This window comes from Struthio camelus, chromosome 24 (genome assembly GCF_040807025.1).
Source record: "Struthio camelus isolate bStrCam1 chromosome 24, bStrCam1.hap1, whole genome shotgun sequence".
In the NCBI taxonomy this organism is placed as follows: Eukaryota; Metazoa; Chordata; class Aves; order Struthioniformes; family Struthionidae; genus Struthio; species Struthio camelus.
This window is the reverse complement of record NC_090965.1, coordinates 2,598,277-2,857,249: the sequence shown is the minus strand read 5'-3', so window position 1 is coordinate 2,857,249 and position 258,973 is coordinate 2,598,277. Positions and strand designations below refer to the sequence as shown.

Below are 258,973 nucleotides of genomic sequence, written 5' to 3'. Positions count from 1 at the left end.
GCGCCCCACCGCAAGCAGGACACGCTGAGCGTCCCCTGTGTTGTGGCTCCTTGGAGATGAGTAACCTGGAACTGGCCATGCCGGTACGGCCAAAGCAGAAGTGAGGCCCCAGGAAACTGAGAGACTGATTTGAAATCATGAGATTTTTGAGTGCGTGCTGTTTTTCAAAGTCATCCTGCACAAGCAGCGCAGCGTCTCAGGCAGGTCCTTTCCAGCTAACTCTGGGTCTTCAGACATTTTTTGTCTTTTAAATAAGCAAAATATTTAAAAACGGGAAGGATGAATTAAAATGGTGGAAAAAAGCATCAACTTTGTTATTGTGTAAACAAAAGTAAGGTACATCCACAGGGCTCAGAAACAGTGTATAAATAAACCTACCACAGTAATGGAGATTCAGAAAAAACTAATATTTGTAGAGAGGTAGCTCGGAAAAGGAACATGACATCCTCCTCCGTTCTAATGTGGTTGCATCAAACAATAGTCATGCCACCTCAAACATACTGTAAGAATGCACCATGTTCTTGGAGATGTTCATATCTGGACAAGGCCCTAAGCAACCTAATGTAACACTGAAGCTGGCCCTGCTTTGAGTGGGGTTGGACGGTAAACCTCCAGAGGTCCTTTCCAGTCTAAATTATGGGCTGAGTCTATGTTAATGTCTGCAGAGCCAAATTCCCTGACTGTTCATGCTGTCCTGTCCTTGGAGTGTCCTCTGGGATTGCACGAAAGGGTCCCAACTGGTATGGCACAGGAGAGAAATTTGGAAGAACTTAATCTGTAGGCTTCGTTTTGGGTTACTCCCTCAGGCGCTCTGGCTAGCTCAAGCTGGAGGCTTTTTGCTCCTGGGACAGTGCCAGCCCAGTAAGTGAAAGGAGCAGGCATCTTGCCTACGTTGTGGCATGTTCAAAGAGGCACTCCGGTTGTGGCAGAATGTCAGGAGTGGGGCCTGACATTGAAATAACATAGGTGGTCTATGTGCCATAGCTTTTTGGGACAGATGGTAGTGAATTTCATGTGCTGCAGGCCTGTTCAGGTAAGTCATACGTTCTTCCACCCCTGTGCTAGAACATCAGGGAGGCAATTACCCAGTCGATGCACTGGATTGACTAGGGGCTGCACCTGTATGTGCTCACAAGAGCTGCAATAGGTCCTAGCTCAGTATCTCCTTTGCAAGCTGTTCTGGGAAAGGGGCTGCTACTCCACCACTCATGCTGTAAATTGAATCTAGTTTGCCCCAAAATTAATGTAGAGAGACTGTGTCTTCAGGTCACACAGGCTAGGTACACTGGGAAGAGATCCCCATGAAGCCCACATCTCCAAGCTGTACTCTAGCTTTTCTCCTCTCAAACATACTCTATCTTTCTCCTTAAAAAGGCAAGTTAGGCCCTTTCTCTAGAGATCAACAATTCAGAGCCCAAATTCCTGAGCCTGAGCCTTTACACTCACTGCTGCTTGAGAATCATGGTTGAAAATGTCTCCTGTTCCTTCCTTACTATTCTGTACCTCACAGTTTTCAGAGCTGTCCTTCACCATCAGAGTAATCTGAAAACAAATTACTTCCACAGTTGCTAGTGATCAGTGTGTTTTGCGGAAATGACTGATATGATTGAGACAAGCATTAAGTCCATCATGTTTATAGGGAGGCACAAGGATTTCAGGATACAGATACATGGAGTTTGGAAGAGTTGAGTGTACGTCAGTGACAGATAGGATAGGGGCATACCAGACATGTCTGCCCTCAAACACCTCAGGAGCTCACAGTGTCAATGTGAATCACAGGCACTAGTCTGTAGTGTCAGAAAAGAAAGGATATAAATACAAAATAGGTGTGCCCAGGATAGATCAACAAGAGATTTTGCCTAATGCAGGCAAAAATATCACAAACTATTTTTGACTTGTGAACAAAGTGATTTTGTTTGAAATACTTCTTAGTTAAAAAGAATATTTTGAGGACTTAAAATGCAACAGAATCAACGTAATTTAAACATTAATCTGGCATCTTTCATTGTTCACTCTAAGAGAAAAATATTTTACAATAAAGATTCTTTTTATTCCCCACATCCTCTCCGCTTTTGCATACCAGGCCTTTGAAAAATTAAATAAACCCCCAAATGCTGCATTTTTTATTTCTTAAGAGCTTCCATTTTTTTCTGGACTCTCATATCTTTGGTCCCCATGCTAGACACATTTTTCATGCTTACTCAGCACACAGAATCGTTTTATTGCTGTGGGAGGAAAAATGGTTTGGGAAAGGCTTATAAGAAAGGTTAGACCCGGGTTGACTGAGTCACTTGGGTCACATCTGACAAAAGCCATCACCAGACTGGGTACATCCTCTAACCAGCAAAGGCCAGAGCACTCAAAGTGCCTAGTGATTTCTGCTAGGCATTGCACTGAGCTGCTCATTTGATGACATGCGAGTCTGTTTTCAATTCTTGTGCTACAGTTTCTAGCAGAAAAAGTCAGTTATTGAATTTCAGCTCTCTTACAAGCCCTGGGTTAATATCATCTTCCTTCTTTTTTTCAGTCCAGTTGCCTGATGAATGTTCTTCAGTTGAAAGCTTTGAAGGAAGAGGCAATTTCTTATATCACAGCAACTGACATTCCTGGAAAAACAGGCCAGCTTTTGGACGCTCAAGCTCTCCTTCAAGCCTGGAGCAGAAGCAGGCCATGCCAGATTCTTCTTGAGCAGTGGTTTACCAGTTTGGGATGGGCAAGTTTATCGTGGCTGCAATCACGGAAGAACCAGACTCTTTGATCCTCCACTTCTTACATGTTGATTTACATTCTGGCTTTACTCCGGAGCAAGTCAACCAGATCCCCAGGGGAGAAACTCATGCTCATTGTGAGCGGAGTGGTGGGAAAGGGAACCAGGCTGGACTTCATCCTCAAGAGGCAGCAGGGATGTGACTATTACTGCTGTGGCCTATGTTTACCTGTAGCTCTCCCAAAATATACCAGAGTACTTTCTGATCTTCCCTTTTTGCTCTCTGTATTTCTACATGCCACTAAAAAAGTCTGTAAAGAAGACATGGCACATCCCCTCTCTGTTGCAGGGAAACAGTTCTGTCACCATATCTCATGTCTGGAAGAGCTAAGAGTCATCCAGCTGGTAAGATCTCAGTGCAGCATGGGTATGGAGCAGGCTGGGTACACCTGAGGGCAACGTAAGTATAAATTAAAAAAAAAAAAAACTCAAGAAGGTCAGTATCAGGTCTGCAACTGTCCTTCTTGGGCAGCATGCCTTTTCATGAAGGCTATGTGAAACCTTTGGAAGGGAGACTTCCAATGGTGGTATTTCACAAGTGTAGGGCCAGGGCAGCCCTAGGATGGGTAAGAAAGAGCCTCAGACATATGCCTTAATGACCATAGGTGTTTTAGTCTGTGGAGTCCAGGAGATGGGCCCACCTCTAGCCAGATGGAAGGTCTTTGTCAAGACTGGAACAATTTACATGGTCTGGACTTTTCAACCCCCAGAAGGAGCTGCTCAGGTCTGGGAATGGTGTTTATTGTGTGAGCACTAATAGTGTGAACAGGGAGGGCAGAGGGCAAGGATACCTGACTCAGCCTAGGGGACACATGATATCAGAGATGCTGACCACTGTCTGCAGCCTGGAGAAGGAAATCAGAAGCATGCACTGCCTCTGGCTGGGCAGAGATCCCTGCCCTGTCATCTCAGACCTTTGCCTTCTCTTGTCAGAGAATCAGAAATTCTGGCAAGGCACAAGTGGGGGACACTTCTCTTGTTAGAAGGCGCAACCATGCAAGACTTTCTGGAATTTCAGTCTAGCAACAAAATGTATCAGAAGCTGAGCCACTGCTGGTCAACTGGGTCACGATCAGGTGTATCTCCAAGAGAGGTTACACCTGTCCCATTGTGGCTGTCCCTGTCCCACACCTTCCTTTGCTGACATTTTTTACTGTAGGTAATTGAGAGTTGGCGGGGAGTCTGCACTGGCCTAGCTCACTTTCTGAAAGACTATCACAGATGATGTGTTACCAGTCTGGGATTGTTGCAGTATGTAAGCATGGAAAGATTCATAGCAGATGCAATTTCATTTCTGATGCCCTGCAAGGTGCTGTTATCTTACTCTGTCTGCAATATGGGCGTGCCAGCCCTTGCCCTGAAATTGTAGTCAGTGGTGGAAATCCTATGATTACATCTGTCTTCTCTTTGCTCTTCATGGCATAAGACTGTGGCTGTGGTCCAATGAATATAGGCTTAACAGTGAAAATGCTCCCAAATCCAGCACCATTTGGACAGTTTAAATCAAGGCTCTAATCCTCCCCCAAGACACCATCACATAACCATTATGTCTCAAAGAAATGCCTATTGTAAAATTACTCCACCTTCGTCATGGAGCCATTGTGAAAACCCACTGAAGGAGGCCAAAAATACTGCCAAGGAGCTATCAAGAATAAACACTAACCCCCACAAAGGAACCATTGTGAATAGGACTGTAAAAAATGGAGGGATTGTTGAATAAATCCCTTCAAAGTCCCTCATGAGAATGCTCCAAAAATCACACAAAATATTTTTAATGTTGGTTTCTTTACATGTGGGATTTTTTGGTTGCTTTTTATGGTCCTTTTAATGGGGTGTTTATGGCTATGCTTCGGCATTATAGAACACTTCCAAAATGGCTTCTGTGGTAGTATCTGGGGCAATTTTAGAATTATGAAGATGTTCACAGTAAACCAGTATTGTTGATCTCTAGCACAGCTTCACCACTGCCTTGAGGATTTTTCACAATTGTTTCATCAGTAGTGCCCTATAGGCATTTTCTAAATGCCCCTTTGATGAGGCCACAGAGGAATTTGATAAATTGCTTATGGTGGGGCCTTAAATCCATGTATTTTCAAAATTGCCTTTGTCTGTGATTTCTGGTGTGCTGGGTACATAGTTCAAAGGCTTTGTTCCAGCTTTCTGGTGAGTCCCAGAATGGTTCATAGATTTTGAATGATTTTTCAAACTATTCTTGCCTCTGCCCCTTAGATGAAGTCTTTGATACACTTTAAAATGTCTTTTGGATACAAGGGGACTTAAAATGGTTCCAGAATGGGGGAGTGTCTTCAGGAATACTGTAAGAAATGTCTCACGAGTGTAATATAAGAAGCATTTGAAAAAGCATCTGATGACATCTTATGCTCATCTTCAAAATGGCATGTGTCTCTGGGGAATGATTTAGGTGTTTATGGGATGTGATCTGTCAGGTACTTTCAGAATGGTCAACGAGTCCATATGCTAATGAGGACAGGATCTTCTACAAACATTGTAAAGATGATATAATGATATGTTATAAGGATCCACAGTGAGATGCATTACTGCAGAAGTGTCCGCACACCACGAGAGGGCAGAGTAGCTCCAGGTCTGCTCTAGCAATTCTACGAAGAAAGGATTTTCCCAGCTTTTCTTCCGTAAAAACTATACAAGCTGTGTGTGGGTGTTTGTGTGTGTACGTGTGTGTGTGCGCGCGCGCGCGCGCATGTGTGTGTGTGTGTGATGGTGGCTGGAAGGAGTCTCAGTATTCTCCAGAAGTACCCGTGCAGAAAAGGAGCTAATATTCTCTCTTTGCTGTCCACTTACCCAGACATCCAAGCAGGGCCAAAATCTCAGTATTTTTGTGTTGTGTCCAATACAATATGAAGGCCCAGAGTCCCTAAGATTTTGCTCTAGCAATTCAATATTAACTCGCAGGGTTGGCTTATCTTGTTACTACTACTGAAACCCTGGATTGGATTATAGGATCATAGGATAATTCAGGTTGAAAAGGACCTCAAGACGTCTCTAGTCCAACCTCCTACACCAAGCAGGGTCAGCTACAAAGTCAAATCATGTTACTTAGTACTTTATCCAGTCTGGATCTGAAACATCAAAGGAAGTGTCACTGTTTTGGCATCTGTATGTAGGAGCACGTGTAGCACGCAAGTTACAGCATCCACTGTGTGGAATGGCTGGACAAGCATGTTCCTTCCCCTGAAGAGCACGGTGTGTTGTGAAAGTCCTGTGTCCCTGACATGTCCCACAATATTGAATTCCCAGACATCAGCACTATAAAATCCATTACTGTGAGGGCACAGTGTTCCTCCTTTGCTAGAGCAGCACCAAGCAGAACACGGTGGTAATGACTGCTGCCTGGGACAGGTATCTCTTGGGGGTGAATTCCCCCAATTGGCTACTGCTGGATCCCTAAAGCACCAGCGCCTGTACTCAGGAATCAAAGCTCTTGCACCTGTGCAAAAAGAATGGGCAAGCTCTGTGCACATTCCTTCTGCACATCCCATCACAAAATGTATTGCAGCCAGACAGAAGGGGTTAGTGTCTCCCTGTTGATGCCATGACTCTAGGAGAGGGCAATCTCCTAATGTCGCTGGCATAATGCTGACAGCACACAGAGAGACACAACCCTCAATGGTCTGTGTGATACAACTGGGCAGTTTCCCCATCTTGCTCTTCCTGACAGGAAACTGTGTTCTCATAGCCCTTCTGTGGCCATTTCCCCTTATGGCACTTGTGGGCATAGGATCTGTCAGCCGTTCCTGTGCCTATGGCTTGATGTGCTGCTCTTGTTGCTCACTGAGCCCATTGGAAGACTGAATGTGCTTCAGTGCTGCTGACTGCCATAGCATACACTAGAACTGTTGTTGCTGGTACCAGCCTGTCTTCACCCTCTGCCATACATTTAGCTACTGTTCCTGATTCATAGCCCATTTTGCATGACTTTCCTTGCACAGCTGTGGAGCTGTACCTTAGCAGAGATCCACTCACATCTCCACTACTGGTGGCTGGGCACTGGGGGAAAACAAGCTTTTTATGGCTTGCAAGCAAGCGACTGTGGGACCCAGTATATCTGTGCCTCTCTCTTGACTTCATCTTTGCAAAGAGTGGGTTTTCACCCAAATGAAGGCACTCAATCTTATAGATTACCCTTAGTCTGTACGTCTTCCCTAGAATGCCATGACATAAATGTACTCTTTCCCTTATATGGCCCTTAGTGGTGCCAGGGCTGCAGAGCCGAAGTCAGGAGTTCAGGTGATTACATTGCACAAGAAATTAAAATATAGGGAAAATGGTGTCACCTTAAAGGACTAAAAAGCAAGGGGACCGTAGAGGGGGTATTGCACAGAGCTTCCCCAGCTTGTCCAGCACTCGTTGGAGGGGTCTGGTGCAGTCTCTGTCTCCAGAGAGGAGGGCACAGAGAACAGAAGTAGATCCCACAGTTGTGGAAAGCTCTTTTTTCCTCTCCCCTGCAAATGAATTTCATTCTTTTGGTATTACGAATAGCCAGCGTGATCATGGTCCCAATGCAGTTGACGCAGAAGTCCCATGACTTTAGGAAGCTTCAGATAGGGATTTGATATGTCAGAAGATGAGGGAAGAAAGGCAGATAGAACCTAAACATGAGATTCTGAGAGAGCTGAAAGAAATGCCTTGCTCTGTCACACTGAGTCTAAATGCACACCAGGGCCTCCCTTTTGCCACAGAAAGGGAAAGTTTTTGGAGAAGTTGTGAACTGAGCTGTAAGTCTGGCTATGGCCACAGCACTGAAGGGAAGCCACTCTATCCAGGTGCTCCGCCTGGAGATGGAAGGATGCCATAGAAAGGAAATATTTCTAATGATCATGGGGACCTTCTTTGTTAAGCTTCTGCCTCCTAGCTCTATGGATGGCTCCTGTGGGCAAGGCTAGGATGGTGCTAACCATGTTGGACCTTGGAAGGAGAGTGAGTAGAAAAAATGCCTGAAAAAACAGTAGGATTTTTCTTTGGAGACTGGCCAGGATGATGGAGACCAGTCACACAATCTTCAGTGAGTGAGCAGTAGAGGAAGGAAGTGTGGTAAGAGATTGACTTGGTGAAACTGTGCCATTTTCAGTGACCTAAAAAACAAAGAGCTCACATAAAATGGAAATGAGGTCATGTTAGTAAAAGCATGAGCTTGTGGACAGAAGCAGATGATGGTCAAGAAGGATGAGCTGTTTGAGGCCGCACCAATTTGAGAGAAATAGAATGTATTTCAGCAGTGACAAATAAAACCCTCTACATTGCAGAACAATCAGTGGCATAAATATAGGTTGGAGAACTGGTTTTGGGGAAAAGAACTGTGGAAAAGCTTTGGGGGTTCTTGTGAATTATCTGATTGGGTGCCAAGGTCACAAACCTGTGGATTAATAGGCGGATACCTGTAATGGTTGAAGGTAGCCAACTTTAAACATACCAATATTTTCCAGAAAGATAACACAATGTCATATAAGCAATCCAGATCTCTGGTGTGCACAGGAGACAATTTTTTCATAAAAGTGCTGCACAGACTAACTAGGGGATGTGATGGATCTGCTATTTACGCATAAGGAAGAACTATGATGGGATGGCTGATGGCAGCTTTCACTGCAGGAAATCATGACTTGGTGGATTTGAGAGAAGTGAGGAAGATGAATAGCAGAGTAACAACCTTGGAGTTTAGGAAATTGGACTTTGGCTTGTTCAGGGGTAGGTGCCCAGGGCAGCTAGTAGATCTTCAAGGACAACATCCTCACAGCACAGGAAAGGTCCAGTCCAATCTGCAGGAAGTCAAGCAAGTGTGGCAGGAGACCAGCATGGATGAACAAGGAACTCGTGACTGAGCTCAAATGCAAAAAATGAAGTGCACAGAAGGTGAAAGGGCTATCTAGGAGCATTATAGAGATATTGCTTGAGGGAGTAGGGGTAGAGTTATAGCCCACTGCTGAGTAGGCTGGTTAACTTATTGACAAAGGGCATAGAAAAGGGTCAATGCTTTCTTTGTCCCAGGCTTAATGGCAGGGCCTCTCAGGTCTTCATGCCTACTGGCAGAGTTTTGGAGAGAGAGGTACACTAGAAGAAGATAGAGTTGGACATCACTTAAAGAAACTGGACATGCACAAGCTCATGGGACCAGACGGGCTGTATCTGAGGGCACTGAGGGAGCTGGCTGATGTCATTGCCAGGCTATTCTCTATCATCTTTGAAAAGTCATTACAACTGGGGAAGGATACTGATGACTTGTAAAAGGTCACAGAGCCATCTTCAAGAATCACATACTCACAGAATGGCCAAGGTTGGAAGGGACCTCTGGAGATCAGCTAGTCCAACCCCCCTGCTCAAGCAGGGTCCTCTAGAGCACATTGCCCAGGAACGCGTCCAGGCGGGTTTTGAGTATCTCCAGTGAAGGAGACCCCACTACCTCTCTGGGCAACCTGTGCCAGTGCTCAGTCACCCTCACAGTCAAGAATTTTTTCTCAGGTTCAGATGGAGCTTCCTGTGGTTCAGTTTCTGCCCGTTGCCTCTTGTCCTGTCGCTGGGCACCACGGAGAAGAGTCTGGCCCCATCCTCTTGACACCCTCCCTTCAGATACTTGTACACATTGATGAGATCGCCTCTCAGTCTTCTCTTCTCCAGGCTCGACAGGCCCAGCTCTCTCAGCCTTTCTTCAGAGGAGAGATGCCCCAGTCCCCTCATCATCTTGGTAGCCCTCCGCTGGACTCTCTCCAGGAGCTCCATGTCTCTCTTGGACTGGGGAGCCCAGAATTGGACACAGTACTCCCGGTGAGGCCTCTCCAGGGCTGAGGAGAGGGGCAGGATCACCTCCCTCCACCTGCTGGCAACACTCTGCCTAGCGCACCCACCCCAGGATCCCATTGGCCTTCTTGGCCACAAGGGCACACTGCTGGCTCATGTTTAACTTGTTGTCCACCAGCACTCCCAGGTCCTTCTCTGCAGAGCTGCTTTCCAGCAGGTCAATCCCCAGCCTGTCCTGGTGCATGGGGTTATTCCTGCCTAGGTGCAGGACCCTGCACTTGCCTTTGTTGAACTTCAGGAGGTTCCTCTCTGCCCAGCTCTCCAGCCTGTCCAGGTCCCTCGGAATGGCAGCACAGCCTTCTGGGGTGTCAGCCACTCCCCCCCCAGTTTTGTATCCTCAGCAAACTTGCTGTGAATGCACTCTGTCCCTTCCTCCAGGTCATTGATAAATATGTTGAACAAGACTGGACTCAGTACTGACCCCTGGCGGACACTGCTAGCTACAGGCCTCCAACTAGACTCTGCACCACTGACCACAACCCTCTGAGCTCGGCCATCCAGCCAGTTCTCAATCCATCTCACTGGCCACTCATCCAACCCACACTTCCTGAGTTTACCTATGAGGATGTGATGGGAGACAGTGTCAAAAGCCTTGCTGAAATCCAGGTAGACAACATCCACTGCTCTGCCCTCCTCTACCCAGCCAGTCGTTCCATCAGAGAAGGCTATCAGGTTGGTCAAGCATGATTTCCCTTTGGTGAATCCATGCTGAAGGACAAGAAGGAGGATCTAGGGAAGTACAGGTTGGTCAGCATCACCTCAGGTCCTGGGAAAGCTTTGGAGTATATCCTCCTGGAAGCCATTAAGGCACACGAAGGACAAGAAGGTGACTGGGAACAGCCAGCATGGCTTTACTAAAGGTAAATATTGCTCGACTACCTAATATTGCAACTATCTAAGATGTGGTTCTGATGAAGACAGAACCAGACTCTTCTTGCAAGTTTACATTGAAAAGGGAAGAGGCAACAGACGCAAGTTGCAGCCAGGGAAATTCTGCTGCAAAAACTTTCCCCATTTGAATGGTGTATCCCTGGAACAGGTATCAGAAAGCTGATGGGAAACTCATCCTTGGAGGGTTTCTTGACTGGACAAGGTGCTGAGCAACCTGTTTAAGCTTTGAAGTTAGTCTTTGTGTAGGGAGTTGGAGCGGAGCCTTCCAGAGGGCTTTGCTGACCCAAATTGTTTTAGGATTCTTTCATCTCTCTGTTCAGGGCTGAATTCTAGTTTAATCTAGACATCCTACTGAAGACCCTAAAAGCCCCAGCATTTATTTTTTATTTTTATATGTTATAGGGTTCCTTGTATTTAAGTTTTCTGTGCCTAAACACTCTCCAATACCTTGTGGATAGGTTGGTTGCTTTTATAACGGATAGATCATAAATTGACATGTAAGAGGTTTTCTATCTGGCTTTATTGTGTTTACTAACATGTCCTCATGTTTTGCTTACAGGCTTTTCTGTGTAGGGGTAGTGCTCCAGAATCCTTGTACAGTTCATTAGAGCCAGGTAAAACTTTCTTTAGCCGTATTTTGCAACTCAGAATGCTTGCTTTACAACATTGTTTCTAAACCAGTCTGTGTTTTGATGTTAGATAACAAGGTCCAGAGCATATGGAACTATATCAACTAATATTTTATTTGTTTATTACCCAAAAGGCTTATATGAAAGCAGAGGAAAACTAAAAAGGCAGATGTGCCCATGCCTATACACAGTTGAAAAAGCTGACACATTGAGAATATTGCCTAGCTATTTGCAAATGTTTTTCTGTAAAGGCTTTTCTGATAATATTGCATTCTGCAAACTCGTTTCCTCTAGCATAAAAAAACAAAAGACACCTATCTCTATTATAGGTTTAAATATGTGAACCATAAGGCTTTTTCTTTTTACTGTAGTAATGCAATAGGACTGTTGATGTGCTTTGACTAATGTGCTCCCAAAGCTCCCAAAGCTTTGTTAATAAAATAAATTCACAAGTATTTTTGCAGTCATTAAGCACTGCTATGAAGGAGGAAAAGGGCTTTTCAGAATGTGTCTTTACTCCAGGTCACAGCTGAGACAGATACCAGATATTTTACAGCTTACCAGATATTTTAGGTGGAAGAAGTGGTCCAAGGCTACTAGGAGCTGGCAAAAAGATATCTGACAATGTGAAATCTCAGAAGCCAACTGTAGGCATTTGAAGGAGATGAGTCAGGGCCTCTAGTCAGAGGTAGAAATATTTCTTCCCAGAACTTATGTAGAGGGAGTTAAGGACCTGTGAGTGACCTGGGGGAGGTATTTAGCATGTGTTACTCGTAAACTGGAACACAGACCTCATGAGATCCCATTTAAGCAAGATCTCAGACACCTCTTCCTGAAAGATACCTCTTCAGACTTCCACGACTTTGCTTTCTGCCATCCTCTCCAGACACGGACTACTCATGTGGGAGTCTTAAGAAAAAAGCAGTTGTGCAGCGTATACTGATGCCTGATTGTGGATTCTCGCCTTTCTGTGTTTTGCTGTACTTTGAAGACTGGGATTTTCAGATGTTCCTGCGATAGAAGGGGCTCTGCAAATCCCAGCCTCGATGCACTGGTTCAGGAGAGGTCTAAAGGGCAGATGAGTGGGCTGTAGCTGTCCATTATGTGACCTGAGTAAAGGCCAAAGGACCATTCCTCCACCTCTGCCTCAGGGAGAGATAGTACTGTAAGTGGTGGGATCTGTTCCACCCTCTGTTTAACGAGCATGTGCCTCCCCGGAAAGCAGAGGTTCTCTTCATGTTGACCATTGTGCACCCTTATCAACATTTCCCCATTATTGTTCATGCTCTGTGCAAGGCGTGCAGGGCCTGAAGCTGAATGTCCTCATGACATGGATTTTCCCAGCCTGTTCCAGTAACTCTTCTGTCTCTAACAGGCTCTGACAGGACAGACCTCACTGTTAGATCAAGACCCTTTACCCCTCACAATCCTCAAGGGCTCTGGGATGTTCTTTTTTCACCAGGTTCTGTCACAAAGAGAGTAGTGGTTCTTCAAAAGCTTTACTTGTTTGAGTTATAGCTGCCAGCTTCATATCTGTGGCACTGCTTTATTTCTGTTTTCTTCTAATTTATTTTACATGGGGTGATGGGGAGGTTTATGTAGCAGGGATCAGCTAACCAGGAACAAGATTCAGATGAAAGGATGAGAGGAGAAGAAATGGTGCAGTGAAGTGAAGATAGATGGGGATAGGTGAAGGATTTGAACAAACAGCTAGTCACAGCAAGGCAGAGAAAGGCCAGCCAAGCCATAGAAACTGAACTGCAAACTGCTTTGCCTTGTCTTTTTTCCCTTTGCTGCGTATGTAATTGAACGTGTGTTTGTCTAGGGTGAAATTCACTTCACTGTGTTCCTCAAATGTCTTCAATGTGGTGGCAAAAAGAAACATGAAAATCTGGATATTTAACTTTTCCAAAACAGGAGTTTTTAAAAAACTAGAAAGAGGAAAAATAGAGCTCTGAATGTGAGAGTGGGAGAAGAAGGCAGAGAAGAGGTGAGTTGAAGGAGGTGGTAAAAGAAAATAATCCAGTTATTTTAATTGGTTGATTCAATTGGTAAAAAATGCAAGAGAAAAACAAAAAAATAACAGCATAAAAGGCTCTTTTCCTGAGGGCTTGGAACTGCAGAATTTTTGATACAATTGTTTTTCTCTTTATTAACTGGTTCTGTTAGCGTGAGGCAGCAAAGCACACAGGAAAAGTGAGGAAGAGCCCTGCTATGAAGCTGTGTGCAGGAACAAGGGCTCCTTCTGGGCACCTCTTTAACCTCAATAGGAAATTTGGACCCACCTTAATGTCTACTTCTTCCTTGAGGATTAGGGTCACTTGGTTGTGCTGCTGAAGGCTGCAGTTTCTTGAACATTAGATACCAGGAAAATTTAGCGTTGCCACAAAAACAAATCATCCAGCTCCATCCTCTTCCCTTCACCTGGTTCAGGAAATCATCCATAATGGGACTAGCCATTATTTTTTGGGTTTAGGATTAATCCAAGACTATTCCTAGGTGGCATAGAGCAGTTATTGCATTTAGGAGCTCAGATCAGCATGCATTCTGTTCATAAGAGAGCCTGGAAGTTCCCAGTCAGGTCTTGAACACTAACAGATCATGGGGCATGTTTAGTAGGGATGGTCTGAAAACATAAATATGGCTTTGTGTTACTGGAGAGTAGGAAAGAGACATTAATCCTTTGGTACCTTGGGATTTAACCTGAAACTGCTGAGGTCAGCTGCCAGAGCTATTTTGAGGTATGCTTCAGTCCAGAAGATGAGCTTGCCTTCTCCAAAATGTGTCTGCTTTTTCCAGCCTCCTTGGCCAGTCCCAGATATTGCCATCCCATGCAAAGCCTGCCTCCCATCATTTGCATTCCTATGGCTGTGGCAATGCTGCCGTCCCATGTGTTCCAAATCGTGGCTGAAATCCCAACACTGATGGAAAAACAATGAGACTGAAAAAATAATACTGTAGGGTGCTTGCTTCACTGCCTTTGTTTCAGAGGAGTTGCACCTCTTCAGCCATGAGGGCTGGACAAGTGAAAAAATTGACATCTGAAAGTGCCTACTATCTCTACATTGTCCTGTTAGACAATGCTTCTGGGTCCCTCAGGGCCAAACTTCTCAGTCAGCCATGCTGTCTGTACCCTTCAGGGTGTCCTGACAGTGCCTTGCTGATGTGCAGGGGAAACCTCAAAGGTGCCCAGCCCTGACAATGGCTTCCAGAGCAGCTCTGCATGTCATCCGTCTACCCAGAGGGCCTCTGCCTGGAATGCTCTGCATCAGCCAAAATGTATCCCACAAGGCAGTGTGACTTGTTCTTCTCCCTTGCAGCAAGACCGAACACCTCTACACCCTCTTGCTTAGTGTACAGCAGGCAGTGCCTACAAAGCATGCCACCATCAGTTCCTGGCAACCCTTTGTGTGTCAGAGGGGTCTTGGGATCACCAGTTGAGTGGGGATTTCCAGCACAGTCTATCACACTGACAGAGCTGCAGCCCCACCATCGTGGCTTTCACATCCTAGCTCCATTTGTCTAGCCCAGAGGTGCAACTCACAGGCTGCTTTTTGAGGCTATCTGGCAGCCAGGCCTCTTCCAGCCAGCAGCAATCTTGCTGCAGGGAGGGGGACAGACTAAAAATTCTCTTGTACCTTCTTAGTTGCATACATGCCCTTTCCCCAGAAGCACAGTGAACTTGAGAATGTAGCTTCCCACAGTGCATCAGCCTTAGAGGCCAGGGACTGCCTGCATGTAACCCTAGCATGCCTTTCCAGCCGGACAGAGCTGCTTTCCAAGTCAACAGGGAGCAAGCCTTGTCCTCATGGACTCATAGACTAAGGCTGAATCTGGGGAGCCCTGTCTTCAGTGAAAAGAGCTCATGATGCCTCAAGGACCTCGGGATGCTGTTGAGAGGGCCGTGATAACATTTGGCACCCTTGAAGAGGATCATCTGGAAGGGAGCTATCCAGTGTGTTATTTCACTACCAAAGCTTAGTCTAGGAGGCAGAAGAGCAGCCTCACGAGTCCTTGCTGGTGGAGGGTGGGGAGCAAGAACTCCCCTCCTCATAGCTATCGTGAGCTTGCTGTAGTCATCTCACACTTCTGTTAGTTGATGATCTGCATAGTTCAGACCGATTACTGGTGTTGATGCCCATGGGACTGGGTAGTCCAGGCTGGTGGTGTTACCTGTGGGAATGGACCAGCAGGCTTACACTCAATGGCCTCGAGACTGGCAGAGGGCTAAGCTTCCTGAAGATGGTCAGCTTGGTAAGGGTCAAAAGAACAGATAAGCAGGGAGATGTAGGGATGTAGGATTACTTTTGTTTTGTTTTTGCTAATTATTGAATTTACTGTTTGGTAGGGTGGGAAGCCATATGTACGCTATATTACAGATGTGATGAAAGGCATTTTAATGAGCACTTGCCAGAGAGTTCATACTCTGAATGTATGGCCTGCAATAGCAGAGGGGAAGATGCCAGATTCTGCTCCTAGCACCTCTGCAGATCCATATGCACTCACTGTTTCTTGGGTGCCTCTGCAGGTCAGGCTCTGCAGGTGCTTTTGCTCTGAATGGACTCTGAGGGATCCCAGGAGGCCCTGGGAATGCAGTAGGAGCAGTTCTCATCCTTGTTCTGTGACAAGCTCATGCTCAGTTAAGTGAGGAGACTGGCCTGTACAGAAGTAGCTCTGAGCCTGGTGAGAGCTGGCTCTGCAGGGTAGGAAAGAGGGTGTTGGCTTGTGCATTGCACAGGATCTTGTACTCAGTAGCTCTGTTCTCTTTGGGGCAGACAGTCCCTAGCCTGCTGTAAGACAGGTACTGGTTTTTGGGGTGACTCTTTTGCTAGAGCTTCCCTGGATGAGGCTGGGGCAGCCTTCAGGCCCTTGACAACAGGAAAAGGTTTCACACTGAATGGCAATGAAGTACTTCTGCACTTCACAGCGGGTCTGCTCTTAGTCCCTCCTTTCCCAGAAGTGATTCTTCTCTGTGACCTGTCCTTAGCATAGGCAATGTCCCCCACAGAGGGGATACCCTCCAGGCATGTGTCTGAAAACCCAAATGACGTAGAAGGCAGAGTGGAGCAGCGCCTAGGATTATGGGCGAGGAGAGGGTAATGATCAGGACATTCATGGGCATGGGCATTTATTGTGGAGGCCCTGAAACAGGGAGCGAGGGGCACAGAGCTCAGCTGGGCTGTGCTGGGCTCTGGCACAAAGAAAACTAGCAGGGCTGCTGGGCATTGGTATCTGTGACACAGGGGTGGGAAGTCCCTCATTGACTAGGGGAGGTCCTGCACACTCTGAAGGGTCTTTGCCCAGCCTCACTGTGAAGTTATCCACAGATTTCTGGCATTGCTCTTGGGAGGAAAGGTGCAACACTACCTGTGCCTGCATCAATCCTGTCCCTGTCCCAGGTGTCACAGGCTCTTCCTGGCTTAGACACTTTCACATCTTCTTTCTCCTTTTCAGCCAGATCCAGAAATGATGAGCACGAGCCCTGGAGTCTGGCCATGTTAGTCTCCTAGTTGGTGAACTCAGCATCACCTCTTCCTCTGTATTCAGTACCATGAAGGATATCTGCAAAGCTGTTTGCCAGCTGGTCTATCTCATGGTCATCGCCTTCTGAGACATACATGTCAACAGCACGGCAAGATGTGCCCAGGATGGCTGAGACTGTATAGGGGACAGGCAGGTTTATTGAGGGCTGCAATTCACATAATCCCAAGCAAGCTATTGGCTGTAACCCGCAATCTCTCCAGCTATGGCAGTGTGTCCATGCATATAGGAAGTATGCATAACATCCATAAGTTTTGGGAACCCTGTGTACCAGCTGGGACAACTGGTGACCCAATTCCTGCCAGACTGGCCATGTGGCAGCCTACTTTTGTTGTCCACAACACTGCTCAGCTCCTGCTATCATAATGTAGTGTGACTTTCCCCTGATGGCCCAGGGCCCATGGAGAGCTCAGACACACCATCTGCTGGAGTCAGCTGTCTGTCAAGTGCTTCTCTGGGTACCTTAAGGCCTGCTAGTGTGGCATGAATGCTCCTGGTAGCAGTGCAGGGGATTTCAGACAGAGTTGCAATGTTAGTCTGTGACATGTAGTGATGCTTATCTTGTAAATGTCCCTGGGACTTTTGAATGGGCTTTAAGGTAATTTTTTTGGGGTGTCTTGTAATGTGGGATTTCCTTATAGAATTACGATTTATGCTGGGGATGTATAATCCCACTTCTGAAGGAGCATTTTATTTCTGCAAATCAAATTAGATATGAATCTTTCCCAGTCACCTGCAAGTAAGCAGCCCTGAGGAAACAGAACAAAATGGCTCAGTATTTTTAAAGGACCAAGCATGAGAGTTGATTTTGAACATATGTAGGATGTCGGCCATCTGGATCAGGATCCAAATATTGTAACAGGACTTATTTTTCATAGCTCCCACCTGGGCTGCATAGCAGAGCTTTGAATTCTGTTATTAAATTTGAGGTGCCCATCATCTTCTCTAATCTTAAATTTTCATTCCTCTGATCCTGCTGATCTCTCAAGTTTTTCTTTCCTGATGCTTGAGATAAGACTACAGGGGGCATGTGCAGAGAAGGGAAGCAGAGGTAGGCTGTGGCTAGGGAGTCCATTTTTTATGGAGGACCCTGTTCCTAAACTGCCATGCAGCAGCCACTCTTCTGCTCATGAACCCATACACTGGATGCAGCTGAGCAGCAGATCAGCGGATGCAAGCAGGTGGATCTGGCCCATGGGGTCTAGAGAGGAACAGTGGTGGTGTAATCATCATCATGCTCCTCTGCAGAGGCAGCATTGCCCTCAGGATCTCATTCTTCATTGCCCTTATATGTTGGATTTAATGAGGGGCCCAGTTCTTCAGTCCTTATTGAGGCAAGACAGGTAGCGTCTGAGGCACAGCAGCTTTGTTTTTACTGGGAGAAGCAGGCAGCCAGCTGCTGAAATAACCAACAAGGTGCTTTTCCAACACAAGAGGACAGAAGCCAACCACTGGTTGGCAACGGGGCTCATTTATTACCTCACAAGAATGAATGACATACAGCTGCAGTAATGTCAGCAGAACAGAAGCTTTGCCCAGGGCCTGAGCTCTAGCTGCGGGGACTCCCTACTACGTTGGGTGGCAGTGGGAGAAACTGTGTTACAGTAGAGGGGTTTGGGAGATCCCTGAGCTGCAGGGAGTGAATTTGGGACTGTTTCCAGTGTCCTGTGTCCTCCTGACACCATCGTCCCACCCCGCTGGCCTCTATTCCCTCCTTCTGCCTGAGCTGCTCTCAAAATAGGGGAGAGCAAGCACAGCCCCCAAGCTGGCTGCATGGGGAATATGTACCCAAGAACTGAAAGCCTCTTCTAGGAGTGAGGTTTGATGGCAGTGAGTGATCCATACCTTGTTTCCATTATGCCTGACTGGAAGCCAGGTGGTGCAGGCAGAAGTGTCCTGGTGTGTGTTCCAGTGTGCAGAAGCCACCCCATGAAGAGAACAAACAAGGTGGGGGACAGGCCTGTGTTCCCTCGGGGGCCAGGAGTTGCTATGTTATCTCAGCAAGGCATGTGTAGTCATTTCTCTAAGAGATGGTTTTGGATTTGTCTGCCTTAGGGTTCAGAGACCCCTTTGTTAGACACTGTGAGCCAGACTGAAAGAGGGGCTGAGCATTCCCAGCTTCTGACATCAACTGAAAGTGTGGGTCCTGCCTAACCCATGTGGCTCCTGGCGGGTAAACTATAGCCTCCCAAAATGGAGGCGTTCCAAACCTCAGGTGCACACACGAATACACTGCTTTTTAATCCACTTCCTTTGCTCTTCCTGTCAATGGCATGGGGCAGACGCAAGCCCATTTCCTGGGGTCAGTGGGGCCTTCAGAGGACCCCAAGGGACAAGACCTGAGGCAATGTCGTTGTGGTAGGCCATTTCCACCCATTTCTGCCAGAGCGTGATGGCTTTTGCTTGCTAAGATGTTTCTGCCGTGATAAGACATGATTGGCTTTTCTGCAGGCTTCTGCTTTCTGCTCAGGGCTCTTCCCAGCTTGTGGTGCTACAGGATGACTAGGAGCAGGGTCTCCCTGACACATTTCCTGAGCTGGTGGGGCTCTCTCCCATGCAGTCACTGGCAGGGAAAGCACTCACACAAAAGGTTTATCTCCTGCTGTGGCCAGTCCTGAGTATCTGGAGCTCAGTTTGGAGCTGCCGGGTGAGTGGCAGCTGGCAGTGCGGTGCCTGTTGCCAAGGCTTATATGATGGGGGATGAAGGTGGATGGGTTGTATCGATGCTTTATGTGGAGCAGCCTGCTGTCACCTTGCTGGCCACCCTGTGCTGGGGCTGGCCGTCAGTGTGCGGTGTGGGGCTGTTCTGCATCGCTACTCAGAGGAGGTTTGTAAGTGAGATGTGTAGGGTGGTGTGGGCGGGGAGGAGAAGAAGGTTATCTGGAGGCTGCTGCTGGCTGGATCTTGGCTTTCTGAAGTGACCAGCACCTCACTGTCAGTTAGGCAGGGGCAATACTCAGAGTACCCCCTCTCCTTCCCCCTGGTGCCCACCCTTTGCTGGCAGGGGACCAGTGTCATGGAGGGAAAGCTGTAGCTGTCAAGGATGGGGTGCACTACCAGGGAGTCAGGCGTCTCGAATATGTGGTCGATGTCAGAGAAGCTCACGAGAGCCTGGGTGGAGTCATAGGAGCTTTTCTCGATGTCATCAACCCTACAGGACTGGGGGTAGCTTCCCTTGTCCTGGCCTTTCTGCCTCAGCAGGCGGAGATCATCTCTGAAGTGGGGGTTGAACAGCAGGTAGAGCAGGGGGTTCAGGCAGGCAGGCAAGGGCAGGACCACAAGGAGGATGGATTTGATGACCTCTGGGGTGATGAGGAAAAGGTTGAGCATGGAGGAGAAGGTGAGGAAGGCCACTGGGCAGTAGAGGAGGCAGTTGGTGAAGATCAGCCAGGCCACATGCTTGACCATGGCACAGTCCCAGACAGCGCTGAACTCTCCTTTCAGCAGGTTGCAGTAGAGCCGGATGTAGGTGCCTGTGATAGTCAGGAAGCAGAGCATGTTTGTCATCACTAAGGCCACAGTGAAGCCCAAGGTGGCAGGTTTCCCATCCGGGATGGGATATGGGAGGCAGAGAGGGGATGCTCCATATTCCCCAATGGAGAAGAGAGGCAGAGCTGCAGCAGCAGAGGACAGCAACAGGCAGCAAAGGGCAGCGGCCTTGACCTTGCCTAAGGAGGGTAGCTTCCCATACCCCCGAACACAGGAGACTGAAATGCTGCACTGCACAGCAGCCAGAGTCAGTAGAAAGATGGCAGCCTCCGAGGCAAACACAGACAGGAACCCTGTCACCTTGCAGCCTATGCCAGTCTCCCACCTGGCACCATAATTAGCAAACTGGCCATAGGTCAGGGAATCAACAAGAGCCAGCATGCTGCAGTAAACTCCAGTCAGCATGTTGGCTCCAGCTATGGAGCCGATGACAAACTTAACTGGGGAGAGGTAGCTGGGAGAGGCAAAGACAGCCAAAATGACCAGCCCATTGCAGAGCACTGACACCAGAACGATGACCCACACTCCCAGGCGGATGATCCAGCTCTCAAACAAATGATCACAAGGCTTGAAGGGACCTGAAAGAAAAGAAAGCCCAAAGTTATACCCAGAATATCCTGCTCTGCTCTAGTGGTGCTGCTTGGAGCAATGGCCAGGTGCCAGCCCTGTCTCAGCCCACCAGCCCCATGCTTACTGCATGCCGAGGGCGGGAAAGACGCATACAACATTGTCTGCCCTTTTCTGCAGCAGGATCTGCATGTAACTTGACTCTGTCCCAGGCCCCCTTGTGCTCTTATCCCTGCACTGGGGTGCGCTCCAGCATGCAGAGTAGGGCCTGCTGTCAGAATTTGTCTGGGACAGACACAAGGTGTAGGAAGAGAGCATGTGAGACGAGAATGACCAAACTTATGAGGGCTCCTAAAATGTAAAAAGGTCAGGTTTCAGCACTCCCATTGCAATGTCCTCCTCTGTGTGGAGGAGGGTGCTACAGTGGTGCTATGCTGTGTGGAGAAGGGTGCTGCATGGAGAAGGGTACTATGTCCACTCCTCATAGGAGGACTGCTATATTAGAGTGGGCAAGGCAAGATGCCCTCCTCATTTGTCCCCACATTGGCCAGAGCCCATCAATTCATGCTTGTGATCTGCACATCTGAGAGACACTGCAGGAAGGGCCATGGGAGCCTCTGGATTTAGAGAAGCTCAGAGGATCCCAGCTGTGTTCAAAGGAAAGGTTTTGCCTGGCTGCTTACCTGGGCTGGGTGTGCACTGTATAGTGGGGTGCAGCTTTGATTCCTCAAGATCCAGGTGGAGGTCATCTGCATCTAGGTCATCTGGGGAGAAAGCAGTAGACAAATGATGCTCAGAGGAGAATGAGCAGGGCCAGCAGCTTTCCCCACTGCCTGCGTCCTCTGACAAAGACCTTCCCAGCCAGTTCCTAGCCCACAAGTTCAAAGTAGCTGCTGTGTCCAGTTTGTTCCTTGCAGTCACTGCTGTGGAGGGAGAAGTCATGGAGCTGTCTTGTAAATGCTAATGGGTTGCAATGTGGCCAACCCCCAATGTGGAACCCCTCTTTCAGAAGGTTCATTCCAATATTTGAATTACTAGAATCCCAGACCTAGAGCTGTGTGACTGCAGATCCCTCCTCCCAGCTTGCTGTATTACAAAAAGAAATACTCTGGCCTATGTGGTTACAGAAAACAAAGCCTTTAAATGCATCCTGTAAATGGAAGCTCTCTGGGCAGGACTTGTCCAATGTTAGTTCATCAACAAGGACTTTGGAGCTTTGTTCTAAGAGACCTCTTAACCTCTGCTTCAGTACAAGTTCTTCATCAGCCACCACCACCGCCACCACCACCATCAAATGACTCAGAAGCAAAAAGACATCCCCCCCAACATTTATTGATTTATTTTGTATCTTATGATTTTTTGGGACTGTGATGCCTTGTTTTTAACCCTGAAGGTTCCCAGTCCTGGTTTTGCTCAGAGATAGGCTAATGCTCCATGCCAGCAGGTTCTGGATCCTTGTGATCTATGCAACTGTGAACCAGACTGCACCACACTCACAGCCCAGCCTGATGGACTGGCATCTCCATCACTCTGGCAGCTGCACCTTGACCCAGGCTTGGGTTCTTGTAAGGGGAAGATGGACACTCCTTGGCTGGGGGAGAAGCTGCTGGAAGAGAACGGGGCCAAGACCTCAGCTGTGCTTTCCATGTGCTTTCAGTCTGTGGGCCAAAACCATGGTGTAGGTCATCACCAAGGTGAGTGGCATCCTCTTAGTCTAATCCAAGACATGCTTTTCTGCTTTGTTCCCTGTTGCCCTTCTGAAACCATTGCTGGTTCACTGGGAATAGCACGGTGAGGATAGGTGCTGTGCTGCTGCACCGTTCCCACTCATGGCACCGGCATGGCCTTTTGCTCCCAATGGGGAACTCTGGAGGGTTTTCTGCAGGCGAAAGAAAGGAGAGAGGCTATGTTTTCTGTTTGGCACAGCTTGATAGCCAGAGAGCTTAGACCGAATCTGTGATTGCGGAACGAACTCTCCCTCGGATGATGAGGATGGATGCTGGTACCCTGGTGCGCAGCAGTGATTGCATACAGTCCGTGACAGCTCCAAACACTCTGACCAGGAAGGCAAGTTTTTGTGGTGTTAAGGTGTTGAAGATGCAACTAACTCAAGTAGGATTTGCATGCCTAATCGACTTAGAAATGGTCCCTCTCATGAGGCCTGCTTTGTGCCTGTGTTTGAAAATAAGACTGAGATTATTTGATTAAAGAATGATGACAAATAACGTGCTATCTTTAGTGCCTACTGACAAGCATTGTGGCTTTCTCAACTTCAGCGAGCTTTGGAAAAAAATGCCATTTTAAAAAACTATCCATAGAAGAGTTGAAATATTGCTGCTGCTCTGGAGTCTGGCAAGAAAACACTCACAGTGGGATGGAAAAATATTTCTTCCCCGTATTTCATAGTCTTACAAATCTCCAGTGTCTTTTCCATTCACAGTGCAGAGGCTGTGATGTGCAGCTACAGTACTCAAATCAATGCACAGATTTGCACTTTCTGTGCACCCTGCCATCCAACCCCTGGTAAAGTTAAAATGCAGTCTGCCCCCATTGCTTTTCTCTTCAATAGGCCAGAATGCACAAAGGCTGGTATACCAAAGTATAGGTTAAATAGTTGCATGAGGTGAAGGCAGTGATCTTTTGTTTCACATGGTTTACTGAGCTAGCTGTGAATTGCAGAACAGTCCCTGGCCAGCACAGCAGGATTCAAAGCAGAAAAAGTACCTCCCTCTGCTGGAAATCGGTACTTCCCTCAGCCTGGGAACTGTAGAGAAATGAAAAAATCCATTCTGTTCTAGTAGCAGTCTGCATTGTTTTTGAGGTAGACCCTATTTATTTGAATTCTGCTAAGCCACTTCCACTTTCTGAGGCCTTGTGGGAAAAAACACTTAACCCTTCCTGTGGGAAATGGTCTCCAGCAGGCTGCATGAATGCTACAGTGGGAGGAAGAGGAGGGGAATTGCTGGAGAAGAGATAGAATGAAAAACGTTGGGCTGGATGCTTCTTCCCCTTTTATATTGTCTACCTCATGCAGGATAGTCCCTGTTCAGAGTTTGCAGATAACTCCTCTCTCCCTCAGAGTTAGGGCATGGGCTGCTGCCCAGCAATGAGCTGTGCTGCTATTCTTCTGTCAGCTGCCAGCCTTTTGGTGAGAGAAGAGGCCATGCTGTTATCTGGTCATAGGGTCCAGCTTGTAATGGCCCTGCATGCATATCCCATCCTGTGGGTTTGGCTACCGGGGCTAAGGGCCATAGTTGACAGAGTAGCTCTCTGGCCTTGATTCGAGGAGCTGTGAGGTGCCTTGGCACGAGCCAGCTCCCCCTTCACCTGGGAGGTGTTTTTAAGCTCAGGCTCTTGCACTTGGTCCCTGCCTAAGCTATGTTGCAGGTACGAGTGTGCCTGGTCTTGTACCTTCCTGATCCTGACCCGGATTTACTGATTTGGCTTGCTGGCCTGACCAGCAGACGTGCTTCTTCTCTAGGGACTTGCCTGGTGATATGAACTGCTGGCTGAGCCTAATTAGTGTTGCCAGACCTTCTCTGTTCATCTTTCTCTGGTATGGTGGGAGTGTGACTGTTGGTGAGGACACTACTCTACCTGCCTTGCTGTCATCCTTCCCTTCTGAGGCAGCCACTTTTGATGATCCCTGGTGCTTAAACTTGATCCTGAGCCTTAATTTGTCTGACCTTTAATGGTCACCAGGTTGAGTGCTGCTATTTTAGCTCAGTTCAGGATTTTAGATCCAAGAGGTTCTAGTGAAATGTTACATCCCTGGTTTACAAACAGATAGAAATATTGCTTTGAGAGAATCATTGTTATTTTTGTGGCCAAACTATTAGACTCTGGCAATGAAAAGACTTCCTAATAAATGTCAGCATCAAGGAAGGCAGGGAAGCCTGAGTATCAGTTCAAGCAGTGGGCATCGAAGCCCTGAGAGTTTGATTTGTCTGAAGACATAAATACAGCTAGTTTACTCTTCTCAGCTCCCACATGTGCTATATCTGCTTCATCTCTGTTTAGATAAAAAGCCAAGATATAGTTAGATCCACCTAATTTGTAAGTATTACATAATGAGACCAGGATTAGGTTCCTGCTTTGCTTCTAAGGAAAATTGATGTCTCCCTTTTTTGGTACTGATGGTACTATAGCAGCACTTGAAAGCCTCCAGAAGATCAGAGCTTCTGGCCAGTAGGTCTTCAGATATTTCTGTGCAGTACTGAATGATGGCATTTTACAAGAGACTACTGTCCACCAGGCAGAAGGATAGACTTTTCTCTGTACATCACAGCGATGGGTCTGCAACAATTTCCCCTGGATCTAACAAAGAGGGCTCGTACTGTGTGTTCTCACACACAGCTTTCCCAGATCTCTGTCATGTGTGTGTCCTATGCAAAGTTTTAGCAAAATATCATAATGAGTGGTGAAGCAGGGGCTCATACATTAATGTTCATGATTTATAATTTGTAAAGTTATAACATTATGCTTTAATGAAATTGTAAATTGGAGAAAACATCTCATAACCTACATTCATAAATGTTCAGCTAATATTTTAGAAATATATCATATTATATAAAATAACTATATTATATACTTTATATATATTATATGTTATATATTATATATTATATTATATTATATATAATAGCTATACAGCTATATTATAGAAATGCTCATGGAAAGATGTAAAGGAGGACAGTGAATGACTTATTCCCCCGCCATACCACCTGGGTTTCAGCACTCAGTCAAAGAGAAGGATGCTGGCAGATTAATCAGAGAAGGGCAGACAGAAGGGCTTACTCCAGCTTAGGCTATGAAAAGGAGCAAGATGCCGGGACACCTGCTTTTGGGGCAATCTAGTAGACTTCTTGAATGACAGGAGTAGGAAAAGTATAGCTCTAAGGACTTTCCAGGGCTTGTTGAATGGTTGCAGCAGTTATTTAGTCAGTTTTACAAGCTAATGGAGATGCTGGGCTGGGTAAGACAGTGATTGTGGCCAAGGATGACCATAGGTGTGTAACCTCTTCTCTCTGTAGCTTTGTTCTGTTACTGCAAACATATTCTTTTAAGTAAATGTATCCCTTTCTATCCTTAAACCAGTGATCCTCAAGAGGGATGCTGGGAATGTGATGGAGGTACCTCATGGCAATGGTAGTGCTTTGCCTGCCCTCCCTCTATAACCAATTCTGGGAAGATGGCAGGAGTGAGGGAATAAGGGACAGATGTGCTATGTGACAAGCCTATGAGCTGTCTTTGGGCTGGTGCCTAGCCACATGGGATAGGCTTGGGGCAGGGATATCTGCTAAGCACTGCCAATTTTAATCCAAAAACACATATCCAAACCATACCAAAAGTTTGAGAAATAAAGCCTTAAATATCTATAGTGAGAAGGAGACTGAATAATCAGATATGCACTACCACACTTCTTCAGGCCCAAAGTGGCCATTACCCAGAGGCAAATAGCTATGCTTGGGTGGTGTCTCCTACCCAGCAGGCAGGGATCCTGGGAGTCCAGGACCCTTGGGAAACCAGGAGACAGCAGAGCAGTCCTCAGGGTCTGTTACAACCACAAGTATCTGTGGTTGGAGTTCAGATGGTCACTTGGTGCATGGGCTCTGCTGAAGGCTGGACGCTGTATGTTACAGCCTGCCTAGGAAACACACTGGGAAGAAGTGTTGCCTGGCTGTTGGAGCAGGACTGTGCGACTCGAGGACCATTTCTTGCCTGTGAGCACTGTACACGTCTGGCCTGAGACAAGTCTCCACCTGTGCCTCTCATTGTCCATCTGTGAAATTCTGTAGACTTGTTTGTAAAGGGCTCCTCAGTCCCTGCTGAAGCATTATGTAACACCTAGAGGACGTAATTATCTGGAAACTTGCCCCATCTCTCCCTCACAAGTTCTCCCATAGCACTGCCCTGATGAACCTGGCCACACACTGCAGGGAAAATATTCTGAGTTGTTTGCTCTTAATGAGACCACTTTATCTCTTGCAGGGAAGGAATGTCTGAGAGTTTTGTTCCTCCATAATGGGGAACGGTTACAAGATTCATATAACAGGGCTGAATACCATCGAAAAGGAGGCTTCGGGAACAGAAATAAAGCAACAATTAATTAACTAAAATAACGATATTACAAAACCCTCGTTGTCAAGAAGAGAGCGTGCATTATAGACCATTTTGCTAGAGAGTCACGTGCGAGGGCTATGCTTAGTAAGGATGTTCTTGTGCATTCAACATTTGCACCTTTGTAGTTTGATATTTCAGACAAACTCAGTGCTTTAACATCTGCAACTCTGACCTTATACGAGCTGCTAAGAGTCTCTTCTGGCAGTCACTCAGCATTTCTCTCTGATCCTAATGTCTCATGAACACACACATAATCTGAGAGACTGAGACTTACTTGGAGGCTTGGGAGCCTTGTAGAAGGCATTGGTCTTCTGACAGGGCCAGGATAGTGCATCCTTTCAGATATTAAACGGCTTCAGTTGCACTGAATGGTCTGGTCACCATCAAGAGCAGATCTGTAACCATTGCTACAGTCCCTCTCAGCAAACCAGATCTTTTCACAGTTTCATTGAAGATGTTGTAATGTGCTGCTCAAAGACCCTGAGTATATGCACCACGATTATTACTGTATGGGCTGCATTAATGATGGAAAAATAACCCAGCTGAGAAGAAATTCCTGCAGCAATGACCTTAACATATGGCTCCTCTGTACTGTCTGTCCAGTGTAACCACCAAGTCTACTGCATTTCCCGGAGTCACACCATGCTAGCAGGCATCTCATTAGCTAGCCTCTAACTGGACATTTTACGCTGCTAAACTTATTCTTGGGTTGCGAAGTATCAGAGTAGGGCAGATGGCAGGAATAAGGAACACAGGGCTCATGACTCACTCACTAGCTGTGTAATAAGGTATCAAACAGCATCCATGTTATCCTTCCTCCCGTCACTGCTATAACACAGAGTTCCCCATATAAACCCAACTGCTCTGGGTCAATATCTTTCTCTGGATCTTGTCTTGCCTGCTTAGGAAACAAGAGGAGACTCTGCATGCTCCCTATTTCTGGCTGAACATACAGTTGTCTTAGGAACAGGTGAATAAAGTGTGGCTGTATTGGTCCTTGAGGGCATAGCACCCTCCCTATCTCCTGCAGAAATGCAATGAGATGTGCTTCTGTTTACAGGATGCCCCAAGTCTCACAAGTGCATGTGGCCTCTGTATTTACACAAAAATATAAACAATGCAGCACCCAAGCTAAAATGCTATTTCTGCTCTCTAGCAGTTACAGAGGAAACAAAGAAGCTTGTGCTTTTCTTTGCATTTTTCTGAGATTCCCTTCACAAGGGATCAGACCAGCTTTTGGCAAGGAGCTGCCATTGAGATGTGAGGCTGTGGGTGCAACAGATTTCAAGAGTGTCCATGTAGAAGTGCATTTTGGAGCACTGAAAAAATTGACTCTTGAACAGAAACCCCTCCTTAGTCTTAACTGTGGAGCAACTTCTGCCCTGCATAACCCAGCCCCCATGCTGAACTCATCCAGCCACCTGCACGTTCCAGTTGTTTAAGCTCAGCCATCCATGATTTCTTAGGATTCTTCAGTCTCCTTTCATTCAGATTCATCTTAGAGACCATCCTCAGCTGTGTGTCATAGCAACAAAGGCTGACATTCTGCCAGAGACTCTGTACTGCCTGGAAGCCTAATGACCAAGGCCAGAAACTGTTCCGTGTAACCTCGGCTACCTCACCCAGATGGCTTGTGTGGCCTCCCTTTATAGTCAGCATGGTCAAATTAGTGCTTGTGTCCATGCTGTTGAAGACTGCCAAATCTTTCTGTTAGATTGTGAAGGTTTAGAAGCACCAGATAAGCTCTTTCTTCTTTCCTCCAATGCAGTGACACTGACTGAAGTCCATTCACAGCAACTTGCTACCGGAAATGGAGAAGGATGTCTGCCTTCTCTCTGATGCAGGTCTAACTCCATGGCCTGCAATGGAAACACTCCTGCAAATGCAGGATCACATCCAAATTTGTAGCATGGCCCAGCCCACAGGTTGGTCACCATTCAGCCATATTTACTTACAGTGGTTATCGGCGTGACCTGGAAACAATTCCATGGTCCTCTTATGGGGATCCTCCTCCTCAGGGCTCGTATCTTCTGCCTCCCATTGGTTGGACACCTTGAAGAAGCTGCTGCAGCTTCCATAAGCACAGCACTGGTAAGCATAAGGTACCTCAAGGACTCTGCAAAGGGAGAAAGCAGAACTTTTAGGCATTTCACTTCCCTGACTTGATTCTCCATTGCTTTGCACTTCGTGTGTAATTGTCACGTTTATCAGCTGATGGTTACACTGAAGCATGACTGCTCTCTGGTGTAAGGGACTCAGGGTAGGACAGAATGAGGATCCACTCACCCCACTGTGCCTCACAATGCCTCTGCTTTTTGATGCTTAAAAGACTGTCTTTCTGCCAATGAGGTATCATCAAACACCAGGTTTGGAAGCTGCACGAAAGTTTCTGGACAATTCCCCAAAATCTTTCTGCAGATCTCCTAAAACTGAATTAACCTTTCTTTCCCATGCTTGCTAGCTATATGCCATATGCACTTCCTTTGCATGTAGAGTTGTCAGTTTTTGCCCTGGGTCCATCTTTTTGCTGGGCAACCTTTCTTTTATCCTTCATTAAGGTGAGTAGCTTCCCAAGAGCTTGGGCAAATGCAAGATACCCCTTGCTTGTTGTAGCAGGTCAGCGATGCACACCCAAACTCTGATTCTATGACTGTGGCTCACCCCTGCCATCCTTGGCAGGGAAATCTCAGCTATCTCAAATGTGGCAAGTTATTTTAATGTGTCTGATTTCTAATAGAAAGTAGAATTGTTAGTTGTTAATTATAGTGTGTATTATACGGTTCATTAAACAGCAGTTGAATAGCATCTAGAAAAAATAGCAGGCTGTCAGTTAGAAGTTGCATTTTCTTCAAAGATAGATAGCAAACTGCTACTTCTTTACTGGAAGTCTGAAAGACTGATCATGAAGTTAAATGAACCTTAAGTTTGCCAGACAGTTAAGGCAAGTTAACTGATCAAGTTTACTGATCTTCTGACAAGATCAGTAAATATGGTGAAACTCTTAGCATATTCTAAAAATATGCTTTTATTTTAAGTTCCCAAACATTTTTAGCCGAGTTCTGGGAGGCTATGGAAACTCTGTATACAAACTTGCTTCCTGTTATAAACTCCAAATTAAATCCTGTTATTGAAAGGTGGTAGGAAGGTACAGATCCTCCTAGCGTGGCTAAGAACGATTATCAGGTGATTTCTTCAGATGTGGAATGTTCTAAGAATAAAACTACTTAGTAGCAATACCCCCAAATTTGGGAAATGCTAATGGGTCTACTGGCTGGCCTGGTTCAATGAACCACTCCTGCAGTCTCAGTCTCTCTAGTACAAATGTAAAGAAGCTCCACAGATGTCAGTGGAATTACTTTAGACAAGGAAACGCCCCTGCAATCGCTGAATTTGACCCACACTGCACCAAGGACTGCCATCTTGGCTGTGGAAAGCCCTCCAGAAGTTTCTGAGATCCCTTACCATTTTGAAAACAGTCATGCAGCAGATCCTGGCTATGATGAGTCAGAAAAATCAAAAGCCCCGCAGCCACTACTGCCAAGGCAGACTGAAGTGACAGCTCAACACTTCTTCTCATTAGACCTGAGTTATTAAGCTCAGCCTTGGTACAGTGACCTCTGACTCCTTCAGTGGAGGTTTAAATTTGAGTAACTCTGGCCCTGGGAACTCTCAGCTTGTATTGGTTGAGTGGGAACATCAGCTCACAAATCTTTGCTGCAACATATCCCCAAGGCAATTACCTATGAGACCCAAGCAGGTCACGGTTTCACCTCAGGGGGATTCGAATAATCAGTAGCACTGTGCAGTGGGTCCCTCACTGTGAGGGAAGGTGGAGTGCTGGAGACCCACTGCTAATGAAGGGACAGGAGAGCCAGAGTTTGCAGTGTAGCACTGAACTCCAAGCCTTTTGTAGCCTCATTTTGCTCAGCTTGACCCCTTCTGGCTCCTCATTAATCCATAGCAGATAAGGCATGGCCACACAAACAGCATTTACTGAAGGAAAGCTGGATGTCATTAGCTAGGACTGGCTTCTGAGAATGTTTTCCATTGAGCTGGGCGCGTTAGCAGCAGATGAGGCTTGCTCAACCTACTGGCCTGAAAGGATGGAGGAAAGCATGAGGTAAACAAGGAAAACAGGATGCCGATTGATATAAACAAATACAGGCCATGTTGAGAACCGGAAGTAAAGGAGTGAACAGGGCCCAGTGTACTATCAGTACCTCAGTTTGGGGAAGCTCTCCTTGGAGAAGGGCTCAGAGAGAGCCAGATTGCCTTGGAGCTTCAGATGGGTCAGTCCACCCAAACCGTCCAGAGGCAGTGTGACCAGCTGGTTATCAGTCAAGTCCCTGGTGAAGGAAAAGCAAAGAGGGACAGCATGATTAGGGTTTTGGTGCTAGTGATACCTCAGCCAAGCAGAGGTTCAGGGAGTCATACTGTCTGCCTTGGTTGCTCCCTGAAATGTGATGCTGAAATGGGGCTGGGTGTTGCAGGGAGCCAGGATCTTCTGGAAACAAATGGATCCCTAGAGGAAATGAGTGGACAGGGGTTAATGCTCATTCTGAAAGCTCTGTGTGATATCTACCTCCCTGTGCACCTATCTATCTATCTCATTCATTTCTCCCCCAACCACTTCGTCGTGTGATAGCTCAGGTATGACTGTAGCTCATGGCTCATAAAATGCTGACAAATCTTAGCCAGGGGACTGAGGATTGGGGAAATCCTCCAGAGCCAACGAAGATGGTCTGTGATGGCTCATGTTGAAATGGACTGTTATGCTGAACTTTATTAAAGGCATCAGGCAGATATGAGAACATCAGAAAGTGAATATAATGGGTTAAGTGTTCAGGGTGTGAGCATCTTGAAGATGGCCATTTCTGCACTCTCATCCTCCCTCTAATATTGACAGGAATCCTTGGAATTTGGTTTGCCCGTGTCAAGTGCTGAGACAAGCACCTCTGGTAAGACTGGATGCCTCAGCACTGCACCCTTCTGAAATCTAAATGTCAGGTGCCCTGGTAGCTTGGGAAGTCAATCTGAGGTCCTCAGATATTTGCTTTCTGTGGCCCACTGTGAAAGAAATATCACTGCAACTTACAGCTTGGTGAGTGAGTGCAGCATCACAAAGGCTTCAGGATGAATAAATTGGATGTAATTCCAACTCAAGTCTCTGCAAGGCAAGGATATGCCAGTAAGAGGGGTGTAGAGCAGAACAGTGCAGCTGCTGACGCTGGCTGAGCAAGGGATTAGATGCAAACAAATGTGGGATCTACAGCTCCTTGATCTGCAGTAAGTTCTGTCTCACTCCAGCTCCTTGGAGGCAAATATCATTGGATATCTGGGTCTCTCTCTGGATAGTTTCTAACAGAGGGCACAAGGGTTTGCTTTGCAGCAGCTCCTTCATTGATACCAATGGGCCCATTTCTGGACTCATTTCTGTAAATCTGGAGATTTTATGCTCATATGCTAAACCTCGGAGCACTAGGCATGTTATGCCTTCCTTAGTGCCGGAGCATCCTTAATGCAGTCACAATGTTGGGTGCCCAGGCTAGGGCAATAGGGTCAGGATCTGTGTGGAGGGTGGAACAAGGTCATCTTAAATGTGCCCTGTCATATATGGACGCGCCTCAACAAACTTTTACTCTCTGCCTCCATCTGAGCTAGAGGTCTCATCTCACTCTGAGCCAGGGTTACCTGGCCCAGATGTACATGTCACGCTGCAGAATTCTGAAGTTTAGGTGAGATGAATCCTTCCCACAAGGACCCAGAAAATACCCAAAGACAAATGCTAGAGTGTAGATGCGCAGAGGTATGTTTGTGTGACTATTGTGTGGCAGCAGCATGGTCATATTTGTGTGTGTGCCGTCTGTAGTGTTACATGCAATATGTGCATATCTGTGTAGTTAGTCAGCATGGAGTACGACACATATGGGATCTCTAGGACACAGAAATTGCTGCACCATAGGAAAAAACTTTTATGCGATTCATTTCACTGTCTAAAAGAATAGTAGGCGCAGACCATTAGCACTTGGAGGGCTCGTCCCACACATCACAGGGAGAATCACTTCTGACAGAGACAGAGGTGCTTTACTAGCTTCTAAAAGGTGCCATGAACTTAAGTGGGCTGTCCACTGCACGGTCAGTACACATGTATGATATGTGCATGCTTTTGTCCAATTAATATGGCTAGTGTGTGCATCGAATTGTGGGGAGACAATCCCAAATGAAATGAGATGCTCTGTACAGATGTGAGGTCCAGAAATGTTCCCTGCAACAGCGGGGACTAGTGTGCATAGGTAAAGGGGTGCTAGAGCCCCTGCACACCCCCTGGCATCCACATGATGGATGGCACCTGTGTGTCAGACACATCGTGGGCTGGTATGCCCTGTGCACTGCTAAACTCAGCTTCACTGGCCCACTCACAGCCTCCATCAATGCCAGCTCAGTCCAGTGGCTCTGCATGCCGCAGGGAGATCAGAGTAAAGGTTTCTGCCGCAGAGCCCTGCTGCCCCTGTTCTTTCACAAGGGGAGGTGGAAGAAGGTGGGACCAGACAGCTTAGTGGTGAAAGCAAAGCTTCTCCGCAGAAACAGAGGGAGGGGATTGGGAAGCTACATGTCAGCTTGACTGGGTGCTAAGGGTTCCCCTTCCCCCGCTGCAAAAAGGTCAGTCATTCACACTGCCAGCCAAGCCCGGCTATACTTACATGGAGCGCAGGGCCATTAGCTGCCCAAAGGTATCTGCTCTGATTTCATGGATCTTATTGTGCTGGAGACCACTGAAAAGACAAGAGGCTGGCTTTAGAAAATAGCTGAGGTCGCTTTCATACTTTGTAGGGATCTCTGTCCCACTGCAGCAGATGTAAACAGTGTCACAGTGGAAGTTGCCATCCGAGCCATGTGAGGTTGGAAAACCTGCTCTTATTTCAAGGGATAAACAGGCTGAACAACAAAACAGCTCAAAGCCATCTTCTCCCAAGGGCAGCTCCAGGGCTCAGACAGCTTCCCCTTTGGATGCCATCACGGCACAGCAAAGTGCCATTGATGTAGGGTGGTTAAAGGCTCCCAGTCATCTCCAAAGCCACTCCAATTCCCCACTCTGTTCCACTCTGAGCCTACAAATGCTCCATTACACAGCCAAAGAGGAGGGCTTGGAGCCAGTGAGTCCACAAGTGCAGCTCCGTGTGGCTCTTCAGGAAGGACTACATGGTGCTGCTCTTTGCATCGGTTATGATGAAGGGGGTTTGAGGGCTGAAGGGAACTCAGCTTCTCAGGAAGAACAATCCTGCTGAACCTGCCATCCAAATCTTGCACATGTTCTTTGATAAAGTACCTCAGCCCCTTCACAGCTCCCTTCCAGCAGCACCTATTGCGTTCTCAGGTGCAGGAGAGGGCTGTAAGAGCTGGCTGTGCTGTTAGCAGACTGGACTGTACACTTCCTGCACCACTGTGGAGATATCCAGCACTGATCCAAGCATCCACTTGGTGGGAAACATTCACAATTTGTCAGTTTTCTTTCCTCTGATTTGGAATAATGGTAAATATTTTTAAAATTTCCTGCAAAATGGCCATCATGAATTCCCAGACCTGCAAAAGTGTCCTCCTCAATGTGTGATATTCTGCAAGGGTCACTGTGCAGTGCTTTACCAGTAACAATGCCCAGGGTGTTTCTTGGGTAGCTAGCCTGCCTTTCAGAAATGACCTTGACTCATCTCACAAATGCTCACGAGGGTCAGCAAGCAATGGCTGTCATGTCTTAGCTGGTATTTGATCATATGTTCATGTGTCAGAGGCAGGAGCTTGAGACTCTCACACCTACTATACCGATGGTTTCTCAGTGTCCTGTGTAGTCAAAAAAACACTGCTTGTACTTCTGGTTTAGATTTCAGGTGAGGGCCTTAGGGAGCTCTGTGCACAAATTTGGGGAGATGGGGATCTCAGGTAGCAAGGCTGGGTGTGCACTGATTTGGGGATGTGGGAAGAAGGGGTATTGTAGCAAGCTAGTGAAAGATAATTCAAGGATGTTTAGCTGCAAGGGACCATCTGTGTGTTCCAGGTTAAATCCTGCACATTGGCAGTTACAGCAGAGCGACTGGCACATGTAAGTTGTTTGCATGCCAGGCTGTACCACCATGCACAACCAAACTTATTTCCAACTCATTTCCTAGCAGAAGTGAAGATATCTGGTGGGGTTGGGGCTGACAGGATGATAACTTTGGACTTAAGGGACCAAATTTCCATTTTATAAGAAAACATTAATTTAAGACATGGTCCGTCTAACATAAGAAGTCTGAAAGAGGGTTTTACTGCACTTTTGTGTTGATGACCAGCCAGAATTTGGCATATTATGAAATACTGTAAAAAGAAATGCAGGCACCATGAGTGAAACTACAAGTTCAGATTTCTGAAAATTTGTCTTTTTTGGGTGCTTTTTGCATTTTTTTAATGTTTTCCTGGGGATACTTTAGACAAAAATATTACAGCACCTGCCCCCCTCCCATCAATGTCAAAGATCAGTGCTTTTTGTCTGGAGAGATTTTTTGATGAAAAATTTCTGCCCAGCTCTGCTCTCAGAGCTCCCAAAGAGGCAATATGGGCTGTGCAGCTCTCAGTTTCATGTCTCAGTTTCATATTTCACACTCTGGCTTAACTTTCAGTTTTGCGGAGGCTGGATGAAGTGGTATATCTCTTCAGGTTGTGGTGCTGCAGAGAGCAGGGACTACCTCTCCAAGGGACTTCTATGTTTTGGTGGGATGCTGCTCCCACACATCTATTGTTTCAAGCTACAGAATTCTAAAAAGAGACCATGGTGTTTATTATTGTTTTTTTTTTCCCTCATGAAGGCTAAGAACTCCTGCTGCTTCGATTTGAGAGGTGGGGTCAGCTCTGACAATCCAGATACTTTGAACTGAGCATGAATAACACTGTCTCAGAGCAATGGAGGTGCCTCCCAGGGCCCAGAGGAGACCCAGATCAAGTGCTATCCATGAGGAAAGAGTCAGTATTCCCTACAGAGGGGCTAGCCCTCAGCAGTGTGGCTACAAGCTGCTCTGTGTCTGAGCCTTTGGCCTGGGACCACTCCTTGAAGCAGATGTTCCTGGCATAGGTACACCTCACCCTTGATTAGCTCATACCTGAGACTTCAAGTTAGTAAGGTAAAACTCACTGCTGTCCTGCCCTCTTTCTGTTTACTGCAGCTGAGTTGTCTGAAAAGACTCTAGCACGTTAAGCTCTTACGCACAGGGAATGCATTTTTGTCGTGCATGCACAGGGGCAACTATAGCATGGAGCTCTGTTCCTTTTGCAGTCCAGCTAGAGAGTTATAATGCTTAGCTTTCCCAGTGCTTGGTGAAAGGAGCTTACCTCTGGGTCCAGAGCCTCCTGTGTGCACCATGAGTGTGCCCAGTGTGACTGAATCAGACTTTTCCTTCCTGCTGGTCTTTCTACTCTCAAGACCCAGTGATGCGTTAGGTGAGGTTTGTATTTGGGAACAGCCCCTTTCCCCCCAGACCAAGATGTGAGCGAAGGGATCGCTTTACTCACAGTTCTTCCAGCCGCTGACACCAGTGGAAACTAGGTAGCTCTTCAATTTGGTTGTGAGAGAGTTCTCTGCAGGGGGAGGACCAGCACAGAAATGTTAGGAGATCAAAAGTGAGTGTTCCAGAGCCCTCTCTTGGAAAGCGGATACTGTTGGATAGAGGAATGACCTGACCTCCATTTTGCACAGCTGTGGAGAGCAATAACCCCAGGCAAAGGGGATCTTTGCTCTGCACACACCTGACACTCGCTCTGAACATCTTTGTGCTATGCAGGCATTGCTCAGTGGTTTACCTACTAATCCAGCCCCGGTCCAGCTCCCTCCAGCACAAGCAACAGACTGAAGGAGCTGCTTCGACAGCTGAGGGGGTTAGCTTTTCCTCAGCGCCACACTCCTTCCCGGCCCCAAGTCAACTGTAAAATGTGTCTGTGCCATCTTCTGCCAGGTATAGCCTTGCTTTTCTGTGGGCAAACCAGAGTGGTGTTTGTGCCAGAGCTCCCATCCTGCCTCTGTGGTTAGGGGAGCTCACAAAAGCTGCAGATGTGCATTCAGAGCCTGGGGAGTTTTTGGACAGCAGATCAACCAACTGCCTTGCCTCCTTCGTGGTGCAGCAAACCTAACTGCCCACTGCTTGCTCTCCATTCAGCCTTTCCTGGCTTCTCCCCAGTAAAGGGAGTTGTGGCACAGACAGGAAATTGGTACAGGACATTACAGAATGTGAAATTTCCTGGTCCTCATTCTTTCAAGTCTGCCATTGCTGCAATAGCCAGAAAACCATTCCCAGGAAAATCCTGTTCCTACTACTTCATAGTCTGATGGCATGTCAAAGATAGAGTGACTTTGTGGTCAGAGTGAAACTATCCTATCACAACTTTGATGTGATCTTATTAAAATTAAAATAGGCTGAGAGGAGAGTAATACTTAAAATCAGCTCTTTTCCCTACCAACAGAGACTGGATTCATGGCTCTTCAAGGAAAAGGTGCCCTAGGGGAAAGTTTTGTATGATGTGGCCTCTCAGCAGACTTTCCAAACTCAGTTTCCATCTTTCTGCCAATAAATTGCTACTAAAACATTTCAATTGTTTATTTTTTTGCCTGAGTTTTCCATGGTGCAGAGAAGGAGGAGGAAGGGAAGTAACAACCAAACAACATTTTGTATTTGGCTCTTGAGACAGTTACCCAGTACAGAGGGTGACAGCAATAGGATCAGTCACTTCTGGCTGGTCCACATGTCAATGCACAGGGTTTGACTGGGTGATTCCTTAGCTAAACCATAATAGAGGGAGAACTCATCCCCCAGTGATTATTTCTGACTCCTCCAGAGTTAGAGTAAACAGATGCAGCCCAATATGTACATGAAAAACAGCCCCGGTCGTTGATGCTGTGCTGTGGACACATCAGGGCAAAGGTTCTGGTGGGATCAAAGAGACGTTAGCTTTGCTCAGGGCAGACACAGTTATTTCTGCCTGAGAGGAAAGACAAATCTGTCCCCTGAGCCACAGAAGCTCTGGACAAAAGCAGCAGAACAATGTCAGGTTGACACCAAGCACGAGCTTGGCAAGACTGCCCTGCCCTGGGTGTGCTGGGCTCAGTGCCCATGCACAGGCCGGCTTCACAGCATGCCCACTAGACTCACACCCCTGTGGTGGTCAGATTCCTGCCTGAGCAGCATAGCAAAGGGTCCAAGATTTTGGGAGTGAAAATACAGGGTGGTGTGCTGCAATGGACTGAAACCCAAAACCAAACAGGTAGGGGGGAGCCTGGGGACCTCAAGCACCAAATCTGCTGTCTTACAGCCACCGTGAAAGATCTCTGCAAAAAACCTGCGGCATGATGTGGACAGTGGGAAACCAGAAATGTGGTGTAAATGATATCACCTATATTTGGATGTATGTGAGTTGTAATGTTATCCTGACACACTGCCAAGGGAGAGCAACTGGTATCTCTGTGAGGAGACAGAAGACCAATGGATTTCAAAGGCAAGGCTAATGCATTTCAGAAGGCAAGAGAGATGTAAACATGCACAAACATTGGCTCATATACCCTCTCTTCAGACTCTGAAAGCAATGCAATTAATGTCAGTATAATTAACTAGGAAGAAGGAACAAGGTGAGCTGTCCCCATAAAACTCTCCCACAAGGAAGGGGGCAGGGATGAAGTGCAGGCTCTGTTGTGAAGGTTTACATTCTGATAACTTGCAAACATAAATAGAGCCTACAGGACCCTACAGCTTTGGCCATTCCAAAGGCTACATTTTGGTGGCAAGTTGTCCATTGAATTGGTCCAGATGTCTAAAACTGAGAGATCTTCCCCACAGGGACGGCTGGAGCCAAAGTTCTGTGATCTGCTAAGTTACTAATTATGTTCTTTTATTTTTATGTTTTTCTCTTGTTTCCAGCTTCTGTGATCAAATATTCACTCCTGTTGCTTTCCTGGAATAAACTTGCTTTCATTTTCAGCTTGCTTGTATAAAGACTAACTGACGAGAGGCAAGCCTCCTGCTTGTCCTAAGGCAGCAAACTTATATAAATCTGGCTCATGACTCGTTTCCAGAGGATGTCTTCAACTGAAGACGAGGTTGGGGATCTCAGAGGGATGTGCTTCATGAGAAGATGCAGAATCATTTTGAGGGGCTGATTTCATCATGTAACAGGTTAAAGAAGAAGTACATCCCCCACTCAGCATCATTCAGTGCCTTGCAAAGCAGATATGGCCAAAGTGATTTTGCGTCTTTGGGCAAAACCGTGTTCTGCCACTGCTGCACCCTGTGAGGAGCCATATGGCCTTGCAGCTCTCAATCAGATCAGGCCTGCACCCTCCCGGGCTGTTGCAACAGAATCCTTCCTCCAGAAGACTGCACTTCCTGGAGCTCCAACTGGGGGAAGTTAGCCTGGGGGCAAAGGCTTGTGTGAATCGTGATTTACACCTGCCTTTTGTGCAGGGTATACCTAGGAGCTGTGAAACGCTGCCATTCTGACCCAGTGTCCTTTGCACTCACTGTATCCTTGCATGGGGCACACAGTTCCCAGTGATGCAGTGCAAGGAGAAGGCAAATGTGGATTTGTCTCATCACTTACAGTCCTGAGCCCTGAGCATCACACTGGGGTTATGCTAGGATGAGGCAAGCATGTTCAAAAACACAAAAACATGCAGGGATCACGGCACCGCCCAAGAACGTGTTGTTTTCTGCACGGGAAAGGCAGTAAGTTAAAGAACCTCGGCTCCATGGGATGGTATTCTATATCTGGTTCCCTCCCTGGGCTGGACAAGAAGCAAGTCCAATTTCTGATGCCACTTTCCCAAAGACAAGGCAGAACAGAAAAACAAATGTTACTCACAGGATGCGGAGGCTAGGCAGCTGCTGGCACATCCCTCTGGGAAGTAAATGGATACCTGCTCGGGTCAAAGTCCTAGAGGAGTGGAGAAAATAGAAGAAATGGTATTACTGAGAGCCAGCACACAGACTCTGCTATCCCCATGTCCAACTACCAGCCACAGCTGGTGGCAGGAGAGACAACATAAATGGGATAGTGAAATACCTGCAGAGGAATGAAAGCTGACTTGGAAATGGAGACTGGGAAAGAGTGGGTAATGCTGCTGCACCTGGCAAAGGGTGACTGTTCCTCTAATAAATTCTGGGACATTACTGAGTACTGAATTCACTAGTGTCCCTGGCCATATCTAGCCTGGGTAGCGTTGCCCTCTGCAGCATGCTCTGCTCTCTCAGTTCCCCATTTTCTGGACCTGGAGCTACAGCTATCTCAGAAGCCAGTTCCTGGGTGGTGGTGGGGATGGTATGGCATGGCTAGGGCACATACTTGAGCTTGGAAGCTCAGAAATACTTGAGCTTGGAAGCTCAGAAATGCTCCTAGGCCCTGCAGTTTGGCCACAGCTTGTGGACCTAGTGCCATGGAGAGGAGAACCATGGGTGGCCAGAGACAGCACATCCTCCAGGGCTCCCCCATTCCTGGGTCTGGCAGTGTAAGGATGGGGCCAGATCAGCTGCAGGATCCCCCAGCCCAGGAAGCAAATGTGCTGCAAACACAACAGATGTTTCTATCCCTGCACTGCACTGCAAGTGCTGGTCCTGGGAAGGGGAAAGAGGCACCGGATCTCAACAGATCATGCTCAAACACTGCACCCAAAGGCTTATTCCTTCACAGATGCAGAAGGAAGGGAAGGAAAAAAATAAAAAAAGATTGGAGCACACTCTAGCATTACTGAAAGAGCAACTCTCAGAAAGAAAGCTGCTTTCAGGAGGCACAGAGGTGAAACGGAGCAGAGAGGTGAGTGACCAGGAAAAGGCAGAGCTGAAGATAATGAACTGCACAGCACTGTGAAAGCTGTCCTCACTGAAACAGCCTGGACCACCTTGAAGAAGGAATAGCACTAATAGCAGAGTGAAAGGGAGAGATTTGCCACTCACAAAACTTCTAGGCTGGTGGTTCCTTTAAGGTCTGGGAATTCTCTGATGTCTGTTGCACCATTGAGTGACCTGCAGAGAAATTAGGGTAACAGAGAAATTAGGGTAACATAAAGTGCACAGCAGAACTGGAAGTGAGTGCAGCTGCCCAAGGTCCCAGACCATCTGCTCCCAAATGCCATGTGGCAAATTGACTTCTGCACACCCAAATGTGGCAAAAGGAGGTCCATGTCCAAAGGTGCCACTCCTATGAACATGCCACTGCTCACTGGCTGGTTGAGCAGACATATCACATGCAGCACAGATGCAGTGTTCCAAAGTTGGGCTTTTCTATCCAGGTAGACTTGGCAGGCTCAGACTCCCCCCTCCCCCCCAGCAGCTGACATTCTTGGCATGCTCTCTACACAAATTAAATTAAAGAAAAGAAACAATTACCATGGGGAATGCAAGTGGGGCATCCCACCCAAGCCTCCCAGAGACTGTATATTGGAGCTAAAGAATGCATGTGTATTTGGAGGATTTATTTTATTTGCTTGACTGTGTGTCCCTGCAGAGAGAGGCTGGGTGAGGCTTGTAAAGAGAGAGATTTTGAAGTTACCTCTGCCTCAATACCTAGCACGGTGCTCCAACAGTTTAGCTGAAAATTCAGCCAGGTTAGGCCAAAGTGAAGCAGCTCTTCTGTTCCAGATGATGCCTACCACGTGGTGGTGGCCCTGGAGCAGGATTAGAGCCATAAATGTGAAGGAAGCACTGTCAGCTCTACCTGCCCAATAAGATTAATTGTGCCATGATGGTAGTGCTATGTGGCACAAGTGTTCCTACAGTTCTCCTTCCCTTGGGCAAAGGTAGGTGACTTCAATGCCTTCCGTTTGTTGGGCCACAATAGTTTCTGTGGCAGACCCTGGGGAACACTACACAATGGTGCAGGGGTACCTTCAGCAGTGTATAGTAAATATAGTGGCACTTGTGAACATGATCTTTGCTGATGGTGATGCAGACACAGAGAAGCTGGAAGACTTTTCAGGTGTTTGTCAGTTGGGTAGATAGGAGGAAGAAATTTCCCCCTCTGAAATCCCCTTCTCAAAGTTATTCTCCCTCAGCAGAAAATATCTGCAGTGTCTGCCCCTTGGTTTGTTGTCTTTGGGGATGACCAGAAGAGCGGCACCATGATCTTCTATTGGCAGAAGAGCTCGGGGAAAGGGGAAGGGAGAAGGCCGCTAAGGTCTCCAGCTCCCAATGCTTGGAGCCTGGCTGCGTTACCTCTGAAGATCTGCTTGATGAACTTACAGAGTGTGTAGCTTTGGCAAGTACTGAAAAGCGGATTGTCCAACAAACTGGATGGGATTGTCATAAAAATGGCTGCAAAGGAAATGAGTAACTGGTCAGATTCTGCTGTGCGTCCCAGAGAAGATGCCATTATAAGCCTTGGAGAATCTAGGAATAAGCTGTGTAGGGGGTGTTGGCTATCCAGTGAATAACCCTACTTTTACAGATAACCCTAGGCTCTCCCGCCAGCATGTTTTGGCTGAACTTTGGTACAAATGATATCTCAAATCCTGCTGCTCTGTGATGGCCCTTTAGGTGCCTGCTGAACTTAGAAGCAGGCTAGAAAGATGCAAGTCCTTTTTTAATCTTGCTACAGGCTCTGACCCTGCTGGGACATACTGTGCACTTGACACCTTGTCTAATTTTACACATCTACAGCACTAGTATCTTCCCTACTTTTCACAGTCAGTGGAGAGAAATAAGCTCTTTCAAGATCCAACGAACTTTAGGAGTTGAATCACCTCCTAGAAGTATCACTTTCACCAACTGTGAAGGACTGTAGATGGGCAGATCCAATGGAGACATCGGCATTCTGGATGTGTCCTACCCCCGCCTGACACCAAGGATGGTGCCTGAGGAAGATGGGGATGAGGTTGGTTTGCTCTGACTGGAGCAGTGACCATTTTCACCCAGTGTCACCATTGCTTCCCAGATGCTGATATTTCCATAACTTAAGTCCCAGACTAGCCAAGCAGAGCTTTTGTCACTTGTCGTGATTTCCAATATCACTGTGGTTCAAGGAAGAACTGTCTAGAATGTCTGGCTGTCGCTATGTCAGAGTGGAAATGCACTGGCAGGTCTGTGTATCTCTCTGCAGAACTTCATGTCCATGGGTCTGGGGTAGATACACACTGGTCTGCAGCGATACTGTCTCTTCTGTCTCCTAGTTCTCAGCACATGTAGTCACTGCTATAACCAACTAGCAGCATTTCTAAACACTAGGAAAAGGTACATGCGGAGATCAACCAAGGCTTAGAAAACCCTTTGTTATGCACAGCTAGATTTCCGTGCAGACTACCAATTTGTTGTTCCTTCTTTGTTATCAGCCTGATACAACAGTAGAAATCAGCTGAGGGAAAGGAGAACCCAGGGTAGAAAAGCTGGCCATAGTTAAGAGGGAGCTGATTTCAGCTTACGTTAGCCTACATACCATGAATATCAAATTGCGATCATGGTGACAGCTGTCAGAAATCCCAACCAAAGACATCAGGAAATGCCCCTTTCTGGAGGATGTAATGATTTAGGAAACACTGTTAAATTTTCTTACATTGTTTGGAGGAGGGGATTCCCAACAAATGCATTCTCTGGAATAGCTTTGATGTTGTTGTTATGAAAACCGCTGTTGGGAGAAACAAACATCTTTATATTAATGGGTTAGAAAGGCTTGGCGACACCTTCTTTCCTCAACACTTTTAAAGGTGGAGAGCCTTCAAAACACAGAGGTGATAAAAGGGAAGGAGTATGCTCTATTGTAGCTGTAGCATCAGCCCAGCAAAGGAGCAAGGTCTCTCCTTGTTTGGCAGGACAAAGTCTTCATTCTGCTGTATTTACTCTTTGAATAGTGTGGTGCTCTACAAGCCACTCCACTCAACCCTGATGGACTCAAGATTTAACACTTACAGGCCACTGAACTGGAGCAAACAAAACAAACTTATTTTACACCACCCAGAGATTACAATTTTTGTGGATGGTCCCTTCATTTATAGCTCCACAGCTGTTAATCAGAGTCCAGTCTGCAGTGAATTATTGGCCCTATTGACTTTAAAGAATTTATAGATCCTAGCCATGATGATTTTGGTTATGCTTGAGAAAATGGCTACCAGCAAACCTTCACAGCAGAAGAGAACTCTGTGGCCACAGCCTGATCTCCTGTATATCAAAGGCCAGAGAACTGCAGCCACAGAATCCTGTGTTGATCACCAAGTGCGGGCTTTGGGTGATGACCAGGTTATTTCATCCCAGAAGAGTGCTTTAGTGGTTAGTCATATGGCTGCTTGAAATTTGCCTCTTCTTTAGCAATATGTATTTCAAAAGCCACCTCAAAGTGGACTGAGAATCTTGTTCTCAGCTTGAAAGTCAGAGTAAAGATGATATCAGATCTGATCTGATCTGATCTGATCTCCTACACAAGAAATTCTTTCAGTAAAAGAACAAGATAGTGTCAGATTTTCTCTGCAGCCTCTCCGAATCACCAAAGCAACTGCTTTTGTTCCATCCCAGCCTGTCATCAGTGTGACACAGTCTTAGGGTTATAGCTGTCCATGGGGTCCATGGATCCACCTCAACTGGACTTGACCCTATCTTGGGGAGTGTACCTTTGTCAGTGCTAACTCAGATGGTCTCCCATTTTTAGTGTCTCCTAGACTAATCAGTTAGAGGAGAGCTAGCCCATAAAGTGGTTATAAAATTGTGGGATTCCCTATTATAAATTTGTCTATGGGATATCAAATAGTTTTTGCACATCAGAGGAGGTGGTATGGGGCCTGCCAAAGCCACGGCCTTACAATCACACGGGTTCATCCATGGTTATGGACCTGATTTGGGGAAAGGACATTATAAGTAGCCGGAGACCAGATGGACTCTGAGCTGGCATCAGATGCCACTGGAGAATGAAGACCTGAGGAGAAATCTGCTCCAAGCCTTACGGGGGGCTCTCCTACTTCCCTCAGCCTGCCTCGGCCAAGGGCGATGATTGTGAAGTGATTAGAGCAGAGGGGAATCAAGAGTTTAACCTGCTTTTATATACATGGTGGAGAGTGCTCAGAAAGACAGACGAGGGCTTGGGCTGAGTGTTCTCCCTAGGTCAGAGCACATGCAGAACTTTATTGGTCACTCTCCTTTGGAGAATGCTTTTAAAAGGGAATAAACAGAAAATCTTACAGTTCCTGTAGTCGACCCAGAGTCCTAATAGCCCCAGGGAATTCCAACAGCTCATTGTAGTTTAGATCCCTGAAAGACAGAGAAGGGAAAAACATTCATTAATGAACCTGTAGGAACTCAACTGAGTGTATCTGTGCTTTGAAGGCATGGAAACTTGGTTGTTAAGCAAGGGAGATAGATAGGTTTTTCCTACCACACTGATCCAGCCACTGCCTGGAAACAAACCCTTACATATTCCTGCAGCAGGAATATTCCCTGCTGGGAGCACTATCAGGCGAGAGCTAGCCCAAGCGTGGCTGCTGCAAGATTGCTGCTGTCTGGACTCTTTCACCAGAGTCCCTCAGTGCCCAGAGCTGGACTATGCTGCTGGTTTGCATCTTCAGAGTGCCCCGTCCTCCTCTCTCAGAGACTCATCCCCAGATGCTAGGAGGTGAGCCCTTTTTCTCACCTTTCCAGAGCCAAAATGGGATGTCAAAAAAAAAAAAAAAAACCCAGGAAACAAAAGAGCAGCTTCAATTCTGTAGGCCCCGCAAAAGGGCTGTGTCTGTGCTCCTGTGGCCCTGACATGCAGAGGGGAGCAGGGGCTTGCAGAGCAGAGGGATTCATCCAGGGGACAGGATGCTGGACTATCCTGTCAATGGGACATGTTGTGACTGGGACCAGTGGGAAGAGCAGGCTGTGGGAAGGCTATTACTCTGATGGCTGATAAAGTGCGAACCAAAGATGGAAGTGATGTGGAGGAGGAACTAACACTGCTGAGTAAGTTTAATTTGCAATTTAATAAATTAAGTAAAATATAATACATTTAATATAGTCAACCGTAATGACAAGTGCAGGGTCTACCTACCCTAACCTGGCAACCAGAAGAGACATCTGTGCCTGAATGAGCCTCGTGGACTACATTTATTCTCCAAGGATGGGCTGGCACCTCTGGAAAAGGATTTATTTGAGCTATGAGGCAGTGCTGACAACCTGAAAGGAACAGCCCTATGAAAGTACTGATCCTGTTGATGACTAGAGGGAGCTCAGGGAGACTGAGCTTTGGATGTGTAACACTCCTAATCTAGCATGCCTATTACTGTCCTTGGAGAGGTGGTTGCAACTGAAATGATATCATTTGACCCCATCCTGTCCATCCCACAGATGAAGGCCGTAAAGTCTGAAGACCATGTGACTGCTTCCTACCTGCATGAAGCTCACTGGGTTTTAGATGGTAGATTCTTTGGAACATGAGGGTAATTACTGGCTCCTGGAAATTACTGTACAATTACACTTAATGGACCTCAAAGTAATTGCTATGTAACCTGGATTGTGGTTTACAGAACAGAAATAACCATTCATTTACACAGCAATGAGCTGCTGCCCAATTACCTCATAATTCTCAACCTCTGGGCCCAGGCATGGTAATTAAGTTATGATCTCTCTTGACCCCCCTCTCTCTGGTAATTACCTAGTGCCTTTCCTTTACCAGTGTCCATATGTGGGAATGTCTCTACAGCACTATCTTGGCTTTGCCCCGATGGGTATTTACCAATTAAATCACCTCAGGTAGTCTCTCCAAATGGCTCTTCCCTTAGGTCCTCCTGAACTCCATGTGTCTATGACTTATTCTATATCTTTCTTCTGGCCTTGTCCCCTAGCTAGTCACTCCCCAGTAAATATTCTCTAGGACATGAAGTTGGCCTGGGTGGGTTTTATCTTGTGTACCCTTAAGTAGCCCTTATCAGACCTGGTTGACTGGATTCCCTCTGCAGCCCAGGGGGAGAGGCAGGCCCTGCTATGGCGCCCTGCTATGGTGTGGTCTCCCCACACCAAAAGCTCTTTTCTCTCCTCCTGTTACAAAGGGAGTCTGGATGCCTACATTGTATGTGTAGATTTGAGGAAATGAATCCCGCTCCTGTAGGACATACACCTCATGTGAAGGGATCTGGAAAGGATCCAAATAGCCTAATAAGTCTACGTGCTGGCAATCAGCAGGAGAGGATCAAAGGCCCAAGCCACAAGCTCTGCCTCACAGCCTAGTTCAACCTGCAATGTGATGGCAGAGGCCCAGTGCACAAAAAAGCTGCTGCGTGTGTCCCCAAGGCCTAGGAGTGAAACGGGAGTGACAAATCCCCTCCTCCAGCCAGCTCACATCTATTAGATATGAGAGCTCCCCTCCTTCATAAAAGAGGTTACTTTGATGCACTTAGTTTTGATCTGGGTCCAGGCAGATCAAGGTTCTTTCCGTGTCTTCTCTGCTTGAGTCCAAAATGAGCTGTCTCAGAAGAAACAACCTGACATATGACTACTCCTGCTTCTCACTATTTGCAAGGTGCACATAGCTTGTTACCTGCTATTTGTATGTTCTTAGCCCATTTCTCTCTATTGTACCTGTTGGGCATCCATTACTGTCAAGTCTGAATATTTCACAATTATATATACTCTATTACACTGGGGGAAGACAGGGCAAGACTGCTATAGTGCACAGTCTTTGAATTAAAGCTCAAAGACCCAAACAGGCGGATTCTTAAAGAGAAAGAGTGTTTATAAATGCAGATAGCAAACTACTGGGCTTTTTGAAAGCATCAGTCAAATCCAATTAACCTTCAGATCACTGCACTGGATAAAATCAGAGGGCATTAACAACCTAAACTGTCTGACAGTCTCAAATCTCCATCTATCTGTGTGTAAGGTGTTTAATACCTTTGAAAATTTCACCCTACAGTCTCTTTCTAAGGTTAGAATGAGATTTCACAGCAGAACAGGAAGCTGCAGAGGTCACTCAAGGCTGGGTGTGTTGGCCTGTGTGGTTTTCCTTCCCCTTGTAAAACTTCCTGTAACATAAATACAGGTGCTGGGACAACACTGTGTGATGTGCAGTGACCAGTCCTGGAGAACAGGCAGTGTGAGACTGTGATGGTCTGTGATCATGTCACTGACACCATGGGAAGCTCTCTGTGATGGCCCAGGGGGTGAGTTTCTCCTCAGCGATACCTAACGTGTTTGTGAGCAGCCAACAGATGGAAAATATTGCCCAACAAAGATGAGACTTGGCTCACCTGTGATTCACTGACAGAAAAAGTGAGCTTAAATCTGTAACCAATACTATTTACAAGGAATAATTCAACATGTTGTAATATTTGTTCCTGTCTTTCTCTAAAAATGCATTTCCTTTCCAGCTTGCTTCTCTTCCAGGCAGTCTGTTCTTTCATTAGCAGATGAACGTGTTGTTTGTATCTCGGTGTGTGTGCAAGTATGTACAGGAACAGTTCTTCCTGATGAGCACACACCTTTTCGCAGTCTGGCAGCATCTCCGGGCCTCCCTCCCCCTCTGTAATAGACAGATACAAAGAGCATTGTGTTCAGCAGATCCCTCTGGGTAAAAAAACCATCTCTGACTTCTGGCATATAGTGGGCTTGTTGGAAAGAGGAAATGCAACCAGGTGTAGTCATACTGCTCCAGTCTGGCTGCCAGTAACCCCAGTCTGTTTAGGAGAGACAATGGGCCTGTGCTGGCTCCTTCCAGTGCTTCCTGGTTATCAGTGAGGTGAGGCTCCCTCACGGAAAATAAACCCAACTGTATTCATTAACAACTCCCCTAAGTATTGCTAGCAGCCGCCTGCTCTTGATCTATGTGCCATTCATGCTGCCCTGACTTGCCTCCAAGACTGCCCTGTGCCAAGCCCTGCTGATTTCAGAGAGTTCATCTGCTTTGGAAAGGCTGAAAGAAGCCTGCAAGATGTTCTCCAAGCCTATGCTCTTCCACTCAGTGGGGCAGCCCTCCCCAAAACCCAAATCCGTGCCAACACATATGGATAGCTTCCCTGCACCTTCTCTTCTCTTCTCAGAGCTCAAGGGAGACCTTGGTCCAAGCAATGACTGAGAAACATCCGCCAACCTTCACTGAGTGGGAGCCTGTGTATATCTAGCAGTGGTGAGCTCTGCAGGAGTAGGAGGTTTCTGATCATTTTGTGAAATTCAGTCCTCGGATTGTTTTGCAGATGTCTGAGATGAGCAGGGCTACACCTGTCCCACGTACCTCTCCTTTCTGCTTGCTGTCTCACCACTGGCTTTGGCCATACTTTGCTGGTTCCAACTCCACGTTCTGATGCTTTCCTACAACTTCTATCTTTGGTACAACACAGGGAAAGCGGCAAAAAGCCAAACCTGCCAGCAGGTGACACTATCCACATTGCACTGCTGTGGCACAGTTAAGCTGCTGTGGCGATGGGGGAGCCTCTTGTTCCAAGGAGCTGGACCTGGTTCTGCTGGTGTATGAGCTGTCCCAGCACTAAAGTGGGCCCTAAGATTGGCAGAAGGAAGCCAACATAACATTACCATTTCCAACTCAACAGCACCATGCCAAAACAATAGGGAAGCCTCATGAAACTGCATGTAGGAAAAAAAACAAGGCCATGCCTTAAAGGAGAGAGTTTTGCCAATTACCAAGGCCTTTTAGAAGCAAAATCACTCAGCCAAGAGTTTCAGAAATGGTGTGCAGGAGAAATTACTATAAAGAATCACTTTCCTCACTTGTGCTCCAAGTTACCAGCTCTAGGTATCACAGTGGGATGTTGAAAGGAGCCTTGTCTGTTCTTCTAGTTAAAATGAAAACCTCTTAAAAGGTCATCCAGTCTGCTTGAGACACAATGAACTGGCTGGCTTTCCATTGTTTTTATTTCTAGAGTGAGTCTATAGCTTCATATTTGGAAGATCTTAAACAACCCTGTTGTTTACTTAGAAATAAATTGACATCAAAGGCACAGTTATTTTGGGCTTTAACTGCCAGGGTGATTTGAAGCTGACAACATGAAGCCTGGAACTATTAATATCTTCAATCTGGCCAAAAAGAGAGAGAAGGAGGAGTAAGAGTCTCAGGTCAATTTTCTGCCTGTTAGGGACTATTAGTGGTTCCACACAGGAAGCCAAAAAAAAATTATATAGTGCTATAAATTCTTCCATAAGCCACAAAACACCGCAAATTTGCAGCTAATAAACCTGAAGATGCACTAAGATTAGAAGCTGGAGATGGGACATTTGCTGACTATTTCAGTCCCATTGCAAACTCTTGCTAGTAGTTTGAGATGTCACTCTGATGCCCTGGAGGGAGCCTTCCTACAGCCTCTGATAAGGACTTGCATTGCCACCTGTCCTTTGCTGGCATCTAACCAAGCTGCCAGTAAATTTATTTACCACTGCTCCTAGTTGTGCTGGTTACTGTGGCCACATCAAGCACTGGGAATGATTTAAATGGTAGTCTGAAAGCCCAAGGGGGCTATTATGATCATGTAATTTGACCTCCTGCCGAACACTGGCCAGACAGCTTTGCCCAGATGCCTTATATCAAAGTCAGGGCTTGTGGTTGAGTGTAAGCTGGGAAGAGTTGCCTAGTTCGTCCGTAGTACAACAAGGAAGTAAAAATTGGATGCTTAGGAAGCTAGCCACCCTTGACTGACTGTAATCAGCCTTTTGTTGATTCTGCCTTGTGACAGAGGAGGTTTAAGATTGCCATGATGCCCCTCACTGGGTCCCTGTGCCTCCCTCGCACCCCAATGTTATAAATCTCCAGGGTGGATTTTGGAGTGTTTAAAGGTATTTAGGTGCCTGCTGGCCCTAGCGCCTCTGCTAGGTGTCTGATGTACTGATGGCCCCACTGTAAAGGATTAGAGGAGATGAATCCTGCCTGTTGTGCCTGCACACCTCTGGAAACCCAGGTCAGTTTTCCTTTTGGGACCTCGTTGCTGGATCCAGTGCATGATCACTGTGGGCTCACTTTGCACAGGCCACCAAACCCACAGCAGACTGCAGCTCCTTTTGATGCCTCTGACCAGAGACTGGGAGTGTTCACTATACCTAATGAGCTCCTGGTAATGATAATGGTTAGGTGCCATATTTCTGTTCCATAGCATCAATGTAAACACTGTTCTCCTGGTGGTGATTAACACATGCAGCAAGCATGTGTCCTTCCCCAGGACAGTTTAGATGGTGAGACATAGCAAGTGCATGTTATAAGTGAAAGGAGGGGAGGGGAACATGAAAGGACGCAGAATACATATCTGACTCTCAACCAGGCTGGAGCTGTGTGACCATCCTACTCTCCTTCCTCTAAATGGAGACATCCAAGAAGGTGATGCACCTGTGTGCACAAATCCCTTTTAGGCAGGGGAAAGAAGTGGCCTGTTCATCTCCTAGGGTCAGTGTTTTCACTTGAGTTTCTGAATCTTGTCCTAGAGATGCTCATTTTCACAATTTATAAGAAGAATGCAGGTGACTGGCTCTAACAGAGTTCATCAGGGTCCCGAAGGGGCAGAGATGAGCCCCCACACCATGGGAAGGTAGTCAGATCCTAATGGTGCCTGATATCTACCAGCAGCAAGTAGTAATCTCTGCACAAATATTCGTTCTGATGGCCTTGCCTAGAAGCATCCCAGCCTTCACTTATACAGACAATTTTACAGGGTTTATGTGGCACAGAAAGGTCTACTGCTGGGGAGGGGAGGTCCTGTCTGTAGGCCCTGCGTTGTATGTCTGCAGCTGCCAGTCCTTCCTCACACAGCTCTGTTCCCCATTTAAAAATGCAGCAGTGCCCAGAATGTGTCTGTTCCAACCAGTATTTCTGTCTGTTCTCTAACTGATGAAGGTACTGAATTAAATATGTTTTCAATTCCATTTGATTTATTTAACAAGGTTGAAGTAAGCCTTTGAGAGCAGGATCTCGTGGGGGGTCCTGGGAGCACAAGAGCTGCCATGCACGTATCATTTACAAGACACAAAAGGAATTGACCGCAAAACTGAGCAGTGGGGACCTCGGTCGTTCAGATGCACAGACAATAACCATGGAGCTAATGACTCAGGCAGGGGAGGCATGGAGAAGACTGCTGTACTTTGCCACGCAGAGGAAGGCTTGAAAACCTGATCTACAGAAGTTGTTTTGAAATGAGCCGTGGGAAGGAAGTTGGGGACCCATACCCACCCCATAGGTGCACAAATTGGCAGTGATCTGTACAGCGCCATCCACAGTGCCCTGTGCACATTAGTGCTGGCAGGGCGGAGCATGGGGTGGGGGCAAGTGGAGGGGAGCGGGCAGCGCTTGTTCATGTGCATATCCACGGTGAAAACATGCCTGCCTATTATCTTTTTCGCTGCCTGCAGTGTGTGTTCCTCCCTTTCACAGGCAACCAATTCATTCTCATATGTTTCTGGAAGCAGGTTTCCTTTCTCCAGCATAGGCAGCTGTACTGACTCATCTGCTCTGTGAAAGGTAGTACTGAGGCTGTGTCCGAGTGGGGCTGGGAGAAGGCTTTGAGGAAGATGAAGCACAAGGAGCCAGAAGAGCTCAAGGTTGGGGGTCCTCTGAGAGGTCACAGCAAGCATGTCTGGAGACCCAAGGGGGGGGTGATTTGGGGAGATTCGGTGCTGTTTGTCATTGCAAGATCAGTGGTTCCAGGATGGGGGGAACCAGACTGGAGAGTCGGCAGGGTGCAAGAGAAGATAATGAGAGCACTTTGTGGGGAAAAGGAAGGAGCAGCAATGGAGAATAGAAAGAGAGTGCTAGGAAGGGGTGAGGCCTACAGCTGAGCTGTAACCCATGGAAAAAACTTAGTTTCTCCAGAATGACCATTTTTCATCTTAGCTGTTTCTCTCTCTCTCTCCCTCTTTTTCTAATCTTCTGAAATATCATGTCTGCTTGGGATCAGGTTCAGCTAAAGGAAGGTTCTGCTCAGACCCTTGTCAGGAGGTACATGAGCAGTTCAGAGCCTGAACTACATAACTGAGCAGTCCCAGCTTCTGCTCTCAGGAGAGTAGATGCAGCAAACTGGGATCAGTTGATCCGCGGAGACCACAGAAGGGAACTGTCTGCTCCCAGTGCTCCTGGGTCATGGCTAGTGCATTTGCCAATCCAAATTTAAAGAAGGCTTTCTCTCTTCCTTGGGAACATCACCTCTATTTACTTGATGGAGCATGTCACATACTTTAGAGTTCTGTCCTTGGTCCAGATGCAGTGAGCTGATGCCATAGAAGTCCTGATCTGTGGTCCATCTCTCCAACAACCTTCCTTTCTCATTGCAGGGGAGCACATCCTCTGAATCCATCCCCCGAATTCCATCCCCTGAATCTGGGTTCCCAGGCCTTTGCTAAAGCCCCCTGCCTCCTCTGACAGGGTGAGATTGCAGAGCCAAGCTTCCTCTGATGTTGGATGGTGAGCTGCCTGGGGACCCACCCTGACATGCCACAGGGCTGGAGCATCAGGACCCTGAGGAGGGAGCACAGCAGCTCAGGGCAGCAAATGGGACATTCTCAGAGGAGTCTAAACCATCAGCTACTTTGGGAATTGCAGATGCTGGGATCAGAGTCATGAGACTGCACAAAAATTTTCAAATTAAACATGCTGATGAAGTCAAATTCCACCTGAAGAGTGAGGTGTCATTTGGCAGACAGGTTTCCAAAAGAACAAGACCTGCCTAGCCCTAAAAGGGTTAAACAATCCTTGTGTGAACTGTGGTAGAGATATTTCCCATTTCCTTCCTTCTGCCTTCATTGCCTGAGGTGTACTTTATATTAATTTTTTTTTCTCCCCTAGAAAATCCAACTCTCTGGAGGAGTCAGTACGTTCCAGCTCTGCTCTGCATTTACAGACTCAGCTAATTACCCGGATAATAGGGCAGCGCGCTGCGAAAGCCTGTGGTAAGGGCATTTCCTGTGAGGCAAGGTTAGGCAGATAAAATGCCTGGAGCCAAAGGGTTTTGGATTCAGCCCTTCTGGGAAATGTTTTAAATTTATTAGTGCTATTTTAAAAAATAAATTAAAAGGTTTTTAAATGAATGAAGATTTGTTCCTTCCAAGTGATTTACCTCCTTTGTCTGAGTAGCAGAGCAGTTGGCAGGGACAAGGATGCGGAGGGAGAAGTTAGAAGGATAGGGAACAGCAGGGTCATCTCAGGTGGAGGGGGTGAAGGAAGACTGCAGGGCATCTCTAAACCACTTCCTCCCTCATGTCCATATCAGAGATGAGCTACAGATGCCCGCGCAGCCAGAAGAGAAGCACTTTGGGGGCAGATCACCCTCCCCAGTGTGGACAAGGAGTTGTTACTCCACCTGTAGCCTGGAGGACTTCAGTGTTTTGGACCGGGCCTGAGAAGCAGCCGTTCATTTCCCATCCCTACTTCTGCACCGGGAACCACCTTGCCAGCTCAGCCTTGCGTCAGGATGGGGAGAGAGGAAGCCGCTGAGACATGTTTTCTCTCTCTGCCAACATCACTTTAGGCAAAGAGGGTCTCCTCTGGCTGTGTGTCTCAGGGCAGGAAGGAAACTTGGCAACTGTTTTTGGTTCAGGCCCATGCTCCACACGTGTAGGGGACTCGGCTGTGTCCTTTGGCTAGACCACTGGGATGGCCATAGCTCTTATTTTTACATTTCTCCCTTGGCCTCTTTGCCTCAGAGAAACTGTAGTGCGGTAACTTGAAAATGAGCCCTGAGCAAGTGTCAGGGGCCAGCTCTGGGAATACTCCATGGACTCCATGTTGGGGGATCTGAGTTCTTCAGAGCAGACCTCCTTCATGGAGGGCCTCTCACTTTGTGGACGCAACCATCCCTTGAGCCTTGCTGCAGCAAAAACACCACCACATGGGGATGAATGTCAAAGAGTGCCTGGAGCCACACCTTGCTTGGCAGGGATGTGCAGCAGGAGCTGGAAGCTGATGAGTCCGTATTCGCATTGTGATGCTCACTCCAGCGATCCTCTCCCTGCCAGGTGGGCTGGGGTGCTACTTGGCAGTGCCAGCTCAAGTTCACCTGAGAGCGATTTGAGATCATAGACCTGCTGGAGCCACTGCTTTGTCACCCTCCTACCCCATTAGTATATCAGAAGCCCTAACTTCTTGCCTAAACGGATTTCCTCACCATGTGTTTGTGGCAGCCGGTGCTTAAGGCCACAACACCTCCTTTCCCTGCTTGGGCAAAACAGGCTTAATAGGAGAAAAAACACTTCCTCCTTTTCTTCAAAGCTGAGGAATCAGCTCCCAGCTCAGGGGCGTTTGCAGTGAGGTACTACTGTTTCAGTGGAAGACAGGACGAACCATGCAGGAACCTCTCTACCCCTTTGGCTGCCCTCTCGATATGCTTTCTGTGGTTTGTGCTGCTTTGCCATGTGGACGCCAGGCAATGCTGAGGACCACCTAACACCATTCAAGCTGGAAAGTGCTGAATGATGGTTTGTATGTGCTGGTGCTTGGAGCAAGGAGCTCAGGGACCAGCTCTGAAATTCAGCCTCTGTGTTTAGCTTCCCTCCCCGTGGCTATGTGTGAGACATTGGCGATATATATAGATGTGTGTGTGTGTACATATAGATATATACATACACATACATATTTATATGTATATATGTATTTGTGGATTGTCTCAGGTCACAGAATCACAGAATGATTGAGGTTGGAAGGGACCTCTGGAGATCATCTAGTCCAACCCCCCCCCCCCCCGCTCAAGCAGGGTCACCTAGAGCACATTACCTGGTATTGTGTCCAGACGGCTTTTGAATACCTACGCCTTCCATCCCTTCACCTTCTAGAGAAGCGTGACTTTAGGCTGGGCTGTCTGGTGGTGTTTGGACATCCACCTTCCCTTCCCTTCCGGGTCTGGTCCGTGAAACATTTATGTTCCAAGAAAGTGGAGGGCTAAGTCTAGCATTATCACAATCTGTCTAGGTTAAAATCAGGTACTGCATGGCATGGAGAAACTAGCTTTTTGATGTAATTATTCATCAGTCTTAGCCCTTAGGTTGTGTTCAGATTGGCTGCAAAGATCAAGGACCTTATAAAACTGCTCAGCTTTTCAGGCTAAGGTAGTAAAGAAGAAAACTGGGCACAAGATCAGAGTCACTGTGGAAGTTCCTGTCACAGGGATCCTCCTGTGAGAAATATTGTCTTCATACACTGGTGGGGAACTCAGTTCCCATACTAGCACCAATCAGGCCTTTGGGTGGCATCTTTCCTGGCTGCTACTCTGAAGACAAAGCCTTTTCTCCCCTTGCCACAGTGTCCCCAGCCCTAAGTATGCAAGGACTGAATGTTTCCAAGAATGTAAAAGTTAAGGTTCTTCCATCCAAACGGCAGGAAGTTGCTTATGCTGCCTAACATTTTATAGCTCACATTAAATGGCCTGAAGAGTAATATATTACAGAGCAGGTTTTACAAGGCAAAACAGGAACAGCAAAGTGACATGAAAAGGACTGTAGCTAGAACCTCAGCTTTTGGCATGCCTAACTTCTGCTATTTATAAATATCGTGCTTTTCCCTGGCTTTTTTTTTTTTTTGCTTCATTTCACCTCCCCCACCACACCCAAAGCCACTCTGTCCCCTCAGGGATGCCCCCACCCCACTGCACCATGCTATCCCTAATGCTCTCTTGCCCAGAGAACAACTGACTGCTGGATCTTCCCCTCCAGGCATTCCTATGAATTATAATTTTGTAGATTCCTAGGCAACCCTAAGGTATTAAAAGTTACTGGGCTCTTTGTACTGTATGCACTAGACCTACCAGGAGGAAGCAGCATGCATGCAGTGGGCCCAAGAGCCATGTTCACTAGGCAGATGCAGCTTGCTAGGACCAGCTGCCACTGGCTTTGCTTTGGCATCTCCTGGAAGAGAGTCCTATGGGCAAGAGCTCACAACCTATTTAAAGGACCTATTCCATTACCAAAAGGGCTACAGAAAGTGACACACAAGGACATTTACACTCTGTGACTTACCCTGTGTGTTTGGGTGAGGCTAAAAAATGGCTAGTATTACCCACTTTGACCATCTAATGCCTGATTTCATGACTTGGCCATGCCTGGGGTTTCTTTCCACAGCCCTGCCGTTTGCTCTGTATGATCTCTCTCACAGGCCTATGGGAACTGGTGAGGGAAACTCAGGTTCTTTTGAAACTCTGTTGGGAATCTGGCCAGAGCTGCTCTGACTTGCTTCCAGTCAGTCTGCCTGGGTTTCCTTCCCAGGAAGACTAAGCTGGGGGGCTTAGTAAACAGCCAGATCTTTCCCTGACAGAGAACATTTTCTTTGAGCTGCTTTCTCCAGCTATACATTGCTGTTTGACCAGCCGAGACCTGATGAATACTGCACATTCAATGCTGTCCCCATGCCCCTCACATGCCCATTCCCTGACTACATGCAGCATGGAAAATATGGAACTGCTCTTGTCATGTACTTGGCAGAGACTGCTGCTCACTTGTGCGCAGTAGCTGCAGGTCAATGCAGAGGAAAGATGAAGTCTTTTCCATGTTCTCTTCACCCCTTGCTAGATTAGCTGCCCTTCAAGAATATCAAGCCATCTCCATGAACAGAGATGTTCCATCATGATCTGCTTTTGCAGAAATGATAAGGTCTAGTGCATGTGTCTGTTGTGCTTGTGCCTAGGCAGCTTGCACATTGCTGAGGCCTGCATGGAACAGTGGATGCTGCTTCTCCTAAAGTACTGGCTGCATTTGTAAAATAGGAGTTTCCCTGTCTAGCTGTGTATGAGGAGAAATATTTCCTGCAGGGGAGCAGGGGATTCTGCTCCTGAACTTCCTAGGCTCTTCTGAAAACCCCAAAACAGTTCTTTCCTTTTAAGTTCTATAGTTCTTCAACTATTGTGCCTGGCTTATGATCAGCATCTGACCATAAATACTCATTTTAGGAGCTCTGGAGAAGTTTCTGTCTTCACTAACTCTTACCATCTCACCGCCTTCCAGGAGGTAATGCCCACAGGGTAACTGACAGCACAGTTTGACTTGCACAAGCCAAGAAAATGTGCAAAGTGCTGTCAACAGAATGTAATCATAATCTGAGTTAAAGGGTATGTGCAGAAGACTGTAACAGTCTCCACATGCATGAGAGCTGAGAGGTGATAGGTAGGGTGCAGGTCTAGTAACCTGACTTGTTTCATGCAGCCAAATCCTTAGCTTTTTTTTGCCACAAAGCTTGGCCAGCTTTTAGACAGCAGGGTAGATGAGCAGTAGAGATTAACATGAGGGAGCTGGCTCCTCTTGAGGAACAAAGCGTTTCTCAAAGATCAATGACTTGAATTACTGGTTGGTCTGGAGGTGAGAATTAGATGCTCAGGCCAAAAGGAACAAAAGGCATCTCTCTCTCTCTCTCTAGACAATGCTCCTTTAGTGTGATCAGACAGTGAGGAGGGTCTGGAGACGTCTCCCACAGCACTGTCCTTTGCCTGCAGAGGCAACTCAGGGAGGAAGGGGCCTGTGTGATGCTCACATGCACAAGTCAGGGCTATCAGAGTCTGGATGTAAGCGTTGAGCAATAGAGTCAGGTAGAACCCTACTCTTCCTGGTCTGCAGAGACAGGGCTTCCATTGCTGCAGCCCTGCAGGAGTATGGGAGAGCCCCACTGTTTTGCAGGCTATTAGCCCCACCCCTTCAGGGACAACATGCAGCAGTTCTGTGCTGGGGAACAGTTCTTGTGAGAAGGGTGTTGAGAACAAGAGTGGGAAACACTCAGTTCCCTCCACATTGTGGAAGCATTTCGGAGCTAGAGGAAAGCAGCACTAAAAAGGGGGCATCTCAGATGGGAAACAAAAAGTAAAGGCAGTACTAGAGTGGAACCTGAGGGGAAGAGATGGAAAATGAGCATTCAGCGCAAGTGTCCATGGAAGCCAGATGATCTCTCAGGGCAGTGGATCATCTTTAGTCTTTAGTCTTTCCTACACAGAATCACAGACTCTCAGAATGGCCAAGGTTGGAAGGGACCTCTGGAGATCAGCTAGTCCAACCCCCCTGCTCAAGCAGGGTCCTCTAGAGCATATTGCCCAGGAACGCGTCCAGGCGGGTTTTGAGTATCTCCAGGGAAGGAGACTCCACTACCTCTCTGGGCAACCTGTTCCAATGCTCTGTCACCCTCACAGTCAAGAAGTTTTTTCTCAGGTTCAGATGGAACTTCCTGTGGTTCAGTTTGTGCCCATTGCCTCTTGTCCTGTCACTGGGCACCACAGAGAAGAGTCTGGCCCCATCCTCTTGACACCCTCCCTTCAGATACTTGTACACATTGATGAGATCGCCTGTCAGTCTTCTCTTCTCCAGGCTCGACAGGCCCAGCTCTCTCAGCCTTTCTTCAGAGGAGAGATGCCCCAGTCCCCTCATCATCTTGGTAGCCCTCTGCTAGACTCGCTCCAGTAGCTCCATGTCTCTCTTGGACTGGGGAGCCCAGAATTGGACACAGTACTCCTGGTGAGGCCTCCCCAGGGCTGAGGAGAGGGGCAAGATCACCTCTCTCCACCTGCTGGCAACACTCTGCCTAACGCACCCACCCCAGGATCCCATTGGCCTTCTTGGCCACAAGGGCACACTGCTGGCTCATGTTTAACTTGTTGGCCACCAGGACACCCTGTCCCTCTCTGCAGAGCTGCTTTCATAAATAATATATTTCTACCATAAATAAGGGACCAAATCCTTCTCTGCAACTCCATCCTGCTTTGGATGGGAAGCAGGATGGCTTCAGTCACCTTGGATGCTGACTGCTATGTTGCTGCACAGTCTATATGGACTAAAGCACAGACAGGGCTTTCCTCCATCAGGGAGTCCTCCGCTCCCTCCTGAAATGTGTCTTCCTTTGTGCTGCCTGGATGCCATGACTCTGACCTCATGTATTTGCCTGTGCCCACCAAAAACTCTCGAGGAACAGACCAACCTGACACTGTGACAAGAGGAGACCTGTAGGTCACCAGAAGTGACCATCCAGCCTCCTTTCCCACACCATCCACAGCCTCCTCCCTGACACAGTTTAGCCTCTCCCCAGCTGAGCCCTCCTGGGTGGCCTCAGGATCTGTCAGTCTAAAAGTAAGAGACAATGCATTTCATGAGCCTACCCATGAGGAGTGTGTTTAGGGACCAAGGACTTGCCTGCTGCTCCCAGTTTCACCCAGTTTCTGTGTTCTGGCACTGTGACTGGCACAGAAAGGCCCTGTTTCCTTGAATGCCGCTTGAATACTGGGAAGTGTCACCCCTCCTTTTGCTATGTCCCAGGCCCCCTAGTTCTCCCTGGCAAGGAGTGCAAGCCTGACTCTGATCCCAAGGCCTGCACGGAGGAACATGTTTCTGCAAAACTGAGGGCAACAGACACCTCTTTCAGAGCCTTGATTTATTTGCTTGTTTATGTTTTATCCTAGGCCAATGCATGGCACATGAGACCAGAGCAACTCACACTGCAGCCAAAGATGCTGCGTGTGCAAGGCAAGGCCTTCAGATTTAAGTCTTTCTGAGTTCAGGGTCACCCGTGTGCTTCTAATGAAGTTGTGTCCTGGAGGAGAGTTTACTCCTGCTTCCCATCTTCCCCCATGGCCTCTTGATAGATTGGCTACCCAGCAGTGCCAGAAACTGTCTCATGGTGCAAGGCACAGACAAAGCCAACTGGCTCTGGGAGTTTCTAGGTGACATGAGATGCTTGTCAAACCTCTCAAGGAGGGATATTCCAAAGATCCGCAAGGATTTTATCAGCCTGGAACTCAAGCCATCCCCACATTTTCATTTTGGTGGAATCAAGCCTTTTGGAGCCTTTGGGACCATGTGCATGCAGTGAGGAGGTGGGGACACACCTCAAGCAGGGCATGTATGCAAGCTCTCTGGATTTCACCAGGACTAGATGCGTGGCCAGGGCTCCAGAGATTCCCTCCCAGCCTCTGTCACCCACAGGCACAGACCCCTTCTGCTGCAACAGCCCAGCCTGTCCAGCTTGGGATGTTGGCACAGGCAATATGCCAATGGCATCTGCCCACTTGGCTTGTGCCTGGAGCCAGCCCTACTGCACCACCCTCAGAGAGCAGGTCTGAATGGGAGCACAGTGGGAGCTGTCCCAGAGACATGTGAGCTGTGTTGGCAGGTGCCTAACCCTTGCCAGGGGGCATGGTGGATCTCAAATGGCTTCGTGAATGCACACTGTACCCCAGTTCTTGGGCAGCAGCATAGCACCCTAGGGATGAATGCACACAAGATGTTTAGCACAGAGAAGAAAACAGGTAACTCACAAAGTTTCCAAGCTGTGCAGCCCATCAAAGCCATTGGCACCCAGGCTTTGGATCCGGTTGTTGTGCAGGTGCCTGTGAACAAAATAGAGATATTCAATGCCTAATTTATCTTTTCTTGCCAATCTGATCTGTAGTCCAGAGACATCCTGCATGCTGAGTTTGGCCTGGGTAGGGGTAACACCATGAGTTATGAGGTTTCCTCTCATCTCATGAGGCAAAGCACATACTAGATGCAACAGTGCATGCAGAGCAGCTACAGAGCTCCCATTTTCCCCAGGCTGACACAGGAGTTTTCCTGAGACCTCCACTTTCACAGGTGCTGAGTGGGTTTGAATGCATGTGCTTAAACAAGAATCCTCATGAGCTGCTCTAGATCTTACCTTACCTTGCTAACATAGTTTGGGCCCAATCCTGCAAAGTGCTGTGCAGTTTCAGTAGCCATTCATAGGCACTGGGTGCTGTCTAAGGACAGAGTCATATCTGGGTTCCTCAGAGCCTTAATAACAGCAAGAAGACTTTTGAGTTCAGAATCATACTGTTAGTCATGGTTATATTATCTTTTCTTGCAAAAAAATGAATGTACTGCCAGATCCTGGATTAACTCCCTTTTGAATGCAGTAAAAATTATCTTCAGTTTAATGCTTCAAAATGTCTGGCTGGAGTGGAGGGACTATGTGACATGCACACATACAAACATCTAGGGGCTTTAGCCACCTGGCTTCCATTACAGCTGGTGGGAGCCACATGACTAATTGTGCATCTGAATGCACAATAGTGTTCAGGTGCACAGAATGTCCCTCTGAAACCCTACTCAAGGGCACCTTGAAGTAGGTATAGAAAGATCTTGTGAGTAGCCTGGGGAATGTCTGCTGAAAAACAGGAGAAGACAAAACACTCTTGTCTAGACTGCACTTCCACCAGCATGTGCTTAAGCACATTAGTGATGTCCATGTTTGCACCAGGACAGCCTGTGTGGAGAAATGCCCACAGAGGAGGTAAGGTCTTCTTGGGCAGGATACTCCTTTTTGTCTCTATCAGTGCAGGTTTCCCCATCAGTTCATTTTACATCTCAGGAGTCTCCTTTAACATGGAGTAGCTTGTGGTTAATCTGTTGCCACACTGTTTTCCTTCATCTCTTTCTCCCTTGCCCATGCTCTAGGATGTAACAGGCTTTGTCCAATACTGCTGCCTCCTTCCAAGAGCCTGGGGGAGACTCCAAACTGGCAGGTGGATCAGTGATTTTTTCGTTTCTTGTTGCTTGATCTTAATCTGTCTCAGCTTGAAAAATCTTTCACTCTCCCTGGATTCAAGTGTGAACTGTTTGGCTGAGCACACACAGCTCCCACTGCCAAGTATTCTGGGGTAAAACATGAGGGAGCTGGGAGTGGAAGAACAGGTAGGCTCTAGGGCAGGTTGGTAGGGACTTGCAAAACAGTGTGCAGCTCAGAAAACGGCCCAAACAGGAAGTTTGGCATTAGGATGAGACCATACAAACATTTCAGAGGAAGGGGAAGGGAGGCGAAAGGTGTATGATAAAATACGTTTGCTCCCTTGAGCAAATGGTGGAGAAGAAAAGGATGTTGCCTGCAAGAAAACTTGGTTTGACTGTCACTCTTAGAGGAAGAAAGAAGCGGAGATCAAAATCCAAGTCAGGAGCTTTGAGGAGAAATTTCACTTTGTCACAAGATAAGAAGTTCAAGCTGGGATGGTTTCCTTTTCAATTTTATGGAGTGGTTTCAGATCATATTGCCTTCACTTGAGACTTCCAATGTAAGATGATGCCAGACATTTGTGTCCCTCTGAGCACTGGGTACTGCATTTGGTAAAATGGGGGCTTGGATCCGGAGTTGCTCTCTGTAAGTCCAGCAAGAGGTACTAGAAGGATGAGCTGCTGAGTGGAACTCCATCACTTGGCCAATACCTCTTTCTACTGTGAGAGAATGGTTTGAGGAGGAAATGCTTAACCCTAGGGAAAATGTGAGCTCCTCAGAGCTTATCAGGATGGCATGTCAGGCGATCTTGTCTCAGCTCAGAAATGCTGAACAGCTTGAACTGACCAGTATCACTCAAGTCACACAGGGAAAGAGAATAGAGAAGCAATCACCTGTTGGTTTAAATTTGTCTCTAAAATGCTTTGTTTGGAAACAAAGTAATAAAAATCATTAGAAGGTGTTCTTTGTTGGGGAGAAAATTACAAGTGACCAAAAAAATAGAATTATAAAGAAAATTGCTATCCAGTCTTAACTCTAGAGTTGTTACCCAACTACACGACAATAACAGAAATGAGAGTTTGAATGCTGTATAACCTGGAAAGGTAAACACTTAAAAAGACATTCTTTTCTTCCATCCTGCCTTTTTTCCCCTTCCTCTGGTAAGCACATTTTAACAAGTGGAATTGCAACATCCTTCGCTGGAGATATTCAAAACCCATCTGGATGTGATCCTGGGCAATATGCTCTAGGTGACCCTGCTTGAACAGGGAGGTTGGACTAGATGATCTCCAGAGGTCCCATCCAACTTAAACGATTCTGTGATTCTGTGATTCTGTGATCTCTAGTGTTTGTCAATTTGAGCTCAGCCCACATGGCATTATATTCTGACCTGCAGATTACAGCTGGTTTGATAGCAGATCTAGATATTTGGTTCTGGGCTATAAACAACCATCTCTTGATGCAAAGACATGAGAATTCTGTAAGCACCCCCTACTGGAACTGGTATTCACCACTGTCCTCAGTAAGAGCAACAAGCTTAAAAATCTATGTATTTCCCTTTGCCGGCCAATACCATGATACCATGATAAATTTGAGGCAATCATCCATGAAGGTAGTTTTGCCCAGGAAGGAGCAGGACAGTCACTGTTTTTCTCTAGGCTAGCTTCCGAACCAGCTATGTTTTCTACCGGCTGTGTTTAGTACACCTTCACTAGCAAACGGTGATGGATCTCTTTGCAAAAGCAATCACCATGGCTGGCTTTCCCACTGACTGGCCTCCAACAGGATGATAGACAATTTCCCTACATGCTTCCGCAGCGGAGTGAGTACTACGGCATGTCATGATGGCTTCCTACACTTTAAGATAGGTTACCTTTTCTGCTGCATCAGGTGAACCTATGCTATCTAGCGCTGAAAGGCAGCATAATCTGTGGCTGCACAATGGCTGTAGAGTACAACGTTGCCATAATCCCTTGGGCAGGCTAGAGAGAGACACTTCACCTTACTTAGTCTCTCAGTTGATGAGAGTTCAGAAGCACACCAGAAAAAAATATGTACAAGACTCCTTTTTTTTCACACCAAAAACACAGCAATTTCTAGAAGGAAGATTTTCTGCCCCAGTCAACAATTTCTTATCACGAAATGGGCTTAAAACAAGATTAATCCAAATCCTCCCTGAAGAAGTCCTTGTAGAATTTATTTCATTTCCCTTTCACTCTCATTTCCTTGTATTTTTCCAGTGGATGAAAAGAGCCTGGAGAACAGTCTTGTATTGAACTAAGAAACAGCCCAACACAAGCAGTAGCATTGCTGGCTTTCCAGTTTGGTCTGGAAATGCCCCCTCCAAGGGGACAGCGTACCTCTAATGTATTGTCTTACACACAAGCAAAAGTGGTTAGAGCTAGTGTGCTAAATACTAGTTCAGTAATGGTTATTGCTTGCATAAACGGGAAAGTAGACGATAAGGAAAGGGAAATGGTATTGCATCTGGGCAGTGCATTGGTGAGACCAGCTCTGGAAGGTTAAATGTATTTCTGGTATCCACATTGCTAACTGGATGTTGGCATTTTGGAGTGGGTGCAGAGAAGAGCCATAAAAATGATCCAAGGACTGGAAAAAACTAGGATATAGACTTAAGGAACTCAGTCTCTGTTTAATTTATTAAAAATAAGATCAAGGGGATGAGTGTAGTGTAACATATAGGATCTCTTCCTGGTTAGAAATGGGTACTAAAATGGTTCTGTGATTTAGTGTAGAAAAGAATAAGAAGAACAAATGTATGAAGTCAAAGCAAAAAAAAAAATTCAAATGGGAAATATGGCCTTTTTTTTTGTTAGCACTGAGGATGATTAACCACTGGAACAAACTACAAAGAGGATTCTCCGTTTCTTTCATTTCTAACAACTTCATTTTTTCTTCTTATAAAGGATAAATGCAACCATTTTCCATCAGTTATTTGCATTAGACGATCTTGAACTGAGTTCAAACCCTGACATGGTCTGAGTTCTCCCATTGCGCCAGCCATTGTCATGAGGAATTTCCAGCCTGATCATGGCAAAACTGTCCTTTTCCTCTTTCTGGCCAAGGGTAAGTAGAGAAATCTAAATCATAAACAGTACAGAGTCACTCCTGGCAGTGAACAACCAGCCATTAGACTTGTGTGGTGTAGAAGAGAGCTCAATTAGAAGTGGCATTGTCAGGGTTGTATCAGGAGTGGTATTCATTTCTTCCTCCGGCACTGGACAGGGAAACCCACTTTTTCCAAGGCAAAATGCTTGCTCCTCGGAGAGATAAGGCACTTTTGCAAATTAAAAGGCCAGTGAATGGGACCCAGATATCCTAGGTGATATTGTTCTTAATAATAATGAATTGCACATGACTGGCATTTCCCCCCCAACCCTGAGGTTCCAAACAGGAGCGGTTCTCAGACGGGGACTTGTTTACTCCATTTTACAAGTGAAGAAAGTGATGCATAGGCTCATTCTAGTGCTCTGAGCTAACACACTGGGGCTTGTTGTGTTGGGGAGATTTGAGTCCCACTCTGTCCTCTGATATCTGCTGAAATTACTGGTGCTCAGCACCTTTGGAAAGCAGGGATGAGATGTTTGACATTTGCTCCCAGCCATGGAGGGTACTGAAAATCAGTGTCCCCTTTTGAAAAACTTGACCAAAATGACTAACACCTGAGCAAGGACTGAAATGGGAATGGAAACCGAGAGTCTTGGAAACTAAGTCACTAAAGACACTAGACACTAAAGCATGCCGTTAGAGGTAAAGATGCATCATGTCTTTAGATGGTAAAAGCTGTATGAAAGAGAAAAGTGAAAAGAATCTTCTTCATTGACTGCCTTCAGTTTTCCACACTTCAGTTCTCTATACATCACTCTGCTGGAAAGGCTGGTGGGTGACCTAGGAGGAAAGTTGAGTTGTTTGTCCTGCACAGTAAAACAACAGCTAAAATTCAGGCCACTTGAATGTAAAGTGATGTAGAAGGGGGAAAACCAGCCTTACACGAGCATACGCAGGCTCTTAAATATCTACAGACGCTTAGGAATGAGGTCCTGATGTTCAATAGCTGCCAAAAAAGCAGACTGAATGATAGGAATGACTAGAAAAGAAAAAAATGGCCGATAGAACAGCATTATGCCATTGTACAAATTAATGGTTTTCATATTCATTACAATGTGCAGTTCTGGTCTCTCCACTTCCAAAGTGCAGAGGAATGAACAGGTGTGATCTGCAGACTAAATTCTGATTATGAAACAGCTAACTGGAAAGGACTGGAAAAATTACACTGACGGAGGGGTATGACAGACAGCTCCAAATACGTGGATGGCACAGAGAAGATAAGAGACCGTTCATTGTTTCCCCTAGTGCAAGAGTGAGGGGGGCATTAGGCAGAACTAACCAGCAGCAGGATGAAAACAACACAAGGATGCACCTCTTCACACCAAGGAGCATTAGTCTGTGGAACTCCTTGCCACAAGATATTGTGAATGACTAAAGTTTCCTTTTTTTTTTCTGCAAAAGGAAATTGGACAAATTCATGGACAAAAAAAATCCATCAATGGGTCTTACAAATACAAAACTCATCTCTGATCTGGGAAATCTCTGAATCACAAATGAACCTGTGAATGTATTCTGAGGAAGCAGAACAATCATCTTACCCTGTTCTTACATTTTCTTTAGCCATTTGATGCTGGCCCATGCTGGGACAGCTTGTAGGGCTGAAGATACGTTTGGTTTGCCCCCAAGTGCAGCTGTTAATATGTTTTTGTCCTTTCCCAGAGTGTCTATTTTTGAAACACCTGTGCAAGGAGACTGTGTGGCATTGTGGGAATTCCTGGCTACAGTTTCCAAATTTGTCCATTTGAGATTTTACTTCTGGGCTAGTGGACCCCTCTAAGGACCATGGCTGGCAGAAGCACTTTGAGTCCTGATTTGGGAGTTGACACTCTGCTGAATTCAGCCCACAGAGGAGACCAGGGACTTTAATGAGAACTGTTTCATGCACTTCATTAGCCTGTCAGCACAGCAGCATGGGGATTTCAGATACTCATCTTCTAAATGAAAAAGAAAGAAGAATGCCCAAGAAAGAAGATGCTTTTGTAAAAAAAATCTTTGCATCATATAAATTATTAGCTGTTTAGGACCAGCTCTACTTGCAGATGCTAAGACACATTCTGTCCTGAGTAGATCAGACTCGTGGATTTCATGATGACTGATTTATATGAGGCTCTGCTTACTGAACACCCTGCAGCTCTAGTTAGAAACCTACAACAGCAATATATGGGAATAAGATCAGGGAATTCCTCAATGGAGGTGTAATTTATTAGCAGCGACTGAACCTCTTAACTTGTTCCATATTGAGGCTTGTATATTCTGGTGTTGATTCTATCCATCATTGCTGCGAGATCAGCCATATCTCTCCAAAAGGCCCAAGGTGTGCGGAGGAGGAATAGCACATCTTTGCACCTGGGAAGGTCGTGCCCTCAGCCATGGTCAGCCATGTCCGTGCTCATGAATCATACTATAAATAAGATTCCTCTATGCTCCTCCACATTTACTCTTAACTCTCCTCCCCCAGGTGCTCATTTTAATACCTCCCAGGCCAGAAGTTTCCTGAAGTTTATGGTAGCTGCTAGCTCTTCTTTTCCATCTATGTGTAAATTCAGACACTTGCATAAAAATGCACATATGTATCATTTGTATCCCAGCAGGGAAAGTCTCCTTGCAAACTGTACTGCCTAACTTGGCTGCCTTTTCAGAGTGTGTGCTTCTCTGCTTGGCGGGTGAGTCTGAAGCAAGGAAATATCTCTGGTAGGGGTACAGGAGGAACACCGGGTGACTTTCCACTGGTTACGTGCTGATAGGGGTATGCATGGAAGCATGGGAGAGATTTATGGAGCTTGTTCTGCCAAACACTTGTGATCCCACAAAAATGTACCATCATGTCCCACAGTGCCTGGCAGGATCACACGTGTTCCTTTCCAGTTGTCTGTGGTAGGACATTTTTCTCTCCCTTGTGACCTAATGGCCAATGACTTTTATTTCTTAAGCTTGCCTGATTAATTAAGAAGTTGCTTCTCACCTAAAGTATGGGATAAGCCAGAATGAAAGCAGCATACTTTTGAGACTGAAATAATAACCCAAATGTCAGCTCACCCTCTGTGCTAGCTATTAAAGCTGAATGAAGTGGTTGCATTACGATGGTCGTGGGATGCCTTGGTAGAATGGGCGCTATTGTGGGTGAAAACTACTTATTTGACATTCCTCAAGTTGCTCTTAGCATTTCTTCTAAATAAGCCTTTATGATTATCTAAACAACTGAAGTTGATGCTTAATAAAAATCTGGACAGTGCTTTGTCCAGGCACTTTCTATGCTAGATGGATTCAGTAAACACTTTAAATTTTGGAAGTGAAATAACTGCAAGACTTTCACTAGGCCCCACATACCAGTGTTGCTTAATTGCCTCGTAGCAACAGACATATTACCAAAATAAAAGGTAGCATTTTGTGTAGATATAGAATTTCTGGAGTTACTGGCAATCACACCTGAAGTTACTGATCAACACAAAAAAAAAGTGACTAGATGATCTGCATATGTAAACTTCCATTTAAAAGATAGATAAAATGTAAGCCTCTGTTAATGGAAAGGACTCACCCCGTGGCGAAAAATGTAAATGTATCCCATTTGGCCCAGGTGACCTCTGAGAGCAGCAGCATTCTCCACATTGCTCTGAATGCTATCAGTAAAGTGTTTATAATGCACACAGGACAATAACATGCACCAAAGGGTTTCTGATCATCGCAAAGAATCTGTAGTTGATCAGTATACATAATACAGTCATGCATGTAAGCATATGCAGGTGAGGACAAGGTGTTGAGATGAGACCTTTTGTTTAAAATCAAAGTTGGTCAAAAAGTCTCCTTGGCATGTTTTCCAAGAAAAATATATTGCTTTTTGACCTGAATGAAAATTGTTGCAATTTTTTTTCCATGTAGACAGAAATTCAGGCAGTTTTAACATGGGGAGCAGAGAGGAAATAGAAATGATAAACTTTTTGTTACTTGAATTTTGCAGGAAAAAATATGCATTTTGTTTTCAGATACTTATCTTTCTTATGCAAAGCATTTTTTGAAAAATGTTGGGGAGCTTTTTAACTATTCAGTGAAAAATGGGGAAACCATGAAAAAAGTTGAAAGAAAATTTTAGCATTTCATATCAAATGATGGGGATTCTTTGAGTCTCTTGAATAAAACCTCTGGCTGCCACCTCTGGAGCAAAAAGCTATTTCTCATGAGCAAGTAGCAGGGCTTTCCCTGTGATGTCTGGTTTCCCCATGAGAGGAAGACACCACTTGCTCAGGCATGGTCAACACATTGTCCCAGCTGGAAGATGCTGTGACTGTGACAGAATAACAAGTGGAGAAGGCTTACAGCACCACGAGGCTACTGAGGTTCTGGAAGGCGTAATCGGGAATGTGCCAGATCTGATTGAGAGCCAGGGTCATGGCCTGCAGCGCTGGCAGGTGGTTCAGAGCTTGGACAGGGATCTCCGTCAGAGCATTATCGTCCAGCCACAGGTGACGTAAGGAAAGCAGCCCCTCAAAGCTCTTCTCAGGCACCTCAGAGATAAGGTTTGCATCCAGGCGTCTGAGTGGGAAAGAAACAAGGTGAGGATAAGTGAGAGACTGATCTAGCGTTTATTTCTGTGCCCACAGTGTTGCGTAAAAGGAGTTTTGGTGCCAAGGCAGCATGGATTGATAACCAGGGAGATTGGGGTAGTCTGTAAATAGTTATTAGCATAAGAAGGTCTCAATGCAAGGCTCCTACCTGTGCTCACAGAGGATATTTGACCTGCTAAGGCACCACCAAGGATGGTCCGCTCTCCATAGCCCATCTATTGCTGTCAGGGCTGCCAGCTCTTTAAACAAAGCATCTGGGCTAAGTCCCATTCTCCTTTCATGAAGATCCACCAAATGGCTACTAACTAGCTGTGGCTTGCAGGCACCCCACTTAAAAATGAGGATCAAAGCTACATTTCCTGGGGCTGGGCTTGCCATGGAGCTGCCCGAACCTTATAGGGCAAGCATTGTGCACTGTGCCTCTGACCTGTGCAAGCACAGCCCTGTCCTGAAGACCCCACAGCCCACTCAGACCTACCGCGGCAGGATGTACAGGAAACCCAGACGATATGGGCAAAGTCTCATTCCTGAGGAAAAGGATTTGCCTAGAAATTTGAGATATGTGGTAACCCTGCTTGGGGTCCTGCATTAGGTCTGAGCAGTCAGAGCTACCTACAAAACTATGAGGTGCAGGAAACATGGAGAGCAAGTCAGACCATACGTCATAACACAGGAATTAAGCCTGCACTCTCTGTATTGCACATGTTCAGGCCTTTCTTTCTCCTTGGTTTGCCAATTGCTTTTTTTTAATCATCATGGAAACCTTAAGGCGGTTGAAAAGCAGTGGTTTAATTTAGTTGGAAACTTTATTTTTCGAGATATGTTTTTGTTCTGAATCCGTATGAGAGGCCAAAAAATATTAAACTTATTATGAAACAAGAAAGTTAAAAAACTAGCTTTGAGAATTATCTCCCTAAAAGATATCTTGTTTCAACAGTGGTGGGCAGGATCTAATGTGTTACCTATAGATTTTAAAATCAAACTATTAGAGAAAAACACTTCAAATATGGAAGAAGAACCATGGACCAATTATACCAAGGAGAAAGAAAATTCTGATTTCAATTCATGGGCAACAAAGCTTGTTGTTTTTCCAAATAGTCTAAAAGAAAGTTCTCTGAATTCAAACTGCAAAGAGAAAGCACTTTTTCTCTTATGAAGGCATGAGAAAAGGAAGTTAGTAAAACTGTTAGGGCCTCAGCCCTCGAATCAAAGATCCTCCAGAAACAGAATGTGACATAGAAATTAGTATTTTTTTACTACAGAAATTAATATTTTGACAAAAGTTGAACACTGGAACACAGCCCCAGACAGTTGCCCCTGTCCAAACACTTGTCCAAAAGGGCACACAGAACTTTCATAGATCACAAGCCAGCGCCGTCATGAACTTCAAATCTGTGGTAGGAAACCAAAAGCTCCACTTTCACGTGCCATGGAGCAGGGAATATCTCAAGCATGAGCTGTAGTCTAGGGGTCTGCAGTGAGGTGAGGGTGGTATTTGCTAGGTGAAATTCTTAGGTGGTCCTAGGAAAGGGACCTCTTTTATGCTACAGAGAAAGACATTTTCTGTACTGAGGTCTGACCTGAGCAGGCATTCATCCCTTACCCCAAATCTGGGGATCTGTATCTGGTCAAGAAGTACAACAGAGCCTTCCTTAGCCCTCCCTTGGACCACCATCATTTAAATGCAATGTACAAGTCTTAACACAATTGTCTAACACTAACTGAAATGATAATTCTAAAGTCGATTAAGTAACTATGTCAGTCCTCCCATTTTACCATATTAATGATTTTCTCCAGGTTACAGTTTGCATTCCTGTGAGACAGCATTTCCTGTTGCAAGGCTGTTCAACTGAAAGTTTTTCAGTCAGCTCTAATGACTCTTTTGTGGATAACTGGAATGAATCACACCCAGAGTTCAGTATCATTGCCGTAGCATTTGCATCTTTGTCCAGAAGGCTAACACAAGATAGCGTATGCTTTTGTCTTGAAGAAGGTGTCCATGTTGCAAGCTCTGCCTCAATTTATCTCCTGTCGCCAAGACTACAGACAAATCAGAGCACAGCATCATGCATCTTCTTGAGAAAGCAAATCTAAAGACTAAAGAGCAGAAAAGTAAATCCTGCAGCAGCTCAGGGTAAGACTGAAAAGCCTAGTTGAAAAATTTCATCAAAATGTTTTGGGACAAACAAGAACTTTTTGACCAAATTTAAAACTTGTGTGGGAAACATTAATCTTGGCTTTATTTTTCCATTCCTTCTTCAGCATAAGAGTTTTGTTAGTTTTTGGCATCATAATTTGTTATTCGGAAAAAAAAAACCTGCTTACTTTTCATAGAGACATGCTTTCGTCCAAATTTCTATATGTTTACTGAAACTTGTTTTAAGACGAATGTTCTGTTTTAAGTTTAATTAAAGAACAGACAATGAAAATATCCACTTAGAATAGTTATCATTTTTCCAAACCAAATTAAGCTTTCAGAAATGGAGATGCTAAAACAGAACCAAGGGCTAGTATACAAGGCTGAATTGTTCATGAGAAGGATTGTTTATAGCCAGGAAGTGAGATGGCCCCTGGGCTATTTAGTTTCATGTCCCACTTTGGTCATGAGCTCCTGGGCAAAGCCACAGGCACAAGCCACAGGGGATTTGTCTTCTATGTCATTGTGCCCCAGGTGTTAGGGAAAGAGTTAATGCAGCTGGATATTCTCCACAGCCATTTAGTGTGTGCTCAGGGAAGGCACTTTTTACATCCATGGTCTTTAGGTATCAGAGAAGTATCAGTGAGGTAGGATGGGTAAGTAAGTGGTGGATTTTTTTGAAGCACTCAGTTTTAAGTTTTGAAATAAAAAAGCTCATTTCCAAAACCATGAATGAGCACAGAGAGACAATGGCAGATGGGGGAACTCAAATTATACCCTGCTCCAGCTTTTCCCAGGCCCATCACAGGAGAGCATTGAACCCATCAAAGGCTCATCTCCACGAGCATAGAGATCACAGAAGCATAATGGCAGGTGGGGGAACAAAAATTACCTACTCAGAGGAATGGACACCCTGTATGGGCTCCTCCCAGGGCTGTCCCAGGAGACCATCATCCCCGTGGACGAGATATGAAACCCAGCAAGATTAGGCAACTGGAGCAGCCCTTCCAAGCAAATTACCCATGTGTCCATGGTCCATGGTGCCAGCAACTGGAGTGAGTGAGGGTCTGCAAGTGAGTGTGTGTGTGTGATTGCTAGCAAACGTCAAGCCAGACCAGCTGGCAAGTAGGTGAAGTAACCTGAGAGTGAGGTATACGTCTCCCTGAGGGTGAGACCACAGAGGCAGTAGGCTACTGGGGGGACCAGAGGAGTCCTGGCAGGTTGCCAGGGAGATTGTGGGGGTATGGATGTCAACTGAGACCCATTTGTGCGTGTGTGTGTGCATGTCTGTATGAGTGTTTGTGTCTAGGCTTGAGGCACTTGGAAGACTGAGGATGCAGAATGACCTACTGAATGGACTGTGTGTCCAAGGCTAGCTGGGGGAGGGATCCGCTGCGTGTGTATGTGTGTGAGTGAAAGGGCCTGTTCCAGCAACTGGACTGGGGCTGTGGGCCTCGAGGGCTCCTGTGCCCAGGTGCCAGCAACTAGGGAGACTGGCAATCCAGGGGCCAGCTACTGGGTGGTCTGAGTGTCTAAGCCCAGCTGCTGGATTTACACACATTGTACAAATGTATACATGTATATCTCACTAATGGACCTTCCTCCTGACCAGCCAGAGGGGGGAATAAGATGAGGCTGTTGGTGCTGCGTCTGAGTGCGTTCTGAGAGTGTCTTTCCACATTGATCTGTGTGGCCAGCCATGTATACATGTACAAATACATATATGTTGTATATGTGTGTTGGTGTGGGTGCCTACTGGGATTACACGCTCAGCCTTGCTACAGGTTGGACCTAGGAACATGGAACTGTGGCAGCCTTGTCCGGTGGGGCAACCATATTTGGCCTCCTTACCTAACACTCAGATACCTATGTACCTCTGTAGATCTGTAGGTTTAGTACAGGGGCAATAATTGTGATTTGTCTAAGAAGTTGTAAATGCTCATGAATGAGGAGAAGCTTCAAACATACTGCAGATCCAAGAACACTAGAGCCGGGCTCTAGCAAGTCTGTCTCTGCTCTGTGTGTCTATGTCCTGCTGTCGACAAGATATCACTTCTGTATAACTAAAATAAACCACAAGTCTTCCATCTCTTCACCTTTGTGGTGGATGGCTGGTGAAAATTAGGCATGTTGTGATGGATGTGGCTGCTGTCTGTGTGAGACAATATCTGGAGAGCAGTGTGCTCAGGGAGGGAAAGCAAAGTCCTTGGTAAGCTTCAGCCACATAATCACTGGCTTAATCTACCTGGGAGCGTGAAAATCAGACATCAGTCAGATTATTTGGTGGAGTAAAAAGGAGACTTTCTGCTGGTTGCAATAAGCTGGACAAGGACCTGAAGAAAGTCAGAAACAGTGGCCTATTCGGAGCATAGTACACCAGACAGTACTCCTATTTGTAGCTACTGAAGTTAAAATCAGGAACACAGAAGTGCCCAGTTAAAGGCATTTTATATGCAGCATGATGGGCAGGATTCTTTATTCCCCTTTGCAACATAACACATGAATAGAGAACAGACTAAGTGATGGCTATGCTCCTGGTACCAAAAGGTCTTCAAACTGTTTAATCACTCCTCAGGGAGTTGCTGGCTTTTTCTGGAATAGGTACATTCTTTCTAATAAAAGCTGTGCATGTAGGAATTGCTAATTGCTATGGCTTTCAAATAGCTCTCTACTCTCCTCTGGAAGGAGAAAAGCTGAAGTTCTTGGCACAGAATTGTTAGTAATTATATCAATTATACTAAACAAAAACCAACCCAACAGTTCTCTCCTTTCTTCAGTGTGTGACTCTGGCTCCGTAAGTGATTTCTGTTATGATTTATATCTTAGATAATTGGACCGATTAGTGGGTAAATGGGACAGCGCAGGCTGAGGCTGGCTCCTCACCTTCCACGGAGCTGTTTTAAGCTTCATTTCACCAAATCACTCACTTGGTTTTTCTTGCAAGCATTAACCCGTTTGTTGCTAACAGAGAAGGATTCCTCTTCATGGAGCCGCCAGATGGCTTGGAAGCAGGACATTGTCTCGTGCCTGCTATGGACTAGTGCTATAAGTCTGTGGAACTTACAGCCCCACAGTGGATGAGATACCCAGCAGTCCCCAGAACCCAGATGTCTACATGGACAAGAATTCCAAGCTCAACCAAGGATCAAGGCACTGCAAAGTGCTATCCCAGTAGTTCCAGGTGAAGGGAGTTGATTTTAGAAAGCACATTCAAGAATGAAGGCTCATGAAAATCACCAGCTGCTTGACAGTCTTGGCTTCTGGCTTTAGATTTGCATCTATTGCTGGTGGTTATGGGGCATTTATAACAGCTAAAACAAAATTAGCTAAAAACAAAAAGTAGTCCAAAAAAGTGCCCAGAATCACCTCAAATGTAACTCCACTTGCTGCTTTAAGGACTACCTTGCTGCGGAGAGAGGGGGCTGCCTGGGAAGAACATTGAAAGCACCTGTTAGGGGTGGGAAAAGGGAAACTTGTCCTTGGGCAGGACAGTATCAGGCAGCCTGCTTGTAGGTTCAGGGTTAGGAGGCCAGCGTAGTGCAGGCTCACAGCTGGCTCTGATTCATGTGGGCTTTGAAGAGCCACGTCATTGCTCTGTGTATTGTCTGCATTTGAGAAACGTCTTGAGGAGAAACTGCCTGCCCTTTTGCCAAGAATAGTCCAGAGATGATGCTGGGAGCAAAAACAATCCCAAGTAGGTCGGAAAATCCTTTTCTATGAGAATAGGCCAATAGCGGGAGATTCCACCTTCCCACTGTGCAGAAGAGAAGCCAACGTAATCAATGCAGCCACTCCAGGAGGTCCAGGTAGTGGTGGCATTATGTACAGTTGCCAAAGCAGCAAGCATGTCACGAGGCATATATTAATTCTGGCAGGTCTCACTATACTCTGAGATTTTTTGTTTCCTGTGCAACAGTCCCATCAGTTTCTATGACATGTCCGATTCCAAGAACTGCTTCCACAGTGCTTTCAGAGGATGTAGGACTATGTTTCCTGGACATCTGTAAGCACACACATCCTGCTGTTTGTAACATGACTGGCAGTCAGTGTACAGGAGTGGAAAACCAGAAAAACTCTGTTCCTTAGCAGATGTGATACAAATCTCAGACTATCATAGGCAGAAGCCACTTTTCCCAGCTCTTTCCAGCTCTTTCTGGCTGTGAGCATATGTAGGGGAAGCTGCAGCCCGAAAACCAACACAAACAATGCCATGCTGTCAGGAGTTATCCTGACTTTTGCTGCTATTTCTTCTTCCTTGCACACAGAAAAGCTTCTAACAGTAGGCTGTTTGGATGCTTTATAAAAACTGTACACAGTAACCAGTCTGAAGTATAGACTCTGCGATGTTCCCCCATATCTCACAGCCCAGTCGCAGAAGGGCACTGGGGTGTCAGACTCCAGTCCATCCTCCCAGAATCTGTGCAGCATATTGGGCTATTATTTCCCTCGGTAAAGTTGGAGAAAACTTGCCACCAGAGATCACAGGCAGTGTTGGGTGGCGTTTGTTCTCCAGCCAAACGGTGGAGCTCCTCTACATCTTCCCTTGTGCCAGCAGGAGAACATAGGGCATGAACAAAGGGCACTGAGGAGAGAGAGCTGTTGCCCTCAGAGGAGTGAGGATGGACACAGAAGCAGTTGGAGGAAGAGCAGGTTCCCCACTTCTCTCTGAATCCACCCCCTTCTCAGGAGAGTGAAAGCTTGCTGTCTTTCTGGCCCCACTGTGCATGTGTGACTGCTGAACAGAGCTGATCTCACCAGAAATGTCTAATTGGTGCCTTCAGGCAATCACGTCTCTCTTCCTGTCTGAGTTTATCTTGAAAGGCTCGACTGAGTTACCTCCTGTCCCATAATAGGATATAAGTTCCTTGTAGTAACATGAGAAGGAGGTGATGTCACTGCAGCTAAACTTCTCTGATAACTTACTAATGACTGGGGCCAACACCTCAGTTCTGTTTTCAGGCAAAACTCCCAGACACACTGATTGAGTCAATACCTGGCTTGTGAGCTCCCAGGAAATTCTCAGCACAAGGAATTGAGGGTACAACAAGGGAGGCTGACTACAGAGCTGTGCAAAACACCCTGCTCAGAAACACTCAGTGCTGCCAGACTGTCTCCCCTTCTGCCACTCTCCTCCATAAGCCAGCTCCTTGTGTGTGTGACAGTGCAAGCATTCAGCTGTCTCTCTGTCAGGCACAGCACCTGGCAAGGTCTGGACACACAAAGGCATGGGCTTCTGGGTCCCTGAGCCTTCCAGAGTAACCTAGCTGGGGAGCAAGGGCTTCTTCCTTCAGCTGGTATTGAATGGGATAGGAGAACGGCAGCCAGGGACAGTGCTAGCCTGGAAGCTGGGAGACCTAGGTTCAAGTTTCTGCTCTACCTTTCATGACCTTGTGATCATACTATGCTGCAGTCACTATAGCAGAAATGACATGTTATTGAATAGGGAAAATGTTGCCTTGCAGGCCTACTTCAACACCTGGGCTCTCTGCCCCTGCCACAAGAGAGCTCGCAGCCCTCAAACAAGACCTGCAAGAGCTCTGTTAACAGGGATCCACCCACTACTCCACCTGCAGCAAACCTGTACCTCTGACTGGCCGCTGTTGCTGCTGGTTAATGGCCTTTAAGACTTTGCATTTGGGAAAAGTTTGGATTTTGCTGTGTTATAACCCCACTGTTTACCAGACCACTTGTAATTTGACCATGTGTGAGCACTAAGTTCCTCAGTTTGCTACTAATGCTTATCTTGTGAAGCTGGGCTGGTGTGGGCTTGTGCTCAGCACTTTGAGAGCCATAGCTTGGGTATGGGCTGAAGACCAAAGTCATGCACATAGCAGGACAAATAGGCAGACCTAGGATAGCTCAGAGAAGAGATGAAGCCACAGGTGGTGGGGCAGCTATACTGGCAAATTATGCTTAGGATGCCCAATTCTCTGTAAGTTACAGGGAGCACCACAGGCCGTCTTTCCTGGCCTGCAGGGAAGGCTGTAGATGCAAGGGGAGAATTCAGAGACTCTTGGGGAGTGAAGTGGGACGCGGGCAACATACAAAGATCAAGCCAAGGGGACTAGGTTAGCAGGACAAGTAGCTGAACAATGAGGGCTGGTATTTTGTTATATGGATACAAGGGTAGTATGGAAGGCAGAGAAAGATGAGATCAGGTTTAGGTGGACAGCTGGGAGCAACTGGAAAGAGGAGAAATATTCAGGTATAAAAAACAAGGGGGTAACATGGTCACAAACCCCAGTGTGGTGAAACTCCCTGACTGTTTCAGGACATACTACTGAAAAGGGGGGGGTCTGACTTGTTCTGAGCTCATCCAGCAAGACAAAGGTCACTGCAGCCTGAGAGAACCCCTGAGTCAACCATGTGCTGGGATATGAGAGCCAGCTCCCACCTCGCATGCACTGAGATCAGAGCCAGAATAGATGCATCACAAGGTCACTGTCTGGCAGTGGGGACCTGCAGGGGTATTACAGATAGATACTAGTTTGGCCTTGCGCTATGAGCTCTCATATGTGGTTTGACATAGAGGTACAACCCTGGTGGAGATAGGGCTCCAAATGCCCATACTGTTGTCTTTGACTTAGGCAGTCATTAAACTAAACTGATGATAATTTATATTTGATGAATATATGGGTTGGGGCCTCCTCTGGTTCATGTGCTAAACTGCACCCTGGTGTATGTGAGAGCCTCCTCATGTTAGGTGAGCACCCAAAGCATCCCCTGCAACCTGCCAGTGCAGCCAGCTTTGTTTTAGATGTGAAATAACCCTCACACTCATAGCTTCTGGACTCTTGAGGAGAATAATTGGGTGTTTGCTGAGAGCCTTGATGGTAACCCTTGTAGTGCATCACTTCTCACTAAATGTGTGTGACCCAGAGATGGCCAGAGAATGTCCCAGAGAGGGGTGCACAACAGCCCTCTGTGCTCACCCAAGCCTGAGGCTCTCTGGGCTTGGCCCTTCCACAAGTTCATAGACTGTTTTAAACCATATGGCAGCCATGAGCCCTCTAGAGATGACACAGGGGTCTGTGGAAGTGTTGTCCCATGTTCCCTGACTGTTGCTGAAGGGCTGCTCCAATGGCAAGGCACATTAGCTTTCAAGCCACACTACAACTGTAGGGCACTGGAAAACTGTTGTGCTCTGCCTGGTTGTGCTGCTTAATAGGTATAACACTCAGTCATGAGAACAGGGCTTAGGCTGCTTGACTGGGATCTGGGCCTAGCTGTCCAGTGTCCCCTGCTCTGCCACAGACTCATTGTGGCCCTGGACAAGTTGCTTAGCTTTTCTTTGCCTTCTTCTTCCTCTGTACAAAGGAAATACTAGCTTTACTTCACTTACCCCACCTTGCAAGGTACTATGAGGGGTGCCGCCTTCCTTCGGAAATTAGCACTGTGGATGCCTGTTAGGAGATCAAACACTCGGACCATCAACAGCCTGGACTAGAAGAGTCCTCAAAGACCACTACATCGAGCTCTTCTTGCTAAAGATATCATGACTAGTGGACCCTGTGATACACAGAGCTGGCTTTAGCTGCCCCTAAAATTTTCTTCATGCACATCACATTGCTTGGCTAAAAATTAACTTACCGTTTATACTGCCAAGATAGCTAGTGATTCTTATGCTTTACACTAAAAGATAACACAGTTCTGTGGCATCAGCTTTCACCCCTGAGTTTCACTAGACTGACTCCAATTTTCCTTGCTACGGGAGCAATGCCTTGAATCACAGAAACACAGAACGTTTGAGGTTGGAAGGGACCTCTGGAGATCATCTGGTCCAAGCCCCCTGCTCAAGCAGTGTCACCTAGAACACGTTGCCCAGGACCCTGCCCTGGCAGCTTTTGAGTATCTCCAAGCAACCTGTTCCAGTGCTCTATCACCTTCGTAATAAGGAAGTTTTTCTTATTTTCAGATGTAACTTTCTATGTTTCAGTTTGTGCCTGTTGTGTCTTGTCACTGGGTACCACTGAAAAGAGTCTGTCCCCATCCTCCTTACAGCCTCCCTTCAGATTTTTATATGCATTCATAAGATCCCTCCTCAGTCTTCTCTTCTCCAGGCTGAACAGGCCCAGCTTCCTCAGCCTTTCCTCGTATGACCGATGCTCTAGTCCCTTAGTCATCTTAGTAGCCCTTCACTGGACTCACTCCGGTAGCTCTATATCTCTCTCGTACTGCAGACATGACTACTCCAGGTGTGTCCTCACCAGGGCTGAGTAGAGGGGAAGTATTACCTCCCTCAGTCTGCTGGCAACACTCTTCCTAATGCAGCTCAGGATACCATTGGCCTTCTTGGCCACAAGGGCACATTGTTGGTTCATGGTCCATTGAAGTTCACAGAGTTATGAAAGATGCAGAAAATTAAAGATGAGAGCAAATTTGGGGCCATGGCTATGTAGTACATAGATGACTAAATGTTACATAGATGGTGTCAGTTTAAAAATATTGTTCATATCTTACTTGCCTTCCTATCTCCAGTTTACCTGGATCTTTTCTGTAGTTCATGAGGAGTGCTTACACATTCAATGTATGCAATAACATCTGGGACCCATCTTATTTTTGCACTGACACATCTACTGTATGTAACATCGGGGACCCATTGTCCGTCTTCTGTATTAAGTCATCAGTAGGGAAACGTAACATGCCCTGGCTACTTATGTATATAAGTGAGTGAGTTAAGGTTCATGAGCCCCCATGATAAAGGGTAATATAAAATATATTGAAGCTTTCTATATGACTCATACCCAAGAGCGTGTGTATGTGAAGTGTGGATGTGAGCTGTAATTATTATTTCTTTAGTGTCTACAATGTTCTAGGCACTGGCAAGGCAGTCAAGATGGCTTGTGCCTTTTTCTGAAAGCTATTATAGTCTGAATAACAGTCTGAGAGCTGGCAGAGCTTATGAGAAATGTGTGCAGATTGAATTAAATTTCTGAGCTCGTCAAGGTCTCTTTTGAGGGATGGTTGCTTGTTGAAAGGTAGATACTGTAGTCACTGAAGCGTGGGCAGAGAAAGCTAGGAGCACGATAGACAAGGGACCACCAATTTCAGCCTAGTGTAACTAATCTCTTGAATATTTATCCAAATGGAGCTCCTGGTTGCCACACTAGATTGCTAGCAGTCATGCATACAAACTACTTTGGAGATGACTACTGTACATGACGGTCATAGCAGTAGATATAACCTCTGCCAAGAAGCTAGAGAAATACAGCTCAAGCCTGCCAACCAGTGCTGTGACCTCTTTGCTGAGAAGCACAACTGGTGAGTCCCAAATGTGCTGGAACATGGCAAAGGTGTCACTCACCATCACCTAGTCATGCTGTGCTGCAGTACACTTCATTTGTATTGTTCCAAGAGGGTCTAATCACAAATGGAAAGTTAGAAAGTGAAGTCTCAAGAGAAGAAATGACTCAGAGGAATACCAGCAGAATTAAAAGATGAACAGGATGGCACAATTCAAAATAAATGGGAGATAAATCGCCTGTTCTCTACCCTTTCTAGGGCAGAATCTCAAATGCTGTCAAGAGATGTAACTAACTGTCACTTTTTACATACTGTGTACACAGGTAGGGCATCCAATGCAGTCGTGAGGAGAGTTTCTATATGTCCTTGCACCATTCTTGGTCACAGATAGCAATTTTGCCAGACATTTATTTTTCAGTGTTATTTGCCAGTTTTGCTGCACAAGAAAAAAAGTTATAGTGACTGAACTTTGAGCTGTTAGCCTGATAAACAACATGACACTTTTCCTGGGAGATGAGGACAGGGATTATTTTATAGAACAGACACTCACAAGCATGGGGCATTTTGACATTTCCTTTACAGGAACTTTATAATATCTCATTGCTCAGAGCTAGGGCTTAACACATGATGGACTAATGGAGGAAGGGGGGATGTATGGGGTCACTGCTAAACAAAAGTGTTCCTTGGGGTTGGTAAGTTCAACAGATAGTGTGTGGTCTCTAAACCTTCCCTTCAGAAAAGTGCAGTGATCTGCTCTTGCCAGATAAAAGTGTGCGTGCGTGTGTGTGTGTGTGTGTGTGTGTGTGTGTGTATGCTCCTGCACTCGTGTATGTGGAGGGGCATTTTTTTGCATTCCAAGAGTAGCAAAAGCTCATCTCACCAAGCATTATCCATATAGAAGTTGGAGCCAGTTATATAGGGTCTCTCCACAGCCAGCAGAGAAAAACAGACCCCTCCAGAGAGTGGTTCCTCTCCCTGCCACAGGTCTCTAAGATAAAGGATGAAACACCCTTCAGAGATGCTGATCATTTTACACTGATGACTAGCAGAGGTGATTGATATCTAGATAGCTACGGTCAGAGAAGACAAATCTACCTGGTCTACCCGAGGAAGATGTGGGCACAGCAGGAGCTTACCTGAAGGGAAGGATGACTGTGTGGAGAGGCCATGGGAGATGACTCAGAATAAATGGATTTCCTTCCTGATGTTATCTTAGGATCTCCCATCATGAGGGCAGGATCCAGCATTCTAGTTATAGCACCACTGCAAAGGCACCAGCCTCCCAGCCACAGCCACTTGGCCTCCCAGCTACAAATCCAACCCAATTTGTGCTACTGAAATGCCAAATGCCAGTGTGGCTGATCATGCTGCTGTTCCTTGAGGACTGCAAAAGGAGGCGGTGAAGCTGCTTGCTGGGTCCCACCAAGAATGCAGTGATGAAGCCAGTTTTAGCCCTATAAAAGAGAGTGATGCACATGCTGCCGAACAGATTTGTCAATGGCTTCTGAAACTGCAGCACTGTTCATGGTCATAGTAAAAATGCTAGCGCTCCTGAATGATACTGTGGGACAATCCAAGAACATGGCAGCAGGAGGAAACAGGCTGAATGGCAAAGAAAGCTATTAGAATAAGAAATAAGGTCCAGCTATACACTTTGTTTCCCAGTTTGGAATACTCTTGAATTCAGGCCAGGGATTTGGATCAGACCAGTGTAAGCACAGGAACAACTACAAAATTGAGATCTTAAGCTAGTCTTGTATTCTGAGGTTGCTTTTTCTCCTCAGTCCTAGTCTGCTACTGCCAAATTATTGCTGCCAGTCCTGGTGGCAATCACAACTCTGTTAATGACAGTTCAGACTTATCATGCACTGGGTGAAAGGGAGAAAAGAACTAGTGAGTGGCAGGTTGGATGACAGCCTGTGGCACACACAAACAGAAAAATCTGTTCTGCTCAAAGTCTGTGTTAGAAAGCAGTGACTCATCTGAATCTGGTTTATCATTCATGAACTAAATTATGAGATGTGCCTATAGAGCACAGAGAGTCCCAGTCCCTTCCAGGGACGTCAGTCCATCTCAAACCAAACAAAAGAAGCACATGTGTAACATTTCCTTACTACCTATGCACCAACTCAACTACACAAGCTACAGGGGCCACCTTGTCCTTTTCAGGTGAATCTCAAATTGTGCACACTAGGTCTGGGAGGAATGATCACAACACGTGGAGGCAGACAGTCTAATGCTTCCATACAGCTAACAAGAAATACTAAAAACAGCCAGGCTTCAGCAAGGACTCACCACACCACAGCTATGTCATTAGCTGAAGTACATCCAGACGTGTTTGATATGTACAACTGCAGCGTATACTTGGCCTTTGAGTCTTGAGTTTACCATCTGTGGTAGGCATCTATTTATTGGCTCCTCCTAGACTTTCTTCATTATAGAAATACCATTAAACAGTTAAATGCTAAAATGGAGACCAGACCTCTCCTAAAAACAAAACCTCTACTAACTTAGTTATGTTCCTCTCCAAAGTCAGCTGCTGAGAAGAGCTGGCTCGAGGGACAAAAGAGGATTTCAGAGATGGGGCAGGAAGGTTTTAAGCAGCCAATGACCTCTGGAGTGGAAGGAACTTCTTTTGCTCACTGTTTGTTCTGTGACGCTTGTTCTGGGCTCTCATTTTCTAGTAGAATCATCCTTTCTGCTTGAAAGTGGTCTATCACAGGAGAAATTGAAGGACCTGTGCTCTGAGTGGCAGAGATCGTCAAGAAAGTAAATATAGTTGATTTGCTTCAGTTTATCTTGTGAGTCTCAGCTAAGAACCACCTGCTTGCTCCTCCTTGATCTTTTTTCCATTGTGCTCCACAAAGCCTGTGGCCAATAAATCATGTTACAGGACTGAGGTGGCCTTGCCACAAGACAACTGCTATGCCGACACATTGTGAGTCACTGTTATGTCATACTGATTTCCTAGATTCCTATTTTCTCCACAGTTTTTATCCTGTAAACAGCCGATGGAAACAACACCTTTTAAAAATCTTATTGCATCACATGTGATTTATAGAGAACAATATTACTGTTAACAGTGAACTGTCAAATCTCAAATAGATCAAAGATCTGAAACGAGGAATGACTTGACTGAGCTCTTCAGGCCATGCTGATTCCAAAGTGATTTTTTTTCTTCCATCTATCATAAGAATTTATATGCTTCTGAGAGTCTGATCTGGTGGGAAGAGCTTTCCTCTTTGTCTACATCAAAGTCCACGTTTGCAAATTGCTGTAAGTCATTCTTTGCATTTTAATCTCCAGCCATACGGTATAAAAATAATTACCTGCCTTGAGGGGTAAGGGCTGAAGGAGTCTTTAATGCATAAAACTCTAAAAGGTCCCTGCTAAAGATACCAGAAAAATGGCACAACAAGTGGTGGAAAAACTGGATTATTTTAGTAAGAGGCAAAATAAACCTCTGTGCAGGAAGCGTCCATGAGAGGTTGATTTAATGCTAAGAGATTATGACTTAAGTGAAGTCAATGGAGTCAGATCACAATGTCAGAGGAAATGATATTTGCAGAAAACATTGAAATGTTTGCAATATTTTTAAGAACAATGTATATGACACAGTTTGTCCCTTCAGGTTGTATCCCATCAGCATATGAAGGCATTGATACCTTCTGCAGGACAGATGTAAAGAGAATGGATATTGCTGTCATGTAAGCATATGAAATGGAAGATGATGTTAAAAGGACCAAAATGGATAGGGTTGGAATCCTCCTCCAGGAGGTCAAGGCTGACTTCAGCTGGGAACAACAGATTTGGCCAAAGTGGTGAGTGAGTTCTGTAAGCATTTCAGAGGGAGGCAATGAACAAAGACTGTGAGGGATGAAGGAGGATAAAAGTGAGAGCAAGGACAGATTTCTAAGGAGTAGGACCTATTGGGCCATTGGCCACTCTCTGTACCTGCTTGCAGTGACGATGGCTAACTGTGTGCTGGGCTGCATTAGCCATCAGGTTGTGGGAAATGATTTGTTCTAGGTGGCTAACACATGCTGTCTTGAGGGAAGAACTCTCGCTTAGCTGCAGTTGCTTCCCTTGCAGGCATTTCCACTCCTCAGAACTCAATGGAAACAAAACAGTGTGCTGGTGTTCAGGGGCATGATCTGGGGAGATTTAGACTTGCCTTGCAAGGAAGCCATGCAAGAAACTAGCTGATGGCATTGCCCGTGTGAGACCTGAGTCTAAAGGAAGCACTAGAAACATGGAAAGCGTGATAGAGAGCCCAGGGGAAAAATTCACTCCAGATCCTTACATGCTGCAATGCTGAAGCATTGCAAAGTGACAGAAGGCAGATGCAAAGACAGTCATAGGTTTTCCTTGGAGCTGCTTTGCTTTTGAAAACATGCTGTCAAGCTCAACAGCAGAGCCAGTTAACCCTTTTTGGACACAGGGCTAACTATGTAGCCCTGTGTCCTCGAGGATCAAAGCCAGCATTTCCCAGCATTATGTTGCATCTTGCTGGGGAGACAAAGCAAAACCCAAAGTACAATGGGGAAAGGAGGCAGGAACACCTCCACCCTTGGTGCAGGATCTTTAGGATTCACTCTTCATGAAAGGAAGTGCCACTGCTGCTATTGCTGAGAGGGAACATGGCAGGGATGGGATGGGGGCTGACTGAGAAATAGGAAGGACTTGGAGGGGCAGAAGATGAGGTGAATGCAGTGGTGAGGTCTGTCTAAAAGTGCTTGAAAACCATTTCATGTTGGGCCAGAGTTAAGCTGTGTCACAACTGATCTCTGAACTTGCAAATGCAAGGGTGAGGCAGGGCATGGGCTCTGTGTGCTAGGGGCTGCCAGAAGCAGAGACAGCTGGGGGAAAATCCCACAGTTAAGGCCGGTCCAAGGCCTTGGCTGTTGCTAACCACTTGGACTGTGCAGCAATATCTGAAAATGGCTTTCCTGGACTGAATGGGCTTTGAGGACCTTTAGCCAAGACACTAGGCTTCCAGTTTCTTCTTATCACAAAGTTTAGTGCTGATGGACAATGATTCACACACTGTCTCTCCTCTGGATCAGGGTTACCAGATGTTTGGATGTTTCCGGGGAGTCCCTGAGCATGCAGGCCAGGTGATGCGCTGCAGCCACAGTAAACACTGATCCACATGCCATGCTTCAGGTGGTGAGGACTTAATGAGCCCTAACTAGGCTTGACACATAAGTGGGTACCACAGCTAGGAGTTGTCTCAGCTATGTCTCCATGTCTCCTTTTGGACTGTGTGCACTTCTTTGCTGTGAACAGAGAGGAATGGGTGCTGCTATGAGTGATTCATCTCCTAAGGTAGGTGTCTGAGTCTGGAGGTGAACTTCACCCCCAAAGCATCTATTTCTATCTCATGACTAAAGGGTATTGCTTAGATTCATAGACATGAGCTATGAAGCAGCTCAAGCAGATGAAGACTCCCACACTGATGGTATTTCATTGGGGGGGGCGGTTAGATGACTTCACATGTATTAGCATCTCCGTGCCAGCTCTGCCCATACTCTAACCCCTGGCTGCTTGGGGCGTCCATAAGGTGAGGTGCAGCAATAAGGTTCTCTGGGAGGATAGATGAACTACCACAGAGTAAGACATAACAAGTGGATTCCTTTGTGCAGCAGGGACAAAAGTGACTTCTGGGAGCTGTGCTTGTGCTTGTGCTGCTCTGTCTTACTGGTTCAGTGAACCTGCTACTGTACAAGGGATGCCCAAGGTCTCCTGCAATCCCAGCAGTTCAGAAGGTCTGAAACCTGGAGAAATGCACACAGCTCCAGGATTATGGCTATAGGCCAGAAATCAGATCACCATGCTGAAAACACAGTCTGGTATTGCCCAACAGCAGCTTTGGAAGCTGCACCGGGCCACTTAAAAATCTCCTCCTGGCAACCTATGGAATCAAAATCAGATGAGAGAAGCTACAACAGAGCCACCCATACTGGAAAATCTGTAACGCCCCTCTGGCTAGCCCTAATCCCCCTTTCCTCCCCAATTGCTGTAGGTAACAGCCACTCCAGCTGAGCCAGCCACATGCTAAGTACCTTTCTAAAGTGCTGATCTGCGAGAAACTCCAGAAGGAGCCAGCCATTCTCATCACTTTCCATATTTGAGAAAGAAAAACCAAGACTTTATCTTGATCTTTTAATCCATCAGGGTTCTTTTCTCTTTGCTTTCTCTACCTCTGCAAGCCTGGTAATTATAATTTATAGCACCTGCTCACTTTGAAATACCTTGGACTCCTTTTGCCTGGCAAAGGAACAGACACAGAGCCCATCTGCTTTAGGTAAGTGCTCACAAACCACAAAGTCGTTAATTAGACCGACACACGACTCTTCCAGAGCACACATGGTATGCTGTTACTGCACCTATAAACCACTGGTAACCAGATACTCTGCCAGGGGATCACAAGTGGATCAGAGCATTACGTAAAGCCTTGGCACCCCTTCCAGGGCTCAGAGCGTTGCCATTAGAGCATTGCCATGTTCTCTCTAATTCTCCCCATTGGGCTTCCCAACATGCTTCCCAGGTAAAGCAAGTCTGCCTGGGAAGCATCTCTCTAACACTTGATAGGAGGTTCAGTCTGCAGAGCTTTGTATTATCTTATTTTAAAATCCAAGTTCCTCTTTGTAATAATCTAAAGATCTCTGCCAAGGTCTCCTACCTGACACCTCAGGCTCCATGGAGTGATGCATCTATATCCTGCAGCTGACACTGAGCAGGGCAGGCCTGACTCTGGCCCCACAGACATGGCTGCAGCTTCAGAAGAGCTGTGATGATGGGTGTTTGTGAGGGCAGGTATATCGGATGTGGACGAGGTGGGAGACTTTACCCCCGGGGAGAGACAACCGTGGAGAAGACTGGGATCTCACTGCTGTGGAGGAAGAAATCATCAGGAAGAGAGGACAATGGGAGGTAAATACAGGCACCCCATAGGAGAAAGAGAGAAATAAGGCTTCACTAAGCGAGAGCAGAGCAGAATATCTTTGGGCAAGTATTGCTTTACCACAGTAACAGATGGCTACTGATGCTGGAAATGGCAGGAAGTGAGCTGGGCAGGAGTTGATGATGTTCCTGCCTTCTCTGACATGAAGTTTTGACGTTTGCCTCCTCAGACTGGCTTGCATCCATGGGGTAGACTGGGCCATAAAGACCTCTGGTCAGGAATTGCTCAACCCCTGTACTGGGTGCTTCATGATGGGAGGACGAGTGGCCATACACAGTCCCTGGCAAGTAATACTAGATGGCACATTGTATGTAAAACACAGCAGCAACCAAGCTTCAGGTCAGCACATGAAGTGATGGAGAACAGGTCTCCTAGACCTACAAATGCTGTTGGCATAGATTTATGCTGAATGACTGGAACACCTCTAGCTGGTTTGCCAGTCTTCCCAGCATTTGTGCTAGAGTTTACAGGAGGAAGCCCTGTTGCTTTGAAATGTTATTTGCCAAAACTAAAGAGTACCTCTTCCTGGGTTAGTAAAGGCATAGGGGGGTAGGGCAATGGGAACATCTCCTGGGAGAGCATCCACAGTGGGACCTCCTGACCCTCCCATCTCACACCAACTTGTCTGAGTCTTAAGTCAGTTTTTTGGCATGGCATCTGTTCTGTGAACATGGGTTAGCAGCTTTGAGAAGGCTCTTTGCACAAGGACAGATCCTCCTTTGCTGGACAAGGAGCTGAAGGGGAGAGGGTGGAGTTCAGTCACAAGCCACACAGCTACTGGGGACCCAAGCTGGCTTTGCATCAGAAGATCCAACATGATGCCCACTGAGGAAGGCCAGTGTTATGGTTTTAGGGGCCCTGTTAGATAAATATCTATTAAGTTAATAGAAATTGACTTCTGTGTGACCCCTCCCCAGTTAGCTGAATCCTGACAGAATTCTCACCCTGGAAAAATAGCACATGCCACAGGTAGCTGCCACTGTCAATCAAAAGAACACTCTAGAATATTCAAAGGAAGGAATCAGATTTGGACCACCAACCCGTGAGAGGATCCAAAAACCACCTATCAGTGGGCAGAAAAAAGGCCTCATATGACTTCGCCCACGATTGGGTCCGGACTATAAAAGGTGGCTGCTGGGGCCGTGGCAGACAGTTGGAGTTGGCAGTGGTGACAGAAGAAGGAGAGGAAGGTAGAAGAGTGGCGAGAAGAAAGAAGAGGTGGCGAGGCTGTATCACTTAGAGCGAAATCTCTTAGAACCCTTGGGCTCATAAGAGTGAAATCACTTAGGACCGTAGCCTCGCCTTAGCAGAGCAGCATCAGTGACCTCCCACCATAGGCTGCTGCACAGCCGTCGTCAGGGACAAAAGCACGGGGTCAGGGAAACCGTGCTCCTCCAATGCCCCCCTGACTCCCTCCTGGGACGGGACACTGGACCAGGACATGCCCTTTCCATACAGCTGCACAAGGGTCCATAAGTTAACCAGCACAGACGTTGTTCCTGGGGATCGGCACGCATCATTCTGTGTGGCTGGATCATGGCTATCCATGGATCATGGATATGGTTTATACTGAGGATCAGCACACATCTTTGTTCTATACCTGCTCTAAGACACAATGACAGTCCATACTGAGCCACTTATCCATCTAAAATCAGGTCTTATTTATCTTAACGGAGTATTTCCCCATTGGAATGGAGTGAGAAGGAAAAGATGGCTACAGAACAGCATTTCTACTTTAAATGTGAGCTGGAAGGGGAATTGCAAGATTCTGCAAGTTTTGGCTTCTCCCATTGGGAAGCAGCACAGGATGGAGACCCAGCAGGTCATGAATTCACCAGTGTGAGAGTGGTGCAGGCCCCTCACAGTGCATGGTATGGGCCTTCAAAAATGTCCAGGTCCATGCAGAGCAGGGCTATCCCTTATAGCAATGCTGGGTTTCATTACCAGACATGGTTGTTGGATCTACATTATGATCAAGGCTTTCCTGTTGTACAGTTTCTGTGTAAAGAGTGAGAAAGTATAAATCATCATATTTTTCTGCTCATGTCATCCACGCTTTCAAATAGGACTTTCTAATAATGTGCTAAAAGCCTTTCAGATTAGCTCTCCAGCTGGGGTGCATGTTCCACAATGTGGACTGTACTGTAACAGAATTACCCAGACTGACGGCACAGCTCTGCTGGCTTTGATGGTTACAAGGGCTGTGAACTAGCTGTCGGCTAGAAAGTTGAATGTAACCCAAAGCACTACAGGATCAGCTCTTTCCTTGAGCTCCTGCCTCTAGGCAGCAGAACTAGGAACACAGTCACCTCTCTGACCAAAGTCTGGAGACAGGAGCCAGTGCACAAGCTGTGTATGCCTTTCAAATGATCTGACAGCTCCAATACTTGCAGTATCACTTTGATGTGTAGAATATGTATCCAGGTCTCTTTCAGATACTGTCCTACTGCAGAGAAGGCCTGGCTACTTCAGTCTAGCTCAGACAGTGGTAGGTAGCTGATGGGCTTTGGTGTGGTGGCTCTACAGTAAGCCCAGAGCTCAGAGCAAAGCTCACTTAATGTGGCTGAATCTCACACCGGGATTTCTCTGTTCTCTCAGCTTTCACTCGATTCATTTACTTTCATGGCATGAACATGCTTCCTCTAGGGAAAGGCCTTGCAGCCAGCTCGACTCACAGCCAGCTCGACTCATTCTCCTGGATGGCAGTATCTGCATGAGATGCAGAGTCACAGAAGCCACAGGAGGTCTCTGAGCTACTTAGAGGCGACAGCTGGAAAAAGCTCCTGGCTTTTCATGTGAAAATTAGATGGGGGGGGGGGAGGGGGAACCCATTTTAAGCTCCATCCAATGAAACACTTGTTTTCCCAATGAGAACCTTCCCTTTGTACTTACTTTCTCTTGCTGTGCCTAGTAGCTGGTGGATAAGTTGTGGGCCCAGCTGTTATAGTCAGGAGAATTAGATGGAGCAGTCCTTCAGGATTGGTGCAGGGTTAGAAGGGCTCCCTCCCCCCTTCCTCCCCCCCAGTAATCTGAACCCAGATCTTCTCAAGTCTGGCAAATATTTCAAATATTTTTTTCTTATTTTTTTCTGTAGTCAGATATAAATCAGAGAATCCTGGGAGAGGAGGAGATGTTAAGAAGGACAGGAGTGGGATGTCATTGGTTTGGCCACTCCTATACCCAGTTTGTGTCTGGAGCAGGAATTTGGGGCTGATAAGAGGCTGGAGAGGGAGCCCAAGTCTCAGAGGTGGAGCTGGGGAAGGCTCAGGAAAGGCAGCCCTGGTCAGGGCGATAAAGGCTGGTACCTTGCTGAAAATGGATAACCAGGAAAGGAGGAGTGAAGAAGTCCAGAGGAACGGGGCAGGGGGGCTTGGATACTGCCAGAAAGAAAGGCCTGGCTAAACTACCAGCAGTGAGGGGCTGAGGTAAGCTTTAAGAGGGAAATAGAAACGCAGACAGATTGTTTCAAAAATGACAAGGGTGCCAGAGAAAGGAAGATCCCTGCTTAGTTGCATCAGTTCCTTGAAGGGAGGATGTGCCAGGGGCCCTGCTGAGAAGGTACTGGCTGGGGTAGTGCACTCCAGCCTCAGAGGAGATACGACTGTTTTGTAGGAACCTCTCTTGCCCCTGCTTTTGTGGATCTGCTAAAACTAGCCCTGATATAAAGGGCATTAGGCATGTCCTAACCAGACATGTCCTGATACACAGTCTTCTGATTTTATTCTAAGCCTAGTCTCCCTCCAGCTGTCTGAAGCAGCCTATTTCATCTTGAAATTTTCTCCTACTGTTCAGTCTCTACAGGAAGAATACTAGATCCCAGCTTGCCTGAGCATGCCTTCTTCACCCAGGACACTTGGGAGAGCCACTGGCCTCAAAGTGCACTAAGAGCAGGCACCTCTTTGGGCAAACTCAGAAGGCTCTATTCAAGCTCATTCAGATTCAGCAATGCTCTCCTCACATCCCTGAGTGCCACAGATAAGGCTCTGGCAGCTCACCCTGCAGTACCTCAGCATATGTTTGCTGTGTTGATCCAATACAAGCTTTACTTCCACCCTGAGCCTTAAATGAACCCCAAATGTGCTGTGAGTAGCTTGTTGAACTGTTCTGCATTCTTTATGTATGATGGTGGTATGATGTGTTTCAGTGGGGGCTGTTGGGAGAGGGGATGGAGCCTGTGACCTCTCAGCACTTGCTGTGGTCATCAGTGGTGTGTTCCCTAGGGTAGGGGCCTAAGCAACAGTGGCTGCCTGCAGGTGGTTGAAATGAAGAGGAAACTGCAGAGTCATGCAAAATTGAGTTCTTTCAATCCGTGGGCTCTGATGGCACTGGCTGGCTGATGCTCTTCATGGGCAGAGGAGAGACAGGCTGAGGGGTGAAAGGGGCATTGCTGGGGCAGCCCCACTGCAGTGACACCTTCCATGTCACACTTCCCATCTGAGGGGTCTCAAATCACTTGGAAATCAACCTAATCTCTGAAACCTTAGAGTGGAGGATCGTGACTTTCTTTCCATCTTCTCCATCTTTGAAAGACTGATATCAATACATTTTAATAACAGCTGCAACCATTTGCCAATGATGTTGCAGCAACAAATGTTCCAAATTTCTCCTGGCAGCAAGAACGTTCATATTCTGAATGGACAACATTCCCATTGCAAATTAATATTCGAATTAATGTTTACAAAATCTCCTTTGTGCTGGGAAGGCCACACATGGAGAACTGTGCCCAGTTTTGGACAGCCCAGTATAAGAGGGATGACAAGGAACGAGGTGGGTTCAGTGGAGGGCTAGTAAATGAGTCAGGGTCCTCAATTTTCAGCATGAAAACCAATTCAGGATGCTCTTACGAGTTTTAGCAGAGCTATTTACTCCAGCTGTGTGATGACCGAACAAATCTACCCTAAATTCCGTGGCACTGCCATGAACAGAGCTCTGGTAGTAGGTCTCTACCCAGGAAAACTGCAGCTGTTTCAGTGATGTGTGACTTTTAGTGAATACAGTAGCACAAACCTGCTGCAGCTGTAGTTACTCTAGAAGAAAAGTACCATCACAGCTTCAGCTTCTTCCTCAGCTGGGTCCCTGGAAGCATTTTAAAGCATTTATACCCTCACATAACTATCCCCTATCTGGGTAAAATAACGCAGCTTGCACACTGACAGACCTGAGCATCCTCTGTGCTGCCTGGATGATACCTTCCCTACCATGGTCCACCACAGAGAGGACAGAGCCCCTTCTGGGTGGATATTTTCCAGTATTCCTTGAAATGTTCATTGTCTCTGATGGTCTTTTCATCACAACGCACACACGGGAAGCTGTAATTTCAACATCCGTACCAAGACAGTATTCCCTCCATGAAAACCACCCTTTCCTCCCTTCTATACTAAGTGACAGTAATCTTTATTCTAATTGGAAAAGAAAAGGAAGAAGGGACAGAACATCCTTGACAAAGGAACTAATGACTCAAATGCTGGGAACCCAGGGCCCCCAAGGGACTCTGCAGCTCACAGCATTGATTTTTAATGACTTACAGAGATTGGAGATTTGGTAGATCTCTCAGTGCCTCTGCAGGGATGCGGCTCAGCTGGTTGTTCTGCAACATCCTAAAATTAGAAAAAAAGAAAACTCTAAAGAAAAAAAAAAAGAAAAGCCTGAAACAAAATGGAGGCAGCTGATGCTTGTTTCTGAAGCTGTCTTGCACTCTCTGGAGAAAACTGAAGGGGCTGGAAAGCAGTATGTCTGTCACACAGGTCTCTTAGGTAAGCTTGTAGGATGCAAGCAGGTGAGCCGCAGTCCAGGCTAGGCCAGAATCTAGGAGCACCAGCATCCTGCAGCAAGGTCCTGGGGAGAGTTAGGTGCTGCAATGGGAGCTGGGGAATGAGCTGGGAGGACGTGACAGGAGAGGGACCTCTACAATGCACACATATTACTGGTGAAGGGATTTAGGGGCACTTCTAGGTGGAGTTTCTGGAACTGTGCACTTCTTGATGGCTTGAACAGCACTGAGGAAGAAGCAGTGCTTCCTGTTAGTCCAGATTAATACCAGTGCTTTCAGCTCAGTTGTCCCATATTTATACTTGCGTAAGAGATCTTTCTCCCGGGGGTGATTACCTCTGCAGAGTCTATGGAAACTAGCCTCTGGGTAGCTTTCTTATTCAACTTTTGAGACTGCAGCAGATATAATGATTGAGGAGCTTCAAAGAGAGCAGGTGACTGACTATCTGTTGGACTAGACAAGAAAGGCTTACAAGGACTTCTTGGAAATGAAAGTGAGTATAGGGCATAGAGAAGGCCATGGATATTACATTACAGCCTAATAGGAGAGGGAGAGAGAGTAAGTGACAGTCCTCTCATCCCAGGGGCAGTTGTCTGACAGGCTGTAGTGATTCAGACAAGGGCAGAACAGTATCCTGAGGGTATTTACAATTAGGCAGCCTTTCTCATCTCTCTCTGCCCACCTGGAGCACCACATATGTGAGTTTACTGGTTTTATGTATCACTGCATCACTAGATAGAGCCTGATTTCTGACTCTGGACACAGCCTGGGTCCTGAACCTAGTCCCTCCTACTAGAAGAACTGGGACATCACAGGCACATGTTCCTGTGGATGAGAAAGAGATACAGACCCCAGCATAGTAAATGGTCCGGGGAAAGTGCCAAAAGAAAGGAATGTTTCACATAGCTGAGGTTTCTATTTCCAAAACCTTCAAGGAGTGGTTGGAGAAGACATAAAAAGGGAAATAACGGTTGAGGGACTGTCATAATTACTACTAGCGTCAAAGGGACAGAGCGTGGCTTTGACTAGTGAGGGATGCACAAAAAGGACTGATGCAAGCAAGAAGGAATCTCTGGAGATCAGCTAGTCCAACCCCACCCTGCTCAAGCAGGGTCATTTAAAGCACATTGCTCAGGATCGTGTCCGGGTGGGTGTTGAGTATCTCCAGCGAAGGAGACTCCACTACTTCTCTGGGCAACCTGTGCCAGTGCTCAGTCACCCTCACAGTCAAGAAGTTTTTCCCCATGTTCAGATGGAACTTCCTGGGTTTCAGTTTGTGCCTGTTGCCTCTTGTCCTGTCGCTGGGCACCACGGAGAAGAGTCTGGCCCCATCCTCTTGACACCCTCCCTTCACATACTTATACACGTCGATGAGATCGCCTCTCAGTCTTCTCTTCTCCAGGCTCAACAGGCCCAGCTCTCGCAGCCTTTCTTCAGAGGAGGATGTGATGGGAGACAGTGTCAAAAGCCTTGCTGAAGTCCAGGGAGACAACATCCACTGCTCTCCCCTCCTCTACCCAGCCCGTCATTCCATCACAGAAGGCTATCAGGTTGGTCAAGCATGATTTCCCTTTGGTGAATCCATGCTGACTACTCCTGATCACCTTCTTGTCTTCCACATGCTTAGTGAGGACCTCCAGGATGAGCTGTTCCATCACCTTTCCAGGGATGGAGGGGAGGCTGACAGGCCTGTCGTTTCCTGGCTTCTCCTTCTGGCCCTTTTGGAAGACTGGCGTGACATTGGCTTTCTTCCAGGCCTCAGGCACCTCTCCTGTTCTGCAGGCCCTTTCCAAGGTGATGGAGAATGGCCTAGCAATGACATCCACCAGCTCCCTCAGCACTCGTGGGTGCATCCCATCAGGGACCATGGATTTGTGGATGTCAAGTTTGCCTAAATGATCTCTAACCCAGTCCTCCTCCACCAAGGGAAAGTCTTCCTTTCTCCAGTCTTTCTGCCTTATCTCCAGGGTCTGGGATTCCTGAGGGCTGGCCTTAGCAGTAAAGAGAAGCAAAGAAGGCATTCAGTAACGCTGCCTTCTTTGTATCCTTCATCACCAGGGCACCCGCCCCATTCAGCAGCGGGCCCACATTTTCCCTAGTCTTCCTTTTGCTACTGATGTATTTGAAGAAGCCCTTCTTGTTATCCTTGACATCCCTTGCCAGATTTCATTCCAAATGGGCCTTAGCCTTCCTTGTCGCATCCCTGCACACTCTGACAATATCCCTATCTTCCTCCCAAGTGGCCTGTCCCCTTTTCCACATTCTGTGTACTTCCTTCTTCTGTTGGAGTTTTGTCAGGAGCTCCTTGCTCATCCATGCAGGTCTCCTGCCCCTTTGCTCGACTTCTTGCTCATAGGGGTGCACCATTCTTGAAGCCTGGAGGAAGTGATGTTTGAATATTATCCAGCTCTCTTGGACCACCCTTTCTTCTACAGCTTGATCCCATGGGATTCTTCCAAGAAGGTCCCTGAAGAGGCCAAAGTTAGCTCTCCTCAAGTCCAGGGTTGCAATCCTACTTATTGCCCTGCTTCCTCCTCACAGAATCCTGAACTCCACCATCTTGTGGTCACTGCAGCCAAGGCTACCCCCAACCTTCACATCTCCAACCAGTTCTTCCTCGTTTGTTAGTACAAGGTCCAGCAGCACATCTCTCTCCTCGTTGGCTCCTCCACCACCTGTGTCAAAAAGTTATCCTCGATGCTCTGCAGGAACCCCCTTGATTGTGCCTAGCTGTGCTGTCCTTCCAGCAGATATCAGGGTGGTTGAAGTCCCCCATGAAAGCCAGGGGGACTGGGATCATGAGGCTACTTCCAGCTGTCTGTAAAAGGCCTCATCGACTTCCTCCTCCTGATCAGGTGGCCTGTAGCAAACCCCCACAACAGTGTCACCCATGTGAGCCTGCCCTTTAATCATTACCCATGAGCTCTGAACCCACTTATCATCCACCCTGAGGCAGAGCTCCATACATTCCAGGTGTTCTCTCAAGTAAAGGGCAACTCCACAACCTTGCCTTCCTGGCCTGTCTTTCCTAAAAAGCATGTAGCCATTCATGACAACATCCCAGTCATGTGAGCTACCTCACCAAGTCTCCATAATTGCGATAAGATAATGGCCCTGCAACCACACACAGATTTCTAGTTCTTCCTGTTTATTCTCCATGCTGCATGCATTGGAGAAGTACAGGCACTTCAGAGAGGTATTCAAGCATGCCACTTTCCCAGGAGGGGTGCAAGAGAATACTCCATAGTCATGTCTTGTAGGCAGTTCCTTGGCTGCATGCTCTTGCTGGAGGTATCCCCACCTGAGCCCTGTTTTGCTGTCTGGGTGGTCTCTAACTCTTCCCTTCCCCCATCTTTTCAAGTTTAAAGCTCTTCTTACCAAGTTGGCCATCTTTTTGGTAAAGATGCATGTGCCTCACTTAGTGAGGTGGATCCATCTCTCCCCATCAGTCGTTGATCTTCATACAGGGTCCCATAGTTATAGAAACCAAAACCCTGTTGCCAAAACCAGCGGTGCAGCCAGTTGTTTACCTGGAGAATCCGTCTACTCCTCTTCTTATCTTTTCCCCTAACTGGCAGGATCAAGGAGAAAAAGACCTGGGCTCCCAGACCCTTCACCATCCCCAGAGCTCTGAAATCCCATTTAATAGTTTCCAAGTTGCCCTTGGTATCATTGGTGTCCGCATGGAAGAGCAGCAGGGGGTAGTAGTCAGATGTGTAGACAAGCCTTGGCAGTCTCTCCATGACATCTTGTATTCAAGTCCTGGCAGGCAACAAACCCCTCTAGACAAGCGGTCAGGTTGGCAGATGGGTACCGCTGACTCCTGCAGCAGGGAGTCACTGACAACAATCACTCGCTGCTTCTTCCAGGTGATGCTGTGTGGCACAGGGTTCCAGCTCAGTTGCTTCACTTGAAGCCATGCCCAGCTCCTCCTCAGCTTGGGAGACACTAAACCTGTTCACCAACTGCAAGTCTTCAGGAGGAGCAAGAGCCTTTCTCCTCCTATGAGAAGTGACCAGTTTCCAGCCTTCATCTTCTACAGACTTATGACTTACTGTTTCACATGGCACAGAGCCCACCCGCATCTCCACTGCAATGGGGGGAGGAGGGGTTGAGACTCCTAAAGCTGTAGGGTCTCTGAGAACATCCTATCTATGTCTTGCTCATCTTCGTGGATGCTACTCAGCCTGCTTACTTCCTCCCATAACTCCTTGACCTGGCAACAGAACTCATCAACAACAGCACACCTTCTACAGAAAAGATGACTGTCAGCCCCAGCCTCACAGAGAGGCCCCAGGCACTCCCTGCAACCTAAGACCTGCAGAGCTACATCCACTGTCAGAGAGTCAGTCTGGGTTGAAGCTTCTGACACAGATGATACAGCAACTTGAACAGCTACCAGGGAAAGAGCTCTGCAGCATGTCAAAACCATACCTGAGGGAGCATACACTACTAAGACTGGAGACAAAGAGGCCTTCTTTCACCCTGCTGCACAAACTACTGCATCCATTCACTGCATCTGTTAGCCGCATTCTAGGCCTGGCTATTCTGTAGGCCTCTGCCTAGCACTGACTCACAGAGTTCTTGACCCACCCTCATCAAGGGCTGGCTGGAACAAAAGCCCCAACTCCCTCTGATCAGGGGCAACCAACAGAGCTCCTTAGCAGCAGCTACACCTAGCTAGAGCTTCCCAGGAGAAGTTAAGGCCTCCTGTAGTTGTCCTTGCCTAGCTTTCCTTTCCTGTCAGCAGCAAGCACCCTCTAGTTCCTCAGAGAGTCCCCAGAAAACCCTCACAACTTCCAACAAATTCTCAGCAGTTCTAAGCATATCCCAAGCACTGCTGCGCAAACTGCTCTGTCCATTTGCTGCCTGTTAGCTGCGCTCAGTTATGGAAACAATCTTTAAAAAAGGGAAGCTATAGGGAGCTATAGGCCACCCAGTTTCTCTTTAATTTCTGGGTCCAATCATCAAATTATTTGTAAGCATATAGGAGAAAAACAGGAAAACAAGCAACTGCCAGTACTGATCAGTCAAAAATGAGTTCTGCCAAAGCCACCCAGTTTTCTTCTCTACAGGGCACAAGGCCACGGGGATGAAGGAGAAGAAGGAGACATCATCTACCCTGACTTTAGTAAAATATTAAATGCTGTCATGAAATGCTATCTTAGGAACAGGGGAGACAAGACTGATGTACAAAAAAGGCATCAGGGAGGCCATACTAAGAGTAATCAATGGAACCTAAAGCTCAGGAAAGCCCTAGCTCTGCTCACCAGGAGCTCAGGCATGAGCAGGAAAAGACATGCTGCATGCACTGACCATCAATGGATGTCCCAGGATGGTTTTTCTTGTGGTCTGGTGTTAAGTGCATCCCCTGTCAGGCCACTGCTCACTACATTCAAAACTTACATGTCACATTAGTTCATTCCTGCATTTTTTTTTCATAAAAGGCCATTTCAAAAACAACAGCAACAAAATATTGCATGATTTTGTCAAGATCTCTATTGATAACATGAAGAATGGAGAGTTGATGGCAAGGAGGTCCCTGAGCATTAGCAGGAGCACATCCCCCTCACTGTGGGATCTGATTCCTGGGGCTGCTCTGTGACTGGGTTTCCAGGCTACATTGCACTTAGTCCTTCCAGGGTACCAGAGTCACTTTGGCCCAGCTTCCTAAAGTGCTTGTATTTCATTATAGGCAGTATGTAGGCACTTGCTCCATAGGCAGATTCCTAAGTGGTATCCTCCCCTGCTCATGTCGCTCTCCTCTGACTAGGAGCCAACCCAGTCTTGGACATTTTACCTGTGACTGGAATGAATACCATTTTGGCTGGCTGGAACCTGTTGTGAGCTTGGGATTCGTGCACAGCTCCTGTCTGCTGTAGTCTCCTGGGGCCTCAGGCCAGTGGGGTGTGCAGTAAACACAATTACTAAATAATAATAAATTAATTAATACAATTAATTAATTTAATTCAATAAATTAAATTAATAAACCCAGACAACATGAAGTTCTGCCAGATGCGCCTAGAAACATTGCCATAAGGGCCAAGCTGTTGCAAGGACTAGGGAAGATGTGATCCCTCCTGGGCTTGGGAACAGAGGGATGCTTGCATGCTGCTGCAAAAGGATGATGGCAAAAGGGTTCAGAAGACAGAGAAATGTCCATGCTTGTCACACGTGGGGCTACAGTGATCTCCACTGATGAGCCACTGTCAAGTAGAGCAGCAGGTCTTTTGGGTAAGCTGAGGACATTGGTGAGTATGATAATCAAGAACCATTCAGGTCAGTGAATGCTCAAGGCCAGGTCTGGATGGTGCACTGTCACCTGTGGTTGGCACTGTTCAGGTGACCAAACTGGAACTGCAGACAATGGCAGATATGGACTTACTGAAGATGTGGTCTTCAGCAGGTCAGTCTAATGAGTCAGAAAAAATCACAGCTCTCCAGGATGTCACGTTTTGCTTTTGGAAGTAGGAGGACTCTTAGCTGGTGGAGGCTCCACCAGAAAAATGCTGGGATCAGGTCCCATCACATCAAGATCCTTGCACAAGACCGTCTCAGTAGACTTACTGCCTTCAGAGCTACAGGCCTGTGCATGATAAAATGTCCCCATCTTAGGAGGCTGAAGTGACTCAGCCAGCACAGTCAAAGGGCTGTTATTGCTGGAGGCACATGCCTGAAGCATGTGCATCTGGATTAAAGACATTCCAACTTCTGCACGTTCCTCTTCCCTCCCCATGGGAGTGCCTCTCTTGGATATGCCACATCTTTTCTTTTGTCTCAGAGCCATTTATATTCTGCACAGACTTGGGGCTGTCAAAGAGGCAGAGCCTATCTGTCAGTTCCTGGCGTGTCCCAAGCCATCTGCAAACCTGCCATCCTGGGGCAACAGGGCCTTCTTGGTGATGTTTTTGATGTATGTTCACAATCCAGGCCAATCAGTGCCTGACCTGAGCCACTTGAGTTGTTGTGATTGCAACTTAGGGAGGGAAGAGGAGGAGCAGTAAGTGGGGGTGGCCATTGGGTAGGGTCCATCTGCCCAGGAAATGGTGTAGGTACAGAGTAAAGCCACTCTTGTCAGCTTCACTCCAAGCTACATAGTGGTAGAGACCAGCTGTGGGCAGCAGAAAGGCAGAGTGTGGGTGGTAGCAGCTGCAGGCAGCACTGGGTCAGCACGCTTGTGCAGGCAGGCTGTGGGCAGCGCTGGATCTGGATGAGGCTTGTTTAGGTACGGTGCAGTGGGGTGGGTCACCCCCAGCTGGCTGCTGGGACTGTGAGGTCTGCAGCCAAAATGATGAACACAGGCATTTTCCCTCCTCATTCTGCGGTGAGACAGGCTCGGGTTGTGGGTGTGCTTGGAGTCTTTCCTTGGTGAGTCTGGTGTGGGATTCCTTCTTGGCTAGTAAGTACTGTTGTTGTTGCGGCATGTTCAGCCAGGAAAATGAGGAGGCCTGGCAATCCTGCCCATGTGGCAGAGCATTTGATGAGGGATACATGTGCAAGGGTGTGTGGGTGGGATGTGGTGTGAAGCCATGGCAGCACAAGCTCAGCCACGTGCCCAGCTGGGATGCATGTTTCCTGTCTCATAGAGCTCCAGCCAGGGCACTGTAAGGTGAGAGGCATCCAGGCAGCTCACGAGGAGGTCTGGAACGTCTGGGCATATTCCATTTTCCCAGAACTTCTCATTTAGCCACATATGGTGCCCCCCAGAGAGCTCCAAGTTAGGCAGAATATGGACTAAGGAGATGGTTTTGGCTGGGAATATCATGGCAAAGGAGACATACTAGCCAATGGAGTTGGCACTGAAACATGGACCCTAGAGCTTCCCACTTAGGGGAAGGATGGGGGCGGGGTCAGCTGTGACATAGAACAGTGCCCCTGGGAGAGGTGCACTTGCAAAGTCTCTTTGCAAAGGAATGTTCCCATCCGCTGAGGAGACCGCAGAGCATCAGCCACCATCTTGGAGCATCAGTGCAGTCCCATCCCTGCCAGTGAGGGGAGTGTAGGAGGCCAGATCTCCTCCTGTCTTCAGTTCAGGCTTGGCTCAAGGCTCATTGCATAAAGATCTCGCATATTCCCTCGTGTCACAACGTTTTGTTGGTAGTAGGGGAGCCTGGCTCTTTGCTTCCTTTCTTCTCAGTCTCCACACACCTGCTTTCATGCAAGGCTGTACCCCTGCATGGTTTCTGCAGAGGCCTATCTTGATGGCCACTTTCCAAGTGGTTTTTGTGCAGTGAAACAGCCGGAGTAGGCAGAGCCAAGAATCTGGTCCTGCTCCCAGTAGCTCTGGGATTCACTCTGAGGGCAGGGAGAGGACCATCTGCACAGGCAGGTTTCTGGAGGAATCCCCAGGGTGTTTCCCATCCTTTTTTAAACACAGACTAATTCTCTGGAAAGACTGGGAAAGCACCAGGCCCCTTGACAGCCCAAGAGCCATGTGAGTGTTTACTTGTGAACATGCACATGACTGCCATCAGCTCTAAGGCCTTGACACATTAAAATTAAATGGCAACAATTGTTATCATCACCAGCCACAAACTTGTCTCCTTGGAGGACACCCCATCATTACAGGTGATGTATGATCTGATGTATGCTTTGATCCTGCTATGATTCAGCTCCTGAATACCTGCAGTCTCTTGTGGAGCCATGTCCAGCCATGCCTGTCATCTGTTACATCTTAGCCAGCTTGTGACAGAGGCTCCAAGCCTCTCGAGGCAATCTGTCCTGAACATCTCTGGTGCCATCTGCTCAAAAACCTGCTAGTCCTGTCCTTCAGATATGTATTTCCTTCCTTATGGCAGCAGCTATGTCCTGGAAGAATTATGCCTGTCCTCATTAACCTCTTATGCACATTAAGAAACCTCAGTTCTCTCAGTTTTCCTTCAGGCCATCACCAGATCCCTGATCCTTCTTGTTGTTTTTTTTTTAAAAGTGATTTACTTTTCTTCTTCACTGGGCCACAGGAAACAGTATCTTATCTTTCCAGCACACTTTGACTGTGGAAACAAAGCCATAGGCACGATCCAGAAGCTCCAGAAGTAGTGTTGGTCCTTGTGTGCCTGCCATCAGCCTGGCCAAGCTTCCCAATCCCAATGGGTTGCATAGGGGCACAAGGTACAGAGTGCCCAGGGCATCTGGTGTTGGGGCTTTTGCTCCCCTTTCACAAGCAGCAGTCAGCTGTGCAAGCAAGGCAGTTGTGCTTAGCCAGGTTACTCCTGTTTTATTGCATGGGAGAAGAACCAGGGCCTCTGATTATGGACTTGGCAGGGCACAATTCACACCTCTCCCACTAGCCACTGGCCCCACACACCTCTCTGAGCGATGCATGCCTTGGAGGGGGTCCCACCAACCTTGCAGTGTGCACTGAGCAGGAACTGGCTCTGGGCACAGCAGCACTGTTCATGGTGCTTGGTGGTCCTTGCATTTGGCCCATGTCCATACAGAGCAGCCAGCGAGACGCTCAGAGGAGTGACAGGGCCCTTCCTTTCTCTCTCATCCTTCCAGTAAAGGAAACAGGGAAGCATCTGGAGAATGGCAAGATGCAGGGAGAAGAGTGCAGGTGGGGTGGGTGTGGTGTGGCAGGATAGTTAGAGAAAAATCAGGAGTCACTTTAGCAGGTGTTAGAGATGGCCAGAGTGTCTAAGGTTTGGGCAGCTCCTTGTCTACACTAGGCAGCTCCAGGGGTCATTTGTGCTGCCATCGGATGAGCCTTGCACAGAAGATGCAGGTGGAAGGCATGGGGAGAGGGTCTCACCGCCATTCCCCTGCTCAAAAATGCGGGGGCGATGCGGGGTGGGGGGTGAGCACCCTGCATATCTCAGTGCTTGATGATTTCAGGATGTCTCCTTAGCTTTTCCTCTTCTAGATTTAATTATCCTAAGCCCATTCTTCTGTAACCCCTGCAATGTTTACTATGTTCTCCTCACAGATGTTGATCTTTCATTTGCTGATCCTTTTGCTCGTCGTCCCCTGGGTGCCCACTAGCTGCTCCATATCCTGCAGGGCAGGGCCAGCACGAGACAGTGTGGCCCAGCCAAGGGCTCCCCAGCATGAAGAGGAGCAGAAGGATCCCTGCTGGTGTCCTGCTGCTTTACCCCGCATTTAGCCATGCCCAGAGGGTGTCTGCCTTCTCCAAGAGCAAGTTAGTCTTGCCTCAGGTCTCCCGGGACCCCCACCAACCCCAGGCCATTTCTGCAGGGCTGCCAGTGAGCCCCCACCTGTATTTATGCAACCAATTATCCCTGTCTGTCCGCAGAGCTTTTCTTTTGGCCTCTCTTTTGCAGCATCCTGCCTCTTCCAGTTGTCTCTCCCATTAGCCAAGACTCTCCCTTCTGAGTCCTTGCGCCTGTCCTTGCAGATGCATGCTGCCTTGTACAGCCCCATGCTGTCAGCAGAGGTAAAAAGCATACTTCTCAGTAACCATCTGGTTCCAGTTTGGTATCCGGCCTAGGAGTCTATCTCTGTGCCTTTGCTGGCTGAGAGACAGAGTCAGGCACCCACCGAAAAGTTCAATGCACCTCCAATATTTGAGCATACAAGCTGAAGCGTGACTCACTCGCCCAGAGTGCTCTCCTCTCTTGACTGCTGACAGAGTTAGGAATGTTAGGTATAAGCTTGATGGCTCATCTCTAGCTCAAGCTAAGAGGCAGGATTGTTGCTGTTTCTTTCTTAATACCTTTCGTCTTAGTATTTCTCTGTTTTCTTCTGCCTCATGGACTCTGAAAATTGTCTCTCTAGATACCTCCTTCAAAGTATGGGGTTTTTTTTGATGGAGAAGAAATTTCAGAGAAAAGTATATTACTTTGGGAGTGATTATATTGGTCCTAAGTTCTCTGTGTGTACGTCCCAGGCTGAGAAACACAGAGAGAACAGGGAGCAAGGATTTGATCCGGACTTGGCCCAGAGTGGTGAGCAGCTTTTCTCAGTGTGAAACACTGCTCTGCACAATGTATTTTCATGGCAGTCCCATCAGGCTATCAATGTAACTGGGGCCAAACTGTTACTCACTCGGTACCAAGCACAACTAACACAGAGCACACTTCAGTACACTGTGCAGCTGTATGATGCACATGCTTCTGTAGGCTCTGTGCAGCTATACAGTGCACAGTGAATTTATACCTCTTTGTCCTCCCTGTCACCTGTTTAAACCTCCATAACTTATCCTATACATCACAGCAGTGCCAAAGGGCCTCAGTCATATGCCTCCTACAGTCTTTTGGGTTTGAAGCTGCTATTCTCATCTTCAGTGTCAGGTAACAGAGAGATCTTAGAGAACCTAGCTAACAGGGGAGGTCTTGCCCTGAAGAAACAGTGGCTTGGATGGGAACTGAGAAGCACAGCAAGAGAAGAGAAAATTGAAAAATGGCTTGGGAAGAGGGAACAAGGCTTTTCAGTCACTCCAAAGGCAGAGGAAGAGGGAGACAACCCTGAGCTCTCCCTTGTCCAGGCTCCGCTCTTTGTTCCTCCCCAGAACCAGACGCTGAGGGAAGGTGCAAGCTACTCTGCAGAGGGCTGGCAAGGGGCTCTCTGCTTCTGATCTCAGTTTCTGCCTTGTTTTTTCAAAAAGTAATATGGCAAAAATAAGCACATTCTCCTACAGGAGGTTTTGGTGATTTTATTGCAGTACCAAATGAGGTTGTGGACCCTATTGTGGAAGGCAGCTAGGACACACACACACAGCCTTGTCCTAATGAGATCAGAGGGGAAGTAGAGTGATCCGTGGGTCATTAGCAAGCCAGTGCCAGGAAGGAGGCTTGTGCATCCTTCTCCTGTGCAATTGTGTTGGTGTGCAGATTGAAAGTTGCAGGTGGAAGGCTGTTGAGGCTGCTCAGGGATTACCCTTGCTGCCAGTCTCCAAACACTGTTTGCTGACGTGTCTCTGGGGAGATGGAGCAGAATCTGCTGAGCTGCTATATTGTTACCAGCCTTGACAGAGACACTGCCTGATGAGAAAAACAACTTGAAGGAGCAAACACGGTGGCCTTCACCTTCTTTCTTCAACACCTTGTGGTTTTATTCTGTCTTTTCTAAGCCGAAGAAATCACTGAGAATCCCTATCCTTGCCAAGAGCCCTTCCAATGTGATTAAAGCTGAAATGCTACTCAAGTCTGTCCTGGCAGATTTTCTAATCCCATTTCAGCAAATTCCCAGGGACCAGCCTACTTTTTCAATGCCCCTCACTGCCTACCTCACTCTCATGGTGGCAGAGGAATAAAAGGAGCGTGAATGATCTCTGTTCCTGGAGGAAGCAAGAACCAGAAGCCTGGAGGGCATTCACAACTACATCTGCCAATGACCTGACTCCTGTGGAGCCAGCAATACCTTTACAGAAAACAGTTACAGCAGCTCCTAGAGCAAAAGCACACGATAGTCCAACATATCTCTGCAAACGTGGCAAGGAAAGTGTCAATAGCTTTGAAAAGTGAAAAGCTCCCAGTGATATGAGGGCTGGAAATGCCCTGCTTTTAGAAAGTAGGAACTTTAAATAACAAGCCCTGTAGCAGGGCCTGCATGGGCCAGTCACTGTGAGCATCAACCCTTCCTTCCTTGGCTTTTGATCTGGGCTAGTCCTCTGCATATCTCTATGGGAAAAGTCAGGGGTTTTGGTGTAAATTTAAGGAAGACCTAGATTGGTTGTGATGCAGGGGCTTGCTGTGACAGCCCAGCTACCACCTTCTGTTGCTGGGCACAGCCAGGCTGTGAGTAAGGCAGATCGTCCTGAGGCATCAGGACACTGACCACAGCTCTGTCTTCATCTCACAACTTGCCTGGAGCAAGTTTCTCTGTGCAACCATATCCCAACTGGAAATACAGTGACAGATGCTCTAATCCTTTGGGGCTCTTCTTGGAATGGGGCCACTTGTGAACCTGCCCTTCCTGGTGTCTGTGACCATGGTGGGGCATGTGGGGAGTCCGTGAGCCCGTCTGTGCACTGACAGCAGGGCAGAGAGAGCGCGTTCTTCTTGTTATTGCAACCTGCTGGGAGCTGTGCTGGCTTTGGAAGGGAGGCATCGTTCTTATATTCTGCATCAGTAGTTAGCTGGGCCTGACACAAGTAGAACTTGATCAAAAGCGGCTTTTAGAGCTCTCAAGTTCCCTGGATGGAAAGTTCCTCTTGTTGAAATTGGGTGGGAGAGCTGTGGTTTTTCCTCAGTTCCTTTGATTTGTTGCCTAATGCAGGGGATGGATAAATCTCTAAGCCCTGAGATTTAGGGCAGGATTCATACTTTATATCTTCAGAAGACGTAGTAAACAGCCTGTACTCTCTAATCCTGGAAGCAGGTTTGTACCTGCTCGCTCTGTATAAACTGGGCCAGCTACAACAATTTCACGTTGCAGCTGAGTTCAAAACATCCCCTTGGGGATGAAATGTTTATTGCACGAGATTTTTAAAATGGTTCCTGAAAGGGAGAAAGAGAGACTTGCAGCTGAATACCCTGCACAGACTTTGCGGGCTTGGGTCATGGATGCAAAACCTATGTCACATCATGACCAGTGGGACACACCTGGCCCCTAGGAAGGAATTTGCTGGTCATCTTTGTCATTCAGACCTTCCTGCAGGCATGGGCAGTCCCAGCACTTCCCAATGAATGGACAGAGGTGGGTGGCCTGCCCACAATGACTAGGCCTTTATTTCCCTGATTTGGCAGTTCCTAGGCATGGCCTGAAGGCTGCAATGCTCCTGAGACCTAGCTGCACATGTCCACCTTGCCCCTATGAGCCAGCTGAGCTTAGGCTGAAGTCATACTTCAGCCCAAAGGCTCCCATCTCTCTTGGGGGCAGGTAACTTCAGAGCCTCCTGGAGATCTCCTGGGCCGTCCATCCTGCCTGCAGTCAGGATTGCAGCAAAGACAGATTGGTTTCAAAGAAGTAGCCAAGCTGAGCAGAATACAGGGTCTTTCCAAAGTGCCTGTCACTGCACAGGTGTCTGGACATTTGAGTTGTTCTAGCCCAGTCCCAAGACCCAGCTGCAGTGTACAGGACAGATGGGTGCCAGTTTGGGGTCTGGAGACCACATCTTAGCACTGTAGACATATGGGCAGTGAAATTCATCAGGATATTTTGTGCATTTTATCTGAAGTATGAACCTCTGCATATTCTGCGTTTTTCATAAGGCAAGAAGGGCTGTGCCCTGAAGATGATCTGCTCATAGTTTGCTGCAGCAGAAGCAAGGAAGTGGTGCTAACAGCAAGTGGGCCCTGGGATGGGAGGCACCCCCCCCTCACCAGATGTGCATGTTAGATGGCCTGGGTTTAAGAACTCATACTACACCAGCTTGTAACTTTTCATCTTCCTCTGGCTGGCTCCAAGTCCCAATGCATGGCCAGTGCCTGGCACACAGGTGCTGTAGAAGGCAAAAGGAGATGGTGGTAGCGGTGCAGAAGGGAGTGAATTACTTACAGAATCTTCAGACTGTAGAGGCCAGAAAAAGCTTCCCCTGGGATCCTGGAGATCTGATTTCCAGAGAGGCGTCTGCAGCAAAAAGAAGAGCCAATAATGTGTCAGCATCCTTGTAATGACAATCCCTTGTCTACAGAGGCTTAACAATTCATGCATCTTGCTACAGCCCTCTCAGGGAGGATGCTTTGACTCTTGGAAGCTGAGCTGCAGGTGTGGGCTCAGGCAGTCTTTGCATATGTTCCCCTCTTATGTTTGGGGAACAGGCAAAGAAAATAATGGTTTGTTACTCCTGCCAGCCCTCAGTTCAGTGCTTTCAGCATCCAGGGATAGCTTGTGGCTGAAGTCATTCCCTGGATACCTGGAAAGGACCCCACTTCCCAGATATTACAACACAGACTTCCTGTGGCTGCCTGTGTGAGAGACCTCTCCCTGGGGGCACTGACTAACATACAGGCCCTGCTTCACAGCCAAACGTCTGCAGTGAGGGTGGAACAGGGGTAGAGTTACTTTCTGCTCAGGCGTAAGTGGGTCCTGGGAGAAATATCTCTAAATCATGACTTTGGCCCCTTGTCTGTCCCTGATGTCTGCATGTGTCTTGTTTCTACATCCTGCAGGTTCTGCTTTGCCCTACAGATCAGTTTGTCAAAGCCTGATGCAATCTGATTTGCTTTCACTCTGTCGTTCTTAGCCCTACTTTGACCTATGTGGTCATAGCAAAGACTCAGCTCCTTCAACATGTGAGAGTTTGGTATTGCTGCTGCAAGGGAAGAGTGGGGAAGGGGCAGGAGATGGGGAATACCATGCAGATGCTACAAGAGGGCCAGCTCATTTGAGTATGGTTTGTGAAACCAGGTCAGAGATGGCAAAAGTGGTTCTCAGACGGGCAATGAGGATGAACAGTGACTGGAAAAAAACATAGGAGGGAAGACAAAGATAGGGATAGTGTGGCCTGGGGAGGAGATGAGTGTGAAGGAATGAGAGAGAGGAAGACAAAATGAGGAATAGCATGACAGAGGAGACTGGGACCACCAGGGTCAGAGCACAAAGAGCAGGGGACAACATTCAGAAGTGGCAGAAAAAATTTCTTAAAGATTTACAGCATCATCTGATCAGTGTGCCCAAATTTTAGCAAGACCCAGAACAGGCTGAGACATTGACATGGATTTGGTTTTTCACTAATATTGGAGACTGAAAACAGTTCTCATTGTTACCATCACTTTCACAGATGGGGACTGTGGTCCTGAGAAATTATGGTGGGAGCCTGTGGGGGAGTCAGAAATAAAATCCAGGACTCTTGAGCCTAGGCTCAGTGTAGGGATTGGAGAATCTTCCCCTCCTCCTGTCCCTCTACAGGGACAAACTTGAACCACAACCCTATGCCCAGCAGCCAGAAATCATGAGGACAGGTTTAAAAATCATGAGATTAAAACCCAGAGTCACTGCTGCATTTGTCCTTTACTTTATGTTTGCAGTCAACAGTTTCTCAGGCTCATCTTGAGTCTCTGAGAAACTTCAAACCAGGACCAAGAGTCTGAGCGCACATGCTTGCAAGCATGTCCTATTTGTTTAGTGTTGGCAAGAAAAGCAATTCCTTTTTCAAAATTTTGGCTGTGAAGGAGACAGTTGCTCAACACGAGCAGTGTAATACAGGCTGGAAGCAAAGTGCATTGCAGTGAGGATACTACAAAGGTCATGGAGAGGATTTGAGCTGTTTCGGGGAGCCACGGCCACTGGCGGCTGTGCAAGCTTGTGTGGATGCCTGAGCTCTCTCTCTCCCTGTCTCTCCCCTTGGGAATCTAGAGAAAATTGCTCCCATAATAAGGTCTCCGACAGCATAAACAGCACAGGGTCGTCTCCTTAATGTGTGTGAGCAGGTTGTAACCTGTCTCTTTGCAGTATGCAAGCCGCCTGGCAGGCTGGACTATCTGTCACTTGGGGGGCTGTGATTTGGGGTAATTGCTCCTTTGATTGTTGATTTCCACATGCGAGGGAGCGTCATCCAGGAGACTGGAGTGTTTGCCTGGAGGGGAGGTGTTCCAGCATGGCATCCTCAGCCTGCTCCCAACATCCTACAAGGCCTTGCTGACTCCCTCTGTGGGGGGCTGTCTGTCCTCACCTCTCTGGAGCTCCTGTCTGACCCCCATGCCTCAGCCGGCAGGACTTTCCACATGTTCACAGTTATATGTGTCTCTTAGCTTGTTTCCTGGCAGCTGTTTCCTTTTATGTTCGCATGCCTGGGTGTGTTTGTGGGACCCACACCCACTTGCCAGGTCACTAAATAGAGTTGGGACCTCTAGGATTAGCATCACAAGCACTAACAGCTTAGATCAAGGCCTGGCCTCCAAGCAGGGTGGCAGTGCACCATGTTTGCTGGCAGGACATATGCTGGGCCAGCTCATGGCTTCTCAGCGCCATGGGTAAAACAGAATGTGAGGGAAAAACAACTTTGCAGGGGGGTGTCATGGTTTCCCTGGGCACCCTTTCTGGATGACTCGAGAAGCACAAAGCAACCCCCAGCCCTGGAAAAGGCAGCAATGAGCCCCTGTTGCTCCTGCCTCTATCCTTGGCCCTGTCACACTGAGACTATGTCATGCTACTGGCTTAGCTCTATCCTCCAGCTCTTCTCTCCTCTATTCTTACTTCCTTCCCGATGCCAGGGCAGCCCAGTTTCTTTCCCCCACGTGTAGAGCCCAGTGCCAAGCTGAGGAGTGGGCACAAGGGGAGGCACTAACCACATCTACTTTACTTGATTCATCTTCTAAAGCAACTGCCAGTGTTGTGGAGATCCAGGATAGGCTGTGCTAACTTGCATGTTTGTGGAGATTGGTGGATGGGAGATGTCTGTGTCCATGCACACAGGCAGCGGTCCTACTTTTCTTGAGGGGTATATGACAGAGGTGTGCACACAGCTCTGGGAGTGTGGGCTTTGGAGGCTTTCTCTACCTGTCGAGGACAATGACTGCATGATGCTGGGAGTTGTAGCCAGGTATCCCAGGCAAGGGGACTTGTCCCATGTCTTCAAGAGTAGGCCAGGAAAGGATAGGTCTTTTGGGGTATACTGCCCAGCAGAGGCAGTGCCCGCCAGGAAGAAATGACTGCTTCTATGTCGTTAGCTGCTGGGCCGATTTGTGCAAGAGACCCAAGACACAATGAGATCCCTGTGTGTGTAACCCTTCCACTGTCCGTTGTCACTTGGCAGCCTCCCCAGGACTTGGTTCCCTCCTCTGTCCCTCTCCCTCCCAGACTCGCCAGAAATCTCCCAGCCTGGCAGGCAGACACCAGTTGACTGCATTTATGGAAGTCAAATCCTCGTAAATTCACTGAAATGGCTCCTTCCTTTCTATTTAAAAGAGGACCATAAAACTTTAAGTAATATTGCCATCTGAGACAGCTCTTCATTTGCTCCTTCCGTGGGAAAGACTGAAGCAGCGTTTCCAAATATCTCTGCAAAAAAATGACTGAACGGTGGCACTCACTTACCCCGCTGCTGTACAGGGGAATAGGGAGCTGCTCTTCCAGCAGCGAAAGTCTGGTCTGTATTGCATGAGCTCCACTCCAGGCCTGTTCAGGTCTAGGGCTTCAACTCAGGTCTATCTTTAGCATAGGCAGACTTGATTCTGCTGTATATCCTACTGTCCTGTTCCCCAGTGGAGCTTATACCATTGTGAGATAGGAGCTGGGAGGAAGGGAGAGCTCAGGATTAAAAGTGGCTGATGGAAGAGGAAGAAAAGGGTCAGGTGGAAGGGGAGGATGGGAGCTGGAGTTGGCTGGCTTGCTTTGGAAAGCTCGCATGTTCAGTGTATTTTGAATTCTGCTGCCCCCTCCCCCACAGTGATTTTTGGGAACATTCCTCCAGGCTTTGATCTGCATTCCCAATACACTCCAAGTTGGAACAAACTCATGGTTTACCACCTCATGGTTGCTGTAGTTCAGTTACCACAGGCTCCCGCCCCCTCCTGTATCTGAGGCTTCTTGGTCATGCTACAACTTCCATGGCACGCCCAAGGGGTGTTCATTGGGCATGATTGCTCACGTCATGTGCTCAGGCAGCATAATGATGCCCTTATCATTCACATTAGGAGGCAGGAACATTGCCCATTGGCAGGACAGGACAAACATGTATGTCCATATCCCAGCGGAATTTTCCCCTTGCCAGATCTTTATTGTGCTTGTCAGTCTACCTCTTTGATCTTGCTCTAGTTCATTTCTCAAGCACTTACACTGTCAAAGCAGAATCTGTGCCCAGATAAATTCTCTGCACTCCTGTCTAAACAGTATCATCACGCCTAGACCTTGCCATCTCCTGGGTGCACAAGGGACCAAACGCTCCATGTTATGCTTGAGTTTGTTCTCATGCTAGTGTAAAACAGGAATGAAGCCAATTAAGTCATGCAAGTGAAAACATGCTATATTTGAGAAAAGACTCAGGCTTGGACTCTCCCTTCCCACACAGGAATCTGCAGCTGATCCTAGTTTCGTATCACCTGGAGGTGTCTGTAACATAGTCTTTACTGCCTCTACATCACTGAGGAGGAAGCTATGCAGGCTTGTTCCTGACTCTGCTCTCCATGCCCCCACCAAACATCTATTCCAACTCAATAGATTGATGGCATTTGTTTCTCTTGTTTATGGTCCTCAAGCCAGTTTTCAACGCATATAAATGCTCATATGCAAGCTAGTTTGGATTCATTTGCCCAGTAAGATTTAATAAGACACAACTCCTTAGTGAGCAACCCTATGCAGGACACTAAATGCATTCACTCTACCCCCTTATAATATAAACTGTCAAGGTTTTCAGGGGAGATTTGCTCCCTCCAAACTTTCAGTGTCACTTTGACTTTTGACTCTACTATGGGCCCCCACTTGGAATACCCCAGAACAAGGCTTGTCATTTGGAAGGGAGTTTTGTGGAAAATTAGGGTGAATTACACTTGCTCACAAGGATTTTTGAGATGCTGAACACTACCCTTAGCCTGAATGGCAAAGTAAAAGAACTAAAATCTCTAAAATTTTCACAACATTTTCATCTTGATTTGGGCCAAATCAATAACTTTGCTTCATCATTTAATGTGCACAATGGGCAATCCTGCAGAAGCCCTTCTCTCATGTCCTCGTCTGTACTTTGGCCAATGCCTGCCTCCACGCATGCCAGATTTCACAGAAGTGACCATTGGAAGGCTTCCTCAGAGGAATTATCCTCTGACCCTCTCTGTGCTGTTACACGCCCTGAATTGGTGACTAGTGTTGTCCTCTGCTGAGGAGAAAATGTCAACCAGGAGTTCAGAATATCCAAGATACACCAGCACTATTCCTCTTGTCACTAACGAGTTGGAGGTGAGCCACAGCAGGGCGCTCAACCATAGTGTCTTGGTGCCTTCTCAGATATAGGAGCTAGGCAGTGTCCTGGGGGGGATCAACAGTCCCCAAACATTCAGAGGAGCTGCAGTTCACAGAAAGGTCAGTGCTTTTTACTCACAGGCACGCTATTTGGGAATGGAGTGCTGTGTCAGGCGAGGCAGCTGCTAAGGGAATGGTGATGACTCTCTGATTTATAGCATGACAAGGCAAGGTCCTGATGCCTTACAGAGATGGCCAGGATTGCACAAAGTCACAGTCCTGCAAGCGTCTGTCCCTCTACCAGCGACTTCTGCGGTCTGCTCAGTCACAGGAGTGTCGGGACACCTATCAAAGCTCCTCTCCCAGGAGTGCCCTGCTCCAGACATATTATTCCATTGCTCCAGGAAAGGCATTTCCCTATGGTACCAGCACACTCAAACATTGCCCAGAAATCCCAGCACCCCTTGACACAGCAGAGCTATCACTTCACATGGGAAGAGGATGAGAAAGCGTTCTCTGTGGGAGGGGAGGAAGATGGGGCTACTCTGGTCCTATTCCTGACGTACATGTTGGCATTTTGTTTCATTTTGCTCTTATGCTGTCCCTTGGCCTTCAGTCCATTATGTCACGTGAGCTGCATGGGACAGGGAATAGTCTGCAAGGAGAGGCCACAGCGTGGATCCTGAGCCTGCTGTTACTGAACTGAACCGAACGCACAGGCACGGCACTCACGTGATGTTCAGTCCCTCTCCTCCCAGGGCCTCATAAGAGGCAGGTGAAAGAGCCAGTGGCTGGGAAGGGGTCTGATCTTGCCGCTGTGCCCTGAAGCAAGAGGTGAATGGCAATGAACACCTGCCTTTGGCTGCAGTTTCTCTACTTGGCACCAAGCACTTGTGTTTGGATTCAAAGCACGGTAACAAAGCCCTTGCCGGCGAACACATTTCAACATGTTATTATTCCCAAGCTGGCTTTCAAGATCCTCTTTCTATTCCTTCTGTACTGATTGCTCTTGTTTCTCTTGGCTCCTAGCTCTGGCTTTTCAGGCTTCATTAACTGGAATTTATTAGCAACTTTAAACAACCTTCCTGCTGCCAGAAAGAAAAAAAAACAAAACAAAGAGAAGTCATACTAAACTCCAGGCTGCTCCCTGTCTGTGTGAGGCCCATGTTTGAACATCTCTCTACCAGTGGAGCTGGGACAGGCTTTCTTTGAAGGGAAGAGCCAGTGAGTGCCTGTGATAGGAACATGCCTGCTTCTTGCACTGCCTCTCTTGTCAGGTCTGAGCACAATTTGCTCTGTTTCCCCACTGAAGCTAGAGGCAGAGTGGTGGCAGAGAGCAGAGGAAGTCTTGGGAGCCAGGAATGCAGACTGACAGACAGTCATCAGAAAGCCATCTTTGGAGGACAGTCCTCAGTGGTACTGCTTCTTCAAAGTTGGCTGAAACTGAAGAATCTGGTCTCTTGGGAGCCCTGGAGCTAGAGTGCTAATTGCATCCATAATACCCTCTTGAGCAGCTCAGAGTAAAAATTAATGACTGACAGGATCTAGGGCACCTGAAAGGCTCATTCTTGTCCCTGAATGGGTGGGTAAATAGAGGCACTGGTGAGGAAAATTGCTTTACCAAGACCATATACTGAGCAATTGGTAGAGCTGGAGAAGTCCTAGCATCCTCATCTATGCTGTAACCACAAAGCTGTCTCTGATCGCTGGTAAGACATGGCCATTTGGTCTCCAGAGGGGAGCTGAGCCAACAAGAACCTGGCCTTGTGGGGCCACAGGCTGACTGGACACAGTGATGTGGCCTGGCTGATTGCTTCAATGTGCAGCCTCCTGCTAAAGAGCCTCATGCACCACTGTGGTGTAACTTGCTGTCCTGCATCTCCCACCGCCCAGCAAGGGCGAATGCAGAGGCCTGCCACACTCGAGGCTCAGGTGAATTCAGCATGACCAGCTGTGCTGCACAGCAGCCTGAAAGGGTAGCTGATTGAGGTGGCACAATTGTCCTCAGTATCCATGGGACATACGTCTATTTCCTTTTGCAGTATTCTTTCCCATTCCCTTTACTCCTGTTCCTCACTTGAAGCCCAGATGACCAGCTTAATGCACCAGCTGAATCCTGAGCCCTGCTGATCTCTGACTTTCATGAAACTCCATGTTCATGGGGAGCCTGAAGTGCTGCTGAAACAGAGGTACAGAAAAAGGAGGCATTGAAAATGGTGACATGTTAAAGAAACAGCTCTTCTCTAAGCTACTTTGATCAAGGGCTATTGGAGATAGATGTAATGAGATTGAAGACGGGTAGCGACAGGACAGGAAAGAAGATTTATGAGCAGCTTGTGGAGGAGTAGTATGGACTTTCTGGGACTTCCAAAGAAGATGAGGGACAAAACACATCCATATGTATTCAAGGGCCAGGGGGATGTTTCTGGGTATTAGAGCAAGGAAAAATGCTGTCCCTAATAAACAATAGTTTCCAGGGGACCTGAGGAGAAGATCTGAAAATCTGTGTTGAAGTTGGCAAATACTTTTGGCTGAGAAAATTGTAATTTTTTTCCCCAAAATGTACAAGCATTTTTTTAAGGCATCTTTGGAACAAATCTTTTCATCTTTCACTTTGAAATACCATTTTCTTTTCAAGTCTGACCCAAAGTAAAACGATAAATGTTAAGAAATAACCTGAAAATGAAGCAAAATATTTTGTTTCAGGTCAAATGAACTGTTTCGCATTGACCAAAGCCCCGGATCACTAGTTTTGCCTCACCCTGAACTGAATTTTGCAATTTTTCTCTTCAGCTGCTGAGTCCTCAAGCACGTTACCCAGTTTATCAAGGCTGTAGCAAGGAACATAGGGGGGCATAAGGCAGGCTAGGGCTGGAAGGTCACCCAAATCCCTGGAATTGAGAAACCTACTGAAAGGAGGTTTCCATCTAACTGGAGATGGGCAATTGCAGCAATGACAGGCTTTTTTAGCTCCTTCTCCCAGAGCTCCCAACAAGCATTTCACTCTGACAAAATCAGCTTGCTCCCTTCTCTTCTGCCCTAATCTGTACCTTCCCCTTATCGCTGCAGCCCACAATTCCGAACCAGCCTTGCCCCAGTTTGCACCATTGTTACCCACTCTAATATGCCCTTCAGTCTCACTTCTGCTACTGGGATCTTCAAGTCTCTTCCCCAGGTCTGACAGAGCTGCAGTAGAGCCCTCTTCTTTCTCGTAAGCCCTTCTTGGCCCAGAAGGGAGGCAAGCTGCCAGCCTGAGGCTTCTTCCTCCCCAGGAGGCCCTAAGACTGAGATATTTGGATGGTCCTTCATTTTTCTGCAGGGCTTTCTGGCCTTTGCTGCCTCAGCGTGCCTTAGGGTGGGCAGTTCCACTATGGTGGGGAGTGAACAGAGAGCTTGGTCTCATGTGCTACACGTCACCATAAGGATATGTTCAGGATAGACAAAATACGCAGAGATTTTAGCTGTGAAGCCTGAACAAATTTCTAATGAGGGTATGCAAGCAGATGGGGCGTGTAAGTAGCCAAATTTTGGTTGATTCTTGTGGGAATGCCCATCCTTGCACAAAGGGTACTCCCCTCCTGAATGTGAATGTCCAGATGTAATGTTTTGGGATGAAAGTTAGGTACAGTTATAAGCAACATGGCAGGCCTATGTATAATATTTGTCTAGATGTTGTTATTGAGAGAATCACTTTTAATTCCTGATATTATATAAAAATACTTCTGTACTTTATTGATATCATTTCAATTATTTGATTTCCGTATATAGGATTGCTATATTATTGTTATCAAATTCAAGTGTGAGCCTGGGTGTCCACAGGCACACAATGTTGCAGTTTCTATTTATTTTCCTAATTATGGTGTTTTTTCCTAGTCAAAATATCTTTCCTTTCCGAATGAGGAATTGTGGCATTTTGAACCTCTAGTAAAATGTTCTCTAACAACTTCCAATTATTTTTCAGATTTTCCTATTTAAATTTTTCCTCTTAGTCTGTTTCATTCATAATTATTTTTGGCTGTGGGAAGCTGGCTCTTTTGGGCTCTATGAATATTTATTCAGTGCTAGTTGAGACTGTTCTGTTTGTACATGACATATAATCAGGACTTGGTTGCTTGCAACAAGACAACAATTAATTGCATACAACAGCAAGTACAGTCTCTGTGTGTGAGAAGCAGTGCTACCCCAGTGAATGCTTTGGGTGTCCCCACTTCAACACAGATATTGAAGAAATGGAAAGGAAAAGGTTCCAAATAGATGCAAGGTCTTGAAGCCCGCCTTCTGTAGGTAGCTTGAGCTGCACAGCTAAAGAAGAATAAAAAATGACTCCTGCACAGTTTGTAAATGCCAAATGATAAGGGAGCACACTGGTAGCTGGGGCTCCTTACAAGCAGCCCAAGGCAGAACAAGGTCTAACGAATAGACGCTTTAGGCAGATGAAGACCAAAGGGGACCAAAGCAAATCTTTATAAAAGTTAAGAAATTTGCTGCTGGGATAATGACAGACTCTTTCAGTTCAGCCTGGATAACTGCTCAGCAGAATTCATGAGCAGTATCCTTGTATGAGGTTCCCTAGTCTGTCACAGCGGGATCAGTACAGGCAATCCTCAATGTCCCAGGCCTTACAGGCAGACCTTTTATCTCTTGCACCTTCTATCCTGTGCTTTTCTGTTTCCCAGGTGGTGAGCTGGGGAAGATTATCAGCCCTAGGGGCTGCCAGTTGCAGCCCGTTTGAAACTAATAACCTGTAGTTTGATTTGATAATTATGAAATATGATCTATTACGGAAACAATGAAAATTGGTATCTGGTCTGGTTTCTTTAGGTAATAGTGAGTGTTCAGAGAAGTAAGTTTGCCTCTGGGTATGTGTACACATATGTGTGTGTACACACATGTGCAAACTCTTTTCTAAATGCACATACAGGAATTTCTGCTCATGACCGTGCTGAGTGCTGCACACAGTTACACAGTGCTGAAGCTCGTAGCAGTAAGGCGTCAGGCAAAAGAGGAGCAGATCGGCACTGTAATATGTGCATATCACTGGCATTACACAATATTATGGGATGATTCTGATTCAGGGTCACTCAGCTGCCTTCACAAGCGTCAACATAGGTAGCTGAACACATGGGATAGTGCTTTTTTTCATCTCTGGGAGATGAAAATGCCTCTATTCGGGGTAGTGCAAATTCCTTTTCTGTAGGAAATTCTGACATTTTGGAAATGAACATTGTTGAAATGTCAGTGTCTTTTGTGAAAGGGGTTTCAATGAATGATTCAGTAAAGATGAAGTGTTTCATTTAGACTGAGATTAAATTGTTCTAACTGCTATAGATAGAGTAAGTTTACAACACATATATCAAAAGCAAAATTAATACTAGTATCTCATTCTGTGTAATAACAGCGCTTTGAAGAAACTGCATTTTCCGGCAGAAACTGTCGTGTTGAAAGGAGTAACAGCATGAGCACAACATCTGGAGGTATTTCTCATGGTCAAGTGGAATAAGACCATACAGGTGCAATTTACCTTTGCAGAAATGGCCAACTTAAATCTTCTGCCCTCCAAGCTCCTATTTTTGGGGGGTCCCAAGGGATTCCAGTGATTTCTGATGCTGGTGGTTAATTTCACATTTTCAGAAGTGGGGCCACTCCTTCACTGACACACAGCCACGTGCTGATTGTTGCTATGTCTGAGCGCGCCTGCTCAGACTGCTGTACACACTCGTGCATGATGGGACACCCCAGTTTCTGGGACAATTGCTGCCTTTTTGAACTTCCATTGCCCAGGCTCATTGCAGTCCCAAAAGCAAAGTGACCAGGAATTGACATGTCTCTGGACTGCTGACGGCTGTGAGGAGACGCTGTATACAGAAAGGTGAATTAAGCTACTTGTTTGTCTGGCTCTGTTCTGCTGTAAGGTGATAATTTTTTGCCCCCTTTGGCATAATGGATTGGCTCCTCTTTTCTTTTGGTATCTATCTTGCCTGTGCACCTAAAGGTAATATCCTTGGTCGAGCTCCTACAACTCCAGCAACAGTTAAACCCTCTCCCATCTACACAGCCCCATCCCAGACTTTAACTCCAATGACAGGCAATACTAGGGGTTGTTACCTAAGCCACAGGCACCTCTCCAGCTTGCCCCTACCTGACCGTGCTCCGCTCTGTGTGATGGCTCTATACTTACAGCTCCTCCAGGAAGCGCAGGTGGTGGAGAGTCCTGGGCTGCAGCCTGCTAATGTTGTTCATGCTCAGATCTCTAAGAAGGAAGAAAGACAGAAATCTCTCATCAGTTACTTTCAGTTATTCTATTTCCATAGAATAAATCCCTCTGCCAGGCTCTATGTCACTTCTCCGCTTCTAAGGGAGAAAACATTTCAGAGAAAGAAGCTCTTTCAAGCTTCATCGTTAGCATCTTATCACAGGCCAGGCTCTGCCTGCAACATCATCCTGCAAAGTAGATGGAAGGAAGTAACTGCAGTGAAGTAATCACTTCTTCAGGATGGTCTACCTGAGCATCTCCAGGTTAGGGAGCAAATTATGACATTTCCTAACAGCACAATGAGTATTAGTGTCTTGCACATTCCTGGGACTGGACAGGAAGCCCAGTGATGCTGGAATAATACACTATGTCTTTGGGCCCAAAAGCATCTTTCTGTCACCACTAGTCATGCCAGCCCTCACAGGCAACTTTTCCAGGAAAGCGATACACAGCTGCTTTTGAGGATACAGCAAGCTGTGGAAGAAGGGGTGCATCCGATCACCAAGAATTAGGGCTTTAAGCCTCTTCTGTGGGTGACAGCGCGTAAGTTTAGGGTGTGAGGGGAATCCATCTGATTATGCCTGTCTTAGTCTTTGTGATCTCCAGCTAAAGGCTCACTTTCTATCTGGTTAGGGTCTGACAAACTGGCAGAGACAGAGGCTGGGCAGGTACCCAAAGGGTCCAGGACGACTGCTGAGTCTCAAACCCTTAGCCCATATAAAGTCACTGCATGTTGTCCACTGCAGGAGTTAGAATTCTGGGGCTGTTGTGGTCTTGGGATATAAGGGTAGTGAAGACTGGAGGAAGCTTGCAAATTGTGCATTAGGCTGGCTGATAGTTGAAAAAACAAGGATGCTTCTGGGCTCAGAGACTCTTCAGGAGGTCTGATAGTAGCTGCAATCCTGCCCTCATGGGCTACTACATACAAAGGTAACAGCATTTGTTATTGCAGAAATGTAGAGCAAGTTGTGTCCAGGTGACTGCATGTGAGCGTCAGTTTTAAAACTATGAGGAACAATGAGGCTGAACCACAAGCTGGTGTATTTAAAAACGATGGAAATGAATGGGCCATCTCCCCTGTCAAGAAAAGCAATAAAGATGTCCTAGTCAAATGCCATATAAGGCACAGCTGGAGCTGCGTGAGGCAGGAAGGGCTATTTTTGGTCATTGTGTATATGCAGGACAAGACTTGGCTCCTTCAAACTGTAGACTAGATGGGAAAGACAGATAGGCCCCTCTCTCGTAATGTGAGAATAAGGAGGCACAAGATAAAAATGAATGGATTTTACTTTACTCCTTCTTCCAGTAAATCTCATGAGCCTATAGGAAGATATGACCAACCAATGTCAGTGGGAATCTCTCTCGGAGTTGTAACCACCAGAGGATGGATAAATGCATGAAGAAAGGGGGTTTACACCAAGGGCAAGAATTGAGACTAAGTTAAAAGCATGAAGAGGAAAGTGTCCCTCAACAAAACCCAACCATGTAAGAGGGAGCTCTCCAACCTGGCTGCTGTCTTCATGACACACTGACATTTTAACTGAAACCCTAACACATGACCCTGCAGCACTTGCTAGTGCTTCAAAGGTCACATATTAAATACCCTGGAGCATCACGGGCCTGCTTTGGGCCCTGAGTCAGAAATTGCTTCAATGGAAAATAAGTTTATGGAAAAAATATTCTATTTGCAAATTCTTTTCTAATTTTTTTGTATTCTTTAGCTAGAAAATTCCAGAGTTTTGCTAGTAGTGAAACTTAAAAAGTTTTGGGAGGGTGGGAGCTTCTTCATTTTGCACAGTTTTCCACAAAAAAAACCCAAGCATTTTGATTAGAACCCTTTGGCACTGGTGGAGACTGGATACACCTAGGGAAGGTATAAAACCTGCCACCACATTATTTTTGGAGGCATGTCCTGTGACAAGACTGGACAGTTTCAGGAGCTCTAGTTTAAGACACTCCTATCAAAGTTTATTTTTCTTTAAAATATTCCCATCTTCAAAAATGTAGTTGAAAAATCCCCAAGTGGCCTGAGAATTTGTAATTCTGTTGTCAGAATGAATGCAAAGTAAGATTACTGACTATGCTGTTTGGTGTCCAATGCTGTGCTTTATATTTGAGTAATACCACAATATAATAGAAGGATTAAAATATTGTTTTGTGCAGCTTCTATTTTTATTTTTAAATCCCTAAGGGCAGTTGCTACTTAGCACCCATTAAAACATCTTTTTTTTTTCTACATCAAAGGATCTCCTGTTTGTGTTGTAATGAGTAAGTCTGATATTTTGACATGTTGTGAAACAATGTAAAGATAATGAAAAATAATATAAAATAAAAGACTTTGAAACAAAACACAAATCTGAAACATGAAAAATTCACTTGAAATTCTGAGTCTTATTCCTTAAGTTGCCTTCTGCTGGCAATTCAGGGAATACATTTTGCTCGTCACAGAAGCCAGTTTTCAAATCTCATATCATTGTGATTTGGGTGTCCAGCCTTTCCTAGGTATGATGCGGACAGCAATCTGCCCTGCAGCCTGGGCTGCAGGGAAGACATCACAGGAGAACATGGCACTTAGCATCAGTCATACCCTGTGGCAGAGAGGTGCACAGTGTGCAGCTAGTAAGGGGGACAAAGATCTTTCAACCCCCCTCTTTCCTTCCTGGTAAATCTGTGTCTTCAGATAAAGCCATTCCCATTGATCAGTACCTACACTGCCTAACAAGAAACAAAATACACTGATTGCACCTGGAGTACTGTGTCCAATTCTGGGCTCCCCAGTCCAAGAGAGACATGGCACTCCTGGAGAGAGTCCAGCGGAGGGCTACCAAGATGGTTAGAGGACTGGAGCACCTCTCCTAGGAAGAAAGGCTGTGAGAGCTGGGCCTGTTCAGCCTGGAGAAGAGAAGATTGAGAGGGGATCTCATTAATGTGTACAAGTATCTGAAGGGGGAGTGTCAAGAGGATGAGGCCAGTCTCTTCTCTGTGGTGCCCAGTGACAGGACAAGAGGCAACGGGCAGAAACTGAACCACAGGAAGTTCCATCTGAACCTGAGAAAAAACTTCTTGACTGTGAGGGTGACAGAGCATTGGAACAGGTTGCCCAGAGAGGTAGTGGAGTCTCCTTTCCTAGAGATATTCAAAACCTGTCTGGATGTGATCCTGGGCAATATGCTCTAGGTGACCCTGCTTGAGCAGGGAGGTTGGACTGGATGATCTCCAGAGGTCCCTTCCAACCTAAACGATTCTGTGATTCTGTGATTTCTTGAGAAATATTCCAAAAGGCAAAAGAGAAATACTATCACTCTATCCTTCTACCAACATCACAGCTTCACGTCACTTCATGAGTTTTTTCTTTCAATGGTCTGCTCCCTTCCCTCATCCTTTTGCATTAGCTCTCCAGTGTGATGTCAGAGTGGAATAACTCGCATCGGGCCCCACAGCAGCATGGGTGGGGTGGTCTCATGGTGGACATCACAGCTGGCTGGTGTGGTGGAGTCCCTGGACTGGCCATGGCATGAGGGTAGCATGGAGGTGATAGAGCAGGGCTAGATGGTGAGGAGGAAGACAGAGTGCCTCTGAGGCTGGAAGTGAACTTCCTGAGCATGGTCCTGGACTCAGTGATTTTCCTAGTCATAAAGGTAGGAGATGTTTCTCCACTGGCTGTTCATGCTTGTGTGAAAGCTGAGGCATACAATTCCTGCCTAAGTGATGTGGGAGTAAATGTTTGACTTATTACTCATGTAAAGATGTTGTTAACTTATTGATGTATTTTCCCAGGCTCATGCTATTCCTCTTAGTAAAGTTTCTTGTGATAGGTACATCCTCAGTGCATGCAAGAGTGGAAATACTTCCTGTCAAGGTAATCAGGGAAGTTATTTATCTCTTTGAACGTTTTGGGGGTGGTTACTTGAGCCAGCCTCAATTTAATTCATTTTAAAAGGAACCCATGGTATTTGAACTTGTCTTTTTTTTTTTTCCAGAAACATCGGGCAGAAGGATTAATGATTCATGGATCCTCCGCCCTTTCTCAGCTCAGTCAATGACTTTGGCTTTTAAAAATAGCTTTCTCTTTTGAGTGACTAGCATCTGCCGGAGTCAAACAAACGCTGGATCACTCATGGCTATTGTCATTTACACTGCAGAAGCAACCACACAGATGGGGACCATGCCAAAGCAAGTCTTACACAAATCCACAGAAGCCATAATCCAGATCTCAAAGTCCCTTAAACCTAAAAGGAGTCAGAAAGGTAGGAGAGGAAATGGACAGGGTGGCAAAGCTTTACACTGGGTTGCAACATTAGACCAGGAACTGTCCAGTCTCTTGCCTTTGGGTTCAATGTCCTACTCATGAGACCACACTGCACTGGCACTTACAATACCGGAACAAGCCATCCGTATCCTATCCCAAAGCTCTCTCTTCCTCTTTCCCCAACTATTGGCCTGACAGTTGTTCCTGCAAGCTGTCAAATAACGATTGGAAACCTCTCATTGTCAAATTATTTGGTGTGGCTGTGGTCTGAAACACTGACAGTAGAGGGTCACAGATTCCCCACACGGAAACCCTGTTCTGGTCTTACCCACAGTTACCCACAAAACAGTGTCTTTTAAGGCCTCTTGCATTAGGTGTTCAAATTATCTGTTTTGCAATGGCACTGCACCAAAGCCATCATGGCTATAATTAGTGTGATTTAACACCCCCTCCTCAATTAATTCTAAACATTTATCATCAGTACTTTTAACTTGTACTTGCAGGAAAACAGAGACACAGTTCATTAAAACTGAGCCCATATGATTTAGCTTCAGACCTTAAAACTCCTCTGGCCCTCAAGGGGTTCCTTAAATTATTTGCTTTGATGTTGTCTTCTTTCATGAGCAACCTTTGATTATTAGCTGATTAGCTGGTCTTCCTTACCAAAAAACGATATGACACATATGTCACAGATCATGCTTTGGGTGCTCCAGTAAGATCATCTGTCACTGTCTCTACCAGTGCGGCAGGATGGGTGCCACAATGTTTTAGTTCAGGAATGATATGAGCTTCAAAGATCAAAAGAATTTTTCTGTAGCATAATTGCTCTAGCAGGTGGGATGCCAGCTGTTATGGTGGTACTCTAAAATATGCAGCAGTGGATGTCCCTGCAGGAAGCAGAACAGTCGCAGCGGGCTCTGTCCAGCTCTGGTGAAGGCACCTATCGACCTTGTAGAAGGGCATGCTCTTATGCCGAGGGAAGTTTTTAAAGCTACAGTGTGTGAGCCTGCCTGAAGGGCGTCTTGTGATCCTTGTTTAAGATTGGCCCAAGCGATACCCCCCAGGAGGTACCTCTAGGAGAAGGGGGCCTTGATATGTCTCACTCAGATTCTAGGGGTCTAAAAGCTAGCTGCTGACGTGGGATGAGATGACTGCTTTGCCCATCACCCTCAGAGTTCCTGATAAACCTCTTCCCAGGCTGCACGCAAAGTGTTTCCTCAAAGATGCACCCTAATATGAATTACCACAAACAGAGATCAACAGACCTGAATGAAGCCAGGCTGGAGCAACACAATGAGATTAGAGCTGCTCCATCAGGAATGTTTAAAGGTGAAATCTGCCATGATATGGTTTCAGCTGAGGACAGGCACATATCCTGAAAGCCACATCAGCATCTGGCTCAAGATCTGCAAAGTGCATATGACTTCAGAGAAATGCTGGTTTCCTGGTGGCCGTCACAGGGCTGGGATATTTTCTACCGAGAAAGCAGCTCATTGTTATGGCTCAATGAATGTATTCCCAAGCCACCTCTTTGTACTCCAAAGGGGTAAAAGTCTGGTCATTGGCTCCAGTACCCTAAAATGCTCTCCATGGGTCCCTCTGTCACTTGGCTGTACCAGCAGTCTGTGTTCTCGTGCTATGAGAGAAGAGGGAAGTAGCTGCCTTCAAGCAGACTTTTGCTCTATAATGCTGAAGGTGTGGTTAGAGGGGCAGACCTTCAGGGACTCAGCAGGTGGGTACACTGGGTTCCCCACTACTCCTCCTTGGTGATATCCCATACAGGTGGCGATAGCTGGAAATCATGGCAGACATTGCCCAAGCCACTGAGTGGGATCTTTACAGTGTTTAGGAAAATAGACCTTGTGCTCTTCCTTTGTAGCTCTACCTGGCTGCTATCCTCAGGTTTTGAGTCTACAGGAAGCTACTAAGCATCCCAAATAGTGACTATGTTCTCAAGCCCCAGAATGAACCACTATATCAATATCTATACCAATATTTTCCAAGAAGTCCAGGATATTCATGTGGTCCTTTTCCAGCACAGACTCAGTAACTCTGGCCTCTTTCAGTGCTGGTGCTGAACACATGGGTTCCTGGATCATGAGACAGAGCTTCCTTGTGCTCAGGCAGTTGAGTCTGTAAGATGACTGTGGGGAGAAGTTAATGACTTGTCTTGCTGAAATCACTAGAAGATGAGCAGTGTCTCTATCTGTCTTTTGGCCACTCTCATTCTTACTAGCATCCAGGAAAAATGCACAATTATACCAGCTTTAAAAAAGAAGCCCAAAGGCAATAAATGATGGTTTTAGAAAGTCTTCAGATTGTGCTAGAGTGATTCATAAAGGTTCTTCTCCTTTTCTCTTTATCTTGAAATCGCTGAGGTCACCACCAAATGACTGAATTGCTTGGGGTAAAGCTGGGGCTGCAGGTAGAATGGTACTTGGAACCATACAGCTACCTGATTTTTTTCCTAAAAGCCTGCAGGTTGAAAACTACACTAAAGCACTAAAGCTAGTCTCCATAAAGAAAAGGAGAAAGGGAAGATTAAGCGATCAAAGCAATAAGAGCTCATTTGCATTACACCATATCTGTAGGCACCAGCCCTGCTCCAATCCCATATCACTGCAATAAGCAAGAGCAGAACGTGTTCCTACTCCCACCTCTCCACATCTGAAAATAGATCAGTCATCTTAGATCATCCCCCATGTGTAGGCCCTATCTGAGATCTCCCCAATGTATGAATAATAAAGACTCCACCAAGTCCAGTTTACCTGGGTGAGATTAAGCCCATCCCTACACCAGCAGGTCTTCAGAAGTCTGCTCTGTGCAGTGAATATCAAGTGACCTACGGCAAACATAGATCTCATACAGCACTGACTCCCCCATTTCCAGCTCCTCCTGTAGCTCTCTTGGCTAGGCACTTTGTTGTGTGCCCTCCATGCATGAAAGCAGAAAGGGGCAGAGCAGAGCAGGTAGCACAGTTCTGCCCCAGAAACGGTTAACGTGAGAAAAACAAAGAATAACGTTTAGAAACGCTCTGCCAGGCCAGAGCTATCAGTGAATGCCATCTCATCCCAGGGCCTGCAGGGTTTACCATGGGAAGATCTGTCCCTAGAAAGCAGAAGAGAAAGCAAGAAGGTGTTGGGGGGGTGCATACCAAAGGAGAAGGCAGAATGGTAGGTCACTTGGGAGAATAGACTGCAGCCACATGGGAGGAGACATGGCTGAAAGGCAGAAAGGAGCTGCATCCAGAATGCACTGTGTCATGGAACAGAGATGAAATTCAGATCAGAATGTGAGCGCATTTTTTCCATAAAGTCAAAACTTGAATCTTGCTAAATATATTCATGGAATCTTTTCTCTGGGGCTCCTCTTGCTGAGCAGCAACTGTCCTGGTTTCCAGAAGAAAGTCTATATGATGATAAAAGGGGAAAGCATTTGTGCTGTGACAATGCAGAGAGAAGACTGCTTATCTTGCCAGATACATCTTTTGTAAGCATGCTGGGGTTGGACATCCACTGGTGTGTGGATGAGTGCCCTGGTGCTTCCAGTGCCTTTTTGGATAAAGCTGCTTTGGCTGGACTAGGAGAGCATGTCTCATACACCAAGCCAAAGGGGGCTGAGAGAAGTCTTTAGGGGGACACAAAAGAACTCAAAGCCTCCTTCCAACCTCTGCTTTCACCTCTCAGATGGAGCAGTCACTGCAGCAGGCTGCTTCAGGCAGGTTCCTGGGCAAGCACTGGATTTTCCTCTCTGATGTGATTGATGTGACCTCTCTGAGGTGAGTTCACATTTGTTGGTGGGTTGAGAACTGGCTGGATGGCCGAGCTCAGAGGGTTGTGGTCAGTGGTGCAGAGTCTAGTTGGAGGCCTGTAGCTAACGGTGTCCCCCGGGGTCAGTCCTGGGTCCAGTCTTGTTCAACATATTCATCAGTGACCTAGAGGAAGGGACAGAGTGCACCCTCAGCAAGTTTGTTGAGGATACAAAACTGGGGGGGGAGTGGCTGACACGCCAGAAGGCTGTGCTGCCATTCAGAGGGACCTGGACAGGCTGGAGAGCTGGGCAGAGAGGAACCTCCTGAAGTTCAACAAAGGCAAGTGCAGGGTCCTGCATCTGGGGTGGAATAACCCCATGCATCAGGACAGGCTGGGGGTTGACCTGCTGGAAAGCAGCTCCACAGAGAAGGACCTGGGAGTCCTGGGGGACCACAAGTTAAACATGAGGCAGCAATGCGTTCTTGTGGCCAGGAGGCCCAATGGTATTCTGGGGTGCATTAGGCAGAGTGTTGCCAGCAGGTGGAGGGAGGTGATCCTGCCCCTCTCCTCAGCCCTGGGGAGGCCTCACCGGGAGTACTGTGTCCAATTCTGGGCTCCCCAGTCCAAGGGAGACATGGAGCTCCTGGAGAGAGTCCAGTGGAGGGCTACCAAGATGATGAGGGGACTGGGGCATCTCTCCTCTGAAGAAAGGCTGCGAGAGCTGGGCCTGTTCAGCCTGGAGAAGAGAAGGCTGAGGAGGGATCTGATCAATGTGTACAAGTATGTGAAGGGAGGGTGTCAAGAGGCTGGGGTCAGACTCTTCTCTGTGGTGCGCAGTGACAGGGACAAGAGGCAACGGGCAGAAACTGAACCACAGGAAGTTCCATCTGAACATGGAGGGAGAGAGGGACATTCCTTCAGCCTTGCCCATACCAAGTAGCTTCCTGAGTTTCAGCAATGACATGGTCTCCACTAGGTCCCTGGAGAGAGTCTCACATTCCCTTTTTTCTACGTGGGAGTTTGCTTCCTGCTCTTCTCCAGGTCTTTGCTGTGCTCAGGCTTCCCACTCACTGGGCTCTTTGGGAACAGATCTAGTCCCTGTCAGGGAAGGTGTGATCTCCTTGCCTTAGCCGAGGTATCCTCTTAATACCCAGTGCAGCTTCCAAGACAAGACAAATGCAGAGGCACCTTCCTCTCTGCTGCTCAGTCAAAGCTTTTTGAAAGAGAGATAACAAGCAGCAAACAAATACAATTGGCATGTCTGTCACATTCCCCATGCAAATGTCCTTGAAATCAGCCGAGTCATGGAAATACTATGCTTTCAAGTTGGCATCTTCTGCTTTGATTAAGGCAGGATATTTATGAAGAAAAACATCCTATTGAGAAACTCTTACCCCACTCTGCTTTGGGATGCTAGCGACAGTCACCTGGGGGCTGGCTGAGGGGGGCTCTGTGCGATGTCCCAATAATAGCAATGCATAACGGTAGAAAGTGGGGTGAGGCAAGCCAAAGATGTTTGTAAGCCGCAAGGCTGTTCCAGAGAGCCAGAAAATCCACAGCAGGTACCTGCCAGCAGTGTGGGGCTGTTTTGCAACCTGTAATATCTGAGAAGGGAGCTTGTGCATTAGTCCACCCTGCCTGCTCCAGATTTCTGCCTAGCACCTCCAAGAGGACCTCTGTGGGCAGTTTGCACTATTACATGCAGTGTGCACAAGACTAATTTTCTCTTCAATAAAGGGCTCTCAGTCTGCCTACACCACTTGCACAGTGCGTTGGGAGCCCACTGGTTGAGCAGCCATTGCAGCCCAAGTGATGGGAACAGAAGTGGATTGCTACAGAGATGTTCCTGGAAGAATAAATTATCCTCCTGGAATGTATGGCTTGTTGTGTTGCTCCAGAAAAGCAGATACTGAAGGAAGGGCAGACAAAGTACAGGAAGGGAGCAAGATCTCTGGAATCACATCATGTAGAGATAAAGACACCAGGACTTTTCTGCTTGGAAAAGTGATGTGTGAGGACAGATGTGACAGAGAAGATGACACTTGTTTGATACACTAAAAGACTATATTTTAACCACATCTTTTTACTACAGAATTTTGTAGAGGCCAGAACAATAAACCCATTGAAAAAGATACAAGACAAATTACTGAAGGATAAATCTACCTGTGAATATTCAAAGTGATTGTTTAATGCCACATCTGGCTCAAGGGTGCCTCAACTAGTGATTCTTAGGAGCTGGGGGATGGGGGCCTAGCCAAATTGAGGGCAATGCTTTTCCTTGTTCTTTCCCCTGAAGTCTAAAGCAAAAAACATTAGCTCTGCATAGGCTCTTGCAGCCCTTACTGAAGACCAAAGTACTTCAATTTTATTGCTCTGTGTACCCAGTCCCTGGGTTCAGTGTTTTTTTTTTTGGTTTGACCGAGAATATTCTTTGCAGGAGGACTGTACCAGGCATGGCACATTAAGGCAATTTTCAGACCATGCACTTGAGGCCCAGCTAGGTACCTGTGCCTATTTCAGAGCACTTGCTGAGTGCCCTGGTTCCCCTCCTATGAGCTGGCTGGAGTGAAGCTAGCATGGCCTGTGCACACACCCCGCAGTCATGCTTCCAACTGCATATCAGGGGCACACACACCTACTGCCAGTCACATCCTCCTTTCCATTGTGTAGGATTTGCACAAAGTGTATTTGTCCCCGCATAGCCTAGCAAGATATCAGCTGGAAATCTAAGGAGAGGCAGTATTTAAATTAGGAGAAAAAGCTCTCTGAATACTAAATTCCACCAGTACTTGAAAGATGAAAGCCCTGGTGGATTCTTTCTAACATGCCCATAGTTAATTTGTACGCATTAGGGTCCCCCTGCACATCTGGCCTAGAGCAGTAATCTCTGTCCTATTTCTCTTTATTGCACACAGCCTGCCATCACTGCCAACTTCTGACCCATCCCTCAGCTGTGTTTGGGAGTCCTGGACAGCTGATGCCTGTGGTCTCCAGCCCCACTCCATTCACTTTTAGACCTGCTGAACTGAGATGGCAGAGCCCTAGGCTGGTGGGGAGGAAAATCACCAGCCTGTAATTGAGCAGTAGCATACGCAAAACTTTCTGATTTCTTTCACATTGAGGGGATTTGGCAGCATGCAGTGATTCCTGTTAGTTCTCTGGCTGACAAGAAATCTGAGAAAGGCCCTGGCAGGCTGCATGGATCACAGGGAATGTCTAACTTCTACCTGTGACAAAGCTGCTCTGAGCTGGGTGCAGAAGCAGCGTGTTGCTGAGCGGGGGAAGAATCAGGGCAATGCACTACTCAAAGGGTACTGATCTGGACTGCCTCTCCCCTTACAAGCCGTATCTCCAGGGAGTTAGTTCAAATATGGTGCAGAATCTGATCCCAAAGTCCTGGGACTGACAATTAAAGAAGTACACATGAACTAGAGGGCTCTCAAGGATCAGAGAGGTACACTACTGAACCTCTACAGGGTTAGTGTCCATCATGAAAAATTTGGAAATATTTTACAGAAGAGAAATTCTGATATATTTTTAGTTGAAAATGTCAGAATGGCAGACTGAAATGTTTTATGCCAAGCTGTGATAACGCAATATTTAATTACATGTATTACCTGCCTATGCAAACCTAAGGTTGAATTTTGAAAAATCAGAAGTAAAATGAAACACAAAACAAAACAAAAGCTTTCACTTCAGATTCAAACTGCTCCAATGTGTTTTCATTCAAAAATTTAAACAATGTCTGTACTGCCTAGAAATTTGTAGTTTTAATGAAGAACAATTTTTCCTGTAGGAAACCCTTCCTCAAAGAAAGACCTCATTTTCCTGTGCATCATAAAGAGATTCTTTAGTGCTTAGGAGAAAACTACTAGTATGGGGCGTTGTGGGGTCCAAGATGCTAGGCACTACTGCTGCGGGAAAGGTCTATGGCACCAAAGGAAAGCCTGGTCTTGGTGCTTAGCTGTATTTAGGCGCAGGAAGAGATACTGTCTGAACAGCTGTTCCGCATCTCCCCCTGATGGAAAGATGATGCGTTTCTTTCTTTATTCATTGGCAAACTGCATTGAAGTCGCCTATGTTATGTCCAGAGCTGTGCATGCCCTGATTTGAGAACCCACATGCTAGGACCAGGAAGTGTCTCAAGTGTCAGAGAAAGACCAATGCACAAAAACAGAGCTGGCAGAGGGACTAGGGCTGGGCATTCAGAGCCTTCCATGTTGGCTTCCTCCCCTTCATGTGACCTCCTAGATTTTCCAAATTTGATGGCAGTACTGCAGCCACCATTCTCTCAAAGAATAGGAATCCAGGTAACTGGGTATGGAGGCTTGTGCCCAGTTTGGCACTTCTGGACAGATCCTCTCAAGTTCCTGGAAAAGCAGAAGAGATATGCTGGCAAGAATTAGTAGGAAAATTTTAGATGAGAGGCCTGTGTCTTCCTGCTTCTGAATCCTTGGAGTAGGTTGTTAGCTCCAGGGATAACTGATTTCTGTCACTGAGAAGGTGGAAAAAGACCTTAGGTCAGAAGAAAATGAGCAGTTAATCTACCAGATGCAAGCTGATGGCTTTATGCCAAAATCGACCTCACAGAAAGGGAAAGCTTCTATAATATTTGCCAGAAAGCCCTGTGAAGATTAAGGATGCAGAACTCAAAGGGTTAAGATCCCAGGGGGGATTTATCTCTGGAAGGTTGTGCTGGTGACAGGGACACAGGGACACTCCTGTGAGCAAAGCCTGGCTTGGTTTGGTTTGGTTGTGTGCAGCACCACTCTCCTAACTACTGTCCTCTCACTGTCATGCTATGGCCAACCCTGAACTCCTCCTGTACCCAGGAGTCTATTTCCCATAGTTGTTGCAATGGTTTATTTAACCTAGCCAAGATGCTTTCCAGACTCAACACTCCGCAAAGACCCCTCACAAGTCTTTTTGCTATAAGATTTGCTTTGAAATGTTTACACTCTCACTGCTCTCATGACTGCTTTGCTGTGGGATGGTCAGGTCGGCAGCTAGGGTCCTGGCAAGGCCTGGATGCAAAAAAGGGGAAAATAGGACTGTAAGCACGCAGTGCATGTAGAGACATGCATGCATCTGTGATAGGCTGTGAAGAATGTGTGTGCAGCACATCTGCACTGAAAGACAGTGCACTGAGACTGCACTGAGACACTGCAGTCTCAAACTGCAGACACTCCAGTAATGAGCATGGCCTCCTGATCTCTAAATTGCTGCTCAAAAGCGAAGAGTTGTATCAGTCTGAGAGCTGGCAGGAAGGACCAAGGGAAGCAGGGCTCTGGCTTGGAAAATAGTCCCCAGAAACATTCGTACTTTGGCCTTTGCCACATTCGGTTCGTGAAGACTTAGTGCTGCAAAAAACTCTGGTTAAACGGTAAGTTCTAAACAAACCCCGCCACCATCACGAACCAGCAAGGACAACTCAGTGATGTAAACAACTAAAGAGTCAAGGATGTGTTCTTATGCCTGAAATGGGTTAGGAAGGCTGAATTCTGACTTCTCTGACACTGCTCTAACCAACTCTTATGCCATCTATATTGCAATGCTGGCTGACAGACATGAAAAGGTGGGCTGATACAAATATTCCCATTTGGCTTGTAATGCACAGTGAGGTAAAGTTTCTTCTGCAACATCACTGCCTTGCTCTTACAAGCATCGCTTTCAGACCTGCTTTGTAAACCTGAGTTCAGGTTCATCCCTGCCTGTCAGCTACGTGAAGAGAGTTGGGATCAGCACCTTCATTTCTAATGATCCTGGAAAATCAAGCCCACATTTTAGAGTACTGATTTAGCACTCTAAAACCTGGTCTTTTCTGGCTTTCCTGATTTGCAAGCAGAAGAACAAATAATTATAGCTCTTCCTTTGGCTTGAGTGAGCACCAGCCCCACACGCCTGAAGGACACAGCTCTCATACTGCCTGGCTTGGCTTTAAAATGGGTTAGAACTTAATCCGGGCTGCAAATTTGGATGTGAGGCCTTGGCCACTCTCACTGTGGTCTTTTCACAGGCATCACTTGGGCACAGTGAGTATAACTCATGTCCAGGTACAGCACAAGCATCAGCACAGGCACAGGCATCAGAGCATACTAGAGACAAGGAAGGTAGTTTCCTTTGTATCCTTGAGCGTTGCCCCTGGCTGGGGCTGTGGATGCCCAATGTTCGCTATTTTCAGGTCAGATTAACATCAGGGAATTGATGCCTATCCCTGCTGCTATGGTGTGGAGGACCCTGAAAGCTCAGGGATGTTGGCACTAGACCTCTGTGCTTTCTAGGTGATCAGTTCCCCACTGGCCTGTGGAACAGGCTTCAAAGGTCCTGGCCAGCAGAGAGAAGTGCTGACTTTACCGATTCAACAATTGCCAAAGAAAAGCATTGCTTTAGCTAAGTGTGCCCCACAGGTTTTCAGATGCGTCTTCAAAGCTGGGGTCCAGCTGCCAGCACTGCTGTACTATGAGAGGCTTAAAGGGGCCTTTCTCCCAGGATACAGCCCCCACCAGGGCAGGCTCTGAACAGCAGCATTCTCCTCCATCCTTGTCTCCTGCATCTTGTCTGCATTGTCCTGCACTGCGGGCACAATTTAGTGGCCTAGAGACCCTGGGTTACCCTAGAATTCACCTTGGCTTCCAGCCATCACTCTAGGGGTTTCCTGTGGTCTTGTAGTATATCTGCCCATTGTGGGGGTGTCTCGCATTCTCCAGGATATCTAAAATTGCACTTATAGCCTCTATGTGGGCAACTGAAACCAACCCCAAAAGAGCCTGGAGAATCTTTGGCCAAACAAAAAGCCAAGGCTGTGTTCAGTCCTGAGCTGGCAGATAGACCTCTGAGTCATCTTTCTTTTCTTGCAAGCACTTTGGACAAGACAGATCAGCTGGGTCCTGTTCCAAGCAGGATCACAGAGGGAGATGAGAGATGGGAAAAGAGCTGCCAGCTGTGAGGGGAATCACTGTTCTCTGACTTTATCACTGCTGTCGTGAACACAGGCTAAGGTGCATTGTTACGCTGTGAAGGCTTTTTTGCCAGTGGTGAGACATCACAAGGATAACGAAACCTCCTAATTGCCTGCCCTTCCACCAACGGGAGGTAAGTCGCAGATAGAGCTACCCATTGCGATAGCTGGACTACAGAACCTCTCTTAAGGTTTGCACTTTGTTTTTTTGATCTGGTTCGTGGCAGTATTTTAGTCTTGCCTGTGAGAATGTGTCATGGAGATAGGGGGTTACCTGAGCAGTCTGGAATTTTCAAAGAAACTTAAGTAAGGCCCTGAAAATCCCAATCACATGGGAAACTGGGTTAAGTTTTGTCTGGGCCCTGCCTGTCATCACAGTGGAAATGAAACACGTGGAGGTTATTCATCTCATTAACAGACGAAAGGCCAGGCTCAGCCCAGAGGCCTTAGGCCCAGCTATCTGCATTGATGCCACCTGCACCAGAGAAGGTGAGTGGTACTGGCCCTGGAAAACATTTCCAGGTCACTGAAGGCTTATCAAATTTGCAAACCTGACCTCTACAGGGTGGCTGCCTTGAGAGGAGAAAACCATGCCATAATCTAACACCTGCTTAGAAACGAGACAGTGTCCAGGCCTTGCTTTTCAGCTCACTCATCTTGGAGGCATTATGCTCAGTGCCAAAACAAGTAAGAGGAGGAACAACCACATCATGACAAGGCTGAATTCATTTAATATGCTCAAGCAGGAACAGAAAGCAATAATTCACTCTGGAGCAGAACTAGCTTGGGATGGTCTGGCACCACAAATGATTTATATTTAGAATTGGGCTTGGCAGGTGCTTTTATGGAACAAAAGTCTGGTTTTCTATCATACTCCACCTGTCCCAAAATAGTTTAAACTCTCCTTCTTCACGTCATGGCCAACTATTAACTCTCAGCTGTGAAGTAAGCTCGCAAAATTGCCCTCTTCTATTTCTTGGGAGTTACATAGTGTCAGCTGTTGTTGGGAAGACGTGATACTGGCGTTGATCAGAGATGACCAGACTCTTCAACGTTGTATGCCAAAGTATCTGCTTTGCTTAAGAGAAACACTGGGGCCTGAGAGAGGCTCTGATTCCCCTTCCTACCCCAGACCTATCCCCTGCTTCCTATATTGTGTGCTGTGATGGGATCACGTGGGCTGAGGAAACAAAGACCGTGTGTTGCCAGCACTGTGGTGGGAGGGCAGACAATATACCCCAGCAGTGGTGCTGTGTGTGGTCCTGGCATGGGTGTCCATGATGGATTTTGCAGAATAGACACTGAAAGGTTGCAACGTCATGTCTTCACCGACCCTGTGGCATTAGCTCACACGAGGTGATGGCCAGTGTTAACACACCTGAAACCTGGAGCTGGCCACTCAGCTTGTGAGGCAGGGAAAGGCACACATGGGTCTGCCTCACCTCCAGCCCTGTCCTCACAGGTGATGTGGAAGCAACTGGCTTGGCCACTTGTCTCCGAAAACTGGAGCCCTAACTTGAGACCGGTTAGACACAGGCTGTGATGCCAGTGCTATGGGGATAGACTAGCTCATGCTGGTGCCCAGTCCCTACATTGTTTTGTCTGCCTCATGAGAGTTTGAGTAAAGGAAACCTCAAAAAATTTTCTTCTGCAAATGTTCCTGCTTTCCTTTTTTTGTGTAGGAGGATGGAAAAGGGAAATATCACCTTGCTGAAGCAAGCAGAATGGGGTCTAGAGTGGGATTCACAAGCCACTCCAGCCATTGCCTTGTTTAAATACTTGTGGCGGACCTCTGATATAGGGAGAGAGTGAGAAAAAATTTGAGATAATTTAGAAGCATAAATAAAAGTTAAAATAGCCTTTTAATACTATCCAAGGCTCTTATCTAGGGCCTTACAAAAATGGAGCACAAGCATCGGTCTTCCTGCCTGCTAAAGGGGCAGTATTCCACAAGACTAACACTATGTTACATACAGAGGTAGGTTATTACTGATCAGTACTGCTACAGTCTGCCCTCCCTGCTGACAGCACCCCATCAGCTACTGGTGGGGATGAACTGTTAGCATAGCTAGTACAGCATTTCCTGATCTGAGGTGGATTGAAAACTGGCTGAACTGCTGGTCTTGGAGGGTTGTGATCACTGGCATGAAGTCCAGCTGGAGGCCAATCACTAGTGGTGTCCTACAGGGGTGGAAAATGGGGCCAATACTGTTTAACATCTTCATTAGCGACCTGGATGAATGGACTAAATTCACCCTCAGCCAGTTCACAGATGATACAAAACTGGGAGGACTAGGTGATACACCACATGGTTGTGCTGCCATTCAGAGGGACCTCGACAGCAGAAATGGGCAGAGAGGAACCCTATGAACTTCAACAAGGGGAAATGCAAAGTCCTGCACCTAGGAAAGAATAGCCCCATGCATCAGGACAGGTTGGGGGTCAATCACTTGGAAAGCACCTTGCAGAGAGGGACGTGGGGGTCCTGGTGGACGGGTTGAACGTAAACCAGTAATATGCCCTCATTGCAAAGAAGGCCCACAGTATCCTGGGCTGCTTTAGGAAGAGCATGGCCAGCAGGCAGGGGGAGGTGATCCTTCCCGTCTGCTCAGGACTGGTGAGGCCACACCTGGGGTACGGTGTCCAGTTCTCAGCTCCCCAGTAGAAGAGAGATATGATGCTGCTGGAGTGAGTCCAGTGAAGGGCTACTAAGATGAATAAGGAACTGGAGCATCTATCATATGAGGAAAGGCTGAAAAAGCTGCCACTGTTCAGCCTGAAGATGAGAAAGCTGAGGAGGGATCTTATCAGTGCTCATAAATACCTGAAGGGAGGGTGTAAAGAGGATGGGGGGGCCAGGCTCTTCTCAGTGGTGTGCAGTGACAGGATGAGAGGCAATAGACACAAATTAAAACACAGGAAATTTCACTTGAACAAAAGAAAACACTTCTTTACTGTGAGGGTGTTTGAATACTGGAACAGGTTGTTCAGAGAGTTTGTGAACTCTCCATCCTTGGAGTTATTCAGAACATGAGTGGACACGGTCAACCTACTCTAGGTGATGCTACTTGAGTAGGGGGGTTGGACTAGATGGTCTCCAGAGGTCCCTTCCAACATGATCAATTTTGTGATTCTGTGATCTGCGCCTGCAACTCACATCAAGGAGGGATTGCAAAAACGCCATGCAGGCAGTTACAAGTTGCGAAAGTGTTTCTTCCAGCTGGAAATGGATATGCTTCTATCCCCATGCAACCCATGAGCCCTCACCTTTTGCACTGACAGCTTCCCACTGGCCTTGCCATGCACCCACACAGTTACATTCTCTGGTATGTGATGCTACCTGTCCATGTTCTAATACACTATCAAAAGCATCAGGGAGACATTCTTATTTTTGTTGTTGGAGTAAATGAAAAAGGGTTGGGACATTTTTATGCTGTGAATAAGGGGGGGGGGGGCGAGGATCACTAACCAGACAGATTGAGAAACCTGGCAAAGGAAGTGTCGAAGCAGGTGGGGCAAGCTGCACCCAAAGGCGGAAAACACAGTCACAGCCCAAGGATTTAGGTTCTGGCCCAGCTGTCTAACAGAGCTGGCTTTTAAAAGGCAAATCTACTCTGTCAAGCACACCGTGCTCGAGACCCTCCCTATCTCTGCTTTGCTGACAAGGCAGGACAATGGAGGCAGTTCCTAAAGTGAAGAAAGTTCAAATCTCTCCCACCAATTACCTCATGGCAGTAAATCTTCCACCTCTCTTTCCCAGTCACCGGCAAAGTCTATCTATTGTCTAGGGAGCCCGTCTCTCTGCCTCAGGACAAAAGGGAGAACAATCAGTGGGCTTGAGTAACATTCGATGTATTAAAAGAGGGAAGAATAAAGAAAAAGGGAAAGGGCCAAGGAGAACTGGGTGGGGAGGGGATCTCCAAGAGGCAGCTCCCAATTGCATGGGTATCTGGCTTGCAGAAGCGTCCAGCCTTATTTTACTTGTGCAGGTGTCATTCAGGCAGGGCTAGATCCTGTTCAGTGTCATGCTAGGAAGGGCTGGGGACCCCTCTGTGTGGAGGTTTTCTGAGAAGGGGATACTGCTGGCCTAGATGGGAACTGCGGCCTACAGCTTTGTCCAAATCCTGTCCACACACCCTAAACTTTTACTCTCCATGTGGTCAGGCTGCCTACTCTGCTGGGAGCAGACTGGCACTCTAGTACAAACAGCCCCCGGACGCTGGTGAGATCAGCTTGGTGGGCATCAGTGAAAACCTATTTCCTTGTGCAGTCCCTCCACACTGTAAGGCACAGTTCTTTAACAAAAATAAAGTACTCTATGCTACTGAGCTCGAATCTGTTGGAGAACAATGTAGTTATGCTACTGACACCAACCCTGATGGTCATGAGAAGGGCAGGATGCCCGCATGTTCCCTAGTTGATTAGAAAAGCACAGATGTGAAAGGAAGCGCCCATACCAGTCTTACTGCTTGGTGCCCTCACCTGCCTTGCTGGAGCCACACATGGGCGATCTCACCCTTCCTTTAGATAGCCTGATGCACTGATATTCCTGGGAAAGACTGATGTTCCTATGGGATCAGATACAAATACAGTTTACCCTTAATCGACAGGACCCTGTTTGCCTGCTGTATCCTGCATGACATCTGTGCAAGAAAGGGGAAACAGCTGCAGTAAGGTCTGCTTGCTGAGGCTTTTTCAGTTGCTTAGAAGAACCGGCAGCTGCAGCTGTAAAGGAACTCCCTTCACAGCAAGTGATTTTTAACCTGTTAATGCAGCTGTCACTTGCGGAGGGCTTTTCAGCTGGGTGTGTGTGTAAGAAGAACAAAAGTTGTTTTGTTTGCTTGTTTGTTTTTTGCCTACATTTCTTCTTGTTCTGCCTTAGTCCTTCCACCTTCAGTCCTCTATCTCCCAAGCCAGGTTATAGCTAGACTTTCTATTCCAGCCTTGCTATACAAAATTACTGAAAGGAGGAGAAAAAAAGATTTACTGAAAGAAAAAGGATTTCTTTAAAGGGAAATGCAAGCTCTGATGAAATGAAAGAGAGAACCCAGAGCTGTGCAAATCATGAGAAGACTGAGGACACACTGGGTGACAACCAGCCATCAGGCTTGGCTGTCATGGTGCTAGACTGCATCCTGTCTGGCTGATGTGTGATCAGCACCTCTTTCAGCCACTGCTGCTCCACCAGATCTGCTCTGATGATCACTGGGTACATACTGAGTTCTTTGAAGGGTCTGAGTGCAGGGGAGGAGGGAAACAGCTGCTGTAGAGCTCTGGACAGACATTGTGGTGCCATATCACCTGCAACATCTTCTAGAGGCTCTCCAGGGCTGTGTGCAAGAGATGGAGGCTGGAGGCAGGACCATGCAGCAGTCACAGAGCAGTCTACCAATGTCAGGAAAGCACAAGTTTGCTTCTCTGAATTATCTCAACTCTGCTGCAATCTCTTCTGTGCTCCACACTTTTGGGAACCTGTTGGCTGCAGTGAGCACCCTCTGTCCTTTGCAGCCCCACTGCAGCATTGATACTTTTTTTTGCCTCTCCTTTGGGACAGATATATAACTGTTGCCGGGATGATGTTAAGGCCACTCTTGCCAATTAGGATGAGCAGGCACTTTTTAACAGACCATGCTGGAGGGCTTTCACTTGTAGTCCAGTGAGGCAGAGGAGAGAAGGGTGAAGCAGGAAGCAGCTGGATGCTGCCATGCGGAGACACAGAAAGGTTCTGGCTGCTGGCAACTGTTCTCTGCAGGGACTCTCTCTGTGTGCTGTGATCCTCAGGCTCAGATGACTCCTCTGCCTTGTTTGACTAGAGCTGACCTTGGATACAGAGACTGAGGCATTTGTGTGGGTAATCCAGGGAATACTTTGGGTTTTGACTGCTTTCCCACTCAGGATGTGGCCATGCTCCTTAGAAAATGGGCAGACACCTTCTTATGATTGGAATGATCACTGGCAGCCTGCTCCATAATAAACCATCTTCAAAGCTGCGTCCTGCATTGCTCCAGGTTCCTGTGGTCCTTATTATGGCTGTAGGGTGGTAGATGACTTCTCTGGGTGGCAGTGAGACAGCTGTAGGGCAGCCTTCCCCCAGAGCTCAAGCTAGTCTAGCATTCCTGCCCAGTCCCAATTTGATCTTGCTTTTGTCTTGTGCAGTTTGAACCTGAAAAGTGTTTCCAGACTGTATCATTTGTCTCCTGCACTTTGGACTCAGCTCTGGGAGCAGTAGTCTTTCACTGCCCCCCCCCCCCCCCCCCCCCGAGAGACACAGAGAGAGGCAAAGTCTCTCCAATGCTATGCCTTGGAGCTGGCACATCCTTCGTGGCCTGATGACAAACATGGGGAGAATCTGAAACCATCATCACAGCCAGAAAGTGATGTGCAAACTCAGACTACTTTGGAGGATGATGGATGATGGAGCAATCAACAGACTCCACGGGAGCTGGGCAAATGTCCTCTTCCAAGCTAGGTGTACCATTCATTATCTTGAGCTGTTTGTCACTACCACAAGCCAAAGGTCAGTGGTTCTGCAGATCTTTTGAGCCGTCCCCACCCCGCTTCTGGCAGGCAGCTGGGATAGGTCAAGCTACCTTTGAGGGATGGTTTGCTTGAAGTGGAGACAGGAGTGTGACCCCAGCAGAGATGGGCACAAACTGTGATGGGTTCTAGTATCTTCACCTGGCACTGCTTGTTGCAGCAGGAACATCTCTCCACTTCTTACCGCGTGAAATGTAAAGTGCAGCCTGGGCTGGAGATAGAGGTCTGCTCACAGAATTAGGCAATCCAAGTATTGTGACCTCTGAGCAGTGATTCAGCTTCTTGCACAGAAATCTGTGTCATGCCCAGAGGACAGCAGAGAGATATAGACTCCCAGGTATCAGTGGAAAACGCCTTTCACCTTCTAAACCTTATCTCTATTGGAGAACTGCAGCCTTGTGCCTGCTCTCATCCCTGCCTGCAGGAGCAATCTTTGCTACTAGAAAGTGAGTGACCTGCTATCACCAGGATGTGCCTCATAGCTGTCTCAGAGCTGAGGCGGTGGCATGTCAGGGAAAGGACAGAAATTGCTGCACAGGCTTATAGGAAGTACAGTCCCCAGCCATAGTATGAATGTTGCAAAACCTCTTTCCAAGGCAAATCACATTATTTAACAAGTTTCTGTATTTCAGATAGAAGCAGCAAAACATGGAAGAATGGAATAAGAATATCCTGAATACACTTAACACCTGCTGCCACAGATAGCTCATAGCTGGGATAGGTCCCAGCAGGAGCACAGGGAATGGTGCCCACCAGGCAGAAGGTGCATGGGGAGGACTGAAGTGTGGCATGCTGTGATCACAGCTTGAAGGCTGTTGGTGATCATAAAGCAATGTCTTTGCGCGTTGCCCTGAAATAGGGCCTACAGCAGGGCCTTTGCTGACTGCTAATGCAGCTGTAAAAGTGCTGCCCAGGCACCACTGTTAGGGGCACTTCTGTCTATGAACGCAAAGGAAAGCCTTAGGGCTTTGGGTACAATGATCCCTGAATCATCCCCAGACTATGGGTCTGAGAGTTCTGGTGCAGAACCACTTGTTCGGCCACTGCAAAAGTCTAGAATACCTCCCTGCTACTTAATATCCCAGTATTATTTGGACACCTAGTAGTGTTCTGGGTTTCCCTGCTCCATTAGACAGTATATTCTTGTCCCCTTGTTCCATCCACCTGCATCATCAGTGCATTCCCCTCACTAAAGTGCAAGTAATTCCAATCTTACTTTGAACACTAGAGGTGTCCACCTCTACATTTTAGCTGCCTCCTGCACTTGCTGAATGGCGCAAGCAGTAATTTATTTCAAAGAGACGGGAAAGATTTTCAAGGCAACTACTTCAATGCATTCCAGTTCCCTTCTAGCAATGACTGCACTGTAGGTTCCAAACACTCATTAATTCCACCTCCAAAAGTCAGACCAATCTTAATAACCAGATTTAAAAATCGTCGTCCTCTATAGTTGCTACTGGCTCCCACAGAGGAACTTCAAATTGAAAGCTGTGTGGGTGCAGGATTTGCAAAATCAGATCCAGGAGTCAGGCTGTAAGTGATGGAGCTTACACGGGAAGAAGCTGCTGTGAGTGACAGAAAGACAAAGCTTCCTGGGTGCAAAGGGGCAGGTGTGAGGATTTCTGAGCAAGGCTAGGTAGCTGTTTGCTCTACAGTTCTCAGAGGAACAGGCCCAAGCATGTGTTCTTAGTAAACAGATGAGATTACATCAAGAATACACCCAACTCCTATAATTTACTTTTCATCCTAACAAAACCAGCCCTTCTTGACTCTGAATATTGCCTCCTTGCTTGGGCAAAAGGGTTAACAATAAAGAATATTGGGTTTCTTTTATTTGCCTTCTGAATGTTGAGCCTTTAGAGGCTGAGGGTTGGAAAAATGCCTTTTTATAATGAAAGACTCTCCCTTAACGATGTGATTTTAGGAGCTGGTGTAAGGACTGTAAGGACTGTAAAAGTTTGACATTGTCACCGGTGCACTGCCTGCCAGTCACTCCTACATTGCCTCCTTGCTCCTATAATTAACACCTGCCCATTTCCCTGCTGACTGATCTTTCGAAAAGTGATCTGGGACATTATCAGCAACACTGATGTCTGGCTTCTCCTACTCCAATATTGGCACTTCTTAATGTCTGTTGAGGATGGGAATTGGAAACTCAACACCCAAAACTGAGGCTACCCAGCCAGTCTTTGACCCTTTTAACTGATGCATCTCCCATTCCCTTACCAAATCCTCCACCCTTCTGCTGTGCTGTGAACAATAATTCTCAAAGCCTGGGAGCTCCTTGGGACCATAAGAAATGCAAGCAGCAGTGTCCATGCAACTGATGCCAGAATTTACATTTTGCTTGCTGTTTCCCTGTTAAATGAGAGCCCTAAGAAATGCTCCAATGCCTTCCCTACCATTATAGGCAAGAGTCAGGTGGCTCTTGGAGTTGTCATGTTTGGAGCCTAATGACCATACTCTACTGCATGCAGGATGTGCCTGCACACACTGTGAGGGCTGCTGGGATGGGCAGAGCTGGCATTGGGGAGGGAGGTTTTGAAGTGTTTGACTCCCGCTGATTCCAGCTGTGTCACTGCCTCTCCGTGGGAGACTCAGTCAGCCCCTTCCTTTCAGCATGCCTTTGGGACCCCTGTAAAACAAGCAGAATAGGGCTTTCTCCCTTGCAAAGATCCTGTAGTCGAACAGCAAAAGTAGCCAAATAGTAAAAGGCCACAGTGAGAGCACTGTCACTGTATGGTGCCTAATCACCTCCACCATGTACACATCTGCTGAGAAGCCTTTGAACTCTGACCACAAGGGTTCTGGCCCCTGGCCCAAGCAGCCAGTGCAGTGGTTTCAGCTGAAACTGACTTTTCCCCAAAAGCAGCAGCCCCTGATGCTGCACAGTTTAAGGCCAGTCTCGAGGCTGGGGCTGTTGAGGGAGGCTGTAAGCACTTGGCTGCAGGGATGCTTGGTCCTGCCTGTGCCAGACAATCCTTGCGCTCAGTTTGTGTCTTCAAAGGACTCCACTCCCTCTTTGCAGTATTAATATTGCTGCCTATCACAAGCTGTAAATCCTCTCAACAGCAGGGAAGAAGAAAGCACCAAGCCCAGATCTGTCATACACGCAGCGAATGCTCCCTGTGGCTGGTCTATAGAGAGAGTCTCTGTCAGGCACAGGCACAAAGTATCTATGCTTCCTGCCAGTGCTTGCAGGATGGACTCGTCACATGCATGGAGCTGGCATCGCAGCACTACTGGCACCTCCACTTAGCCCACAGCTTCTTCCACACTCAGCCTACACTGTCCTATTTCCAATTTCGGCACAAGTGCCAGCTGATGGGATGTCACATCCCTCCTCAAAGCTGGTCCCCATGTCCAGGATCTCCCCTGTCTGTACAACCAGCTGCACTTCTCTCCATGGTTGGAGGAGCATCTGCCGGACAGCTTGCACCCCACATTCCCCCATACAAAACTAGGATTTTGTTTTTCCACTTAAACTCGCTAGACGAAAACATGCAGCTTTTCCCATATTTGCTGTTGAGCTTCCAGCTTTTACCACAGAGATTTGTCCATTCTTGCTCGGCTGTGTAGGTAGCAGGCCCATGCAGGGCACTGCCAAAGTGCCACTATCCCGCCTTCCAGCACCTCAGGGTGTTCAGCACCTGTCACTAGAGGCAACTATTTCCACTGAGTTACACAGCTAGTTTTTGATACGGACAAAAAAAAAGTCTAAGGAGGAGCAAAATGAAAATGAAAATGTCTCCCTTGGTTTTTTGCCAAAGAATTACTGTGTTAAGATCTGAACAAACGTCTTAAGAAATGGCATATTTGTGGTGAGTTACCACAACGATCTCTGAACGATCTCTGTCCTACCACAGTGCAAGGTTCCAACGTTCACAAGAGAAATGTGTTCAACCCTATTCCCTGCGCTGGGCAGTCATCTCTTCCTGCTGTGCTTACTGCTTTTTTGCTGTGATAGGGTGTTTGACAAGCAGAAAATGGAAAAAAACCAATGAACTATTGGTTATTGGTTCATATTTTGACTATTTGCTTTGCCAGATACGCTCATGGAATGACAATGTAAGTCTTGGCACATCAGTGTCAGCTTGTCGTATTATTTGAGGAGAAAAAGACTACAAAACTCTGAAAATATTAAAATGCTCTATTTCATGACATCCTTGAGGATTTTTGATTCTTGACATGGTTAAATATATTGAACTGCTTCAAATCATTTCAGACAAAGTGTTGTTACCAACCTAGAAAAGATTCCTCTGTTTTTTCAACTTGTGAGAACTGTTGAAGTATTTTATTCTAAGATGATTTTTTTCTTGTTTTCTATAGTTCATCCAGCTCCACTTACAAAGACCACCAGCCAGCAATCAGAAAGAAACAGATGAAAGACCAGGTGTTCTGATCAGGCTTTCCTGAAATGTTCCCAATATATTTTTTAGAAGAAAAGCAGAACTTGAGATACAATATCTTTTTCCTTGAGTATCTGATTTCCCTGTGAATGCAAATTCCCAGCATTAGCATCTCTATCACTATCATCCCTGGGAGTCAAATTAGCTGGGATAGGAAAGATGTTAGCAGGAATATCTGTCATTGTGAAATTATAAATTGATTTCTCTGACTCAGCCAAATTCTTTGATTGAGCATTGGAGGACTCAAGTAAACTCACGTTGATTCAATTTTTCCAGTGGAAATTTGAGACATTTTGGCAAACATTACTATTTTCTGAAGGAAATATTCAATTTGAAGAGAAAATACATTTTTCCTTTGAAAAAACCCTGAAATAAAAACTCTTCCTCTCCCATTGAGCAGCTCTGAGCAGAAGTCAGTGTGTGGCATTCACATTGCAGGCTGCACATCTGGGAAAATCTCATACCAGGAGCTGCTTCCTTTGCAGCTGGATTTTCAGCACCCTTGTACGCACCTCAGTAAAGTCTGGATTTCAAAAGAAAGCAACCCAAACAGTGCATGTTGACACAGCGTCTTGTTTTTTGGGGCAAAACAGCACCTCATATATTGAACACTTAAAAACTGATCCAATTGGACACCCTTCAGAGGACCTGGGCCTCTCTGGCCCATGATGGACCAAACAGGAGGAAGTAGGAGACGGGGGACAAAGTATCTGTCAAGGTAATTTTGGCAAGACAAGGAAAGTCAAGAAAGTGGTAGCAGAATTTAATAAATCTACTCTGTGTCACTTTGATGACAGAGCAGTAACTGTGGCTTTATAGTCTTTTCACTAGCAGTTCCCAAACAGTAAGAACACACTGAACTCAAGATGGGCTAGGAAAAACTCTTGAAGCTAATTGTCTCCACAAAAGTGCTTCTTGTACAGGAATTGTACTGAAGAGAGGTAGGAGGAAGAGCAGGGGAAGGCATGTGGAACTGGTTGAGGCAGAAAACTAGGATCCCTTGGGGTAACCAAGAGCAGGCAGGGATTAGAGACTGACCCAAAGAATTGATTCACTTGAGTTTGGAGAGCTACTTTTTCTTTGCTTTGCTGTCTTGTTTCTAAGTTCAGACTTCTTGTTTTTGCTTCAGACCTCCGGCCATCCCTTTTTGGCCTAAATGGACCTACAGTATACTTTTGGCATGGGGAAATTAGGTATGGTGCAGTTTGGGTTTATGCAGTAACAAGATTTGTTTCCCTTTCTTTCCTGAACAATGTACCACACAACCGTCTTTTTGATTGCCCTGAGGGCCAAGCTGACATTTTCATCAAACTGTCTGTACTGACTTCATGAACTCTTTCTCATGTGGACATAACATCCAGCAGCCCACTGGTGTGTACACAAGAATAAGACTTTTTGACTCTGTGCTGTGTCCTGGGTTTCTTAACACTTGAATTTGTCTGTCGTTTCCTTTGTGACTGCTGTGAAACCCTTTGCAGTCAGTGTTCATTTCTCCTTCTCTATTTCTTTATTCTGGCCAAGTTCCATTGTCTTGCTGTTTGCCCCTTTTCTTGGTTACCTGTGAATCTGATAGAGGCACAGTTTCCTATGATACTCTCCTTGTGTCCTTGGTTCCCTCCCACCCTCTGTTCTGAAAATGTTCTCTGAGTCCTATAGTTTCATTTCCGTCAGCTTAATTTCTTTAAGAGAGTTTGAGGAAGGACCTTCCCGGAGACTTTCTGGAAACTCAGGCTAATTTCCATTGTACCAGATGCCTGTTGACACCTTCACTGAACAGTTTCCTCTGTTCAAGCCTTCCCCTTTCTATCTACTATTCTGTCTACCCTTTATCCCTTTATCTAGTAATTCTTTTCCTTACTTGTAGCTTCACTCTATCTGATTGGTTTGCTGGCCTGTGATTCCATGGATTATCCCTGAAGGCCTTTCAAAAAGTTGGTGTTGCACCTGTCACCTTCCATTTTTCAGATAGGAGGACTGGTTTAAGCAATAAGCTAAGCAGAGTGGTTAGTACGTCAGTAATCTCAGATTTGGACTCCTTTAGACGCTGTGTGAATATCATCTGGTCCTGACAATTTTTATTATTCATCTTAACCGTTAGTTCTCAGATGTGTCCACATTAAAAATAACTTTGAGAGAACTGCTCACAGCCCATTCTCAGGCAAAAACAAAGAAAATTATTTCATTTTCTGAGAATGGTCCTGTGTTTGAGCAGCTCATTCCATATCTCTTCTACCTTTTCGTCTTTTAGATTGCCTGCTTCTGATGTGTTGGAAAAAAAATTATATTATTAGTAGTGGCTGCTCTTACATTGCAAAATTAACTAGCTATTAACTTTTCTTGTCTGGCTCACTCCCCCCATTTCTCAATTGTGCAGGGGCTGACTGACTCTCCTTGCACAATCTTTAATCCTTTGAAATATGGGGATAAAATCCAGTTCTGATTTTCGTCTCCATCAATATTTCATCAGCAGTAGTGTCATCCCAGTCACGGTCTCAGGAGGAAAGGTCATTGGCATTACATCAGCCTTGCCTGAGTTAGAAAACAAGTACTTGTTAGCCAATATAGTATTTGGCTCTGGAGACACGATGCTGCTTCCTTCCACCCTCCCTTTGGGCAGATGACCGCACCATTTGGTCCTGGATGCCAGACTTGGTTTCATTTATCCACGGTCAGACCCATTACTAAACCACTCAGAAAACACCTCTAAAAGCCAGCCAAAGGGTTTCTATGCCCCTCAGCTTTGCCACAGGTGTCCTCATATTCTTTCTGTGTGCAGGTAGGATTGCTTATTTCAATTGTGCATTGAATTTTTGGAAATTGTGCAAGATTTTTGTGAGAAAAATCATCTATTACTCCTGATCTTGAAAATTAGCTAATTTGCAGCCAAAGTCCCTACAAAACTGCAACTCAGACACTTCTGTAATTTGGAAGGAATATCCCTAGAAGCTAAAAAGCAAATGACCTTCTGGATCAGAGACAGACACTGTGAGTATATGGTCATGTCCTTTGGACCATCCAGTGCTGTAGCTACCTTGAAATATGTTTCATTATATTTTCTAAAGATTTATTAGATTCATTTTATAATAATACTCTTGGGCAGCAGCATTATTTTTTCACTGAACATGAACCAACCTGAACAGCTTGTAAAATCAGTCCTGCAGTATTTGAATTGTCACAAACAAGATGCCAAATTAGAGAGATGAAATTCTGAAAGGTCTTCCACTGAATTCCTGGACTCCCTCACCTCCCCAGAGGCAATGAAAATGAACCCTGAGAAATCACAGACTTGGCCACGCCAAAGACAGCTACCAGGCTTCGGTGCTTTCTTACCTTCATTAACTTTTATCACCAATTAATTAAAGACTTCACTGAGTCTCACCACCTCAGTTCAGATGCTTAAAATGAATATGTCTACATCTGAGCTAGACTTTGGATTCCCTTTATAGTCCCATGGAGAGAAACAAGCCCTTGAACTGTGTGATTCATGCAGCCCATTTTAGGTATGCATTTTAGGTGGTGCTAAATCACACCCTGGCTGCTTAGGAAATATGTGATAGTTTTAAACAGGTTTTTATAATTGTCCCATTCATCGTACGCACAGACCCTACCCACCACTTTATTGTTAAAGTAGATGTTTCTCATTGTGCTGAAGGAGTAGTGTTAGCTCAGCTCAAGATCTCTCAGTCATGGCTTCCTCCCAGCCACATTTCTAGTGACTGACATTAGATGAATTCATGCATATTAGAGAAAGAGGTGTTATCAATGAGGTGTATCTCTGAGCAACAGCAGTGCTACCTGCAGCACTGCCACACCTATCTAGGTGGGATGAGAATGCCGAGAAGACAAAAGCAGAATGGCTGGGAGACGAAACATTCTTAACCCACTAGGTCTCCTCATTTTCTTTCATTTCAGCTTCTTGTATTGGCCTGTTGGGAAGATGGGGAAAGCTGGCTTTGTGTTAAAAACACAAGCTAGCCAGCTCTGATCTGAAATCTCGGAGGCCAGTTTTAAAACCATCGGGACTTTGTCAAGGCATCCTGCTCAAGTCCCTTCAGCCACCCAGAAGATGATTTTGCATACTGATGACGCATAGCCTTCAAACAAGCCAGGTACCCATGCAACATGCAAATATGACAATGCTTTCTTGGGCTAGGAGATAGCTGTAAGCCCAGAAGGGGCTGCTTGGTTTGAGGTCCAGGCAAACGACATTTCTGACACAGTGGGTATTTCTGGGATTATGAGCTTCTCATCATATTCCTTTTGACTGGCCCACAATGCCTGGGGAGACACAGAAGCTTATTCTATATGTCGAATCCTGCAGCTACATCAAGACTGTGGGAATGGTGCTGCTGCTGCATTTTCTTGTTGCACAGGCTTTCTTTAGTCTACCTTTTTGATGTCCCACAGCATGACACCAGAACAGCTATTTTTTCATATTAAAGAGCTTAACCAAGACACCACAACACACATTTTACCTTGCACCTATGCTCCTACTATTAAGGAAGCAGCTCAGCTTTTCTTATTTTGTATACCTCCTGCCTACTATGAGTTCTGACTGGAAGCTTTAGTTTTCATCCTTGTTTTGGAAAGAACTAATCCTATTGAGAATGAAAGAGTGATTTTCGTGTGCATATTTGCTTTAAGCTAGTGGGTAAATAAAGAAAATAAACTAAACTCTGGGGCAATGGTTAGGCTGGTCTAATCTGGATGGCTGAGTATATTTTATCCTGTCCACACAATTTCCATAGAACTACTCAATTCATTTATCTGTATAGTTCCCTGGACTCGGCTTGTAGAGGTCTATCAGCGATTCCACTCTCAGTTCCACTAAATTACAAAGAGGCAGATTTCTCAGCTAGCCCTTACTGGGCACTGAGATTTACAATCCCCTCTGGAAAAAACAAAGGAAGTCTTAAAAGTCCAGCCAGGCTTTTACTGTCATGAGGCTCCAACTCCATCAAAAGGAGAGATGGTCTAAACAAAATGCCTACAAATTTCGCTCCTATCTAGAAAACGAACCATTGTTTTTTGGGAGGACTTTCACAATTTCTGCTCAGATCAACCCAATAAATGACATATAAGCTGCTTTGAGTTCTTCCATTGTTTCACGAAACCTTCACAAAGAACCTTTTTTGAAAAAAACACTACTCTCTCTCCAGTCTAGGTTGATGACCCTCAGGAGTGTGAAATTTGACAAATATTGGATTCTATTCTGAGAAAACAGACAGCGTTTCATTGGTTTGAGAGAGTATTCATATTGCAGAACTCTTGCAAATCCACTGAGAATCCCACAGAAATCCTCCATCCAGCAGACGTCGAGAAATCTAGACCACTCTATGACAGGTAGGTTTTTTTCTCTGTGGAAGCCTATGTCCTGGCTACTCATCTCCAATAATGTTACATTATTGGATGATAAATAATGAGATACTTGCAAAGCCGTCCTGAGAGCTTCCTAACTTCAGCTCTCAACAGTTGCTAAACTCTATCTATGCATCTCTTGATGCTTCCTACTTTGAGCACTAATCTAGCTTTGTCCCATGTCATAGTTCTTATTTCTGTCGGAAAAAATACTCTATTTCAGTTTTGCTCTGCTTTAAGTGGTTGCTTCGGTGGAGCAGCTTGAATCCTAGTAAGCCCTGCCAGTGGGGACCCACAGCACAGTTTGAGCATGTCGAAGGGGTTCCTGTACTTTTTCTCCTCTTCCAGCCTCTTGTAAATATAAACAGCCTAGAGAATGAGGAGGAAGAGCTGCCTGCTACCTACATGAATGATCACCGCTAGCAGAGAAAGAAAATTCCTAAGAGAAATCCATTGGAAGAACGGGACCAGGACAGAGAAATTCACTGCTCTGGCATATGCGTAGGTGGAAGGTGAGGAGCAGAGCAGGTGGAAGGAGAAGCTATGTGGGCAAGGGAATTGTGATCAGCCATGCCTTTCAGTGGACAGCATGCACCGGACCCACTTTGTGCAGGTCATAGACTCCTGCACAAAGATAGACTTGATAAACACATGGGGCAGTCATCTGCCCTGGGCACATGCCTGGACCAGGGTGCCGTGTTCTCTAGCCAGAAAGAGGACAGCATGAGCAAGAGATATGTCCCGTGGATAATGCCTGATCTGGGGAATGGCCCTGACACAATCACAGTCCATTGAGCAAATCACAGCAGTGACTCATTGTTGTCTCCAACATAATTCTGGATGAGGCAGGGAATGAGATGGAAACAGAAAGTGCTAAAACAAATCGACCCTATCTGGAGGCTGCCACAGTACCCTGGTCCTGGTTGATAGGTCTCTAACCTCCATGCTGGGCTAGCCCACTGCAACTGTGGTTTCCAGAGCTCATCTTGCACCTCCCTCAATGAAGAGCAAGTCAGATAGGCAAGTCCCTGCTCTGTGCAGGATGGGTGCAGAATGGCATGAGAGTAGAATTTCTCTTTCCACTGGATGCACACTATTAATAGGTGACCTCACTCTGTCCTGGGCATGGTGCCCTCAAGGTAGAGGGAAGAAAGCAGTTCCTGGGACATAGCTTTCTATTACAGTCACAGATTGTTGCTCTGCCTTGCCTCCAGAGCTGCAGGACTGTGACATTAACCAGCTCTCCCAGGATTGTCCATTTCTATCTGAAAGTGCTGACACTGCAACTGCTGCTTACCTCCCTCCTGCTGAATGCACAAAGGTGCCTCTCTAGGAACTTATTCCCATATGGATGCAAAAGAGACAATTAGCCCATACAAAGTTACTTGCTTTATACTCAAGCTCATGTAAATCAGATGCCAGAGTGAGTGAGTCCTCCTTTATGTGTACACACAGCCTACAAGGACTACCCATCAGTTAGAGTACTCCCATAGTGTCTGACAATAATTTCTGTGTTATCTTCAAAATTTTAGAGTAATTGAGAATTTTTAGAGGAAAAAGAAACTTTTGACAGTAGACAGTGGAAGTCTGAAATCTCATGTGACATCCCTGCCGGTTGCTATGATGTGAACAGTGAAGTCACCCTCACACAGGGTGTTTCTAACTCTCTTTTTTTGATAGATATGATCCAGTGCAAATCCGCTAGGCTGCAGTGGTTGGAGCTGGTGGATGTGGAGGATTAAGCAGTAGATAAGCTCCAAAGGGTTGGAGAACAATATCTGAAATTAGTAAACCACTAAAGACAATGCAGATGATATGGCATCATCTCTAAATAGATCAGTCTCCACATTCTTGTAGGAGGCAGCAGCAGCTCAGAGAGCCAGAGGAATGTAGAGCTTGCACACATCAGTACTAATGAATTGTTCCATTGTGACTCTTAATGGGAAAGTTCATTAATTACAAGAAGTTTTCAAATTGAGGGGGCTTACTCTGGCAATGACCAAACTCTAAGGGCAGGCTCAGTGTTCCCTAATGCTCACTCAGACTGCAAAATCATAAGCAGGGCTTATTCAAACCTTCCACTTCTGGCTGCCATATGCTGGAGCAGAGCCTGAAAGCTCTGTTCTCACTCAGCTCTTCCTGATGCCAGTGTCTTGACCAGCAGCTGGGGCTCCCAGCCTTTGCCTTTCCTTGGTCTATTAGTGACATTGTGCCTAACTGTGTAGTAAGGTAAGGGGGACAGAACTGGGGCAGGAGGCAGGACAGCTATGTGAGGTAGAGGAGTGTCACTATGTGGGAAAGCGGATGCGAAGGGCAAAACCAGTCCTGCTCTTCCTCTACTGTGCTTACAGGTAGAGAGGCCCAGTTCTGCTCCAGGGACTGTTTAGCCAGTAGAGGCTGTGCAAACCCTGACTGAGGGAAGGGACTGGGACTTGCTTACTGGGCCTGGATAATGTGTCTCTATATGCTTAACACCATGTGCAACTGGCCCGGGTCACCAGAGTCTTGGCCATCCTCTGTCCAGTGCCTGAGGGAATTTGCCACAAACTACAGCCAGCAGAGGGGACCTGCAGGTGCTCCGAGGTGGAGAGAGCTGCCAGGAACTCTCCCTACTGTAGGATCTGGCCAGTCCTATTGTTCACTCTCTCCTCTCCACAGCTTTAGGCAAGGGATTTTGCTTCACGTGAAGAAGAGGGGACCCTTCACCAGGCACTCTTGCTTCTAACTCCATGGCAGCCACAGGAAGTAGGAAGCTTTGCCTACTAGCCTCCAGTTGGATGCTACTCCAACTGGAGGCCCTGACTACCAGGCCTGTTCCCTCCCCTTTAAGACACAGAGCAATGAAGGGATGACCCCCAACACCTATGGCCTGGCCTCCTGGAGGAACAGCAGTGAAGTGTGTGAGGCACATCTGGAAATCAAAAGCCCTGCTAGTGACTCAGTGGCACTCCCTCTGCTCATGCACCCAAGCATCACTTGTCCTGCCCGGACAAGTTGCACCAGCATGAGCAACAAGTAAAAGTCGGCAGTATCCCAAGTTGACAAAACCTGACAGCCCAGTGCTGCCACGATCCTTCTGTGCCAGCACTTCAGGGAACAGCTCTTCATCATGGAAAGGGTGGTGGGTACCCTCTAAGGAAGTTAACATGCACTATGAAATATGTCCCCTGGCACAGAGAAGGTGAGCAAAGGGGAGGTTCAGGGACCACGGCAGGCTCCAAGTTCCTGAGGGCTGAACCTTTTCCTGTCTCACCACTCCAAAGGTCATAGGGCAGACAGAGCTTTGTTCCCGCCTGCCATATGCTAAGTGGGGAAGTCCTAGGTAACACCTGGCCAAGGGAAGGTGAAAAGCCAGGCACACAGCATCTCTGTTGCTGTGAATTCCACCCAGTCAGCTGAGGTAAAAAGGGAGGACTCTGCTGTTTCCCTGTACCTTCTGAGTGTGATAGAAATAAAGGATAATAGAAGGTGCCAAAGCTGAGGCTTGTTCCTCCAGTACAGTTATACATAGGATTCTTTCATGTGCTAAGAGGGACTATAGTCCCCCAGCTAGGACAGATCATCATCCTGCCAGGATAACTGACAGTTACAGGAGACCAAAAAGCTCCTATAAATCTAACTTGGGACCTTGTGGAGCTGGTGGAAGTTCAAACTGCAGCAAAGAACAGGAGCAGCTAGGACAGCCTAGGGCATTTTTGGAACCTTCTTCTGATGTCACCAATCTAACCTGAGACACAAAACTTCCCAGCCATTCTCTTCCATCTGCCAGGTAGAAGAACATTGTAATTAGTCATTAAAGCATTATTTGGACCTTGAGAAAAGTCACAGTACAGATGAGCCCTGCCTTAGAAGGCTTGGGATGTAGTCTGTCATGTGGGACTCTGGGACAGGAGCGCTAGCTGGAGTTAGCTTTTCTGCTCCTCAAAAGTTGTAACAGGGCCAAGGAGGAGGTCACTTAACTGATGAACAGCATTATGGAAATAACTGGCTATAGGGTAAATAAAATGCATAAATCAGAAGCAGAATCCTGTCCACAATAGCAACAATGATCTAGACAAGCATCTAGAAGATCTAGTCCAGCAATATGATTGAATGAAGGGTGTTTTTAATCTGGAGTTCAGTTCATTTCTGAAAAGGAGCTGATATCCCAGTTTTGAAAAACTGGATGCAGGAAAACATGTTTCTCATGTGCCCATGATTGTCTCGCTCTTTCTTTCTTGAGCTAATTTTAGTAACTGATTTCTTCGGGGCAGTGCAGCAGGATTCCCTGAGGGAGGCTATCCCTCGGGTAGTGATAGCAGGATCTGGGAACAGAGCCTTGCCCTCTATACCAGCCTGCAAGAACCTACCAGCGAGAATTACAAGCTCATGGATCCCAGAAACTGGCAAAGTAATGAAGGTGTCATCCAGACAAACTCTCTGGGGCAACACACAGTCATTCCTTAGATTAATTGCAGATCATCCGATCTTGTGTACTTGCCTCTGGATGGCAACACTGCAGCCACAATGAGGACTAAGTTGTACTGTCTTCTGACTGCCTCTTCTGACATGTCAGAGACCCTACTGTGTTTTCCTTTTTCATAGACTGTAGCATGATATTTCCTTAGGGACCATTTAGACAACCTGCTCTGCCCCTCTTTGGACAATCTTGCTAGCCTGCTGTTAAATCCTTGATCCTGTGCTACCTGCAAAGAAGGGGCCCAAGTCACGGTCGGAGGGAGACTGCTCCCCATCTGCTTCATCATGCAGCAATGTTTCCTGCCCCTACAGTCTTGCAGCTAGTTGTGGGCCTTATTACTGCCCCAAAACACTTGAGTCTCCTGTCTAATTTGTTACTCACTCCTCGCCAAGGCTTCATTTGTCAGCGCTACTCTGGGCTGTTGTTTATCCTTCGTCTTTGAGCTGAATCTCACTGTGGAGTCAACCATCAGCCAATGAGTTGAATAAATAATTTTCCTGTCCACACACAACCCAGAACCCTGGGCCAGCTGCAGCTTCCTGCATCTCTTTGTGCTCTGGAGGTAAAATAAATTATCTCTGGATAAGGCGCCGTGCTGGGTGAGAGAGATGGATAGCAGTATGGAACCCAGGGGATCAGTGCCTAGAAATATTTGTTTCCTCTTGCAGGAAATTGTAACGGGCAAGGAGGAAAAAAACAACAGTTGTTGACAGTGTCAAATGGTGAATAGCATTTTTATAAGAACAGAAAATTCCTGGTGATTTTCAGCCCTTTTGGGCTGAAAATTATCTATTTTCAGACTAAAGACTTCCCAAAATAAAATATTACGGCTGAGAACTTTTGAAGAACGCTTTTTGGACTTCTGGCCTTTTCATGAGAAACTTTCAAAGACGGCAACTGTGAAATCCCAGCAAATAGAAACTGAGGACCCAACCCAAGGGATCCATCTTGGTTATGGGGACACACGGCAGATCATGTCTGGCACATGAAGCCCATGCTGCAAGACTACCCTTGTGGTACCGGTGTTGGAGTGGGTGATTGAATCTGTCCATTTCTGAATGCTCAGTAGGGAACTACTGGTCATGCCAGCACCTTCTGCTACTGTGAACCAAAAAAGCCAGTGTATCTGCAGCTAATTATTCAGCATCCAGGCCTTGCCTTCTGAGACCGTGTGTGATTTATAGAGGAAGAGTCTGTGAGTACTTATGACAGCAGAGAAGGAGAAATTCTGCATGCCGTTTTTAGTAGCTTAGCTTCCTGGCTGAAGCTCACAGCCCAAGGTGAGAGATGAATACCAGCTGCGTACCTGCTTGCTGCCTTCTAAGGCCTGCAGGGATTTGGGTGGTGTGAGGTGCTCTCCAGCCAAACCAGGCAATGGCCAGCAGGCCAGCAAGAGGTCCTCTTGTAGAACAGGCTGCATTTCGGAGATGTGAAGTACTGGCTCATCTCAGGGCTGCAGAATGGCAAAGCCAATCTCTGCTACCCTGAGCAACAAGCAGGTTTCCATTAACTGCAGCAGATGCTATAGTGTCACCAGGAAGCCACATGATATTACAGCGTGACAGCTCTTGCTTTGTTTCATTCTCTGGTAGGTGGTCCCTGCACACCAAGAAAAGCCTTTCTTCTGCTGTCAAGTGGGTAGTGAGAGTTTTTCTGTCTCCAGCACACATTGCTGTTAGAGAGTGCCTGTCTGCATGGTTCACACTGAAGTGGTGGTGAGTCACCGTCACTCCCGACTCTACTGGGGGAAAAGGCTCAACTTATCAGCAAAATTGAGAAAGAGTGGGGCAGGGCTGGGGAGCTGAACCCTCCTGCTGGGGAGCAAGGCCTTGCTTGTGGGAGTTTAGCAATGGACACGCTGGTGTGGATGGACCTGACTCACCATCTCAAAGTGAACCAGTCTTTGGTCCATGGCCCCTGTGGTTCAGGTAGATGCCATGCTCTTGCTTCTGCATGTCTGATTTCACAAGGCATGTGGAGTAGCAAAACAGGGGCAATCTTTGACCAGAAGAATCCAAAAATTCCCAGGATGCCTTGGTTAGAATGCTTTGGCTGTGGCACAAACCGACATGAAAAGGAGTGGCTGAAGAAACAGTGCAACAGCGTATGACATAGGGAAACACGAATGCCAGAGCACTATAGTCTCAGAGCAGAGAAGAGATCTACACAGGGATGCAAAGAGCAGTGCTCAGGCCTCCTTTTTTCCAGACTTGGGCACAACAACTAGCTCAGGCCACACATTAGAGATGTACCTTTGGTTCACAGTTCTGTCAAAGATTTTTGGCACACATCTTATAAGGGAAGATTTTTTTTGTCTGGATATCCAGACGTCTGGGGTGATCCCCTGTTCCAGAGGGACCACTGATAGTCCATGGCTGCTGAAAATCTGTCCTCCTTTATTTAGTGGGGATTCTTGCTTGACAATACTCTGCTACATGTCTGCACCACAGTTCCAATGTCAAGGCTCTGCTCTCCAGATGAGGCCTCGTTTGATCTGGAATGAATCATCTAGAATAAGCTTCTGGACGTCTTTTGAGAAAGATGTTTCTTCTGAGGCTCTCTGTTTTGCACTCTAGATTCCCCTCTTCTCCTTCCAAGAACATGAGGCATAGTTATAATACTACAGCTTTATGAACCCTTTCTTGTACAGATTTTGAACCCCCTCCCCCCTTTTTTTGTACCTGTCAGAAGCAACAGGAGAGAAGGACATTCCCTTGCAAAATCACCCTAGCCAGTGGCACCCCAGAGGGCTACCGGCATGGAGCTATTTACTACACATCCATCTCTGGCAGTGGTTCCATACCATTATGGAAAGAAAGTCTATCCAGGGTGAAGCTGCTAGAGCGATTCCCTGCTGCACATCATGCTAAGCACCAAAGGTGCAGGCACTGAACCTGCAAGAGGGAGGCCCAGGGGAGACTGTGAAAGAGCATATATCTATACTAGCTTTGCAGACAGAACAAGTCATCCCACCCCATAGTCACAGCTGAAATGAAAGCTCTTCCATGCTAAAGCATGAAGCTGCCTTCCAGTTCAAGCAACACTGCAAGACAACGTAAGCCAGGAAGCTTGAAAGGAGTGTCTGGGCGCATTGGTACTGTCAGTTTAGTCTGCTCCCTGGCTTGCTCAAGGGACCAGGCCTTCCAGGGTATGTTTGGGTCCTGCTGGAGCTCATTAGCTAGATCCCAGCATATGCCACAGAATGCTGTGTCAGAGCTAGCCTGTGCCAATGAAAGGCCAGCATTGCTTCTCCAGTGATATCCAAGGAAAGGAGAAAGCCTCCTCTAGGTGGGGGACCAGCTCTAGCAAAACAGTCCTTCCCAATTTCTACTGCCTCCCGCCCCTCTGGTTCAGCTTTTTAGCAAGACAATCGAGTGCAGACTCTTCTCTAGGCCCTCCTAGGTGATAGTCCTTGAAGCATGAGAGCCAAGGGCTTTTCCAAAAATCTTTGACGTTAGTGGAAAAACCCAAGCTATTTTGCTTGGATTTTCAAAGCTGATGGAAATCAGAGCAGATTAAATACTCCCCCCACCCTCCTCAGGAGGGGCAACTGAAAATGAAGACCTGGGAGAAATCTGATGCCTTGCAGAGCCTGTGACATTGCAGAATATCATCACGGGTGCTGTCATGGGGAGTCCCACTTCAGCATCTGACTTCACTTAAGTTCCCCCAAGTTAATGAGATGTCAGCACAGAACAGGACAGGAGAAACAACTCGAGATTGATTGCAAAGGCTGTGCAGAGCCACAGACCCTATGGAGGATCAAAGATGATCCCTGTTTTCCCTCATGCTGTGCTCCCAGCCTGCTCAGGGAGGGATATGATTGACAGCACTAGGAGTTCATGTCTCCCCATTTTCTATCCCAGCCCCTATGCCATGCTGAGAGTCACCAGCTTCTGCACTTCACATGCTGGATGGCTTGTGTGCCAGTGCCATATTTTGTGACTGCTGCAGTCTGCCTGGCAGCACTTAGAGTGTCTCAGAAAGCACAGTAAAATAATCTGATATTTTTTTTTCCTGCAAAAACTGCTCTAGACCAGCTCCTCCCAGAGACACTTTTCTGAGAATCACAGCAACTTGGATTTGGGAATCATATCTGCCTATAAAACTTCTTCCATAAAAGCTCCAGAGCTGTTGTTGCAGGAGATCCCAACTACGCTATTTCTTCCATGTAGACAAAACCTAATTTCACGCTGAAATTTTCTTAGACACAGCTCATATTTCAGGGTCTTTTGGTGTTACTTTCATCCCCAATCCACATATTGCAGCTCTATAATAATAATAATAGTAGTAATAATAGCAGTAATATTAGCAATAATAATAGCAATAATAATAATACCTTTTCTATGTACATAGCACCTTTCATCCAAGGATCTAAGTCAAATTACATCCCCACACATTCCAGTATATTACAGACCTATAATTCTAAGACTGCTCAAGTATCCAGACTTCAAAGGGAGTGTGGATTTCCCCTCTAGCCCAGTTACAATGCCCAACATGCTGGAGATGTTTCAAAGGTGTTTCGAAGGTGTCTTGGCAGGAGCGGGAGATAGTCAGAAGAGTCAGAAGAAATCTCGGAAGCCAAAAGGATCCTTCGCGGACTCTTTTCTCCCCTCTCCTGGCCACTCACTAGTCTCCCTGGAAAGTTAGTACAGCCCTGGGATGAGGACGATGCCTCCTCTGGTACCATGTGTCTGTGCAGTGGGGGGTGAAAAGACAGAAGTGGTGTTGAAGGAAAAACAAATCACAGCCCAAGCTCAGCTGGGTGACTTTGTAAGCCAGGCAGAACTCACAGTGTTTTGATCAGCACTAAATTCACAGAAATATTGTCCTCCACTGAAAGAATGAGGAAGGGGAGATGATGGAACACTTCATTATAAACCCTTACTAAAAAGGGTTTAGAATTATTTAAGTAACCTGAAAATGAAACAAAGTATTCCTTTTTGGGTCAAAGCAAAATGTTTCAGGGATATCCAAAACAAACATGTTTTGTTTTGTTTTGTTTTGTTTTTAATTGCATGGGAAACCTGAAAAAAGCTATTTGTTTAATCCAAACCAGTCTTTCCTCTCCTTTTTTTTTTGGTTTAGCCGAAGAACTAAAATAGTTTTTACTTACCCCCATATGTTCACAAGAAGTATACTAAAAGCAAGGTAGCTTCCTGTAGAAAGTAGATAACAATGAAGGATTGGGGTTTACAAAAAGTCTGGCCAAACTACAGTTTAGCAGTAGGATTCAGAAATCAATCGCTTCCTGTACGAAGTTCACCGGTGTTGCCTATATGCTTTTTAACAGCTGCTGAGCTCCCGAGGAGTACTTCAGTAGCTGTACTGACTTGTGACTACATCCATAGGCAAGGAACTATGAGGTCAAAGGACATGAAAGGCAGGCTACAAATTTGAGAGTTTAGTATTGTTTTTCTTCTTGTTGTGGCTGCACAAATGTAAAGCTTAAGAAAATTTTAATAAACTTTAAAAAAATATTTTAACTTTAGAGGTCCAGACATGTGGCTGAAAAGTGCTGAGCCTCTACAGCAATTTTTTAATCAGTTGATCTCAAAGGGCATTAAAGAAGTATTAATATTTTAAGATAAGGAGACTGAGGCACAGGAAGGGGAGAGGACTTGCCTAAGGTAAACTACATGGCTGGAACAAAGCTGGAAAACGGTCGAAGTTTCTTAATCTGCACTCCAGTCCTCTGTATCTCTCACCTCCATCACACAAGGGAGCCAGTGTTGTGGCCATGGGGAAATGGCCATTCCCAAGAATCAGTCTTTGTGTTCCACTGTGCTGGGAAAAGCCTGTTCTGCAAAGCACCTGTGAGACAGTCAATGGGAAGTAGTCTGCTGGAAGAGGAGCTCTACCTTACCATACCAGCTGAGCCAGAGCACCACGTGGAGGATGAGGGCAGTTTTAACAGCATGTCAAGCTCATCTCAGACTCACATCACACTAACCAGCATGGGCTGCAACATTTCCTTTCCTCCTTCTTCGGTAAATCAAGGCTTCTAGCATTTATGCTTTTGTCACTAATAAATCCTGTGCTGTCTTACACCATATGAAAGAGCAACAATACCTTAATTGTTGGACATTTTCCTGTGCAGGACTGCAGCTGCAGACACATGGTACAGCACAAGAATCTGCTGATTAGGCCCCAAACTGGGAAAAAGTTAAGGACTGCATGTATAGTAGGGCTGACATCATAAAGCTCAGTAAAGCCCCACATGCAATTGTCAGAGCATACTGAAAATTGCTCTATGTGCTAGCCACATAATCTGTGGAACTCATTGCCATAGGCTATTAGTGCAGCAAAAGTCTTACCTGCACCTATAAATAAAGTCCTGTTTGATTGTGGTACCTTTGACTTCAGGTGATTAATATGAGCAAATGCAACACACCTGACCCTAAAGGTATGTGTATATCCTTTGGTAGTGGGAGACAACCTCACAGTCTCAGATACTATCTGACAACTTCTGTGTCCGTATGTGCAGGGAGAAGGATATCTTACAATGCGTCTACATGTCTCTATATCTCATTCTCCCATTCAGAAATGCTGAATAAGCAAAAGCAGAAGTGCTATTTTCATGTCCATAGACTGATTCAGAGTGCTGCTTGGGATGCTAAGGAAATGCTCACACAGATGTTGGGCTTTTCAGTGGAAAAGTGGAAGCCTTTGGGGAAACTGCCACTTATATAGAGGTTGGTGCTGGGGAGTAGCTGCAGAAATGGGGGTAAAGCAAAACTGCAAAGATTTTTCTCTGCAACCAGAATTTATTTGTGTGTTCTCCGTGAAAAATAGGAGATGAATTTATATTTGAAAGTGAGGTATTTGCTTTTGCTGCTAGTTTCACACATATGCTGGTGAAAGCTTGCTTTACTAAGGATGAGATATATCTAGAATTGAGAATTCTCTTGAAATTGCCACAAGTGGGAGGCAGTTGCACCCAGATTCATCCCTACACTAGATAACGTCCTGGGGAAGGTGGTTTATGCCTTCAGATCCTGCAAGGCCATGATGTCCCTGGTCCTCTCCACCCTTGTGGTTGGCCAGATGGTCATGCTGCCAACAACAGCTGTGGCCTTGCCTCTGCTCTTTTGCCAGCCCTCCTGCCCCTGCTCTGCTCTACATGCAAGGCAATGCTTGCACTGGGAGGTAGCATAGGCCAGGGGGTGCCCTTGACAGAAAGAATTTCCCAGAGGTTGTATGGTCCCTCCCTCCTGCCTCCATCAGCTGCATGGCTCTGAGCCCCTGCATTTCCACAGGGCGAGTGTCACGAGTGTCACGTTACAAAGCCTTTGAACACAAACGGAGAATGGAGCATCCTCACAACAGACTTGCTCCCCCCTTGCTCCTCCCTCCCTGTTCTTGCTCTCTCTGTCATGCCCACCCTTTACTCAGTAGAGGAGAGAACATTTCCTCTCTTGTTCCCCCCTGGTTACCTCCACAGCACGTGCAACTCTGACAAGATGATGCTATGCTTGGGCGTCATCTTCCCTTTGAACAAAGGGGAATGTTACTAATTGGTGCCCCATGGGGCTGTTCAGTGCCGGAAACTATTCTGTCTCCCCAGGGTCTCTTTGCAGTGGGACCTGTGGCTGCTCATATTAAGAGACAGCAGGTCCCTTCAGCACATCCTACCCTTACAGGTGTGTCTGACTCACTCCTCTCCCATGGGAGCTGCTTTTCATTTCCAAATCCTTCAAAGAGGTTTAAACAGCTACAGAAAGGACTGCAAATAAGGTGAATGGAAATGAAGAACTGGAGATACCTAAGGAGACTCTGTCATCCTATGGAAGGGAGAGGCTGGAGAAGGAGCTGCCCTCCTTCATCAGTTTTAGAAAAATTTGTGCTGGCAGAACTGGAAGAAGATTTTGCATCTTATGTTCCTGGTCCCTTGACAAATCCCTGCAAACTTGGAGGCACTGCCTGAACTTCACCATGACCTCTTCTTGCTCCTCACCATTGGCATAGAACCTGCCTTCACTCAGACTGGAGCCTGGCTCTGTTTTGATTCTGTTCTAACCCTAAATGCTTGCGCTTGATCCTGTTCTTCTTTGTGAAGGTGTTCTCTGATCTATCTTCAGGTTCTGCCAAGCTCAAGTCCTTCTCCAAGACCTCAGGCTCCTCCTAGCCCTGACAATCCTCCCTTCCCACAGTGTTTCAAAACACTGCTGTGGAGATTGTTGTCCCATCCTCATCTCCCTGGCCCCAACTCCTCCCTGGCTCCCCATAGCTTCTCCTGACTTCTCAGCACCCAGGCATGGCCCTGTGTTGCCTGCAGGGAGCCTAGCATTGGGCTGATAGCTGGGCAGCCCGCCCAGGACCCACTGCAACACCCCTTTCCCCACCCAGAGCTGTTTCCCTGTGGTGTGCAAACATGTTCCTGTCCTTACAGCATGAGATCCCCAAGGAGCGTGACCCACGTCCAATGCTTTCTGAGCAGTCTCACTGTAGCCAAGAGGAAGAGTGGCTGTCCATTCCCTGGGTGGCTGGCTTGCCATGACTCAGCCCAGCTCCTTGATGGGTGGACATGGGGGGAGCTCCTTGTTCCACATCATTGGAGGCATTTTGGTGCCCTGGGCTCAGAGACAGCATCACCCACCACCCTGCTGCTGTCAGAGGGTGCTCTGTCCTGGGAGCTGAGGGTCACTTAGCTTCCACTGCAATGAGCTGGCAAGTGCTGAGCTTCCCTTTCTCTCCTCCACCCTGCTGCTGCTCCCTAACCCAGGCAGGTGCAGAGGGGGGGAGGCATTTGCAGCTTCACTGCTGCCTTTTGGCACCAGAGCCTCTGCCAGAATCAAAGAGCTTTTCAAAGAAAACCCTAAACTCCTTTAATCGCCATCTAGAGCTCCTCCCGCACAGATCTAAGGGCCATGAGCTCAATGTTTTCATTGCCCTAGGCAGATTTATGAGCTTATTCTTCAAGGAAGGGAGGGAGAGAGGGGAGGCTGTGGCATATTGCTTAGCCTGGGGGGCAGGCAGGGAGGAAAGCGGGGAGGACAGAGGAGGGCGGCTGCAGTGGAAGTGTGTGATGTGTGTGATGTTGCAGAAAGCTCAGGTCTGCTGTGGCCGGTGCTCTTGGGCTTGGTGGAGAGACACGGCAGGATCGGATGTGAGTGAGAACCCAGCTGACTATGGCTAAAGTCCAGAGCAAGGTGAGGGAGAGCAGCAACTCCCTTCCAGGCAGACTACCTGCAGGGCAGCACCAGCTAGAAGGGAGCATGCGGATGAAGTGTGTCTGTTTCAGCTCAGTCCAGCTGCCACTTGCTCCAATGGACAGGACCAGGGGAGCGGAATACACCTCAAAGTGGGGGCGGGTGGGACTGGTCACCTGCAGTCACCAAACAGTTTGCCCTGGCTGCATTTCACTAGTGGAGACTGAGCAACAAGGCTTGCTGACAGTCACATGCTGCTGCCCACCCAAGACCACAGCCCCATCTCCTTTTGTATTTGCTCTAACCACTCGACTATGCTGTCCCCTCCACCTCAGTGCTCCTTGTCCGTACACCTGCTCCCTTGCTGCTGGGGAGCTTAGTACCAGGGAACTGTGAAGCAAGTGCAGTAAAGGTCTAGCTGCTCCCCTGACTGCACAGAGATGTGTACCAGTTGCTAGCTTTGCGATGAGGCAGATCCCACCCCTCACCACCCCATGGCCCTCCTCAGACAGTGGCCCACCAAGAAGTGCACACCTACTCGCATCCAATGTCCCAAATGCCCTTCTGCTACTTGCAAAAAAATTTGGAGATTATGTTTCTTTTCATTTGAAGTGACCTCTTGGGAAGGACTGAGCTGTGACCTGCAGGCCTCAACCCCTTCACCCACAGCACCGCCTGTCTTAGCAGGAAGCATTCGCAGGCTGCAGTCCTCACTTGTCGACCAGCTGCTCTCCGGAGAGCACAGCATCTAGTAGTGTCCAGAGTGGGCTAGCAGCACATATGCAAGGGAAAACACTCCCTGATTCAAAGTGCTTCTCACTCAGGATATCAACAGGTAAAAGGGAACAGAGCTCATGACAGAGATGGGGATGGGGAACAGAAGGAAGAGGGAGGTGAGCTGCTAAGAACCTGAACGTTTCCATCTCATTGGAAATTCCGACTGCAACATTTGCTTTCCTCTCAACACCAAAGAGCCAACAGGTCAATATTTAATATAGACCAAAAAGTGCAATATATTGTGTTTTAGAAACATCAGGATGTTTTGCTTTGATAATTTTGGAGTCCTACAATGTGAATATTAAAGGGTCTCTGGGTAAATATAACACCAGCAGGTGAAAATATGTAAATGGAAACTTTAAAAAAAGTCACCATGAAGTGAAAACATTGAAAAAAAGTGAAAACATTGAAAACTTAACCACAAGAAGTTCCACCTAAACCTGAGAAAAAACTTCTTCACTGTGAGGGTGACAGAGCATCGGAACAGGTTGCCCAGAGAAGTAGTGGAGTCTCCTTCCCTGGAGATATTCAAAACCCGCCTGGGCAATATGCTCTAGAGGTCCCTGCTTGAGCAGGGAGGTTGGACTAGATGATCTCCAGAGGTCCCTTCCAACCTAAACGATTCTGTGATTCTGTGATTCTGTGAAATAATCTCTCTTGATTCAACTTGTTACATCCTTTCTGCCATTCACAGTTCCATCAGCACTGATTCACTTTCATTAAGCATTTTGCTTTCAATGACATGAGGTATTCCTTGGGAAAATCATTCCACTAAATGTGCTTTTCAGGCAGCTCTAGGTCTGACCTCACTGAATGAGCCGTTAAATGTAGGTCTTTCAGTTCTGGTTTCACTCTGAGGTTTGCTGATCCCCCTGGGATGCTGACTCCAACATCACTATTTTGAGTGCTCTCTAGGGGAGTTCAGCCTGTTCCTACTGCTCTGCCCTGAGCCCTGTGCCTAAGCATGACCCAGCATCTGCAGTATCAGGGCTCATTATAGTAACACAGGGAAGAAGGTCCTCCGCTCTCGACCACTAGTCAGCAGTCCCCGAGTGCTTCCATGGGCCCAGGCCCTGGGGAATTTTGGCTGGTGGCCTGGGTGGGAATCACGTATTGCCTAGAGGGTACACAAGACCATTTGGAAGTGCATGCCCAGTAGCTGTGGCTTTTTCAGGTTGTTTTTCAATTTCTCCTACAAGCCACTCCCAAGCTGTGCCTGATCCCAGATCTGTTCTGTTTGGTTTTCTCTTCGTTGTAAGTTGGGGAGCACAGAAGAAAGAATTACACTGCTTTGAGTTAGCATTCATCTATGTTCTCCAGCAGGGGAAAACCAGCCAGATGATTGCCTGGTTTTCAATGGATTGGATTTGATGGATTTCAATGATGGATTTGTTATCAGTGATGGCAGCTGTCCCTCATGTGTGGGACTGAGGCAGATCTTGGTTTGGCCTAGCCTGCTAGGTTATCCCAAAGTGTCAGTGTTCATTAATGCAGGGAAATGCCCTCCAACAGGGTCTTGTAGCTCAAGGCAAAGAACCACCTTGAGCTACAGGACACCCCGCACATGTGCTGGCACATGCTGAGCCAGAATGCCTGTGGTACCGCATCCTTACATACAGACAGCTTGTGGCACTCAGCACCTGGACAGTGCTGGAGTCAGAGTATGCCTGGCTCACCCAGGGTGGCATGAAAACCCCATAGCAAAGCCGGGACTTACACTTCTCTCCCATTCCCTGTGCAAGTACCTCCCAATCTCTAGTGGCCACTCCACAGTTTGCATGTGTTATTAACCCATACAGAAGGTATAGGAGCACTTAGTAAGACAAATAAAGCAGAGATCCAGAAATATTAAAGAGCTGAACTTCTGATGAGAATGGCAATGTATGAGCTGGTGCTAAGTGGCTTAGTGCAGGAAGGCAATCAGGGTGCTGAACAAGGAGTTGAACCCAGGCCCCCTTTAATTCCTGCTGACAAGGATGCAACAAGGATGCACAGCATGTCTGTGTCCTTTTTGGAGCTCTTACATGGAGCCAGCAGGCTTTTGCATACAGCACAGAGCCCCTCTAGAGAAAATCAAGTGCTTAGAGGAAAGACACTCTCACTATCCCTGCTATTCCAGAAAAAAACCCTGTACCTCAAAGCTATTAGATGGGAAACCATAAACCTGCTGCAGAGCCTGTGCATGAGCCCAGCTCTCCTAATGTCTCTTGCCTGCCCTATCTCCTAGATATGGGTCCCTGAGCTCAAAAGAGTTTCCTTTTGTTCCTGCTCTGCACACTCCTGCAGGCCTGAGGGACATTTCCAAGGGAGAGGCCATGGGCTTCTGGCTGTACAGGGCAGGAATGGCATTTCCCATTTGCCTTGTGAGAGGGAAGGAGGTCAAGGAGGAAGATAGCCCTTAGTACATCAGTGTGGCCACCAGGACTTGGGAATGGCTTTGGAAAATGTGTATTGCATTGGCGCTTTAGAACGGGAAGGGACTAGAAGATCATTGGGGTGAGTCTGTGCCTTTTGTGCTGTGTCTGGATGGGGCTGTGTGCAGAGGGGGTTGATGCAGTGTTGTGGCTCCTCTGGTGACCATGGCACAGAGAACAGGCTGTGGATGGGGAAGGAAAGCAGAGATGACTCCAAGGAAGAATTTTATTTACAGGATTTGGCACTTTCTGGATTTGGCACCTTTTGGATTTTGGATACCCCCTTCACTTACCCAGGGTGTGTGCTTGTCACCTCACTCCCAAAAGTGCACAGAAGTCCCTGTGGTCCCTGTAGCAGGAGATCCTGTCTCCATGTCAGCCCACTACAAGCCCAGCCATCTGTTCAGCCCCCAACACCCCTCTCCACTGCTCTGACACCTGCCCAGTGTCCTATAGTTCAGCCAGCTGTCCTGTCCCTCTTTTTCTTCACAGGGTGGCTGTGGTGAGCTACATCATTGCTATTCCCAAGCTGAAGGCTGCAGGGACACAGAGGTTAAGGCAGAGAAATAAGGAAGGCTTAGAGTTGAGGAGAGGCAGAGAAGCTGCCTTCAGCATTTGCGCTTGTTTTGCTCTGAGCTCCAGATGTGACTCTGGAGTCACCCTTCAAACCCTGTTGCTTTGCCTACCCAAAATTCTGCAGGTACTTAGAAAACATATGTTGGGAAGGAGACGTCTTCCCCTCAAGCTTTCCCTGTACCAGATGCAGTGATGTAGTGCTGCGTGACCAGGCAAGTGACTGCCTGGCTTCTTGTGGCAGTACTAGGAATCACATCACAGCAGCAAACAACCTGCCCCCTGTGAATCCCTGGGATAGGTCCATCCACCCACCTGACTCCAGAGGGTAGCTCAGTGGAGAACATAGGTGATGTGGCACCCTGGCCTTACATTCTCAGTGGGCTGCTAAATTCCAGCTGATGGCTTGAAATATCTCTGCAGGGTGAGATCTGTCCTGAGAGCTCCTGGCCCCATTCTCCATAGATACTGCACAGGGAATGAAAACCTTTCTGTTTGCGCAGCCTCCTTAGATGCCTGGTGACATCCAGGAGCAGCAAGAGTCAATGCTGTTCCCTCTGCCCCCTGAACATCCTGCTGTGACAGCAATAGCCTGATTACCTCATCAGACTGTGTTGTGCCTCAGATCTTTTCCTGCTTGCAATCACAGAGCAACAAAATTGCATGTTGTGAGCTATGCAGTGGTTGCCCTTTTTCACTGTAAGGTATGCACAGGTCTTGGGACAAGGAGCAAACATGGGAAGGGCACAGTGGTCTGCAGTGCTTCTGGGGATGGGGCACAGAGCAGGAGTGGAGTCTGACACCTCCCTGGTGCTGTGGGTGGCCTGGGGCTCTGGGGAATGGGGGGATGGCTTGGAGAAGCTCCTCACAGGGCCAGGAGCCATCTACCCTTCCCGCAGTCGAGCTGTGAGCAGTGGTGCTAACGATGTCTGGTTTCTTACGGGTTTCTGTTCTACATCCTTATTACCTCCAATGAAGTATCCCTAGTTCCCCATATGCTCCCCTCTCCCTCATCGCAGTATTCCCAGCTCCCCCTATGTCCCATGCACTGGTGATGCAAGTGGGTTTATTCAGTCTTTACAAGAAATGAAATGGGGAAATCTTACTGTGGTCCTCAACTACCTAGTGGGAGAGTGTAGAGAAGATGGTGCCAAACTTTTCTTGGAGATACGCAGAGAAATAGAAGAGGTAATGAGCACAAGTTGGAACATGGGAAATTCCAATTAGATATTAGGAAAAAAAAATCCCAAGAGGGTGGTCAAACTTGGGAACAGGGAGGGGAAGGGAAATCTTGGAGATATTCAAAGCCTAACTGGACAAGGCACTCGGCAACCTAATAAGCTGGACCTCCTTGGAGCAGGCAGTTGCATCAGAGACTTCCAGAAGTACCTTCCTAAAATATCCTGCGATTCTGAACAATCCTCCCAGTTCCTTCTCATATCCCTTAAGTCCAGTCTGGGTGAGAGGCACTGTAATCTGTCTGTTTTCTAACCAATGCATATGCTGGATGGCCAAGGTGTGTGTGCTGTCTGGCCAGCTGACCTGAACACATGATCATGGTGCTACTACCACCACTTTCCATCTGTGGGTACTAACAAGCCTGTCGATGGTACAGGAACTCCATTTCTTTGAGCCCTCTATTTCCTGCCAGTTAAGGTTGAGCAGGCCAGCCTGATTCTAGGAGGCACCTAGCAGGAACCGGTAACTCTGTTATAGCAGTGTCATTTTTGTGGTGAACCAGAAGCAGCCCCAGAAAACTGGGAGTAGCCCTTTACCTCCCCACCACCCCAGCATTGTCTTCCATTCTCCTTGCCAGGAGGCTGGTAGCCAGATACAGATGAGTCAGAGGCAGGGTCAAGATGCCGTCCCAGAGCAGTTATGTAGCGGGACTGATCTGCTCTGAGAACTTGTGCCCTGTCAGAGCCCTGTCCCCAGACCTCAGGGACTGACCCCCTCACCCCCATCCCCATTTACTCCAGTCCATTGGAGGTGGCACCTGCATACCCCAGGGGAACTGGGATGGGATCACTCAGTCAGGTCACATGTAAGGTTTGTAGCAGTGCCAGGAAGTGAAGCCAAACTAATAGCACTAGGCAACTCTTCCTCTCCCTGCTTTCTATTACTCGACACCATCTTCCTTAGTGCCCCTTTGCAGTCTCCTCTCTGCTGATGCAGGAGCTTTCTCCTTTGCAGTACCAGTCTCCTTCTCTGCTCTTAGCTTGCTGCCATCGTCTCCAGAGATCCCCCATCAGCTCCAACACATCTCTGTTGCCAGCCCCAAGAGCAATTCTCCTGCATTTGATACTGGCTATGGAAGATGGAGCTGTGATATTTGACATGCTGCTTGTAGGACTTACTGGCATGTTAGCTAAATCTTAACCCTCCACTCTGAATAGCCCAACTCTTTTAGGTTAATACAGGCCCTAGGGTCTCTGGATGCAGCTGAACAGGACAGAGTGTACGAATCCTTAATGTCTCATGGCTGGGCTCTAAGGCCAGGCTAAGACACAGTTTGCCCTCCTCAGCCGGGCTACATGCTGAGGTTGGCAAGCCTTCATATCATGAACCAGGCAGGGTGGTCTGCGCTGCTACAGAGAAGCGGGATGTTAGAGTCAGTATGAGACCTGAATGAGTTCAGGCTGCCTGCAAGAGCAATGGAGACCTCAGGGTCCTCTCACCTAACACAGACAACCCCCAGCTGAACTGGCTGCCTGGACTCTCTCCAGCACTACCAAAGGGCACACCAGCAGGTCTAAGTGCCTACTGGAGAAATCAATCCCCTTGGGAAGAGGTGACTTGTTTCTCTTCCACCTCCCTGACCACTGCTGCAAGCTCACTGATGACACTTCCATCTTGGAAAAGCTTACTTTTGGATGGGTGATCCCAGGATCAGGCAGCTCTGGTTCAGAGAGGTGTAACACTGAGAAGGACAGAGTTCTTGGAGAGAAATAGGCATGGTGGAGATGCGGTGTTGTCAGGATGGGGCATGAATGCAAGCTCATTAGTGGTGAGGCAGTGTCTAATCAGAGGTTATTACGAAAATCCTTTGCTTTATTTGGCACCTGAGGGAGTCCTGCTCTTTACAGAAAGGCTCATCAGTAACTTTCTGAGAAGACAAGGCACAGAGCAATGAAGTTGGACAGCTTTTCGGAGTAGCTGGCCTTCAGTTCCATGCTCTTTGTTTCCATTACAAGGCTTTATTTTCAGCACTTGCAGCTCTCCAAAGAGCCCTAGTTATTCTTTATGTATCTGAATGTGTATTTAAAGCCTAAGTTTGCATGAGCTTAGATCTCTCCTGAAGAGCTGCAGTTTCAACACAATTTATACTGATTTGCTTGGAAAAAACAGCCCTGGCTGCACACCTCATAACTGAGAAAATAACCTTCTGTGACTTGCCAAAGGTAAACTAAGAAAGTAGTGACAGAAACAGGGAGAAAACACAGCTCTTCAGTCCTCTTTCGGTAGTTCCCAGTTCATCCTGCCTTCCTACCTCTGTTATATCATCTTATTTATTAATTCACAGGCAGCATTTAACAGTCATGAAACAAATGTGCTGTTGCCCCCAGTAAAGGTCCAGCTCTATGAAGAAGGGGAAAATGCTGGACCCTCCAACACCTCCCAGGCTCAATCACAGGGATTTTACACCTGAAGGGTCCCTCCAGCCTGGCTTTTCCTGTAAGGCAATGGGGCTGAGGAGGTTGCATTCCTGTTGCTTCTCCTGCAAACTGCTGTCACTGGCGCCACCATGTGAATAAAGCAGGCTGCTGTAGCAGCCCACAGCTTCCCAGGAGAGTGCAGAGCGGTGACCAAAGCAACTGGACACACTCCCAAATCAGTGGGTGCTGCAGAGCCATCCTGAATACTGAGCTCCAGAGACAAGCAGAGCTCTGCCAGAAGCAGCCACATGGTAATCTGCTGCACCAGGCCAAAAGCATCTTCAAACACCTGCTCACTGGGCACCCTGCACACAGAATCCATATCCCCAGGCTCTGTGGCCCCTCTCTGTCCACCATATTAAGGTAAGCATGGCAGTGAGGACCATTTTATGTAGTGGTGGACCTTGGTTCATGCGATGCATCTCTCTGTGACTCACAGCCCAGCAGGGGACACTCTGCAGACTTGGACAGCAACATATTCGCTGCAGAGCCAGAGCTGTGGGTACCCTGTCTTATGATGAGTGCAAAGGTGGAGTGTATCCCTGATGGGGCTATCATTTGTCCTCGCAGTAGCATTGGTGCTGCAGAGCTCTGCAGCCTCCCAAGCTTACAGCTCACGTGTTTCTAACCACCTCCATCGAGTCTTGCTCCAGAGCTGTAGTGACTTTTAACACTCAAAAGCAGCTAGCTCCAAACTTATCCCCAGGGTGTGGGCAGGGGAGATACTCCCATGCAGTGTGCATCTCAGGTGACAAGTGATCCATGGCGCCCTCTCTGTGCAAGTACAGCTTGTGTCACACAGCTCTCTCATCTTTCATGCTCTCCAGTATAAATGGTCTTTTCCTCTCATATTTCTTTCTTAGGTGGCCCAGCACAACTCTGGCCACCTGATGGTCAGCACAAGACATAAAGCAACATGCTCCTTAGGCAGGTAGGATGGGGAGAGAAGCCCTTTTCCAGCCGGCTTTGCAAAATCATTTCTGAATTTTTTAGTGTGCTTAGATTTAACCATGGAGCAACCGCATCACAGACAAGCTAGAGACACTAGGCAACCAGCAACACAATACATATTGCACACCTGGGCACATGCCCCTTCTTGGTGTGATGCGTACAAAATGTATAGCCCCATCACTGTTTGGGGACTACCAATTGCTTTGTACAATTGTAATACACACAGCTTCCCTTGGCAGCTTCTTAGCCGCATCCCTAGCTGGGAAAGGCCTACCCAGCCTTCCCAGCCTACCTGCTGCACAACTGACGTTGGTAGCTGCAGCATTTTCTGTGAATAAACAGACTAGATCTTTCCTAGGGCAGGCCAGGGACAACTTGTCTCCTCTCTGGAAGTATGGAGCTGGTCAAACTCCATGGACTTTTCATGGACTCCTTTGCTCATCCTGGGGATATCCCCAGTCACCACCAATTAGACTGGACCACTGAGACTGTCTCTGGGGCTAGAAAATGAACTCACCAGTCCTTGTGGTAATTTAACTCTTTGGGTTATTGATAGCAGAGGGGAAGCGAAACATTCAAAGATTTAGGAACTTTTAAGCCAAGCCAAAAAATATCCTCATACCACTTTATAAGATTTTCATGCTCATGTTAAACAGGTGAATTGGATACTACTGTTAGCCAGCCCAACCCAAACCCCAAAAGTCATGAGTTATCACAGCTATTGAAATGTTTCACAGAAGGATCATAGAATAGTTTGCAGTAATTGCTTGGTATAAATACTTCATTATGCTCTCAGAAAATCAGAATCTACCCAGCAAAACAGCTCCTCTGATCCACTGTAATCAGGAAGCAAAGCATGCATAATATATCAATATAAGCAGCATTTGCAGAGGGGTGCAGGGAGGACAGGGAGCTAGTTTAGCTTGGCAGGTCCTGGAGTAATAGTTGCCCTTTTTTGTTGCTTTGTTTTGTTTTGTTTTGTTTCTGATTTCCAGTGGAAATTTTATTTCAGGAAAATGTGGCACAAACTTCCAAGCCTGAGCAAAGATGCAGCTGACTAAGGGATCTGGAGAAAGCATTGCAAAAGGAAAAACAAGGGCTGTACTTACAGGTAAGCTGTTAGAGGGCTCAGGTTGCCAGGGACTTCTGAAATCCCCAGCTCAGAGCAATCCACCGAGAGCATGATGCCATCTTCTTCACAGTGGCACTGAGGTGGGCACGAGGGTGCAGCATCTTGCTCCACAGACACTGCATGGAAGTGGACAGAGGAGGCCAGAAGAATGCCCCAGAAGAAGAGCTTGTCCATCCTTGCCTTGGCTGCAGCTGGCAGGAACTGTGCGATGCGTTGTTTGCTCACCCTATCCCTCTGGTCTGAGCTAGATCAGGGGAGCGACCCTGCTTCTTCACACGCTGCAGGCAGGGTATCTTACGCAGTTCAGAGTGTAGTAAGGATGTAGCCAGGGAAGGGAAGGCATTGTTGAATGATCTTGGTTATTGGGTTTCAAGGGCTGGGCAGGGGCGTGAGACACTCCAATGGGAGGAGTTAAACTTTCTACTCTTTTCCCTCTCTCTCCCTTAGAGCTGGCAGGAATTTCATTCAAAGGGAAGAAAGGAGGGGGGAAAAAAAAAACCTCAACAAATAAAGACCTGTTCATAGCTCCAGGACCTGTGCTTCTTTTGTAACAATGTTTTTGTGAGATAGCAGCGCAGGGGAAGGCAAAGTTGGCTCTGACAGGGCAGAGAAATATAAATAGGGAGGCAGGAGTACCCAACCAGCACTTCAAGTGCTCCAGACTCCGGGACGCTGAAATATAACCCCAAATAAAGGACTCTGTGTGTCTGCGCTGGCTGCCAAAGTCAGCTGCAACTGGGAAGTCAGGGTGCAACTGGGGAGAAGGGAGTGGGGAGATCACAACTAGCTGTTTGCTGGGAGCAGCCATGCTCAGGGCTGTTGGTCTGTCTGTCCTATGGTCCAGCCCTCACTCACGGCTGCTCCTGCATGCCTCATAAGCAGTCCTGCTATTGCCCTCAGCCTCATATATAGGGCAGGGTCTGGGGTGGGAGGTACAGGGGATGGAGCAGCAGTGTCACAGTGCCGAGCTCAGTGAGGGCTCCTCTCCGGAGCGCTCACCTGGATGGCAGGATGTGGTGCTGTTGCAGCTGTGCTGCTAGCTATAGTGTTGCATAGAGCAAGGCATGCATGAGCTGAATTTGCAGAAGCTGCACACCACCCACGCCAGGAGTAGGTGGCTGGTTCTGAATGCTCCGAGAGCTGTTTCTAACCACAGGTAAAATGGTCAGAGGTCAAAATAGAGGAACAGTCCGTGGAGTGGGGGGTTGAAGCCACATCATACCACAGTGAGAGGCTGACTAATCACCCCATAGGCCTGGGCAGACCTGGCGCTCTCTCATGCAAAGGGCTGGTAGATCTGGTTGCACTGGGGAGTACTCTCTGTGCCAGGCCAGGTCAAAGCCCAGAGGTATCCCAGGAAGTATGGGATGTGCAAGCATCAAAGTTTCTTGCTATTGGGTGTGAGGGAACTACTGAATTTGGCCAGAGGAGGAGAGAGGGATTCCTTCAGCAGTGGGGTTTGAAGCAACATCCAGGCCTGCATTCAAAAGGGGTGTCTGAAGCACCTGCTTCCAAAAAGGGCTCTGTATCTGTACTGGGAGAAATCTACAAAGTTCAGCTCTGCATAGCCTCTCCACTTCTCTCTCATGATTGCAGTTGCTGGCTGTTAAGGATCACCCAATGCCACTTGCTGGGATGATCGCTGTCCTCCCATGACAGCGGATTCTGTGATGGGGGCCAAGTCTGGCACCACAGCTTGTGTCATGCTAGATTTCTCCACAGGGCCATATATCTTGTCTGTAACAAGGAGGGCATCTGAAGATGGGTCTCTCAGGTTGCAGAAAGACAGCTAACAGGTGGGCTACCCAACCTTAGCTGGATCTCGACTACTATCAGTAATGGTGTATTGCTCCCAATATTGCCCCTCCACATTGTGCCTGTGGCATGGCCACAACTAGTTTTCAGTACCTACTTCCTGTGAATGTGCTTTGTCTTTTGGAAAAGGGGTTTCCTCATTGATACCTCCATTATCTCACGAGAAAAGACCTGGGGAAAATATTTGGGGTCAGGAAAAGATGTCTGCAAAATGGGAGACTTACAAAGCTCCAGCTAACCTGGGACTGGGGTGGGCTCTGTCCTCCATGAAGGCCTTTGAGTCATAATGGATTGTCCCTGATTATCCCTTCCAAAAAGATCTATTCTACCTCGAGCGCAAGGTTTGGGCTGACGCACAGACCCTGGCCTGGAAGGTGATTTCATTTGCAGAGTCCCTTAAGATACAAAATCTCAGGGCTGAAATTCAGTCACTGCTGAAGTCAATGGAAACTTTGCCACCAGGCACAGAGGAGCGAGAGCAGGAACTGATTTAACTGGAAATAAGCCACTTCCATCATGGGTAGTTCTGGAGCTGTCATTAATTAAATATTTGCATTGTGCTTTGACAGCTCCAAATGTAAAACACTGTCATCTGGGGGGAGGAGGGCTTAGTGGGAAGATAGGAAACCCTCCCCAGAGAGAGGGTTCTTCGTTGGGTTCCTTGACAACCCTTCCCCTCCAGCTTTGACATGGGGTGTTAGTATGGCCTGAAATGGCAGATTTGCTCCTACAGCAGCCAGAAATTTGGTGTCATTCTGGAGAAAGTGTCAGGCCTGTCACTGTGATCCTGGCTGCAATAGCGGCTTTTATCTACAATTCCACCCCTTCCCTCCTCCCCCCCTGCCCTTCTTTCCTTTCTGCAGTTTAAACAGCCAGACAACCACCACATTGCGAGCTCCTGACAATTTCTTGCTCAGTGACTTCTCCTTGGGGATGCAGAGCTCTGGCTGAGCACCCTATTAATAGAGCACTTAAAAAAAAAAAAATTGCACTGAAGAGATTGCTATAGAAAACTGCCATCTTGCTGAAATAAAGCCATTTCCCCAGGAAGGCATTGATTGCAATGACGTTTTTCACATTGTTTTTGGAACAACACAGTCTGAAATGGAGGGCTTTGCTCTGCCTTTCTCACTTTGTTTCGACTTTTCCGTTTGCTTTTTATTCCAGTTTGGTTGTGGTGTTTCATTTCCATGTCTCATTTTTTTGAGACCTGGTAATACAAATTAATATTTGAAGTGTTCACTTACTGGGTAGTCTTGTGTGCCGCCTGGCTGCTGACAAAATGAAGAGTCTGGACATCACGTCATTTTGGCCAGAGAGCTTTGATATTTCCATGGTAAACTTGGAATTCCTGAATAAATCCTGCTGAGGTGGAAATGCCACTTTTCAGCCAGTTCTCATTTAAATTGCAGTTCACTGTGAGCAGTGTGGGCTGTATTGTGCCCTTATTAAAGGGAATGGGAACTCCAGATCCAGTTCATTCCTCCCAATGTAAGTATATGTGTTTTTCTTCAAGGCTTACGTGTGTTTGTGTGTTGTCCTCTAGTGGCAGGCCACAGATTGGGAAGATGAGAAGAGATCTGCTCTATAGCAAGCTGAACACCGTTCTCTACTCACCTGAGCTAGTAATATGCTGTGGCTATCTTTGTGCACCGCTTCATTCACTCAGAGTCCTCCAAACGCTCTGCTGCACCTCCTATTCACGTGGACCTGCCTTTAAAGGATAGAGCTCAAACTCTGGTATCAAATGCTAGGAGTTTGTGACTAAGCATAACACTTTAGCAAGTAGTACCTCTGGATGGCAGGTGATTCTAGGTGATGTTTCTCTTGCTACCTCCACAGTGCATTGTTAAAAGTCTTCCTACAGCTTGTTTAAAATCAGGTAAAACCTTGGAAAAGAGCCTAACTGGAGAACAAGATCTGGCCAGTGTAAGCTAATGCAAGTACAATTATTGCAAAGTCAGGAGCACAGAAGAGGCAGGAGTGGTGGGAAAGAGCTGTGTCATTCGCTCAAATACAAGACACTTGAGATGGCCTGGCTCTGGATTCAAGTCTTGGACCTGAGGAGTGCTGGAACTGTGGGTATCAGTGCTCATCAAATCCTCTCTGTGAATCAGAGTAGAAATGCTGAACTGAATCTTTGGTCTATTAAATGTGGCCGTCAAGGCTTTTTAGAGCTGTTTTGGAGTGCAGGTATAGCTGGGGTAGAGCTGAGGCTAAGCCCAAGGGCAAAGGCCGGAGGAATGTTCCCTGTGCCCATGCTCCCATCAGGGCCATCCAAAGGCTGAAATACCACAGCCAGGCTGTGGATGAGTCCAGGACCAGCAAAGGCTCCCAGAGGCTTTCCAAAATGTAAATGCAAACAGTTGCAAACAAGCACAAAGCCCCAGTGCCCTGCATGCTGCCGGGCTGTCTGACTTGGGCAGAGGAAGGCCAGGGATGGAAATCATCCTTGCTCCCTCTTAGCTGGAAGGACTTATGCCAATGGATTTGCACATGAAAGGACAGGAATGGTTCCTCCGTCCCTGATCCTCCATCATCCATGGTTCCTGGGAGGAGGGACAGAGATGTAGAGTTAGATGAAGCACCTGAAGGACGAGATCCCTGACCCAGAGTGTCCTATCTGTTGGAGGTCCTACTTGCCTCCCTGGTCAGAGTTCTTGCATTGAGTGAGTGGGTCAGGGAGCTGAAGCCATGCCAAGTCCAGTGTGTGCAAGTGCAGGATGTTTAGGAGGGAACCTTACCTCTGAGTGGTGGAGCAACCATTGCTTCCTAGTGGGCTGTCCCAGGAGGAATTCTTCTCCCAGTTCAGATCTACCCTGTCTGGCTCTGTCTGGCCCCAGAGCTTCTGCTCTCCAGGATGTGGCTGACAGCTGTAGTTGATGAGAGGGGATGCTGGAGATCCTGGGGAGGAACAGGCTGCAACCCTGCTGCTCCCTGGTGCTGGTATGGCTCAGGTGCAAGAGGGTGTCCAACACAACCGAGTGAGCAGTGGGGACTCTCCACCCCAGCATGGGTACAGTCAGGGCAGCCACGACCTGGTGCCAGACACCTAATATGGCAATGCTCAGCACAACAATGGGTATGGTTGCGCTGGCAGGGTGCCACGGGCTCCCTTTGGTGGAAGCAATGCCTTGTTATTGTGTCAGGGAAGGTGCAGCAACTGCTGGACTCTCTGTGTCCTAGATGGAACAGGGCACAGGGGAGATGTTAGGGCAGAGTGTCAGCACCAGTGAATGGGGAGGCTGTGCGATCAAGGGCTCTACAGTACCTGAGTAGTCCCAGCGGGCTCCCCTGGCTGTGGCTCCCAAGGGGTCTGTGGGTTGGGTACCCCTGCTCTTCTCTCACTTAGCATTACTAACCTAGTCTGGCCCCTCTCTGGCAGCCACAAGATCAGGGGGTAGGGACAGGAGATCCAAACACATATGGTCCTTCTCATCTCCGGGGTCTTGACCTGTGCATGGTGGGACTAGTGGATGAGGGTGATAGCTGGACACTGCTAGGCTGCAGCAGGCTAAATGTGAAGAACAATACAGTATGGTCCAGAACTTGCTGGGCGGCCCAAGCTGGAGGCTTGTTTTGTTTTACTGTTTTGTTGTTTCTCTGCCCCTCTGGGTTTCGTGGCTCTGAGCTGCAGGGCTGGAAAATTATTCATCCAAACCGCAGCTCCCACAACACCCTCTGCAAGCATCTGTGGCTCCAGACTGTTGCAGCAGCGGGTGGGAGGTCGTAAATGCATCATTGTCACCAAGTTGGCCTCCTGTTAGATAGGGATGTGAAACTCAGAGCAGTGGGCTCTGCCACTGACGCAGCCATACAGAGCTGGCCTGGTGAAACCTCTTGGCCAGCTTGCATGACAAATTCCTACTCCCTGCCCTGTGCCTCTCCCATTTATGGAAAAGGTCCCTTCATGCCTGACAGAGCAGCTTGTGCTTTAGTTGCAGATGTCCTCAGGTTCACCTCAGCTGCTGGATCTGCTAGAAACAGTGTTGCACTAGCCAGATATGAGGGCTGTGGGCTCACTTGCTCCTGGACTTAATGGCAGCTCTGCACACAGCAACATGCCTCCCCTGTCATGGATTTCACTTGCTTCTTGACAGCTTGGAGCTGGTGCACCTAGGAACTCTTCTGTGAGCCTGGGTCCTTGCATCAGACTTGGGATGGCATCTGTCTCTGTGGTCCATGGTTACACGGACACACAGAAAACTCACGAGCACTTGCATCTGGCAAGGCAGATGGACAGTACTGTGCTGAACTGAACCACACTGGGGCCAGAGGTGGTGTGGGGGCATATGTCAGCAGAACTCATCCCTCTGCATTGATCAGCCAGCTGCCACGAGCTAAAGGTGAACTGAGGGGTTGGCAAGTTGTCTTGTGTAGATTTTCTGCTCCACGAAAGACAACAGCTCTGCGGAGCCCACCAGAAGGCCCTAGGAATGCTATCCCACTGTGAGGCCTCTGTTCTCTCCTGTGCTGCAAGCTGTAGAGCCAGAGCCAGCCCCTCTCACAGGGAATGTGGCTTTGAGCAAAGCCCCAGGCATAATGACTCTAAAAGCCACAGGGTAGTTTGAATTTCAGAAAAATGGGAATGAGAGGACAGGGAGTTCCTACCCCTCCTTAACCTTGGCGGCTGCTCTTTTCTGAGCAGGCTCTGGGGAGACGCTAGCAGTGGTGCTTGGCCGAACAAGGGTAGTCTTGTCCCTGTAAGTACCCCAGGCTATGGGCTGACATCCAGCCAAAGGGGCAACAAACACCATCGCAGGGTGGGGGGGCTGGCCACACGAGCCCCACACACTGGCTGCCAGGCTCCAGGGAGAAAACCCACCTCAGGTAATCATGCTGTGCCCCTCATGAGGCTCCTGCTTATATCCTGTCTGAGGGCAGTGGCTCCTACTTTACTTCTTCACTGTATTTTGGGATCTGGCCCTACTTTCCAGGTGATGGAGCTTCACAGACATTCTTGACATCGTCTGAGACTGAAAACATTAGGTGTTTTATGCATCATAAACCATAATGGCACATGCAGATACAAACATTTCTTAGCTTTCAATGGACACTGCACACCTTAAATAGGAGTTTATTGGACAGTAGGTTAAAGCTTGCATCTACACACATCTTTGAGACCTAACTGTGCTCAGCATCTGGGATTTCTGGGCCACACTTCAAGTAAAGGAAAGTCACCAATACACTGTCTTTCTTATATCAGCAGCTCCCTCTCTTCTTAAAGCATGAAGACCTTTGCCAGCATGTGCATTGGCAGATCAGTTGTGCTGAGGTTAAGGCAAGGGTGGAGAGGACTCTGGCAAGTGAATAGAATAGGATTTGGACCCAAGCGTAGAAGTATCAGTACTATCGCTATTCTTGTACAGGTTTGCTGGATTGCAAACTTGCAGATCCCAGCAGAAAGGCTACTCTTCTGTTGCCTGGGACCTAATTTAAAGGGTAGCTGGAGGATGAAAGCTGGACAGCAGCGTTGTTTCTGGCGGTCTAAGAAGAACAGTCGTTATGTGCATGTTGCAGCAGAACACATGCTCTTTGAGCCTGCTTCTGCTTGGGGGTTCCAGGGTAAAAATTCTAACATTGGTGAGAGCCTATGCTGCCCCTGGGACTGTCCAAGCTTCATGAACCTGTCGACCCAAGACTCCAGGCAGAAGCTGGGCATGTCATTCTTTGGATGAGTTTTGATTTTGCAGCTTGCCTGCCTTACATCACACCTCCAGCATGCACTACTGTGTTCTCCTACAGTGCCCCAGAAGAGCACAGCAGGTGGCTAGTGCTATGAACAGCACGCATCCTCATAAGTGGCAAATAGTTTGTTCCCACCGATCCTGCCTAAAGGGCTATCAGAATCACTGGGAGCAAACACCTCCTGGCTGGAACACTTATGAATCTCTCGTCATGTTCACAGCTAAAGGGTACTGGTAACTTTTACCCCAAAAGTCATAAAGTCACCAGACTTTCCATGAGCATCTGGGCAAGTGCCAGACCCTTCCCAAGACAACATCATGAATCTTTTTGTGCACATGGGCACATCCACCGAAATTTACAGGCTAATTTTGTTTTGGAACCTCTTCTCCTGGAGAGCTCTTGGCATGTTGGGATCTAAACAGAAGCAAGAATGCTACAAGTGACTGAGATGGTCCCTTGAGCAGGTTGAGCAGTGAATAACATGCTAACTCATGTTAGTGTATAACCTTGGGAGAAAGATGTAGTAACATGGAAACATTTTCAAGCAGCAACCAGATACATGACAATCCAGGTGAGGGGGGCAAATGATCCATGAACTACCCGTGGGTGCCATTTCCGAAATGAGAACCACACCACTGACCTTGTATTAGGGCTGGTTGTAGAGCAAGGCATCACAGAGCAATCCCTCCAGGTAACATCCCCTTCCATCAGACAAGCTTGCAGTACCCTGCCAAAGCCCTCTGAGCATCCATCCCTGTGCTAGATAGGATAGAAGTGTGTGCACAGACTGAGACAGTAGATATACTCAGCCATGTGGCCAAGTGCTGCTTGCTGCTTTCAGGCTATGCCATAACTCCATGCCTCCTGAGGGGGAAAAAGAGAGGTAGGGAGGGGCCTTTTCTACCCTAAGATATGCTTGAAGAAATCATCTGCTTTTTTCTAACTCTTCCTTCTTGCCTACACTTGGAGCTCAAATAACAAGTCACCACTTCAAATTTCAGCTCCTATCTCGCTGTCTTTGTTTGCAGAGCAGTGGTGTCCCTGTGATCAGTTCCCGGAGCAGCAGCTGATGCCTTGTAGTGAGCCATGGGGTTGTCAGCTCCTTGCCAGTGTGCGTAATGGCTCTGCCAGGCTGCTTTGCCCTAGCCCTTGCCTCTTGGGAGCCATTAAGTTCATGGCTTGAAGCCCAATGTGTGTCAGAAATTGTATCTCTTCCTCTCACTTCCAGGCAGGCTGCAGAGCAGATATAAAGCTGCCTATGGGTTGGAATCTCACTGCAGAAGTGTTGCCTCAGTAACAGGGACAGACGAGTGTGATCAGGGGTTCCTGCCTGCTTCCCAGAGAGATGCTCTGAAGTACAGAGGCAGGCGGTCACTGGACCAGGCTTTTGTGGCCTCACAGGCTGCCCTACGGAAATCACTTGGATATATTTTAAGCTTTGTGTCGCTGCTGGAGTGGGAGATCTCAGAAGGAGAAGGATAGACCATGAGTGGGTGTCCACTGTCTAGTTGATTCTAGTGACATGTTGCTAGATCACTGTTTTCTCCATACTTAACCATGGCCACCCAGCACATTGGGCGCACAGCTCCTAGGATGAAAGAGCAGAAAGCAGTGTGTGTATGTTCCCAGGAGGCAGTTTGGGCCATTTAACCAGCAATGGGATGGGGATGCCTTTCTCAAGTGATGTGTGGAAAGCTGATTCTCATGGCCCCCATTCACGATTTGAGCCACGACTACTACATGCACACCCACAGGCTGCAGTGCTTGGGCTGGCCGAAGGCACCAGGTCCATTGCTCGTGGCCCTCCGGCATAGGGACACAGCTGCCTTTAGGAATAGGTACTCTGCTGCAGCAGGGGGAAGTCTTGGACCCTAGGAAAGCCGACCCACTTCTAAGAGCACACTCTTTCCTACTGCTGTTTATTGTTGTTACCTAACACTGATCCATCAGCCAAGACAGGCCTTCTCCCAGGACACTCTGCCACGGCAATATTTAACATCTCAGTGCACCCTGTGCCCATGGATGCTATGAGATGGGCACAAAGCCTATGCAGCCCAGGGCTTTCATCAGACATTAGCAGCCTGCTGGAGCCAGGGCCTGCAGGGTTATCCCTCCTGTACTGAGGGGCAAGAGCACTACAGGATTCCAAAGCAAGGACTATGCACCTCAGCTAGGTTAATAAATCTTCCAGCCACCAGGAATCTGAGGGGCTGCAGGAGTGTGTATGACAGGACAGCATTGCCCGAGTCTCCTCAGGAGACCTGATGTCTCTGCTAACACCTGTGATCAGTGCAGGACCCATTGGTGGCCGCATCTGGGTGAGTCCCCTCTCAGTGTAGATGTCATCTGTGCCAAGAGTGCCACAGCGCTCCCTCCCCAGCTCCTGGCTCTGGTCAGGAGCCCAACAGAGGTGGAGGGCAAGATGGTGTCAGGAAGTGCTGAGAGGGTTTAGGGCTGCTTTTGAGCAATGATATGCCGGATGCAGGTGTACAGGAACATGTACTGGTCCTACAAAAGATAAAAGGGATTCTGAATCAGGTTTCTGACAGGGGATTCAGGCCTCCTGATTTCAGGACTAACCCTGCAGTTTGCTTTAAAAGTGTCTATGACTGCTTCATGAAGGAGATTAGCTGACAGTGTCTGATGGCAGAGCAAGATTCACTGTCCCAAATGGTCCAAGTCTGTCCTGTGTCACCAGAGTCGCCTGGAAAGGAAAAATCAGGCCTGGAGCTTTAGATACACTATGTTTCTTTCCTGCAGCTTCATCACATCCATTTGTAAAAACTGAAAGCAAATTCCACTGCTGCATGAGAGGAACACAGTGATTTGGCTTCCTCAAACCACCCTGGTGGATTTTGCATATTGCATGGAGTTTGTGTCCAAAACAGGACTGCAGAGCAACTCCAGTGACACAGCAGGGCAGCAAGCAGGGTGCCTGTTGGTGCGCACAAAGCAGTCTGGCCGTGATCTGTGTCTTGCCTGGTGAAGATCAATGGAGCAGGGAGTTCCCCATTGTGGTGGTCCCAGCACACCTGACTCAAGGGTTGACAGCAGATCAGGCTAGATCTCTGCAAGTTCCCATAGGCAGATAAAAAGATCTGGGTATTTTTAGCTTAGTTACATCATTTATATACTTTTAAGCTGGCTAAAATGATCCAGCTGCACCAAATGTGTGTCCAGAGATTCCAAGACCATTGTAGGTTTGGTATGAGAGATTCTGGCCAAACATCAGGCTGCTCCGAAACAATGCTATACTATAAATTGCCCATGAAGAAAGGTGCTGGGCATGTGAGGGTTGGGGTGAGGACTGATGACTGCAATGGCAGGAATCTGGGAAAGGCCCCTTTGAAGTTGTGGGAAAGGTAAATGAGGTTGTGCTCAATGTACAAAGCCGAAAGGCAGGGCAGGGCCAGCCTGCAAATGCTGTGGGTCGAAATCACATGGTAGCCAGGAAGGGGGGATTAGGCAGCTGATAGAAGGGCCTCCAAATGCCTTACTAATATATTGGCTAAGCTGCAAGTCACAAGGAACCTACTCCCCTGCTGGCAGCGGTTTTAGCCCCACTGAACTACTGGGAAAGCCACAGATCACACAATGGCTGTGATTCCAGGTCACCAGAGCATGTTTTCAATGAGCCAGGACTGACTGAGAAATCTGGAGTGACGTTCTGGGATCGGCTTCAGACTGGGCACGCTCTACCCCTGGTGAGATTTAAGAGTGCATCCTCAGAGACACGCTGTATGCTGGAGTTGGGGGTGCTTAAACATCCTGAGATTATACACGAACAATCACTCAAAAGTTCATTTTCCCTTTTCTTTGGCTGCTAAAACCTCCAAAAATCAGCTGATGCCCCAAGCAGAGTGCCCCTGCTGGAGATAAAGGCAGCATCCTAGCAAGTCCCCGTGGTGATGGAGGAGGCTGGCAGCCACATGGCAGAGGCATGGGGCTGGAGGCCAGCCCTGTGTGCCCTTTTCTGGCCAGAACAGGGTGTGCTGGGATCGGAGCAACCAGTGCTCGCGGCAAGGTGGGGAGGCAGCTGCTTCAGTTGGTCCATCCCTCCTCAGTGGGGCAGTGGCTTTTGATTGGTGCTTGCTGTGCATTTATGGGCACATTGTGTCTCTGCTTGGCAAGACCACTACTGAAATACAAAGGAGCTCCAAAGCAGGGGCAGCAGAGGCCTTGCCCTGCTCCAGCTCCCACCATGCACATGGTTCATATTAATTAAGAATATGATTAGCTGTTTGTAGGCAGCTCTACAGCTGGGAAGCCCCAGAGAGATTTGCCCCAGTTTTGCTAACCCTTGTGGGGAGGGTTTTCAAGGATGCCACATTGCCTTGTTCAGTGGCCACAATAAATGAAAGAGCTGTTCAGAGGGCATCTGTGCCAGCAGTGCCCATCAAAAGCAGCACATTGAGACGCATGGATCATGGTTGTCCTGGGCTGGCTTGGCAAGGCCTGATTGCAGTACCATCAAACTGTGCCACAGTCCTGTGGCTCATGCTACCACAGCGCAGCTGCAAACATGATGCGTTATCTTGCTGACTTGCCCCCGGCTGGCTGCAGCTGTGGCTGCAGGCTGTGGCTGGGAGCTGAGTCTGGGTGGCAGAGCATGTGGCAGGGAAAAGCACAGACACCCAGCAGGTTCTAGCTGGGTAGAGGGTAGATACCCAGGGTATCTAGCTGGGCTAATAGCTGTGCCCAGGGGCCAAGAGTGAGCAGGAGCTGGCCATATAGGACCAAACTAGTGGTTCATGCTTTCTGGGGCAGGATGGGGAAAGTGTCTAGCTTGTATTTATCATGAGCTCACATGATATTTAACTCCATAACTGGAGAGACAGAGAGCCTTTTCCTGGGGGGGTCACTGGGAAGAGAGGGCCCTTAGCCTTCAGCAGCTGACAGAGCTGCAGCATGGGGAGAAAGTACAGAGTAAGGCATTGCATAGACTGGATGGATCCCAGGTGATGGGTGACACCCATAGAGTGGGAACGGGCAGCACAGCCTGCCCAGCTCCAAGCAGCTCTACAGAAATGTCCCATTCTCCCCCTTTGCTGCTTGACCAAGACATTCCGTCTGCCACTCTCCCTTCTTCCCACCTACCAGTGTTGGGGTCAGGAGACAGCAGCTTCTTGTCAGCTGGAGGGTCACCCCATAGACATCTACACTTCTTTCAGCTTTTAGTTGGTGCAACAGGCAGTCCAGGGCAATCAGTGTCCCCATGTGGCTCACATCACTGCTGCAAGGGACAGGGAAGAGGCACTGATTCCAGGCCAGGCTGAACTGAGCCTCTTTGGCAGCAGGCAATAGGCCAGGAGTTAGATGCCCCACGACAAAACATGCAGCAACTGTGTCCAGTGGGCATAGGAGTCGGTGGGCACTAATGCAGACTACAGGGACCCCTGGGGAGACCAGGAGGATGGGACCCCCCAAAGTGCCTGTTGAAGGATCCTGGAGACCCAGCATACCCTGCTCTGCTGAACTGTGCATCCCTTCCCTGAGCCAGCTCCACCATGCTGGGCAGTGTGCCTGCTATGCTGGCTCCTGAGGGACCACGCGCTCTCCCTGGCAACAAGCACGTGAGGATGTAAGGACCTCAGCAGTAAGCCCAAGGATGACCCAGGCACCTCAGCCAGGAATGCTTGTTCCTCCCACCCCGACCCTGACCTAGTCCAGTTTGCCTTCCCTTCTCCCATAGGGCTGGCAGAGCACTGCTTCATCTGACCTCCAGAGCTTAGAGCTTCCCTGTCTCCCACACACTTGCTCTCAACATTTCCCAAAACCTTGGGCTCTCTGGTGAAGGGCACTGGCTTGCTGGTGGCCGTGCCAGCGTGCTGTGCAGCCTGGTGGGTACTGGCTCCTGGGGACTCCCCATAGGTGGAGCAGAAACCTATTCCACTGTACCTGCAGTGCAGGATGAGAGGACTTGCTCTCTTCCGGTGGGGTATGCACTGTCTGACAGCAGTGAGGAACTCCACCAGGCTCTGGACATCTGGCTGCTTCTTGCTGCTCCAGAGTGTATACAGGAACCGTTGCACCTGCTTCTCCTTTGCTTTCTTCTCCTGGTAAAACAAAGAGTTGGCATGGCTGCTGGGGAGGGAAGGGTGGGTTTGGATGCAGAAGGGCTCCAGCTCTCCAACCCTTGGGCTGCCAGATGCTTTCCGTGAGTTGAAGTGCTAGGTTCTATAGTGCTATCCAGACGTTGGGATATTGTCCACCATCTGCCCAGTGGGGTTGGTGCATTTAGGAACCTGCTCTCCTTCCCTCTTGGCATCCTATCCTGCCCCTCGAGAGAAAGAGCCTCCAAGGCTTCTCCTGTGCCTCTCCTATGTCTGCTCCACAGAGCAGGTCTTTTGGATATTGCAATCCTAGATTCCCTCCTGCATTCATGGGCTACTGGCACTTTGCTCTAGCAGCTCAGCCCATTCTCTATGGACCCTTGAGCCCTTGCCCTTCTAGACTTGTTTGCCAGCAGTGAAGAACATCCCAGGCAGTGGGAGCCAGAGCATCCCCATAAACACGTACATGTTTCATTTTGAGCTGGATACACCTCCATCCTGAGGCAGGTTTCTCTGCACCACACTGGATTGTCAGCATCTTTGTGCAGAGAGAGTCTCCTTCCAGGGGCCAGCATGCCTCATTTGGGACCTGTGCACAACAGCAAGTTGGGCTTCATGTTGATGGTGGCCATATTTCAGATCAGTCACCTTCTTAGGGGTGTGTGATGGGGCTGGACTGAGACCACCTCCAACATCACTACATGTCAGTGCATCATCTGCCTGCAACCTAGGGGAATTTTGGAAACAACAGCAGATTGCAGCCAACTTCCTCATTAACACAGAACTGCTTGGCAGTGGGACTCTGCTCAGTAGACGCTCTCCACCTCTTCCATTCTGTCCCTCCACAGCTGGAGGGAAGCAGGAGCTGCTGTCCTTGGACTGCTCTTGAGATGCAGCTTGAAGAGTACCCATGAGGGAGAGCCAGCTGAGTCCAAAGACTCAGCCCATGGACCCAACGGTGGGTAGCACCTCTGTCTCCTGCGACATGCTGCAAGAGCTTTTTGACATAGGAAGGTTTCAGTTTTATCCAAGCTGGTTCTGTATCTAAACTTCAGGGCACAATAAAAGGAGTTTAAGTTTTTGAGCCACATTAGATTCCAGCTCTGTTAAACATGTTCCCACTCTGCCAAGGTGCAGGTGGGCACATCTCCTTACCTCCCCCTCCTCGTGCCAGGGTAGAAGCGTTAGGATTGTGTGGACATCCTGTTCCCACACCAGGGTCCAGAACTCCTCCATGGTCACCTTGTCAGGCCCCTGGACAGCCAGATAATCCCTGCTGGAACTGCAGCCCTGGGTGGGGAATGAGAAAGTCACTCTCCAGCTGGAAAGGGACACAGAGGAATCCAGGCATCCCAAGTAACTGAAGGAGAGAGGTCAGGAAGAGATGGGAAGGGCAACACATCCAGAGGCAAAGAGAGAGGAGAAAGCACTGAGGAAGAGAAGTGGGCACACGGCCATCCTGAGGAGAGGGAAAAGACTCATCCTCAGTCCCCAGAGGTGATGCTTTTGTCCACAAGAACACCATGTACAGGGACAGAGCAGCAGTGACCAATGGAGCTGGTGGAACAGTGCAGGAACCAGACAGCAGAGGGCAAGGGCTGGGTGAGGAAGAGAGAAGGACCACTTGCCACCTATGGAAAAAGGACGTGATAGGGCCCAGGCACAGAGGAGGGTGTTGCAGCTTTGTGGGAGAAGGGACAACTCACCGGGATACGCCACACCTGAAGGAGACCTGAAAAAGGGCCCTGTTCCAGCAGGGAAAACTTAACTCTGGAGCGATCATCTGCAAAATATGTGGAATATGAAGAGAGCCAGGGCAGCCTTGCACTCATACTGCTCTTGCAAACTGACTGCCAGACTCTGCCAAAGTTGCACATATCCAACAACCCCCTTCCTGTCCACCAATTTATTTGAAAAGAATGATCCCTCTGCTGTGCTCCTGTCCATCTTATGGACGCTCATCCCCTGGGGACAGCCCCAGAGCTTCTCCTAGAGATGCTGGAGGGGAACCCTTTCCTATTGGAGGAAAGGTCCATAGGTCTCTATGCCAATCTTCTGCTCAAAGCAGGTCCAGTTAGAGCAAGTTGTTCAATGTCTTGTCCATCTGAGTACTACGTATCCCCAAGGATGGAGATCCCATAGCCTCTGGGTCCCCAGATCAGTGTTGACCACCCTCATGGGAATTTTTTTTCCTTATATAAAGTTGGAATTTCCCATGTGTTCCAATTTGTCCCTGTTACCTCTTGCCCTTCTAGGGTTCACCTCTGAGAAGAGTCTGCCTCCATCTTCTCTACATCCTCCTATCAGGTAGCTGAAGGCAGCAATAAGATCTCCCTTTGCCTACTTTTCTGCAGGCTGAACAAACCCCTCTCTCTAAGCATCTCCTCATACATCCTGTGTTCCAGTCCCTGAACACCTTGATAACCTTCTGGTGGACTCGCTCCAGTGCGTCACTGTACTCTTTTGCACTGAAGAACTCTGGTCCTGGTCCAGTCTGTCTCCACACAGATAAAGGAGGAAAGAGGCTGTGAGATGTTAGCAGCACTTACACGGGAGGATGCTGGAAGAGGGCCGTGCCTGCTGGCTGCCTGAAGATGGTGCTGCAGAGCTGGCTTCCTCCTTGACAACCCCTAGGATGGTCTACCACAGTGAAGAGGGTAGAGAAAGCAGAGAGCAGAGATGGATCAGGAGGAGCAGGGGCTCCTTAGGATCTGGGGATCCTCAAGATCTGGGGGCTCCTTAGGACACCTGGCCTCAGCAGAGGGCTGGATACAGCTGAACATGCAGAGGCATTGGCTATATAACCATCTATCCAAGCCTCTGTGGGATGGGTTGCCAGGTCTGGCCCGCACTGCCGGGAGACATCTGCATCTCTCTGCTACCATTCTGTAGGGGAATGGTGTTCATGTTGCTCCCTACCCCGCATGGGGCCTGGGAGTGCCTGCTCTGCGCAGGATGTGTCAGGGAGCTGTGTGTCCAGGGAGGCAATGCCAGGGAGGGAAAGAGGTATGGCCAGAACAGCTAGGCTGGTGGAAACCAAGGCATGGGATCCACTCAGGAGGGTGCTTCTTAGGTGTACCCCAGCAAGGCCAGGGGCTAACACTCCCCACTTCTCCCTCAGTTTGTATGGCTGTGGCAGCACTCCCTGCAGCCATGCTCAGGACAGGTCTCACCTCATATTCCTTCAGGAAGCCCACATTGGACTTAGCTGCTTTCTGAGCATAGTGCTGTGCAAAACTTTTGAGTGGGATGGGGCAGGACCTGGGGAAAAAAATTGGGGGTAAGGATGAGGTTGAGCAAACTCAGCAGCATCCACGCTGTGTTCACACAAGGCTGTGGACAGACCACTTTCCCTCATGTATCTGGACTCTTGCAACACACCAGCCTGGTTCTGGCTCATGCCAACCTGCTCTCCCTCAGGCAAGGCCAGGTCTCAGGTGTAGCTCAGACCCCATTCCCAAGGGGGAGCATAGACAAATCCACCCTGTTTTGAGCGAGGGAAGAGTGAGTTTGACCCTATAGATGTATGACCTCGAGATGTAGCCTCAGAGACTACAAGGCAGGCAGGCAAAGCCAGGCTCAGCCTGATCCTGCTCCCTCCTCATGGCGTCAGTTAGAAGGGACATCCCAAGGCCACCCAGCTGCCATGAGCCCCTCCACTATGAACCCAATCCTAGTGCATTCCTGTGGGTTGAGGATTTGGAGCATGATATAAATGCCTTTCCACGGCAGCTTTGCAGGGTACAGCTGTGGCATTGGCACAGCCCAGAGCACTGGTATGCATCTGCCACTGGAGGAAAGGGGGATGCAGTCCCCTGTGCCTTCTCAGTGTACCTAGTGACTCCGACTTGGTTCTGGATTGGGCTCCACATACTGCAGGAAACAACCAGCCCCAGGGTGACCCCTCCCAAAACACAGGGTAGGACAGTTGTCCGGGTTGCACAGTCCTTCTGTCCTAGAATCAAGGCCCAAGTTGACATCAGGATCTGAGCTTGCAGCCTGAAGGGGCTAGAGATTACAGTGGGTAGGTAGCAGGCAAGATGCTGCAGGTCCTTACGTCTCTGTTCCCGATAGGCCCAGGAGTGGCTCCTCCAAGATCTTGTCCAGGATACAGCTGTGCAGGAAAATATACTGGGACTGGAAGGCAAAGGTAGACAGCAGTGTAAAGCAAACCTGCACCACACAGACAACATGAACGGGTGGGGATGGCTCTACATAGTGGACATAATATGTCCTGTTTTCATGCTCCAGAACCCCTGGCCTGTTCAGTCTCAGCACCCTTAGGTCCCTTCCCTGGGTCTATTGTCTGTCAAGAAGGGTAGTACTGACATTTTCTACCACCCTGAGGACTGCAGATATCAGCTAGGCTTTGGAGCATCACAGGCCAGTGATGTGGTGTGGGACAAGAATCATCTGTAAAGAGCCTGATCCTGTTGCTAGGTGCTCTTGGTTATTTCTGGGCATAGCCTGCTTTTCTGAGCTGCCGGGAGGGCTCTGAGACTGCATGTTGTTGCTGTGGGTCTGGCAAGGCATGAAGTTCCTAGAGACCCCTATTTTCACCCCCGGTTGATCCCTGACCCGGGGGATACCTCTGCTTCAAGCAGCAAGATGACACAGCATCAAGTTAGGTACCAGCCTGGGGGTGCTGGAGCTGGCTGATGCCTGCCAGCCCTGCTGGCTTTTATGCCAAGAACTGATAGGCCTCGGAGGAGAGAAAGTACATGACTTACCAGAGTCTGAATCATTTGGTAACGGTTCATCCGCAAGGTGTAAACAACACCAAATGTGTCCACTATCTTCTCCTGCTTCATCTGCTGTAGCAGACAGTCCAGGGCAATGAAGGTGCCAGTGCGGCCCACTCCAGCACTGAGACAGCACAGAGAGCAAGTGATAAACATCACCGGACTCTGTGACTGATGGGTTCCCCTGCTGCTGCTAGCAATGGCTCCCAAATACTGCACCCTGGAGTTCTTGCACCAGTGTGGCTCTGGAGCTGAGGAACCATTCGAAATGTCTTGAGAGGGTGCTGAGCATCCTCAGGTTTCCCAGTCCCCTGGGATGGAGGGTAGGTTACAAGCTGCCCTATAATTCCCATCACCCAAACAGGGAGACTCTTTTCAGACCAGCTATGTTCCCTGGATGCTGCTCTCCCTCCTCATGGTCCCTACCCTGCACAGGGTGTGGCAGGGAGGCAGTCATGGGCTCATGCAGGAGCAGGGTTCTTACTCTTTCCTATCTTCTCCTCCTGCCTTCTGCACCAGCCCTCTCCCCACAGAGTAGTGCCTCACCTGCAGTGCACAAGGGTTGGCCCGGCATCCTTAGCACTCTGGATGTGTTCTCGGACCAGCTCTCTGAAGGCCATAATAGAAGTTGTAGATTCTGGGATCCCATGGTCAGGCCACGCCGTGTAGTGCAGGTGGGACACGTGCCTCTCTGCCTGGAGGCCTTCCTGGTGGAGGGGACATTGATCATTAGTGTGCAGCCTGGCGGGACAGCCATGCAAGCAGTCTGCAGTTCTGCGAGTGCTGGATCCTGGGACATCCGTTTAGCAGGGTCTGGCTAACCGCGTTTGGACATGTCCGCACTGGAGCTCCACAGAGGCCATGACAACAGCTCACTGCATCTCCACACCCATCCCGGGGCTACAAATGTGGGAAAAGCTCATCATCCCTTGGCTGGCCCTGGCATCTTTGCACAGAGTTGGTGCCAGAGCTCTATGCACGTGGCTGTTGTCTGGCTAGGAGAGATGCTGAGTCTACTGCATCGTTCCATGGCTCTTACTGACCTGCCTCGCTCCACAGCTTCCCACTATGAGGAGCTGTGTGGAGGAGACTTGCCTTTGTCTGCTCTGGGAATGTGCCCTCTTGAAAGCCATTTAGCATCAGGAGGCAAAGTTCCTTGAAGCTCCAGGTCATGTCCCAGTGCAAGGATGGCAGGCCAGTGGGAAGGGAGAGAACTAGGGTGGATAGGAGGGGATGATACACATTGAACACCTCTGTGCTACCAAAGTATGAGGTGAGACAGACTGTTTCCCAGGGGACTAGGCCTTGAACCTTGCTACTGGCAGAGAAAGGAGAGGATCCCAGATGTCCACCAACAAGGAGAAATACCACTGCATTCAGTGACAGGTTCTCTCCTTAGCAAACCTACAGCTTTTGATGGGGCTCTGAATCTGTCTTCTTGGGCCCTTACTCACATGCCACAGTTTGAACTCGCGCATGGTCCACTCTTCAGAGCTGCTCTGCTTCAGCAGGTGGACCTGGACCTGCCCATAGGATACCGAGGCGGATTCTGATGGCCAGTAATGATCACAGAGGACCTAGAGTACAGGCAAGCCGTGGTCACAGCAAGGCCAGTGCAGGGAAGAACAGGCCTAGCTTAATCACAGGGGTCACCTCATGGCTCTCTGCGACCACCTAGAGACCCCTTTATAGGGGAGGCCAGGGTAGAAGAGGCAGAACTTTGGAGAACAGGCAAGGGTGGTTCTCTTTCCCACCAGGAACTTGAACTTGGCACAGCTCTCCCACACCTCCTCTTGTCTTGGATCTCAGAGCTCCCCCCCCCCTCCCCCCAGCAAATGGGCATGTGCAGGTCTCATTACCCACGGCTTGGCTATGGTTAACATGCAGTGCAGACCTACCCGCCCATTCTCCATGCACACTGTCAACATGATGATGTTGCAGACATTCTGCTCCCACACCAGCCTCCAGAAGTCCTCTATTGTTTTCTTCAGGGGCCCCTGGGTGGCAATGAACTCCTGCTGGGATGTATAGCCCTAAGCAAGAACCAGACAAAGAGTTGGCAAGTTCCTGAGGCAGGTGGGTCCTGCCCTGGGACAGAGTCAGTGCTTGGTCTGCCTTTGTGGGAGATGGGGAGATGACCATTTTCCTCAGCCCAGCTGCCCAGGTAGGCACAGTTACCCCAGCAGCTGATCTCAGAGGTGCCACCATATAGGAAGCATGTATTCCCCAACATCTGTTCACTATGTATTTGGAATGAAAGATATGACCCTCCACACTTCCTTCCAAGGAGTTTCTAATCCAGCTTCATTGAGGTAAAGACAGACCAGGGTCTTTCTTGTGCTCCCCAACTGTTGCTTGAGGTAAGGTGAGCATGCAAGGTCTCAGGCCTGCTTCTTTGCCTTTGTCCTTTTGACACACACATGCACTGCAAATCCACAGACCCACACATGCGGTGTGTCCGACCGTTACCTGGGAAAACCCCCTCGGATGGGGGACGTGGGCACAGGTCCAGGGTTGTTCACATGCAGCTGTACAGACCAGAAGGAGAAAGAGCAGACAGATAGATGGGGCAGTGAGCTGGGAGAGATTGGAAAGAGGGTAGTCCTCAAGGAGAAAGCAGAAAGCCATGCCACTCTCCCCACTGAATGCACACCTATGCATTCACAGCAATCACCATCTGTTTCTCATCGTCTCCATTAACCCCAGCTGGTGGGCAACTCTTCATCTCTGCCCAACTCCCAAGACCTTGGCACAGCCTGGGCCAGCTGCTGTTTCAGTGGTAGCTCTTGCCCAACAGCCCTCACGACCTGAATCCAGGCAGAGTTTCTCCACTGATTCCCTGTGGCCATGTGCTGTCTCTGTGCCTGGGGAAGGCAAGTGGGCACTCACAGGCATGAAGTTGGCATTGATGTAGTCCGAATGCAGATCCTCCCCAAGTTGGCTCAGCTTGACTCGCGAGTGATCGTCTGAAAGAGTCCAAACAAACAAGACTCCCCAAGGCAGCCCTTCACCAAGACATGGCCAACTCTTTCACAGGTATAACACATCTGTACAAGACCCAGCAGCTTTTCTAGCTCCATAGATGTAGACAGCCATGATGGTCTGTGTTCCAGCCAGACACCCTGCTCCCTGGGGAGGTGTTCCCAGGCTGCCTGGATTAGCAGGGGGATAAAAAAGAGCTGTTATCATGACACCCACCAGGGAAGTCTGAAGGTGGCTGAGAGCGGCTCCTCCTCCTCAGCCTGTCATCGGGCATCATGGGATATTTGTGATCCCCGCTTCATCTGTAGCTGGGACCCTCTCCCTGAGCAGGGCTCACCCAGCAGCTGCCCAACAGCCACATGGAGGAGCTGAGGAGGGTCGTGGCTCAGCCCTTTAACCTTGGGTCTCCAATAGGAAAAGGGAAACTGAAGAACCATACAAGACTCCTTCTTCTTCCAGGAGAGAAACAGGAGAGGAGCCAGGCACTGAGAATCCTGCAGTGCTGCAAGGTGACCCCTTCCCTGCCCATTACAGCATAAACTCCCCTCACTGAGCCTCTGGGGAGGGAGAGGGAGGAGACAGCACTTACAGGGCAGCACGTGGGGATATCTGTTCTTGGAGATGTTGGCAGATAGCTCGGCCTCCACCTTTGGCTGCTCCTTTCCAACTTCCTTCAGCTCCTGCAGGACAAGGGAGAAGCTGAGCACAATATAGCTGATCTGTAGAGACAATCTGTGTCTCTACAGATCGCTCCTGGCCCAGCCAGCTCCCTGCCCATGGCCAACAGCTCTGGTATTTCAAGAGACCAGGGAAGGGCTCACCCATGCACAAGGAACGAATCTACCATTTTCCCAGCATAGCCTATGTACTGTGAGCCACTGGTGGCTTTTTCCTATGTCTTTTCCAACAGCATTGTTTGGAATTAAAAAACAAACAAACAAAAAATCGAGAAGAGTTATTGGAAAACAGCTCCCAGAATTCTGAAATCTGTGAGAAACTCAGAGCATTTTATGCTGAGGAAAATGAAATAGCTTGTGGTGCTTCTGCCTCAGTCCTCACTCAGAAGGCCAAGAAAGGGTAGCCAAAGGACAGTCTGAAAATACTGGCGGGGCTTTCAAAGGGGCTGGCTGGAGAGCAAATCAGACTCCACAGATGTTTGCAGTGAAATTGCTGTGGGAGCCAATGAAGCTAGTCTGAGATGAACTTCACAGCCTGGTCCAACAGTTCTAAGAATGCCCCTATATCTTCATTTTGGGTGCTGGCTCTTTTCCAACCCTGCCAGGTGGATCTCACTGCAACACTGGTCAGCATCTTTGTCTCCACTCTAGGCCTAGGATCCCTAGTTTTGTCCATCAAGCAGCGGTCAACAGTGCTAGTTCACCTCATATCACACACAACATCGGCATCTACTAGAACTTGGACAAACCAAGTCTTCATCAAGGGAATTGCCTGCTCACTTGGTCCATCCAGTCTTCGGCCTCCAAGACGGTCTAGTAGTGTGGTTGGGTTGCTGGAGATGTGGGTTACTGGCCCTGGGGACAGGGAGTCTGTACAGGCCACTCAACAGCTGAGACAGAACAACCTCATTCGAGCCAGGCTGGATTTGAACCAGCACTCTAGAGGGGAAATTAAATCTTATCCCTAGCCAGAGTGTTCTCTTACCTCAAACTCCTGGAAGAAAGCGTGGTTACCACTTGCTGTCTTCATCTCATAGTATTGCTTGAAGTTCTGTATAGGGATTGGCCGATGGACATTTCTGCATGAAATGAAGTCCAGAGGAGAACAAGCCTTAGCTATTGAGAGGTATGGCAGGCCAGCCACATGGCCAGTGAGACACCCAGCCTTGAGACCTGCAGTACCTGGATGTACATGCACAGGGATGGTTTATAGCCTTTGTCACTGCCCAGGGAAGTGGTTCAAGCAGAGAATTGCTTATCTAAGTACTGGGAGAAATTTCAGGATGATGAACGTATTCCCCCACTGCAGAAACTTTTGCAGAGGAGGTGTGGACAATGCATTTCCACTTCCATTGACTTGCAATGGAGCTAGGCAATAAATGCCAAGCATGGGAGAGCCTGGGATTTAAAAAGTGACTGGAAAGAGAGGACTACAGCTTGATTTTTCCTAATTGAAAGCATGAGAGGGAGATAGAGGAATCTGGGACCTGTCTTGACACAAAGCAATGGGGATGTGTGCAGAGGAAAAGAACCCAGCCAGCAGCACTTACCTCAAGCCGTAAGTCACCATTTCCTGGGCCAGGCTGCTCTTCTTGGTTCTGAAAGCAAAGTGCAGATGTTACTCTTCCCTACAGTGCAGGGACTGATGGTACAAGCATATTGCAAACTGCTGGCTCACAGAGCACTTGTGAGCACAGGGTTCACATTATGTACTTCCCCTTGCAAATTTGTAGGGTTCTGTGAATTGATCACAAGCAGCTCCCCACTGCATGATGTGTTTGGTTTTGTACCTGCTCTGTGATTTTCAGCCACAGCTCCAACAAGAGGGTATGCTAGTTTGCTGAAAGCTCATTTTGTACCCTCCCACTGCTCTTTCTCCTGGCCTGGCACTGAAGGTGAGATTTGGCCTCGGATTCTCACCCTGCACCCACTGGGTAAGAGATGGCTTATCCTCACCTCTTTGTTCTGAGCTGTTTCCAATAGACCAAAGCAAAAATAGCTGTTAGGGTCAAGAGAAGTCCCACCACAATTCCAGCTATGACTGGCATTGGGAGTGAAGTTGCATCTGCACCGGCTCCAGCAGCTGAAGTCAAAAAGAGACAGAATGAGCAGAAGTCAGAGCCAGCAAATGACTACGTTTTCTGCATTTACAACATTTACTACAGCCCCCAAACTCCCCTCTGTCCTATCATTAGCTTGTTATTAATTCTCTCTACCTGCACAACTGGGTAGGGAAAGATGACAAAGTGTCTTTGAGATATAGATTTCATCTTACCTGAGAATGTGGTGAACGACACTGCAGGAGCTACTGGGTCATATTTGGTGAAGGCAGCGATGCTGAACCTATGGCAAAGTAGAGCCCTGCAATCAGGGGAAACCTGAACTGACCACAGCACCCATGCAGCCAGCAGTCAGAAGACCCAAAGGGACATGGTAGCTGCCTCTGTCTTGAAATGCCATATTAGAAGAGGCTGGTTTTCTCGTGAGAATTTAGGTAATGTGTGGAAATGGTCCCTCCTTCCACTTATGCCTCTGGGACAAGTTTGCTGCACTTAGGAGAACAGGAAAAAATGTCAGAAAGCACAAATGGTAAACAGCTCTTCTCTGACCGGTTATTTGCAGAGACAGGTAGTAAGTTGCTGGTCTCTTACAGGACAGAAATAGGGAAAGACAATAACAAGTGTGGAAAATCAAGTTGGGCTGAGTCACTGTCTCAGTTAATGTTAATCCACTGATTAACTGAGAGCTGAGCTGCCTGAAAAGGGCACCTCAGCTGGGAGAGCTGAGCCCAGACCCACACCCATTCTCTGGCACATAGAATTGGCTGTGGGGTATTTTCTTCTTCTGTCCTAGATCCTTCTCCTCCAAGCAATGTGCACACCAAACATCACAGCTCCCCACAGACCCGGCTTCCTTGTCCTCTGAACAAGTAACCCAGAGGGATAGAGCCTCATGTGTTCTAAATGCAAGCTAGGACTTTCAAAAGCAGCTTTGGATTTTAGCAGCCAAGAGTTTGTGGAGTTGAGTGTGAGCTCCCTCTGGCAGCACCCCAGACCTGGTGTGCTAGGAGTCAGGATCTCTTTGGAAACTGGGCCTGCAGATACCATGGCATAAGAGATAAGAGCTTGTGAATAGATAAGTTGCTGGAAGAGAGGAAACAAGAGTTGACTTTCACAATGGAGAGGGGCCATTGGAGGAGTCTGTGCTTTTTACCACACTCCTAATGGTCCAACTAGAGAGGCAGCACAATTTATTGAAGATACACATTATTTAGAGCAGTCAAAATGAAAACGAGCTATGAAGAGCTGCAAAAGGATCTCCTACTCCTGAGTGACTGGACGATTAAATACATGTTATTCAATCACAGTAAGCAGGCTAGTGACACAATGATAAGCTCTGAATTGGCTGTCTGCATCCCCTGTGCAGGAAGTAGATCTTGGAGAGAAAATATCAGCTCTCTGCTGGGAAGCACTAAGGGCTGGTAAACACTCTCAGACCGGCTGATGGCTGAGAGAGTATTTGGGGGATGGAGGGGTATCTTAGTGTATTTGCCCTATTGTTAAACCCTACTTGAGGCTGCTGGTATCAACAAGAGATGGGGTCAAAGAGATCATGGTCTAAGCCAACGCAGCTGTTTTGTTCTTACTCTGGAGATGGACATCTGGCCAGCTGCTGAGGCAGCTCTTACAGCCCTTGTCAGCCTCAGCTTTTGTTTCTGCTCTCCTTTTCCTTGCCCACTGACGCTAAAATTCTCTGTTTTTTTCAGCCTTTGCATTCCTCAAACACTGCCTGGTAGAGCAACCCCTGGGCTCCACTCCACTGTTAGGGGTCTGGTGGGGAGCTGGTGGCATCTTGCAGGGGATGTATGCAGTCCCCTTAATCCTCCAGCCCCTTCCTCCCAGGAAGGATGGTGACATATCTCACCTGTAGTGTTTGTCAGCTTTCAGCTTCCCGTTGCATGTTGCCCTGGACTGGCCACACTCCTCTATTCCCACTGGCACTGGCCAGGTTTCGTGGGAGCTCCTGGAGCTCGGAGGGAAGGGGTTGGGGATTAGTACAGCCAAGTAGGAGTCCTCCATCCCATAATAGTGATCATACCATGTGCTGGACATGATTTCCTGGGTAGGCCTCAGCACTGGAGGGGAAGATACAAAGTGACAGTGATAGCCCTAGAGTGATATCCAGGAGAAGTGCTGCCCTCCAGGGAGCCACTGCAGATTAGGATGTGCAGAGGCACTTACATGAGTCATTAGTGGTAACAATGACACCATAATACTTGATCTGGCCGTTCTCCTCACTGAACAGGTCGGATGAAATGATAACTGTGGAGCTGGCCTCCACTTGGAAGATGTCTGCTCTCAGGGGTGGAGGCAGGGCTGGAAGAGGAACCCAGGAAACACAGCCTGTTAGTCTGTCCCTGCTTCCACAGACCTACCATGCACTACTCAGCTTGTGAGTGTCCCCAGAGTCACCACCCCAGAGGCCTGCCCTGCTGCAGTCCAGTGCAGGACCACATGGGATTCATGGATATCTGGAAAAGTCTCCAAGTCTAATTAGCAACACCAGATGTCGTCTCCTGGGGTCTGTGGAAAGGCTGTAGGAAAGAAGGGTACTCACTCTCCACTGTTGTGTTGCATAGCAGAATTACAGCCTGGCTCCTCATCCTGTTTTTGCCCACTGTGCTCACAATGATTTGGTATGAAGAGTTTGGCCCCAGTCCTTGCAGGCTGGTCTCACTCCTATGGACACGCATGACGTACTTGGAGGCGGGCGGTCCACCGGAAAGTCTCTCTGTCATTACCTCGTAGGCCTCCACGTCTCCAGGGGAGCTGGTCCAGTTCAAGTAAAGACTCCTGGACTCTGGCAGGCATTGCACATCCTCCACTGGGTTCGGTTCTGCAAGAGACAGCCCTAGATACATCAGGCTCTGAACTTACTGGATCGGAGAAATCCCAGCACCAACCCATGTATCACCCTGTTATACACCCTATCACCCTGTATAGGGCTGTTATGGCCCTATAGTGCTGGTCTCTAGGTCAAGAGGAGAGGGCAGACCTGGACATCTGTGGCAGAGGAGCCGTCTATGCTCAGGGCCAAAAGACAAGGTGAATGGGCCAGGGCCTGGGAAGGAGGCCTCTCTTGTAAGAGAATCAGACCAGATCTCCTCTGCAGGGTCCACTTTGCTTCACAGGTCACCAGGCCACTGGCTGATGGGGAATCTCTGTGCTGGTGAAAGCTCAGGGGGGTGATGGCTACCAGAGGGTCACCTTGCTGGTCTCCCTTATCTGCCACCACAAAGACTTCCCACCCTGCAGTCAACCTCCACGGGCTAGTCCAGCCTTGAGGCCACCAGATGTTTTCCTTCTTCCGGTCTTGCATTCTTTCCAGCCCCACAGCTGATCAAACCCACCTATTGGCACTGTCAAGGGTTTGGTGCTGCTCCAGTAGGGCCCAGCCACACAGCTTAAGGAGATGGAGTAGTTCCTCCCTGGGATCAGCCCCTGGAAGAGGTGCTGTGCTTGACGTTTGGTGACATTGTGCTGCTGGGGCAGTGAGCTGTTCCTTGGATCTCGCAGCCACAGTTGGCAGTCATCTTGCTGGCCAGAGACACTGTCCCAGGAGATGAGCATTGTGTTGTTCCCTTCAACCACCGCAGAAAGATTTTTGGGAACTGAGGGGGCTGCAATGAAAATCACATTGGGGGAGAGTTACTGGCATGCCAGATCCTCTGTTCCATTCTGTAGAGATAGAAATAGGAGATGGGAAATATGGAGGGAAACTTCCTATTTTTAGTGGTAACATCTCTGCAGCTGCTGACTGCCACTACCAGAAGTAGTCTTTAAATGGTAATGGGAACACAGACAGAGTGATGAGCATGAGGAGATGGGTTCTTCTTCCTGCTAATTAGCAAGTGTTCAGTAGAGACCTGCCTGAAGGGCTCTGCACATGACTCCCAGTACCTTGCCTGGGGATAGCTGCTCCTGAGTGTAGGAGCAGAGACCTCTGGATTCCCCAACTGAAGTGCATCGTCTGAAGTACACTGTGCACTGAAGTGCACATGAAAAGGCGTATTGTGCTTATCTCCAACTTCCACATTCCTGGGTGGGGGGGGCACGGAGGGGGGGGGGGGGAAGCCCAGCCTGCCCTTATCCCCTATGCCAGGAATTTTCTAAGTGCCTGAGAGAATGGCAGTGTGGCACAGCAGGTGTCCCCCCACCCCACTGTAAGGCCTTCTGGTCTCCCAGGCTGTGAGAGTGTCCTTGATCAGAATAGCACTACCACCAGTGATTCCCTCGCTCTTGTGCAGGCACTCACACTTGGAGGAGCCAGCAATGTGTGAACACTGTGACTGAAAGCCAGTAGATCTGCTCTGAGAGATTCTCAGAGAAACTCAGAGAAGCTCTGAGATCTGCTCTGCAACTGCCAGATTGTTTTATGGACAATAGCAGTCCCCTGCTCTCCCCTCCACAAGGGCTAGTGCAGATCATAAACCTGCTGCTACAGCAGTAACTATAGCTTCCAGGCAACACTCCCAGCCCTGTCCCTACACCTTCCCGCTGCAGGTGCTGAGCCTACCTGTCTCATGAAGGCAGAACCTCACTTATGACACAGACCTCTAGCTTTTGCCACTTACTTGTCCAGTCGCTGATGTTCCCTGCTGAGGCTGCATAGGGCCCTGCCATGGAGAGGACTTCCAGCAGATATTTGTGCCCTGGCGCCAGGCCAGAGAAGGTGAATTTGTTGGTGCCTTTCCCAACAGATGCGTTGCCTGCCACAGTACCTGATCCCACATGGTACAGGAGGAGCCTGTAACTGTCTTGTCCTCTGGGTTCAGCTTTCCAGGACACGCTTAGCCTGTTGGGATACCCCTGGTTCGTCATGTACACATTACGTGGTGCCAGGGGATCTGGAGAGACAGAAAGGGAGACAGTTTTATCAGTGAAGGGTCTGAGGACATTGCCCAGGTGTCCTGGCACTGTCATTGGAAAGGGTGCACCATACAGGACAGGGCACTTTGTCTTGGCTGGATGGCAGCATCTAGCAGCCTGGAGGCTGTTAAAAACAACTTCTGCAAACTCTAATTAGTGCCTGACTGAGCAAAGACAGCCCTGTTCCAGATGGAATGAGCCACCTTGACTGCCCTGGGATGGGAGAAGAGGTTGCAGGGGAGGGGAAGATGAACCTCCTCATCCCACTGTCTTCCAGCTCTCAGTTTCTTCTCTCTCGCTCCCTCGTCTGTGTCCAGGGGCTAACTCCCCTCTAAAGCATAGCTCCCAGGCTCTGCAGCTGACCTAATCCATGGTGGTGGAGCTGATAGTTAGGGTGGGCAGAGCCCTTCTCAGTGCTGCAGCAGTGACATATACTTGGGTTAAGATGGGGTCAGGGATCTGCAGTGAAGGCCAGCAGAGTTGTGTGCTTGGATTCACTTCGCTGTGAGCCTTCATGATGGGCAGGCTACCCCTGCCCCAGCAAGGCCTGAGCCCCCCCTCAAAACCCTGGTACTCACACGTCCAGTTGCTGACATTCCCTGCAGGTGTCCGGTAGGACCCAGCTATGGAGACCACTTCCAACACATACTTGCTTCCTGGGGCCAGGCCGGCGAAGGTGAAGTTGTGGGTGTCATTCCCAAAGGCAGCTGTAGCTGCCACGTTGTCCAAGCTCACATGGTACAGAGTCAGTGCATAGCCGTCTCGCCCCCCGTCTGCTGCTCCCCAGGATGCTCTCAGCCTGTTGGAGTGCCCCTCGCTCAGCAAGCGCACGGTAGCAGGGGGCAGGGGGCCTGAGGAGTCACCAGACCTGACATTAGGGACCGGAGACCATGCAGAAGAAACAGATGCTTGATAGGACACTGTACAGCAGAACAGATTCTCCCTGCGGGCTGGGTGGTGGCAGGCCTTCTCTGGCATGTACCTCCTCCCTACTCTTTTCTTTTCCCTTCCTCTCCTGCCTGACCTTTAATGCTGCTCATTCTTTGTGGCCCTTCATGTGCCAGCTCTTCTCTATCCAGTTCCTGTCTCTCAGCCTTCTCCCCATAGCCCAGCTGGAGTGCCACTCCCCCTTTCACATGCACATGCATCCTCCAGCTGCCAAGCGACTGCCTGGAGTGCAGCTTCCAGGGCCAAGCTTGGCCAGGAGTGATCTATACTCTGTCCAGCTCTAAAATATTTTGGGGACTAGCAGAGGTGCTGGACTAGTCCATCTCCACAGCAGAGGCTTGTTCTCTTGAGAAGACCGTGGATCATCCTTTTCTTCCCCCACTGATTCATGGACCTTTATGATAATGCGTTTTCTACCTGCTGGAGTAGACTCAGCTGGCGTATAAGTGCTCAGGTATGCAGCGATATGTAGCTGCACGGGCACGGGGATGTCCCCCCATGGGCACACTGGATACTGCTATGTGTCATCAGCACATACTTGTGAGAGTCTACATATGTTAACACCCATGTGTCTGCGAGGACAACAGTGTGCCCATGCACTCATGCATCTCCAAAGGCACCTGTTCCCCTGTAAACCTCAGCCCCCTTCAGAGCTGTCCCGTTGTGCCCGGCCTCCCACCTATCCCCAGAGCACTCACGTGTCCAGCCGCTGACATTGTGTGCCACTGCCTGGTATGGTCCAGCCATGGCACTGACCTCCAGGAAGTACTCATATCCTGGGGCCAGGCCCGTGAAGGTGAAGTTGTGGGTGTCTCTCCTGAGCGAGGCCATTGCTACCACAGTGCCCAACCCCATGTGGTACAGAGTCAGTGCATAGCTGTCTCGCTCCCCAGCCGCAGCTCCCCAGGATGCACTCAGCTTGTCAGGGTGTCCTGTGCTCAGAAAGTGCACAGCAGCAGGGGGCAGGGGACCTGGGGAGGAAACATGAGTCATTGCCAGGAGCCATGTCTGAGCTCAGAGGAAGGGAGATTCCCCATCTCCATGGTAAGCTCCTAGTGCTGCGGGCAGTGGGTCAGCCCTGCATGGTCCCAAAGGCTGGCTTTGCCCTTGGCTCCGTGGCAGTTGCCTCTGGGGACTCCCTCCTCCCTGGTGCTGCCTGTGCCCCAGCCATCCCTCCTCCTGCAGCTGTGGATGGCTACTTGAGAGGTAGGTGACCAGGCCACAGGGCCCAGAACAGTTTTCCTATACTACATGCAGCAGGTCATGAGCACAGGATGCTTGCGTGGGTGGGGAGAGGAAGGTAGGGATCTGGCTGGACCACTAGGGCCTCTGATTTGAACTGGAAAGGGGGAGACCTGGCAGAAGACACCTGACTGCATCATACTCACGTGTGCAGTGGGTGAGGTTGAGGGTACTGGCGTGGTAGGGCCCAGCTGTGGCCCTCACTACCACACTGTAGCGAGTGCCAGGGCTCAGGTTGCTGAAGGTGTGACTCCTGGCATGCCTACTCAGCACCATGTGCCCAACACAACTGCTGGAGGCTGTGTCATAGAGATCCACCACATAGCCCCCTGCTTGCTGGTACACCGCTGTCCAAGAGGCCTGCAGTGTGGAGGCAGAAGGGCTGCTCAGGGTGAGGTTGGCAGGAGCCAGTGGATCTGGAAAACAACAGGGAAATGCATGCACCACCACCCGCTGCCGACTGCTATTGCTTGGCTGCTTTACCAAGTGGCTCCTTGCACTCTGGCAGTACCATGGGCTGAATTCCAGCTCCAAGCTCCCGCAGGGCAGTGCGCAGGCTGGCCACCAGAGATTCTTCCACAGAGAAGCATAGAGGCAAGGAGGTGGTCAGTACACATGGCTCCAAGCACAACGTCCTTAGGACTTGCAGATGGGCAAGGCAGGGGAGATACTCAGTGTCTTTGAGGTGGATGGCAAGACTGGCCCAATATAGGGGCTAGAGTGGAAATAGTGAACTAGAAAATGGATTGATTGTGCAGGGACACTGTTTTAGGATGGGAAAGTGGGGGGTGGGGGTGCTCTTAAAGGCTTGCATAGAGGCTCTGGAGCACAAGGAAGTGCTGTGCCCAGCCCATCAGACTTACATGTCCATTGGCTGACATTGGCAGAGGAAGCTTCAAAAGAGCCTTTCACAGCAGTGACCTGCACAGCAAACCTGCTGCCTGCCTCCAGGTGAGTCCAGGTAACATTCTGGGCATCTGGCCTCAAGATCTGGACCCTCTCCCTGCTCTGAGAGGTAAGGCTATACAGAGTAACACGATAGTGGTCCCTCCTGCCAGGGGGCTTGTTCCAGTATGTGTGAAGCTCTGAGGAGCTGCCTAGGTTGGTAAGGCTCAGATTTGTAGGAGGAGCAGGAACTGCAAGAAAAAATATAGACATGAGTCAGAGAGAGAAAAATCTAGTTTTGAACATGCAGCCATCTCTGAGGAGGAGTCTTGCTTTCCCCTGGGCAACCAACAGCAACAGGCCAGCCAATGATCCTATGCCCACTTGGTGGAAGAAGGCTGCAAGAGGTAGAAAATGACTGCAGGCCACCATCATCAGCAACCAGGCCAGGGGGGCCTTACTCTCCCCTCCCTGGATGGCAAACATTATTCCCCATTCCATTCTACAGCTCCTTGCAGTTCTCCTGCCTGGAGTCATACGACAGTGGTGTGGATGCTCACCTGTACAGCCAGTGATGTTCTTGGGGAGGGAACGGTAGGGTCCAGCTACAGCCCAGATTCCAACAAGGTAGCAAGTTCCTGGTGTCAGCTCTGCCAGGGTGATGTTGGTGCTGTCTTTTCCCACTTCTAGGTTCCTTGGTGATGAAGAGGAGCCCTCCTCATGCATGCTGAGCAGGTATCCATCTCTCTGCCCAGGAGGGGTCTCCCAGTGCACAGCCAGAGCGCGAGCAGTGCTGGCAGGGATTGCTGACAGGGAGAGAGGAGGTAGCGGGACTGTGGGAGAGAAAAAGTGTCATAGTGGACAAATTTTTGTGTGCCCAGGACTGAATGAAGTTTGGGTGTGAAACTGGAAGCTGCAGGACTGTGAACCTCTAAGATGCTGTCTAAAGAGGGCTGAGGGCAGTGGGTTGCTCTCAGATCAAAGCTGATCCCTGTGTCCCACGTGGTAGTGGTGAGTTGCAACCACAGCCTGAGACCCCTCTGTCCCAGAGTGCTGGGGCAGGCATGGCAGGATGCCCTGTTGAGCTGGTGGGCTCAGGGTGAGCCCTTCATGCAGTGAGAGTCCCAACAGGATAGCCAGCACATGGAGTATAAGACAGACATTGGTGGGGTAGCAGGGATGTGGTCTCAGAGCCCTCCTGCAGAACAGCCCTGGGACTATCCTCTTGGCTTCCAGATCCTCACCAGGTCAGCCAGGATGGTACCAGGCATGGGGATAGTTGCAGAAGAGCCCTGTTCCTACCAGTGTAGCCGATAGCAGTCTGAGAGGAACTGCGATGAGGCCCAGCCTGTGAGAAGATCTCCACACGGTATCGGGACCCTGGCACCAGCCCCTCCAGGTCAAGGTGGGTGACTCCATGCGGAACAGACACATTCCTGATGATGGACAGGGATTCAGCCACCGAGAGCTGTACCAAGTGCTCTCTGCCACCGCCTGACTCCACCCAGCTCACATGCAGCTCCTGGGGTCTCGAACCTGGTTGTGCGCTCACATTAGCCAAAGATAATGGATCTAGGGGAAAAAACAGCATGAAGATCCATGAGATGGCAGAGGAAAGCAATGAGAGAAGCCAGGACCCAGCCTGCACTTCTGTCACAGGGCTAAAGGATAAGCTGCAACAGTCAGCTGCCAGGTCTCCCTTTGCCAGCATGCTACGCAAGCTGCCCATGCATGTCCCCCAGGTGCTGCTGACAGGCAGGTGCTGTCCTGAGTAGAGAGCATTTAGCTCCACAGTGGGCTGCTCTGCTCTATGCAAAGGGAGCAGCAGGCCCAGATGGTCTCTGTGCTTCACCTCTTGCATCCCTCTCCCAGCAGTCCCAAACAGGCCTTGGGTTCATGAATAGTCTAAGCTGAAGGTCAAGCTTGACTGGGGAATGCCTGAGCTAGGGACTCTGAGACAAGCATACAGCACCTAGCTCACGACACATGCTCCAGTTCCCAAAACCATGGAATACGTAGCTCTCACTAAAGCCCTCCTTCTGCAGAGATGGCCTGGCTGTGTCTGTGTCACTGTGAATCTTGCAGGCAGTGCCAGGGTGCCCTGTCCCTGAAGCAGGCTGATGCCACCCCTCACTCACATGTCCACTCGGTCGCAAAGTGGGATGAGGATCTGTACGGGCCAGAGAGGATGGTCACCTTCAGGAAGTACTGAATGCCAGGAGCCAGCCCCAGAAATGTGAAGTTCTGGGTTTTTGGCCCCACTGAGATGTTCCTTTGAGCTGGAAGGTTCTTGCTGTAGAGCTGGAGGTGGAACTGGTCCACATCGCCGGCAGCCTTGTCCCAGAAGGCAGAAAGTCCCAGTGGCTGCCTACTGTTGGTCAAGGTCACGCCAGATGGAGCCAGAGGGTCTGAGAAAGAAGAGAAATTCAGGCAGTGAGAAGCAGCTCTGTTGGAGCTGCCATAGTGTGGAGGAGGGAGCTGCTGCCTAGCACTGTGATGCTGCATTGGCTCAGAAGACAGGGCTATGACCCCCATGTATGCCCTAAAGTGAGTTTGAGCTCCTTGTTCCAGAGGCAGAACGTCAGAGTTGGGACTGGACAGCTGACCGCAGAAAGGACTGTATATCTGCAGGCCCTTGTCTTGCGCACCATGGATTGCTTGCTCCTAGTGGAATCAGGTTAGAAATTGGTGCTGGCATATCAAATCCCAGGAACAGTCTAGACTTCCGCTCTGCAATAAACATGGGACCTGCTGCCCACCTTTCTTGCTGGGTAACATTTGGAAATATTTGATGTCCGGTGGCAAGTTTCGCCTGCACTGAAGACCCTTCTGCTTCCAACCTGGCTGAATGTGGCTCAGCTCGTTCTTCCACTCTTCCTTCCTCTGCCTATCCAGCCCTGTCTCCAGTTCTTCCCTTACATGGTCCACACTCTGCCCTGCTTCCATGCTGAAAACTCTCTGCTCTTTTTGGCCAGATGATTGTGTTTACAATTTGCAGTAGGGTTGGGCTAGGAGTTCTGCTCCTTTCTATGGGGGTTACACACTCACATGTCCAGTCTGTGGCTGATCGCATGGGGGATTTGTAAGGTCCAGCCATGGCAACCATCTCCAGTGTATACTGTCGCCCAGGGACCAGATCCTCAAAGGTGATGTTTGTCAAGTTGTTCCCTGCAGTCATGTTCCTGACCCACTTCTGTGACTTGGTCTCCCAGAGGGTGCCAGTGTAGCCAGTGCTGCCAGCAGAAGCTGCTTTCCAGGAAGCTTGCAGAGAGGTGCTGAGGCCTTGATTGCTGAGGGTCAGCTGCTCTGGGGGCAAAGGATCTAGGAAAGGCAAGGTCTAGAGTCACAGCCACAGCCAGACTGGGGCCACCTGGCAGAGGTGCAACTGCAGCTGTGCTGGGGTGAAGCCCCTTCCCTGGAAACACTCCCATACTGGGGGGGCCCAAGCCCTCAGACTGCCTGTGGGATCTGAACAGGTCATCATCACCTCATTCTAACCCCCACAGACTAATGAGGGTGTGTGTGGGGGTTACATCCCCAAAGTACCAAGGACTGGGGCAGCATAGGGTCCAACACAGCATGGCAAGAGAGGGCTGCTTTGGTGCTGGAGAAGGTTGTGGGCTGGATGGCCTGAACGAGGTTCAGGGTAGATCCAGCTTGAGTAGTTCAGCAAGAGTGGGAGCCTGAGTGGATGAATCCTTCCCTCATGAAAGGAAGAGGAGGGTGTTGGATGCTGCTAACCCACATGCTGGGTAGTTAGGATGCAAACCAGGGTTGGGTACATCCAACGGTAACTCTGCATTTTTCCTTAGCCTTCTGCCCTTCTATTGCGTGAAGTTGCAAAAGGTCTGTGATTTTGTGCACCCTGAGGCATGACACCACTAGGAAGGACAGAATCCAAAAGGAACCCCAGGGGCTGGCTGGGGTGAGGGCTGTGGCACTCACATGTCCAGTTGGTGATGCGCCTAGGTGCAGAGGTGTAAGGGCCAGCCACAGTGCTGATCTCAAAGCTGTAGAGGGTTCCAGGGCGAAGGCCCTCATATGTGAAGTTGGTGACACCTCTGAGCAGGGAGCTGTTCTTCATGGCGTGCTCCACGGCATTGAGGGCCAGCATGTAGGCCTCTCCCATTGCCTCCTCCCAGTGGGCTAGCAGGCTGGAGGGGCTACCCTGGCTGCAGAGGCTCACACTGGATGGTGCTAGTGGCTCTACAAAGGACAAAGACAGGATCATGCACATCACTGTGTGGGGCAGTGAATGACGCAGCCAGCCTGCTGTGGTGATTCCTTCCACCAAACACAGGCAGCCAGGGCTGCAGGGAAACCATTTTACTGCTCTGAACGCAAGGGGCTGGGTAAGTCCCTCCCCAGCCTATGCTCCCTGCTAGAGTTCCAGTCATTCCCTCTCAGGTTGGCAGCCTTGGGGCAGCTAGATGAGAACTGATCACGGCTCTGAGATTCACCCAGCAGGAACTGGGTACAGGGGAGTTGCCATACTGCTCTGAAGGCTCTGACAATATACCCACAGAGCCACATTGCTGTGAGCAGAGGGAGGGAGTTGTCTTGATGCCTGCTGAGTGCTAAGTTTGAAGGTTATTGAAGAGGATCAGGGCTTGGTTAGTGCCTGACACTATCTAGCCTGAGTCTGCAAAGGGCCTTGAAATCCACCATTCAAGAGGACTCGTGAGGTGGAAGGTTTTGTTGTTCTGACTCACAGCCTGTTCTTGAGGCCAGCTGCCATCACACCGCACAACCCCATCTCTGCCATCTGCTGCAATCACCCCTTTCCCTTTCCATGGGCCTCCCTTTGGGCATCAGCATTGAAGAGCTTGGCCCCTCTGTGAGGAGGCAGAAATGGCCTCAAAAAGTTGTTCTTAGACTTTCTGCTTACGTGTCCAGGCAGCTGTACTGTAGGCAGAAGCCCGGTAAGGCCCAGCCACTGCTGTCACCTGGACAGAATATTGCTTCCCAGGGCTCAGCCCATGCAAGGTGACATGACTGCTGTCTCCTCCAACAGATATGTTCCTGGTCGGGGTGCCATCCTCTCCCTCCTGCAAGGTCACCAGATAAAAGTCTCTCTCTCCAGCTGGGGTGTTCCAGTGAGCCTGTAATGAGCTCTGCTCCTCCACACTGCTCAGGGTCACGTTGCCAGGGCTCAGAGGGTCTGGAAGGGAAGGGAAAACTGTTTTGTGTGTCAGGATTACAGGGTGCTCTGAACCTCAACCCCAGGCCTTGCAGTGTTTGCTTTGTGTAAGGACTGCCTATCAACACTAAGGTCCTGGGCTCTGAGGTATCTAGCACACCTGCATTCCTGTCCTGTCCTGCTCAGTCCAAGCAGACAGACTTCTGTGTGAGCGTGTGCCATATGAGACCCTTAGATCTCCCCACATACCCCTGAGTCTTGTTCCCTGCTCCCTTAGTTGTAAGAACACTACAAGCCTGGCTTAAACATTCTGTTGGAGCATGCTGTTTTCATTCCCCAGTGCAACTATCCCTGGTCTAGTGGAGCTTAGATCAGCTTGGCAGTCCTGCTGGGAAATTCCTAAACACCCATCTCATCTCCATTTGTGTCCTATCATGAGTTTGCTGATATTCCCGGGAACTGGCCTGGATCAAACTCCTGGCTGGCTGCCCCCAGCTTTTGTGTCTGGCACCAAGGACATTTTTTCGGTCGGGTAAATCAGAGCCACAGACAATAACTGCGGGGATATAGTCAGAGTCACTTCATAGCAGAAACAAGCCAGCTGGGGGTGTGGAGACCTTCCAAAATCCCAGCTGCAGAATTAGCAGTGAGCAGGCTCCAGGCCACAGCTTCCCGGACTAGCCGGCTGAACAGGAAAGAGCTGGAGACTTGCTATCTTGTAGGCTCCCAGGTCCTCAGATTTCAGTGTACACCTGGCAATGACCAGCCATTGTCTCTGCGCAGGATGAGGCCGAGTCACTGGGCAGAGCAGCCCTGAGTTTGCAGTTTGATATCTCCATAATTTGTTGCTCTTCCCTACAGAAGGCCAACTTTTTCTTTGGTTTCCTGGGGAGGTCTGGGAAAGCGAGTCTGCAGCAAGAACCGTTCACAGCACAATGCACACAGTGTTGGCAGCAAACAAGGAACATGGTGATGGAAGTTACCCTTTTTTTAGGGCCCTCATCAGAGCAGGGGCCAGAAGGTGAAGGCAAGGGGGTTGAATGGGGCAACTTAGCTAGGGTCTGGGAGTGCTGCCCTTAGTTTCTGACCTGCTGGAGACTGCCTTTCTTGGCTACATGTAGTGCACTAGGGACATCCACTAAGGTAAGGTTAGCAGGTGCTATCAAAATACACCCTTGACAGCAATCAAAGGGGGCCAAAGCTCTCGTTCACTCCAGGAACCTCCAGTTTACACCAGCTAAATTGCTGTCCCCTTGCTCCTCATTTCCTCTGGTGCCTTTGGACAGTCCCCAGGCACATGAAAGACTGTCCAGCCCCAGCTGCACTGCACACCAATGAGGTCTGGTGCCTGGGCTCTGGCCCTTCCAGAGCCATCCTCCAGGAGAGGTCAGACTGATCCTGTTGCATACCAGGGGAGAGGCAAGCAGGCACTGGGATTTCATCTGCCCAAAGGGGACACTGGTCTTGCATCTAGACTCTCTCCTTGTGTCTCGTCTTGTCCCTCTGTTCCCTCCCTGACTGCTATCTCTGACTTCCTTCAAAGCCTACGATGCAGCCCTGTTTCTGCCCATGTTTCCCCAGGACTTGGTGATCCTGGTCCTCTGGGGCACTCTTCAGCTTGTCCCAGCTTCACAGAGTGCCCACCTTCTGGGTCCTACTGCTTTCCCATTCCCCTTGTCTGTTATCATACAGTCCCAGATATAGGTTCTGGAGTGGCTTCAAACTGGATCCAAGGAGATGAATCACCCTTTGCACCCAGGGCTCTTGCAAGAGACCTTTACATTCAAAGCACAGATAAAAGGCCAGGGAGACAGCCAGGGTCTTCAAGGCACAGAGTCAGATCTTCACTGAAAAGTATTAGGTTGCTATACTTTTTTCGGAGGGAGAAAGGGAGTTTTGCATAAACACCAGACTCCAGGACCTGGGGGACTTGAGGGCAGCATCCACTGTCAAGGAGCGGGCCATGCTGCTCTCTGTCTTCTGAGCCCTTGGATTGCCATGCCTGTTCTGAGCCTAAAGGCAGAGATATGGTCACCGAGGTCCCCTTCCCTAACCCAAGCATGCTGTACTCACATGTCCAAGCTGTGGCATTTGGCCCCATCATGGTATAAGGCCCAGCCATGGCACTCAGACCCAGCCAGTACTGGGTGCCAGGGTGGAGGTGCTGGAAGGTGTAGTTGGTGAGGCCTCTCTTGGCTGACAGGCTCTTGGTCACCGTCTGGGTGAGGAGCTTGCGGAGCGTGAGGTGCAGCCAGGCAGCGCCCTCAGCACCAGCCCAGGAGGCAAAGAGGCTGGTGCTGGAGCCTGGGCTGAGCCTTAGTTGTGTGGGGATGGAGGGTGCTGAGGGGAAAAGCAGGAGGCAGTGAGATTCAGCAGCGGCAGAAGAGAGCTGGGGCCTCCAAGGACCCATCACCCTCCCCAGGGTCTCCTCTACCCATAGCTACTCTCCATGCTGGCTCAGGGGCTGAAGGTCTGGCTGGGGTCTGCTGCAGCATCTCTGTCCCACCTCCCTTCCCAGATAGTCTGAAAAGGTCTTAGGGTCCCTCCATATTTTCATATTTTCTCAGGCCCCGAGGCAGAGCAAGGGGGCAGCCTGGATAATGCAACATTTCTGCAGCTCCCACCAGCCAAGGCCTTTTGCCAAATTCCCGTGCTGCCCTTCTCCTATGGCGACATAAAGAGAAGCCCAAGTCGTGGGCTTGTTCTTCAAGACCAGGACTGAGGTGCGGAGGCCTATCCCCTTGGCTTGACAAACTGGACAAAGGTGGCCCTTACCACATCTCTCAGCTTACAGCAGGGATGTGAAAACTTTCCAGCCGCTCCCCAACTTACACACGCTTCCCATCCTGTGTCTGGAGTCTTCCTCCTCCTCTCTGCCAGCCCAGCTAGCACATATGCTGCATTTCTCTGCCAAAGCCACTCTAACCTCTATCTCTCCCTTTCCCTTCCGCCTTGGGCAGGCACACCCATCCCTCCCTACCTGTCCACTGGTGGATACTGGTGCTGGCCTGGCTGGCTCCAGACAGTGTGCTGACCTTCAAGGCATACTCGCTGCCAGCCAACAGCCCATCAAACAGGAATGTGGAGGCATTTGTCAGGATGGATACATTTCTCACAAGCGTCTGGGAGTCGCTGTGGTACAGGGCAAGGTGGTAGCTGTCTCGCTGCCCGCTAGCGTGTTCCCAGGAGGCATGCAGTACAGCAGAGCTCCCATCACTGCTCAGGCTCAGGTTGTGGACAGGTGAAGGACCTAGGTCAGGCATGACACAGACAGGGTTTGCTCACTGCCTTGCTATGCCTGATCTGCCAGGCTGCCTGGGAGCTGGTAGAGCAGTACCTTCTCAGCTCACTTGGTGAGGTCCCACTGGCCAACTCCACAAGACTGAATCCTCAAAGCACAGACCCATCAGCTGCCTGCCAGCCTCCCTGGTCTCTCACAGGTGTCAGATCAATCTCTACATAGTCACTTCAAGTTGGGCATGGAAGTTCTGCCAGGGACAACATGCTGGCTGTGCACTGAGAAAGGCAAGGCCAGCAGCACCTGCCTCCAAGCTCACCTAGTGCGAGGGCCCTCCATTCCTCCTGGCCCTGTGGATACTGCCAACTATCTTACTGCAAACACCAACCCCTGCTCTCCCCACATAGATTCCAAGCCACTATAGCAGTCTGACACCACCCTCTCCCCATCCTTTCTCCCGGCCAACCCCTTGCCTTTGCTCTGCCCTTCTTTACCAGGCTTTCCACCTTCACCTGCATTGATTTACTCAGGGATCTTCTGGAGAGAAGCAGGCTATGGCTGATATCCTCACATGAGCCATGGGCTCATCAGCTCTGCTCTCCCTTCCCCCAGTCCCTTGGCATGAGCCAGGAAAGGCCAAGAGCAAGGGCTGGTGGACAAACAGGGGATCGCCAGAGGTGTGCCAAAATCATGGAGTAGACACTACTTCCTTGTACCTCTTTTGTACCTCCAAGCATGACATTTTCTATCCCTTAGCTCTCTGCAGAGTCCACATCATGGTTTCGTCCATCACTTGTTACATTATTCCAGGAGATGTGGCCTGGCTAGTGCAAGGGGCAGGGGCAGGGGCAGGACCTTCCCTCCACGTGGGAGAATAACTACCCACGGGCCCTGGGGATCCGAAAAGGACCCTAACTGACAGGGAAGTGGGGAATGACTCAACCTCCCCATAGATTCACATGATTCCACATAGCCCTGAACTTCACATCCTCGAAACCAATACGAGGATAGGTTAGGATAGGATAGGTTAGGATAGGATAGGATAGGATAGGATAGGATAGGATAGGATAGGATAGGATAGGATAGGATAGGATAGGAAGGAGAATTTAGACCCATTGACTCTGCAATCCCTGGGGAACCTCTTACTTGTCTGTCCTGTGACTGTCTGGCTGGTGATGCCCATGCAGGCAAGAGTAGCTGTCACCTCAATCTTGTAGCATGTGCCAGGTGTCAGCCCGTGGAACCAGAAACTGGTGCTGTTGGGTCCAACTGATCTGTTCTGCAGCAGCATGTCTGGCCCCAGGGAAGAGAGGGCAAGCAAATATCCCATGGCACCCCCCTCTGGCTCATCCCAGGACAGAAGGAGAGCATCTGAGCGGCCATGGTCACTCATGCTGAGGTTCAGGAGGCTCCCTGCAGAGGTAAAGCCAAAATCCTCAACAGGGAGCCATGGTGCTGCTGGATTCAACATAGGAACAGTGAGCAGCCAGTGTATGGGGCCAGGCTTCCCAGCCCACCAACCTTCTCTGCACCTCTTGGCGTAGGTCCACTCGCCCACTGCAATCAGACATCTCTGAATCCAAGGGCTCTCAGCAGCATTTGGAAAGCACAAGAATGTTTGAAAATCCTTTGGAGTGAGGGTCAAAGACACTAGATACTGTGTGAAAGCAGTGCTCCTAAGCATGGAGCATTTCTTTTGGTGGACAGAAAACAGGCCTCTAGCTTCAGGTCATCCCATGCTGTTCTCAGACAGCACTAGGTTTCTGGCAGAAATGCTGCCTTCTCTGGTTATAATCCATTGCCTGTCATCTTATGGTACTTTCTTGGTTAGTTTGAGCCCCCTAAAAGATGTCAAAGGGCTCTGGATCCAGCTGCAGGGGCAAAACAAGGGCCAGCCTTAGAATGGGGTGGATATGGCAGTGGGGCAGTTATGCTTCTTGCAGTAGTACCTGTCTCTGTGTGAGCCCTGACAGAGGGGATGATGAAGGCTGCCCCTGAGGGATCCAGGCACTGACACCCCACTGTTATCAGAGCAGAGCAGAGAGGGTTGTTGGGTCTGGGGACAAGGGAGGTTCTTGCTGAACTCATAGCTGGGTTAGGAGAGCCAAGATATCAACCGTGGTCCCTGCAGCACCTGGATAAAGCAGACCCACTGCTAGGGAGCAACAGGCGTGGGGCTTGTCCCGCACTTGGCTGTGCCATAGCCCAGAGAGGGTCAACCGGTGCAAGGCATTCACGGGCCTGCTGTGTCACCCAGGTACCTGGGTCCGGTGCTGTGCTTTGTCCTGCTCAATGCAGAGAAGACACAGGAATAGCAGGAGGCTGCAGATGTGGTGGAATTGTGACACCAGATTTGCATAACTCACTGCTAAGGTGTGTCCCTGTCCTGGACTTGCTGTGGTGGCATCGTCAGCATGCTGTGGCTGCAGGACCAGTGCTACGGCATCCAGATAGAGAGCATCTGGGAACTGGGAAGTAGCAAATGGGGATTTGTCTAATTTGTGGTTCAATGGCCAAAAATGCCATTGAATCCGTGCCCTTAGAGTTGCTCAGGAACTGTCTACATGAAAAGGAGCCAAACAGAGCCTGTCTGTTGGGATCAAGCTAGCAACGTGACCCCTCCACACACCATGTCTACCCTTCTATGCCTTGAGGGGCCCTCGCTATGAGGTCAGCCCCCTACAAGCCCCTGCTGGGGACCACTCCACTAGCTCCTCAATATCATTGTTAACTACAGGCTTTCTCTTGCTTTCAGCTTTTGGGAAACACCACAGATGATCTGTAGGTCTGGTGCTAATGAGACATTTGTGCAATAATTAGCACTTAACATTTATGATGTACAGTGTTTTGTAACAGGCTTACATGTGCTCTGGCAGGACAAGAAAGCTTTAAATAAGCACAACTATTGCTCCAGAGGCTTGCCAGGGGCTGCCTTTATGCAGCAGAGGGGCAATAGTGTGGGGGAATCCTTGGGCCAGGTACACCTTCAGGACTGTTCAGGTGTTTTGTGTGGGTCTCCTACAAAGCTGGAAAGGCTATAACTATATGTTATTTCTGTTTCACGTAATGCTGTCATTTAGAGCCTGCCACTAAGCTAAGGAGAACTCTACTCCACAGATAGGGTGCAAGGAGAACAGGGAAAACTAGTCTGCCAAAAAGGCAGCAAAGGGAACCAGGTCCCCGAAAACGCCTTCTGAGAGCCATCCCCAAGTAGTTCAAACACAGGTATGGGAATAGTCTGCTTGGGAAGAGTTATCTGAATGCATCTGGGTGTCTGTGAGTTAGGTTTCTACACCTGGGCTAGTTGCTCTGGGCTCCCCTTGCGGTCAGCAGAGACCCAGTCATGGTAGCACATGGAGCCAAGGGCATGCCTAATCTCTTCCCAAAGATATCCAGATGAACTGTGCCCAGCAAAGAGTTCAAGCAGCTTTAGACAAACTAGGATGATTTTTCACTATGGGATCTTTCTTGTGTCCTAAAGATAAGAGTTCTCCACTCACATTTGTCTGCTGGTCCTGGGTTTCCAGCAAACTGAACACCTTTCCTTCATTTGCCATATCCCAGTCATCTTCACCTTCCAGTAAAGCTAAATTAACGCTCAAAATAGGTCAGACATATCATCCAGCCCTGAGACCCATGGCCATAATACTGCTCATGTACCTACAGCTAAGTTCTGCTAACCACATCTCAGACAGCCACATCCAAACACATTCAATGCTCTGAACGGTGCCTGTGGATCATCTGGGAGAGTGTTCACTGGACGGGTCAAGAGCCGTGCTGGTGAATTTCCCACATGCAAGCACACAGCAAGGATCACTAGATGCAGAATGAGCGTGGCTGTGCTGCTCCTCAGCCAGCTCACCATAGCCATGGAGGTGCCCCATGAAGCACAATCCCAGCTGTCTGATTCCATGGTTCCATGTAGGGGACCTGCGGCTGTGTCACTGCTATGCCCACTTGATGCTCTGTGGGAAGAAGGGAGCCTTGGAGCCTTTTCCATTTCCTATATGCCACCCTCCATGGAGCTTATCTCTGCTGGGAGAAATAGGGCTGTTCCCATGGCCCTCATGAGACTGGGTGCCAGAAGAGGATGGAGCTGAATTCCTCCCCTTCCCTGGTCATGATCAGCTTCAGCAGGCAGTGAGTCTAAAGCGAAATATTTACAAAGCTCCTCTTATGTCCAAGACTTGTAGCGCAGCACAACTGTTCATTTGCCAGCTCCTGGGCACCAAGACCACCCTCCACATCCTGGGGAGCTCCTTGCTTCCCTCGTCTTTGACTTACCTCTATCACTTGGTGCATCCTGTCCTTCCAATCCTGCCCATGCTGTCTGATTGCATCTCTTGCCCTGGGGGATTGAGGTTATCAAGTGAGATAGGGGTGAGGTGAGGTGGTCCAAGCTGAGACTAAAAGCTAGGAGAGGTGACCTGTGTCAGCCAGGGGTCAGAATGGCTGGGCATAGGTTCCACCCAGCCATAACATCTGGGGACCATGACCCTGTCTTCCCAAGAGAGCGCAGGTCATCTCTAATGACAGCCCTTCCCTGGCCAAGGCAGGGAGACAGACATAGCTTTTAGGATGCCTTGGCCTTTTGCATGGGTCCTGGGACTGCAGACATGCATGTGGCACTGCCCTTGGTGTGGAGACATCCCACCAATACTATCAGAGCATGAAGGGCAGATTTGGGTCGGGAGTGAATTCAGGACAGGCCTTAGCAATCTCACTCCCTTTTACAGGCACCCCCCCCCCCTTCCCATGACAACGGTGGGGGATGGAGGGACCCTAGAACTCAGTCCAGCTGCCATCCACTGCAGGCCGCCAAGCAAGGGCTTGGCCTGACAGCTCCAGAGCATCTAGCACCCTCCACCCTACAATGGGTGCTCAGTAAACTTTTGGGACACCCATCTCTCTACAGCCTGCTAGCAAGCAGGATGTGCTCTGCGTTAGGTTGAGACTAGTTCCCTCCACGTTAAAGGAAATATCTCTATCTGCTCCCTGTCCAGCAACAAGCCACAGAGAAGCACTCATCTTTCTGTAGTTATTTCCCCCTCAGCTCTGCTGTCTGACTCATTTCTGGCTCCTCTACCAACTGCCTTTAGGAGTGTGTGTGTGGAAGGGAGAGAGGGGGATCCAGAGCCCCTGGGAATAGCAGCCAGCCAATTCCTGGGGCGAAGAGCCATGCAGCCATGGTAGCAGTAACAAGCTCTGATCTCAGGCGCTGGGGCGAGAGGGCATAGTGGGTGGGGGGAAGTGGAGGAAAGAGCCAGCTCATAATTGCAAACGTCGTTAATTTGGTGCAGCTGCGCGGCTGGAGAGGCAGCCCAGAAATATGCCGTCATTCCTCAGCGGGGTAGCACTATGCAAGCCCCTTACTGCCAGTGAATGTGGAACCAGGATCCTGCACAGACAAATGGAGGGTTCAAGAGAAAAGGGCTTACCTCTACCAGGGTTCCCAGGAGCCACGGTTCCCATAGGATGAGCAGCGGCAGCAGCAGTAGTTGCATTGGGACCAGAGCAGCTGCAGAATAAAGGAAGAGCAAGTTGGGGGAGCTTCTTAGTGCTGTCTGTCCCCAGCTAGCCCCTTATCCCATGGCAGTGAGGAGCTGTGTCCCCACATGCTTTCCAAGCTCGAGTGACAGGATGACATCAGTAGGAGCAGGCACTGCATGCCAGCGTGTTGCACATCAACCCTGCCAGCTGTCCTTGGGCAGGAGCAGAGTGTGCCTCCGGGCTGGGAGAAGTCCAGTGTGTGTGTGTGTGCGTCTCCTTGTGAGCATTTGCTATTGTTCCTGCGGATCTGTGTCTCTCTGCGGTGACTCTGCAGTTGTTCTTGCGTGAGCGTGTGTGTGTTGCGGCCAGAGAGCTGCCTGCCGGGGGGGGGGGGGGGCTTGGAGGGTGTTGGGGGGGTTGCTGTGGCTAAGTCTCTGCAATGCTGGAGCCCTGTCTGGCTGTCAGGAGCTCTGCAGAGTTGTGGGAGTTGGTGCAGAGAGGGGAGGAGAGGGGAGGAGACAGGACAGGCCAGATGGCGGCTGTGAGCTGGAAGGGAGTGCCTAAACCAGCCCCCAGCAAGGAGAGGGCGGATCACAGCCTCTGAGCCTCTGGCAGCTGGGCTTGTACGTATGGAAGGGGCATTGGCTTGAGTGTAGATCTAGGGTGCTGTGCACCATGCCAGGCATCCCTGTCCTCAGCATGTTCATGTACCCTTTAGCTCTGTACACATATGTGTCTGTGCATGGTGCTGATGGGGAATGGGAACTTTGGTCATGCCTGGTAAGGTGGGAGATGTGTGTCTCTGTATGATGCCCATGGTGCATTGCTGCTGTGCGGGCAGATTGGAGCTGTGGGGAGTGTACACTTTGTGAGAATTTTGTGTGTACTTTGTCCCATGGGCGCAAAGATGTCTGGGCTGTGCTCTGTTTATTTGAGGCATTGGTTGGTTCTGACCTGTGCCACGTCTGCTCTTGGGCTGTAGGGCTTGCTACTCTTCTTGAGCCTGTCCCCCAGCAGCAGCAGAAATACCCAGGGACCATCCAGAAACTTCCTAGCAGGGCCGGTTAAAGGAGCCTTGGCCTTGCTACTTGTCCCAACACTGAGGGTGGATTCATTGCCTGGCATCTCCTCTATTAATAACTCAAATGTTCTCACCTAACACAGATGCATGGCTTTATAACATGGGGCCATTTGGAGTACACCCTGTATCCCAGGAGCTCTATACTGTCACTGGGACCTGAACAGCTAAAGAGATCAGTGGGAGCACAAGGCAATGCCTCGGCTTTAGTGTAGGCAAGCATTTTTCATTCTTAATACAGGCAGCTCCAGAGGGGCTGAATGTAAATATACAAGAGAGGCATCTGCTTAAGTGATGGAGGCCCAGGGTAAAAGCCCTGACTCTTAGGACACTCCTGATACGCCTTTGGGAGACTGCACTGAGATACATCAGCACCCTGGGGAAATGGAGATGAACCATCAACCAGCACCACTGACAGCTGGAAGCACCCATCATTGCTGCTGAATGTAGAAGTGACCAGGAGGCTAGTCTCTGTCTCATGAGAAAGTAGCTGGGTGCATGGTGAATGCTCACGGATGCTGGAGGCAACAGTCTCTAGCCACTCCCCAAGGATAGGGAAGGAGGCCCCTTCTGTGAGCCAGAGCAGAGGAAGGCTCGGGGCTGGCTGCTGAAGTCTAGAGTGGGCTGGAGGCTGTTTTAAAAGGCTCCTTTCCAGAACAGGGTGGTTGCAGCCAGCTGGGAGGAGGTTTGAGTTCCCCACTGCAGTGAGGTCTTGCCAGGTTTACCCTGAGGCCCCAGGGAGGGATCCTGGAGGTTATAGCTGGCACGTCCTCAAATGTGTATGCAAAGAAATTTTCGACCTTCATCTCACCAGGCAGGATTCAGGTGGAGGTGCAGGCTGTTAGCTAAGGTGCCCTGCCACAGAGTAGGATGGGTGACCTCACATCACAGTCAGGGAGCACAGGGTGGTGTTTGCTGCAGCGAACAGCCTGGAGAGCCAGGCTAGCCTGAGAGCAGAGGCAGAGCCAGCTGAGGAAGCTGGGGCAGGGCTAGTGAGGTTGGATGGAGCAGTGTTGTGTCCCGGGGTGGGGGGGAAGTGCATAGTGGCCAGAGTTGCAGGTGAGGGCAGCACTGAAATGGATGATTCCATGACTGATGAAGCAAAAGGCTGGGGATTAGGATAGGGCTCAGAGGGCTGGGAGCTGTGATTCAGGGGTGATGGGACAGGGCAGGCTCTGGATTATGATGGTAACCCAGGGAAGAGGTTAGCTTTCCCTGCTCTCTGAGGCAGGTGACAGGAGGCAGTGTCCCCCACAGTGGCACAAACAGGAGATTTCCCCAGGCTACAGAGTCAAGGTAGGGCTCATCTAGCTTCAAAGCACACTGAAGAGCTCCAGGTCAGCAAGAGGACAACCCCATTCACTGCAGTCCTAGGAAACGCCAGCTGGGCTGAGTCTGCCCTGCTCAGCCAGGGAGTAAGTTGAGCCTGCACATGCTTGCTACATCTGCCCGCACTGGCCCAATCCCTCCACTCCCTCTTTGCAGCCTAAATGCTCCTGCCACCAGCCTTTCTGCAAAACTTCTACCCTGCAGGCAGCTGTGCTGCACAGTGAGACCATGACAGCCTGGGAACGAACCCTCTAGCCTGATCTCTTGCTGCCCCCCTCCCCCCCCACCCCGCCCCCAACCTGGAAATAGCTCTCAGCCACTGTAGGATACAGCAGGTCCAATTGCCTTTGGCATGCCAAGACTAACTGTCTCCCTGCTGGACTAGGAGCATTCCCCTAAGTCTCCAAGGGTTTGGTATCCCAGCCCTTAGGTGTCCTGCATCCTAAGACAGGAGGCGTAAGGGCTGGATGCTGGTAGGGATTGGGAGCTCAGACTGAGCATGCCACTGTTTATAGTTCAGCACAGACTTGAGGGCCAGTCATCTATGCAACCTTGGGCCGAAACCCCTTCTCTGCCTGTCACACCAGCTGTATCCCATGCTCTGGTGTACCCTCAGCATCCAGCTGTGCACAGCAGCATGGCTTGTGGCTCAGGACAGGCAGGAGCTGGCAGGGTTGTGGAGTGCATGCCCACATTTCGCTGGCAAAGCTTGCAGAGCTGCAGGCTGAGGAAATCCCTGGCTTTTGGACCACAGGTTTTCCTGTGGTCTGGTGGCCACAGAGATAGAGCCCCATATTTCAGCTCCTTGGAATTGCTCTGTCTGGCAGGTGGGCAAGCGAGTCCAACAGTGGAGAGAGCAAATGGGAATTCATGGCCATCCTGGCCTGGTGGGATGGAGCTGCCAGGGAAGTGGGTGGGTGGTGCCATCTCAGGAGCTTGTGGGCAAACTTCAGCTGCCAGCTCCCTGTGTTGGGGATACAACTTCACTACCAGAGTAGTTTTTCTGAGCACTGTCCAAGCACCAAGAGACCCCTCCTACCCTCCCCAGTCTCCAGGCTGGTGAGCAGAGATGGAATATCTGGAGCATGTCTTCTCCATCCCTACTGGAGCCTACTGCCATGCTGTGCTGTTGCCCCATGCTTCTTCAGGCAGGAGGAGAAGTTACCCTGGGGCTGGCATGAGCATTGGTCCATTGGTTGGATGCCTTGGCACCATGCCTTGCTGCCTGCTGGGCTGGAACTGACCATTAAATGCCACAGTCCGAGCAGAAGCCCAGCTGCTTTACTAGCCTCCGTCTGCTGCTGATGGTGCAGGTGCAGCACGTGGCAGACAGAGCTGACTTTGGGGACGTGTCCACGCCGGACCCACAGATTTAAGCCCACTCTAATTCCTGTCCACGAACCCAGCAGTTCTGCTCTGAACTGGACCTGAGTTCAGAGACTTCAGGCTGCGCCTGTGGTGGAAACCAGCCTGAATTGCTACTTGGAGCCAAACCCAGGCCTTGTCCCTGGCGCCATGGGGCTGAGCAGCCTCCCATACTGGACAGAAGAAGCCGCTCATTATATATCAGTGCTGCTTTCTGCCTGGCCACCCCAGTGACACCATGCCCACCACAGGCAAGGACACAGAGAGAGCCTGCCTACAGCTGGGGATGCCAGAGGCACCCCTCTGGCCCCCCCCCCCCGACAGTAAAGCCTTCAGTTGTGCCAGACCCAAAAACAACTTCAGAAGTTTTCTCCACCCAGCAGCTGGAACCAGGCCTGGAAACTCAGGGGCTGCCGAGTCATCACATTTTCCGTGAAGCAGCAAAGGCTACCACAAGGAGCAGGGGGATGGGGGAGCGCCTGGCAGACTGTGAACATTTGAAAAGCTGTGCTGGCCTGAGCTGGAGTGGTACAGCAGGATCTGGATAGCCAAGTCATGGCCTCCTGCAAGGGGGAGAGCCCCAGGCTGGGAGATTATCCTTATACCTGAGATCAGGCTTCATCCAGTCTAGAGCAGAGGTGAGAAAGGGAGCCCTCTGACAGGATGCCCGTCACTGTGGTGTCAGGTCTTGCTTACATCATGGGACAGTAGGCACTGTGCAGCAGTAAAAGCCCTGTCTGAAACCACTCCAGGTTGCCTCACTGGGAAGTGTCAACCTCAGAGCAGAGTCATCCTCAGGTTTGCCTTGGCACTCCATATACTGGCCTTTGCATGAAGTGCCCTGGGCATGGAGCTAGTGGCCCAGGGCTTGTCCATGGGAGATGTCCATTGGACATGTCCATGGAGATGTCCATGGAGATGTCCCTTGGAGCATCTCCCAGGCTTGAGCATTACTCTCCATGCTTGGAAGATATAAGGGACCTACGTGGGAAGCACCAGCTTGGGTGAGGAGAGGGGATGAGCATAGGCTGGGCAGCACAGTAGGTATCTAAGACAGTGGAGAGTGGGGGATATCCCAGAGTGTCATAGGGTCTGTGCATGGGCTCAGCATGGTGTCAGCCAGCAGGCAATGCTCCTGAAGCTGGGCATAGTAGAGAGTCTTGGGAGGGCCTCTGCAAACTGCTGCCAAGGGAAAACTTTATGGGCACAGGCACTGCCACTCAATCCAAAGGGACTCAACCTCAACAGGAATGCCTGTCACCCAGAGATGTCTCAGTGTAGTGTGACACAGCCTTGGCCTGATGCTACAGCACGAGTGACACCATCACAATGTAGAGGATCCTGTGCCTGAATGCAGAAGCACACCCCTCCTGTTCCCCTGCATAAGCACTGCCTTAGCTCCCTGGGCAGGACCTCCTGCAGGCCGCATGATGCCCAGTCAGGGAGATTTTGTTGCCCAGCAGCCCAGCAATATGGTCCTGGTGCCACTGGGCCTCCTGCTCTGGAAACTAGGCTGGAAGCCACTGCCCAGGCTCCTGTCCTGCCTCAGCCCAGAAGCAAATTCCCTCTGATCCCCGTCCTCTCCTTGTGCCCACCAGCATTGCGCACTGCCCCAGGCCATGACTTTGGTTTGCTGCCACCCCCAAGGTGCTGGGTGCTGTCTGGGGTTGTGAGGGAGGAACAAGGCAGGGGGCTGTTCCTAGGGGCAGAGCCCATGGAGGGTGTGGGTGCTGCTAGGACCTCTCCATTTGCAAGACTCAGGCCAGCTGCATGGCACAAACTCCGAATTCCAGGATACTGGGATGCTCTTCCTTCAACCCCTTGTGGGTCTTTAACCACATTGAGCCTTACCAGCACTGCTGTCTGCCTTCTACCCCATGCTTTCAGATCTTAGAGCTCTTCCTATCCCAGAGAGGGGCAGGGTCTCAGGACATCTGCCAGCAGTTAGGCTGAGGGGGATAGGCACCCTTTCTGCAGGGCAGGGCTGTACTCAGAACCAGGCACACCAATGCTGGCCAGGCTGCTGGGTAAGCAAAGAGGCACAGGAGCAACTCTTGTGCTCGGGCAATGTTCTGTGCTTACCCCTCCTTGCAGCCAGTGACAGACGAGACCTGTCAGCAGGACCTGTGATGCCTGCGGGTGTGAACCAGGCGCCTGGAGACCTGGGAAGAGCAAGGCTGCGAGTGACTCAGCACACTCAGCAAGCCGGCAGAGCCGGGTAGACCTGCTCTGCCCTCCTGGGGTGTAGGTAACTCCCCTGGGGCTGAGCAGACTCAGGAGTCACCTTAACCTGGCCAGGGCAAGAGACACCAGGTGGGAAGGGCTTGTGGCAGTCTGGAAAGTGCCTGCCTCACACCTTCTTTAAGCAGTGCTACAGCAACACCTGAATTGCCTAAAAGACCCACATCCCATCGTCAACATCCTGAGAAGCCATGGTGGGCATGAGCTCCCACCCTGGGACCCTGCTCCAGAGTCCCAGCACCAAGGCAGCACCAACACAGAGCCAGCATAGGCTAACAGTGAAGGTGCCTGGTACTGCCAGAAAATCTGCTCTCACATAGCCAAGAAGGGTGTGTTGCTGGCAGCAAAACAGGAGCAGGAACCCAGTGCTCCCGCATGCCTCATCATGCTGGAAAGCCAGGGTATGAATCCCCCTATTGCACAGCCACAGCAGCATAATGCCAGTGTATGCCTATCACACATGCGCTGAGGCTGCCCTGTCTTCTGCAGCCTGCCTCAGCAGGCTATGTGCCAGGTTTTGCCTGCGCTATACTGGAATGCAGGGCTGGCCCTGACAATCCCCAAGGAGATCCACAGTCCCTTCCCCACTGCACACATCCCAACTTCAAATGCACATCTGAGAAGGGAGGGGGCAAGGAGCAGGCCCATACCTTTCTTGGTGGGCATCCCCAGCGGAGGTCCACAGCTTGTCCCTGTGAGCTTGGCGTGCACGGTGCCAGTTCTGCACGCTCACACTTGCTCGCTGTTTACTGCTGCTTGTGCATGGCCCTGACGCTCAAGACTGGGCTGGTCCTGAAGGAAGGCCCGCCTGGGCTTGCCCAGCCTCTCTCCCAGCAACTGCAGGACATCATGGAGGAGGGATCAGCTGGATGGAGATGTCTACTGCTGTCCCATAATTGCAGAGGTCTGCACTCTGGAGAAAGTAGAAGGAGTACTGTGCCATGCCTGCAGGCACAAGGGAGGCACCACAGCTGTGGGCTTGATGTTGCTCACGGTTTCCCTCGCATCTCCCTGCACACAGCCCTCCTTTGCATCAAGCGCCGCATGTCCAGCTTGGGCCCTGGGGGAGCATCCTTGTGGAGGGACCCTTGTAGGCAGCACACACTCCTTCATGTCACTTTCACAGGAAGAGGCAAAGAGGTCCTGAGGCCATGACAGAGCTAACACAGACAACCATCCTGTGAATGGCTTGGAGGTGCCTATAGGCTGTGATTAGACCCATTTTGCTGCCCTGGGTCCCATTATCCACCCCTCACCCTGGAGTGAGAGCATCCTGGTTCCTCTTAGCCCCACTCCGAGGAGGAGATGGATGGAGAAGAGACAGTGCATTGGCTCAGGAGGTGCAAGGCCCCCCAAGAGGCTGTCCAGGATGGTAATCACTTATCCTCAGCCAGATAAGTTGGTGGCCTGCACTGAAGCTAGATGGTCCTTGCGGTTCAAGGCGGGAGGTCTTGCTGATGGGTTCAGAGGCAAGTTGAGACAACGGGAAGAGGTCTCAAGGTGCCCCCTCACCCATCTTGACAGATGTGGTAGGAGGACGTGCAAGAACCACCATAGTGTGTGTGGGGACTCATCTGCTGTACTCCCAGTGAAAAATAAGGCCTGGAGCTCATATTTTTTGTCTCAAGTGTAAGCATGGCTTAGGCCCACATGGGAGCCATGGGGTCCATTATCTGCTATGATGTGGTGCATGAAAGGAACTTCTGCCTCTTCTGCATTTGTCCCTTTTCAATCCCAGAAGGACTTTGTTTCTACTGCAGGTTTAAGGGTTTAAGCCCTCCCATCACAGTCACTGGTGGCTCCTCCCATGCCTCCCCAGCTTGGCAAAGTTCTCTTTGCAGAGAAAAAGGAAAAAGAAAGCAACACAGTGGCTCAGTCCAGACCAGACTGACTATGCTGCAGGGACAGGAGAAAGCCCTGGACATGGCTGTTGTGCTCAGCAGCTATGCAAAAACACAGCCTCCAAATCTGGAAAGTGGCTCTGTTTCCAAATCCCACCATGAACTGAAAAACTCTCCTGATAATGAAACTAGCCCAGCCCCTTTGGTTCAAAATTTCCTGTGTAAAAACAAACCTGCCAGATGGCTGCATTTGCTCACAAAGGGTTTTGGTTTTGGGAGAAAGGTCTCTTTTTCAGAGGAGTAAACATGGGGCCTCCCCATCTTGTGTCCCCAGGCTAGCTGCCTGCCTGGCAGCTCAGGGTGAAGGCAAGGCAAGGTCCTATCTTGTTGCCTGGCTGCATTCCCTCTCACACATCCTTTCTGTCAGCAAGGCCTTTGCAAACAGATTGCTGCCTTCAGCAACACCAGCACCACTGACATGCTGAGCCCTGGAGACTGGGCTGCCTGCCCTGCAGGTGCCAAATCCTGGCAGGCTGCAGCTGCCGAGGCTCTTTGCACACCTCCCCTTAGCACTGTGTCACCTGGAGGGCCCCTGGAGGCAGGGAACGGTTGCAGGATGGTGCTGTGCAAAGGCAGAGCTGTTCCTTAAGCAGTGGGAGCAATCACAGAATCACAGAATCACAGAATCACAGAATCATTTAGGTTGGAAGGGACCTCTGGAGATCATCTAGTCCAACCTCCCTGTTCAAGCAGGGTCACCTAGAGCATATTGCCCAGGATCACATCCAGACGGCTTTTGAATATCTCCAGCGAAGGAGACTCCACCACCTCTCTGGGCAATGTCTGCCCACAGAGAGCTCTGTGCACTGCTATGGCCCCAGTGCCCTGCAGCATGGCATCTAGGGGTGTTTGCCACCCGGCATGGCAGTACCTGCTTCCCTTCAGAGCTGCAGCTCCCGGCATTCTCCCAGGCATCTTCTGCAGCACCCAGAGTCAAACACAACAAGAGTCTCTCTCCTCGGCTGCCAATTGTGCGTGCTACTTTCCAAGGCCAGCCCCCAAAAGAAGGCAACTCTGATCCTTCCCAGGAGCAGGAACAGCCAGTGTTCCTTCCCAGGAGCAGGAACAGCCCCCTACCCTGGCTCTCCTCTCTCCAGCTCAACCCTGGGGCTACCTTTCCCAGGCAGATGCTCGTTTGGGGCTGGCACCGCTCCCTCCACCGCTTTTAGCCCTTGGGAGACTGCTGTAGGTTACGTTCACACATCACAGTGTGCAGAGGCAGCTCAGGTCAGCACCAGGAAGCAGAACTGCTAATCTGGGTTTCTCCCTCCCAAAAGCTCCTTCTTAGGTCTGATCTTGTCCATGAGTGCTGTTCTCAGCTGGTGATCGCTAAAAGGCTTCATCACACAAGGTTTGCATCACCCAGCTGGTGGTGCAATTCTAGAGCAGGGGTGAAGCAGTCACAGGGGGATGCAGACCATACTCTCCACCACTGCCTGACAGGAGTTTTGTTCCAGAGCCCAGAAAAGTCCCTTCAGCCTGAGCCTCTGCTGCTTGACTTGGGGCAATGAGACCACTCACAAGGTCTTGCAGAGTGACCCAGCCCTCAGTCCTGGTTGTCTAGCAGTCCCTGACAATGGGCTAATGGAAATGGAAATCCTGGCATGGGAAACTGGGTGGGGCCATGGGGCCTGAAGATCTTCACAGATTCCAAGCTTGGAGAGTTGGTCACTACTAAAGGACTGGCAGAAGCTATTTTCATGTCTGCATTGTTGTGGGCCAGCCGGGACCTGCCACACAAGCCCTGCCTCAGTTTACTGTTCATGCATGGGGAAGGAGAGCTGCTCTGCAGCTTGAGGTGAGGGAGGGAGAGCAGATGGGGAAGCTGTGAGACAATCCAGTAACAGGGACTCCAGAAACCATCACTGAGCCTCTTAATTCCCCTCCTGGGCTGTCATTAGCAGAGAGTTTGGCAGCTGAGCTGTGAAGCCATGCTGTCCTGTTTCTCCCATGAGTGGTGCAGGTGGCTGCAGGGTCCAGATGGTGTTTCACAGATGGGCTGGGAGAATCAGCTGTGCTGGCTCCAGGGATTGGTACTGTCTCCCAAATGGCCAGGGTATCTGGCTCGGCTGGCTCCAGGGCCTGGGAGTGACTTCTCCCAGGGTTGAGGGGTATCAGCCAGGCTGCAGTTTGACTTGAGCAGTCTGACTGCAAGAGCCTAAAACAACAAACATTGAAGAAGGGAAGGTTTTGCTGCTTTTTTGCTGGTCAAATGGTTTCCTGTTTTGTAAGCAGCTCTTCCAGCACCACTAGAACAGAGATGTTGTCTGAGCAAAGTCCGGTCCCACAGTGGAGCCAGCCCTGCTGCTCACTGGGGAGACAAGTCCCTGCTTCCTGGCCATCTGACAGAGAAAAGGGCCATAAAATATTGGCTCTAGGAGCAGCTGAGACCTTTATTGGAGACCTGCTGTAGGAGACAGCGTTATTCTCTTATCCTCTGGGCTGAAAGCACATTATGAATGCGTTGTCTTGCCTAAACTGAACTAGACTGGGCATTGATTGTTTACACAGCTTCTCTGGTGTTTAATACGGGCAGCTTTCCACTGCCTAAGAAACTTGTAACATGCATGGCGTGCCTATGGTCTCCCACCCACTTGCCACCTCCTCCATGTCTCTCTGTCACTCCATTTCATGGCCTCATGGCCCAGGACTCTGAAGGAGACACTATGGGCAGTCCAATCGTACCAGGCCTGGAGCAGCTCTGGGATGCAGTTGGGACTGCCAGGTGGGTGAGGGATGGTTGTGTCCCAGAGTCTCATGGCCCTGGCAGGGGAACATCAGCCAGAGGAAAAGGACAGTAGGGCTGCGTAAGAGTTGTTTGAGACCCTGGAGACATGTTGAGAAGACAAGACAGAGGGGAACAATTCAGGCTGTCCTGCACAGGGAGTGTCTAAAGTGCCCTGTGCTCAGCATTGCCTACTGGGCTCTGCTTGGAGCTGGGAGAATTTCCTGCGGGAAAGACTTAGTGTTGCAGTGTTCAGACGAGAAGTTGCTGAAGGCAGGAGGTGGGGGCAGATCAGCCCACAGCAAGCCACTGTGCCTTGTTTCTTGGAAGACTGGAGCAGGCCTCTTCATCTCCATCACAACTGCTCCTCCCAGCCACGCTCTGGAGACTGACTGCTCTCACAGCCGCAAAGGGTAACAGAGTAGGTAGGCATCATGTTGGGGTTGTTAGTAGAGTGCAGTACAGTTTTGCTGTCGTTCCAGCCTTGAGATCCATCCTTTCTCCCCCAAGGCCTGTTTGCAGTTGTGGACGAGGGTAACGTGTGAACCATCCTGCCTAGTAGTGCTGCCCACCCAATATCCTTTGCTGTTCTTCTGCCTCTGGCCCCAGATCCCACTGCCCATCTTCTCCACATTTTCCTCTGTCTGTGACTGACCTCCCCTCTGCCCTGGAAGCTACCCAGAGCTGCCCCACAATGAGCAAGGGCAGTGGGACTATCCCACCAGGCCTCCAGATATTTTCTCTGTTGACAAACACCATCTTTCCCTGCAGTTGCTGAGCAATATGAAAAAAAGGCTGTTGGCAGGGAGTCTGCCCTGAAAGACAGCCCACAGGTATCAGCCTCTGGGGACTGTCTGACCTACGGAGAAGAGACGGGCAGAAGGGATGCTGACACACAGGGTGGCTGCCACTGCTCAAATCAATCCTAGCTCCTTGTGGGAGACAGGAGCCGTCTGGACCTCCTCAGAGTCCATCCTAGATCTGTGCATGCTCAGCCATCCCTGACCATGACAAGAACATAAAACAGGTCCTTGGAGGAATGGAGAAATACACAGATCTGGTCACCCCTCAACTGAGGGCTTCTATCAGCACCCTTGGGTCTAGATGCAGCTGGCACTGCAGGATGCGACACAATCCACAGTTTCTCCTTCCAGGCAGGATCAGGCAGCAGGTCCAGCACATACCTGGCGTTTGCTGCATTGCCTGCCTGAGTGCAGCAGTGTGGCTACAAATACAGAGAGCTCTACAGGGTCCCCCTGGCTGGACTCCAAGCCCCAAAAGTGGAAGGGCCCAAAAGACCATCTGAGGCAGCCTTGCTGACCTTGCTGAATTTGCTGGCAGCTCTTGTGTCTGGGGAGAGGTTCAGGAGACTCACAGAAGAAGGACCACAACTGCCCCAGGGGACTGTGAGAGGAGGTGGAGATGCCTTTTGCCAGGTATGATGCCTACTGAGCAACATGGTCTGCTCAGGTGTAATGGTGCCAGGCTGGGTGTCAGCATGGCCTGGGAGATAATTTACCCCCAGCTGAGAGCAGAGCCTTCCCTTGGCCCACATCCTTCTGGGAGGATGGGTCCATCTCCCATCAGTGCCAAAGAGAGGAGTGAGAGGAGATATGCTGAGTCCAACTTCACACCCTTCTCCACAGTCCTGGATGATATGTAGTTGCGCTCAGTCAGTGACCCACAAGCTTTTCCATCCCCTCCCACAGTTTGCAGCAGCATTTGTCCCTCCTGCTGGCTCAATCCTGGTATCATAGACACAGGCCTGAGCATAATATGCATGCTCCGGGCTGTAGAGGGACTGACTCTTTCCCAAAATGCACATGCGATTCAGCACCCCTTGCTAACATGGCCCATTGCTCCCTATAAACAACAGCCAAGGTATGGGAGGGAAAGGACTGGCCCATGGTCCAGAAGCAGGGGCAGATCTGCATATTAGTGCAGTGATCTATCTGCTAGGTACCACTGCCTCGACCTGGACCTCTTCCCATACGCTGGCAGAGGCATCAGCAGTACTGCAGAAAACAGCCATGAGCTTGCCGAGATCTTTGGTGGGACTCTTGAAGCTAAACTGTACAGAGACAGATGTCCTGCCCACTGGCCCCAGGCTGGTGGGAACATGCCCTACCTGCTAGCAAACCCCATGGGGCTAGTGTGAAGCATAGGGAATAGGCATGTGGGTCTCATCTCCTGCCTTTGCATGCATCTGGCTTTCTCAGTGTGTAAGGCAATCCTAAGGCCCCTGTGTGGGACCAAACCCCTTATCCAGAGTTGCTGCCCACATCATGCTGGGCCCAATGCCATGGCTCATCCCCCATGCCAGGCAGAAGCAGTGTGCAAGGAGAAGGTGTACCATGGCCATGGGTGAAGGAGAGACCTGCAGTCAGCCACTGTAGCTCATACAGAGCTGGCAAAGCAAAGCTTTCTTGGGCAAAAAGTCTGATGCCTGTGCTGCATCAGGGACATCAGTGTCACCAGCAGTTGGCTTAATTTATCCTCCAGTGCCCAAAGCCACGTGACTCCATCCTCTGTCATCTGTGCCTGCTGGCAAAAAAGGTGTCCCCTACCTGACAGCAGCAGAGAACTCACTTTAGCCCTAGCAGCAGAAGGAAAAAAGCTTAAAAAGCTTGCAGTTTCTTACCATCTCCTCTAGATCTAGGACATTTGTGGCTTCCAGCACGATAGTTTCCCCACAAGGAGCTGACAGGAAGATCCCTGATGCCTGGAGCCTATAGGGGTAAAACAGATCCCGTGTGCTGTGCATTCCTGTTGCTAAAAACCAAGGCTGTGGGGGTGCAGCGATTCAGAAGGGAAGTAAGGCACCACTTAGCAGGAGGAATGCATGGCCCAACGCAAAGATATTTGGATTTGCTGAGGCCAGAAAACACTATCCAAAATATCTTGCAAGAGCAGACAGGCTCACGTACTCATACACACACTGCCTTGCCTTGGTGAAGCTGGCTTGCTGTGCAGTGGCAGACAGCATCGCAGGGGAAGCTGCTTTGTACAGATCAGCTTATCTCTCTGCATTGCTGCCCTCTGTCTGCATCAGCGCATCTCGCCTAATGTACAGTGAGTTCCTCCTCTGGACACAGAGATCAGGTCTGCTTCTGCGTGCCAGTGCAGGCTCTCGCATGCTACACAACAGTGCATGGACTTCCTTTAGGAAGTTTGCTCCTTTAGGAGCAAATCAACATGTTCTAGCATACCATCAGCTAAGTGTGGATGCCAGCAGCTCAGTGCTGAAGTACAGGATGGAGGACTTGAGTTTAGGGAATTAGTCTTATTTGCACGTGACATTTACCTCCCGTGATCCTGGCCATCTGGGTACTAGGTCCTGTCTGCAGGCCATGCCTTACTGTGCTCCACACAGAAGTATCTCAGTGAGATTTGGAGCCAGGAGGCTGAACCTCTTGCTATGCCCAAGGGACATGAATCATACAGTCTCTGCAAGGGAACTACGTAATAGGAATATGGCAATTGATTCGCCTTTGCAGTTGGTAGTAAAAGCTTTTCTGTAGGCTGTCCCACCTGCTTACCCATACCCTGGCGCTTTTTAAGAGAGTCCATAAAAACAGAATGGAAGGGTTTGAAAAACATGGTTTTAATTAGAAGATCTGTCAGTCCTCAACTCTACTTTTGTCCAGAAAAGAGGAAGAGGCCGCTGCGGTGAGTTATGCGAGTATCTTCATGGAGAAAAGGTGCCTCCTGTCCAGCAGCAAGCAGTCTAGCTGGCAACAGAAAGGAGAGCCCTTGGAGAGCCAAGCGCTTGCATTGGCTTTACTGTATAGGGCTGAAGTTTCAGACAACCTCAACACATCCCCATCCCCATGAAGCTGCTAGCAAATCCTCCCTGGCCTGCAATATGTAGCGCACAAGGCCCTTTAGCCCTAGGCATCTGCATTCACAGGTTTGTTCTGTGTTCAGGTTTAATGGGGCATGGTACAGTCAGTGTCACATGCTTGATCTGTTTTTAGAAAGCTTGAGAAACTTAGCCCCAGTGGAGTGTCAAATTCAGTATCTGTTTGACTCGCTGCGCTATGGGCACCTATTTCTGCACTGGGTATTGGCAGGGAGAGAGCTATTTTTAACTGTCCCTAGTTTATTTTCTCCTTTCTAGCTGTTATCACAGGCCAGGGGAGGATTTGTGTGCTCTTTATGAAAAACTCACTGCTGATCCCAGACCAGATAAGATTGTGGAAAGTCAGTGCTGCTTCCCCTCAGCCCAGCAGCATATGGGTGCAGGCTGTCTCGCAGCAGAAATGGAAGTGACTACTTTCTAACCGCTTCCTTTCTCTCTGGGTCTCTCTCTCCCTCCTGCCCCTCCTGACAATTTCGTTTCCTGTTATTGATAACGGCCCTTGCACTCAGTGAGAGGTCACCATGCTCCATGCCCCCACAAGCAGCAAAAGGAAACAGCCTTAGGGCTGGAGAAAGCAGAGCTGTGCAAAGACATTCTTCAGCTGAGCTTCGCTGGCGGCAGGCAGCAAAGCTCCCTCACCGCCTTTGGGTGCTGAGGTCCCTGCTGCTAAGGTGTGCTGAGTGCCAAGGGACCCATGCGTCCAAGGTCTGAATGACATGACAGCTCTTCAGGAATTTCAGGTCTTTTTGTGCCCTCTTCTAGGGAGCTGCTTTGACCCCTCTGATCTGGGGATGAAAAGTCTTAAGGGGTGGGAGTTTTTGCCTCTGGGAACCCCCTTTGTTCCTACACACCTTATAGTGCCTTGCAAACAGTTGTTGTGGTCTAGAGCCTCCTGCGAAGACACATGTGCATCTCCTGGCCATGGGCAAACCACTGATTACCACCACTCAACCAAGTCTCCTTTGTGAAGCAGACAGCTCAACTCCCAGGGGAAACTGAGGCACACAAACGTTTCCAGGCAGCCTTTCCAAAATTATGGCACTCTCTCAGGCACCAGGAAAGTTTCATGGCAAACTCAGTGTGGCAGGTGCAAGCCCAAGTGGCATGTGGAAAAGTAAGATACTACTGCAGGTGCTGGGGCTGTGCCCTTTACAGGCTGGCTGCCCCTCGGGACGCAGGCACTGTGTTCTGGGTGACCAAGTAGCCCTGCAGCTCCTGATGTGCTTCTGCGGTTCCTCTTCTTGTGTTTGTTGGCTAACAAGCCAAAGTCTCAGCACCTTGGAGATCTGCCCCCATAAATTGGCCTAGATCCCTTCCACCATCCCCACTAGATTTGGTAGCAATCCAGTATGCATGAAGCTAAAATGAAGGGGGAGGGCTTCTTCCCATGTAAGGAGAAGAATAAGCCATGCTGATATAAAGCACATTCATGCTAGGAGAACACCTTTACCAAGAGGGGCTGCTTATCAGTATAATTGTTCCTGTGCCCACACACCTCACTTTAGCCCACAGAAGTACCAACTCTGTGCCCTTGCTAGCACCACAAAGGTGGGATTGACCAACACCTGCTTTTCCTATGCCTTTATGGTTGCAAAGTTGGAAGAAAGCTCAGCTTGTTTGCAAAAGATGTGGGAGAACCCCTAATTCCAGAAAATAAAGTTGGTTCTGCTCAGCAGTCATTCAAAGAAGGAAAAACCAAGTTAAGCAAAAAATCCATGTGACAAACTATCCTTTTGCTTCTCCTTGAGGAGAGGAGCTGACAAGTTCTGGGGCTGATGCCTTGAAAAAATGAAGCAGCAATTGCTAAAGTGCTTCCATCCAGAGCTGGGCAGCAGCAGGAGTAAACTCTGCACAGACTGGCAGGCAACAGGGAGGAAGGTCACATGTCCACTCTCTACTGCCCTCCCTTCCCAGGAGCAGCTTCATCCCAGTGGAATGTTCAAGGGTCTGGGCTAGTGTGCAGCACTGCTTAGCGGTCTCTGAGCTCCCTGCAGCCCTGCCGACACACTGCAATGGGCTGCTTGTGGTGGATGTTTGCACACCGCGGCACACTGAAAGCCAGTGGCTGTCCTTGGGAATGCGCTCACGCAGAGGACGCCTGAGTATTGAGGCTTTTTTCTCCAGGAAAAGCAATCTGCAGACATGTTTCACTCAGTTCCTGGGTCCTGGCTGTCCCCAGCTCAGCCCAGTGCCTGGCTGGTGGGCAAATGCCATGGATTCCCCTGACAGAATCGAGCTGTCTGCATCCCCAGGGGCTGGCTCTGTGGGATGCTCGGGCTAATTGAGCAGTGCTTCTCACACCTGCTGGGAGCTGATCGGCCAGTTATAACAGAGGCTGCTGAATCTCAAGGCTGCCCTTCCACTTTCAAGCTCCTGAGTAATGTCTGGGCAGCAAAAGAGATGGTCTAATTTTCAAAAAGCTGCAGGACATCCTGAGCTCTCGTCGTGTCAGAGGCAGCAAGACCAGCCCTGTCGGAGTGCTTGGCACAAAGGTGGTGGAGGTCCAGTGAGATGAGACCATGCTGAGGTAGGCAATCCCTGGGGCATGTGACTGTGGGGGCACTGTCTGTGTCTTGGATGCTAGTTTGGTGCCTACCTGGGTTCAGATGACTTATGAGGCCACATTGCTGTTTGGAGAGGGTGATGAGAGGTGCTGGGGTGAGTGGAGCTGAGGAAGGGTTGCCAGGAGAAGAGGCTCATGCTCAGGACATCAGAGGGCATTGGTGGGAGAACTAGCTGGGAGGTTTCTGGAGAGAACAATTCCCAGTTTGAAGCTGGCAGCTGCTCTTCCCATGAAGGGAAGTGACTATGAGCATGTGGCTAGAGGAGGCTGGGGGTGCAAAATGACCCCATGGAAGTGGAATTGCAAAATGCAAGTGAAAAACTGGCAAGTACTAGCCATGGATAAATCCAGATTTGCCTTCCCAGAGCACTGGGTCTGTAGGGTCCCCATTTACTTCTAGGCCTGCTGAAAATAAAACCACAACCACACACCCCTTGAAGACCCTCAGGGCTCTACCGCAAACCTCTCCAGTCCCTAAATCCCAGCATTTGACCCTCACACTTTGGATACAGGGGTCTATAGACAGGGAATGCCCTGGGTCCCATGACTGGTGCATCTCTGGGCACCTCATGTTGACCAGGGTGCGTGGCTGGCATGATAACATCCTGTGACCTTCCCCCTCAGGTTTAGCCCTCCATCACCAGTGCTCTCCTGTCACAGCACCACTCTAGACTTCATCATCACTTCCTAAAATGCAAACACCATCCTCTTCCACCTTCTTGTCTTGTTCTGCCTTTGCTGCATGACAGGAACATGATAACTATTTGTGCATGCCACTATTTGCATCAGCGGCCAAGCCAAGGACTGCAGGGAGCACATTAGACTGTCCCAGACAGCATGAAGGAACAGTGCGGGGTGTCTAAATACTGTACTTGCTCTGTCAGGCACTGAGGATGCTGTAATGATGGGATGCAGGGGTACAGGGACCCAGGAGGACAGGACAAGGCTGGGGCTTGTGCAGTCAGTCGGGGAGTCCGATATGGCAGTGGGATAGTTATGCTCCTTGCAGCAGTCCCTGTCTCTATGTGAGCCCTGACAGAAGAGATGGTGAAGGCTGCCCTTGAGGGATCCAGGCACTGACACCCCACTGTCACCAGGGCAGAGCAGAGAGGGTTGCTGGGGCTGGGGCTGAGGGAGGTTCCTCCCCTTGGACCCTGACCCCTCCTGCCTCCTCAGAAGAGGGAGGGAAGATGGAAAGAAGCACAGCTGTGACCTACAGGACCCACCCCAGAGCCATTTTCTTCAGAGCTGATCCTTCCCCTTTCTCTTCTGGGCTCAGCCCTCCAGAGACTGACTGCCTGATCCCTCTTTCTCTGTGGCAGCTCGTGATGGCAGTGGCTGTCCTGGAGTCCTCGTCCTGCCCTGGCAGCAAACAGTCCCTGTGTCTCTCCAGCTTGGACGTTCTCTTCCCTAGAAGCCAGGTCCTCCTGCAAGTGCTCCCTGGTGGTACTTTCAAGTCCCCAGGGGCCCCTTCCTGTTGAACCAAGTGGCTGCCCCATACTCAGCACCCTGGACCAGGCTCATGGGTCTGGTGCAGACCCGGTAGCACATTCTGGGATGAGCACAGCTACATGGAGGTGCAGGGCCCTCACCTTCCATTGCCCACCAGAGAGGCTGTTGGCTTTTTGCTCACCGTTGCATCCCTCTGCAGACTGGGCCCGTGTCTCTCAAGAGGTTAGGCAGGTGGCAGCCTTGTCTTCCAAATTGGAGCAACAAAGGTGGCCAGAAGTGCGCACAAAAGTATATATGTGTACACATGCGGGCCTGCACAGTCCTGCAGAGACTTGGGTGGTATTTGCGTGCCCTTTGCCTTTGCACTGCTGTGCAAGTGGAGTAGTTCAAAGTGCATATCCTGCATGCGTGCTCCTGAAAGCGGGCAGTCAGAGGTGCACATGCCATTCCCAGGCATGCAAGTCACTTGGGTTAGTGTGCAATGAGATGCCAAGGGGAAGGTCTCCATAGCTTCAGGAATGGCATGGAGAGATGAAAAAAGCCTTGGCTCAAGTGGTATGTTCCTGCTCCATTTGGTCTCATTCTCCTTCATGGCCAGCCTCAGCTCTGTCCAGTCTTGTCCTCCACCAGTTCGTATCTCCTTTTCCACTGGCTCCTTTCCTTTCTGGCACTGGTTCTTCTCTGGGCTGTGGCCTTCTGTGCTCTGCATCCCCCTAAAGGAACCCCTGTTGTCATGTCTCAGCCTGCTGGTGCATCAGCAGAGAGGAGGAACAGTAACTGGATACCTACCAAGCCATGCCAGCAGGGTGGTAGGACACCATAGTCCATTCATGCACCGTAGTCAAGGATGGGAGGAGCACTCAGATATTTCAAATAGGGGTCAGGATGTCTTGATGATGAAGTTTTTTCTGCCCCAGGAGCTAGGGGCATGGCACATTCCTGCACCACATCTTGCGTTCTGCCCTGCATTGCCTCAGTCCTGGATGAGACCCCATGTTTGGGACTGTCCCTGTCATGCCCTGGTCTTCATTGTTACTTTCTGGCTCCCCCAAAAGTCACAAAAGTCCAGTGACAGTCTCTTGAAGAAGAGGGTGGCCTCACAGACCTGCAGCCCAAGAGATGCCCATGGCTGTCAAGCTGGTGTTGCTGTCTTGCTGTTCCCACCTGGCCGTGGAGATACTCGATGGCAGACAATGGAGTGGCCAAAGGGACTGTGGATCAGGGATCACAGGTGTCCCATGCTCAGCTGAGGTGCAGTTCCCAAAGAGTCTCTCCCACTTGCCCAGTGGCTCTACATCCCCCTAAGGAGCTGGGGTAAGGGGCATCAAGGTGGAAGATGACAAAGTCCTCAGCGTCCTTCTTGGTCCCAGCCGGGAGAGGTATCTGTATGGGTGTCAGAAGCACTCCAGTGGCATGTGAAGTTACATGAGTAGCAAAGTGTAAGGGTGGCTGATGCTGAGTTTTCCAGAGTGCTTCCTTGAGCATGGGTACCTTGGAGCTGTGCTTCTCTGGAGGCAGAGGATGCCTAGGGGTCTCCATTTCCTTTTTTTACCCCAGTGCTTGGTCTCACTGAAGCACAGGAGTGACCCATGCCCCAGGGCAACAGGGTCATTTTGCAAAGGGAATGCTGTTCTTTGCTGTGTCTTTCAGGAGGGTTTTGTGACCAGGACAGGGCCTGACAGGAAGAGGGAGGGGTCTCACTCCTGAGGGGGTCTCAAATCCTTTCAAATAGCAGACAAATCTCTTAAATCGGAGCACACCAGGCTGCAGATCATGTTCCCCATCATCAGTAGCAGTAGGAAAACAAAGCTGCCATGGCTGCAGTCTTGTGCCAGGTGCTGGGACACTTAAAATAGCAATATGGAGATGAGGAGGGGGGGTCACAAAAATTGACAGCACACAGGGAGCTCTCAGTCTTGTCTGTTGTTGTGCTTCTAAATCGTGTGGACCCATGTGCCCCAGGCGAGCGCTGGGGAGATCTTTGTATAACATTTCTTATGCTCTTTGAAATAGAAAGTATTGTGTGGGTGGAAATGGGCTCTGAGTCCACTGGATAGTATTTTCTCTTGTTAAAACTCATGAGAGCCCTGGGAATACCAGATCCACATCCTCCCTATCCACCTGGTGGCCTGTGCGTCCAGTGGTTCTCTACAGCTAGAAGCAAAGCAAAGAGGAGATGTGGATGTTGCAGAGAACTCGCTGAACAAGTATCCCAGACAACTGAGCTGGCTTTCCCATTCGTTTGCTCATGCAGAGGTGCGCAGTAGTTTTTGGAAAGGAGGAGGGAAAGGGAGCAGAGGTGACTGGAAGGTCTGCGAGTTCAGGAGCAGTTGCAGTGATACCAAGCTCCTTGATGGGCCCTTGCCTCCAGCCATGCCCAGGAGAGCCCCAAAGCTACCACAGGCAGTGCAGCCATCTTGGGTGCCTCTTATGCTGTTTGCCAGTTTTGTAATCCCTCGGATACGTGAATCTTGGCAGCTCCAGAACAACCAGGGTGTTCCCTGCCTTGCCCTAGCCCTGGCAATAGCCCTGCACAGAGGGCACGCACCAGGAAATGCTGTGTTCCCAGGAGCTGGGGGCCTCTCCTGAGCTAGCATCTAATCTAGCATCCTTTGGAAAGCATCTTGGGGGGAGACCCTTCACACTCAACCCTTAAAGGGAAAGGGTGTTGTGAACAGCTGGGGCTCCGTGCCTCAGTTTCCCCTTTATGAAGGGAGTGTTCTGACCTTTCAGGAGAGTTCAGCTTTTCCTTCCTGGTGTGCAGCAGCCACGTTCCCACAGAGTGGCCCACAGGGAGGTGCTGCTGATGTTTCTCCTGCTCACCCAGCTCACATTAGTTCCCTTCTGTCCAAGCTGTGCCCTATTTTAGGCCTCCATAGAAGTTTTCTTTCCAGATTGCTTTTGCAGCCTGACCCTGTTTTTTGAAAAAAATATTTTGGTGAAAGGCTGTCTACTTTCTCTGGGGTAAAAGGGACAAAATCCAGGGTTTTATGGCAAAGCCCTGATGTTCCTGCTGGAAATCCAGCCCCTGAGGAAGTGGAGTTGTGAGAAGGAAGGTGTGAAATGCTCTGAACCCTGGTGTGCATGGCAGGGGGCCTGGCCGAAAGGCCTGGCACTGCCATTCAGTCTCTTGCTCACTGTGCTCCTCGCAGGGGTGCAGGATACGCCCATGGTGCCTCTCCTACCCAGCAAGGGCCTCTGAATGGCCAAGCCCCAGGGATCAGAGCTGCATTTTTCTGCATCTTTGGCTGCTGTGAGGTTTTATTGATCTTCCTCAGTCCCTCCAAGGTCTGTGGAGTCCTGCTGTCTTCATCCTCTCCATCTCAGGCACCCAACAATTGGGCACACAGCTACATGTGAGGCTGCAGGTAGAGGGGTGAGTGTGGCCCCACGCATGTAAAGGACCCATGCCTGGTGACTCTTATGTGCTGGCAGCTCCATGATGTCTGCCCCAGTACCATGCTGAGCTACCCCTCCCCAGAGGGGTCCTAGTTGTGCCAGTGTCTGAGGTGAGGGTGGTGAGGAGGCAGAAGGTTTATGCAGGCAGGGTTGGACCAGAGGAAGGCAGAAGAGGGGCATCCACAGGGATTTCCCTCTTGCCGTAGCTGTTGAAACCACTTGGGCTCAAAGACACCCAGATGGGAGGGCTGCCCACTACCCTAGGAGGGCAAATACGCTTCCAGCCTCACTCTTGGGTAGGAAGAAAGCTTCTGCATTGTCTGACTGACTGATACTTCAGGAAAGAATGCTCTTGTTTACTCTCATCCCTACTGAGGATACATTTATGTGGCCACCTTGTTAACTACTGCACTGCTGGTGATTTTAGGAAGTCTTCTCAGTCAGAGGGAGGAGGGTGGGAGTGAAGGGCAGTGCTGGGGTTTGTCCATCTGTGCTAAGCCCCTCCAGACAGGCTGTTTCATACTGTCTGGGGCAGGGAGCTATTCCTCAGTATGTCCTCAGGCCTGACCTGCCCTCTCTCCACTGAGAGGTCTGCAGAGCCCAGGTCTGCAGACTGGCTGCTGGGATCCCAGGATCTGCTCATGAGACACAGGTGCTGATGGGCCTTGTCTTTTGGATAAGTTTATTCTGCTGCTAGCCAAGCCCTAGGCATTGCCCCTGGAATTTAGGCCTTCAAGTTTCACAGATCTTGGGGCTGGCAGATTCTCTCTTGCCTCACTTCTCAGGGTACTTTGCCCTGGGTTAAGTTGGGTTTTTTCAGGATGAAATTCTAGCATTCTGGCAAACCCCTGCACACGCATTCCTGAAAATGCACGCGCGCACACACACACACACACACACACACACGTATCCCTCAAGCACTGTGTCCAGGAGCACTGACATAGTGCATCCTGAGGATGGTCCCTGGTCACAGCAATAAGCTGTGCTGGTGGCATCCTAGGGGCTGTGGGAGCTTCCAGGGCAGTAAGGAGCAGCCAGCAGCACTGACTGGGTTGGGGGAAAAGGTGTTCGGGGTGCAGTGTCCAGAGCCTGCTGTCTGGGGAGCAAGTGGGAGACATTACTGTGCTGCATGGTGGGGGTGGAAGAGGAAGGAAACGGGCTGCGAAGTGTCTCTCTCCGCAGAGCCCTGGCAATAATAAACAGGAAGAGTGGCAGGGGCTGTGACATGAGAGCAGCAGGGTGTCTGAGGTGGCATCAGCAGGCCGGTGCAGGAAGGATGTGCAGTGCCTGGAGGGTGAACTTTCTGTAACTGAGCCAAACCCTCCCTGGGGACCTTCCTCCGAAAATACACACGCTTCCCTGCCCTGCTGGAGAGGGAGTGCCTGCGTGTTTTCCCTGGAAGTGCCCTGGGATGGTCCCAGGCTTGAAGGGGTGGCCCAAGGGCTTATGATAGACAGAGAGGGGGTAACACATACAGGGAGATGGATCCTAAAGGGAAGGTGGGGTGGCATGAGGACCACGATGTGTCTTGCTGGGTGCAGAGGGTGGGAAACACTGAGCTGTGGCTTGCCATGCAGCAGACATGGAAACAGGATGTGCGCAGCCTGGACAATAGGGTCCAACCAGCTGCCTCCGCAGCAGCAGGGATGGTGAGTTGGAGGACGCATCCTGGCACCCCACAGGGCAGAGTTGCAATGTGTCTGGCAGTACGACTGTGCTGTGTAGGGTATGTGAAACACCAGGCTTTGACCCTCTTGCCAGAGGCCCAAGCACCAGAGCCCTGCTCACACCTGCCCCTCTGTGCCCCTGTTTGCTGATGCTGGCCACGGCCGAGCACAGGTTCCACCCTCACCAGGCTGGGGGGGGGAGGCCTTGGACAGAGGGCATCCTGGGAGAGCCCGACCAGCCGTGGTGGAGATGTCCATGGAGACACCCCCAAGATTTTGGGGGAGGCTGGGCTGCATCCATAGGGCCCAAAGGCAACCCAGGGGTTCCCTGGTGGGGAGCAGGGATGGGGCTGCAGGCGGCCCGGCAGAGCGAAGCTGCAGCCGATGTGGCCGGTATGTGTGTGGGCGGCAGGCAGGGTGGGGGAGAAGGAGGGAGAGGAAGCGGCAGAGGCAGCAGCTCCTTTGATAAGCAGCTTCCTGAACACTTTCAAACCGTAGTGTTAGACCGACGCACGGAGCGTTTGCAGGCCTGTGGAGCCCATGCCTCGGGGCGTAAGGTAGGCAGCCCCTGAGCCTGCAGGTGGAGGTCCTGGGGGGCCCCATGCTGCCCTTTGGAGATGGGAGCACTACTACTGGTACCAGGCCCTGGGAACCTTACAGGGTGTGGGCATGTGCTTACTCATGGAGCAGTGCAGGTGCCCCCGGACAGGGCTGGGATGACTGGCTTGGGATTAGGTAGGGGTGATGGGAACCCTCTCTTTGCCAGGTGTTCAGGAGCTGAGTGTCTTCCCAGGGCCCCCCTGCACTGCCAACAGCTTGGTTGGGGCATCTCCCAGATGTTTCCTGCCTAGCATGTGAGGGGATGGCTTCTGGGGGTTGGAGGCTGTTTCTGTCTCCAGGCAAGGTCTTCCCCTTGGTGCCTTGGCTCCTGGGAAGCAGTTGTTTTTGTCCCACCTGGACTAGGAATACCCTGGCAGCATGGCCTCCACAAGGTGCCCTGGATGGGGCATGGTGGTGGTGCTGCGTATGGTGCCAGTGGCATTGGTGCCCTGTGAATGGGCTGCCCCCTGGGGCAGAAATGCCCCCAGACAGCAGGGAGTCATGGGGAATGGCTTCTGCTTGGGAGAAAGGACCATGAACAGATTCCCTTACTGCCCAGCCACAGCTGCCCAGGGATCCACGCTAGGCTCTGTGCTCCTCCCTGGATCTGGCCATGTGCAAAGCTTACACTGAGTTTGTGTGTACCCAGGCAAGGGCCCACATGAGACTGGGCTGGGGGTGATCCTCTGAAGGACCTCCTGGAGATGCTGTGGGTATCTGGGCACCCCAACCTGTGCCCAGTGTCCCCCCATCCCATTGGGTGTATCTCCTTACTGTGGTTCCTGAGCATGGAGGGTGCTGGGGGCAAGAAGCCCTGAGGTCCCCAAGGTGCTGCCTGTGCTGTGGGGAGCTGTACCCCCCCCACTGTCCAGAGGTGAACTAGCATTACCCACAGGTGACAAGGTCTTCTGGGGAGTGGTACCAGTGTAGAGCTGGGAGTGAGGGCCCTGCCAACCTTGCCAGGGGCTCATGTCCCAGGGCTGATTGTGGTAGAGCCCTGGCACCCTTCTCCAGCCAAGCTACCCCACAGCCTCTTGCTCAACCACCCATTTAAAGCTATTTCCTCTTGTTGGTTGCTGAGATCTAGGGGACGGAGAAGGCTGTCACAAGGCTGATGCCCTTCCTCAGCAGTGCTATGTGCTGTTCATGGTGCCAGCCTGACTCTGCTGCCTGCATCCCCATGTCTCCTAATAGTAGGAGCTGGCCAGGCTCCTTGTCATGCACTCAGCTGCCTGTCTCCAGGGCCATCCTGGGCTTGGGAGCCTGGTGCCCTCCTAGCCCAGCCTGCAGCCAGGGAGCTTACAGCTCACCCACATCTCACCTGCTGAGTTCTGACTGGCTGGGATGGCCCTGGGCTCTGTGGGTGGGAGGACAGTGCTGTTCAACTGGACTCCACCTGTCCCTCCTCCCCATCGTGTCCCCAAGTCAAAGCAGGCATCCTAAGGAAGGACTGGAGGCATGTGGCAGTGTGTGCAGAAATTCTTGGGGAGGTTGAGAGCAACTTGAACTCTCCCAAAACAGGACTGTGCTCTGCCAGCACAGGGAATGGGCTTCCTCCACTGAGTGCAAGCAGACTTCAACTCCCTGGCCATGCTTAAGGTCACCAGTGTGTGCTCACATGGTCTGTGGTGCTGTGGGGGTTCCAGAGAGTGAACATGCCAGGAGCTGTCCTCTGACACCTGCCTGGCCCAAAGGAAGCTGAGATGGAGGGCCCTGGTGGCAGGGCAGCTAAGGACTGAAAACTTGTCCCTTGCCGGTAGTCTCATTCTGGGCCCTCAGGAAGGGGTTCACCTATTCTTATGGTGTTTCTCAGATCTGTCTTGTATTTTCCAGCTACTTTTTTTCTGATGGCTCCTTGATTCCATGGGTGTCGAGGGCCACCCATTTCCACTCTCCTTGCTTCAGGACAAGGGCTTCGTGGCTGGCACAGCATGGTACAGGCCTATTTGGCATGCTCCAGAGTTCATAACGGCAGCCTGACAGCCAGGGCAGCCAGGGGAGACATGGACAAGATGAACAAGCCCAGTCCCTCTGCTAAGAAGCACGTGCGTCTTCAGGAAAGGTGAGCATGACCAGGCTGAATGGTGCCTGCAGCCTGCAGCGGCCCTGGCACTGCCTGTCCTCTGAGCTGTGAGGCAGGCAGCCTGGCCCTCAGAGGAGACCTGAAGTACTGCCTGCTCCTCCAGAGCTCAGCACAGCTGTATGCTTTCCACATACCACCCCAGCCCTGGTCCAGGGTTTGGGCTTCCCCGAGCTTCCTTTCCCTGGCCCAGCCCTGCCAGCTCACTGCCTGTTGATCTGTGCAGTTGCCAGATCCAAATGTGGAGGCAGCCCTGATCACCCCCTAACCCAGCCTGGGTCAAATCTGGACAGCATCTTTTGGGCTCTTTCTAGAAAAATGACCAAAAGAGCAGTTGTTTCCCTAGGGTGTCCTTGTATACCAACCCTTTCGTCTTTTGGGTTCTCTACCTGTCCCCTTTCTTCATCCTGTGTTATTCCCTGTCTGGCTTTTGCTTGGCATGGGGCAGTTTTAACTGCAGCTGTGGAAGGATGAGCTATCTGCCTGTCCCAGGGTGGCAGAACCTGGGCCCTGCACCCATGCGGAGAGCCGATCAGGGGGTCAGTATACCCCTTTGCTTTGCAGGAGGGGCTCCAATGTGTCACTGATGCTGGATATGAGCTCGCTAGGGAGCGTGGAGCCCATCCAGCCTGTCTGCACACCACGGGACATCACAATGAAGTTTCTGAGAACATCCAGCCACGTGCTGAGGAAAGAGGAGCTCCAGCAACGCGCCCAGAGCCTGACGGAGCTCCAGGAGGAGTTTTCAGTGAGACACTTGCCTCCTCTCTCCCTCCTTGCATGAGTGCTGGTGGGGAGTGGCATTGCTATGGGGGCCCTTGCAGTGGGGACCACAGCCCAGTGGGGGCTCTTACCCTGCAGGTGGTAGAGGCTCTGAGACATCTGTGCCCTACAGCACCTGTGACCAGGGAGTGCTATGGGGACTAACGGGGGTGCATGTGTCTCAGGTATCCCCTGGCTGTCCATTCCTTAGTGCATGGATAGCCTGGCCTGCCCTCCTGTGGCCAAGGTGCTCTCCCAAGATGGCATCTGCAATGTGTCCTGCCACATCTGGGGCAAGGACAGGGCTCATCCCAGGGGATGACCTCTCTGGTGATGCTATTAGGCCCCTGGGTCAGTGTCTTATTGTCTGAAGTTTGGTTTGTGAGACTGGCTTTGCTGCAACAAGGAGACACAAGCAATGGCAATGCATCTTTCCTCATAGTAGTTCTCCCCCTTGCAGAAAATCCCACCCAATTTCGTCAATCCAGAGGAGCTGGAGATCCCTGGACGTGCCTCCAAGGACAGATACAAAACCATCCTCCCCAGTAGGTGCCACTGCTTCCCTCCATCTCATGTATGCGCATTCCCCCATGTGCCACATGTGGAGAGGCGTATATGTGTGTGTGTGTGTGCCTGTTTGTGAGAGAGAGGGGTAAGTGAGAGGAGCCTTGGCCCTAGAGCAGGTGCTTCTGAATGTCCCTTAGTGCCTCTGTCGTGGCTGTTACTACTCCCTGTGTTGCAGGGGTTGGATCTCATGCTGAAGGGTTGGGTGACGTGGTGCAGGGGTTGTACGCTGTGTTACAGGAAGATATGTGGGGAGCTGCTCCTCGGGGACTTCTGAAGGTGTAGCCCTGGGCTGTGCAGCATATGACATCCCAGCCTGGGTAACTCCCTGCTGCTGTGGGGCCCTATATGTCTCAAGAGCACATTGCTGGGGGAGTAGAAAGCTGAGGACATTGTAGGAGGATTTCTCAGGCACAGTGGGAAGGCTCTGGGGGGGTTGTCACCTGGCAGGTGAGTTATGCCCTCATGCAGTGAGTTACATGCTCATTGCAGTGTGGGCAGGTTAGGGCAGGGCTGGCTCTACCCCGCCATGGCAGCCAGGGTGAAGTGGGGCAAGAAGAGGGGCTAAGAGAGTGTCCTAGGGAGGGTTCAGGTAGCTCCAAGCATGGCATGGAGCAGGGAGGACTCAGCCTCCACACTCTGGAGCTGAGTCAGAGAGACTAGGCAGGGGCATGGCTCAGGAAGGCAGTCCCAGGGTTAATTCTTACCATGTCTTTTAGATCCCGAGAGCCGGGTCTGTCTCAGGAGGGCAAGGAACCAGGAGGAAGACAGCTACATAAATGCCAACTACATCACAGTGAGTATTCTGGCTGGTTGGAGGTCTGGGTGCTCTCCCATCTCCTGCAGCCCATGGCTTATAAGGCATCATGTCGCAAACCCCTTACTGCTGCAGGCGCACATTTGGCCATGCGTGCCAGGGGCACTGCCTGTCACGCAGCATCCTGCACCTGCCCCAGGATGAGCCTAGGACAAGAGCTAAGGAAGCCAGAGCACAACACCTTGTGCTCAGTCTTTCTAATATGTAAGCCTGGGGGGTCTGAAGATCAGCTGGGTAAAGGGCCCAGTGTAGGTCCAGGCTGTGGGACAGGATTCACAGGATTGGAAACACCCTTTGCACAGTGGGCATGGGAGTGGCTGATCCCACCTGGTAGCCTGTGAGGCACTGATGCCTTCATAGTGGCTTCTCTGCCTGTGCCACCAGGACCCCTGACATGTCCAGAGTCAGACATGAGGATACCTCACAGTCTCATACTGAGTCAGAACTTATTGCTCTTATTTGAGCTACAGAGACGCAGCTCCATGCATGCAGGGCAGACACTTCACCCCCCTTGCTGGCAGAGCCACATGGGGTGGACTGCTCTTGGCTCACGCTGCTTTGGTGAGTGGAGAGTATGTATGAGCTTCTTTGCAGTGACTTCTCCATCTCTTATCTTCATGCACAAGTCTGCTGTCTGGTAAGGCTGCTATCATGGGCTCTGCTATTGGCAGTCCACATCTGCAGGAGGCACATTGTGTCAACAGACCATCACACCCCAGTACTGTTAAATCCTTATGCATCCAGGAGTTTCTTCTCCACTCAGTGGGTTTGCTGCAATTTCCCCAAAACAAACCTGACAAAGGCACGGGGGGGGAGGGGAGGGGGGATACAGCTTATCTTTGGCGTCAGATGGGGGTCTCTTTCCAGAGACTCAGAAATCCTCAGGTTCAAGGCTGTTGCTGCAGGCAGCCTGATTTACAATGAGTGTCTTCCCATGCAAATGACCCCTTCCAGGCTGCAGTCTTGTGTGTTCTTTTGGAGCAGGTATGACCCCAAAGTAGACTGCTTTGTGTCAGCCAGGTAGCAACTTTGCCTGGTTGGTCAGCTTCTTTCTAAGCATTTCATGTCATTTCAGTATCAGTCTCCCTGTAACAGGCCTGGAACACTGGGAAACAGAGGTGGGTCTGCAGCTGCCCCAGGCTAGTGGGCAGAGAGTAGAGCTTAGGAACGCAGGATTCACAAAACTAGGCCACAAAAGAGTCTTTTGTCATGATAGATGTACCCCAGGTGTTTTGAGAACTCACATCAGAGCTGGAAGCCGTTTAGTAGCAATTCTTTTCAGATGATGCTCGAGAATGTGATCCAAAGAGTTGTGTGAGTTGCCAGCAGTTCTGAGGGTCAAAGAAGCACTTCGGGCACCTGAGCATGATGCTTAAGAGCTAGATCTGAGGATCTGAGGATTTCTGGCCCCTAAAAAAGGTTTGAGCATGGGCAGCAGAAGGCAGGATCTGGAGCGGTCTGGCAATGTGCAGCCCAGCTGCAGTACTATGTGACTGACAGCTTCACAGCAGGTGACAGCACTACACCTGTGAAAGTGCATCAGGATGTGTGTGAGCATGTGGCTCCCTCTCTGTCTCACACGCGTGATCAAAAGAATACACAAACACTGTCCATCTCTATCTCTCACACACATGCACATCTTTTGGAAGCATCTTTAACGCAGATCCCTCCTGGCAAAGCCATAAAGCTCAGCCTGCAATGCCATGTTCCCTGCTTTTCCAAAGACCGTCAGCACTGTGTGTGGCTCCTCATCACGCCCCAGCACGATGCCCCCTCATCATGCCCTACAGTGGTATCCTCAGTGGAGTCCCTCAGACTCCTTGCTGCACTGCTAAATTGCAACTGATCGTGCACAGAGCTGGGAGCTGACCCTGGGAGAAGATATTCCCACACCTCTCTACCTCTGCCCAGGCCTGTGCTTGGTGCCACTAGGTACTCTCCCCTCTACCATGCCAGCAGGGCTAGCCATGAAGTAGCTGTGTGAAGAAGCAGTTCATACCAGGACCTGAGCAGGACTCAAAATACCTCCAAGCCTTTTTTTTTTTTTTTTTTTAGCAATTTTATACTAGGGTAAGAAGTGACCAGAGAGGCAGCAGATGCTTAGTACTGTGCAACAGCCTGGGACAGACTCAGGGCAGGAGCCTTCATATCTAGCCTGTGCCAAACACCACTTTCAGGCATCACCAGATCCAGTCTTCTTGATGATAGGCGTTGCCATGTCCCCTCATGAGCCTGAGATGGAGGCAGGGCTGGTGGAACCCAGCTAGTATTATCGCAGGTCCTAGCTATAACAGGGCTCACTGTCTTCTACTTGTCCTTGAGGAAATGCTGCCATCAGGTAACATCTCTCCTTGCAAGAGCTCTGCCTCCCCAGTGTGTCCATCAAGCTGGGTACTACCACACCAGTAACCTCAGGACTCTTGCAAAGGGGCCTGAGTATACTTCTTGCTATGGGATTGCTCTCACAGCCTAACCAGGAGGATGGAGATGCCTGGTAATTCCTAATAATAATAAAGGCATTTCAAGGAGTAAGGAAGGATAGGTTTAGTAAGGAAAGAGCCAGTGTGGCTCAATCTCTCACCTGTAGAGGAAGAGGAGCACCATGAGGGCTGGGGTGCCTCAGAGACAGGTTCCCATTGCATGTCAGGCTCTCCTCCTCCTCATCACTGACTGGACCCATGTGCTTGGCAGGGCTATGCGGGGCGAACCCGGGAGTACATTGCCACGCAAGGGCCCATGCTGAACACTGTGACTGATTTCTGGGAGATGGTGTGGCAGGAGGAGACACCTCTCATCGTCATGATAACCAAGCTCCAGGAGCGCAAAGAGGTACCGTTGTCCCTTCCCTAGAATGGGCACAGCACCCCAGCCTGAAGTGAAAGATAGGGTGGGAGAATAACAACAGTAACAAGGTTACATGAGACCAAACATGACTTTTGAACAAGTGGTCTGAGCACCCGTTTGCTTCCTCTGCTCTGCTCTCAGAGGGTGTCTCCTGACCGGTCATACACACAGGAGATGAGACCTGCAGCTGCAGTCTTGCCCCACCCAGCAAAGCCTCTCCTCATCACATGGCCCTCCAGGCACACTTTGCTAGCTAAATAATAGGATAAGGGAATTAGAGCATCCCCTGGTAGAGGGAGCAGAGCCAGCAGTGAGCAGTGTCCCTCTGGCACCAAGCAGCTCTCCTCCAGGGCTAGGAGCTCTCAGATAGTGGACCCAGGCTGGGATGGGAGCAGGCAGTGCTGGGCCCCTATGTGGTAGCCTGACCACACAGCCCTTTGCTGCAGTTGTCCCTGCAAGATATTGGCTGGGATCCCCAGCTCCCAAGACCTTGTCCCTTTTCCAGGAGTACCAGCTTGGGGAGATCTTCCCCCTTTCCTTCCTGGTCCTTTCCTCCCTCCCTTCTCACCCTGGCTGGCACAGCATCCCTTGTAGAGGGTCCCTGTGCCCTCAACCAGGCAGGCTGGATCCTCCTGGATCCCACCAGTGGACATGAACTGTCCCAGGCACAGCTCCTGTGGGGCTGGGGAGAGCCACTGTAGCTCTGGGGCCTGAAACTAATACGGGAGGGCAGGGAGAGGGTGCAGAGGGAGCAGATGGTTAGGAGAGAGGATCTATCCCTTCCTTATGCTCCCATCTGTAGCAGTTTGCATCTACTTCCCCGGCTCCCCTGGCCCTCCACCCAAAGTGATGCTTCTTCCTGAGAGCTATGAGTAGGTGTAGCTCAGACACCCAGTGGGTGCCCTGGGCATTGCCACAGTCACAAACTCTGCCTTCTGCCTTCAGAAATGTGTCCACTACTGGCCTGAGAAGGAGGATACCTATGGCCCCTTCACCATCTGTGTGCAGGGGGTGAGCGAATGTGTGGAGTATGTGGTCCGGGACCTCTCCATTCAGGTGGGTTCAACTCCCTTGCTGGGGGCAAGATGGATGTCCAGCAGGGCCTGGCAGTGCTCAGGCCACCCATGGGCTCTGTAGCAGGATGGCAGTGCTGTATGTAAGGATTATGGAGGGTCTGTGTCTTGGAGAACGGGATCTCATGTGCTCCCTGCCAGAGGAAGGGTCTGCAGATCTCCTGTCTGCCTGGCAGAGGTTGAAGGAGAGCAAGGTCCAGGAAGGTCCCAGCCTTAAGTTAAAGAGGAGAGAGGGTCAGACTGGTGAGAGCTTCTAGACGAGTCCGTTGCTGCTTGCACTGTACCAGTGGGCTCTGGCCCATCATCTGTCTGCAATCACCATGGACTGATGCTAGCCAACACAGTCTTGCTGACTCTGCCTGGACTTTGGGGGTGATGGTGGGACATGCTGCATCTGGTCCCGTCTTTCCAAGCAGAGACATGGCCAGGGCACACTGCAGCTCCCACGTGGGGTCCAAGGAGGGGGACTGGGGCGTGGCTGGGTCTTGCCCCAGCAGGGTGCTCGCAAATAACCCAGGAGTGTCGCTGGCCCTGGGCTCTCTCGGGTCTCCAGCAGGAATGAGAAAAGCAGATAAGATGGACGCAGGCTACGTGGCCCCTGCTTGAGCTGGACTCCGCACCTTTGCTGGCCCAGCCCTGTGTGTCTGTGCTCCCACATCCTGATTTCTCTCTCTCCTGTGCTGGGGAAGCTCGAAGGTGAATGCCGCCAGGTCAAACACATCTTCTTCCCTTCCTGGCCGGACCAGCAGACACCTGAGTCAGCCAAGCCCCTGCTGCACTTGGTGTCCAAGGTGGAGGAGACTCTGCAGGCTGCAGCCAACCCAGGGCCCATCATCGTGCACTGCAGGTAAGAGCCTTCCCCTTGCCTGAGCCCCTGCATGTCCTTAACCTTGGGGTCAGTCTGTAAATGTCAACTGGGAAAAATCTCATGTGCACTTACATGTGAGCTGTTCCCATTGTGATGCAGAAATCTGAGGGCACGACACCCCCCATTACAGAGGTATCGGAGCCAGTAACTCCTGTCCTGGCATGGAGATGGCGATATTAGCATGGTGCAGAGCTACCACTGCCCCCTAAGGAAGTCTAGTATCCAGCTAGCTCTATGAACACCTTCTGGGAACAGGAGTGCAGCTCTGGAGTCTTCAGGGCTATGCAAGGTCCTGGATCTAGCCACCAGATCCATGGCTCTGGCTCCTGCTTCCCCTGCAGTGTGCATGGTTTGTGGCTCAGCTATAAAGCTGTTTTTCAAGGGATCCTTCCAGGAGGGGGTGACCTCTGTGTATCTTCCAAACCGTCTTGCTGGTTCACATCACTGCTAAATGATTTTGGGGCCAGCAGAGCAAAGCATCCAGTCATTCCTGTGGGATACGCTCCTCTCATTGTGCCACAAAGGCAGAGAGCATGATGCTGCAGGCTTTCCCACCTCAAGACAAGCCATTTTGTCCCTGGGATTAGACCATGGCTTGGGGAGGAGGCGAAGAGGCTGCAGTGACCTGTGCAGGGATGGAGAGCACAAACTAGCCATGTGCTTCCACAGCCACCTCAGCTGGGCTGTGCAACATGGCATGACCCCCTTGTTGTGGCAGAATGAGGCTTGCCCAAGTCTCTTGGTGCCTGGCTAAGAAAGATGGTCTGGCAGCTTGGAGCAGAACCCCACCATCCCTCTAGGAAGAAATCATGACAGTTAACCAGTTGGCCAGCTTGGACAGGGTCTGGGCAGTGGATTTTGTTGCTGTGTTCAGGATACCTGTGTCTGACTTGACTCTTGCTGTCCCATAGTGCAGGAATTGGCCGGACAGGCTGCTTTATTGCTACCAGGATTGGCTGCCAGCAGCTAAAGGACATGGGAGAGGTGGATATCCTGGGAATCGTGTGCCGTCTCCGTATAGATAGGTAGGTGCTCAGGCAACAGCAGACCTGCTCTTTGGTGGGTCCTCTGGGGTGCAAAGCCTGGGAAGAGAGATGCAGGAAGGGTGTGGGGGCTGGCATGACATGGGGGTAAGGAGGCAATTTTTGATGAAGAATTTGGAAGGACTGCTGAAAACTGCAAATGATTCCCCTGTGCTGGGCCAGTTTTGCTGTGAATATTGCAGCTCTGGGGATCTGAGGAAATGAGGGAGAGCAGCTCTGAACCTGCCAGCTTGTCTGCTTCTTCCAGCTCAGCTACTAATCCCCACAGCCTTCTACCTCCTTGTAGACACTGCTGCCCTCCAAACTCAAAGATGCTCAATTTTGCCATTTTTCAAAGGAAAATGCCAGTAAAATTAGAGCTGAATTAGTTGCTAATCTGTGTTTTGAACAACCCAGCAATGCTTCTAAATGCAAATACTCTTTGGGGAGCTCTGGGGCCTGTTTCAGATGAATCCAGACATGTCAGGTGAAGCAGGAATATCTGTGCAGACATGATCCAGGCAGGGAGCAGGAGATGGGGTTTCTGTGCTTTGATTAGGTGTCAGAAGGGACTTGCTTTTCCCTTTGCAGAGGTGGGATGATCCAGACGAGCGAGCAGTACCAGTTCCTCCATCACACACTAGCTCTGTTCGCTTCCCAGCTGCCAGAGGCAGAAGGTCACTAACACAGCTCCTGCTGGGCAGACAGCTCCCCTGTCTCATGCCGACATCTGCACTAGCTTCGGAGAGACATCCACCAAAATAGCTCCTGCTCCCACCGGGCCACATGGCAGCAGCAGGGCACAAATGCCCCTGGATGAACACAGCCAAGCAAATCCATCCAGCTTGTTGCCTCATGACCCTGGAAAAGGGATATGCAATCCCCCAGACCTGGCTGGACCACCCTGCCCTGGCACAGACTGGCTGGTTGTAGGTTTGTGTGAAGGATCCGGTCAGTGCTAAAGCTGCTGCTGTGAGTAGAAGGCAGATTTCACTGACTGAAAGGAGCTCTCACTTTCAAAACATGCAACATCTTATCCTCGGCCAGAAGAGCAAGCTATGTGGAGGAACTGAAGTTGGGAAGAGCTGGGAGCATGGTTTGCCCTTTAGCCACACAAAAATGTCTGTCCCATTAGACCTGGAGCTGGTTCAGTTATGCTGCAAATAAACAGAGCCTCTCTTCTGTTTGTGTATCGTCTGTGGGGAGGGCTGGGCTTGTTCTGAACATGCTCCATGAGGCTCTTTTTGCTAAAGATGTGCTGCAACGACTTAATACCAAAGGTGCATCGTTGGTTGCCTTCATTATGTGGCTTTCTTTCGTCTCCATCCTTGGCCAACACCTTCTCAACAGCCTTAAACTAGAGGAGATTCCTAAATCTGTATGCCATTTTGCAAGCAACACGTTTCCAGTTGCGACCTGGTCTTTTGTTGCAAGAGGGCAGGGTTTTACATTCTTGAGTTTTTGTTGAAATCAGAACAAAACAATACTAGCTTGGTTTTTGCCCCCCATACTTTCAGGGCAAAAGGAAGAGGAAAGAGACAAGATTTTAGCACAAAAAATTATAACACGGAGGTATTCCATAAAATATTTTAAAGCTATTCAAAATGAGCCTTTGGCTGATGTGTGTGGCATAATGTTGATCCAAGAGGACTGCTAAGGAACTGGGGGCTGCCTAGTGTGTGCCTGCCAGTGCCCGTGAGCGCTGATGTAGCCTGTTTGGTGGGTAAGAGAAGGGGAAAAGGGGTCAATCATCATGCTGAGAGAGATTGATTTTGCTTCCGATCCTGAGGTGTCCCCAGATCAGGGCCATTTGCATGGACATACCTCTATCACTCTGTGGGTCACCCAAAAATCAGCAGAGCAGCTGCCTGGCAGTTTTGTCCTAATGCCCGTTCTTTAGGCCCCATGGCTTTTTCTGAAGGAGAAATGAATGCATAAAAAGAGAGGTTTCACCCTCACCTCTGCAAAACTCCTGACTTCTCAGGCAAGTCCTCAGGCCCCTCTGAGTCTGCCCCAATTCCCATTCTCTCTGTGCCTCTCCTTAAAGCTCTTACACTTATTATGTATAAAGGCAGTGAATATATCCTTGCCCAGGAATGGGCAATGAACAGAAATCAGTTACTTCTGCCTAATCTCGCTGGGTCTTAATAGCAAACTCAGTGGCATTTCAGGGATGTCTCAGGGAACATACAGGGTGTTAAAATAGCCAGCATTTCAGAAATTATCATGTACTGCTGAACCCTGTCAGTCTTTATTAGTTGTTCTCATGTGTTTGCAGGCTCTCCTGGTAGAGTATTTGCCAGAACATTTGCTATAGGATAATAAAGCCATGTAGCATTTGCCCACTGAGAGGAGCAAATTCTTGCAAAATGTTTTAGAGAATGAGTGGAAGAGCAACAGGCAGTAAGAGACCCCTCTACTAACACAGCCCCCCCATGTATGTGAGCCCCAAGCTGTTGGAAGGCACTCCTGAAAATGGCCTGTGTGACCATTAGCTACAAAGGGTTACCAGAGCTTGGGCAATTCCCTAGACCTGTCCATGCTTTCCTGCTCTGTCTTTGCACATGGAGCAACTGTACCATGAGGAACAATGCAAAGGGGGTAACCATTGCTCCCCTCTCTCCCATCTCTGTGGCCCTGGGAACAAACCTACTCCTGGCCTTGCAGTAAGAAAACTCCCCAGGTCTAAAATAACATTTCCCACCCAAAGCAGTCTGGGATGGGCAGATCATTCTGGTGGAGCAATCTCGCCTGTGCTCCAAGCCGCCACGTCAACCCTTCCCTCATGCCACAGCTTTTTGTGCCTGGGTGCTGCTGGAGAAGACCTCATCCGCAGTGAGGCTCTCACTGAGGCTGCAGAGCCTCTGTGAGCTCCCCAGAGCCCCTTGAAGTGTCAAAGCATGACTCAATACTTCTTAGTATTAATTTAGGAAACCCTTTTATGTCATGCTGTTGCCTTTGATGGTGTCTCTGAAGCTGCTGATGGAAGTTTTTGAACTTATCTGAGACAGGCTTTACTCAGTAAATTTGGCCCACTAGTCTTTTCTCCCCTTATTGCTGTCAGACAGCAGGACTTGAACGCTCTGCAAGCCACACCAAAGCAGAATCTTTCCCTGCCTTTCCCAGACAGCAGGATGTGCACCACTTTTCTCATGCTTTGATATTAATATCAAAAGGAGAGTGTTGTTAAGGCAGTCTTTCAGTGGGAACTGTATTGCAGGGTTTCCCAAGATATGCAGGACATGCCCTCTGGGACTAGCAGCTGGGTAGGGGGTGTTGTTGCCCCTCTCAGATTTCCTATCAGGTGCTGGGATTTTTGCCAGTTCAGCTTTCTGATGTAGATTATAATCAGTTAAGCAATTTTCCTATCTTTCAGTCTGATGATGCTTGAATTTCTACCAACTTTATCTGTTCAGGACACTTATCAGGCCATTACCACCACAGTATCTGAGTATGTCTCCAGGTTCCCTGTATTTATTCCCCTAGCATGCTATGGGGCCATGCTGGCCCATTTCCCCTGCTATTGCAAAAACAGGGGGATCCCAGGGTTCATATGTGGTGTCAGTGGTGAAGCAGGAGGTTTGAGCTGGTCTGTCTGTGTCAGGCTAATATCTGCGTCCTGGGAAACTCATTCATAAAGACAGTGGGTTGCCCAGCATGGGAATTTTTAGTGGAAAAACAGCATGCAAAGGAAAGGAATGTCTCCAAAAATCTCACATAAAAAGGAGGTAAATCTCCCCTCCCTGCTGAGATCAATGGCCAGAGGGTTCATCAGGGCCGAGATTGCTCCCATTCTTCATTCCTCTCCCATAAAGAATCGACACAGACCCAGCTGTCTTTTTCCTTTGGAAGGTGTTTCTGTGCTTTGCTGGGGGTACAGCCCGGCCAACAGGGCAAGAAGCTGTGGTGCCAGGAATGATGGGTGCACCAGGGTCCAGACTCCTATGAACCACATCTCCAATAGGCTCTGTCTCTTTCAGGGTTTAGGAAAAGTCCTTTCTCTATGTGACTGTAATTTTGGCCTGGGGTTTCCCAAGCTGGTAAGCCATTTCCTACTCTTGTGAATAGTCCATGTGACAACTCCTTTCACAATTCTCTGCTGGAGGCCGCTTAGGATGGGAGGAAAAAAAAAAAACCCACAGCATCCACATGATGCAAAATCACTTTAGTAGCACACATAGCTATTGCTGGTGGCAAGGAGACTTGTGGGCTCGCACAGCCTTATTGGGGTAATGTGCTTCAAATTCTCTGCTGCTAATGGAGAGTGGCAATGCGTTGCATGCAATCTCCATCAAGTATAACATACCACAGCAGGATGCAGCAAGCTGCTACTTCAGCCAGCTTCTTGGAAAGGGCGGGACATTGGAGTAGGGTGCGCCAGAATCCAGCATTCTGGGTTATTCAATAATGTCTCACTCCCCAAGTGAGCAATGTGGAGTCTCCCATCAGCATCTTCATGGAGTCCAGGTAATCAATGTTTCTTGAAGAAATTTTGGTGAACAACCATGTCAAAAGCTTCCAGGGAATCTAAATACACTCTTGTCTGGAAAGGCCCTGGAGCTGTGCT

General features: G+C 48.9%; 3 protein-coding genes across 12 annotated transcripts; 1 reads left to right on the top strand and 2 right to left on the bottom strand.

Annotated features, from left to right (window-relative positions):
• Positions 1-18,080: 18,080 nt before the first annotated feature.
• Positions 18,081-174,678, bottom strand: LGR6 (leucine rich repeat containing G protein-coupled receptor 6). The gene is made up of 18 exons (XM_068918509.1): positions 174,343-174,678; positions 119,914-119,985; positions 108,399-108,470; positions 93,757-93,828; positions 69,637-69,852; positions 60,986-61,057; positions 44,997-45,065; positions 43,384-43,455; positions 42,078-42,149; positions 40,794-40,862; positions 39,706-39,777; positions 36,373-36,438; positions 33,537-33,608; positions 31,931-32,002; positions 31,056-31,181; positions 28,791-28,951; positions 21,396-21,476; positions 18,081-20,723 (listed from the first exon to the last, which is right to left on the bottom strand). The coding sequence occupies exons 1-18, from the start codon at positions 174,537-174,539 to the stop codon at positions 19,471-19,473; spliced, it is 2,886 nt and encodes a 961-aa protein (XP_068774610.1). The 5' UTR covers positions 174,540-174,678; the 3' UTR covers positions 18,081-19,470.
• Positions 174,679-181,241: 6,563 nt separating this feature from the next.
• On the bottom strand, positions 181,242-220,646 carry LOC104139267 (receptor-type tyrosine-protein phosphatase V-like). Of its 5 annotated transcripts, XM_068918179.1 has the most exons (40): positions 220,320-220,646; positions 220,143-220,222; positions 218,989-219,052; positions 215,851-216,117; positions 214,447-214,716; positions 213,540-213,806; positions 211,215-211,505; positions 210,272-210,532; positions 209,375-209,647; positions 208,465-208,734; positions 207,629-207,898; positions 206,887-207,159; positions 206,305-206,577; positions 205,588-205,857; positions 204,898-205,170; positions 203,830-204,102; positions 202,957-203,229; positions 201,733-202,002; positions 200,940-201,218; positions 200,564-200,698; positions 200,247-200,457; positions 198,598-198,683; positions 198,279-198,405; positions 197,873-197,920; positions 197,308-197,401; positions 196,235-196,325; positions 195,553-195,629; positions 194,562-194,696; positions 194,118-194,240; positions 193,210-193,370; positions 192,652-192,787; positions 191,979-192,058; positions 191,095-191,182; positions 190,471-190,561; positions 189,628-189,704; positions 189,077-189,211; positions 188,388-188,510; positions 187,767-187,924; positions 186,966-187,101; positions 181,242-182,627 (listed from the first exon to the last, which is right to left on the bottom strand). In XM_068918179.1, the coding sequence occupies exons 2-40, from the start codon at positions 220,206-220,208 to the stop codon at positions 182,409-182,411; spliced, it is 7,014 nt and encodes a 2,337-aa protein (XP_068774280.1). In that variant the 5' UTR covers positions 220,209-220,222; positions 220,320-220,646; the 3' UTR covers positions 181,242-182,408. The 5 variants fall into 5 exon arrangements, with proteins under 5 accessions (XP_068774280.1, XP_068774281.1, XP_068774282.1 ...); XM_068918180.1 differs by having other exon boundaries at positions 181,242-184,376; positions 198,598-198,665; positions 211,215-211,487; positions 220,143-220,639; XM_068918181.1 differs by lacking the exon at positions 215,851-216,117 and having other exon boundaries at positions 220,143-220,642.
• A 23,518-nt stretch (positions 220,647-244,164) lies between these two features.
• PTPN7 (protein tyrosine phosphatase non-receptor type 7) lies at positions 244,165-255,588 on the top strand. Of its 6 annotated transcripts, none has more exons than XM_009667352.2 (10): positions 244,165-244,333; positions 246,210-246,438; positions 247,021-247,204; positions 247,679-247,763; positions 248,502-248,578; positions 251,291-251,428; positions 252,389-252,499; positions 253,206-253,363; positions 254,296-254,409; positions 254,998-255,588. In XM_009667352.2, exons 2-10 carry the CDS (start codon positions 246,308-246,310, stop codon positions 255,089-255,091), a joined length of 1,092 nt encoding a protein of 363 aa, XP_009665647.1. In that variant the 5' UTR covers positions 244,165-244,333; positions 246,210-246,307; the 3' UTR covers positions 255,092-255,588. The 6 variants fall into 6 exon arrangements, with proteins under 6 accessions (XP_009665647.1, XP_068774056.1, XP_068774055.1 ...); XM_068917955.1 differs by having other exon boundaries at positions 244,185-244,333; positions 246,282-246,438; XM_068917954.1 differs by having other exon boundaries at positions 244,199-244,333; positions 246,282-246,438; positions 255,068-255,588.
• Positions 255,589-258,973: the final 3,385 nt, after the last annotated feature.

What these genes read in the sequence shown, in the direction of transcription:
- LGR6 (XM_068918509.1), bottom strand. Translation starts at nt 174,539, where the DNA reads ATGGACAAGCTCTTCTTCTGGGGCATTCTTCTGGCCTCCTCTGTCCAC. An exon ending in CTCAGTAGCCTCGTGGTGCT is followed by an intron (nt 61,058 to 69,636) that starts GTAAGCCTTCTC and finishes TTTTGTTCACAG; the next exon opens with GCACCTGCACAACAACCGGA. An exon ending in CTAATGGCCCTGCGCTCCAT is followed by an intron (nt 32,003 to 33,536) that starts GTAAGTATAGCC and finishes CTTGCCTTGCAG; the next exon opens with AGACTTGAGTTGGAATTACA.
- LOC104139267 (XM_068918178.1), bottom strand. Translation starts at nt 216,388, where the DNA reads ATGCTTAGGAGCACTGCTTTCACACAGTATCTAGTGTCTTTGACCCTC. An exon ending in GACAGTCACAGGACAGACAA is followed by an intron (nt 214,717 to 215,850) that starts GTAAGAGGTTCC and finishes TGCCTGACCTAG; the next exon opens with GTCCTTCACCTGTCCACAAC. An exon ending in GAATGTCAGCAACTGGACGT is followed by an intron (nt 203,230 to 203,829) that starts GTGAGTACCAGG and finishes CTGTCTCTCCAG; the next exon opens with ATCCCCTGGCACCACGTAAT.
- PTPN7 (XM_068917954.1), top strand. Translation starts at nt 246,308, where the DNA reads ATGGTACAGGCCTATTTGGCATGCTCCAGAGTTCATAACGGCAGCCTG. An exon ending in CACGTGCGTCTTCAGGAAAG is followed by an intron (nt 246,439 to 247,020) that starts GTGAGCATGACC and finishes TTTGCTTTGCAG; the next exon opens with GAGGGGCTCCAATGTGTCAC. An exon ending in ATACAAAACCATCCTCCCCA is followed by an intron (nt 247,764 to 248,501) that starts GTAGGTGCCACT and finishes CATGTCTTTTAG; the next exon opens with ATCCCGAGAGCCGGGTCTGT.